We start from the raw sequence: 288,358 nt of genomic DNA, 5'->3' as shown, positions 1-288,358 counted from the left end.
CTAGGGAAAAATGCATTGCAGAGGTCTGACATCCAGCACCCTTCTGAACAACAACAGGCATAACAATATTACCAACTTGGTGGTCAGTGATTTAAAAGAAAGTCGGTCATTATCCTCCCAGTAACTGAAACAACTGTAAATGCAAATTAAAATCCCACAGGGTAGAATATCTGGGCTTACTAGAATTTGCACATCTGATTCCCTTCAGCAACCTGCAGACTAAAGGATGCTGTTCAACTGGCCTCCCATCAACTTTCGGATGTACCATTGATATTGCTGACCTATATCCATTAATAGTACTGAAGAGATTTTGGCCAGCTGCCAAGAAGGTTAAGAAATCTAAGACCCTATGACATCTGATGAAGCGGGATCCATACCCTCTTCCATGCACCAACCACACCATACCTCTGAGGCTGACTAATAGGCATTACCCAAGGCTCATGAGGCCCTGATATATCATGGAGTAAACAACAAAAGTCTGGCATGTCCGTATTCCCTCCCTACCCTTCCTTTCCCAGGAACTGGAGCAAGCACTATAAAATGGGTCTATTAGATGGTGAAGCCTTTTACCCTCCTGTTGAACAGCAGAATAATTAATTTGGTCCAGTGGGGAGACAAGGTCCTGGAATCTGATTATGGCAGAACTATTGAAATATGACAATTCTTAAAGTGCCATAGGTACAGTTATCACAAAAGTGACAACGGGTCTGCACTTGGTGAACATGTTTATCCTAAAATTGATACCTGACCAGTATATCTTGGCGTAAGTAAGGGCAGAGCTATGCGGTGGGGCAGATTTCACACGTAAGGTATAATAGAGTGAGCACACAGTTTCTTCAGTAAGTGAGTGTGTTCAGGGCGGTCCCCCCTGTGATTGGTAGCTTTGGTCGGTCACCTATTCCTTGGGTGTTGCCATGGATCCTGGCTACGGCATTCTCATGCATGGCAGGCAGACCGCCACTGTCATGTACGTGGTCATTAGCCATATTGACTTGTGTTGTGGTGCAGTTAATTCTCTGGTAATCTGGACCGTCCTGGTTTGTCTGTCAGTGGTTGGCACCTAGGATGGGCGCTGCCTCGATCTCTCCTCACCACTTAGCTATAAGTCTCTTCCATGGCCCCTTTCATCAGGGCACCAGATCATTCCAAGAACGAAGTGGATGTATACCGTGGGTTTAATTAAAGAGAGTGCGATGTCAGGTGATTTCTACTAGCTCCCCATGATTCAGCAGCCAGGGTGTGCTAACGATGAACCACTGACAGTAGTCGTTTGTAGTGTTCTGCTGGACATGTTCTAGTGTCTCAGCATGCACTAGTTTACCAGCCACTCCTTTGAGGCCTGGCCTTTACACATACCCCACACCCATTCAACACAGGTGTCACGAGCGACGTGAGCCTGTTAATAAAAAGGCCTGAGCACACGTGCATCAATTATTTCTAAGTATGTGGGCTTTGAGCCCATGACTTTACAATGGCGACAAGGGGTCTGACCCCACCCGCTAAGCCGCCTCAACTGCTGTGAAGGAGGAGGGTGTATGGCTCCATAGATGCGGCCGCCATAGCCTGGAAAGGGTAATGCGCATGTCACCCCACGATGTGGGTGAACTCACTCACCGCTTGAAGGAGAAGAAATGGTGATCCCCAGCACCTCACCACACTTGCCACCATTCGCCTGCTGAGGGCCCATGCAAAGTTAACATTATAAAAAGCAAAGGGGTAACCCTGTATCCCTCAGAACCTGGGTATATATAATACAAACAACAATTGGTTCTGTCGGGTCAAGCAATTTCTTAGTAGTTTTATACATAAAAGTAGGATAAAGTGATTAATCTTGGTGGTACGCTTAAACACAAACACAAAAACAGATTTAAGTTTTGAAAGGAAAATTATTTTACTTTGTGTTTTCAAGTTATTGAGCAAGGTCAAGAATTACCAGGAAAAGACAATAAAAAGGCTGTCTGATAATTCAATTGATAAAGCAGCTCATGTGAACGTGATTTAAAGTGACACAGTGAGTGAAACGAAAAGGTGACAAAATCTGTGTATCGTACAAAGGAGTGACATAATACTGTACATATATTTACAGGTGAAATTTTTTAACAAGATCCAATATCAAAAATGTAGCGACAATGTCTCTAGCTCAGTAATTAAATTACATAGATTTGTAAGCTAGAATACCTATTGGAGTATGGACAAATAACCATCGACGTTTCGACCCAGACAAAAGCTAAAATTGAGGATGTCAAAACGGGTCTTCTTCAGGACAGGGAATAAGCTGGACAGCCGGATCTTCAAATTAATCAAAGGTGGAGTGAAACCCTAAAGCCTTAGGGAAAGTGAACCGCAGGTATTGTCCGACTGGTCGTCAAAGGTTGACTGAATCAGGCTCCTGTGGACCGGAATTGAAGAAACGCTCCTGATTCTGTGTTCTAAGGATCCTTAGAACACAGAATCCTGCCGCCGAACTGCTGCCATAAGCTGCAGTGATGCCTTGAATTATTCACGAGACAACGGTGGGCACTATTATCGCGCCTAACCGCTACTATTTCAGCATTTCTTTAGAAATCCAGTCTTTTTTGTTGTTGTCCTCATTCGCCTTCAACCACAGTTAACACACAGTCTGTTCATACCCTTACTCAACGACCTAAGATGACATAGTCTCTCGATGGAATCTCTCGATACCTTCAGCCTGTAAGGGTACCTTACCAGACCAGATTGTTACTTCCCCTTGAAAAGGGGATGGGTTTCACTCCAGCTAAGTCCATAAGGACCTGATGGACCCTTTCGATAACACGGGGAAGCCCTCATGGTCTAAGGAGTATCCAAAGAGGCATAATCATAGGACCCGCCCTTCATTCAAGTATAAATAAAATCAAAAAGCATAAATGGAAATTACTAATTTGTTCATGGCTTACTTCCATTGTAACAGTAAGTCCCAGTATGCAATCTTTTTCCTACTACAAGCTCTAGACAAGTCCATCTGAGATACTTCGTATAATGAGGTCAACCAATCTGAATGCTTGGGAGGGGCTGGATCAACCCAATGCTTACAAATTTGCCTCCTGGCCAGTAGTATCGAGTAAAATTATCCAACCCACACTTCTTACACCTAGCTTGGGATCCATTTAGGAATTTAGATAGTCTAAGAGGAGACAGGTAAGCTCTATGCACAGTGAACAGATGATTCCTCTTCAACCAGGCGGGTTTAACTAGGCTAAAGAGCGTTTTAAATTAATCCTGCCATAGGAGATCACACTGTGCATTTGGAATCTTTTCACTCCATATCTCGTTTGCAAGCTTAAATTCGCCATCCACTGTCTCTTCTATAGCCCAATACCAATATGAAACCTCCTTGTGTCCCACTGGCCTCTCGACTAACTGTTGCTCAAGACTGTTGCCCCCACCTATAGACTTAACCGAGCACCAGGAGCGTTTCTTCAATTACAAGTGTATGACATGGTATACCTGTGTGAATGCAGAGTGAGAGATGTGAACGCCAGGTGAGTGATACACTTGTGTTAGTGCAGGCTGAGGGGGGTGGTTGATGAGTGTGGCTGTGCCAGGCAATGCAGGATAAAGTTTGGTCTCATGTAAGTGCAAAGCTAGGAGTGTGCATGTACTAGCGCAAGGAGGTGAGTATGGCTGTGTGAATGAAGGGCGAGGTGAGTGCAGAATGAGGTGTTTTGTGTGAATGCGAGGTGGAGGTTTGAATGAGAATGCCCCTCTTATCTCAGGATGAGGGGTGAGCCCATGGATGTGCAGGAGAAGAAGTGTCTGTGTAAGTGAAGGGGTAAGTGCTCAAGTGTTAGTGCAGAGTGAGAGATAGGTGCAGAGTGAGGAGTGTGCCCGTCTGAGTGCATTTGCAGTGTTTCCCCATTATGACATCAGTACTTCCATAGATCTCAAGATTCCCAGTTCTGACTGTGAGTGGTTCAATCAGTACATAATATTTCTTTGCAATCTGAAATGTGTAGACATGTACAGCTTACTATAAAGTCAATAATGATGTCACAATCAGATGAGTCACCATACGCTATAAATCTTTAGCCTATTAGAGCCTCCTCTCTGAGAAGTAGTTGAATATTTCATTATAGCCTAATCTAGTCTCGAGTTCTTATAAAGCAAGTGGCTATCCGAAGGCCTCCCAGTGCTAAAAAGAGACATTGCAAGTCGTCAGATCATAAAGGAAAGTAAGATTTGTTAGTTCCTAAACAGACAAGTTTTCAGGGCTTTACAAAAAGAAAGTTCATGCTCCAAATAGCGTAACTCTAAAAGTAGGGTGTCCCAGAGTTTGGGAGCCAGATGGAACATGGAACAGCTACCCCATTGAGATTTGTGGATCTTGGGGACGTTTAATAAATGTGCTGAGGAGGATCTGAGCAGTCTCCCAGGCATATACAGAGAGGCTAGTGGTCTTAGCAATAAGGGGTCTTTTTTGTTGAGTGCCCTATGCATAATGCATAAAGTCTTAAATTGCACTTGTCACTTCACCAGGAGCCAGTGTAGATCTATCAGAGCCTTCTTGGCAGACTGGTGTTTTGAGATGTTCATCAGGAGCCGGGCAGCGGCATTCTGGACAACCTGCAGCCTTCTAACCACATACCGGGCAAGCCAAGGTACATGACATTCCAATAGTCCAGGTGTGATAACATGAGAGCATCATACCACCATTATCATTCCTCCTTCCTACATTGGGCCTAAAAAATACAGCATGACTATTGGTGCTGAAATCTATATCAAATTCTAACTCGTGGGGGACGTCAACATCTAGGACCAGGAGTGGTGTAGCCTAGGTACAGAGTTTGGTGCTCCCCAATTGGACTCTTCTCTTTTAATTAGAGGCACTCATACAATGATGCTGAATCATTCTCACAAGAATGAGAAAGGTTCTCTTTTCAATTCTTTGTATAAGTATTAATTGGCAAAATGCGGAATAGGGGCCAGTAGTAAATATTGCAGCAAAGAGGTACAAAGAACTCAGTCCAGTTATTAATGAAATCTGGCATAGATTGGCCTTCTAAGGCCTTCTTGTGGTAGAAAATCCGCATTCTTATATAGGGCTTTAGACAAAGAGGCAATACATGATTCTCAGGGTTTGGACCCATATGAATGATCCAAGAAGAAACATTTTAGTATAGAACACATTTGAAGATTCTCTCAACATAGTGGTACATTGGGATTCAACTACTCACAGTCTTAGCAGTACAGTTAAGCTGATACATTGTTAACATAGCCTGGGACTTTTCCTTGATTTAGTACAATGTGGAAATTTCTCAAGAACATTTTCTGCTTACTCAAGTGAAAACTACAAAGTTATTTAGAAACTGAATCAACAACAGCCATCACATAATATTTTGTGACATTGAGGCAATATGGAGGACAGTGTAAACACAGGCTAATGTTAGCATAAGCTCAAATTATTGTGTTCTCTTTTACGAGCAGAAAATTAGTGCTCTCAACCCCCCCCAATGATTTTAATCATCACCCAAATTCTTTATTGCAGCACATAATTCATCAATTTTGAATTCTTCTGCTTAGCCTCTCCTAGAACTTTCAAGGTGTCATAAAGCTCTCTTTGCATTTGTTCAACCTTGAAATCAAGTCTCTTCCGGTTCCTTCCTCTCATTGATGACAGCTTCTTATACCTACAATACATCCCTTTCGGTGATGAAAATGAACACACATGCAATTTCGATTAGTATGATCATAAGAGGGGTTAATAGCATCTTCAAAAGTCATCCTCCTATACTACCCACCCACTCTCCTAGCTTAACAAATCCCTTATCAATGGAGCTAAATAATTATCCTAATCCTTCCCAGGCGCCTGTTTCTTCTAGCTCAGTTAATTTGTACATTATGCTTATAATGTTAGTAATATAGCTTCTAAGCTGCTTATTTATGCGAGGAATGTATGCGCAGTATTCTCTAGAGTGGGTGACTTTTCCAAACTCCACCTTCCTTTGTGAGGAGTAAGTCCAGCGCAATAAGATTTTGCATAATCATAGTTCCTATTTCAAGCAATTATTTATTAATCACCGTCAGTGTGCCCGCAGTATTAGTTGCTAGTTGATCACATTTTTTCAGCCAAGATGACCAACAAGTAAGAGCTCCTGGGCTAGGGATCGCAATACTTGTGAAAATTACAGAAAGGCCCCATCCACGAGCAAATATTATTCAAGAATTAAGAAAGCTCACTACAACGAAGAGCAACAAGAAGAACAAAGAAGCAACAAGGAAAACAGCCTCCGGCTGGCTCACCAAGGGTGAAGTCAATTGGGGAAGGGGCTCAACAGGATCAGAAGCACAGGATGCAAGGCATCGCTTACTCCTGGGTCGACCTGCACTCGCATAACAGAGTCCGGTGTGTCCTAAACTGCCCAGGACACCTTTCTTCCAACATCTCTATGCCTCAAATGAAAGCGCTGTTGCAGGGATTCTGCTCATGCACAGAACTATGCGTAGGAAACCAGGACCTCGGTGAACCGTGGTGTACCAAAAAACTCACCTCAGTACCCAGAACCTCTATCCGACTAGCATCAGTGTCTCATTCGTTCTCCGTATCATCTGGAAGCTACCAATGATTAGACAACCCAGAACAAGCGACTTAGAGTACTCTCAGGAATGGTGGGAATCAGAAACCCATTTTCGTTATTATTCTCATATCAGTCCACAACAAGAGTAATCAGAGACACGGAAAAGTTTAAAATGTTTATTTTTATCTACGCGCCCTAAGGAGCAGTACTTTGGCTAACATAAGCAGACAAATGATTAAAAACAAAACCATCAGCATTGTTACAATACCATAGAAAATGAAGGGAGAAATCATATTACAAATGATAGTGGAAAACAAACACACTCCCTTCGCCAGTAAGCTAGTTTTATAAAACTAATAGAAGGTCTCTAGGCTTGAATGGGGAACCCCATACCGTAAATATCAGCTTAAGTGAATCACATCACAGGATCAGCTCTGCTCTGAGTCTGGAAAAGGTTTTCTCCAAGTATCTGAATCATGCATGCAAATGCAATATTAAAGGCACCCGAGTTTCAGATATTTGCAGCTGTGTGCGTGTTATGGCTAGAGCGTGGGCCGATCAACCTGAATTCAAAAGCATACATTGTTATTTGACCTTGACGGCTTCTGCACACAGTGTTCAGACTAAGGTCGCGGTACACGTCTAGGGATGCGAACAACAGACCGTTCTCATGTGAAGAAAAAGCAAGTAAGCAGTTATTCTTGTAATAACAGCTACCTGCAGTGACGTGAGCAAAAGCAGCAAAGTGGCAAGATGGCGTTTTACATCTAAGGCGCTTATGCTAACATAGCAATGTGTGTACATAGAACCCCGTCTCCACTACAGCGCGACTTACAAGAAGAGCCCCATGACGTGAAACAGACACCTGATGGTCATAGTGGGCAGAGTTGACCCGAGGAGGACATGTTACAATAGACAAACTACCAACCACCCTGCTTGTTCAAAACACTCTTAAAATACCTGTTCGAGGAGAAGTTGTAGTCCTACTCAACCCGAATCAACTCCCTAATTACTCACAGTACATGTAGATACTACCCCACTGCGGCTTCCCATAGAGAAAGAAACAAAATAAATTCTAGGTCCCTAGTAACGAAAAAGGTCGAGTCCCCTCTCATGACAGAGGAGTACAAACATCAGCCACACTAATTAAATAACTATGTCTGGCCACAATAATGCAAATGCTATCACCTTGTCCCCTTCTGGAATTAACTCACTCAGAATCAACTACCCACCTGACTTATCCAAGAATGGAGCAAACAAATTCAAACACAATATCCTAAGAAGCAACCCTGACACTTATCTGACTCCGAATTTTGCTTTTCAAAAGGAGGAATTAAGACTGAACTGATTTTCCACATGAGATGCACAGCTAAATGGTGGGATGTGTTTTACTCCCTCATTGCAGTTAATTTAACACAGAACATTCCCTATGGTCTCAAACTCATAATTTCACCCTCCCCGTCACTGAAAGCAAAAGCTACCATCTCAATTTATAACAAGCTTTGGCATAGCCAATAGGTCTCGCTTTTGGGACCTTCTAAGTATTTAGTTATGCAGCACAATATCCTTGGTGCAACCACATCAACTGTTGCGTGGCTAAACACTTATAAGGTCCCAAAGGCGAGACCTATTGGCTATGCTAATGCTTGGTGTGGTTGTGTGTGTGGTTGTGTGTGGATGTGTGTGTGTGGTTGTGTGTGTGGTTGTGTGTGTGTGGTTGTTTGTGTGTGGTTGTGAGTATGGGTGTGGTTGTGGGTGTGGGTGCGTTTGTGGGTCTGGGTGCAGTTGTGGGTGTGTGTGTGGATGTGTGGTTGTGTGTGTGGTTGTGTGTGTATGGTTGTGTGTGTGTGTGTATGTGTGTGGTTGTGTGTGTGTGGTTGTGTGTGTGGTTGTGTGTGTGTGTGGTTGTGTGTGTGTAGTTGTGTGTGGTTTTATGTGGGTGTGGTTGTGTGGTTGTGTGTGGGTGTGGTGTGCATGGTTGTGTGGTTGTGTGTGTGGTTGTGTAGTTGTGTGGGTGGTTGTGTGTGTGTGGTTGTGTGTGTGGTTGTGTGTGTGTGGGTGTGGTTATGTGTGTGGTTGTGTGTGGTTGTGTGTGTGGTTGCGTATGTTGTTGTGTGTGTGGTTGTATGTGTGGTTGTGAGTGGTTGTGTGTGTGGTTACATGTGTGTGGTTGTGTGTGTGTGGTTGTGTGTGTGTGGTTGTGTTTGTGGTTGTGTGTGTGGTTGTGTGTGGTTGTGTGTGTGTGTGGTTGTATGTGTGGTTGTGTGTGTGGTTGTGTGTGTGGTTGTGTGTGTGGTTGTGGTTGTGTGTGTGGTTGTGCGTGTGGTTGTGTGTGTGGTTGTGTGTGTGGTTGTATGTGTGGTTGTGCGTGTGGTTGTGTGTGTGGTTGTATGTATGGTTCTGTGTGTGGTTGTGGTTGTGGTTGTGTGTGGCTGTATGTGTGGTTGTATGTGTGGTTGTGTGTGTGTGGTTGTGGTTGTCTGTGTGGTTGTGTGTGGTTGTATGTGTGGTTGTATGTGTGGTTGTGTGAGTGGGGTTGTGGTTGTGTGTGTGGTTGTGTGTGTGCGGTTGTGTGTGTGTGTGTGTGGTTGGGTGTGGTTGTGTGTGTGTGTATGTGGTTGTGTGTATGGTTGTGGTTGTGTGTGGTTGTTTGTGTGCTTGTGTGTGTGCTTGTGTGTGTGGTTGTGGTTGTGTGTGGTTGTGGTTGTGTGTGGGTGCAGTTGTGGTTGTGTGTGGTTGTGTGTGTGTGGTTGTGGTTGTGTGTGTGTGTGGTTGTGTGTGTGGTTGTGTGTGTGTTTGTGGTTGTGTGTGTGGTTGTGTGTGGTTGTGTGTGTGATTGTGTGTGTGGTTGTGGTTGTGTGTGTGGTTGTGGTTGTGTGTGTGGTTGTGTGTGGTTGTGTGTGTGGTTGTGTGTGTGGTTGTGTGTGTGGTTATATGTGTGTGGTTGTATGTGTGGTTGTGGTTGTGTGTGGTTGTGTGTGTGTGTGGTTGTGTGTGTGGTTGTGGGTGTATGTGTGTGGTTGTGTGGGTGTGATTGGGTGTGGTTGTGTGTGTATGGTTGTGTGTGTGTGGTTGTGGGTGTGTGGGTGGTTGTGTGGGTGTGGTTGTGTGTGGTTGTGTGTGTGGTTGTGTGTGTGGTTGCGTGTGTTTGGTTGTGCATGGTTGTGTGTGTGTGTGTGGTTGTATGTGTGGTTGTGTGTGTGGTTGTGTATGTGGTTGTGGTTGTGTGTGTGGTTGTGTGTGGTTGTGTGTGTGATTGTGTGTGTGGTTGTATGTGTGGTTGTGTGTGTGGTTGTATGTATGGTTGTGCGTGTGGTTGTGTGTGGTTGTATGTGTGGTTGTGGTTGTGTGTGGTTGTGTGTGTGTGGTTGTGGTTGTGTGTGGTTGTGTGTGTGGTTGTGTGTGTGGTTGTAGTTGTGTGTGTGGTTGTGGTTGTGTGTGGGTGTGGTTGTGGTTGTGTGTGGTTGTGGTTGTGTGTGGGCGTGGTTGTGTGTATGGTTGTGTGTGTGTTTGTGGTTGTGTGTGTGGTTGTATGTGTGGTTGTGTGTGGTTGTGTGTGTGTGTGTGGTTGTGTGTGTGGTTGTGTGTGTGGTTGTGTGTGTGGTTGTGGTTGTGTGTATGGTTGTGTGTGTGGTTGTGTGTGTGTGGTTGTGTGTGTGTGGTTGTGTGTGTGTGTGGTTGTGTGTGTGTGGTTGTGGTTGTGTGTGTGTGGTTGTGTGGCTGTGGTTGTGTGTGTGGTTGTGTGTGGTTGTGTGTGTATGGTTGAGTGTGTGTGGTTGTGTGTGTGTGTGTGTGGTTGTGTGTGTGGTTGTGTGGGGTTGTGTGATTGGTTGTGTGTGTGGTTGTGTGTGTGTGGTTGTGTGTGTGGTTGTGTGTGGTTGTGGTTGTGTGTGTGGTTGTGTGTGTGTGGTTGCATGTGTGTGGTTGTGTGTGTGGTTGTGTGTGTGTGGTTGTGTGTGTGGTTGTGTGTGCGGTTGTGTGCGGTTGTGTGTGTGTGTGGTTGTATGTATGGTTGTGTGTGTGGTTGTGTGTGTGGTTGTGTGTGGTTGTGGTTGTGTGTGTGGTTGTGTGTGTGGTTGTGTGTGGTTGTGTGTGTGGTTGTGTGTGTGGTTGTCTGTGTGGTTGTGTGTGTGGTTGTGGTTGTGTGTGGTTGTATGTATGGTTGTGTGTGTGGTTGTGGTTGTGTGTGGTTGTGTGTGTGGTTGTATGTGTGGTTGTATGTGTGGTTGTGGTTGTGTGTGGTTGTGTGTGGTTGTGTGTGTGTGGTTGTGTTGGAAGGCGTTCCCCGGGGAGGCTGCGGAATGTGTTCCTGACCACCCTGAGGCCCACCTTTCCCAGAGTTAGGCCGAGCAAGAGCAGGGAGGCCCTTCCTGGGAGGGTCTCGCACCTAGGATCGCACACACTACGCTTCTTTCTTCTGCGGATAGAGGGACACCACACAGTAATTCGTTTGTAAGACAATAGACTTTTATCGGTAGTTGTCAGGGATCTTTATGATCCGGAAGGCAGGTGCAGAATTATGGCCGCAAGCGACAGCGATCTCGTGATGAGGGAAAAGGGGTAGCGGGACAGTCTTTGAATCAGTGTCTCTGCGAGGTATCCGGCGCACAGCTCTCAATCCTCGAGCTGAGGGGATGTTGCTTCTCTCGGCAATCTCTGCCGTTTCTCTTGGAGGAGCGGGCCGCGAGTCACTCAGCAGGCACCGGAGGTTCGTAGTTCGGGGAGCCGCGACGGCGTCAGCAGGACTCAGATGGTTCAGAGTTCGGGGAGCCGCGACAGCGTCAGCTGGGCTCAGATGGTTCAGAGTTCGGGGAGCCGCGACAGCGTCAGCAGGGCTCAGATGGTTCAGAGTTCGGGGAGCCGCGACAGCGTCAGCAGGGCTCAGATGGTTCAGAGTTCGGGGAGCCGCGACAGCGTCAGCAGGGCTCAGGTGGTTCAGCGTTCGGGTAGCGTTCTTCTGTTCGGGGAGCGATCGAGCCGCGACCAAGTCCGCAGGCTCTCGTCAGTCCAGATCTTCTCTGCCTCTCGTCCCTCCAGCACCCCTTGTTATACTCCCCCTCCTCTTTGAAGTCCGGAGTCCTCGCGGAGAGGGGTCTGGTGCCTGGGGGCGGTGTGTCGGCGTTTCCTGTCGCTCGGCCCCTTGATCTGTTCAGGTGGGTCTGGGAGGGACTCCAGACACCCAGCAGGCGAGGCGCCCGCTCACCGGGGGCCTAGTGGTCGATCGAAACCTCCCTCGGGGAGAGACCAGAGGTGTGACAGGGTCGGCGCCTCTCGGTCTGGTTTGGGGGGGGGGTTTTGTTCTCCCCCGGCCGGGCATGCGCGTTGGGGATCTGGTCGGCCCTCGGGATGTTGGTCCACGGAAGCCGGGAGGCCGTGCCCACGAGGTTCGGCGTGGTTGTAGTGTAACTTGCTGGTCGGAAGGGCCCACGCCACGAGGCCGGTCTCACACGTGCCCCCCCCAGCTGAAAGGCGGGGAGAACTACCCATCCACTTGGGAGTTCTCCTCGCTGAAGCGGAAGAATCGGGACAGGCCGTCCGCGTTGGCGTGGTCAGTCCCGGGGCGATGTTCCACAGTGAAATCCATTCCCTGGAGAGAGATGGACCAGCGTAGCAGCTTGGGGTTTTCCCCTCGCATCTGCATCAACCACCGCAGGGGTCGATGATCGGTTTGTACTCGGAAGTGTGTTCCAAACAGGTAGGGCCGTAGCTTTTTGATGGCCCAGACTACTGCGAACGTCTCTCATTCAATTGTGCTCCACCGCTGTTCCCGGGGCAGTAACCTTCGGCTGATGAAGGCTATGGGCTGATCTATGCCTTTGTCGTCGTACTGTGAGAGGACTGCCCCGATGCCGTGTTCCGAGGCGTCCGTCTGGACCACAAACTCCTGGGCGTAGTCGGGTGCTTTAAGCACTGGGGCCGCGCACATTGCGGCCTTTAGGGTATCGAACGCCTTCTGGCAGGAGGGAGTCCAGTGTATTTTCTTGGGGTGTTTTTTGGAGGTTAGTTCTGTGAGAGGGCCTGCGATGCTGCCATAGTTTTTAATAAACCTCCGATAGTAGCCGGTGAGGCCCAGGAAGGCCCGGACTTCCGTTTGGGTTGCAGGGGGTTCCCAGGACAAGATGGCGTCGATCTTCGGCTGGAGGGGGGCGACCTGCCCACTCCCCACCTGGTGCCCCAGATAGGTTACGGAGCCGTGCCCAATTTGACATTTGCTAGCTTTGACGGTGAGGCCGGCTTGGCGCAGAGCCAGCAGGACTTGACGGAGGTGCTGGAGGTGCTCGGTCCATTGGGAGCTGAAGACCGCTATGTCGTCGAGGTATGCGGCGCTGAACCCCTCTAGTCCGGACAAGACCCTGTTCACCAGCCGCTGGAATGTGGCCGGGGCATTTTTCATTCCGAACGGCATCACCCTGAAGCGGTAGTGCCCATCCGGGGTGGAGAAGGCGGAGCGCTCCTTGGCTCCCTCGGTGAGGGCAATCTGCCAGTACCCACTGGTCAGGTCGAAGGTGCTGAGGTAGCGGGCGGCCCCAAGGCGGTCAATGAGTTCGTCGGCACGGGGGATAGGGTGAGCGTCTGCTCGGGTGACCGCATTGAGGCCTCGGTAGTCCACGCAAAACCTCAGCTCGGGGGCAACACCCGGGGTAGTCGCTTTCGGAACCAGGACTACCGGGCTGGCCCAGGGGCTGTCGGAGGGTTCAATCACCCCGAGGTCTAACATCTTTGCCACCTCGGTCTGGATGCAGGTCCGGACCCGATCAGGGACCCGGTAGGCCCGATGTCTCACTGGTGGGCTGTCTCCGGTGTCCACGTCGTGGACACACCAGCTGGTGATCCCGGGGGTCAGGGAGAAGAGATCCGCGAACTGCCCTAGTAGCTGGCGGCAGTCGTCGGTCTGTTGGGCTGTGAGGGCGGTCGACAGTCTCACTCCCTCCACGGATCCATCGGTTTCCTTCGCCCCCAGGGGGTCTGGAAGGGGCTCGGTGTCTTCTTCGGCCCCATCGTCGGTGGCCAGGAGTAGACTTAATTCAGTCCGTAAAAAGTGGGGCTTGAGGCGGTTCACGTGGAGAACCCGGAGGGGGTTCCGCGGGGACTGTACATCGATGAGATAGGTGACTTGGCTCTTCCGCTCGACCACCTTGAAGGGCCCAGTCCATTTATCTTGGAGAGCGCAGGGTCTCACCGGGGCCATGACCCAGACTTGTTGGCCCGGCTGAAACTCGACCAGGGTAGCATTCTGGTCATACCAGCGCTTCATTTCTTCTTGACTGGCCTCGAGGTTTGCTTCTGCGAGTTCTCGGAATTTTCGGGTCTGGTTGCGGAGCGCCAAGATGTATCGGAACACGTCCGGAGGGGTCCCCCGGGGGGTTGTCTCCCACCCCTCCTTGACCAGGCTCAGGGGTCCTCGGACGGGGTGTCCATATAATAGTTCGAATGGGCTGAACCCCAGGGATTTTTGGGGAACCTCCCGGTAGGCGAACAGGAGACATGGGAGGAGGACGTCCCACCTCTGGCGTGGGGGTTCCTCGAGGCCCATGATCATTCCCTTCAGCGTTTTGTTAAAGCGCTCGACTAGTCCGTTTCCTTGGGGGTGGTACGGGGTGGTGAATTTGTACGATACTCCGCACTGCTGCCAGAGGGATTTCATATAACGGGAGATAAAGTTTGTACCCCGGTCACTCACGACTTCGCGGGGGAACCCCATGCGGGAGAAGATCCCCATCAAGGCCCGGCCCACCACGGGGGCCGTCACGGTGCGGAGAGGGATGGCCTCGGGGTAACGGGTGGCATGATCCACTAGGACGAGGATGAACCGGTGGCCCTGGGCGGTCTTGGGGTCCAGCGGTCCCACAATGTCGATTCCTACCCGCTCAAAAGGGGTACTGACGACGGGGAAGGGCTGTAGCGGAGCCTTGCGCTTGCCCCCACTCTTTCCGCTGGCCTGGCACGTGGGGCAGGATTTGCAGTGGGCCTCCACATTTGCTCGCATCTTGGGCCAATAGAAGTGGGTGACGAGCCGTTGGTAGGTCTTATCTTGGCCTAAGTGTCCGGCCAGGGGTACATCATGGGCCAGGCCCAGGAGGAGACTTCGGAAGCGTAGGGGTACCACTAGTACCCGGGCCGATCCCAACTCGGCCGACTTCTGTTCGCTGTACAGGAGGCCGTCCTCCCAGTATACCCAGTGGGTGCCCATCTGGTCGCCTGCAGCTTGGGCCTCGGCCTGTTGTCGGGGTCCGATGAGGGACGGGCAGGTGGATTGTTCTTGGCAGAATTCTTCACGGGAGGGGCCCCCTTCGCAGGGCCATTGGGCCAGTTCTGGCAAGTCCTCGAGTTTGGTCAGGGTTTCGGGGTCAGAAGGCACTGACCCTTCGTCAGGAGCGGTCGGTTCGTCCAGAAGGGGGTCGTTGGCCTCTGGTGGTGTATTCTGGATCTCGGGGATGGTGGTGGTGTTTAGCGGCAGGGCTTCTCCCCCCTCGGAGGAAGGCGCCCGGAGAGTCATTGAGCGCGTGGTGGCGCATACCCACTCGGGGAGGCCCATCATCTCGAGGTGGGCTCTTCGTTCCACTTGTCCCCACGGGGAGTTCTCAAGGTCATTGCCCAGGAGGCAGTCCACGGGCTGGGAGGTTCGGACCGCCACCTTTAACTTGCCGGTGACTCCCCCCCATTCGAAGGGGACTAGGGCCATCCGACAGAGGCTCTCGGAGTTGTCTGAGGAGATGACGGGGCAAAAGGCGTCAGGCAGGATCTGGTCCTCGGAGATCAGGTGACAATGAACCGCCGTGACACTCGCCCCCGTGTCCCGGAGGCCCTCAATGCGGTGACCATTGACCGTCACCTGCTGTCGGTACTTCTTCGTGTTGGCGGGCAGGGACGTTCCGGGGACCATCTCTCGATCCCCTAGGGAGACCAAGGCCATGGCGGCTGGTTCCCATTCTTCGGAGTCTTCTATCTCTTCCCCCAGGGCTACGGAGGCCATCTGTCGAGTCGGCGGGGTCGTCGTGGTGGACCGCTGGTACAGGGGACACTGGGGGTCACTGGCATAGTGTCCGGTCTGTTGGCAGCGGAAGCAGGTGATCCTCACTCGGGGCCCCGGCCTCCCTGGTGGCCCGGTGCTGGCCGGAGGTGGAGCTGGAAAGGGCGGAGATTGTCCTCTGGGAGGGCTGAGCGGGGATCCCCCCGGAAGCTCCCTTTGCCGGCCTTGATTCCCTCCGCCCCTCTGGCGGGGGGGTCCCTGACTGTGGCGACCGTAGTCCCCCACGGGGCCCCGGGAGGCCCGGGTGTTCACCCATCGGTCAGCCTCGACGGCCAGTTTTCGAGGGTCTGTAAGTTTGCTGTCCAGGAGGTGCTGGCGCAGCTCTACGAAGCAATTCGCGGACAAGTGTTCCCATGCGATTAGGTCGAACAGCTCCTCGAAGGTGGAGACCTTGCTGCCCTTGATCCATCCGTCCAAGGCCCGGCTGTAGAAGTTCACGTACTCCACCCAAGTGGTACCGGGTATCTTTTTGCAGTCTCTAAACCGTTGCCGGTACATTTCAGGGGTGAGCCCATATCTTGCTACTAGAGCCTCTTTCATGTGACTGTAGGAGTTCATCACGGTGGAGGGCAGGTCCAGCAGGGTATCTCTCCCCTCGCTCAGGAACCGGCCCCACAGCCCAGCCCCCCAGTCCTTCTGCGGGACTCGGTGGGAGGTCATGGCGACTTCGTAGGCCTTGAACCATTGCTGAATATCGTCGTTCTTATAGTATTCTTTCACCACATCTTTGGGGATGTGGACCTTTGGTTCCACGGTGGAGGAGATTGGTTGGGTCTCCGAGGGTCGGGCCTCCGCCTTCTTAGCCTTGAGCTCGATTTCTTTTAGGCTACGTTCCTGCTCTAGTTGGAGTTTTTTCTCATCGTGTTCTCTCTGTCGTTTCTTTTCCTCTAGTTCTCCTTGTAGGCGTAACTGTTCCACCGCCAGTTTTTTCTCAGCCAGCTTTAGCTCTCCTTCGATTTTTAATTTTGCTAGTTCTAGTTCGTGGTTGCGATCTCTTTCTCGGTCCGCTAGTTCCTCTGGGGATAGGCCCCTCTCGGGGGCGCCGTTCCTCCCCGGGTTGCTTCGTGGTTCGTTGGGAGGTTCTCCTTCTGTTTGTGTCCGGGGAGTTTCTGCCTCGACCCAGGTTTTTAATGCCCCCTGGAAGTCCTCTTTCGTGCTTAGTCCGGTGGTAGCGATTCCAAAGTGTTTGCAAAATTGTTTCAGTTCTCGGTGTGTATAAGATTCTAACTGGTCTTTTTGGAATGCCGTGCTCGGGTTGGTGCCTGCGGCACCTAGGGAAGTTTCTCCTTCCATCCTTCTTGGTAATGCGTATGTCGTCTACTGCACGATCTCTAGGTGTTGGCTCGGATCCCGTCGCCTGCCACCAAATGTTGGAAGGCGTTCCCCGGGGAGGCTGCGGAATGTGTTCCTGACCACCCTGAGGCCCACCTTTCCCAGAGTTAGGCCGAGCAAGAGCAGGGAGGCCCTTCCTGGGAGGGTCTCGCACCTAGGATCGCACACACTACGCTTCTTTCTTCTGCGGATAGAGGGACACCACACAGTAATTCGTTTGTAAGACAATAGACTTTTATCGGTAGTTGTCAGGGATCTTTATGATCCGGAAGGCAGGTGCAGAATTATGGCCGCAAGCGGCAGCGATCTCGTGATGAGGGAAAAGGGGTAGCGGGACAGTCTTTGAATCAGTGTCTCTGCGAGGTATCCGGCGCACAGCTCTCAATCCTCGAGCTGAGGGGATGTTGCTTCTCTCGGCAATCTCTGCCGTTTCTCTTGGAGGAGCGGGCCGCGAGTCACTCAGCAGGCACCGGAGGTTCGTAGTTCGGGGAGCCGCGACGGCGTCAGCAGGACTCAGATGGTTCAGAGTTCGGGGAGCCGCGACAGCGTCAGCTGGGCTCAGATGGTTCCGAGTTCGGGGAGCTGCGACAGCGTCAGCAGGGCTCAGATGGTTCAGAGTTCGGGGAGCCGCGACAGCGTCAGCAGGGCTCAGGTGGTTCAGCGTTCGGGTAGCGTTCTTCTGTTCGGGGAGCGATCGAGCCGCGACCAAGTCCGCAGGCTCTCGTCAGTCCAGATCTTCTCTGCCTCTCGTCCCTTCAGCACCCCTTGTTATACTCCCCCTCCTCTTTGAAGTCCGGAGTCCTCGTGGAGAGGGGTCTGGTGCCTGGGGGCGGTGTGTCGGCATTTCCTGTTGCTCGGCCCCTTGATCTGTTCAGGTGGGTCTGGGAAGGACTCCAGACACCCAGCAGGTGAGGCGCCCGCTCACCGGGGGCCTAGTGGTCGATCGAAACCTCCCTCGGGGAGAGACCAGAGGTGTGACAGGGTCGGCGCCTCTCGGTCTGGTTTGGGGGGGGGTTTCGTTCTCCCCCGGCCGGGCATGCGCGTTGGGGATCTGGTCGGCCCTCGGGATGTTGGTCCACGGAAGCCGGGAGGCCGTGCCCACGAGGTTCGGCGTGGTTGTAGTGTAACTTGCTGGTCGGGAGGGCCCACGCCACAAGGCCGGTCTCACAGGTTGTGTATGTGTGGTTGTGGTTGTGTGTGGTTGTGTGTGTGGTTGTGTGTGTGTGGTTGTGTGTGTGGTTGTGTGTGTGGTTGTGTGTGTGTGTGGTTGTGTGTGTGGTTGTGTGTGTGGTTGTGTGTGTGTGGTTGTATGTGTGGTTGTGTGTGGTTGTGTGTGTGGTTGTGTTTGTGTGGTTGTGTGGGTATGGTTGTGTGTGTGGTTGTGTGTGTGGTTGGGTATGGCTGTGTGTGTATGGTTGTGTGGGTGGTTGTGTGTGCGGTTGTGTGTGTGGTTGTATGGTTGTTTGTGGTTGTGTGTGTGGTTGTGTGGTTGTGGGTGTGGGTGTGGTTGTGTGTGTGGTTGTGTGTGGTTGTGTGTGGTTGTGTGTGGTTGTGGTTGTGTGTGTGTGGTTGTGTGTGTGGTTGTGTGTGTGGTTGTGTGGTTGTGTGTGTGATTGTGGTTGTGTGTGTGTGGTTGTGATTGTATGTGTGTGGTTGTGTGTGTGGTTGTGGCTATGTGTGTTGTGTGTGTGGTTGTGTGTGCGGTTGGGTGTGGTTGTGTGTGTGTGTGTGTGCGGTTGGGTATGGTTGTGTGTATGGTTGTGGTTGTGTGTGTGGTTGTGTGTGTGGTTGTGTGTGTGGTTGTGTGTGAGGTTGTGTGTGTGGTTGTGTGTGTGTGGTTGTGGTTGTGTGTGGGTGTGGTTGTGGGTGCAGGTGTGGTTGTGTGTGGGTGCAGTTGTGTGGTTGGGTGTGGTTGTGTGTTTGGTTGGGTGTGTGGTTGTGGTTGTGTGTGTGGTTGTGTGTGTGTGTAGTTTGTGTGTGGTTGTGTGTGTGTGGTTGTGTGTGTGGTTGTGTTTGTGTGTGGTTGTGTGTGTGGTTATATGTGGGGGTGGGAGTATATGTGTGGTTGTGTGTGTGGTTGTGTGTGTGGTTGTGTGTGTGTGATGGTGTGTGGTTGTATGTGGTTGTGGTTGTGTGGTTGTGTGGTTGTGTGTGTGGTTGTGTGTGTGGTTGTGTGTGTGGTTGTGGTTGTGTGTGTGGTTGTGTGTGGTTGTGGTTGTGTGTGGTTGTGGTTGTGTTTGGTTGTATGTGTGGTTGTGGTTGTGTGTGTGTGTGGTTGTGTGTGTGTGGTTGTGTGTGTGTGTGTGTAGTTGTGGTTATGTGTAGGTGCAGTTGTGAGTGTGGTTGTGTGTGGGGTTGTGTGTGTGGTTGTGTGTGGTTGTGTATGTGGTTGTGTGCATGCGGTTGTGTGTGTGGTTGTGTGTGTGTGGTTGTGTGGTTGTGTGTGTGATTGTGGTTGTGTGTTTGTGTGGTTGTGTGTGGTTGTGTGTGTGGTTGTGATGGTATGTGTGTGGTTGTGGTTGTGTGTGTGGTTGTGGCTGTGTGTGTTGTGTGGTTGTGTGTATGTGGTTGTGTGTGTGTGTGGTTGGGTGTGGTCGGGTGGTTGTGTGTATGGTTGTGGTTGTGTGTGTTTGTGGTTGTGTGTGTGGTTGTGTGTGTGGTTGTGTGTGTGCTTGTGTGTGAGGTTGTGTGTATGGTTGTGTGTGTGGTTGTGTGTGGTTGTGGTTGTGTGTGGGTGTGGTTGTGGGTGCGGGTGTAGTTTTGTGTGGGTGCAGTTGTGTGGTTGGGTGTGGTTGTGTGTGTGGTTGGGTGTGTGGTTGTGGTTGGGTGTGTGGTTGTGTATGTGTGGTTGTGTGTGTGTAGTTGTGTGTGCGTGGTTGTGTGTGTGTGGTTGTGTGTGTGTGATTGTGTGTGTGTGGTTGTGTGTGTGGTTGTGTGTGTGGTTGTGTGTGTGGGGGTGGGAGTGTATGTGTGGTTGTGTGTGTGGTTGTGTGTGTGGTTGTGTGTGGTTGTGTGTGTGGTTGTATATGTGGTTGTGGTTGTGTGGTTGTGTGTGGTTGTGTGTGTGTGTGGTTGTGTGTGTGGTTGTGTGCTTTGGTGTGTGTGGTTGTGGTTGGGTGTGGTTGTGTGTGTGGTTGTGGTTGGGTGTGTGTGGTTGTGGTTGTGTGTGTGGTTGTGTGTGGTTGTGTGTGGTTGTGGTTGTGTGTGTGGTTGTGTGTGTGGTTGTGTGTGTAGTTGTGTGTGTGTGTGTGGCTGTGTGTGTGGTTGTATATGTGTGTGATTGTGTGTGTTGTGTGTGTGGTTGTGTGTGGTTGTGTGGTTGTGTGTGTGTGGTTGTGTGTGTGTGTGTGTGTGTGTGGTTGTGTGTGTGTGTGGTTGTGTGTGTGTGGTTGTGGGTGTGGGTTGTGGGCCTGTATTTTGCACATTTACAGTATTTGCTTTTTGTCTGTTTGACACTTTTACGACTGATACTATACCTGGTTAACCTACGGTTTACATCGATTTATCAGTTATTTCTTTTAAATACACACAGCACCACAAAACCAGGGAAACTTATTTTGGTTACATAAATTGACTAAAGTCATGCTTGTCCCGATGGTGACATTGTTGTTTCACCATGTCTTCATACTGTAATCTCACACACATCATGATATGTAAATTGCTATAACATAACAAAATAGACTGTTGGCAGCGACATGCATGTTAAAATGTGTACTGTGTTATTTTAATTTATTGTTCATAGTTTTGAATTTGCATTAATCATGTATTTTTCTATTACCGCTAGTTTCTATTATCGTATTCACACAGTCCGCTTTCTATGCACACCCTTTCTACAAATGCCGCTAAGTACACATCCGGTTTACCGACACGCACTAACCACACTTCCAGTGAGGAACGATGATTGGACTAACTCGCTAACACATTCGATTACGGTAAGAGCAACTTACGACTTTTCGTAGGGATATTAACACACTAATTGTACCAGGCGATGACGTTCAGCTAAAATTAATTAGAAACGCGACTCCTCTTCTTATTCACGCGTGGTTAAACCATTTGTAGCTGACTTCGCTATCTTACAATATCCAAAGCATGTGAACCGCACTGTTAACACTGGGCACAACCACCGAAACTAAGCCCTTCGGGCGCCCTATAACTACTAGCTTGTGCACTGTTCATAGCTAAAATCACCGAACGCCTTTTTAATAACAAACGCGACTTTCTTTCCCACTTATGCGCGGTTAAGAAATTTGCAGCTATCTCTGCTACCTTATAATGTTTAAGGCACGTGAATCGCACTGTCTACACCGGGCACAAATATTCACGCTAAGGCCTTCGAGCGTTTTATAACCACTAGCTCGTGGACTCTCTCTTCAACGTACGGTCCACAGCACCTGTGATCTTAACATCACTTACTTACCATACAACTATGGATATCGAGGCGGTATACTTTCAAGCACGATTCTTTAACAATCACGTATGCACACCCAGGGAGCACCAATAAGTATAAGGCATTCTTCTAGTACGACATAGGCCTAAAGTTAATTATACTTATTCACAGCAAATCCCCTGATGAAGGCGCAAAGCTGAAATGCATTGGGTTTGAGGATAATAAAGCATGATCCGAAGCTGGACATGATGTAACAATCTTTCTGGATACCATGCCTTCTGGGATTTGGAGTTTGTCATTAATATTGTGATGAAACAACGATATTAAAAAATATCAACAACAACGGACTATATTTGTTTTATTAAACCGCACACAAGTTTATTGAATCCTGTCATCAGGACCATTTCAGTGCCTGGGAGACACCCCATGGATTTGGGGGTGCAACTACAGATATATTCACAAACACTCAGTTCAGTTAGTGATACCCTGGAGCACACACAACAACATAAATCCATTTATCAAACATAGCGGTGCAAAGACTGAAACTTCACTGAGCATCTCCATCAGTCTCTGGTTATGCAGGCTGTTCATCTGATGGAGATAACGGATCTCCGGTCTTATCTGAGGCCTCAAACACCTCTTGGTGTGGGAGGCGTATATCCAATTTGGCAGAACAGCATACTTGACAGCAGTATTTGTAGCCAGGATCACCTGATAGGGTCCACGCCAGAGCTCATCTAGGCAGAACTTGCGGATGTGTTTCTTGATTTGGATCCAGTCACCAGGGCTTAAGTCATGCCCTGGGGATTCGTGGACTGCTGGAGTAGCAATGTCTACCTAATGGGAGATAGAACACATCACATTAGACAATCCCTTGTAGTACTCAAGAACCATGTTATCTGTGATATTCACAAGGGCAGCTACTGGAAGAAAGGGTATGCACATAGCTCTCCCCATCAACAATTCATTTGGTAATTATTCAGTCCTTTTACATGGGGTACTTCGGATACTCATGAGCCCTAAAGGAAAGGTGATGGTCCATTTAAGCCATGTAGAGGCACAAGCTTTAGCCAATTTAGCTCTGATAGTCCTATTCAGTCTTTCTACAATTCCTGATGCTTCTAGTCTGTAGCTATAGTGAAACCTTTGGTCAAGACTTAGAGCTGTACTTATCAACTTTATGACTTCGCTCTTCAAGTGTGTCTCTTAATCTGAATGAAAATTAACTGGCATCCAGAATCGGTGTATTAATTCATGCAACAATAGTTTGGCAACTGTTAGACTGACACATCTCCAGATGGGATAAGCCTCGACTCATGTCTGAAGGTGATTAAATGGACCATCACATTTTTTTATGTAACCCATAGTCACCGCAACTCTCCTGCCCTCATTTTGCTTTTGACAGACCATACATTTTAGGCACAAATGTTCTGCCATTATTCTGAATCGAGGCTTAAACTAGTGAGAATGGAAAGTAGACACCATTCGATCCCTTTCCACATGAGTTGGACAATGCATGTGTCTCACCTTTGCTGGTAGGAGGGAACCTGGGAGAACTGGCTTTCCTTCATGTGACATCCAAGTATCACTGGCATCCTTTGCACTGTGCATACCATCCTTTCCTACTTGGCCTTTTCTATCTCCAGTGCAGCATGTTGCAATTCCCTCATTGAATGAATTTACAGTATTCAGTAACATTTTGGTCACAGTCTCTCCCTCTGCTTTCCATGGTTCATCTAGGTGAAAGGTGCTGGCCTCGAGAGTGCAGTATTGGGAGAGTTCATCCAAATACCAGTTGCCTCTGATGCCAAAATCATTGCTGCTCTTATGTGTAGCACACTTCAACACTGCAATCTTCCTTGGCAATTGGAGGGCATTTAACAGATTTGAAACATATAACCCATTACAGATTGGGGTACCAGCCGAAGTCAAAAATCCCTGCTGCGCCTATAACTGATCAAAATTGTGCACAACTCCAAACCCATACTGGCTGTCAGTGTAAATGGTAACACACAAGCCTTCTGAAGTACAACAGGCTCTGGTAAGGGCTATCAATTCAGCAACTTGCACAGATGTTAAACAGCACAAATAAGATGTTTCCACTACCCCACTCAAAGTACATACAGCATAAGCAGCCCTTAAGATACCATGTTGGTTTCTCAGACATGACTCACCAAAAAAATGGGTATGGTCAGATTTAGTATGGGGACATCCAGTATGTCAGGCCATGGTTTTGTCCACAACTCAGTTACACTGGTGCAGTTATGGTTGAAGTCACTCTCATCATCTCCCTCTGGGGTTGGTAATCGGGAAGCTGGGTTTAGTGTGTTACATCTCCCGATGGAAACATTCTCAACTGCAAAATGATTCTCATAGCGGGCTAGGTGACTATTTGTCAAATGCTGGGTTCTAGTACGAGTCATCAGGATCTAAATATAGTGTGGCACCATCACAATCAAAGGATAGTCCATCACAATTATTTGCTGAATGTTAAGGCTAACTACTGCAACCGCTTTGAGACAACCAGGCAATGCTGTGACAACCGGATCAAGAGTAGCCAAGAAATAGCCGACAGGATGCTTGGTGTCTCCATGGGCTTGTGCAAGTACAGACAGTGCACACCCATCTCTTTTGTGACAAAAGGGGACAAAATCTTTCATATAGCCAGGCATACCAAGAGCAGGTGCACTGCATTGTAGATTTCTGAGCTCATGGAAGGCTACTATGCATTTATCATCTTTTGGTACCGTGCCATTGATATCTGCATGCATTAGCCATATCAAAGGCATTGCCACCAAGGAAACGTTCAGGATCCATTGTTGGCAGTAGTCAATCATGCCCAAAAAATCCTCACCTCTATCTCAGTAGTTGGGAATTTCATTATAACAACTGTCTCTATGCGTTCACGACACTCGCCTCACTCCCTTTGCTATTTTGTATCCTAGGTACATGACTTCTCTCAGAAAATATTGCAGCTTCACAGGCGAGACCTTGTGTCCATTCTCAGCCAAATGATTTAGTAAAGCAATGGTGTCCTGTTTGCAAACTTCTTTAGTCATTGAGGAAAACAAGAGATCATCTATGTATTGGATTAGTGTTGAGCTGCATGGCAACTGCAAGGCCTCTAAGTTCTTTTTAAGAATCTGGTTGAAGGGGGAGGAGCCTAGCGCTTGACCAAGATGGCCGCGTGAGCTTAGAGCTCCCGAGACCCTCGCGCCCTCCGTCGATTATCCTGTCTCTAATCCTGACGGTATGCATGGCACCGTGTTGCTGAGTTGTCAGGGAGGCGATTGACACTATCCGCGGTTGGATCGCCCATCGGGAACCGGACTTACGACGGGCGAAAGATTGCGGCCTAACTCCCGGAGATGCCAGGGGCTAGAGTTGGCAGGATGCCCGACTCCTAGTTGATCAACAACGGCCTGGTGAGGTGTGAACTGCCGGACGGAGGCCCTCGCTCTTTCACTTTCGGTTTCGTTCCCTTTGTCTGCCCGGACACTGAAGAGCTCTGGGCGGCTTTACAACCCCAGGGACGCTCGGCGGGCTACTCTGGCAGCACAAGGCGGACTTGCTCACTCCTTATTCCTCTCTCTGAGAGGGAGCGGTCTTCACTGCATTGGACTGCCTGGAGTCCATTATGTCGGGCAAGGCAGAAGGGGATCGGTTGAAGACTAAGTCCACCAGGCGGGGAACGTATTCCCAAGTCAACAGTATGGACCGCTACGCCCTCCTGAAAACATCGCCGAGTGGACCGAGCCAGGCGCCGGATGCCCAGAAGGAGGACTCGCCTGGGACACCGGAGCTATCCCTGCAGGATGTCATGGGCGCGCTTGACGGGATGCAGACCTCGATGGGGAGGCAATTCGAGGCCCTGGCGCATAAGGTGGATGCCATCCTGGTGGATGTCAATTTGATCCGCTCGGACCTGGGCAAGACAAACGAACGAGTTAAGAACCTGGACCACAAGACCACGGGCCTCGCTGATGATGTCGCGGATTTGCAGAACGAGGTCCGGAAGCTGAGGGCCGAGAGTGACCTCGCCGCCCGCCGGCTGGAGGACTTCGAGAGCCGGTCCAGGCGCAATAACGTGCGCGTCATCGGGGTCCCGGAGTCCTCGGATGAGGCTTCGACGGACCTGCTTGTGGAAGATTTGGTCCTCAATCATCTTAAGCCTAAGGGCCTTGGAAAGTTTTTTGCGGTGGAAAGGGCCCATAGGGTGCCGGGCGGGCGGCCCAAGGCGGGGGCCCCGCCGAGGCCGATTGTCGCCCGGCTCTTTCACTTTCGAGATCGGGACGCTATCCTGCAGGCTTCGAGGGTGACGGGCCCAGTCCCCTTCCAGAATGCGTCGGTGAATTTTTTTTATCCGGACTACACCCAGCATGTGCAGAGACAGAGGCAGAGCTTCCTGGGGGTGAAGCGGAGACTTCGGGAAATGGACCTGAAGTATGCCATGCTTTTCCCCGCCAGACTACGGGTGGTGCATGAAGATCGGACATTCTTTTTTGATTCTCCTGTTATGGCCGATGAATGGCTGGACACTTTGCCCCGGCGACGGACCGGGGACGACACAGCCGAGCATGGAGACAGTGGCCGGAATGGACAGGGCTGATATCTCAAAGCCGACCTGACTTGATTTAACCATGCTTGAAGATTTGAACAGAGTGCAGTAACTGTGGAGGGTTGCGGGAGGACGAGGGGTGTTCTTTTCCTCCCTTAGGGTACTTTTTGTAGATTTTTGTTTTTGTAGGGCGACAGGCACACTGCAAGTTGGGGGGGCTTTTTAAGCTGCAGCAGGGGTGCAGGGTGGGGGGAGTTTTTGGGATTTTGAGTTTGTTGTTGGGGGGTTTATTTCTGCAAGGCATGATGATTATCCTCAGGACTGTTCCATGGTGGCGCCTCGGGTGTGGGGTGGGCCTCTTTCCGTTTGAGGATGGGGGGTAGAGGCTTAAGTGTTATAAGCTGGAATGTTAATGGTTTGGGGGATCGCATCAAGAGGGGGATTGTGTTGCAATTTTTGAAACGCTCAATGCCAGACGTTGTCCTGCTGCAGGAGACGCATCTCATAGGCAATACGTGCTATGCCCTGAATAGGAAGGGGTATAAATTCATCGCACACTCGGGATTCTCTTCTGGGTCCAGGGGTGTGGGCATCCTCGTTAGAGCATCTCTGCCTTTTGAGGTGGAATCCAATATTGTTGACGATAGGGGGAGGTTTGTGGCGGTGGCGGGGCGGTGGGAAGGAAGGACGTTGGTTTTGGTTTCAGTTTATGTCCCGCCGGCCCTGCAGGCCTCCACATTTGCTGAACTGGGCAGGGCTTTGCTGACTCTCCCGGGGGGAATGCTGGTAGTGGGAGGGGATTTCAACGCTGTGGGTTCCGGAATGTTGGATAGATACCCGCCCAGGGACACAGGGGGGGCTCAGAAATGGCTTCCAGACTTCCTGGATACATTTGGTCTGATAGATTGCTGGAGGCTCCGGCACCCCACACAGAGACAATACACGTTTCACTCCGGGGCGCATGGTAGCCTCTCCAGGATTGACTACCTGCTCACTCTGGCCGCACATGCCTCGTTGATATCCGAGGCGAGGCACATGGCACGCGGTATCTCTGATCACTCGCCAGTGTGGATCCGGCTGGATCTAGGTCGGGAGGGAGGAGGGAGGGTGGCCCCCATCAACCCATGGTATTTCCGAGACCCCAAGATGCGCAGCGCCCTGGTAAAGAAGGTAGATAATTACTTTAAGGACAATCTGGGAACCGTGGACTCGGCAGTGTCGCTGTGGGAAGCTTTTAAGACCGTGCTTCGGGGGGAAGCCCTTTCCCTTGTGGTGGCTGCCAAGAACCGGAGGGATGGCGAGGTGCGGCGGGTGGAGGAGGAGATTGCGGCCCTTGAGGGGGATATGGAGGAGGAGGTTACAGAGTCCTCATTGCATGAGCTTTGCCTGAAGCAGGCGGAGTATAGGGACTTGGTGACGAACGCCGCTAAGACCCTCAGCAGGGAACAACAGGGCCGCCTGTATGACGTTGGGGATAAGGCAGGGAAACTCCTGGCGTGGTTGGACAGGAAAGAGCGGGTCAATAGAGTGGTGCCAGAGTTGATTGGAGAGGGGGGAGAGGCGATCGTGGAACCTGAGGGGATTGTGAAGTGTTTCGCGGACTATTTTCATAGGGTTTATTCCTCTGTGTCGGACAGGCCGCCCGAGGATTCGTCTGATCTCCTCCGAGATATCGCGTTGCCCCGCCTCTCTGACATAGATAGGGACGATTTGGATGGTGATATCACGGTTGACGAGGTGGCGGGGGCGATTCGCGCGTTGAACTCGGGTAAGGCCTCTGGACCGAATGGACTGCCGATCGACCTGTACAAACTGTTCCCGGATAGGGTCGCCCCTCATCTGCGCGCCATGTTTTTGGAGGCGCGGGGGGATGGGATCCTTCCGTTGGACCAGCGGCTGGCGTCGATCGTGGTCATACATAAAGAGGGTAAACCCCGAGATAGATGCTCCTCCTATCGGCCCATTTCACTCCTCAATGCTGAGCCGAAAATTCTGGCCAAACTCCTGGCTACCCGGTTGATTAGGGTACTTGGCGATTTGGTCCACCCGGATCAATCTGGCTTTATCCCGCACCGAAATACAGCATTGAACCTTAGGCGTCTTCATGGCGTCATCGCCAGGGCGGGCACGCTGCGTGAACCGGCTGTTGTGGCATCTCTTGATGCCACGATGGCCTTTGACATGGTGGAGTGGGCATATCTGTGGGCCGTGCTGGCCAAGTTTGGTTTCGGTCGCGGTTTTGTGAGTTGGGTTCGGTTGCTGTACGAGGGGCCACTAGCGAATGTGGTGGTGAATGGACGGGCATCTACTCCGTTTCAGCTTGGTAGGGGTACCTGGCAGGGCTGCCCCCTGTCGCCTTTGTTGTTCGCCCTCGCCCTTGAACCGTTGGCTGCGTGGATACGTTGGCACCCGGATATACGGGGCCTTCGGTGGTCGTCGGATCATGAGGACCGTATTTCGCTCTATGCCGATGATATCCTCCTGTATCTTGCCTCACCTAAGAAGTCACTTATAGTGGTCTGTGACGTACTCGCGTCGTTCAGTAGGAACTCGGGGCTTGTGATTAATTGGGGCAAATCGTACTTGTACGTCCTTAGTGGCGAGGTCCCACCGATCCCTAGAACATGTTCGATACAGGTTGCCCAGCAGGGTTTTGTGTACTTGGGGATTTTTATATCCTTGGATCCTGCTGTGCGCTATGAGAGGAATCTGCTCCCCCCCTTGGCACGCTTGCGGCGAGATGTGGAAGGTTGGCGGAGGCTGCCGCTCTCCCTCGTTGGTCGTGCGGCCCTGTTTAAAATGATGTCTCTTCCCCGCTTCCTCTACGCTCTCCAGAACACCCTGGACTGGGTACCGGCCAAATACTTTCGGGAGGTCGAAGGCCTCCAAAGGACGTTGCTGTGGGATGGGCGGCCGCGAATAGCTATTTCAAAGTTGACGCTCCCATGGTACGATGGGGGCATCGCGCTCCCAGACATCCGACGGTACTATTGGGCCACGCAGCTGAGTGCGATCAACCATGGGTTTTATGGCCCTGCCCTCAGCCCTGGGTATGCCATGGATAGGTGGCTGCTGCGCGGAGGCAACTACTACAGGGCGTTGAATTCGCGGTCCTTAGACTCGTCCCTCACGGGGCCCACAGGTGTGGCGGTGCGCGTATGGAAGATGGCGACTGACTCGTTGGGCTGGAAGGATAGGCTAACCCTCGCTACCCCATTGTTTGAATCGGAAAGATTGGGAAGACTCTGGCACACGAAGGGCTTTGATAAGTGGGACCTGATAGGTATATCCAAGGTGGGAGATGTACTGCATAAGGGGAGGGTGAAGTCTTTCGAGGAGTTGCAGATTGAGTTTGAGCTAGGGCCCTCAGAGTATTTCAGGTATATCCAGCTGCGTCACGCCCTCCGATCAGTCCTTGTTGAGGGTGAGAAGGTGCCGGAGTCCTCTCCCCTGGAGGACCGAGTCCTTGATGGTCATATGCCCGAGAGCACGATCTCGCTCATATATAAGAAGTTGATAAACGTCCGGGCAGACTTGCTGTTGGGGCTGAGAGAACAGTGGACCAGGGATGGTCTTGAGTTGGATAATGAGGACTGGCAGTCAGCGGTTTCTTCGCCTAAGGAGGTTGCGATCCCGTCGCGTCTGAGGCTGGTGCAGCTTAAAATACTGCACCGGGTGTATGTGACGGGGCCAAGGCTGGTCCGCATGGGATTCTCGGAGGACGGCCTGTGCAGAAGGGGATGTGGTATGGTGGGCACTTTCCTGCACACCATTTGGGAATGTGGTGTCATTGTGGAGTTCTGGAGGAGAGTCCATGCAGTTATGGGGGAGGTGACGGGCATTGTGGTACAGCCGGAGGCGCGGTGCTGCCTCCTGAACGTCTGGGGGCCCACTGACCTCGATGAGGCGCAGACCCAATGGGTGACACTGGGTAACATGGTAGCAAAAAGGGATATCGCGCGGCTATGGGGCTCCTCGGGACCCCCTACACTGACCGCGTGGAAGGAAAACATGGATTGGAGCATGTTTAGGGAGAAGACGGTCTACTGCTCTAGAGGTCGCCCCCGGAAGTGGCATGCCATCTGGGGGCGGTGGAACCAATACAGGGGGGGAATATGTCTTGCCCCGGATCTGGAACCTCCCGAGGAACAGCTTTCCCCCTGACCTACTTTCCCGCACAGCTTGGTTTTAGTAATTGTTCTGGGCCTCTGCTGTTCCCCTTCTTCCTCCGTACACAGTCTTGTACTTAGTAGACGAGTGGGGTCCGGACTCCCCTGGGGGCCTCCGCCATGGGCTCACAATGTCCTTGCCTTGCTGGGGTTTGTTGTTAGTTTTTTATGTGTGTATTTAAAATTGAACCTTTTGCATTATTCTTTGAACTGCATTGGGGACACATCACTGTAATCTAACTTGTTATGCTGCCGAACCTTCGGGCTGTCGGCTGAATAGCTGTGTCCTGAATCTTGAAATAAAGGTTTTCAAAAAAAAAAAAAAAAAAAAAAAAGAATCTGGTTGAAGTTGGATGGGCTGTCTGTGTAACCTTGTGGGGTGTATCACCACACAAGGTTCTTGCCTCTGGACCAGAACGCATAGAGAAACTGCCTCTCTTTGTGTAGCGGGACCGAGAAGATGCCTGACAAAGATCAATGACCATGAACCTCTTAGCTTCTGGGGGGATTTGGATTAGGATCACGGCAGGTTTCGGTACCAGAGAATAGCATGGATCGACAATTTAGTTAATCTTTCAGAGGTCTTGAGTGATCCTCTACTTCTTATTTGACTTCTGTAAAGCCATAGTTGGAAAGTTGCAAGAGTTTCCTATAACCACCTTCAATATCACTTGCTCTAACATGTTTTCATTGACATGGGTAATATCTTCAATGGTCTCGGGGGTCATCTTGTATGGACGTGTCTGAGGAAAAATGGCATTTGCATGAAGGGTAACCTTGAGGGGCTTGGCATTCTTGATTATTCCAATTTCCTTTCCAGTTAAATCCCAAGCGTCTTCTTTAACTGTCTCCCTTAAATCTATTGGAAAATCCTTGGTAGAGAGGGCAGGGTTTAGCCTGATGCAGGCTCTGATGACTGTAACTTAAACTCGGCATCAGCCACTTGAGTCTCAATTCCCACTCCATCCCATGTACAATGTATGATGCAGTTGAGTTTTCAAAGATGGCCTCTGCCCAAAAGGTTGACAGGACTGGAATTACAGATTACAAATTGGTGCTGCCCACTAATGTCTGCTACCTTCACTGGCACAGGGGCAGTAACTTGGTTAGTAGGCTGCTGATTTGTGACACCTACAACTTGGACATCTTTTCCCGAGTGGGGTAAAAGTTAGAGACCCCAACAGTTCTATTAGGAAAGATATATGATGTCCGTTTTCCTCGCCGTCCAGGTATGGTTCACTCTTATCCACTTGTAGGACTGCGCCATGGAGGCACTCCTCCCCCCATGCACCATCATTGATCCTGATCTCTGGAAGTTTTGAACATCATGGAAACTGTATTTATTTGCAGGATCATCGGATTTTAGGGAACTCTGTGATTTGCCTGCGGTGTTGGGATACCTCCCTGCATCAGCATTGGATTAAAGTTGTTAGTCAATGTTCCAGACTTTGGATCTTTCCGGACATCCATAGGGGGTTTTGATACTGGGGGATACTCTCCCTTGCCTGCCGAAATCACCCCTTGGGATTCTTTCACGATTCAGTTTGGATTGTACCTACACTTCCTCTTCTATTGCCCTACCCTGTTACCAATGTAGCACCTTGTCACATTCTTTAGGGCAATTATATTAGTCCCTGCCACGTTTCCCGACCTCTCCCCATACCAGATATATTTCCACCATAGTTTGGGGAAACTCCTCGCATTACCATTTTTAAATTAGAGCCTAATTTTGGCACTTGGGATGGGAGCTTACGTCCCTTCATCCCTGCATTCTGAGCCAACCTGGTTGGAGCAATCATGAACTTTTCTTTCACTCCCTTTTGTTTAGCCTTTAAATTCTCACTGCAATATTTTGCATACTGTAGGATCCCGTCAACTGATTTACTCTGCCACTAGATGATGCCTTGAATAATTTAGTTGCTGATTTCTGTCCTCAGTCCATATACAAATGAGGCAAGAAATCCTCGGTCTCAACTAGGGGAGCAGCATTGTTGCTTGGTAAGGGTAAGGTGCTTTTCTTTTAAACATATGTTTATTAGTAGTTTAGTAAGTACAAAGATACAGAAAGCAATATCACACCTCTGGAAAGTCTTGAAGTCTACAAGTAACAACTAAGCATATCCAAGTCATGGCATAATAAGTGAATAATCAACAAACAGATATTCACAGGAACAGTCACATGAAGGTGGAAAAACATACAACCCAGTTGTTAAATATTAATGTATGTGTCATGCCCTTCTAAAGAACATGTCCAACAGACCAACCTAGGCAGAATCTCTGTGATGGTGAAAAGTGAATGTATCCCATGTTGCCTATAAGGCCCTGGGCCAGGACGGAGGGAAGGGGGAAACATGGAGATTAACCAAAATAAGAAAAAAAACGAACTGTCTCAGGGTGCGTGGTGGCATCAAGTACTAAATTGTTCAGAGGAGGTGTAGCTAAGTGGGGACAAGTGGGCCGGCAGCTCCGAAACATGTACGAGCTATATCCCGGTGGGAAGATGCATGAGCAGACTACTCAACCTAGGCGTTAGAGCCGAAGTGATTGGATGGAGGATATGCTTTAATCACTGTGTATCACATGTGAGTAGAAAATCAGTAATGATATGACCTGATGGCAAATGTTTCTGTGGGTTGGGCACAAAATGTGATAATTTACATATATTATAATAGACTTTAAAAACGTTTTACCTCAGCGGAAATTGTTTTTGCGACCCATTTTTCTAAAATATGGTGTGACCGAGCGCCTATTAGCGATTAAACTTCTTACAGACATGCCAAACCTCGAAATAGCAATTGCCATTGCAAAATATATGAAGGCGGTAAAAAGGTCCTTGCTGGAAATAGAAATGGTTGGTTAAGAATTAGCTTAGAAGCGAGCATGGTCATTGCTCCAAATAAATGTTTAGGGTGTAGCATTATTTTTTATATATATTTTTAGATAGACTTTTAACATTTATATTATCATGGGTGTTTTTTATACATCAATCTCACACAAAATATAGGGTAGCACTATAGAAAGATGTCTGGTCTTGAAAAGGGAAAGGAGTAAATGGGCACAACAAAGTTGTGGACGAAAACCCTCACTCACCCGAGGGTGACATGCTTCATCATTGGGTTTCTCCAACACACGGGGACCGCAAGGTACCCCGTGTGGGCTACAACTTTACCCAAGGGGTGAGGAGCAGGAGTGCAAAGCATGTGTTGGTTCTACCAACTCGAAATGGTAAGGAGGGGCAGAGTGCTAAAGAATGAGTGAAAAAAGTGTATCAAAAACTACCTACTTAGGGGTAACAACTTTATTCCTCCTTCCTAAGTGGTAGTAGTTAAAATGCAAGTGAGTGTAGGGTTATGGATACATACCCTCTTCAGTGATCAACATGTTTCTGCCATAGTGACTATAATGTTCAGGGCATTCATCAGGATCAAGCGTCACTCTGCTATATCAAGTGTTAAAAAATAAAATGTGATACTTAGGCCTCTATTTCTTGACCATCACACGCATATGTAGATCAATATGATCGGTCAGAAGGCTCTAAGTGTAGTATGTATGTGCCAACTCAACCTTCTACCGGGTATCTCACCATGTCCGTTATTCTTTTATAAACGCACAGTTTACCTCTTCAGTACTCGGGAGGGAGCCATACTGTGTAAGCTGTAGGAGTGAGGCAGGAATTGCTTCTTCAAAGGTGTTGCTGAAACTTTGTATTGTTTGTTTTAAAATATTTATTGTAACATGTTTTTATGTTGTTTAAAGACCTATGGTCTAAATAAACCTATTTCTAAACTGAAACTGCACGAGCAGTCAAGGAGGCCACCGTATCTGAAGAGAGGGGAGGGACCAGCCCCCTTCAACACGCAGTGGTGTCAGCCCCATGTACCGGGTTCCTGCCCAGACCCTCATCCACAGACTCATGTCGCTTGTTGAGATCTGACCGCGCCTCACCCTCCGGGTGCTCCCAGCTCTCTAGTACCTCCATCCATAGTCCAGCCATGGGACTTCGTTTCAGCCCTTCAGCAACACCCTCTCCTCCACTCTAGCCCACATGGTGAAATGTTTCACCTAATATGGGTCCTTTTGTAGACTTCCTCGCCATTGCAATTAATCTCTTGGCCAATATAAGAGCAAGAACAAAAAACCCGGAGCTCACTTTCCAAAGCTTTGGTCTGGGGAACCTCCCCAAGAGGCAAGTCTCAGTTGTACAGGGAAGCGTGCAACCCAGGGTAGTGTATAATCTGAGGACCACCTCATTCCAAAACAGCTGCAGAGTTGAGTATCCCCAAGTCAGATGACAATAGTCTACGTCCAGGTGTCTACACCTGGGGCACTCCTGTGGGTCTCCCCCATAAATGACCTGAAGTCTGGGGGGTGTCAAGTAGGTCATGTGGGCATAAATAAACTGGATGTATTTCAGTTTTGTATTTCTGGAGACTTTCTTGGAATATGCCAGTACCTTGCACCGTTCCCGGTCCGGAGTTTTGTGACCCAACATATCCCCCCATCTGGTCCTAAGCGCCACCAAAGGCTTCCGCACCATTTCATTCAGGGCCTTGTAAAACCAAGTCACCAGGTGCCGTGCAGATCCATTAGAAATCAACAACAGGAGTATTGCATGGGTCGCTGGCTCCTACCAGCCCCTGTCCCACAGATTCTCAAAAGTCCGCACCAGGTCAGGAACTGCCCAGGGGTCAGTTTGTTATGTACCGCCAGATCCTCCAGTGGGGTTAGAGTGCTCAGATAGTAACAATCACCCACTGTCACAAGCCTAGCCTCCATCCAGTCTGACAGTTGCATAGCTGTAAAAAGGGTCATAGGATCCCCACAAGGCAATCCCACCAATGGCACGGCAGGGCCATTAAGTGGTACGCTCCTAGTCCTCACCATACATCGTCGCCAGCACATTAGGGTCACTATCAACAGGGTACCAGGCTGTGGATTAGCCACTGTCAGTCTGAGCAGTCATGCCAGTAGCACTACCTGATGCAGCGCCAGTTCCATAAGATCCAACCTGTCCTGGGAAGGCTCAACATGCCACCGGGTGACCCACTGAAGTTGAGCCGCCAGGAAATACAGCTCAAAGTAGGAGCCCCCAGACCCCCTTCATTAGCCGGATGCCGCAGAACTTCAAAAGACACTCTCTGACAGCCCCATCCCAAATCAGTTTGCCGAGCAGGGTTTCTAGCTGCTGGAACCAGGAGGCCGACACCCTGATGGGGAGATTCGCAAAGAAATACAGAAAGAGCGGAAGAATAACCATTTTAGAGATGGATATCGGGTCATAATAGGGAGCCATAACGACCTCCAGAAAGGGACACCAGACTTCAGGGAACAGAGCACTCATCTGAGGTTGCCCTCTGGCAAATCCTCCAGGGTATGATACAAAAGACGAGGGGACCAGGTCAGGTCCAGAGGAAAATGTTATGGCCGCTGGGCCCCCGGTATTATTGCGAACAGGCAGGTTATAGCTGTGACGCAAAGACCCCAAAGCGTCCCAAACTCCTCCAATTGTCGGAGTGTGCTCGTGGCATCAGCAATGCCATCAGTCAAATGAAACACGAGGTCGTCTGTGTAAAGCGAGGTTATCTGTTCATGGCCATCTATGACTATACCATAGCCTCTACCCTTCCACTGGAACAGTTCCGCCCAAGGCTTGATAGTTAATGCAAATAGGCGGGGTGATAGGGGCAGCCCTGTCTCATGCCCCAAAAGATATTATATCTGTGAGAAATCGTGAAGCCTGTTGTGACTCCTGCTGTCGGATTGGAGTACAGCAATGTGACCCATTTGATCCAGCCACTCCAAGCCCCATCCAGCACATGACTTTAATTAGGAAATCCAACCTAACCATATGAAAGGCCTTCTCAAGGTCCACTGACATGAGCATCACCCTGGGTAAGGCCTGCATCACAGGATTATACAGGATATGATAGAGATTCCTGAGATTAAGGGAAGTGCTGGGGGGCATGATAAACCATTTTGATCCCTGTGAACCATCGCTGGCATATGAGGGAGCAGCCGAGAGGTCAGAAATATACTGAGAATCTTGAAATCCATGTTAAGCATGAACAGGGGCTGAATGTAGGCAAACCCGTAATCTTGATCTTAGGGAGAGGTATCACAATAGCGATTTTCGTAGACTCGAGCAGAGCTCCCATACTCAGCGGATCTGCATAGAGCACCTCCAGTTTCGGGGCTAACTGGCACAAATGTGGAATAGAACTCCGTGGGCAGGCCATCCGGGTCCAGGGTTTTGCATGTAGTCATTTCTTTAATGGTAGATCTGATCTCTTGGACCATCACTGGGCCTCCCAGTTCTTCCCGGGACTCACAGGACAACGTCTGGAGTGGTAACCAGCCAAGGAAATCCGCTTCTAGACCCTGTGGGACTAGCTCTGGGCATCAATCAAGCATCTCGTAATAGTCAAGGAAGGCATCATTAGTGGCCTCTGGGGAATAGAGCCATGTACCGTCAGCTGCTTGGAGCTGGGTGATTGGTGCACCTCTAATCTCAGGTCTAAAAAGCCAAGCCAGGAGCCTCTCTGAATGTCCCTCATCTCTGTGGGCTCGAACAACATAATTTCTATAGCCATGACAGCGCAGATTCTGCAGAACAGTTTTATAGTGCTCTTGCGCTTTGAGGAGTCTATGGAGCTCTGTAGGACCAGCCCCCAAAGCATTATCCAGCTTGTGGAGAATGTCATCTAGTGTTCGAAGCTCCCCATTCAATGCCCTCCTGATTCCCACTCACTGACCCAAACAGTTGTCTCAGATAACCGCTTTAAAAAACCTCCCACTCTAGCAGAGGTCGCTGAGAACTGCTCAAGATCAAACTACCCCATGATGCCGTTGTGTAGGGAGTCTCTATAACAGGCGTCTTCAAGGGCAGTTGGTTTAAGGCGCCACACAGGGATGACTGGGCAATCATTAAGCATCCGAAACCCCAGAAGCAACAGGCTATAGTCAGACAGGGTACGGCCAAGGTATTCAGAGTGTGTGGCATATTGACTCAGCCGGTCGGAGCACACAAATCTGTTCAGTCAAGTATGTAAAGTATAGATGTGGGAATAGTACAAGTAATCCCTCTCTACCCAATGCTGGATGTGCCAGATGTGGGCCAATCCCCAATGTTGGGTCAGTCTCAGAGGTCTACAGCTATTCTATGTGCTTGGGCCCCAGGCGGGGGGTATGATTCACCAATACTTCAGTAAGACAGTTGAAGTCTCCCCAGGAGCAGACCGTCAGCCGCTAGGGGACCCAGTGGAGCAGAGAGTGACTGGAAAAAAAGCTACCTGGTCTTCGTTTAGTGCATATACCCAATAGTCTGCCCTTGACCAAGACATATCTCCCTTCCTTATCTATGGAGGAATGTTCCAACTCAAAAAGAGGCCCGGCCCTAATCCAGACCAAGGCTTCTTGGGCATACGCGGAGTAGAAGGTGGCATGCATCTGACATTGCCACCGACGCCACAGCCGCTCCACCTCCACACCTGTAAGGTGGGTTTCATGCAACATAGCAACGTGCAACCCCCTACATCTAAGATAAATCCACCATCAAACCCTCAGAATCTGACTTTCCTGATTGGCACTCCGAAGGGGAGCTCGTCTCTGAGTCTGACACACGTGGCACCGTGATCGCCACCTAAAATGCAGTCGCCTGATCTCTCTCTGTCTGCAAACTGGATGGCTTCTACAGAGTCCCTCTACGAGTGGCACCTCAAGAGTGCTTCCTGGGTCTGCACCTGGCCTTGCCCCCGAGGACCAAGGGACCGGCAGGCCAATCCTGATCTATAGGCATCCAGCCACTCCCATGCAGTTTTGGGATCGTCACAGAAGTGCGTAGTGCCATCCAGCATGATTTTCAGTTTTTCAGGAACATTAACAAATATTGCAGGCCTTCTTCCTGGAACGCTTTTTTCACCTCCAAGAATAAGGCTCTTTTGGCTTGCACTGCAGCAGTGTCATCCGGTAACATCAATACTGTGCCATCGCCTACAGTGAACAGGCCACTCGTTCATGCCCTTTGTAGAATCACAGTCTCTGTCTCTGAAGTGAAGTAATTGGCCACCAGCAGCCGGGGAGGGCCGCTTGGTGCCAGTGGGCGAGCAGAAACCATATGCGCCCGCTCCAGGGCGAAGAAGAGGGACAGGGGATTCTATGCTATTTCTGTCCGCAACCAGTGTTCAAGGTAAAAGACCATGGGACACATGGGACACATGCATCAAGCCTTTTTCCATTCACAAACGGGCCGATTCGCAGAATCGGTCTGTTTGCGAGTGGAAAAAGGCATGTACCTTTTGTCATTCGCAATTTAGGGAATCACAGTTATTTGCGATTACCTACATTTTCGAATACATTTTTGCAATTCCCTAATGGCGATGCATGTAGCCTTTCCTAAATGTGAACTGTGCATTTAGGTAACGCTAACTACCATCAAGTTCAAGTTGATAGTAATTTGTGCATGCTTTGAAAAATGCTCAAAAATGCATTTTTTAAAGTGCCATATAGCACACAAAGCCAGCACCACCATCGCACCCCATCTCCGGAAAACCATCAACATCTCCTTCGAGAAAGGAACCTTCCCGGAGAGCTGGAAGCACGCTGAGATCAACGCCTTACTCAAAAAACCCAAGGCTGACCCCAAGGACCTCAAGAACTTCCGGCCCATCTTCCTGCTCCTGTTCCCAGCGAAGGTCATCGAGAAGACCGTCAACAAACAACTGACCCGCTACCTCAAGGAGAACAGCATCCTGGACCCGTCCCAGTCCGGGTTCCGCAGCAACCACAGCACCAAAACTGCCCTCATCACCGCTACCGATGACATCAGGGCGCTGCTAGACAACGGAAAAACCGCGGCCCTCATCCTCCTGGACCTGTCAGCCGCCTTCGACACGGTCTGCCACTGCACCCTATGCACACGCCTCCACGACGCTGGGATCCTAGAGAAGGCCCTGGACTGGACCACCTTCTTCCTCTCCGGCAGAACCCAGAGCGTCCACCTCCCCCCTTTCTGCTCCGAAGCCACCGAGATCATATGCGGCGTACCTCAGGGCTCATCCCTCAGCCAAACACTGTTTAACATCTACATGGCACCGTTTGCCCACGTCGCCCGACTGCATGACCTCAACATCATCTCATATGCCTATGACACCCAGCTGATCATCTCCCTCACCAAGGACCCCCACACGACCAAAACCAACCTCCATGAAGGAATGAAAGCCGTCGCCGAGTGGATGAAGAACAGCCGACTGAAGTCCTCATCCTCGGATCCACCACCTCGGCCTGGGATGACTCCTGTTGGTCGACCGCACTGGGGACAGCTCCAACACCCACCGACCACGCACGCAACCTAGGGTTCATCCTCGACTCCACCCTCTCCATGACAAAGCAGGTCAACGCCGTCTCATCCTCCTGCTTCAACACCCTCCGCATGCTCGGCAAGATCTACAGGTGGATCCCCACCGAAACGAGAAGAACGGTCACCCAGGCCCTCGTCAGCAGCAGGTTGGACTACGGAAATGCCCTCTACGCAGGAGCCTCGGCCAAACTCCTGAAACGACTTCAAAGCATTCAGAACGCCTCAGCACTCCTGATTCTTGACATCCCTTGCCGCAGCCACATCACACCCCACCTGAGAGACCTGCACTGGCTCCCCGTCAACAAGAGGATCACCTTCAAGCTCCTCACCCACGCACACAAGGCACTCCACTACACCGGACCAGCATACCTCAACAGACGACTCAGCTTCTACACCCCCAACCGCCAGCTTCGCACCGCCGACCTCGCTCTCGCCACTATCCCCCGCATCTGAAGAGCGACCTCTGGCGGCAGATCGTTCTCCCACCTCGCCGCCAAGACCTGGAACACCCTCCCCATCACCCTTCGGCAGACCCAAGACCTGCTGTCCTTCAGAAGACTCATCAAGACCTGGCTTTTCGAGCTGTAGCAGCATTCGTTCCCCCCCCAGCACCATGGGACCCTCACGGGTAAGTAGCGCGCTTTACAAATGTTCTGATTGATTGATTGATTGTGTGCTTTACATGTGCACACTTACCTTTTTGGGGGGGTGCTTCAGGGAGTCTTAGGCCCCCAGGCACCCTTGGATTTGCATTCACAATTTACGATTACCTATTTGGTAATCGCAATTTGCGAATGCATTAAAATTCATTCCTATGGGCCTGTAGCCTACAGGCCCATAGGAATGAATGGAGTCACATTTGCTAATAGTGATTCGCAATTTCTGAATCGCTGTTAGCTAATGTTAAGGAATCACAAATTATTTTGCGATTCTTATAGCCTTTTGCGATTACCAAATAGCAATTCCTTGAAAATCGCAATTTGGTAATCGCAAATGAGGAGTTTGTTGCATGTGCCCCCATGTCCCCACCCTCCGTACCCTTGAGGAATCCCATAATTCGTACATCGTTCCTCGGTTGCGGCCCTCAGCATCTTCAGCAAGGTGTTCAAGGATGCGTACTCAGTAGCTCAGGGCTGTCGCCTGCTGGGTCAGCACCTGATGTTCAGGTTGCAACACTCCCACCACACTCTCTTCATCCTTCACCCTAGACACCAATTTGTGGTGGTCATCTTTCAGTAGTCTCAAGCCAACTAAGACAGCACTAATACACTGGTGAAGGTTGGTTTTAGTATCTGCAATGGCTGCGAGGATCTTAGCCAGTTGAAGGTCTGTGGGGGTAGTGTGGGCTCAGTCCCGTCCATGTCTACTGGCGCAGGCTGGGAGTTGGCCCCTGCTCCCGGTTGTGTGCCAGGTGTCTTAGCTCTTGGTTTCCGCCTAGTAGTAGAAGTGTCTGCTGCGAGCAACAGACATGTAGCTGAAGGAGCAGGGCTCACATGTCCCAGGACCCCACCAGGCTTCTCAGGCTGGTCCACCATGGTGCCCCAGCTTCAAAGAATGGTCTTCGCTGCAATTCAGAATAGGCAACACCACAGCCACCAATATAGCACCTAGAAGGCCCGGCCCTAGCTGTCAGCATCCAGATGTGCAATGTGCCCCTGTGATGGCTGCGTCTGGCCAAGACCACCAGTTCTGCAGGACTTTATAGTTGATGAAGCCACAGTCTTCAAGTGACCCACAGGGCAGGTGTTCAGTACCCAGTGGCCAATACGTTGCTACAGAGGTTCTGTTCTGTATTCTGAGTCATATGAGGCCTAATAGGGAGGGGTTCAGTCCAGACCCCTCCGTCACAAGAGATGAGGGAATGCAATGTATGACCCACCACCCCCGGGGTTAGGCTGTACCTCAGTTCATCACAGCACCCCTTGATAGATGTGGCGGGGCTCGCCAAGTTCAGCGCACCAAGTCTGTGACACGGGCCCACGCCGATGCGCGTCTGACACCTCAAGAGGCAGAAGCGAAACTCAGGTGGGCCCCAGGAGGGTCAAGCCGCCTCCCACGAGCCGAAGCTGACACCGGACACCAATATGTACTCCAGGAATGCCCACTCACAATGCACCAGTACCTCAGTTAGGGACCTTGATCCCCTCACCTCACCTCTGTCAGCAAGCACCTCAGCAGAGTTCCATGGGAAGGGGGCACCACCCTGACCCCAAACACCTCTTGTATAAATGCGTTGTTCTGCTGGCTCCCCGACTCTCATAGGGCATTATCAGCTCTCTCCTTGCTATGTCTCAGAGGTTAGGGGGAGCAGCCCCTTGCAGGTAGACTGCGTCTCCAATCGGCAGGCTTCAGATCACTGCGCCGCCACGCAGCCTAGCAGCGGTTGTCAGTGGCGATATTGTCCCCGGGGCAAACCATCAGCTGCCGACACCCAGCAATACGAACTGAGGCAGCCATCCTTCGCAGGCCGGACAGGTAATCTTCTGACCAATAGAGGTACCACCAGCCAGGGCCGAAAACCGCTCGTCACTGGTGGATGGACTGATCAAGAGAGGGGCCCCATCAAGCTCCGGTGTCCGGAGCTGGCCACTTCCGGCAAAGTTGCACATGCCAGCTTATAGTCACCCTCCATGCAGGCCCAGCAGCATCTAAGGGACACCAGCGGTCACGAAATCACCCCCCCAACACAGGGGGTCACCGCTACTAACACTTGCATATGTTAGGGGCGGGATGTGACCCCAGGCAACTGATGGCACAGGATAAAGTACAGGCTAGAGCGGAGCCGAAGAATTAGGTGTCCTCCATCTTCGGCTGTCAAGCGGCAGCCATGCCCCCAAGGGTATGGTACTTATTGTGACTGATACAGGTGTCTAAGTAGAGGATGGAACAGGTGGCTCTGTGTAACTTAGGGGTGCGCAGGACTCCACTGAGGATCCTGCGGTCACTGCGTTCTCTGGCAGCATTGGTGCAGATGCACTTGACATACCTGAGGCTGTAGCATTAGATGGGGGTGGTCTAACACTAAGAAGTCCCTCAATGAGGGCATCTTCCTCCTCGCTTTCTGTATCTGATTCTTTCTCAGGTTTTTCTTTTTCCTTTTCTTCCCATTCTGACAGAGGATATGTTCCTACTGTTTAATGGCCTCCTCCCTTCAGCTTCTCTGCCTTTCCTTGTCCTGCTCCTTTTTCCAAGAATGAGCTTTACCACGAATCTTCTTTTTCTCACTCGTCATTTGTTCCCAAAGATTTAGCGCCTCAAATTCTGTGGGTCTGAGTAGTGGTTTTAAATCATACATTCTTCTTCTCAGATAGTCTATTCAAGGAATGTTGAAGGTTCCACGTAGGGTAAACTAGGGCTCTCCCTCTGTCTTTTGACGTATATTTGTGCCATTGGTTAAACTACATGCATGTGTGTAACCCTTTCTTCGCTGCCATTTCTCTAGCTGGGGTGCCGTCGGGAGGAAACTCTTCTTCCTTATTTGCATCGTTCTTTCTTTTTGACAGTGGATTCCCAATTGTTCAGTTCAGTTCAGTTTTTTTTTTCAGTTCAAACATAAGTTTATTTAGACCATTTAGTCTTTAAACTACAACCCATGCAAAGACTTTTTTTAAAAACTTTACACATTGAAAAATTCTTATTCTCAACAATACAAACATCATATAATTACAAAAAACAAGAGGTGCACCACATAGACAGTTGGAAGACAAGGGAGTCCTTTGTCATTCATGAATTTTCTTCAAAGATCATACCTTATAAACATTTTATTTTTCAATTATATAATAATTTCTAAAGACATGAGCAAACAGTTTAGAAAAAAGCAGGGTTAACGGCGGACTCCAATGACTGCACCTCCTTACTGTGTTCCCAGTATGTATAAATTGGTATAGTTAATGATGGTGTGCATACAAACGCCCCTGCATCCGCCGTTAGTAGATGCCAACTGCCAAGCAGATAAATGAAATTTCGGAAGGGGTTTGGGGCGGTGCACCACCAATTTGCTTGTCAATACATTACACCAAGTGGTCAGTAGTTGGTACTCAAAAAATCTTTATTTTAAATTAATTGTCCAAACAAAGCCTCAGCCAACGCGTTTCGTTCAGATTGAACTTCGTCAGGGCTGGAAGAATATAGAAAAACATAACATAAATAAACGCACCACACATAACATTTAAAAAGTACATTAAAAGACACCATTTAAAAGTTAACACATACTAAGAGAATATGCACAGGACAAATGATAGATGTACCCTAGTCAGTGAGTATACAGACATTACCAAACATAGCAATTTTATGCAACACAACATATAACAATACAAATGAAACCATTACATTAGTAACAAGGGAGGCATAAGTGTGCCTCTGTGGTTCCAAAATATATATATTCTGAAAACCCTTATTGCTTGAGAGTATGATTTAATCAAGAATGCTCCCAATTTAAACATGATTCCTATATATGTAGTGTTATATCTAGATGCCCCATCTAGCCATGTGTAATATAAAATATTTCATCAGAAATTTAGAGGGGGAGGGATGGGGTAGGGACATATATGTGCCTGTGTAGGTCCAAAGTTAGATTCACCCAGGCTGCCAATAAACTCTTATACTCAGAGAAAGCAAAAGCAAGCTGATTAGGACAAAAAGGCAGGAAGAAACTTTTAAGAAACCGTCCCCCGTAGGGAGACACGTACCATAAGTAAAAGTGCGAGTACAATCCAATGGTATAACCAAAGTCTATGTAGACAAATATCCGTCTCGCGAAGAGCTGTGAATAACGTTGTATGTTTCAGGTAAACAGTCCTGATTGTGCTTCCAGTGCCACCTTGATAAGGACACTGTACACGATTCTGTCAAAGAAATGATAACAGAAAATAAAATAGAAATCAAAAAAAAATAAATCAACAAAAATGACAGAAAACAGCGCAAAGATATCAAATCAAGTCCAAAGATATATACATATATATATATAAAGTTGGAAACAGACCCAATGTGGCTTTTGGTCGAAGTAAAAATGTCATTAGATACCACTAGGACGTGAGATTTGAACCGAACATATTGTCAGTCCAAAATAATAATTCCCACTCAGGTGTTTCTAACTGAAAAGTACAAGAGCAGTCCGTGAACATCCTACTTGTGAACACTACATGGAAACTGTAAATCCAAGGTTCCAAACCACAACCTAATAACAGAAAGCAAAAAACACGTAAATGAAATTGCCAATAGAACTGACAATAATTCGTAGAAGGTGACTCAGGACAAAATATGTTCCGCCCTCGTGTGGTGTTAAAACACCACCGTCCGTGCGGCAAGGCATCCGCCCTGTAGACGCATGTGTAAGCAGAACCGTGCCACAGCACAAAGAAGGGAAAAAGCAAATGGAAAATCCCTTTGATCAGCCCGTAGTCAACCGCACTTTAAATGTTCCCAAAAGGCGAGTCAAAGCCAGGACTTTAATAAAACAGCCCCCTGCCCCATGCCGACAGAATCAAATGGTTGCCAAGAGTATCACCGCATACCTGTAACGCAATCAGAGTCCGTGCTCTCCCCTCCGAGTGTCCCGTATTGCAACCTGAAACAAGCGCCGAACTTTAAAAGCAGCCGTGCGTGTGCAAAAATCAACGCACGTCCGTAATCATGGGCGGGCGTAGGGCGGGCGTGTGACAGGTGGCCAATGCGAACCCTGCATTAATGGTTTCCTAGGAAACCAGAGTGTGTACCAAAAGGTTGAAAAAAACCGGGCTAGCGTTAAGGTCAAGGAAAAAGCGTCTAAAACGTCAAAGCGCGTCACGAGTTGTAAGCGGGCGTGTGACAGGTGGCCAATGCGAACCCTGCATTAATGGTTTCCTAGGAAACCAGGGTGTGTACCAAAAAGGTTGAAAAAACCCGGGCTAGCGTTAAGGTCATGGAAAATGCGTCTAAAACGTCAAAGCGCGTCACGAGTTGTAACTGGGTGTGTCTGGGGTTTAGCCAATGTGGACAAACCAAAAACAACGTCAAAGGCTCAAAGCGCGCCAAGTTTAAAAGGGAATTATGCATGTGTAGTCAAAGCGGTGCGGAGCGTCACGAGTTGTAAGTGGGTGTGTCAAGGGTTTAGCCAATAAGGACAAACCAAAACAATGTCAGAGGTTCAAAGTACGCCAAGTTAAAAAGCAAATTGTGCATATTCAGTCAAAGCGGTTCGTAAGAAGTTGTAGACGCGCATTAAGAGGGTGACCAATGAAATCCCTGCATTACTAATCTCCCGAGTAAAATGGAGCGTCAAACAGGTAAAAGTCCTCACAAGAAAGGAACGGGTATGTCAAGGCTTAGCCAAAGTAAGCCATGCATTGATGGTCTCCCGGGCAATCTGGGAAGACAAAAAACACCAAAAGCAAATGTCAAAGACTCAAAACCGTGCCTACTTCTGGAAGAAAAAATATGCATATGTGTAGGACTTGGCCCTTTTTCCCTCATTTGTTTTCGTTTTAAGTGTTGCTACAGATTCAGGGAGCCATTTTACCTACCCCTGAAACTTCTGTCTGAGGGCCTGAAGCACAAAATGGTGGCCACCTGTGACATCACCAGCATCCACTGGAACCTACCAGCATCTTCCAGAACATTCCAGAACCCTGTGACAGTTGGAGGCGGTTTAGAATGTTGGGAAGCTAAGACAGAGAGTTGGCAGTTGGAGCTGGCAGTTGGCACCTGACTGGTGAAGAGTGAGCAGCAGAAACCTGAAGGAGGAAGGAGTGAGGCAGCAGGGGTGGAAACTTGTGCCTGGAGTGGGGTCCATAAACCCACCCTTGATACTAGTCCCTACTGACTGAGCCCAGCCTGGAGCCCTGTGTGGGAAGAAGTAAGAAAAACCATCCTAAGGACCTGGACAGCAGGAACAGGCCTTAGAAACAGAGAACAGCAAGATCCTGACCTGGAAACTGGTTTCCCTGGAGTCCGACGTCGAGTAGCCTGAGACCTGGAGCCCGAGGTGGAGAAGCGGCGCTGACTGGAAAAGCAGACGTCGTACCCGGAGCCGCCAGAGGTCGAGAGAGGGCGCCGTCAGAGGTCGTGAGGAGTACCAGAGGTCGAGGAGGAAGTCACCCGAGGTCGAGTGAGCGGCGTCATCGGAGGAGTGAAGTCCGCCCTCCGGAGTCGTCGGAGACCGAGGTGAAGTGTACCGGAGGTCGGGGGTGAGGATCGCACTCCGGAGTCGCCGGAACCTGAGAGAATCGTGCCGGAGGTCGGGAGTGGAGGTCGCACTCCGGAGTCGCCGGAAACCTAAGGAGAGGAGCACCGGAGGTCGGGAGTGAGGATCGCACTCCGGAGCCGCCGGAAGTCGACATCGAGTCAAGGCCGGCCGACGTCATCGAAGTTGAGGTCGCCATCGGACCGGAGCCGCCCGAAGTCGACATCGAGTAAAGACTGCCCGACGCCATCGAATCGGAGGTCGAGATCGAACCGAGGCCGCCGACATCGAAACCGGAACCGCCTACCGGCGTCGTCAGGAACTGACATTGTGCCGAGGCCGCCGACAACGAACCGGAACCGCCTCACGGCGTCGACACGACTCCAGCGGCGTCGGAGCATCAGAAAAAGGGCAGTAAGTGGAGTAGAGGGCGCCTAAGGCCCTGTGGAGACCTGAGAGACTGCTCTAAGGGGCTAGGGAGGTGCTGGAACCAACCTGACTGTGCCAGGGGTGAGCTGGGACTAATCTAGAGAGGTTGTGTGGAGAGAGAGAGCCAGGTCTCTGGTATTCCCCCCTTGATCTACCTCAGTTTAGGCCTCAGCCTTGTCCAAGCCAGGGAGTAGACACCCTCAAGCCTTCCACATCCCCACAAGCTGTGCCTGGGCCAAATCAGCCCTTAGGAATTCAAATGTGATCTGATTCTATGAGTGTCACTGTCAGCTTTTAATTATTTATTAGGGGCACTGTATTTATTGTATTTAACCTATTTATTGCTTCACTGTATTTATTGGTCCACAGTATTTATTGATGCACAATATTTATTGGTTTACAGTATTTATTGCCTCAGAATATTTAATTGCCTGTATGTATTGCACTTATATTTATGCCTTCATTATTTATGATCACCCCTATTTATTGAATCATTAAGCCAGTATTTATTTGACCTGCACTATTTAAAAAGTTTGTATATTGTGATTGTTATTTATTTATCCAATCAGCAACTAAGAGAAAAAGAAGATAAAGAAAGATATTTTCATAATTTTTACGGTGTAGAGTCGTTTTTGGAACGGATGCACGCATGGTTATTGTTTGGGTATGTCGTATGCTTAGCACGGAGCCTGATTCCTGACCACTCGAGCCAAGCTACCACAGTGTGTCCGGAAGACCACCACCACCCTTTCAGAGTGGGAGTGTGGTTTTCCAACATAATTGGTGTTCAGTGGTGGGATAGAGCTGTGCCTACGTATACTCAACAATAACTGTGGGTAGTCCATAGGCCTACACCGGGAGTTTTCTCAAAGCGGCCTTCCTAATTGTGGGTTTTTGTTTTTTCCAAATTTACTCTGGTGGTGGGAGGAGGTATTATTAAAGGTACCCCCCTGCATAGTTACTGCACAAAACCTGTCCTCTAACCTGAGTGGGCGAGATGGAGTTTGTACTAGAAAATCTAGAAACGTACACTGTGGCCCAACTCAGGGAGTTCTGTCAGCGGGAGGGGGTGTACTGTCCCCCAGGAGCAAAGAAGGGTGCACTCCAAACCAGCTTAAGGGCTTGGGGGGAGGCACGCCGAGAAAGCAAGGCTGAGGAGGAGGACAGGGATAGAGAGCCCGACAGTGAGGGAGCTGGTGTGTACCAACCTGAGGTGGGGAACCTGTCAGCGGGGCCCAGGACACTCTCCAGGAAGGGCAGCAGTGCCTCTAGCGGTGGCTTGTCTAAAGTGGAGTTAACAGACCGGAGGGAGAAAAGACAGCTCACATGGGACTTAGCAAGGCTGGAGAAAGAGATGGAGGAGAGAAGGATGGCGCACGAGCTTCGGATGAAGGAGCTGGAGCTGCGTGCCCTCCAGATGAGTGTGTCCAGCGAGGACACTGGTGGCAGCATATCGGAAGCTCCACAGGAGCTAGAAGTTTATTTACCCCAGGATGACATCACCAGGGTGTCTGAGGAGGCATTGGGGTGGGAACCTGAAGGGGGTGGTGCAGGGATCTCCCAACCCAGCGAGGTGGGAGAAGTGGCAGATAGCCCAGCTAGGTCCCAGGGAGAGAGGGTTGTAGGGCCTCACGACCTATCTGTAGGAAGGCGTGAGACGGGGAGGTGTCCCGAGGTGCCCCAACCGAAGTCTCAGGGCCTGGAGAGTTCCGCAAGGGAGCCCCAGGTTGGGAGCCTAGGCTGTTCCGATGTGCCCTCCAGTGCAGGGGAGCCACTAGTGTCAGGAGGACCCAGGGCAACTGTAACCAGCGCGCCTGAGGTTCTGGGGTTGGTCCAGTTTCAGGGTTTAGGTCCTGGGCTGGGATGCCAGGCTCAGGGGTTCCCTGACCTGGCGGGTGGGGCCTCTGTTAACCGGGTCCCCCCGAAATTGACTTCCAGGGGTACTTTTCCTGTTAGGAGGGTGCTGAAATCTGGAAGGGGGTGCAGAGGGAGGAAGGTCTCGCCTCGGGCACCGACTCAGCCTAAGGGTTTAGACCCTAGGTTGAAGGATCAGTTGAGGGGTCAAGGCCCTAGACTGAGGAGGAAGTGTTGGTCTGAGGGTGCCTCGCAGGGTAGGGTGAGGAACCCCAGAAGGAGAGTTAGGGGGAGGAGAGCCTCGCCCCTGAAGGCTGGTCAGCCTAAGGGTGTGAACCCCAGGAGGAAGGACCAGAGGCAGTTTAGGACTGCAAGGAGGAGGACCGGAGTGGTCAACGGGCACTACAAGCCTGGGGCTACTGCCCCCCACTCCGCGAGATCACCCGGGCCAGAGACATCTGGACGGCCCAGGGACCGGTCCTGGCCACAACTAGCTAGGGAGCCCCAGTGGGGTGGTTTTGTTGGTCCAGGGAGGTTCGTTAGGGAACCATTGGGTTCCAGAGCGGAGGAGAACTTGCGGGTGCTCCTGCCGTTGCGGGCCTGCGTCCACCTTTTCTCGCCCCAAGCAGGGAAGTCCATCAAGGCATTGATCAGTCTACCCTGGCTTTTGGCTGGAAGGGGGTTATGTAGGACTTGGCCCTTTTTCCCTCATTTGTTTTCGTTTTAAGTGTTGCTACAGATTCAGGGAGCCATTTTACCTACCCCTGAAACTTCTGTCTGAGGGCCTGAAGCACAAAATGGTGGCCACCTGTGACATCACCAGCATCCACTGGAACCTACCAGCATCTTCCAGAACATTCCAGAACCCTGTGACAGTTGGAGGCGGTTTAGAATGTTGGGAAGCTAAGACAGAGAGTTGGCAGTTGGAGCTGGCAGTTGGCACCTGACTGGTGAAGAGTGAGCAGCAGAAACCTGAAGGAGGAAGGAGTGAGGCAGCAGGGGTGGAAACTTGTGCCTGGAGTGGGGTCCATAAACCCACCCTTGATACTAGTCCCTACTGACTGAGCCCAGCCTGGAGCCCTGTGTGAGAAGAAGTAAGAAAAACCATCCTAAGGACCTGGACAGCAGGAACAGGCCTTAGAAACAGAGAACAGCAAGATCCTGACCTGGAAACTGGTTTCCCTGGAGTCCGACGTCGAGTAGCCTGAGACCTGGAGCCCGAGGTGGAGAAGCGGCGCTGACTGGAAAAGCAGACGTCGTACCCGGAGCCGCCAGAGGTCGAGAGAGGGCGCCGTCAGAGGTCGTGAGGAGTACCAGAGGTCGAGGAGGAAGTCACCCGAGGTCGAGTGAGCGGCGTCATCGGAGGAGTGAAGTCCGCCCTCCGGAGTCGTCGGAGACCGAGGTGAAGTGTACCGGAGGTCGGGGGTGAGGATCGCACTCCGGAGTCGCCGGAACCTGAGAGAATCGTGCCGGAGGTCGGGAGTGGAGGTCGCACTCCGGAGTCGCCGGAAACCTAAGGAGAGGAGCACCGGAGGTCGGGAGTGAGGATCGCACTCCGGAGCCGCCGGAAGTCGACATCGAGTCAAGGCCGGCCGACGTCATCGAAGTTGAGGTCGCCATCGGACCGGAGCCGCCCGAAGTCGACATCGAGTAAAGACTGCCCGACGCCATCGAATCGGAGGTCGAGATCGAACCGAGGCCGCCGACATCGAAACCGGAACCGCCTACCGGCGTCGTCAGGAACTGACATTGTGCCGAGGCCGCCGACAACGAACCGGAACCGCCTCACGGCGTCGACACGACTCCAGCGGCGTCGGAGCATCAGAAAAAGGGCAGTAAGTGGAGTAGAGGGCGCCTAAGGCCCTGTGGAGACCTGAGAGACTGCTCTAAGGGGCTAGGGAGGTGCTGGAACCAACCTGACTGTGCCAGGGGTGAGCTGGGACTAATCTAGAGAGGTTGTGTGGAGAGAGAGAGCCAGGTCTCTGGTATTCCCCCCTTGATCTACCTCAGTTTAGGCCTCAGCCTTGTCCAAGCCAGGGAGTAGACACCCTCAAGCCTTCCACATCCCCACAAGCTGTGCCTGGGCCAAATCAGCCCTTAGGAATTCAAATGTGATCTGATTCTATGAGTGTCACTGTCAGCTTTTAATTATTTATTAGGGGCACTGTATTTATTGTATTTAACCTATTTATTGCTTCACTGTATTTATTGGTCCACAGTATTTATTGATGCACAATATTTATTGGTTTACAGTATTTATTGCCTCAGAATATTTAATTGCCTGTATGTATTGCACTTATATTTATGCCTTCATTATTTATGATCACCCCTATTTATTGAATCATTAAGCCAGTATTTATTTGACCTGCACTATTTAAAAAGTTTGTATATTGTGATTGTTATTTATTTATCCAATCAGCAACTAAGAGAAAAAGAAGATAAAGAAAGATATTTTCATAATTTTTACGGTGTAGAGTCGTTTTTGGAACGGATGCACGCATGGTTATTGTTTGGGTATGTCGTATGCTTAGCACGGAGCCTGATTCCTGACCACTCGAGCCAAGCTACCACAGTGTGTCCGGAAGACCACCACCACCCTTTCAGAGTGGGAGTGTGGTTTTCCAACAATATGCAAATATCGCAATGCGTCAAAAGTTGTGGACGCGTGGTCGGAAGGCAGCAATTGTAATCCCTCCATAGATATTCTCCTGGTTCAGAATCATGCAGTAAAGTGATCTAAGTACATTAGATCACTTATAACCGAGAACCTCCTTTACGCGAGCAGACTACAAACGCGAGAGTAGACTATAGACATCTGGAGACATAAGGAGGCGGTGTCACACGGCTACTCGTGGACTGAGTCTGACGAAGGATATAAACAAGAAAACACGTTAAACGGTTCAAGGAGCGAAAAGACTAATAAAATATACCCAAAGGATATGCAGACAAATTTTAGGTCATATAAAACTACAGATATATTTGAGATTTCATAATATTACCAGGAGACAAAAAGCTGGTGCGATACACACATTAACGAATTCTAAGGTCCTCACATAATTCCAAAGGTCATAAGAATACAATTCTAGTGTATCTCTCATCTAAAAAGGTAAGCTCATGTAAGGAAGTAATGGAATTCATGGTCTGAGTCGTGCCCCATAGTAACCGACCGTAATCTACATATCCATTTGGATTCAGTTTGTCTCAATGTGAGGTCTCTATTCCCTCCTCGTTTGTTCACAGGAATATGGTCTATGCCACAGAAAAGGAAGGACTTGTCACCCAAATGTACTCTATTGTAATGCTCCGTCATGGGGTATCGTATGTCATTGTTAATAAGGGCTCGTCCATGATTACGGACGTGCGTTGATTTTTGCACACGCACGCCTGCTTTTAAAGTTCGGCGCTTGTTTCAGGTTGCAATACGGGACACTCGGAGGGGAGAGCACGGACTCTGATTGCGTTACAGGTATACGGTGATACTCTTGGCAACCATTTGATTCTGTCGGCATGCGGCATTAAAGTCCTGGCTTTGACTCGCCTTTTGGCAACATTTAAAGTGCGGTTGACTACGGGCTGATCAAAGGGATTTTCCATTTGCTTTTTCCCTTCTTTGTGCTGTGGCAAGGTTCTGCTTACACATGCGTCTACAGGGCGGATGCCTTGCCGCACGGACGGTGGTGTTTTAACACCACACGAGGGCGGAACATATTTTGTCCTGAGTCACCTTCTATGAATTATTGTCAGTTCTATTGGCAATTTCATTTACGTGTTTTTTGCTTTCTGTTATTAGGTTGTGGTTTGGAACCTTTGATTTACAGTTTCCATGTAGTGTTCACAAGTAGGATGTTCACGGACTGCTCTTGTACTTTTCAGTTAGAAACACCTGAGTGGGAATTATTATTTTGGACTGACAATATGTTCGGTTCAAATCTCACGTCCTAGTGGTATCTAATGACATTTTTACTTTGACCAAAAGCCACATTGGGTCTGTTTCCAACTTTATATATATATGTATATATCTTTGGACTTGATTTGATATCTTTGCGCTGTTTTCTGTCATTTTTGTTGATTTTTTTTTTTTATTTCTATTTTATTTTCTGTTATCATTTCTTTGACAGAATCGTGTACAGTGTCCTTATCAAGGTGGCACTGGAAGCACAATCAGGACTGTTTACCTGAAACATACAACGTTATTCACAGCTCTTCGCGAGACGGATATTTGTCTACATAGACTTTGGTTATACCATTGGATTGTACTCGCACTTTTACTTATGGTACGTGTCTCCCTACGGGGGACGGTTTCTTAAAAGTTTCTTCCTGCCTTTTTGTCCTAATCAGCTTGCTTTTGCTTTCTCTGAGTATAAGAGTTTATTGGCAGCTTGGGTGAATCTAACTTTGGACCTACACAGGCACATATATGTCCCTCCCCCATCCCTCCCCCTCTAAATTTCTGATGAAATATTTTATATTACACATGGCTAGATGGGGCATCTAGATATAACACTACATATATAGGAATCATGTTTAAATTGGGAGCATTCTTGATTAAATCATACTCTCAAGCAATAAGGGTTTTCAGAATATATATATTTTGGAACCACAGAGGCACACTTATGCCTCCCTTGTTACTAATGTAATGGTTTCATTTGTATTGTTATATGTTGTGTTGCATAAAATTGCTATGTTTGGTAATGTCTGTATACTCACTGACTAGGGTACATCTATCATTTGTCCTGTGCATATTCTCTTAGTATGTGTTAACTTTTAAATGGTGTCTTTTAATGTACTTTTTAAATGTTATGTGTGGTGCGTTTATTTATGTTATGTTTTTCTATATTCTTCCAGCCCTGACGAAGTTCAATCTGAACGAAACGCGTTGGCTGAGGCTTTGTTTGGACAATTAATTTAAAATAAAGATTTTTTGAGTACCAACTACTGACCACTTGGTGTAATGTATTGACAAGCAAATTGGTGGTGCACCACCCCAAACCCCTTCCGAAATGAGCAAACAGTTTATATGACTTTACAAACAGACCAGCCGACGCGTTTCATCCTGAAACAGGACTTCTTCAGGACTGTCAAACAATAAACAGAGAAATATATACATATAAATAACATACATGTATAAAAACATATACATATTATAAGAACACTTATACACAAATATAAGCACCATAAAAGCAATGACAAGACAAGACGACATTGTTTCCTAGTGGATAGAAACACTGATTTCAATTATGAGGTATATTTAAACCTGGTAGTCATTTTGTTTCCACCTAGAGAGTTAACTTTAAGCATTCCAAACAATGTATCACATTTCAGTCTGATAATAGTACTACCACATTTGCAGGGCCAGACCAGAGAAATATGCCTTTGTTTTAGAACTAACAAACTCAAAACAGATAAGACAAACAGAAGTAAGTACCAAGGATACCAATAGACAGGAACCAAAAGAAGAAACAAAATGAGAGAAACCTAACCTACCACTAGAATCGTATCGTAGGTTATAGAAGGACGAGTCCTCATGGATTTCTTTCAATCCTTAAGTTGAATATAGTTGGGAGCAAAGTGTCATTTAATCAGCTCTAAAGTAGAAAAATAGGGAAAAAGAAAGTGGGACACCTAGGGTCAGTCATGATCCTTAAGAAATTGGAGAAAATCAAGACAGCTAATAACTAAATCACCGGTATGTACCAGAGAGACCAAATATAACTCACAAGTGGGCGCCAAAACAACCAGATCAAATCCTCGTTGATTTTTTCAATTTTTTCAATCCTTAAGTGGAATATATTAAAAGGCAATGTGGCATTCAGTTGACTCTAAAGGAGAGAGAGACAGAGAAATAGGGCACCTAAAGTCAGTCATGAACCTTGAAAAATAGCAATAATGAAAAAAAGAGAGCTAATACAATGGTAAGTGTATTCTCAACAAAATATGAAATGACTTACAATTGGGCGCAAGGACAACGTCAACAATGTAACCGCCGAAATTCAGTGACTTGTAGTCCACAATCAATGGAACCATGTAATCTCTAGATGACGGGGATGTTTGTATGTAACATCGTCCCAGAAGTCTAAGAAAGAAGTGAAAAGTATACAAAATAAATATATAAAAAAATTACGAAGCTTTGGAATAAATTACTACAGGGGGAGCATTATGCACTTCACATAATTAAAGCTACTCCACGCATGCCTTGTAATGCATGAATATAGGACGAAGCTTTGGAATAAATTACTACAGGGGGAGCATTATGCACTTCACATAATTAAAGCTACTCCACGCATGCCTTGTAATGCGTGAATATAGGACATCATATAACGAGCGAAGTACGTGTGTGCAGCAGAGCCAGAAGAGCAATCGGACCTGATTGCAGAACAAAAGAAGTTCAAGCAGGCGGAGCGTAATAACGCTTCCGAATCTTACCGCAATATAATATTTGCAGAGTAACAGAGCACCGAGGAGTCTCCAACGGGCAGAGCGAGATCCGATGTACAGGTGAGTAACCTGGCCCATTAGCCCGCAGTTTTTAAATAGTGTGTCAGGAGGCGGGAAAACGGACCACGTAGGCAATTGTCATGGTAACGAAAGACGCCAAGTAATAGGCGTAAACTGCGGCGGCCATATTGACATGGCCTATGCTCTCATTAGAGAGCGTCAGATGACCAATTAACCTTTATCTCGAAAGCTCAAGCTGGACATACACACATACAATTGATGTGTTAATGTTCAATTATTATGGGAAGACGCGAGAAATCGCGAAAATGGTTATTCTAGCGTTCCAAAATGATGAATCTGATTTAGTTTGTTACGGCGGCCATATTGGCGCAATACGTGATCCAATTGAAGAGTGTCCAATATACCTTTAATATAACCATATAAGAGACAGAAAGGAGAAACAAGTATCATAATAGTAATATATTGCTATCGAATTATTTGGAAGAGAAAAGAGAAGGGCGATCAGAATATATTTCAGACCCAGTGCCCGCGATCTTATGATGGTGCAAATGACGGTAGAGACCACGTAGTTGGTTACCATAGCAATATATATAAATAAGACCTGACGTGCCCAGCGGCAGCTATGGTGAAATGTCTAAATATCTATAGATGAAAGTCCCCTTGAGTATTACAATGTATAATTTTAGTTAAACAAAAAATGAATTGGAATATGTCTGCGTAGTGGGTTGGTTCGTAACTTGTGCAATTGTGAAATCAATTGGAGACAATTGCAGAAAAACAAAGTAGCTGTATAGTCAACAAGAATTATTGTATCCCACAATGGGGAGTATATTACAATTTGTCCAAGGTCCACTTCCCATCTAGAGGTGCAGGGAAAATTAAAGATGGCAAGGCCAGCAACACAGTAAAGAAGCAAAGAACTATTTTTCCAAAACGTTATTATTATGTACCCCCAATTGGGGATATATTGCAGTTTGTCCAAGCTCCACTTCCACCTATGAAGTGTAATGATGGCCAAGCAAGTAGCACTAATAAATGATAAAAGAGCTATTTTTCACAAACGTTATTTCAATGGGAGTTGTTAAGGAGTCCCTGTCATAGGGAATTTTCCCACTCTTGAGATCTATCTTGATTCCAACAACATAGAGCCCCTCTGAGGAGCCCTAAGAAGATCAGTAGTAATAAGGTAAACTTAGCAACTGGAGAGAGCACTTTAGGAGTTAAGATCAAGGTTGGCGAAGTGCATCGTAGATATAGTTGTGCAGATAGCAGGAAGAATGACAGGAAGAAACATATATTCTAATTACAAGCATACAGTGTATTTGTACATATGTTTCAGATAATCCAAGTAGTTTGTTTAACTTGGGTTATACATAATAATTTCCTGGTTTCCACCTGCAATAATAACCACAGAACTACAGGACAATGTTATCAAAGAAAATAATGCATTTCATCATCGGTATTGAATCCAAATTCCACACTTCGTAGTTTACAGATCCATCCTGCCTCATTTCTTCTCAGCGACAATTCCCGATTACCACCCCTCACATTATTGGGTATATGATCTGTTCCCATAAACCACAGTTCCTCTTCATTTGTGTGGTTTTCCTGCATGTGATATGTGAGTGGGTATCTCAAATCACCATTTCGACGGGCCCTGACATGTTCCTGCATTCTTATTTTCAAAACCCTTTTGGTGCTGCCCACATAGATCTTATTACAGGGGCAGCCTAGCACATACGTTACGTATTTCGAGTTGCAGTTGATTAGGTGGCTTATTGTGTAATTGCGTTTAGAATTGAAGCTAAAACTTTTAGTTTTGTTTTTCCCCAGTTTGCACATATTGCATTGGTTACACGTGTAAAAACCAAGCGTCTTGGACTGGAGCCAGGTTTGTGGTTTCAAAGTGGTGACATACCTGGGGCACAGTATGTTACGTAAATTTTGCCCTCTTCTATATGTGACCTTCGGTTTAGGTGGTATAATATCTTTAAGACCTGGTATCTCAGTCAACAAATGCCAGTGTTTTCTTAAGATATTATATATCTTATTGCTACGGTCATCAAATTGAGTCGCAAATGCAATGGGGGCTTTTTGAAGTTTCCTCATTGACGCACTCGTAATTGTAGTACAGATGAAACCTTCTCTCAGAATCTAGAGGAAACTAAGCAACGATTCCGGGATCGTGGCTATCCGGAAACAGTATTAAAGAAAGCACAAACAAAAGTTTTGAAGATCCCGAGACGAGACACTTTAACACCCAAACCAATGAGGAAACTTCAAAAAGCCCCCATTGCGTGCGTGGAGTAGCTTTAATTATGTGAAGTGCATAATGCTCCCCCTGTAGTAATTTATTCCAAAGCTTCGTCCTATATTCACGCATTACAAGGCATGCGTGGAGTAGCTTTAATTATGTGAAGTGCATAATGCTCCCCCTGTAGTAATTTATTCCAAAGCTTCGTAATTTTTTTATATATTTATTTTGTATACTTTTCACTTCTTTCTTAGACTTCTGGGACGATGTTACATACAAACATCCCCGTCATCTAGAGATTACATGGTTCCATTGATTGTGGACTACAAGTCACTGAATTTCGGTGGTTACATTGTTGACGTTGTCCTTGCGCCCAATTGTAAGTCATTTCATATTTTGTTGAGAATACACTTACCATTGTATTAGCTCTCTTTTTTTCATTATTGCTATTTTTCAAGGTTCATGACTGACTTTAGGTGCCCTATTTCTCTGTCTCTCTCTCCTTTAGAGTCAACTGAATGCCACATTGCCTTTTAATATATTCCACTTAAGGATTGAAAAAATTAACGAGGATTTGATCTGGTTGTTTTGGCGCCCACTTGTGAGTTATATTTGGTCTCTCTGGTACATACCGGTGATTTAGTTATTAGCTGTCTTGATTTTCTCCAATTTCTTAAGGATCATGACTGACCCTAGGTGTCCCACTTTCTTTTTCCCTATTTTTCTACTTTAGAGCTGATTAAATGACACTTTGCTCCCAACTATATTCAACTTAAGGAGTGAAAGAAATCCATGAGGACTCGTCCTTCTATAACCTACGATACGATTCTAGTGGTAGGTTAGGTTTCTCTCATTTTGTTTCTTCTTTTGGTTCCTGTCTATTGGTGTCCTTGGTACTTACTTCTGTTTGTCTTATCTGTTTTGAGTTTGTTAGTTCTAAAAGAAAGGCATATTTCTATGGTCTTGCCCTGCAAATGTGGTAGTACTTTTATCAGACTGAAATGTGATACATTGTTTGGAATGCTTAAAGTTAACTCTCTAGGTGGAAACAAAATGACTACCAGGTTTAAATATACCTCATAATTGAAATCAGTGTTTCTATCCACTAGGAAACAATGTCGTCTTGTCTTGTCATTGCTTTTATGGTGCTTATATTTGTGTATAAGTGTTCTTATAATATGTATATGTTTTTATACATGTATGTTATTTATATGTATATATTTCTCTGTTTATTGTTTGACAGCCCTGAAGAAGTCCTGTTTCAGGACGAAACGCGTCGGCTGGTCTGTTTGTAAAGTCATATAAACTGTTTGCTCATGTCTTTAGAAATTATTATATAATTGAAAAATAAAATGTTTATAAGGTATGATCTTTGAAGAAAATTCATCAATGACAAAGGACTCCCTTGTCTTCCAACTGTCTATGTGGTGCACCTCTTGTTTTTTGTAATACACTTGGATTCCTAAGGGAATAGGCATTTCAACAGTGGGTGCCACTGAGTGTGCACACGTTTCTCCCTCATACATAGGGTCATTACAGATAGAGTCATAGAAGGTTAGGTGCTGGTTAAGTGAAGGTTCCACTGTTAGCTCTTGCTTCTCAAACATCATATAATCCTTAAAACTTCATACCTAAAAATTTTAAAAACAGTAATGTTTCATTTTAGATAGCGAAATGCTTTTCTGCATTTAAGCCTCTAATAAATTAGGAAACTTATATACACCCTGCATATATTTCCCAATGGCTATCACAATATCTAAGTTTTCCAGGTCAGCAAGAAGTTCCCATGCATGCAAATGCGTCTTTACATCATACTATAAAAAAATCGGGCGAAGAAATAATTTATGTAAATTTACAAATTTCCGACAATCCAATAAAATGTGTAAAATGTTACATTTCATCCGCATCTTTTTTTTGTTGAAACATTTTTTATTATTTTCCAAATCAACAATGACTGTTCATTACATCACGGGTCCCCGTGTTCATTAAGAGTATCTTCCCTCCCAACCCCAACTCGTCCCCTCCCCCCCCACCCCCATGTCAGTGCGCCTCTGCCCCCTACTTCTCCCCCGATGTGCCCCCCCTTCCAAGGAGCTCATTTACAGTTGCTCACCCCTTCTCTGCGTAAGCAAATCATCCCTCTTGTCCAGGCCTCCGGTATATGCCTGGGGACCTCCTTCATTTCCATCTCATCTCATTCCCCAGTTCCCCTCGCCTCTTGCCGATCCGAAGTGCTCCCTCCTTCCCCCACCTCAGACATCAGCCCCTCATTTCATCCGCATCTTACACATGCATTTACCATCAGGTTGCATCAGACCTGATTTTATTGCACTATTTATTACAGCCGGATTTATTCCAATTCTTAACCTTAAAACTTCCATTCTTAACCATCGATTTGGTAAAATATCTAGGTAGGGATAACTTATATCTTTCTCCCAGCTTTTGCTCATAAATTTTACAGATTCTTTTTTACTCAAATACTCAAGGTCTATTGCTCTTGACAGTTCATTTCCCTGCATTTTGAGTACACCCTTCGTTACATTGATTTGTAATGCCTTCGGATCTAATTTCACCTTCATGTGGTCACAAATGGTCTGAAGTATGCTTCTTGTGGCTTTAGCCCATTTTAGCTCGCTAACTTGGATCTCTTTCATGCACCATTGAGATACCTTTGTGACCTCCTCACGACCCAAGCGATTCCAAAATCTAAGTAGATTTTGTTGCACCTGAATATTCCACGCCATCTGTCCTGCTTCCAGTCTAATAGCTTGGATCATTGCTGAGCTAGGCAAGGACAATAAACATTTTAGGCATTTCCCTTCCTCTTGATCCCAGGAGCTTTTCCCATCGATACAGAAGATTTCTGAACCATATTGGAGTTGCAGGGGAATCATTGCTTTGTAGGCCGTTAATAGAGGTTTATGGGACATATCACCATAACTTTGGTTGAATCTTTTCAGCCCACATATCGCCAGCTGTGCTTTTACTTTCTGTGCCTCAAGTTGCATACCCCACTTCATAGAATTTGTAAACCATATTCCAAGGTATTTATATTCATTTACAATATCTAGTTTAGTTTGGCCAGATACCAATTGCACTTCGTATTCCTCTTCCCGAAGCACAACATTTTTGTTTTGTCCATGTTTACTGATGGTCGTTTTGCCATACAGTATGCGCTGAAAATATTCAGCTTTCTTTGTAGACCCACCTCAGTTTGGTCCAATATCATCGGATCGTCGGCATAGAGCAAACATGACAAATGCCTTCCGTCTACTTTTGGGCTTGCGCCTCTAGCAGAACCCAGAGTGGAAGGGTAAATCTGCTAGAAATATGGCAAACAGGAGCGGAGCCAAAACACAACCTTGCCTGAGACCATTATTTATTGCTATTTCTGGTGTTGGCCACCAGATGTATCCTTAATTACTTGTGCCCAGTTATGACTGTGTAGCTCCTGGATCACCATCAAGAGATCTGGTGGGACCTCATAGTTTCTCATGGTCTCCCACAAACACTCCCTATCCACCAAGTAAAAATGCTGCGCGAAAGTCCACGAAACAGCAATACAACTTGCCCTTCAGCTCCATGGACTTCCGCGCCACGGCCCACAAGGCAAAGGAGTGGTCAATAGTAGAGTGTCCTTCCTTAAAGCCTTCCTGTTCTATTGGGACTATCGACCGCCGATCCACCCACTCCTTTAATCTACCAAGGATTATTTTTGAAAATACCTTTTCTCCAATGTCCAATAAGTTAATTAACCTACAGTTCGCTGGGTCCTTCCTATCACCCTTTTTGTGTAGAGGTCTAATTATTGACCCTCTCCAGGTTTTAGGGATACAACCTGAAACTAGAATGACCATAAACCAATGGGATAGGAATTCTGCCCACCAATCTATTTGAGTTTTAATTATTATAGCTGGGAGATTATCAGGTCCAGCTGCACGGGATAGATTCAACTTCTTGATTGTTTCTTATACTTTCTCTATATTAAAGGCTGGTTTTAACTCATCTACAGATACTGTCCATATGAGTTTTTCTTTATTTCTTTCCAAATTCTTATTTGCTTTATATAAATTGCCTAGGTGATTTACCCATGCTGTCTCTTCCACCACACAGCTCATATTTCCCGGAGTCCTTCCTGCGGCGTCCTATATCAACCTCCAGAAACCTTTTATATTTTTAGTTTCAATGGTTTCTAGAAGGTTCTCCCAACATTTTTCCTTAAAGATCCTTTTCTGCTTCTTTACTAAGGCTTTGTATTCTTTCTTCAAGTTGAGCAGGATCTCTAAATTCCCAACTTCATAACATTTTCTTTGACACCGCTCTATTTTCCGAACAGCCTTTTTTTATTCCTACAGGAAGGTTAAACCACTTTAGTTGCCTTCCTTGGCTGTGTTGTATTTTTACCTTACCCTGCTTCTTATCGTTCAGATGCACTCAGAGGCATTGCACAGCCTGTACTATTTTATCCATGTATCATTCTGCCTGCTGCCCTTCGACACTATCCTTCGTTAGGTTTTGTTGAAAGCTTTCTAATTTCTTCACATATTCTTCTGTCAGTTTTGTGGTAAGGCGCTTGGGATATTCCACATTTTGGGGGATCACTCTCTCACATGGACTTATCGTTCCCCTTGAATATTCGCAGTATAAAGCATTATGGTCACTATCTTTGTGCTTGATTATCCAGAACTTTTTTACCAATTAATAGTTCCAAGCCTGGACAAAAATATAATCTATAGGTCACTGTTGACTACCTACTCTAATAGTCTGTGTGGCTGGGCGGTCTGGGTCCAGTCTACCATTTAAGCATATTAATCCCGTAGATCCCAGAAACTTCCCTAATGCTTCATCCTGCTTAGTAGTTACACACAAGGGACATTTTGCTGTCCCTATATTATAAAACCTCCAAATTTACTCAAACCAGTTATCTATCTTTTCATAATTTAGTTTGTGATTAAAATCGCCCATTACCACCATTACCTCTGTTCCATACGTTTCATTTAAATTAATTATATCCTTTTTAACCCCTTCGCTGCTAGGCCTTTTCCCCTCCTGTGCTAAGCCTTTTTTGGGCTATTTGGGGTAGTGCGCGCTTAGGCCCCTGTAACTTTTTGACCACAGTAGGTATCCACGCCAAATTTGCGTCCTTTTCTTCCAACATCATGGGGATTCTAAAGGTACCCAGGGTTTGTGGATTCTCCTAGAGGGTTCCCAGAAATTAGTCAAAATACAGCAAAATTTTGTTTTTTTTGTGAAAAATGGGGAAAAGTGGCTGCAAATGAAAGCGTCTGGGTTTTTCTCTGCAAATGATATCAAAAAAGGGTTTGTGGGGATGAAATCACCATGTCTCCAGCTTTTAGGGAATGAAAGATTTTTGTCAGAAATCCAACATTTTTTACACAGTTTTGACATTTTTCTGGGACATACCCTATTTTTGCTATTTTTTGTGCTTTCAACCTCCTTCCAGATAATGGTAGAAATGGGTAGAAAAGCAATAATGGATCCTAGAAAAGTATACATTTTTGAAAATTAGACAAAATTCTGAATTCAGCAAGGGGTCATTTGTGTAGATCCATCAAGGTTTCTTTATAGAAACTAACAGTTAAATATAGGAAAAATTAAAAATTTGTTGAAAAAAGCAGCCTTTTGAGTCAACGTTTTCACCTGTAACTTCTTCTAATTATGACATCTCTTTGAAAGCAATGTACTGTTACATCCGGTGGACCTTCCTGGTTGTGGGGATATATAGGACTTGTAGGTTCACCAAGAGCCCAACGAACCCAGAGTAAAAAACTGAGCAGGATTTTGAAATGTTTTTTTTTTTTGTTCCGGGTATATAGCAATTATTGTGGGAAAATGTATACATGGAAAAATCGGTATGAAAGAAAGCTATGTATTTCTGAAATGGGAACAAATTACAGAGTTTAGAAACAGTGCATATTTGCACATTTTCGAAATTGGGAATACTCATACTTGCATGACAATTATTGGTCATTTTTCAAAATGATTTTTTTGTTTTACACAATGTCTTTCATTTGGAAGGGAGAAATGCATCAAAAATCAATAGGTAATAACAGTTGCTTTACAAATCTGAACTACCCTAAGTCTCCTGATAAAAATGGTACCTCACTTGTGTGGGTAGGCATAGTGCCCACGACAGGAAGTGGCTCAAAACCTAAGGTGAACACACCACATTTTCACACTGAAAATTTACACTTTTTTTGCGAAGAGTCTAGCTGTAGTTTTTGAACCCTAACCCTGCCGGCACCTAGGGAAACCTAGCAAACCTATACATTTTTGAAAACTAGACACCCAGGGGAATCCAGGATGGGGTGACTTGACTGCCTCCCACCATGGTCTGTTACCCAGAATCCCTTGCAAACGTAAACAATTGACAAAAAAAACACATTTTCCCCACATTTCTGTGATGGAAAGTTCTGGAATCTGCGTAGATCCACAAATTTCCAGACACCCCGCGTTCCCCAAAGTCCTACGAGAAAAATGGTACCTCACTTGTGTGGGTCGGCCTAGTGCCCGCGACAGGAAACGGCGCAAAACGCAACGTGGTCACACCTAAATTTTGCAGTGAAAAATGACCCCTTTTTGGCAAAGTGACTAGCTGTAGTTTTTGAACCCTAGCCCTGCCGTCACCTAGGGAAACCTAGCAAAACTTTTACATTTTTGAAAACTAGACACCCAGGGGAATCCAGGATGGGGTGACTTGACTGCCTCCCACCATGGTCTGTTACCCAGAATCCCTTGCAAACGTAAAAAATTGACAAAAAAAATACATTTTCCCCACATTTCTGTGATGGAAAGTTCTGGAATCTGCGTGGATCCACAAATTTCCACCCACCCCGCGTTCCCCAAAGTCCTACGAGAAAAATGGTACCTCACTTGTGCGGGTCGGCCTAGTGCCTGCGACAGGAAACGGCGCAAAACGCAACGTGGTCACACCTCAATTTTGCAGTGAAAAATGACCCTTTTTTGGCAAAGTGACGAGCTGTAGTTTTTGAACCCTAGCCCTGCCGGCACCTAGGGAAACCTAGCAAACCTATACATTTTTGAAAACTAGACACCTAGGGGAATCCAGGATGGGGTGACTTGACTGCCTCCCACCATGGTCTGTTAGCCAGAATCCCTTGCAAACGTGAAAAATTGACAAAAAAAAACACATTTTCCCCACATTTCTGTGATGGAAAGTTCTGGAATCTGTGTGAATCCACAAATTTCCACCCACCCCGCGTTCTCCAAAGTCCTACGAGAAAAATGGTACCTCACTTGTGTGGGTCGGCCTAGTGCCCGCGACAGGAAACGGCGCAAAACGCAACGTGGTCAGACCTCAATTTTGCAGTGAAAAATGACCCTTTTTTGGCAAAGTGACTAGCTGTAGTTTTTGAACCCTAGCCCTGCCGGCACCTAGGGAAACCTAGCAAACCTATACATTTTTGAAAACTAGACACCCAGGGGAATCCAGGATGGGGTGACTTGACTGCCTCCCACCATGGTCTGTTACCAAGAATCCCTTGCAAACGTAAACAATTGACAAAAAAACAACATTTTCCCCATATTTCTGTGATGGAAAGTTCTGGAATCTGTGTGGATCCACAAATTTCCACGCACCCCCCGTTCCCCAAAGTCCTACGAGAAAAATGGTACCTCACTTGTGCGGGTCAGCCTAGGGCCCGCGACAGGAAACGGCGCAAAACGCAACGTGGTCCCACCTCAATTTTGCAGTGAAAAATGACCCTTTTTTGGCAAAGTGACTAGCTGTAGTTTTTTAACCCTAGCCCTGCCGGCACCTAGAGAAACCTAGCAAACCTATACATTTTTGAAAACTAGACACCCAGGGGAATCCAGGATGGGGTGACTTGACTGCCTCCCACCATGGTCTGTTACCCAGAATCCCTTGCAAACGTAAAACATTGACAAAAAAACACATTTTTCCCACATTTCTGTGATGGAAAGTTCTGGAATCTGCGTGGATCCACAAATTTCCACCCACCCCGCGTTCCCCAAAGTCCTACGAGAAAAATGGTACCTCACATGTGCGGGTCGGCCTAGCGCCCGCGACAGGAAACGGTGCAAAACACAACGTGGTCACACCTCAATTTTGCAGTGAAAAATGACCCTTTTTTGGCAAAGTGACTGGCTGTAGTTTTTGAACCCTAGCTCTGCCGGCACCTAGGGAAACCTACCAAACCCACGCATTTCTGAAAACTAGACACAGGCAAGGGCCCAAAACGTAGTGAGGCGACATCAAAATGGCCTATCGCAAAACCACCTGGTTTTGCAAGGGGGGTAACTTGGGTTTTTGGCCCGGTGCTCGGCGGCCATCTAGGGAAACCTACCAAACCCATGCATTTCTGAAAACTAGACACCTGGCGACTTCCAGGGAGGTATGGCTTGCGTGGATCCCCCAACGTTTCCTTACCCAGAATCCCCTGCAAACCTCAATTTTTGCTGAAAAAATCCCTTTTTTCACACATTTTGGTGTGGGAAAGTTGTGGCATCACCGGGCTCACACAAATTTACCACCACCCAGCGTTCCCCCAGGTCTCCCGGTAAAAATGGTGCCTCACTTGTGTGGGAGGCCCAAGTACCCGCGGCAGGCAAGGGCCCAAAACGTAGTGAGGCAACATCAAAATGGCCTTTTGCAAAACCACCTCGTTTTGCAAGGGGGGTCACTTTGGTTTTTGGCCCGGTGCTCGGCGGCCATCTAGGGAATCCTACCAAACCCATACATTTCTGAAAACTAGACACCCGGCGGCTTCCAGGGAGGTATGGCTTGCGTGGATCCCCCAACGTTTCCTTACCCAGAATCCCCTGCAAACCTCAATTTTTGCTGAAAAAATAACTTTTTTCACACATTTTGGTGTGGGAAAGTTGTGGCATCACCGGGCTCACACAAATTTACCACCACCCAGCGTTCCCCCAGGTCTCCCGGTAAAAATGGTGCCTCACTTGTGTGGGAGGCCCAAGTACCCGCGGCAGGCAAGGGCCCAAAACGTAGTGAGGCGACATCAAAATGGCCGATCGCAAAACCACCTGGTTTTGCAAGGGGAGTCACTTGGGTTTTTGGCCCGGTGCTCGGCGGCCATCTAGGGAAACCTACCAAACCCATGCATTTCTGAAAACTAGACACCCGGCGGCTTCCAGGGAGGTATGGCTTGCGTGGATCCCCCAACGTTTCCTTACCCAGAATCCCCTGCAAACCTCAATTTTTGCTGAAAAAATCACTTTTTTCACACATTTTGGTGTGGGAAAGTTGTGGCATCTCCGGGCTCACACAAATTTACCACCACCCAGCGTTCCCCCAGGTCTCCCGGTACAAATGGTGCCTCACTTGTGTGGGAGGCCCAAGTACCCGCGGCAGGCAAGGGCCCAAAACGTAGTGAGGCAACATCAAAATGGCCTTTTGCAAAACCACCTGGTTATGCAAGGGGGGTCACTTTGGTTTTTGGCCCGGTGCTCGGCGGCCATCTAGGGAAACCTACCAAACCCACACATTTCTGAAAACTAGACACCTGGCGGCTTCCAGGGAGGTATGGCTTGCGTGGATCCCCCAACGTTTCCTCACCCAGAATCCCCTGCAAACCTCAATTTTTGCTGAAAAAATCACTTTTTTCACACATTTTGGTGTGGGAAAGTTGTGGCATCTCCGGGCTCACACAAATTTACCACCACCCAGCGTTCCCCCAGGTCTCCCGGTAAAAATGGTGCCTCACTTGTGTGGGAGGCCCAAGTACCCGCGGCAGGCAAGGGCCCAAAACGTAGTGAGGCAACATCAAAATGGCCTTTTGCAAAACCACCTGGTTTTGCAAGGGGGGTCACTTGGGTTTTTGGCCCAGTGCTCGGCGGCCATCTAGGGAAACCTACCAAACCCATGCATTTCTGAAAACTAGACACCCGGTGGCTTCCAGGGAGGTATGGCTTGCATGGATCCCCCAACGTTTCCTTACCCAGAATCCCCTGCAAACCTCAAATTTTGCAGAAAAAATCACTTTTTTCACACATTTTGGTGTGGGAAAGTTGTGGCATCACCGGGCTCACACAAATTTACCACCACCCAGTGTTCCCCCAGGTCTCCCGGTAAAAATGGTGCCTCACTTGTGTGGGAGGCCCAAGTACCCGCGGCAGGCAAGGGCCCAAAACGTAGTGAGGCGACATCAAAATGGCCTATCGCAAAACCACCTGGTTTTGCAAGGGGGGTCACTTGGGTTTTTGGCCCGGTGCTCGGCGGCCATCTAGGGAAACCTACCAAACCCACACATTTCTGAAAACTAGACACCCGGCGGCTTCCAGGGAGGTATGGCTTGCGTGGATCCCCCAACGTTTCCTTACCCAGAATCCCCTGCAAACCTCAATTTTAGCTGAAAAAATCCCTTTTTTCACACATTTTGGTGTGGGAAAGTTGTGGCATCTCCGGGCTCACACAAATTTACCACCACCCAGCGTTCCCCCAGGTCTCCCGGTAAAAATGGTGCCTCACTTGTGTGGGAGGCCCAAGTACCCGCGGCAGGCAAGGGCCCAAAACGTAGTGAGGCAACATCAAAATGGCCTTTTGCAAAACCACCTGGTTTTGCAAGGGGGGTCACTTGGGTTTTTGGCCCGGTGCTCGGCGGCCATCTAGGGAAACCTACCAAACCCATGCATTTCTGAAAACTAGACACCCGGTGGCTTCCAGGGAGGTATGGCTTGCATGGATCCCCCAACGTTTCCTTACCCAGAATCCCCTGCAAACCTCAAATTTTGCAGAAAAAATCACTTTTTTCACACATTTTGGTGTGGGAAAGTTGTGGCATCACCGGGCTCACACAAATTTACCACCACCCAGTGTTCCCCCAGGTCTCCCGGTAAAAATGGTGCCTCACTTGTGTGGGAGGCCCAAGTACCCGCGGCAGGCAAGGGCCCAAAACGTAGTGAGGCGACATCAAAATGGCCTATCGCAAAACCACCTGGTTTTGCAAGGGGGGTCACTTGGGTTTTTGGCCCGGTGCTCGGCGGCCATCTAGGGAAACCTACCAAACCCACACATTTCTGAAAACTAGACACCCGGCGGCTTCCAGGGAGGTATGGCTTGCGTGGATCCCCCAACGTTTCCTTACCCAGAATCCCCTGCAAACCTCAATTTTAGCTGAAAAAATCACTTTTTTCACACATTTTGGTGAGGGAAAGTTGTGGCATCACCGGGCTCAGACAAATTTACCACCACCCAGCATTCCCCCAGGTCTCCCAGTAAAAATGGTGCCTCACTTGTGTGGGTGGCCCAAGTACCCGTGGCAGGCAAGGGCCCAAAACGTAGTGAGGCAACATCAAAATGGCCTTTTGCAAAACCACCTGGTTTTGCAAGGGGGGTCACTTTGGTTTTTGGCCCGGTGCTCGGCGGCCATCTAGGGAAACCTACCAAACCCACACATTTCTGAAAACTAGACACCTGGCGGCTTCCAGGGAGGTATGGCTTGCGTGGATCCCCCAACGTTTCCTTACCCAGAATCCCCTGCAAACCTCAATTTTTGCTGAAAAAATCACTTTTTTCACACATTTTGGTGTGGGAAAGTTGTGGCATCTCCGGGCTCACACAAATTTACCACCACCCAGCGTTCCCCCAGGTCTCCCGGTAAAAATGGTGCCTCACTTGTGTGGGAGGCCCAAGTACCCGCGGCAGGCAAGGGCCCAAAACGTAGTGAGGCAACATCAAAATGGCCTTTTGCAAAACCACCTGGTTTTGCAAGGGGGGTCACTTTGGTTTTTGGCCCGGTGCTCGGCGGCCATCTAGGGAAACCTACCAAACCCACACATTTCTGAAAACTAGACACCCGGCGGCTTCCAGGGAGGTATGGCTTGCATGGATCCCCCAACGTTTCCTTACCCAGAATCCCCTGCAAACCTCAATTTTTGCTGAAAAAATCACTTTTTTCACACATTTTGGTGTGGGAAAGTTGTGGCATCTCCGGGCTCACACAAATTTACCACCACCCAGCGTTCCCCCAGGTCTCCCGGTAAAAATGGTGCCTCACTTGTGTGGGAGGCCCAAGTACCCGCGGCAGGCAAGGGCCCAAAACGTAGTGAGGCAACATCAAAATGGCATTTTGCAAAACCACCTGGTTTTGCAAGGGGGGTCACTTGGCTTTTTGGCCCGGTGCTCGGCGGCCATCTAGGGAAACCTACCAAACCCATGCATGTCTGAAAACTAGACACCCGGTGGCTTCCAGGGAGGTATGGCTTGCATGGATCCCCCAACGTTTCCTTACCCAGAATCCCCTGCAAACCTCAAATTTTGCTGAAAAAATCACTTTTTTCACACATTTTGGTGTGGGAAAGTTGTGGCATCACCGGGCTCACACAAATTTACCACCACCCAGCGTTCCCCCAGGTCTCCCGGTAAAAATGGTGCCTCACTTGTGTGGGAGGCCCAAGTACCCGCGGCAGGCAAGGGCCCAAAACGTAGTGAGGCGACATCAAAATGGCCTATCGCAAAACCACCTGGTTTTGCAAGTGGGGTCACTTGGGTTTTTGGCCCGGTGCTCGGCGGCCATCTAGGGAAACCTACCAAACCCATGCATTTCTGAAAACCAGACACCCGGCAGCTTCAAGGGAGGTATGGCTTGCATGGATCCCCCAACGTTTCCTTACCCAGAATCCCATGCAAACCTCAATTTTTGCTGAAAAAATCACTTTTTTCACACATTTTGGTGTGGGAAAGTTGTGGCATCACCGGGCTCACACAAATTTACCACCACCCAGGGTTCCCCCAGGTCTCCCGGTAAAAATGGTGCCTCACTTGTGTGGGAGGCCCAAGTACCCGTGGCAGGCAAGGGCCCAAAACGTAGTGAGGCGACATCAAAATGGCCTATTGCAAAACCACCTGGTTTTGCAAGGGGGGTCACTTTGGTTTTTGACCCAGTGCTCGGCGGCCATCTAGGGAAACCTACCAAACCCACACATTTCTGAAAACTAGAAACCCGGCGGCTTCCAGGGAGGTATGGCTTGCGTGGATCCCCCAACGTTTCCTTACCCAGAATCCCCTGCAAACCTCAATTTCTGCTGAAAAAATCACCTTTTTCACACATTTTGGTGTGGGAAAGTTGTGGCATCACCGGGCTCACACAAATTTACCACCACCCAGCGTTCTGCCAGGTCCCCCGGTAAAAATGGTGCCTCACTTGTGTGGGAGGCCCAAGTACCCGCGGCAGGCAAGGGCCCAAAACATAGTGAGGCGACATCAAAATGGCCTATTGCAAAACCACCTGAAACAAACAAGACCATTCGCACCACCAGGCACAAAAGCAACACATTACAAAAATCACAAAAAGGGACAAGGTACACCCTGCTTCAGAAAGACAAATATTACTGCACAGCCATCTAATCCGCAAGCACACACACACATACTGGTTGGATTTGGCACGAGGGTGAGTGATGGTTCAGTAGATACAATTGTATTAGCAAGTGATTTCACAAAAATGAAATGCACTGTTAATAATTGAAAGGGCGAGAAACTGATTCATTGACTCACAGCTTGTGAGCTGTAAAGCCACGACAAGGCACCAACCTCTTTACAGGCCATTCATACACCTTTCATACGTGTGAGACATACAAAACCATTCACACCGCCAGCCGCGGGCCGTTCACATAACAAAACTCACACCAGCACACAGCGCCATTCAAGGGCCCATCACTTTCACACGCCCACATTCCTGACACAGCAACTACACAGGATTGCGTGGAGTGGCACTCAGCTAGCAGTGTGTGTAGTGACCAGTAGAAAGTCACTACACACAGCTAGCCGAGTGCCAGTCCACACACACCGCTAGCAGAGCGCCAGTCCACGCACACCGCTAGCTAAACACCAGTCCACGCACACCGCTAGCCAAACACCAGTCCACGCACACCGCTAGCCAAGCGCCAGTCCAGGCACACCGCCAGCCAATCGCCAGTCCAGCCACGCCGGCAGCCAATCGCCAATCCACGCACACCGCCAGCCAAGCTCCAGTCCACTGACACCACCAGCCAAGCACCAGTCCGCACACACCACCAGTCCACGCACACCGCCAGCCAAGTACCAGTCCACCCACACCGCCAGCCAAGCACCATTCCACGCACACCGCCAGCCAAGCTCCAGTCCACGCACACCACCAGCCAAGCACCAGTCCACGCACACCGCCAGTCCATGCACACCGCCAGTCCACGCACAGCGCCAGCCAAGCACCATTCCACGCACACCACCAACCAAGTGCCAGTCCACACACACCAACAGCCAAGCGCCAGCCTACACACACCGCCATCACATTTAGGATTTTTTTAGAAAAAAATAAAAACACAAACAAATCGCAAATAGATACAAATCTTCAAACACAAAATCAGCAACTAAATACAGTGCACTAACACCAACCTTGAAACAGAATCAAATTATCCAAAGAATACAGACCAGGCAGTTCACTTTACCACTCATGAATGCTCCCAAAAATTATTTCGCGTGTGGTACACTCTAAAACAAGCAGGGACACACAGTGCAGGTTGAGAAAGACAGTTGGGGCAGTACATACGACACTCCTTCCGCGTACCTCTTCGCCAACAGACTCTACATCTCCTACTGGGAAAATCTTTTGAGGGTGTGGGAGGAATGTGATCTGGAAAGTGGCAATCTTTCAATCTAGCAACATCCTCCACCACTCCAACTCTAGGAACACTTGCCTGATCCACTACAACAAGGCTGCCTATTACAGACTCCTGAAACTTAGCAAAAGTCATCTTTGACTCAGGGCAAGAATCCTGGAACACAACAAAAGCATTAAACATTGCCAAGTGGAAAAGATGGATAGCCAACTTCTTGTACCAAATGTAAGCCTTACGAAGAGCAGTGTAAGGTTCCAACCTCTGATCTACTCTGTCAACACCACCCATGTGCCTATTATAGTCTAAAATGCACACAGGTTTGCGCGCTTCAGCGACCTGACCCCAAACAGTCACAGGTGCAGTGCTTTCATCATGGATGGTAGTCAGCATATAGACATCTCTCCTGTCTGAAAACTTCACAGCAAGAAGCTCCTGGCAACGCAATGCACTGCACTGTCCCCACACAAGCTTTTGACAAACAAGTTATTTCGGGAAACCTTTACGGTTAGAGCGGATTGTGCCACAAGCAAGAGTGTCCACTTTGGCCAATTCCCTGAACAACCGCACACCAGTGTAGAAGTTATCTACATATAAATGGTGGCCTTTGTTAAAAAATCCTCTACCAAGTTCCCAAACAATTTTCTCAGTCACTCCAAAAGTGGACGGACAACCAGGGAGGTTAATCCTGGATTCCTTACCGTTGTACACCCTGAAATTAGAGACATATCCAGTCCTACTGTCACACAGCATATACAGCTTTATTCCATAGCGTGCCCTCTTACTAGGAATGTATTGCCTAAAAACCAAGCGGCCCTTGAACAACACCAAAGACTCATCCACTGCAATTTGTTTCCCAGGAGCATAAATGTCAGAAAATCGATCTACAAAGTGATCAAGGACAGGCCTAATCTTAAAAAGACGGTCACACTCAGGGTGATCTCGTGGCAACGCCCAACCATTATCAACAAAATGCATCATCCGAAGCAGAAGCAAATACCTGTCACGACTCATGACTGCCGGAAAAATAGACGTTGCCATCAAGGGACTGCTAGACCAATATGAAGACATTGATGGCTTCCTTAGCAAGCCCATCAACAAAGTTAAACCCAAGAACTTCTTCATCTCTTCAAGATTTGTGGGACTCCACCGGGTAGCTCTAGAGTGTGGCTTAAGACTGGCACTGTTGTCCCTCAAAAACTGTTCGGCATACAAATTAGTCTGCTCAACAATCTGTGCCAAAAACACATCGTCCATAAACAACTGAAAAAAATGTACCGGCAAAAAGTTTTCAGTATTCACTCTACACCCTGGAACACCAGTAAACTCTGGCAATGCCGGCTGCACCATGCCAGGGGCAACCCAGAGGTCATCACTTTCAAAGGGAAGCCTTGCAGCCCCAGCCTGCAGCCCAGATGCCTCTTGCCGCACTACACCAACGGGAAGCCTTGCAGCCGCAGGCTGCAGCACAGAAGCCTCTTGCCGCACTACACCAACGGGAAGCCTTGCAGCCCCAGGCTGCAGCCCAGATGCCTTTTGCCGCACTATCGGCACATCAGTCTCCTCCTCTAACACAGGCACTTCATCCACACTAAGAGTATCTTCATCATCCGATGACTCCATACGGAGAGAAAACTCACTGCCAGAATCGTCCCCTGCCTCCTCTCCCTCAGATGCAGAGTCAGTCTCTGAACCATGGTCAGAGGAAGACTCAAACAGCAAACCAACAACCTGCTGAGCAGTAATCCTGCGGCTAGCCATTATACTTACTAAGATAGAAGACTGCACAAACAAGTCAACAACAACCAACAATGTGCAAACCAAGTAAGTAAAGAAATATGTACCTTTATCGCAAAGATCAATGTACTCAAAAACTATACAATTCAATTACAAGAGACAGCTGCACTCACCAGAAACCAACTCTGCAGTGACACAGCAAAAACCAACGATATCCAACTAGAAAGAAGAAAAAAAAAAAATTACTCACAAGACAACAAAATACACATCGAGCACCAATGCAAAAAGTTTTTGACACTCAAAAAACAAACATACTGCTATTATTACACCATTTGCAAAAAAAATTCATGCAGAGAAATCAAACACATTTACATTGTACAAAAAAAAGTCTCTTACCAAACTACACAAACAGCAGAACCACCAGTAACAAAACGACAAACTGAAAAGAGCAAACGCCTTCACCTAGAACAAAAAAGTTAAAAAAAACCATTACAATTGCAATTCATAAAACATATAACAATAAACATTATAACATGCTATGTCACTACCCAAATGGTCAATCGGGTTGTGTGCCAGGTGGGGCAGACAACAGCAGGAAAAAAAAAGGCTACTCTGTCCCGGGGCGGGTGGGCCAAATACATATTATAAAAAATTGCACCCTGGAAGCAAGGGGTCACTTCTATTTTTATTTACACTAATTCCCTGGTGTCTAGTGGGCTTTTCTGCCCCCCCCTGGGACCAGAAACGGCTACACAAAAGACCGATCTGCCCCCAGGGGGGCAAAAAAGTCTTGAAAAAAATTTGGCCCCCCAGGAAGCGACCCTTGCCCAAGGGTCGCTTCCTTTACGCAAAAAAATAACATCCCTGGTGTCTAGTGGGCTCTTCTGCCCCCCCTGGGACCAGAAACGGCTACACAAAAGACCGATCTGCCCCCAGGGGGGGCAGAAAAGTCTTGAAAAATATTTGGGCCCCCAGGAAGCGGCCCTTGCCCAAGGGGTCGCTTCCTACAATAACAAACACATCCCTGGTGTCTAGTGGGCTTTTCTGCCCCCCCTGGGAGCGGAAACGGCAACAAAATTAAACCGATCTGCCCCCAGAGGGGGCAGAAAAGTCTTCAAAAAAAATTGGGGGCCCAGGAAAGCGACCCTTGCCCAAGGGGTCGCTTCCTACAATATCAAACAGATCCCTGGTGTCTAGTGGGATCTTCTGCCCCCCCTGGGAGCGGAAACGGCAAAAAAATTAAACGGGGCAGAAAAGTCTTCAAAAAAATTGGGGGCCCAGGAAGCGACCCTTGCCCAAGGGGTCGCTTCCTACAATATCAAACAGATCCCTGGTGTCTAGTGGGCTCTTCTGCCCCCCCTTGGAGCGGAAACGGGAAAAAAATTCAACCGATCTGCCCCCAGAGGGGGCAGAAAAGTCTTGCACACATAATGGGGGCCTAGGAAGCGACCCTTGCCCAAGGGGTCGCTTCCTTTATTACAACAACGCATCCCTGGTGCCTAGTGGTGGCATTTCTGCAGCACGATCGCGACGCTGTGCGCGATCGTGCTGCAGGAATGCCCTGTATTGAGACATCAGGGGAGAGGAAATACTCTTTCCTCTCCCCCGATGCCTCAATACTTGGAAAATCACCCCCGCGGCCCCCGTGGCCCCACCGGAGAGCTCCACATACCTGCTGCTGCTGCTGGGACGCCTGGAAGCAAATGGCTTCCAGGCGTCCCAGCGCTTCTTGATGACGTCGGCGCGCGCTGTGCTCGCTGACGTCATGGGGAAGCGTGGGGGGGCTCGGGGGTGGCAGCGGAAACTCTTCCGCTGCCATCCCCCTCTGTGGGGGCACGATCGATGCCCCAGGGGGGGAGCGCCAGCGCTTCCCCCAGGGGCTGTGCTCATGACGGAGCGGTTCCGTCATAAGCACAGCCCAACCGATGCTCATGACGGAACCGCTCCGTCATGAGCATCAAAGGGGTTAAAGAGCCCCATTTCTGTATCAAATTCTTTTTGAGAGCTCCATTGGATATAAACATTTATGATGATCAGATTCTCCTCCTTCCCTTCAATGTCCGAATAGGATATTTTACAACCCAGCACCCATTTGCATAATGTACTAATTAACTTTGTCGCTTTCACTAGCCTGGTTGAGATGAGGGTCATAATCCCACCCGACGGGCGTCCAGATCTTTTATTTTACTAGCTGGTTTATGAATTAGAACAAACCCTTCAAGCTTAAGCTGTCCTCCTTTGTCTGTCCTCCCAACCCATTTATGTTCCATGATATTATTCTCAGGCTATGCGGTAACTCGGTGTCCTAATCGATTTCACTAAGGCACCTTGATTCATTCAGGCCCCATGCAGAAGTACTTAGAGTACTATTGTCCGAGCCCCAATTGCTCCAGTTTTTATTAGTCTACCGGTTTTCTACTGCTATGGTAATATTTTCTTTCTCACCTTGCCCCCCTGCTACTAGCTTCACCTGCCTTACCCCCAACCCTGCATGGAATCTCAGAAAGTCTCCCTCTCACTGTTTCCCCTTTTCTACTTCTACTTCCGGGATTATCTTTATACCCTCTTTTAAGATCTCCTTCTCTGCTTTCTGAATTGCAGCCTTAACCAGACCTGAGTAGACTTGGACTTTTGTGGATTCTACGTCTTTATTGTTACTGCTGAACCCTACCTGTCTCAGGTCTTTTGTACCTATTTCTTTTAAACTTGGACATTTTGCAAAGGAAAATAAGAGTTGGGAACAATTTAAAGGGACAATCTTCCTTTGATTTTTCCTCCCCATCTCTTGATCGGCGGGTTTAAAATAAATCCACCTTTTGTTCTTATTATGCTTATCTGAGGGGATTTTTGTGTCCCAATCCCACACTGGTGTGTTGGTTTTGCTTTTCCGAGTTTCTAAGGGATTCTTTCCTACCTTCCTTATTTCCATTAAATTGTAAGTTCTTATCCTCTCTACAGGCTTTGCGGGTGCATTTTCACGGGACCATTCTCCCTTCCACTTCTGCATCTACTCCTACAGGCCCAAGTTTTCTCTCTATACAGCTTCTTTCCCTTTTTTTTTTTTAGCAGCGTTCTATTTTCCTAAGTTTGTTCCCTGGTCTGCAGTTCCTTGCCCTTCTCTTTAGTTAGAGCCTTCTTTCTTCCATGTATCTGAGAAGGTCTTTTATAAGAGTGTCTAAGGGTCAGATTCCCAATTGTAATAGCAATCACAAGTAGTCCCAGTTCGAATCTTCCCAACTCTCACACTATCATCCTAATTCGTCCACCAATCCTAGCGCGTCTTTGTGAGAGGTCACCCTATCACAGCGCAATTTCACCATTCACCAACCAATCACTTCGCAGCACTGAACTGACACTCCAATTGTTTTGAAGTCTGTTTTAATCTTTACTCTATTTACCTGCTTTGACTACAAAAATGTTTTCTACAGAAACAAGAATTCTAACAACTGTTGCACTAAAGTTAGCTCCCGACCTGTGAAAGCCACTACTCAGCATGTCCACTTAATGCTCACTAAGAAATGAAACACCACTGATCTCTGTTAATACACTTGCACAAGAAAGTTAAGTTTCTAATTTGGTGTATTTGATAGCACCTCACAGTGCACCTCTCCTAGCAGGCACGTTTACCAATTACATTTTCAACCCGAGGTTACCTCTCATCAAATGTCAAAACCACAATAATTATAACTTCAACAAATTAGACAATCAGATCCACACAATATGTGTCCTCAATTATCATCCACTGCATCCCTTTCTCTGCACTCACTACACCTCCCAGCATACACTGCACCTCTCACTTCATTCCCTGATTTCACATGCAGTCCCAATTGATTCTCATGTGGTTGTTCTTCTTTCAACCACCTCTTCTCTCCAGAACTAGGCTTGGATTGGGATTGGTCAATTTAAATTTTGGGACAATCTGTCTGGACCATGAAGGTACCATACTCGGTTCTACAGCCAATTCATTTCAAGTTATAGCCCGGCTCCAATCGCAACCATCGTATGCTACCAGATGTGTTGGTGCAGAAATCTATATCAAATTCTAACTCATGGGGAGTGCAAACATCTAGAACCGGGAGTGTTGTAGTCCCAATACAGATTTTGGTGCTTCCCCGAAGTGGAACTGTCTCTTTTAATTAGAGGGACTCATACAATGATTCTGAAATATTTGCATAAGAATGACAGACAAAGGTTCTCTTTTAAATGCTTTATATAAAAATGTATTTGCAAAATACAGAAAAGGTGCCATGAGTACATTTAGCAGCAAGGCACATAATTCCGAAGTACGAAGAACTCAGTAAAGTTTTAAGGGCAATCCAGCATAGATTTGCCTTCTAAGATAGGGAATAGGGGGCCTCTCATGCTTGCAAACTCTACACTTTTATATAGACCTTTAGACAACGAGGTTCATTCATTCTGTGGGAATATTTTGATTCTCAGGGTTTGGACCAATAGGAAACATCTTAGAAGAAACATTTGAATGCAGAAATCATTAGAAGATTTTCTCAACATAGTTGTACATTGAGATTTAACCAGTATCACAGTCTTAGCTGTACAGCTAAGCTGATACATTGTTAGCATAGCCTGAGACAGTAAAAACCGTCCTTGATTTAGAACAACATGGACATTTTTCTGAGAAGATTTTCTGCTTACTCAAGTGAAAATTAGGCAAATGTATTTAGAAACGGAAGCAACAACAGTCATCACGTGATATATTGTGATGTGGAGGTAAGGTGGAGGGCAACGTAAACACAGGCCAATGTTAGCTTAAGCTCAAATCATAGTGTTTTCTTTTATTGCCAGAAAATCGATGTTGACATGACTAACCACAGTGGATTGACTGGGAAAGTTAATGGACATAAATATAATTTTAAGAAAGGTGTGGTTCTCTAGTTTGCCAACAACACTCTCCTGATGTCCTGCTCCTACAGCAAATCCACCTCCTTGTTATGAAATTTTGTTTTCTGTGGGAGATTTGGCTATAATAGAATATGCAGAGAATTCATAGGGGTGCCCATTTTAGTCCAGAGGTCCTTCCCATAGACAGTGTGGGTGTGGGGGCACCCCCAAAAGACACCTCAATGCTTCCATGGGTGGGTTGATCGGGGTTGGTGTTAAAACTCAATTTCACGAGGCAATGTGTCCCAAGATAAGGTACAAAACAGCACATCAAAATACAGTCAATAAAGAAAGGATAGACACAATCAGTGAGTTTTAGGGCCTGAAAACAAGTTTGGTGGTCAGACCGCCCTGAACACTGCAGCCTCTAGAAGACAGCAGTGCCAAGTATTACGAGTTGACAGCGGTGCCCATAGTACCCGCGGTGTGGCTGCGCCGGTCTTCCGGTGGTGAGGAATGGTTTTCCATATATATCGATGCCTGTGTGAGCATTTTGACTGCATATGTGTCAAATGCACACATATGCATGATACATGTGGAATAATACTACCTACCCATTGCTGGATTCTGGCCCATATGTGGGCGATCCAGGCAACGTGTATATGGTACAAAAAGCACTTGCCCGTAGATTGCCGCAAACAAGGTAGTATTCTCGGGTTGAAGATGCTGCTGTGAAGGGGGTACCTGGAGAAAGGGATCCACATCAAACCTTGCCTGGAAGAACAGGAAAGGGGTGAGTATGCATACCGAATCCTTAGTTTCCGCCGAACTGAAGACAGTGGTCCAACCGCTGCAGTCAGCTCGTCGGAAAGCCAACTTGCAATACGGAAGGTGGTGAGACTCCTCAGTACTGCCCTTTGGCAGCTGCTTTTCCCCGACCGTGACCCCGGCAGTTGGAGGTGTGCTGGCGGTGTCAGCGGTTCAAATGCGGTCTTTGCAAAGGCAAACTGACAATCTCGTAATACGGAGAGCTTGTGGTGGTCAGACTGCAACCAAGTCTCGCCAGACCGCCAAACTCGTAATAAGGCCCCTAGTGCGGAATTATAAAACTTTGAGAGATTTATTACAAAAATGTAAAAGTACAATACAGAGATTGGAAAGATGCATAAGATCATTTAAATGAATGTGCTCAGCATTAGGATGATACAGATGATAGGCAAAATCTAAAAAATTGTCTAAGTCCCAAATGATCAGCAAAGTCAATAAGAAATTGGACACTATTCGTAGCAGCATTGGATAAGTCTCAAGCTCACCCCCAAAATCGAGGGTTTATGTAGGAAATCTCATAGAACATGACAGAAACTGAAAATTCATCATGGTGTGAGCAAAAGAATTACAATTTCAGCAAATCAGAGCATAGTAAAGTAGAGCGTCATAATGCCTTACCACCGAAGCACTATCTCGCTACATGAATGTTGATTCAGCCCCCTCTATGCTAATGTCATCCAGAGATGGTAGAACAAACTAGTTACAAAACAACAGTGAACTATTGTGAATGAATGCAATACAGCAAGCAGGTGGAAGAAACCTTGATGGTTGAAACATGACTGAGTCCATGCTGGAGAGATTTCTTTGTAGAACAACATAATTCAGTAATAAGCAAAGATCACTTGCATGAATACATGCAGCAGAAATAATAAACAGTGAATGTGCAGGAGAGACCTTCATTTTGAACAGGATGGTATTGAGGTCTAGCTGAGTCCTAGTTAGCAGGTGTACACATGTACATTTGAGTGTCAATCAATCAATCAATCAGGGATTTGTGAAGCGCGCTACTCACCTGTGAGGGTCTCAAGCGGGAGGGGGGGTATTTTGGACAGCTCCATCTCATCCGAAGAGCCAGGTCTTGGTTCGCTTCTTGAAAGCTTGCAGTGTGGGGGTTCATCTGATGCTGAAGGGGAGTTTGTTCCAGGTCTTGGCTGCGATGTGGGAGAAGGATCACCCTCCTACTCTGGTTCTGCGGATGCAAGGGATTTCGGCCATGGCAAGATCGGCGGAGCGGAGGCTTCTCTTGAGTGCATAGAAGGAGATTCTTTTGTTGAGGTATTGGGGTCCGATGTTGTGGAGGGATTTGTAGGCGTGGGTGAGAAGTTTGAAGGTCACTCTCTTTTCGGCGGGGAGCCAGTGGAGTTCCCGTAGGTGCAAGGTGATGTGCTGTTGTTGTGGGATGCAGAGGACTGGTCTAGCTGCAGTGTTCTGGGTGGTCTGGAGTTTGGGGAGTAGGGATTTTTTTATTCCGGCGTAGAGGGCGTTCCCGTCATTCAGTCTGTAGGTTATGAGTGTGTGGGGACAAACCTGAGGTCCGGTGGAAGGCTGGAAAATCGAGCACAGCCAGGTCCTTTGTGCCCGTAGCGTCTCCCTCCTGCCGTCGCTTGCTGTGGTGGCCGCTGTGTGGGGGGAGCGCACGCTAGAACTACATCCCCCAGGATCCCCTGGGGCCGGAAACACGCCGCCAGCACACCCGGAGGCGCTACTTAACGGACCCTGACCTCGGCAGAGCGGGGGACAAACCTGAGGTCCGGTGGAAGGCTGGAAAATCGAGCGCAGCCAGGTCCTTTGTGCCCGTAGCGTCTCCCTCCTGCCGTCGCTTGCTGTGGTAGCTGCTGTGTGGGGGGAGCGCACGCTAGAACTACATCCCCCAGGATCCCCTGGGGCCGGAAACACGCCGCCAGCGCGCCCTGAGGCGCTACTTAACGGACCCTGACCTCCGCGTCGCGGGACCGCGCGCGGGTCGGCGCCGGGAGAAGCCCGGGACAAGGGCGGGACCGTCTGTGGCCGTCCGAGGCCGATAGAGGCCGGGCCGGGCCATTCCATCTGGTTCGCGAGGCAAGTTGGTCATCTGTCTACAGCCATAAAAGGACTTCTGAGAACTTCAAGATAAGTCGGGGAGGGGCGTGTAGGTTAAACATTGTTGGCCTATTGTCAAACACCAAATTTGGGGGCACAACAAATTGATGTGTTACACGTTACTCCTGTTATTACCTGTGTGTCACCTGCGTTGGGCAACACTCATTGTAGCGTGTCAGTTAATATATTGTGGATCCTTACATCCGGGTTAGTTTCAGGCGATATTCTGAGAACACGTATCTTGAGGAACCATACATACGATATTATACGTCCATAGCCCCAGTGGTGATATGGGGAAAACCAAAAAAAAAACAATTAGACCAGGGGCGGGAGTTAAGGGTACATTGGATGCATTTATTACGAGAGCCGAATCCCTGTTGACGCACGAGATACAGTTAACGGAGCGTAGGTTGTCCCTTGATTCTCTATTAGCACATAAACGTTCCTCGTTGGGGACAATAGCTGAATGTGTTACGCCTGGGGAAGCAGACCGGCAGGTCAGGGACTTCCCGTGCAGAGCAAAAATCAGGGCTCTACAATAGTACAAGTCCATACAAACAGGCGAATAAGTGGGGATCAAGAGTTATCGACATTGGAGGGGTCTGTGGCAGATATATTGGTTAGTGGGACTGGGGGAGTCCATGAGGGAGTCCACGAGCAGGAAGGCATCACACCTGGGGGCGTGAGGGACCCCAATGCTCTATCAGAGAGGGAAAGGGAAGTAGTTACCCGCTCAAAAAAAGTGTTATTAGTGCCAGACCCCTCTCCAGAAATTGTCACCACTGAGATCTCAAAGTCCACAACTATGCCACAAAGTAAGGGAACAAGTAAAACCAAAAAAGACATAAAAGCAAAAAAAGGAGGCTCCAGAAAAGACCCCATAATAGTTGAGGATGAAAGTAATAGGCCACCCTGCAAACAGTGCGATTCCTGCTCCCCCGTTAACAGAACGGATTGGTCGCAGGAGTTATTGAAAATACTCGAGTCCAAATTGGAAGCTCTGTTTCTTAAACATTTGGCTCCCTTGGTGGAAGACATAAAGAAAATCGAGGAGAAAGTCAGTAGGTTGCTAGAAGCGGAAAAGGGTGATCACCCAGTGCCCCAACAAACTATGAACCACGACGGGTTAGGGATCGCACCTTGCCCGGGACGGGCAGGGACGAAGCAGAGGGGTGTTCCCACTGTGAGCAATGATAAAGGCATACCTCCTATTTTGGCGCTTGGGAGTTCACAACAAGAGGTTAGCACAAAAGGGCCGATAGCAGCCCACAGCCTCCCGAATGTCCAGGTGCAGAGTTCTCCGGGTTTGCAGACGCTGGATTTGCCCCCAGCATCTTGCCCGTACACAATAGTCTTGGCAGGGGTTCCAGCCCACAATGGGGAAAGAGAAGAGTCCACAAGTTCCTTGATAAATAAGGTCAATCACTGGCTGCACAGTAACGTGAAGGAATACAAGCATCAGAGTATTCATATTCTCATGGCAAGGAGGGTAGCTTGGATTGGTCCCTCGGAGAAGAAGTTTGCAGGAGACTGTGTTATTGTTAATTTTAGACACCCAGAGCTGGTAAAAGAATTGCTTGGTTACAGTTATGTGGTTTTTGACAGCGGGACGACTATAAAAATGCTCCCCTTGAACTTTTTCTACAGGGACCATGCAAAAGAGTTACGCCAAGTGCCACGTAGAAGAGGGGAAATCCCTATAACAAGGTCGCACAGACTGGGGTCAGTCTCAAATAGGTTCATCCCACTGTCTGATGCGGCAGTGATGGACGAACTAGATTGACTGACCCCCGTTGTAAACACGGAAAATGTATCCCCTCCAGCTAATGTCACGCTAAGGGAGAATGCTGGCATTACAGGAAATATTCTCTCACTTGAAATCCCCCAAAATGAGGTTGCAACTATCTACCTAGCCAATAGTCCAGCATCAGAACTGAGTAGTTTAGTAGGAGTGGTGTCTCAAAAACAGTGTACCCCAGTGAGGAATGAGACCATCCTCGAGGTCGGGGAACTCAGGGTGGTATCGTGGAACATTGCTGGAATCTCGACCAAATTAAGAAACAAGGAATGGTTGGATTTCAGCAAAAAGTTTCACATTATTTGCCTACAAGAAACATGGGAGTTGGATAGTAGTGCCCCGCATTTAGAAGGGTACAAAATGTTTTTTGTGCCCGCCCAAAAATCTTTGATGGGAAGAGCTAAAGGGGGACTAATAACGTACGTGTCTCTGGCATTACAAGGGTCTTGGGAGGTTATGGGCTGGAACTCGGACAACATTCAGGGTCTTAGTTACGGTAAAAAGGGGTTACAATTTGTACTGTTAAATTTTTATAATGCGGGCAAATCAATGCAGAGGTTGGTTGAACTGAAGGACAGACTGGCTGACCTGTATTCCAGGGGAAAACGCCCACCAAATGTGATTCTGGTGGGCGATTTTAACTGTCACCCATGTCCATACTTGAAATGGGGCGGGGGAATATGGAACTCTTGTCCATCCATCACGGATTGGCACCTTGAACACACACTGGAAGGCAGCGAATTGAGTAAGATTCTGGGCATATATGAACTAGCCCCTACAATGGATTTAATCAAGCCCAGGATCCTTAACATCATTAATCCATCTTTTAAAGGCAGGGGAAGGGATACCATCATTGATTTTATTTTTGTTTCACATGGGTTCAAAAGTAGGATCATAGATTTTAATATAGAGATCAGTATTTTTAGTGATCATAACCCCCTGGTGTTGTCATTGTTGGATGCGGATCCACCTGTGCAGTCAAGGCCCAGGATGACAAGGGGAAATTTGGAAGCAATTGACCAGGGCAGGCGAATACGTTGGTCCAATACTGATGGGGAAGCATTTTATAAAAAACTTATTGCAGACCCAGAAAGCGGGATATGGTTGTGCTTAAATCAAGAAATTAAAGGTAAAGAATTGATAAGCGCATTTGAAAGTATGGCAAGGGACATTGACAGGTTATTGAGGATTAAATCGCCACCAATGTCCAACCTTACACCTAAATGGTTTGATAAAGCATGCTCCAGAGCCCAAAAAGAATTAAAACGGGAACTCAAAAAGGTGCCGAAGGACAGAAGTATGATAGCGGAATGTAGGGCTCAATATAAATTGGCCATAAAGAAGAGGAAAAACACTATCCATTACGAGGCCTGGGCGAATTTAAGGGAGGCAGCCGAAATGAGAGATATGTCACGTTTTTGGAGGGTGATTAATGATCCTAGTTTCCAGCCCCCGAACAACGAGAAGCTCACCTGCAATATTTTGCCAGAAGCTTGGGTCTCTCATTTCAAAAAGTTGTACAACCAGGGCAGTACCATGGTTCAACACATCTCAGATGCAGGCATGTTACCAAGTCCATGGGTACAATTCACAGTGGGCGAGATCAAAGACGGAATACATGCCCTGACAAGGAACAAGGCCCCAGGCCCTGATGGGATTCCCCCCGATTTATTTTTATCCCAGGTAGATTTGTGGGCTCCCATACTTACAAGAGTTTTTAACACAGCAGTGGAAAGGGGAATGCCCAGGTCTTGGTCAACTGCCACCATCGTCCCCCTATTTAAAAAGGGTAATAAAAGTGATCCTCAATGTTACCGCCCGATTTCATTAATTGACGTGTCAGCAAAGGTTCTAGGGAAGGTAATTCTAAACCGTTTAATGGACTGGGCTGAGGAAAATAAGATCATTACAGATACCCAGTATGGTTTTAGAACGGGTCGTTCCACATCAGATCAATGCCTCAATTTATATAACCTGGTGGCAAAGTACACCTTGGCTGATGATGGGACAGTCTATCTTGCTTTTATGGACCTGACGGCAGCCTTTGACCGAGTCAACCGAGAAAAATTATGGAAGATTCTAGAGCTGCTGGGGGTGGACCCTAGTTTGATTTTTATTTTGAAAACTCTACATTTGGATACAACAGCTCAGGTCAGATACAGCAATGAGGGGAATCTCACTGATCATTTTGCTTGCACTGGGGGGGTGAGACAGGGTTGTATTCTGGCGCCCTTTTTATTCACGTTATACATAAATGGTTTGGACAAAGCTTTGGGAAAATTGGGGGTTGATTGTCCTAGAGTGGTCAATAGGAGTATACCTGTCCTTTTAGATGCGGACGACGCAGTACTCCTCTCACGAACAGGGAGGGGACTGCAGTCTCTTATTGATGGCTTTTGTGGGTTTATGGCACACCTAGACTTATCCCCCAACCTAACAAAATCCTATATTATGGAAGCAGGAAAAAGACCAACGAGGAATTTTAGTTTTAAAATTGGGGGTCACAAACTAGAGAAGGTTGAGGTTTTTAATTATTTAGGGATAATTTTTGATAAACACCTCAAATTTACCACACTAATCTCAGAAAAGTGTAAACAGCACACGAGTATAATGGGCTCAATTATGACCGAGCCACGAGGTTAGGCCGCTGGTCACCGAATGAAGTATTGAATTTATATAATTCAATCTGTTGTTCCAAAATTATGTATGGGAGCGAGGTTTGGGGTACTAGAAACACCTCCATGATACAACTGGAGGAAAATAAGTTTCTTAGAAGGATTTTGCAAGTACCACAAAGTATCCCGGCCTACATTATTCATGAAGAGTTAGGGCTCCCTTACATCTCTGACAGAATCAGTCTTAAACCAATAATGTGTTGGATTAAAATTTGGACCAATCCAGATGCTAGCCTTAGTAGAGAAATAATCACAGACTGTATTAAAAGGGATAAAGGTCATAAAATACCATGGCTCAAATACGTGAAGGATAAGTTGAAGTGGCTGGGCTATGCTAGTTGTTTTGAAGAGCCCACGTCTCTGACGACCCAATCAAAAACACTCATAAAAGCAGAATACTTGAGGCGGGTAGCCTGCTCCCGAGAAGACTGTGAAATACTGAAAGGGTCAGTGCGATCATATATACTCACGAAATCTGATGCAGGTCTAGAACCTTACCTGGCGCAGATTTATAATAAAAACGACAGACTTTTAATGACCAGATTTAGACTGGATCTTTTACACCATATTTTAACTGTTCCCGCGGGTTTCACAAAAGACATTGGCTCAAAGGGTCCCTGTGGCTGCGATCTGGGATCTCCACAGGACACCCTCCATTTTGTATTCTTTTGTCCACTGTACTAATTTCCGCGGGCTGTCTTTTTAAAAACCATCCTAAAAGCGAATAAATTCACCCATGTCAGGGTAGCTCTTTTATACCTAAAACTTTCCTCGGAGCCTCTTACCCTGTTTTGCACTGTGAATTTTTTAAGACTTGCTGCAAAATTAAGGAAGTCGAGACGCGAGACATAAGTTATTTCGTTTGCCGTGTATTGTAGGTGGGGCAAAACGAGTAAAATTCTTTCATGAAATCTGATACAAATGGTGCATTTAATAGTAGTTATAGCCGAAGAAGTATGTAAATGATGAACTGGATGGTTTGGCGCATTGGGGATGTTACAAGGTATTTTAAAATTTTATAGTTCTTTTTACAATACTTTGTTTTAAGTAGTCTATGATCATGTATTTTATTCTGGACGATGGTATTTTGCACTTTATAGATGCCTGCACCCTGCACTTTCATAACCTATGAATTCATAGCCTTGCCAGTAGCCCCTGGGTAACCCTGCCATTAAGGCCCTGGACAGGCCATTTAGAAACACCCTTTTTTTTTTTTTAAATGATTTTTAATATGTTAAATTTGTTCGCAATATTATATTGTAATATGTGTAATTGTATTTGCTCTTTTCTTGGATGTTTCTATATCCGAATAAAGATATTTTGATGATGATGATGAGTGTGTGGGTGACGATCTTTCTGGATTTGGGGGGATACATTTAAAGGTCTTGTGGAGAATGCGCAGGGTGTTGAAGCACAAGGAAGACACAGAGTTGATCTGATGGTTCATGGTGAGGGAGGAGAGGAGTATGATGCCGAGGTTCCGAGCGTGGTCCGTGGGGGTGGGGAGCTTGCGGAGGGCAGTGTGCCACCAGGTTATCCCATGCAGAGGGGGTGGATCCGAGGACGTGGACTTCCATTTTCTCTGAGTTGAGCTTTAGGCAGCTGTTGCTCATCCAGGAGGCCACGTTTTTCTTTCCTTCCTGGAAGCTGTGTCTGGTGATGTTGGGTTCGTTGGTGAGGGAATGGATGAGCTGGGTGTCGTCTGCGTAGAATACTATGCTGAGTCCGTGTTTTCTGACGATGGTGGAGAGAGGGGCCATGTAGATGTTGAAGTGCGTGGGGCTGAGTGAGGATCCTTGGGGTACTTCGCAGCAGATCTCTGTGGGTTTGGAGCGGAAGGGCGGGAGTCTGATTACTTGGGTTCAGCTGGTAAGGAACGAGCGGCTCCAGTCAAGGGTAGCTCCTCGGATGCCGGCGTCAGGAGTCTGGCGATTAGAGTGCGGTGGGAGACGGTGTCGAAAGCTGCTGAGAGGTCAAGTAGGATGAGGGCAGCCGTGTGGCCCTGGTCGAGGAGGGTGCGGATGGTGTCCATGGTGGATAGGAGGGCGGTCTCGGTGCTGTGGTTGCTGTGGAATATGGATTGGGAGAAGTAGAGGATCAAGTTGGCTCCTATGAAGTTGGTGAGCTGGTAGTTGACGATCTTCTGGTGACTTTGACTGTGAAGGGGAGGAGAGAGATGGGTCGGTAGTTCTTGAGGTCCATCGGATCTGCGGTGGGGTTTGTGAGTAGGGGCTTGATTTCAGCGTGTTTCCAGTCATCGGGAAAAGTGCCAGTTTCGAGGGAGCAGTTGATGGTACGTCGTAGTTTGGGTGCAATGGTGGAGGCGGCTCTGTGGAAGATGTGGGGCGGGCAGGGGTCAGTGGGGCTCCTGAGTGTTTACTACACATGGTCTCTGCGGTGTCTTCTGTGGTGACAGGGGTCCAGGTGGTGATGGTGGGCTGGGTTGCGTTGCCGGTTGTAGGGGTACGGTGCCTAGGTTCTGCTCATTGAAGGTGCTGTAGAGGGTTTTGATCTTGAGATAGAAGTAGGAGCCGAGTTTGTTGCAGAGGTCCTGGGAGGGAGGGACGTCGAATGATTCGCTGGGTGGTTTGGTGAATTCTAGTATGAAGCTGAAGAGTTCCTTAGAATTGTGGGAGTTGGTGAGAATTCTGTTCTGAATGAACTTCTTCTTCATGGTTCTGGTGAGTTGGTGGTGTTCTGTCATTACGGTCTTGTAGGCGGAACGTGCTTCGTGGGTTTTGCTGTTTCTCCAGGATTTCTCAAGTCGTCGGCATGTGAGCTTGGATTCTCTGAGGTCCGTGGCGAACCAGGTGGCTTTCGTGGTGTGTTGTCTGTCGTAGTACTGGAAGGGGGCGATTGTGTCTTCGCAGTCGTGATCCATTTGTGGAGTGCGTTGGCTGTAGAGTTGGCATCGGTTGTGGTGGGTGGAGGAGAGCGGTTGAGGGTGGAGTTGAGCTGCTCTTCGGTGATCTTGCTCGAGTTCCTGCACAGGGGCCGAGGTGTAGGCTTGTGTGTGGTGGGTTTCATGAAGGAGAAGTGGACACAGTGGTGGTCCATCAAGAGGAGTTGCGTGGTATGGCTGAAGCAGCTGTTGTGTCCTCCAGCAAACATGGGGTCGAGGGTGTGACTTGCCTTGTGGATGGGGATGGTGACGAGCTGTCTCAGTCCAATGTTGGCGAGGTTGTCCAGAAGTGCAGTGGAGTTGGGGGTTGCTCGGGTTGTCGAGGTAGAAATTCAGGTCTCTGAGGAGTATGCAGTCTGTGGATGCGAGGGCATGATGAGTTCTGCGATTGTAGTGGTGAACGTGGCGCGTGGTCCGGGAGGTCTATAGGTGAGGGTTCCGCGTAGAGTCGTTCTGGGGTTGATCTGGACTTGGAAATGGAGGTATTCCATAGTGTACGAGCAGTTTTTCGTGTTGAATGTAATGAGTCGGAGGGAATTTTTGTGTACAATGGCAAGTCCACCTCCAGGGTGGTTGGGGCGGTCCTTTCTCTGGATCTTGTAACCATCGAGGACGGCGGTTGTGATGTCGGGTGTGGAGCTTATGCTCATTGTTAATGCACAAAAACGTCTACAAATTCCCCTCTCTGATTATTCTATAATCGCTAAAACCCACAATTAACTATAATACACACTTGAATCACTTTCTGTTTCTTGCGATTCTAGTCCTCCAACACCTTCAGTTGATTACATTCTCGATCTTAGGAATCTTACAGTTCGTTATTAAACCTTTTCCCCTTAGATGATCTCTTTACGCCCAAAATTTAAGAAAAAATATTAATTCAGAAATTTTGAATAAGAGAAACACAACAATTGAACAAATCAACACAATAACTACAGGGGTTAGTATGGTTCCCAACCTACTCCCCACCCAAGATATCAATCCACTCACCATTCTTGCTGAAACCCTTCCCAGTCCCACTAACCCAGAAAAATGGATCACTGACATGATATTGATGATACAATATTGAAAACACATAAATATCATAAAATAAAGAATGTTAACAAAAATAGTGCCTTCCTATACTTAAAAAATAAAACCACAAATATTGTGAACACAAATATCGTTGTTAAAATATCGATTTTTACTTATATCGCAAACACAAATATTGGAAACTAAAATATAGTCACCTTTAAATAAACATATACTAGGTTACAAATATTGATTCACACATTATCAACTACAAAAATATCATTAAAATAATGACATCATTAATAAATGTTTAAAAAAACTTTTTGTGTAAAACAATTATTTAAAATAAACATAACACATATCAAAACTAAACATATTACATCACCAAAATATTTACAATCCACCCCAATAAAATATATATTTAAATTCATAACAATATAACCCTTAACATATCTCTATTAACTATGAACATTTATATAACAACTAAATATAAAGAAATACACATATATAAATATAATGTATGAATATAGATATAGATATATATATACATATATATAAAAAAACTATCAAACGTATACAAGCGAATTACATAGAAGGAAATACCTGATCAAAGAATTTAAACTAAAACTAGACTAACCAATACAATTAAACTATAAACAACCTTAACCAATAAAATCATACCAACAATTAAATTAATAATATAAAATGAACACTAATTTTATGAACAAAATACTTCAAAAATGAAAAATGCTGCAAGATGAGTAAACTCTGCTGGATTCTCTAGCCAGACCCTTAATGAAGAAATAAATACACCTCAACAACTACCTAACCAAGTAAGTTAAACTTATATTTAAACTAAAACTTACTTATGAAGAAACATCACAAAGTGAAAAAGCTAAAAATTAACAAAACACTCTCCAACTTCTATCTCTTTATAGGTAGTTCCTAAAATAAAACACTACAACTTCGAAAAGTGATAATCTGCCAATAAACTGGCAATCATAAACCAGCAAAAAGATGTATATAAGTATACATAAATATTAAAAAATATAAACTCACCACGATAGAGAGTAAAAATAAACCTAATGAGCTCAACCTTTACAAACTACAAACAAACATTAACAAGCATTGAAAATGCAATAGGTCTGGCCTTTGATTAAGTTAAAGCCATTTGCTTTGCTAATGGTATTGTATAGCAAAGCAAATGGCTTTAACTTAATCAAAGGCGAGACCTATTGCATTTTCAATGTTCGTTCTAAACTGAGAGCTCCCCAGCGTTATAATATGCATGATTCAGCAAGGGGATACACACACTGAAAGCTCTGTGTGGCGGGAAAGCAATGTCTTAGACAAGTGCTTGCCCTTCATAACTAACCTTGTTCTTCCTCCTACTCGATTTCCACCTGATATTCTCGTACAAGTTTTTTGCATGCACCCATATGTTTTAATCGGGCTTAATCTTTTTAACCACTTTACGTTGAAAATACTAATTCCACAAATCCTTCAAAGCCTTTAAATGGGGCACCTTCTTAGTCACAATATAAAAAGAAAATCCCAGTGCATTGATCTCGTTTTTTTTCTCCCAGTGAAAATATAATAAACTTTTGCTCTTAAAATGAAAGCACAGGTTCTGGTTGTAAAATGACAAGGCTTCTCTGGAATGCGGTATGAACCAGTTCTCATGGTCCACGCAGCCCCTGCAGGGCCGCCTGCGTGCACAAGGTTTATCATAATCTTATTTTCGGTATAGAAACAAAGCTTCCTGGGTGGAACACACTTTGGACTACCCTTCCCTTGTGTGGGTGGGAGTGGGGAGGGAGGGAGGGGGCTTACACATCAGTTCTTAAGGTTCAGAAAAAGATGGAATGTTTTCCGGATGCTGGGAGAGCGCGAACAGCATATCAACACAGAGGCACGTTATTTGGAATAATGTTTCACTCTACTGCGCATTTTATAACAATGGAAACAAAAATAGGCACTGCGGTTCCTAATACGCACAAAATAAATCCAGTGTGATTATTAGATATAATGTATAACGATAAAGACAATGTACAAAAGGAAACCCCTGCATTGCTAACCCGTGCTCTTTGAAATCATTATTTTTTACGGTACCAATGGAGACCTCAAAAGCCAGTTCTGTAAGTACAGGGCAAGAGGCGTCCTTTCTTTTGTTTGCAGAAAGAACAGCTGCACCCAGCACGGCGTGAGGGAGGCAGTCATTGCCGACCAGGACGCCCTGCTGCCGGATGCAGCCAGGAAACACTTTCGCTGCGCGTTCACATACTATAAATATTGCATCATGCAGCACGCTGACTGGAACCCGCCCTCGGCACAGAGACTCATGCCAACCGGGAACAAAGGCTTGAACGTGGCGTCTCTTTGCAAGGAAGCCAGCTATTTGGGCACCTTGTCACTGCAGAGGAGGATGGGTTGTTCTTCGCTCATACGCCGGGAAGGAGGAAGGCAGACGCAAGACGCGCGCTAGGAACCGACCACAGTAGGCGCGAATGGAGTACAGTCTACCTCCCACACTGATACGAGCCTGGAGAAGGGAGCGGTACAAAAACAGACAACGATAAAGAGCGCTGGTATAAAAAGAGGCAATGACAGAGCACGGGTACAGAAACAGGCAACGAAAGAGAGAGGGCGCAGGCACAGAAACAGACAACAATAGGCAACAATAGAGAGCGCGGGATCAAAAACAGGCAACAAAAGAGAGCAGGGTACAAAAACAGGCAATGATAGCGCAGGTAGACAAACAGGCAACAATAGAGATTACAGGTACAAACAACAATAGAAAGTGTGCAGGGGGCTCAGAAACGCAAACTCTTCGCCTGCTACAGGACGGCCAACGTGCCACTCTGGGAGTCGGCAGCAGGGCAGACGTGGTGGGTTACAGCAGTTCTATGGAACGTAGTTTGTCTTTATGGGGCCATGTGTTTGAAACACATGGCCCCATAAAGATAAGAAACCTTTTGCGACGGGAGGAAGTCGGACGAGCCAGTCCAAGTGGGACGGCTCTAAAAGAGAAAAGTGTACGTCACTGGAAGCTCTTTTCCAATGGCTAGCCACCGTTTAGCATAAACGGTGACGCCAGCCAATGGAAAAGAGGGGCGGGCTTAAACCCCGCTAGTGAAAGCTACCCTAAATCATTAAATCTCACCAGCGAGACTGCGCATGTGCGCAGTCTTACGCAAGGCTCGACCTAAAAATGAAACTGATGCTTTTTTTTCTTCAAACAGAAAAGAAAGCACCTGCTTCACACTTCACTTACACAACGGAAATGCTGCAAAACAGTTTGAAATGTCTAAAAAGAATAGACAAATTAATAGAATTAGCTGCATAATTTTATATGTGAATAACAAGCATATAATCTTTAAAAAATGTATTTATTTATACTGTTGCACTATTTTCAGATACAATGCCAGAGAGAAAAAAAAATAACATCCCAGAAAGGAAAGCAATTACTAAGTCACATGGGTTACACCTGCAGCCAAGAAAGTGCATCGACAGAAAATGTGAATTGGAAGTACACCAAATATTATTCAAATGCATGCTATGGGGAGCCCACTACAAAAAATGAAGTTGTAATTCATGTAAGAGAACACAATCACCCCCAAATGTGACAGAAATAGAAGGGGATGAGGCGGCAGCGGTCTCCTGCCCACCCTGGTATGATTAGGGCAGTCGGATCGCCATTGACTTGCCATAGCTGCCAGGGAACAGCCGGACATCCAAAGTCATAATCAGGCCCTATAAATTTATACAAGCCTTACAGAAAGAGTGATGCTATCAACAACTATGAATGGAGCAATCTATAACCAAAATTGCACCTAAACTTAGCAAACAAACCAAAGGAATGTAAGACATGACACAATGTAAATTCAAAATCTTCATAAACAACAAAGGGATAGATTACTTAGAAATAATAACCAAAAGCATTATATAAGATAAGTAATAACCTACAAAAGTCCCAAACAACTGACACAAAATCTAAACCAACATGACAAATAATTTTTGAAATAAATAATAAACATAATATTCTATTAAATCAGTCTAAACATCAACTAAAACTCCAATCTTAAATAAGACTAAGAGAATAAAATAATATATACATTAATTGATTGATTGAAAAAAGTAAACCTAACCAACAAAAAAGTCCAAAGAACAAACTCAATTCATCACGTAAATTAAATGCAACATAGAAACCACACATTTAAAATCAACAATCATGTAATATTTAGGCAAACAATAAAATGTAACATTTCCCACCCAACAGAAATAAAAGAAATATGACTTACTTTTCAGTTGCTACAGCCCGTCCTCTGTATCAATGAGGTCAAAAATAATAATCCACCAAAAATGGGAAAAATATATATTTTTAAAACCCACTGCAAACAATTAATGAATCCAATAGACATCACTCAAAGCAATCCAAAGTACCTAGGAACTATAAAAAAAATAAAAAAGTGTTTACAAAAATAAACACTCCTGGAAACCCAAAAAAAGGAAATTAGAGTTTAACATGTTGCTTCATTATAAACCAAATGTGTTTATTTTTATAAACTGTAACTCCCAATGCCCATAGGAGACATCCGTTGACAAAAACCTGGAAGGTAAACAAGAAAATCAACCCGCAAAACACATGCCAATGCCAAAAACACAGATACGTCAGACTAAAACCTTATTACGAGTTCGGCGGTCTGACCACCGAAGACCTTTAAACGACTGCTAGGAGACCGCAGCACCTGTGGCCTTCCAACCTCCTTATTACAAGTTTCCCAAGGGGCAGGCAGTGAGGTTGCAGCGGTGGGCAATGTATTTTATAATATATATCGATGCCTATGTGTACATTCCAACTGCATATGTGTCAAATGCATACATATCCATGATATATGTGGAAAAATACACTTATTTATTGCCAGAGTCCAATCCATATGTCAGCAGTCCCGGTAATGGGTACATGGTACCAAAGCATTTACCTGTTTTTCGCCAAAGAAGTGGTCATATTCCTCGGGGTGAAGATGCTCCTTTGTAGGTGTAAGATGGAACTGGAGAAAGGCATCCACGTTGAAATCTGCTTGGAAGAACTGTAAAGGGGTGAGTATGCACCCCAAATTATAGTTTCCGCCGACCTTTAGGCTGCGGTCCGACCGCTGAGGTCGGCTCATCGGGAAACCAATTCATAATATGGATGGCGGTCTGTACCTCCCAATGGAAGATACCTTCTTCCGACCGCGACCCCGGTGGTCGTGCTGGCGGTGCCGGTGGTACGACCGTGGTCTTTGCAAAGTCAATCTGCCCAACTCGTAATACAGCAGAAAGCTCACCGCTATCGGACAGCCACCACCACGACGGCAGTCCACGGACTGCCAAACTCGTAATAAGGTCCTTAATCATCATAAAATATATAACATAACACAATGTAACATAACATAATGCTACATTATTAAAACAGTGTACGAAAACATCAAACTACTATTAATACAACTAAGAGGCCAATTACAATGCGGCCCGTAAAGGCACCGACCGAACGTCGGAGCATTCCTGGCCGCATCGTAATGGGCCACTCAGTTTACTTTCTGACCGCTGCATTATGATGCTGGCGGTTGGAAAGTAAACAAGACGGTCATTCTGGCTGGTTTATGACAGGCTCATGGAGCCCGTTGGCCAGTCGGAGCCGGCTCGTAATCCCAAAGGGCGGGTCTTTCCCCCCTTGGAATTACAATGCACAGTTTCCGACATGGTTTCCATGCTGGCCTGTCCGACATGGAAACCAAGTCGGAAAGCGTGTTTGGGGGCCCACAGCAGGGCCTTCTTGGGTACGCCACATCCAGTTAGGGGCCAAGGGGGCCCCCCTGTTGATCCCTGCACCTTAAGGTGCCTGCCACAGGGTGAAGGGATGAACAGCACCTTCCATTTCCCTATGGGACCATGCATTACGGCAGGGTATTGTAAGGAATACAATACCCTGCGCTGCACCGGCAGGCTCAAGGAGCCCGTCAGTTGTGTGGTGGTCGGTCTTTCTGACCGCCAACCATCTGCCTGCCACTGTAATATGGCGGGCGGTGAACATGGTTCCGATGGCGGTGGGACCGCCACCAACAGGCTGTTTGTGGCGGTCCCACCTTCATCGTAGCCCTATATTCTTTAACAAATTCACACTCTTCTTTACTAAAACTACAAGAACACTCTCTTTTAATTTGTTTAGTGTTAGGTTTAGTTTGTGCAATTGTATTCAAATATTTACTATAGGTTACTCTATTCCCAGTATCTTTAGAATGAGGAATGTCTTTCAGTGAAGCATTGAAATCATTCAACTATGGCAACAGAATCTCTTGCTTATTAAATATACTAATAAAAACATTAAATGAAAGGCAATATGAAATAGGTAGTTGTAGAAAGGTTGCTCCTTCACCTGCAAAAGTAGGAAGAAAAGTTAAAACCAGGCATGTATTCGGAAAGCATTTTGTTTCAAAACAATAAAGGATCGTCTGTTCTTTTTTTTAAACAATAATCAAAAGCCAAAAATGTCGCTTCAGACTTCTTTATCAGTCATTTTGTTCAGTTCATAGATTTCAAGTTCTCCTTCATTGGAATCTTTAGTAGAGACAAAATAATAAACTTCATGCAAAGTTCAAAGTCTTAGGGGCCTATGTACGTCCGCCAGAGGTGCGGCAGTCTCGCTGTGGCCATTAGGATGCCACCGCCACCGTGGCGTCCCCCATTCACAACATTGTGGTGGGCGGTGCTCACAGCACCGCCCGCCACAATGCTGTGAATGCACGTTGTGCATTGGCAGGCACAAGGTGACAGGCACCGCGCGGTGCCTGCCACCTTGTCCATGCCAATGTTGGCGGGTACCTTAGGTACCCCCCATGTGCACCCCTCCACCCCCATAACACCCTGGGGGCCCCCTAATGGCCCCCAACAGCAAAGATTGCAAGCCTTTCCATTGCTGCAATGCCGCCAGGGAAAGGCGAGTCACCGCCTGCATGATATTATGGATGGCAGACACCGCCACCATATTATGGCCTTTTTCCGCCCGGTCGACGAGCCGACCGGTGGAAAAGCGGCAGACGGTCTTCCAGTCTGCCGCGGACCCCCCAGCCATACTAATATGGCGTGGGGCCAATCATGCAAGGATGGCGGGCAGATCGCCCCCGCCGGGCATGCGGTGGCTACCGCGCCATAGCGGGGGCGATCCGCCCGCCCACCTAATGGGCCCCTTAGTTTCAGAATTTCTTGGCGAACAGGATTAACAAATTTCAAGGTGTTTATTTTTCAAAGATGAATTGGCAATAGTTTGTTGAATTGTATTTTTCCACACTTGACTCTTCTTCTTCTTCAGCTACAAATGCACGATACGCCCATTCAAGTGAAGCGCTTTCTGTTTGGGATTCTCTTTCTTGTTCGTTTTTTGACAAGATGCAATTCGCTATCACAGTTCTCTAAATCAATTTTGATTACTTCTGGTTCTTCTCTGATCTTTCATTTTCCCAGTATTTTCTTTTGCGAGTTCTCTTCACTGTCTCAGGAGATAAGTAGCATTCTCAGTGTACTTTCTCAACTCCTGTATCTTCACTTGTGACTACTGATGAGTCTTCTTTACTCACAGTCAAACGTGCAACTCAACTCGCTGTGCACTGCTTTCTTTCCCTAGGGGTTCTTGAGACTCACATTTTCAGCTGCATCTTTTCATGAGCTGGATCAGAGACTATTTCATGTTGCTGCCCATATGTTTGCAACAGTTCTTCACTCTGGTTCTAAATTGAAACTGGCTAATAGTACCTTAACCGGATCATCACTCTCACTTTAATCAGCATCTTCAGCCACTTCACCAGTTTCATAATTAACTTCTCCAACCTCTCCCCCTCTGGATCCACGCTGCGAATTTGAGTTTGGCTCTGTGAATTAGTGCCTATTTTTACCACCTCTTCATCCGCTGTCTTCACTTTTTTGTATGAGCTGCGTTGATCCACTGCGGGATTCTAGCACACTTTACAGCAGTAGTAATCACAAGCATGACTTGATGTGGCCCTTTCTATGCATCTTCACAAGAAAGCAGTCTCCTGGTTACAGTGGATGGCACTGAGTTTCTTTTGTCTGTGCTATTGCCAAATTCACCTGATGGCAGACAGATTTCACCACATAAGCTAGCCCTTTGCTGTAGTTGCATACAATATAATCAGTTATTGACTCAAGTGTTGCTGAAGGGATGCAAGCAATCCTCAGGGTTCTGCCGAATGTATGACGTTACTATGCCATCCATTACCCCTCAGTAGGTTACAACGCAGACGTTACATCGTCCGCCTTGTTACAATGCATGGCTTTACATCGCAAGTCGTTTCTACGACTTGAACTAGATGGCACGCTGGACTTAGGAATAGTATAAATTACTATTCCTACTCCAGTTAGCGCAACAGCAGGGAATGTGTTGGATTTAAAATCCAACACATTCCCTGGTGTTGCGCGCCATCTAGAGCAAGTCGTAGAAACGACTTGCGATGTAATGCCATGCGTGGCAACAACGCGGACGATGTAACGTCCGCGTGGTATTGACAGCATTGTAAACGCTGTTTCCCGGTTCTGCCTATTAACACTTCATGGGGTGAGGGTCCAGTCTTTTTATATCAAGTACTTCTCAGGCTCATCTGACAAAAGGAAGAACATCTGGCCATTTCAGATTAGGAGAGGCACACACGTTAGCAAGCTTACTTTATGGTTCCATTCATCTTGTCTGCAATTCCAGTTGATTGAAGACAATAACTACAATGGAACATCTGCTCAATCTTAAGAGCTGTAAAAATTAATTTAAGGATCTAATTCTTAAAATGAGATCCATGATCTGTCTCATAGAAGTTGGGAGGCCAAAACGTGAAATTAACTCTCTCAACAAGAGTTTGGCAACTGTCATGCACTAACATCTCTGAGTTCGGTAGGCTTTGACCCATTTTGAGACCCATCAGACAAATACAAGAACATATTTAAGCCCATTGTACACAGGCATCTTAACGAATTCTGCCTGAAGTCTATCAAATGGGCATTCTGATTTGCCAATATGGCCCATAATACCAAGTGTTCTCTTTTCCTGATTATTTCTGTGGCATGTGACACATCTCTGACACAAGGGGCCTGATTACAATGGCGGTCGAAAGAGCGTCTGGCCGCCATCGCCGCAGGCAGGTAACCATCCGACAATGAGTTGGTGGTCCCACCCACCCTGTTACGATATGACCATCATGCAGGCGGTAGTAAAATTCCTTTTTCTACTGCGTATTCTGCTGCAGTCTGTAAAAGGGCCACAATACAAGCTGCAGCAGAAAATGGCACTTTTCAAACATCCATGTGCCAGGCACAATTTGGTGCCTGGCACACAGTGCATGGATGTGTGGGGGGTACCACATGTGCTCACCTGGCCATTTAGCAGTGGTCCAAGGAGGCCCTGCTTGAGGCCCCCAAAGTCTGTTTCCATTTGCCTTTTCAAAAGTCGGAAAGGGACATCCTAATCCCTAGGCGGTACCTGTGCAGGTACTGCCTCCATTGCAGGGATTAGAGTCCGACCGCCGCTCCAGCGGGCTCTGTGAACCTGTCGGAGGCGGCGGTCTTTCCCTCAACATAATCACTCCGTCCGTCGGTATTGTGATCTGGCGGTCGGACCGATGGCCTGAATGTCTGGCGGACCGACTCCGACTACCTGTCGGTGGTGGTCCTCCCGACTTCATAATGAAGCCTCTCCCCCCAGCGAGGCAGTGTCTAGCAGTCAAATGGGATGGTAGACACACTTCCCACCCATTCAGAGGCTCACAGGGCATTGTCTCCTACTAAACTAACATAGGGAATACCTTATGGGTATCGTATGTTGTGCATGATTCTTTGCCTCTTTTACACAGTAATAACACTTGTATATATTTAATTCACTGGACATTTACCCTGACCGAATCTACATTGTCTCGATAGAGTAGTGAGAACTCAAGGGATCAGCTTTCTGTCCTGAAGGAGAAGCCTTGCGCTTCGAAACATGTTGACATAAACAGGAGGGTCCGCACATTAACGCGGGGTACCTCCTACACACTTCTTTTAATAGTGCCAGCTCAAGGGAATATTAAAGTTTCTAGCCCACAAGAGCCAGGCCCTTTTTAAAAATGCTTGGTGCTGGTCAGCTGGGCTCAATTGCCCAGCTGACTAGCACCAACTGGATCTGCCAGAAGGAAGGCCTCTGGAAGCTTGTTGTGTCCCTGTAGCTCAAACAGGAGGTCAGCCAACTGGGGAGCCTTGGTTCTAGGCAAGCAAGTCCCATTTTCCTTCTTCAAAGAGCAGGCCAGTCCTTCTTCTGATTCTTACACAGGTCCAGGAGTGTTCTGATGAGAGGTTCTTAAGGTGGCACTTTTATCATCAGTACCAGCCTGTGGGTGGGGATGCCCCCTTTGTCTAACCTTCCCCCTTTCCTGGGTTTGGCTCCAAACTATCTAGGGTAGTGCATGCAGGCCTAGGTGTGAGCTACATTTGTCAGTGAAAGGTCAGGCAGATCTTAGAAGTCAGGAAGAGGGTTGGCCAGCCTTGAGGTTAACTATTCAAGCTTGGGAAGGCTTTGTAGAACTCCCCAGGACATCCTGCTCAGGAAGTGAACACCTTTTCCTACACCCAAGGCCCTTTTGTCTCCATGTCTAGAAGGAATACACAAAACACCACAAAAGAGCCATTCACAATCAAATGACCCTGGATTCTGGCAGAAAGGCACTTATGGTTTAGGCAGAAAAATGCAAACTTTCTAAAAGTGGCATTTTCAGAATAATAACTTAAACTCTGACATAACCATTGAAGAGGATTTTAAATTACATTCAATATGAATGCATACTGTTTTTCTCTATCTGGTGCCAAACGGAAGTTAGCAATTATTAAGTGTAATACGGTAACCCAGTGTTAGTCTATGGGAGAGCTAGCTTTATAGCAGTGAAAACCTACTTTTTGTTTTGCAGTTTTTTATACCATGAACTTGACCCAGAGGTACTGGAGCACTTTACATGAGCACTAGTTGTATTACACAAGGGCACATTCATTTTTTAGGCATTGGTAGATTAAGTAATTTGCCCCAAATCACTGGATGTTCAGCCCGAGACTACTACCTAGTTCTCCAGTTCCACAGTCGGCAGCTCTGGCTGTAGCGCCATAAGGACATGTAAAACTTAAACCCACATGCCCTACTATACCAATACCAGGCACCTTGCCCTATGAGCCTTTACGGCCTTCCTTAGGGGTAACGTATAAGTATTGAAAAAGAAGGTATTGGCCTGAAAAAAGGTTTCTTTTGCCAGGTGATATGGCAGAGTAAAACTGCACTAAAGGCTTCAGTGGCAGGCATAAGACATGTTTTAAAAGGTTACTTCAGTGGCTGGCACAATGATTGCTGCAGCCCACTAGTAGCATTTACGTTACAGGCCCTGGATACATGTAATACCATCTACTAAGGACCTATAAGTAAATTAAAGGTGCCAATTATGTGTAGGCCAGTTTTAACATGTTTGAGGAAGTGTGCCTACACACTTTACCACTGGTTAGCAGGGCTAAAGTGCACACAGCCCTATTGCCAACAAAAATAAGTTCTGCAAAAACAGGGGGTAAAGGCAACAAGTTGGAGGGAACACCATGCCATAGATGTCAGGTCTAACAGGTGGCCATTCACCCCACCATCTACATGTGGGCCACTCTTGTATACCTTTAGGACTCTGATATCATACAAAAGAGAGGGGCTGGGGAGATTCAAAGAATAGCAGAGGACAACTATCCTTAACTAGAAACACAAAATACAAAAAGGCCTCTTATTCTAAATAGAGTGGTAGAGTGCTGGAGAATCCATTTTATAGGACGGTTTCCCTCACCCACCCGTAGGTGGCATGCTTCATCATAGGGTAACCTCCCAGCTGGCAGTAGATAGCGTACTCCCCCTTCCTTCTCCATAGGCAACTCATACTTGATTGCGGGCGGCTCTGGGATCTATCTGGGGGTGAGCCTGTGACCCATCCAGTGCTTCACACAGTACGACACCTTATTACTTGGATATACAAGGCCACCCAGGAACTGACCCCTGCCCCGCTTGCTCAGTTGCATCACAAACGGGAGGAGGAGTTTGAGAGGCCACTACATGACAAAGAGTGGGAGCTCATCCTGGAATTCCCAAAGAAGGTTTCTCGGAACTCCTGTTTCAAAACTATACAATTCTTTATACTGCACCGGGCATATCTGACGTCAGTTTCAGCTTCAGCGCCATTACTCGTAGTCATAGTTCACTTGCCTCCGCTGCCAGACCCTTAGCGCAACCTTCTTCCATATGTTCTGGGCATGCCCTGCCCTACAGCACTATTGGAGCACCATCCATGTCACATCTTCCTGGAAAGCCTGCTTGTTAGGAATATTCGGACGAAGGAAGCCCTACAAAGTCCAAGTGCGGTTTGCAGCCCTGGCTCTACTTCTAGCCAAAGGAGGCATCACACTGCACTGGCACACACCTGAGGGACCCTGCTTGGCAGCCTGGATAGGAGCGATACATTAGTGGGGTGCTGCAGAGGAAGATGCACTTCGATACGAGGGGGTGCATTGACTGCACCGCTGCCCCATCTCCCCTGAATGGGCCATGCTACTTCTGCAATTCCGTCAGACTATTGATCATGACACTACACCCCCGCAGTCACAAGCTCCACCTGCGGTGTCTCATTGAGTGACCTCCCTGGGGGGCGCGGAAACCCAGCCTTCCTGAGACCCCCTAAAACTGAGTGTAAATACACCACTGCCTGCACCCCCCGCAGAATCATTAAGCACCCCCCCACCCTTGCTTAGGCCTATAGCGCTGGCCACTTAATGAACACTACTGCACACCAGCCTACCCCTCACCCTATATGGCCCAAGCATTCAAGTCGCATAACTACACACGAGGAGTACGAAATATCCATATGCCTGCAGTTTTTGGGTGTTTTTTGCTTTCTTGATCGTTGTTTCTTTATTGTTTTATGTGGGCCTGCTATGGATGCCTATCTGCCCAATTACTTAATTTAAACTCCCACAATAGGTCGAAGGAAATTTTCTCTATCGTCAATGAACTATCCAATGCAGAGAGATTGCTACCTAAACCTACACCTACCCAAGAACTCTGCAACTCTCTGAACAATTACTTAGTGGAAAAGATCTCCAACATCAAAGCTAGCATCCCTACATCTAGCCCCATGGAGACTCCCCCCACCACGATAATGAATCCGTTCACCCTGGATCACTTCCCTGCCATTAGCACCCAGTCCTTCCTGGACTTGCTGTCCAGAGTCAAATCCGGCTCCCCCAGGGATTGCTGCCCACCTTATATCTTAAAAGACACCCTCTCCGCCCTGCAGCATACCATAAGATCCTTTCTGAATTAGTCCCTCTCACAGGGCAAGGTCCATAAGGCATTTAAGGATGCCATAGTGGTTACCCTCCTAAAGAAACCGGGAGCTGACCCCCAGAACCTAATCTAAATATCGCCCGATCTCCTTGCTCCCCTACTTGGCCAAGGGTACGGAAGCCCACGTGGCAAAGTGTCTGTCCAATTTCATGGAACACTCTGAATATCTACACCCCCACCAAGCGAGATTCCGTCCCGCCCACTCTATGGAGACAGTGATTCTTGCAGTACTAGATGCCTTACGAGAAAAACCTGAGAGAGGCACCCCTCAGGCCCTGGTGCTTTTAGATCTTTCGGCCGCATTTGACACGGTCGACCATGAAATCCTGCTGGACCGTGTCAGGCCGGCCGGCATCCAGGGCTCAGCCCTCGGCTAGATCGGCTCTTTTCTCGAGTGCCGTACTCAAGCGGTACGCCTAGCCTCATTCACTGCTCTCAAGATTACTACTACGTGTGGGGTCCCACAAGGATCATCATTAACCCCCACCTCTTCAATCTATACCTTTTACCTCTGATCCAGTCCTTGAAGGACAGGAGGGTGACTACATTCAATTATGCTGACGACCTTCAGTTAATTTTTACTATTGACAACTCCCCTAACTCAATTCGGGAATTCCAGGCCACCATGCTCCATATCCGGCACTGGACGGACCTAAACCATTTAAAACTCAATCCAGTTAAGACCGAACTGGTTCTGACAGGGAGTAGCCAGATCTGCTGGGGCCCACACTACTGCCCGGTGGAACTCGGGTCCCCTCCTGTTCCCTGTACCTCTGTCAAAAGCCTTGACCTTTCACTAAGATCCCAAGTTGGTGCAGTGGTCTCGACCTGTTTCTTTCAGTTATGCAAAATCAGGAAGATCACTCGTTTGCTTACCCACGCAGCACTGATACAGGTCGTGATTGCCATGGTACTCTCAGATCATGCCAACTCAATCTACCTAGGCATGCCACTGTTCTTAATCAAACAACTCCAGATGGTCCAGAACCAAGCAGTGAGACTGATCCACCAGCAACCCAGATGGCAATCTTCCAGACCTCTACTAAAAAAACTCCACTGGCTCCCCATTTCCCAACACACGGCCTTCAAGACGAGTTGTCTAATCTTTAAGTCTCTATACTGCCGGAGCCCCAAATTTATCAACTGCCTATTATCAAGGTATACTCCCTCTGGCAACCTGCGTTCAGCTCACCTTCAGCTACTAACCACCCCTGCCTTCAAGTTAAAACGTCAGGGAGGATGCAGGTTTGCATCCTTGGCCCCTAAATTGTGGAATTCTTTTCCACTGGAGATTCGGTCATGTAATAATCTTCTAAGTTTCATGAAAATGCTCAAGACATGGCTGTTTGTGCAGGCTCATGAATAACTTCACCCAATGGTCCCGACACACTCTAGAGATAGCGCCATGAAACCTCCTGGTGTACGTGAGCTGTATAAGTATTTTATAACATAACATTACCCAGGTTGCCCTCATGAGTTGCCCTTGCCTGTGATTATCTGTCAACACTGGCATTCACATGGGTGACTAAGAGAGAGAGATATGTAACACCATTGCGCCCCCTTTTCTAGCAGCCTGATAGGATGACTAGCATCTGGAATCTCCCATCAGTAGTAAATCTCTTCTCTATAGGTGATATACGTCAATCCAGGTACACATGATATAGGACTCCAGCATTACAATTTCTGATCATGCTTCCACAGATTAGAGTCAACTGTTTGTAGCCTGATTGCGACTAGGCTCTTAATGCGAGGAGGTTACCCTATGATGAAGCATGCCACCTAAGGGGGGGTGAGGGAAACCGTCCTGTAAAAGGAATACTCCAGCTCTCCACCACTCTATTTTGACCAAGGGGCCTTTTTGTGTTGTGTACGTCTAGGACTCCACCGAGCATGCAATCATCCTTTTCCCTAGTCATCGCCATTGTAAATTAGTCTCTAGGAAAACTGAGAGAAATCATTAGATAGAATTAATAGATTCTGCTGGTATCGTGTATGGAACTACATTTTGTTAATCATGTCTTGCTGCATCATTGGAGCTGCCCAAGGCGTGATTGACCTGTCAATCTTCCAGCCATCCTCTGTAACTTAATCCTATCCCAGGCATCTTGTGGCATCGGGAAATTCCACGTTTTCCCTTCAGCAATCACTCGCAACTTAGCAGGAAAGATCATGGAGTATTTTATTTCATGTTCTCTCAAGAAAGCTACGGGTCAATCTTTGTACTCGGAGATTGAAGTCCTGAAAAAAGGTGAAGGTAACACTTTCCCAGGTGACTAGAGGGACACTGCGTGCCATTGCAAAATGACGTCGCAGTTTCTGAAATTGAAGATTCTGGCTGTGATCAACTGAGGGGGTGCTCCTGGGCATTGAGGCACCCGGGGACACGATGAGCTTGCTCCACCGAGAAGTATTTGGGAAAGGCCTCGCGGTTTCAGCTTTTTCAGGATGAGGTCCTCGACAAACAAGTCTACCGCCGGCCCCTTGGAGCATTCAGGCACTACAATAATACGAATATTGTTGAACTTGACCAGCCTTCATAGTCCTCCAGTCTAGCATGCAAAGTTATGGCTGTGACCTGCAGGTTGCAAACCTGAGTCTTCAGGGTTGCTGTGTCAACCCTGAGGGTGGCAGTAGGGAAATTCTCTTCTGATTATAACATTTGTTTTCTACCTACCACTTCAGTGAACCCTTATACTCTTTTTTCATTTTCCTTCTCCCTTTTTCTGTGGCCATCAAATCCCGTTTATTAAATTCCTAAAACTAGGTGGCTCTAGGTAATGGCTTCCTCTCATTCATTGTGTTTCTCAAGAAATCTAGCTTCGTAATGCTAAAAGTACCCGCTAAAGAAAACTGAAAGTCCTTCTCACCAGAGGTATATTCATACCAATCTCGAATCCATGTACATGTAGAGAGCCCAGCATCCGTTAACATTTTTTATGCAGGCGACCCCCTGCAGGAATCTTCTGTTCCCCCAGTAGCCGGTATCCTAGGAGATTTAGGCTTTTACAACACAACACCCATTCTTCTCACTCAAAATAATCCAAAAACACCACAAAATGAAGAAACGAACAGCAACCAATCCCACTGCAGTTATGCCAAAGGTCAACCAATCACAGCACGGCTTCGACAGCAACCAACCAATTGCAAGATGACTCTGTGGTGACATCCCACCAATCCCAGTGCAACACCTCAGCTGACAAACCAACCGGGGTGCGGCTTTTTCCGTGAATGGAACAAAATACACGGCCTTTTTCTCACTGAATACATACAAAGAAAATACATCTTGTCTGTTTAACTTAAACAGGAGAAAATCAGAAGGTTAGACAGTAACAATCTTGCAATCAATATAAAGATAATCAGTACCTTCACATCACTTGTCAAACACAATTTCTACCAAAGCAGACTGCCGTCCAAAGGCAATCCACCTCTGGTTAGTATATTCACTCCTGTGCACTGAAAAGCAAATAACAACAACCTAATTAGTCATGCAAAACTCTAAGAAGGAAAACTAGTTACTAGAAAGATATTACTATCTGTGTGATGCGTCTCACAAACACACTGCCAACTTGCAGTCAAGTTTAACAAGACTATCTTCAGGTCTTGAATTTTGAGTAATCCATTTACCATTCACCACATCATAAATCAAAATTCCTATCAGCTTCTTATCAGCATAAATCACAAATATGACAGATACATCAAATACCAGCAATAAAACCACCAACTGAACCAAGAATCAACATCGCATACCCTCACATGCAGCATACCAATCCATCACTCAACACAAATGACACTCCCGACTAAAACTCCCAGAATACATCTCTTGTACAGTGAACACGCTCAAGAATCACTTTACCCTATTAATACTCACAAACCTTTTGCTCAGAAACTGCAGCAGTTGGTTGACGATAACTCAGCAAATAACCCAAAAGTTAAAATCCCACAGTTGTTTCAGAAATGTAGACAGAAAGCAAGCCAGGAAAACAGGGCAAAATGAATCTTTAAAAACACCCTATACCCTGCATACTTGCCTGACTATTGCTGCTTATTGCCTGGTGTTTGTTCATATTTTCTCTTTGATTGTAAATCCAACAAAAGAGATTTAAACAAAAAAACACCCCATATCTTGCAACTATCCTCTGCTACCAAACTTGTGTGGGTGCGGGGGACCCCTAAAATCTTATCAATCAAACAGTATTAATAGAGCGCAGCTACTGTGGAGAGGTGTGGTGCAGCGGCCAGGGCAGCTGACTTCAGAGCACAGGGTTCATGGTTTGATACCCGGCTCTGGCGACAGCACAGCTCAGCACTGTGTGACTCTGGGCAATAGCTTACTTAATTTCCACTACGGCCCCCAGCGCCTTGAGACCCGTAAGGGTGAGTAGCTGTGCTATATAAAAACTGACTTACATTTTTTTTTTTACATTCACCCCTAGGGCTATCCAGGAGCTAATATCTCACTGGGCTCAGTCGAAAAGCCAGGTCTTGAGTCCCTATTCTGAATTCAGTGAGAGAGGGAGTTGTTCGTAGTTGGAGGGGTAGGTCATTCCAGTACTTGGCGGCAAGGTAAGAGAAGGAACGACCTCAACTGTAGCTATGGCGAATACAGAGAGTGTTTGCAAGGGTGAGGGCAGCTGAGCAGAGGTGTCTGTAAGGTTGGTGGAAGTTCAGGCGGTGGTTGATGTAGGCTGGATTCTGGTTCTGGGGGGGCTTGCAGGTGTGTGTTAACATCTGGAACTGGCATCTCTTCTGGACGGGAGCCAGTGGAGGATCCTGAGGTGGGGGTGATGTGGGTCTGTTTCGGGAGGATGAGTCTGTCAACTGAGATCTGTATCATCTGAAGTCTCTTGAGATGGGTGGTGATTCCAGCGTAGAGCATGTTTCCATAGTCCAGCCGCCTGATGACGAGGGCTAGACTGACAGTTTTTTGGGTGTTGACAGGGATCCATCAGAAGATTTTTTGGAGCATGCGGAGGGTGTGGTAGCAGGCTGAGGAGACTGCATTGATCTGGCGTTTCATGGTAAGTTCTCTGACCAGGATGATGCCGAGGTTGCGGGCGTGGTCTCTCTGTGTGGGTCTGAGTTCTGCGGATCACCAGGTGTCATCACACTAAGCTGTTGTTCCCAAAGACCAGCACTTCTATTGTGTCCATGTTGAGTTCCAGGCAGTTTATCCTCATCCATTTGGCAACACTTGTCCTGGCATTGTGGAAGTTACTTTAAGTGGTGGAGGGGTTTTCCATTGGCAGGGGTCCGTGGGGGTTCTGGAGTAGAAGGTTTTCATGATGAAAGAAGTGTTCTGTGTGGTGAGTAGATTCCATGAGGTGAGAGGTGAGTGGGTGTTTGTGGGTGGTGTACATTGCTGCGAGGAGCTTGTAGAGGTCGGGGTTGGTTTTCAAAGTTGCTGTAGATGGTGGATATCTTGTTGTGGAAGTAGTTTGCCATTGTGTCACAAAGCTCCTGGGAAGGGCGGATTGTGTTCTCTGTGGCTGATGTGCAGGAGAACTCTTTGACAGTGCAGAAGAGTTCCTTGCTGTGGTGGTAAAATCTTACACCCCAAAAGCCACCTCAACAACACACCAGTGAGTGGATCAAGACATGTTAAACCTTGATTTCTTTAGGCAATGTGTCCCAAGATAAGGTACAAAACAGCATATCAAAATTACAGACAAATAAGAAAGGATAGAGTCAATATGTGAGTTCTAGTGGAATTAGAAAATATGAAGAGGTTTATTACATAACTTCAAACGGACAATATAAAGATTGTAAAATGCAGATGCATAAAATCATTGCCATTCAGTTTCTCAGCATTAGGACAATCCAGAATAAGGGTAATTACCACCTAAGCCATATCAGGGCCGGCTTAAGCGCTGGTGGCGCCCAGTGCGACAATCATTTTTAGCACACACCCCCATGACCTACTCCTCAGATTTTCTCACTGCCACCCAGCAAAAGGGCCCCTCATCTCTTCACAGCCCCTTTCTCGCATACATAAATGTCTTCATTGCCACTAGAAAATACTCCAGTCTCTCTGTCTAGTAGGAACATTATTCAAAGGAGTTATCTTGACATTTTTATTGCTGCCTGAAATCTGGATGCACAAGACCTCTGCATCAGCTGCTTTTAAATTGGAAGATTTTGCTGCATGCGTTGCTCCCAATTGAGGTCAGCGGCGCCCCCTCCAGGTCAGCGCCCAGTGCGGCTGCACCGGTCGCACTGCCCTAAAGCCGGCCCTGAGCCCTATCCCACTACATGAATGTTGATTCAGCACCCTCTATTCTAACGGCATCTGGACTTGGTAGAACAAACTAGTTATAAAACAACAGGGTCATTTTGAGAAAGAGTGCAACACAGAAAGCAGGCAGAAGAAACCTTTAAGGTTGAAATATTACTGAGCCAATGCTAGAGAGATTCTATTGAGAGCAACGTCATTTGGAAATAAATATGACTCGCATGAATACGTGCATCTGAAATAACAAAGAGTGAATGTGGGTAACCTCCCAGCTGGCAGTAGATAGCGTACTCCCCCTTCCTTCTCCATAGGCAACTCATACTTGATTGCGGGCGGCTCTGGGATCTATCTGGGGGTGAGCCTGTGACCCATCCAGTGCTTCACACAGTACGACACCTTATTACTTGGATATACAAGGCCACCCAGGAACTGACCCCTGCCCCGCTTGCTCAGTTGCATCACAAACGGGAGGAGGAGTTTGAGAGGCCACTACATGACAAAGAGTGGGAGCTCATCCTGGAATTCCCAAAGAAGGTTTCTCGGAACTCCTGTTTCAAAACTATACAATTCTTTATACTGCACCGGGCATATCTGACGTCAGTTTCAGCTTCAGCGCCATTACTCGTAGTCATAGTTCACTTGCCTCCGCTGCCAGACCCTTAGCGCAACCTTCTTCCATATGTTCTGGGCATGCCCTGCCCTACAGCACTATTGGAGCACCATCCATGTCACATCTTCCTGGAAAGCCTGCTTGTTAGGAATATTCGGACGAAGGAAGCCCTACAAAGTCCAAGTGCGGTTTGCAGCCCTGGCTCTACTTCTAGCCAAAGGAGGCATCACACTGCACTGGCACACACCTGAGGGACCCTGCTTGGCAGCCTGGATAGGAGCGATACATTAGTGGGGTGCTGCAGAGGAAGATGCACTTCGATACGAGGGGGTGCATTGACTGCACCGCTGCCCCATCTCCCCTGAATGGGCCATGCTACTTCTGCAATTCCGTCAGACTATTGATCATGACACTACACCCCCGCAGTCACAAGCTCCACCTGCGGTGTCTCATTGAGTGACCTCCCTGGGGGGCGCGGAAACCCAGCCTTCCTGAGACCCCCTAAAACTGAGTGTAAATACACCACTGCCTGCACCCCCCGCAGAATCATTAAGCACCCCCCCACCCTTGCTTAGGCCTATAGCGCTGGCCACTTAATGAACACTACTGCACACCAGCCTACCCCTCACCCTATATGGCCCAAGCATTCAAGTCGCATAACTACACACGAGGAGTACGAAATATCCATATGCCTGCAGTTTTTGGGTGTTTTTTGCTTTCTTGATCGTTGTTTCTTTATTGTTTTATGTGGGCCTGCTATGGATGCCTATCTGCCCAATTACTTAATTTAAACTCCCACAATAGGTCGAAGGAAATTTTCTCTATCGTCAATGAACTATCCAATGCAGAGAGATTGCTACCTAAACCTACACCTACCCAAGAACTCTGCAACTCTCTGAACAATTACTTAGTGGAAAAGATCTCCAACATCAAAGCTAGCATCCCTACATCTAGCCCCATGGAGACTCCCCCCACCACGATAATGAATCCGTTCACCCTGGATCACTTCCCTGCCATTAGCACCCAGTCCTTCCTGGACTTGCTGTCCAGAGTCAAATCCGGCTCCCCCAGGGATTGCTGCCCACCTTATATCTTAAAAGACACCCTCTCCGCCCTGCAGCATACCATAAGATCCTTTCTGAATTAGTCCCTCTCACAGGGCAAGGTCCCTAAGGCATTTAAGGATGCCATAGTGGTTACCCTCCTAAAGAAACCGGGAGCTGACCCCCAGAACCTAATCTAAATATCGCCCGATCTCCTTGCTCCCCTACTTGGCCAAGGGTACGGAAGCCCACGTGGCAAAGTGTCTGTCCAATTTCATGGAACACTCTGAATATCTACACCCCCACCAAGCGAGATTCCGTCCCGCCCACTCTATGGAGACAGTGATTCTTGCAGTACTAGATGCCTTACGAGAAAAACCTGAGAGAGGCACCCCTCAGGCCCTGGTGCTTTTAGATCTTTCGGCCGCATTTGACACGGTCGACCATGAAATCCTGCTGGACCGTGTCAGGCAGGCCGGCATCCAGGGCTCAGCCCTCGGCTAGATCGGCTCTTTTCTCGAGTGCCGTACTCAAGCGGTACGCCTAGCCTCATTCACTGCTCTCAAGATTACTACTACGTGTGGGGTCCCACAAGGATCATCATTAACCCCCACCTCTTCAATCTATACCTTTTACCTCTGATCCAGTCCTTGAAGGACAGGAGGGTGACTACATTCAATTATGCTGACGACCTTCAGTTAATTTTTACTATTGACAACTCCCCTAACTCAATTCGGGAATTCCAGGCCACCATGCTCCATATCCGGCACTGGACGGACCTAAACCATTTAAAACTCAATCCAGTTAAGACCGAACTGGTTCTGACAGGGAGTAGCCAGATCTGCTGGGGCCCACACTACTGCCCGGTGGAACTCGGGTCCCCTCCTGTTCCCTGTACCTCTGTCAAAAGCCTTGACCTTTCACTAAGATCCCAAGTTGGTGCAGTGGTCTCGACCTGTTTCTTTCAGTTATGCAAAATCAGGAAGATCACTCGTTTGCTTACCCACGCAGCACTGATACAGGTCGTGATTGCCATGGTACTCTCAGATCATGCCAACTCAATCTACCTAGGCATGCCACTGTTCTTAATCAAACAACTCCAGATGGTCCAGAACCAAGCAGTGAGACTGATCCACCAGCAACCCAGATGGCAATCTTCCAGACCTCTACTAAAAAAACTCCACTGGCTCCCCATTTCCCAACACACGGCCTTCAAGACGAGTTGTCTAATCTTTAAGTCTCTATACTGCCGGAGCCCCAAATTTATCAACTGCCTATTATCAAGGTATACTCCCTCTGGCAACCTGCGTTCAGCTCACCTTCAGCTACTAACCACCCCTGCCTTCAAGTTAAAACGTCAGGGAGGATGCAGGTTTGCATCCTTGGCCCCTAAATTGTGGAATTCTTTTCCACTGGAGATTCGGTCATGTAATAATCTTCTAAGTTTCATGAAAATGCTCAAGACATGGCTGTTTGTGCAGGCTCATGAATAACTTCACCCAATGGTCCCGACACACTCTAGAGATAGCGCCATGAAACCTCCTGGTGTACGTGAGCTGTATAAGTATTTTATAACATAACATTACCCAGGTTGCCCTCATGAGTTGCCCTTGCCTGTGATTATCTGTCAACACTGGCATTCACATGGGTGACTAAGAGAGAGAGATATGTAACACCATTGCTCCCCCTTTTCTAGCAGCCTGATAGGATGACTAGCATCTGGAATCTCCCATCAGTAGTAAATCTCTTCTCTATAGGTGATATACGTCAATCCAGGTACACATGATATAGGACTCCAGCATTACAATTTCTGATCATGCTTCCACAGATTAGAGTCAACTGTTTGTAGCCTGATTGCGACTAGGCTCTTAATGCGAGGAGGTTACCCTATGATGAAGCATGCCACCTAAGGGGGGGTGAGGGAAACCGTCCTGTAAAAGGAATACTCCAGCTCTCCACCACTCTATTTTGACCAAGGGGCCTTTTTGTGTTGTGTACGTCTAGGACTCCACCGAGCATGCAATCATCCTTTTCCCTAGTCATCGCCATTGTAAATTAGTCTCTAGGAAAACTGAGAGAAATCATTAGATAGAATTAATGGATTCTGCTGGTATCGTGTATGGAACTACATTTTGTTAATCATGTCTTGCTGCATCATTGGAGCTGCCCAAGGCGTGATTGACCTGTCAATCTTCCAGCCATCCTCTGTAACTTAATCCTATCCCAGGCATCTTGTGGCATCGGGAAATTCCACGTTTTCCCTTCAGCAATCACTCGCAACTTAGCAGGAAAGATCATGGAGTATTTTATTTCATGTTCTCTCAAGAAAGCTACGGGTCAATCTTTGTACTCGGAGATTGAAGTCCTGAAAAAAGGTGAAGGTAACACTTTCCCAGGTGACTAGAGGGACACTGCGTGCCATTGCAAAATGACGTCGCAGTTTCTGAAATTGAAGATTCTGGCTATGATCAACTGAGGGGGTGCTCCTGGGCATTGAGGCACCCGGGGACACGATGAGCTTGCTCCACCGAGAAGTATTTGGGAAAGGCCTCGCGGTTTCAGCTTTTTCAGGATGAGGTCCTCGACAAACAAGTCTACCGCCGGCCCCTTGGAGCATTCAGGCACTACAATAATACGAATATTGTTGAACTTGACCAGCCTTCATAGTCCTCCAGTCTAGCATGCAAAGTTATGGCTGTGACCTGCAGGTTGCAAACCTGAGTCTTCAGGGTTGCTGTGTCAACCCTGAGGGTGGCAGTAGGGAAATTCTCTTCTGATTATCACATTTGTTTTCTACCTACCACTTCAGTGAACCCTTATACTCTTTTTTCATTTTCCTTCTCCCTTTTTCTGTGGCCATCAAATCCCGTTTATTAAATTCCTAAAACTAGGTGGCTCTAGGTAATGGCTTCCTCTCATTCATTGTGTTTCTCAAGAAATCTAGCTTCGTAATGCTAAAAGTACCCGCTAAAGAAAACTGAAAGTCCTTCTCACCAGAGGTATATTCATACCAATCTCGAATCCATGTACATGTAGAGAGCCCAGCATCCGTTAACATTTTTTATGCAGGCGACCCCCTGCAGGAATCTTCTGTTCCCCCAGTAGCCGGTATCCTAGGAGATTTAGGCTTTTACAACACAACACCCATTCTTCTCACTCAAAATAATCCAAAAACACCACAAAATGAAGAAACGAACAGCAACCAATCCCACTGCAGTTATGCCAAAGGTCAACCAATCACAGCACGGCTTCGACAGCAACCAACCAATTGCAAGATGACTCTGTGGTGACATCCCACCAATCCCAGTGCAACACCTCAGCTGACAAACCAACCGGGGTGCGGCTTTTTCCGTGAATGGAACAAAATACACGGCCTTTTTCTCACTGAATACATACAAAGAAAATACATCTTGTCTGTTTAACTTAAACAGGAGAAAATCAGAAGGTTAGACAGTAACAATCTTGCAATCAATATAAAGATAATCAGTACCTTCACATCACTTGTCAAACACAATTTCTACCAAAGCAGACTGCCGTCCAAAGGCAATCCACCTCTGGTTAGTATATTCACTCCTGTGCACTGAAAAGCAAATAACAACAACCTAATTAGTCATGCAAAACTCTAAGAAGGAAAACTAGTTACTAGAAAGATATTACTATCTGTGTGATGCGTCTCACAAACACACTGCCAACTTGCAGTCAAGTTTAACAAGACTATCTTCAGGTCTTGAATTTTGAGTAATCCATTTACCATTCACCACATCATAAATCAAAATTCCTATCAGCTTCTTATCAGCATAAATCACAAATATGACAGATACATCAAATACCAGCAATAAAACCACCAACTGAACCAAGAATCAACATCGCATACCCTCACATGCAGCATACCAATCCATCACTCAACACAAATGACACTCCCGACTAAAACTCCCAGAATACATCTCTTGTACAGTGAACACGCTCAAGAATCACTTTACCCTATTAATACTCACAAACCTTTTGCTCAGAAACTGCAGCAGTTGGTTGACGATAACTCAGCAAATAACCCAAAAGTTAAAATCCCACAGTTGTTTCAGAAATGTAGACAGAAAGCAAGCCAGGAAAACTGGGCAAAATGAATCTTTAAAAACACCCTATACCCTGCATACTTGCCTGACTATTGCTGCTTATTGCCTGGTGTTTGTTCATATTTTCTCTTTGATTGTAAATCCAACAAAAGAGATTTAAACAAAAAAACACCCCATATCTTGCAACTATCCTCTGCTACCAAACTTGTGTGGGTGCGGGGGACCCCTAAAATCTTATCAATCAAACAGTATTAATAGAGCGCAGCTACTGTGGAGAGGTGTGGTGCAGCGGCCAGGGCAGCTGACTTCAGAGCACAGGGTTCATGGTTTGATACCCGGCTCTGGCGACAGCACAGCTCAGCACTGTGTGACTCTGGGCAATAGCTTACTTAATTTCCACTACGGCCCCCAGCGCCTTGAGACCCGTAAGGGTGAGTAGCTGTGCTATATAAAAACTGACTTACATTTTTTTTTTTACATTCACCCCTAGGGCTATCCAGGAGCTAATATCTCACTGGGCTCAGTCGAAAAGCCAGGTCTTGAGTCCCTATTCTGAATTCAGTGAGAGAGGGAGTTGTTCGTAGTTGGAGGGGTAGGTCATTCCAGTACTTGGCGGCAAGGTAAGAGAAGGAACGACCTCAACTGTAGCTATGGCGAATACAGAGAGTGTTTGCAAGGGTGAGGGCAGCTGAGCAGAGGTGTCTGTAAGGTTGGTGGAAGTTCAGGCGGTGGTTGATGTAGGCTGGATTCTGGTTCTGGGGGGGCTTGCAGGTGTGTGTTAACATCTGGAACTGGCATCTCTTCTGGACGGGAGCCAGTGGAGGATCCTGAGGTGGGGGTGATGTGGGTCTGTTTCGGGAGGATGAGTCTGTCAACTGAGATCTGTATCATCTGAAGTCTCTTGAGATGGGTGGTGATTCCAGCGTAGAGCATGTTTCCATAGTCCAGCCGCCTGATGACGAGGGCTAGACTGACAGTTTTTTGGGTGTTGACAGGGATCCATCAGAAGATTTTTTGGAGCATGCGGAGGGTGTGGTAGCAGGCTGAGGAGACTGCATTGATCTGGCGTTTCATGGTAAGTTCTCTGACCAGGATGATGCCGAGGTTGCGGGCGTGGTCTCTCTGTGTGGGTCTGAGTTCTGCGGATCACCAGGTGTCATCACACTAAGCTGTTGTTCCCAAAGACCAGCACTTCTATTGTGTCCATGTTGAGTTCCAGGCAGTTTATCCTCATCCATTTGGCAACACTTGTCCTGGCATTGTGGAAGTTACTTTAAGTGGTGGAGGGGTTTTCCATTGGCAGGGGTCCGTGGGGGTTCTGGAGTAGAAGGTTTTCATGATGAAAGAAGTGTTCTGTGTGGTGAGTAGATTCCATGAGGTGAGAGGTGAGTGGGTGTTTGTGGGTGGTGTACATTGCTGCGAGGAGCTTGTAGAGGTCGGGGTTGGTTTTCAAAGTTGCTGTAGATGGTGGATATCTTGTTGTGGAAGTAGTTTGCCATTGTGTCACAAAGCTCCTGGGAAGGGCGGATTGTGTTCTCTGTGGCTGATGTGCAGGAGAACTCTTTGACAGTGCAGAAGAGTTCCTTGCTGTGGTGGTAAAATCTTACACCCCAAAAGCCACCTCAACAACACACCAGTGAGTGGATCAAGACATGTTAAACCTTGATTTCTTTAGGCAATGTGTCCCAAGATAAGGTACAAAACAGCATATCAAAATTACAGACAAATAAGAAAGGATAGAGTCAATATGTGAGTTCTAGTGGAATTAGAAAATATGAAGAGGTTTATTACATAACTTCAAACGGACAATATAAAGATTGTAAAATGCAGATGCATAAAATCATTGCCATTCAGTTTCTCAGCATTAGGACAATCCAGAATAAGGGTAATTACCACCTAAGCCATATCAGGGCCGGCTTAAGCGCTGGTGGCGCCCAGTGCGACAATCATTTTTAGCACACACCCCCATGACCTACTCCTCAGATTTTCTCACTGCCACCCAGCAAAAGGGCCCCTCATCTCTTCACAGCCCCTTTCTCGCATACATAAATGTCTTCATTGCCACTAGAAAATACTCCAGTCTCTCTGTCTAGTAGGAACATTATTCAAAGGAGTTATCTTGACATTTTTATTGCTGCCTGAAATCTGGATGCACAAGACCTCTGCATCAGCTGCTTTTAAATTGGAAGATTTTGCTGCATGCGTTGCTCCCAATTGAGGTCAGCGGCGCCCCCTCCAGGTCAGCGCCCAGTGCGGCTGCACCGGTCGCACTGCCCTAAAGCCGGCCCTGAGCCCTATCCCACTACATGAATGTTGATTCAGCACCCTCTATTCTAACGGCATCTGGACTTGGTAGAACAAACTAGTTATAAAACAACAGGGTCATTTTGAGAAAGAGTGCAACACAGAAAGCAGGCAGAAGAAACCTTTAAGGTTGAAATATTACTGAGCCAATGCTAGAGAGATTCTATTGAGAGCAACGTCATTTGGAAATAAATATGACTCGCATGAATACGTGCATCTGAAATAACAAAGAGTGAATGTGCAGGATGAGACATCCAATTTGAACAAGAAAGCATTGAGGCCAAGCTGAGACCTAGTTAGCATAAGCCAAGGAAAGGCACTTTAACAGAAGCTCCACAATCTTCTTGACCACAGTCAATCCGACTTTCAAAGCAACCATAGCACAACCATAGCACAGAGACAGCAATCAACGTCACAATCAACGTCACATGAGATCCGCACCTTACTGGCCTGATGAGAAACAGCTGCCCTCACACTGCTGGACGGACATTTCCGCTGGGTTCAACACCATATCACACTCCTGCCTCATCAAAAGACTTCATGCAACAGGCATCCAATGTCCAGTCCTTGAATGGATATGCTCTTTCCTCATAGGAAGAACACAGAGAATCAGACTCCCACCCTACACATCAAAGCCCAAGGACATGATCTGCGGAGTTTCTCAAGGATCATCTTTCAGCCTCACTCTGGTCAACATTTACATATCACCACTCGATGACGTCATCTAATCTCATGGCATCTCCATCATTTCCTACGCAGAAGACACACAGCTGAACCTCGCAATGTCCGACAAGGTCTTTACGACCAGATCCAACTTCACCAAATGCATGATCTGCGTAACAGAATGGATGAAAACCAACTACCTGTAACCCAACTCGGATAAGACAGATGAGTTGAGTTTTAGAAACATGAACTACACCTGGAACTCCACCTAGTGGCCATCAGAGCTTGGTCTAACACCTGTATCCTCTAACCATGCAAGAAACCTGGGAATCATTCTAGACAACAAAGTCAACATAGACTCACAGGGGAACATAGTCAGTTCCTCCCGCTTTCACATACTATGCATCCTCAGGAAAATCTTCAAATGGATCCTCATGAACACCAGGCGTACAGCCACTCAAGCCCTTGTTATTAGCAGATAAGATTACAACACACTCTATGCCAGAGTCTCCAGCCACCTCCTCCACCAACTTCATACCATCCAGAATGCTGCAGCTGAATTCATACTGGGTCTCCCACGTGGTATAAACATGACACTGCAACTCTGAGAACTCCGCTTGCTGCTGATACACAAATGCTGTCAATTCAAATTCCTTACACATACAAGCAAGGCACTACACAACATAGGACAAGCATACCTTAACTGCCGCCTTCACTTTCACCTCCCACCAGATTCCTATGCTCAGCCTCACTCTCCTTCGCACGCACCCCTCTAACTGCAAAGCAGAACGGGGGGCCTAGCCTTCTGCTTCCCTGCACCCAAGTCATGAAACAACTTGCCTACACACATTAGGGCCTCCTCCTTGCTTCTTAAATTCTGTAAGAAACTGACGACGTGGCTCTTCATCTAATTCAACCAACCTCCAGCAGACGACCTTCACTTCTGCTCCAGTACCTGGATACCCTTTGGGTGATAAGTCGTGCTATACAAATCCACATGCTATAACAGTTGAGGATATTGGTGAATCTGTCTCAGAAATGCAAGTGAGCTAAACGTGTGACTCTAATGGATTTTCACTGAAGTTAACTTTCTCCTGTGCCACCATCTTCCTAATATGTGCAATGAATCCATACAAATGGTTGCATTGCCATCTGGCCTAAAGCTAGCTATGGTTGTGGTTGTAGTGAAACTCAGCCAACAACCGTAACACCTGTGCCTCTTACAGCTCGATCTCCTTGGTTAGTACAGAAACTAAGATCGTCAGCAAACTGCTGGCCAAAAGACTTGGTGGGCTCATCCCTTACCTAATACACCCTAACCAGAATAGCTTCATACCGGGCTGGACAACATGACACTGCATCCAAAGGACCCAGATCATCCCGGTACAGGCACTCAAACACCCTAATCCTTGTGCCATTGATTGTCAATTTCAAACAACTGTTCGGCATACTCAACTGAACATTCCTCATTCCATGTGTTGCAATGAATGATCTTTAGCCTTCGCTTCTTACTCTATATTAAAATGCTAGACATCTGGCCTTGAGTTCAAGTGAAAGTAAATTAAGTTTTATAAACCCCCGTTTGTGATCAAATGTGCTGTTTCACAGGATTCTATTACAGGACCAGAGGCTTCATATTATGCTTTATAGCAGCCAATGAAAAACGTTCATTCAATAACAAAAACTACATTTCCCATGGTCCTCGTGCACCAATCACGTCCCACCAGCCCCAATAAGAGCTACCAATACAGCCCATGATCCTCTTTCTTTGCTGCTCATAGCAGAGATAAGTGCTCTCTTGTTACTTTATATCTATTTGCATTTTTATGACTTGCGCTATGGGCGTTTTGAATGTTGTTCTTACTTTTTATATTGTGCATATACTGCGTTATTTTGCATGCTTGGAATCTATGTGGTAACATTGTTTCGTGGTTTGCTCAGAACGCACATTGCGCGAGTGCTTGGGTCTCTGACCGCAGTGGTAGCTCTGCTACATTGTATCCATTTGAAGCTCCTACGGGAGCAAAAGTATCTTTCCGTTTTTCACGGATTTTCCGGCCGCATTGGTCGCGCGCTTTCAGCGTTGTTGTCTGGGGCTTCCCTTATCGCCCGACAACCTCGGAGCCCGCGTTTCAACTGCCCGATTGCGCAGCCCAATTGGGCTCCTTTTGGGCTTGTTTTGGGCTTGATTTGGGCCGGCATTGGGCTGTACACGTCGCAACGGTCCAGTTTTTTGAAAATTTAACGCTTTCCTGCGGAGTCTCTTCGTGAGCTGACTGACGCCTGATTTGGCAGTAATAACAATCGCCTTGTGGAGTGGGCACACGCTCCAAGTATTACAATATTAGCTCCTACGCCTGTTAAGGCTGCAAGAACTTTATTACAGCCCTGCTGAGGGGGATTGATACTCTCAAGAATTTTTCCAGTTTGTGTGCATGTGGGCTAACCCCCCCCCTTTACTCCTCCATTGATATTCTACTCTTAATATTGTTTTACTACTCACCCCATATTAATAACATGGATGATTGGGTGAGATAGGAGGATGATGAGGAGGTATATTATGATGGACAGGAGACTGTCCTTGAAGATTCTATTGTTGATGCGCTGAACGTCTCCGTCCAGCACTCTGTTAACAAGGCATTGGAGAGCACAGTTCCAAATACTGTGCAACAAGCTTTGGCGGCTGCATTAAAACCTATCACGCAGCAGCTTGAAAGTTTTACTAAACGCCATGGGTTCGGAAAATCTAAATCCAAGCTTGATACTCCTTCAGAGACTGCCAGAGCTAAGAAGAAGTGGTCCCACGCAAGCGCTTTGGGTTCTTTACCTCAGAGGGATCCAGGGGATCGCGCTTATTCCGCTGGAGGAAAGGCGAAGTGTAAGCGAAAGGTGTATGTTGACGATGATACCACGGATACCAACACTGACACTACCGATGAGGAAGCCCCTCCTAGAAAGAAGGCCAAAACAGATGCCCCTTTGGGTTCAGACACTCCACCGTCCAATACCCCGTTCACCTTTAATCCAGGTGACATTGTGCACCCATGTTCTTCTGACTGGGTTCCGGCCCCTGAAGTCCCTGATTATTTGCACGATAATCTTCGCAGGGGGTTTGACAAAGAAGTCCGTAATAGGCTTTGTTCGGAGTGCCCTCGACCCGATCTTCCCGACAAAGTGGCTGAAACACCGGAAATCGACGTGAGTCTTCTTACCTTTTTGAAAAAGTTTGCCAAAGATCCTAAGAAGGGGATAGACCGCGCTTGGCGCGGGTGCCAAGACATGCTCTTGGATGTTGCGGGTCCATTGGCAAAAATCTTGGATATGGCCCTCGTGGCCAAAGAATCAGGGGCCCCCGTGGATCTGGATATCTTGGCGGAGTGGACTCAAAGGGCGATCTGCCTCCTTGGCAATGCTAATTGTGCCATATCCACCGAACGGCGCAAATCCTTGCTCATGCGCATGGATTCCAACCTCACTGACCTTGCTTCTGCAGAACCGGGACCCCTAGCTGAGGGCAATCTCTTTGGCGACTGTTTTGTCAAAAACATCTCGAAGTATGTGGGGACATTCACATCCCTGGACAAGGTGCAATCTGGCATTAAACGTGTCTTCCAGCAAGGCCTTTTTAATAAGGCCGGATGAGGCAGGGGACACTCGTCAGGCCGTTTCAATAATCAAGGTCCCTCCAGAGGCGACTATGGTCGCGGCCGGGGAGAATGGGATTCAACTAGAGGAGGTACCTTCTACCCCACACGCCGATGCTTGAACAAACGCCGTTTCCACGGGGGTGGAAACAGAGCAGGATTCCAGGTGCGAAATTCTGCAGGTAAGAGTAACAGACTTTTCTCAGTTACCATTGGGGGTTCGGACACAATTCTTTGTTCACAATTGGAGCAGATTGACACAGTCTGCCTGGGTATTACAAACTGTTCAGGGGTTCCATCTGGAATTCTATCATACACCAATTCAGGACACACTCCCCAGGTCCCTCAGTTTTTCCCAACAAGAATGTATTTTTATAGACACCGAAATCGGCGAATTGCTGAAAAAACATGCGATCGCTCACTGCGACAGTGGGTCTCACGGTTTTTCCAGCAATGTCTTTTTGGTTAAAAAAAAAGGTGGCGGTCACAGACTAGTTTTGAATTTGAGGGATTTCAATCAATTCCTGGTTTACAAACATTTCAAGATGGAGGGAATCCCTCTTTTGGTGGACTTACTGAAAACAGGGGATTGGATGGTCAGGCTACATCTCAAAGATGCTTACCTCTCCATTCCAATGTATCCTCCCCATCGCCGTTTCCTACAATTCTAATGGAGTGATCGATGGTTGGGAATTTGGCTCTTCCTTTCAGGCTTTCCTCGGCTCCTTGGTGCTTCACCAAGTTAATGAAGCCGGTGGTGGCACACCTACGAGAACAAGGTGTTCGCATGATCATTTACCTGGACGACATCTTAATCATGGCTCAGAATCCAGAGTTGGCCAACCATCATCTTCAGATGACAATGTCACTCTTGCAGAGTTTTGGGTTTGTGATCAACGAATCCAAGTCATCTCTTTGTCCATCTCAGAGAATAGATTTTCTGAGTTTTGTGATAGATTCTCGGGCTGCTCAACTGAGCCTTCCCAAGACAAAGCTGAAAGCTCTCAAGAAAGAGATATTGGCAATTCTCAACAAACAGATGGTCTCTCTCAGGACAATTGCCAGGGTAGTTGGACTACTGGCCTCTTCCATCCAGGCAATTTTCCTGGGCCCTCTACATTACAGGGCCCTTCAGAGGTTGAAGATTCAACATCTCCAAAAAGGTTTGTCCTACACGGACCAAGTTCCGTTGTCGCAGGAAGTACGGGAGGAGATGCAGTGGTGGCTGGGCCATGTGGAAGCGTGGAACAGCAGAGCAATTTTCGGCTCTCAAACCGAGGTTACAATAGAATCCGATGCCAGTCGTTGGGGCTGGGAAGGGCGTTGCAGAGACATTTCCACTGGAGGAAGGTGGTCTCCCCAAGATTTAGCCTTACACATCAATTGCCTGGAACTTCTCGCGGGTTCCTTCGCAATACGGACTTTATCTCCCAAGCAGACCTCATGTTGTATCCTTCTCAGGATGGACAACATATTGGCGGTGAGGTATATCAACAAGTTGGGAGGCACGAGGTCATCTCTACTTGTAGAGATCGCCAAAAACTTTTGGCATTATTGCCTGAGTCGACAGATCACGGTAATAGCGGAGTACATTCCGGGCCAGTCAAACTTGGTAGCGGACTGGAATTCCAGACACCTCAAAGATTACAGCGATTGGCAACTTCAACCAATCTTACTCCAGTGGTTACAAGAGATCTGGGGTGCTTGTCAAATAGACCTGTTTGTCTCCAGACTGAATCGACAAGTTACAGCCTTTTTCAGCTGGAGACCAGATCCACTGGCGATGGCAACGGATGCCTTCCTTCAGGATAGGTAAGGGGGGCTGAATTATGCGTTTCCCCCCTTTCTTTTGATTCCCAGAGTGACGTCTCATATTGTCAAGCAGCAGGCGGAAGTGATTCTGGCGACTCCCCTCTGGAGATCGCAGTCCTGGTTCCCAGTATTATTGGAGATGTGCTGCGATCTTCCCAGGATGCTTCCTTGGTCACGGTCGCTGCTCCTGGGCCCTCTCAAGGAACAGCACCCAATGGTCATATCGAGGCGACTGCCTCTGATGGCATGGAGGCTTGTCGGCAACAGTGGGAAATGCCGGGTTTTCGGACAGAGCTTCAGCTTACAGCAAACAAGCCTGGGCACCTTCCACAAGAAAACAATACTCTTCAGCCTGGAAAGGCTGGATGGGTTGGTGCCTGGAACAACACATGGATCCCGTGGGGGCAGGACTATCTCACGTCGTGAATTTTCTCTGGGACAAGGCCACTGAAGGTTTAGCTTACCGCTCTGTAAATAACTATAGATCCGCCATTTCTGCAGGACATTCTCAAGTTGATGGTAGACCTGTCGGCATACATCCGGTGGTATGCAAACTTCTTAAGGGCATACAGGTGGCGAACCCTCCTAAACCTAGATATTCCGGTTTATGGGACGTTTCTTGGGTCACATCTCTTTTTAATAGATGGCCTGTGAATAATCTTTTATCCAGAAAACATTTATCTGCCAAATAGGCTATGCTTTTATGTCTGTCCGCTTGTAGGCACACATCGGATGTACGGGCCTTGGATTTTTCAGGTAGAGTATTTACTCCGGAGGGAGTTTCCTTTACTGTTACAGGATGTACAAAGACTTTGTCAAGATGTATTGAATATAATGCTTTTCCAGAAAATGATAAACTATGTGTTGTACAGGGCTTAAAAGCTTATGAAGATTGCACCCGCTCACTGAGATCGGATGGTTGTACACAATTATTAATTGCTTTGCAAAAACCTTTTAAGCCAGTGTCTGCTGCCACTATAGCCAGATGGTTACCTTTTTTTATGCAAGAAGCTGGTATTGATATTCAAATGTTTGGATCACATTCTGTACGAGGTGCCATGGCATCAAAATCTTATATGTTGGGTTCTAGTATCCAGGACATTATGCGATGTGCCGACTGGTCATCTGAATCAACTTTTAAGCAATTTTATTATAAACTGGTGGGTGATATAACCTCAGTTGTGTTTACTAAGCATTAAACTAGCATAATACGAAGCCTCCGGTCCTGTAATAGAATAAAAAATTTGCTAGCATTCGCGCCAAGAATTTTCAATTCTATTAAGGACACGGAGGCGGGGATTATCCCACCCGGTTTTATTGCAATGTTATTGTAATAATTACCCACCCGTCTATGATGTATTATGATTTTCTGTTATACAGAAGTTACGGGTTGTTCTTTTCTTTTTTCTTTCAGGGTCAGATAAGAAATCCGAGTAGGAGATTTTTTGAGTTGAAGACTTTAGAGGAAGTCATGGTTTCCGGTTAATCTTTCACGTTGGAGGACATTGTTTTTTATTCCAGTTATAGATTCACCTTTGTGTTGCCAGTTCAAGCAAAGAAAGAGGATCATGGGACTGTATTGGTGGCTCTTATTGGGGCTGATGGGACGTGATTGGTGCAAGAGCACCATGGGAAATGTAGTTTTTGTTATCGAATGAACGTTTTTCATTGGCTGCTGTGTTGTCAGTAAAAGAAAGAGAAAGCATAATCCTCGCCTCCGTGTCCTTAATAGAATTGAAAATTCTTGGCGCAAATGCTAGCAAAGTTTTTATTGTCTTCTATTGACGCTCCTCTTTGCTTTAGCAACTGAGTCATTAGTGACCTGGATCCGATGAAAAACTGGTTTAATGGCTACTTCTAATCCCTGATTCTTCCCCTTTAGAGTATACCCAGGCACCAAACTGTATCTGGAGAATTTCAACAGAAGAGCTTCCATATGCCGGCAGGTGGTGCCATGCAGCTCTGCATTGCATTCATACCACCCAGACATTATGGAACAGAGCTACATAAAAATGCATCCTTTGCGTGCTGATGTCCGTTACTTTCTTTCCACGCCTTCTGACTTGTATCCGGAGTTCTGCTCCCAATGTCTGTTCTTGTGAAGTCACCAAAATTTGCACACCTTGTACTAGGGAATCATGTCCCCACTGAAAACTACAGGCTTCAAACAGGCCTAAACAGTTGTCGCTCAGGGACCTGCATGATGTATGCTTTTGGTACATGGGCTCTGGTCACAACTCTAAGTCGTGCGAGAAGTGAGCACTCATGCACCCAAAGGCAATTTGGAACTGGGAGGCAAAGCTCTACATCACTGAACATAATCCAGGAAGTGGTTGTGGTCTCACTCTCCACTCCAAGTCGCAGCCAAGACTCAGACCTGGTTCCGGAGCCATTCCCGCAAATGAATCACTTCTCACATGAAGCCTTCAGGTAAGTCAAAGTGGAAGTCTAAACAAAAACATGAAAAGAAGAAGACTCCATCCTGTCACTCTAGCTTGAAAGAGAAGGCGCAAAATCTTCGTGGAAGTCCCCATCTTTGGAACTGAGTCCTCATTTGAATTTAACATGCCTCGAGTTCCCCAGGCTGTTGTCGACCCCGCAGCAGGTTGCAGCCTTCAATTATCACCTGAGCCATCCCACTGCTGACCCTGGAAGGGATCCTAGTCCTGTTTTTATATCAAATTATGTAGTCCATGGTATGGAGACGGTGAGTATACAGAATTGTTCCTCTTCCAATTCCACGTATCATCACTACATGCTTCAGCACAACTACAGGTTTTCACCTCAAACCCACTAAAAACAAACGCTTCCTCAGCCATGCAGAACAACTGGTGATGGGTATTATCCAATCACTCATAAGTGCCCTGGGCCTCGTAATGGGTAGAAAAGCACTATAGAAATGCCAATACAACATAATCAACACTAAGTAGGACTACATGAAACCTCTGACCTTCATTACTGCAGGACTAAAGTCCGTTTCTGTGATGTCACAGTTGAGTAATCAATTTATCTGGCCTAGTGTAAATTTCTAATGTCAGATTCTAGGCATGAAATCAGAGTATGGTGTTAATTGCTGAAGGTAAGTAAAAATCTGCACCCTTATGATGCACTTACATAAATTTCAGCTGTGACAATATGATGTTAATTTCCTAATAATGTAATAGTTTGTGAGGCTTTCTCGTAATCTGGTAGTTTGACCTCAGGTTTCTGACCGAATGTCACACGTCTGGAGAATGATTCTTGAGGTGATGGCACAGTCGAAAATGTTTTCAGAATGATGGTTCCTAGAATGTTGTCAAAGTCTGAGGTCTGGTTTTGAGGGTGGTATTGTGGGTGATGATAGGAGGCTGAAGTGATCTCAAAGTCTGGTGCCTTGTTTCTGGAGTGATGCCAATATTTGATACCAGCCACCGAGTCACAGTCTGACGCCAGTTTCCCATAGTGATGTCAATGTCTGTCAGGCTCCTCGTATAAGGTCAAAGTCGGATGTCATTTTTAGGTCTCGCCTGACCCAGCACATGCGCTGGACTGGCGAGACTTATTGAGAGGGCTCCAAAAAGTGCTACCAGGCCAACCTAGAGCTACAGTGCATGTGCGCGGGCGTGCACACCGCGCTTGACCGCGATTACTTTCACTTTCGCGGCCGCTTGGCATAGCCAATAGGTCTCGCTTTTGGGACCTTATAAGTATTTAGTTATGCAACTGTTGCATGGCTAAACACTTATAAGGTCCCAAAGGCGAGACCTATTGGCTATGCCAATGCTTGTTTATAATGATGTCATGGTAGGATGCCAAATTACTGCTGCAATGCCACAACCTGACATCTGGCTCCCACAGTAATCATACCGCCTGGAATATTGTTAATAAAGTGATAACAAAGGTTCATGTTGTAGATATATCTCAGGACACTTCTAGTTAAGTTACAGGTAGCTTTATTGTAGTACACAGCTGAGGGCACACCTCGCCAGCTGACCAGACCATCAACTGACCATCAACGGTACAAGTTAGAACACTCACAGGTATTCTGAGAGGCTGTGGAAGTAAGAACACAAAGAAAGGGCTAATGGCTACTGTCAGCCATGTTACATGAAGAACTAATATACAACACATCTTCCTGGAAGGAAATAAATAAACAAATCACAAAAATGAAGCTTAATGTATGGGAGACAACAACAATAATCATTGAGACAGGTAGGAGGTCTACGACGTCTTGAACTATTTTTAGTTCGCGAAGGCAAAGGAGCGTTTAGGGATAAAGAGTGTCAAGAGTGAAAGGTGAGGTGAGAGACATCACCCAAAACAACTAACAGACATCACCACCACCTACTCCCCTTAGACTGACAAGTACAGGAAAAGACAGTCAACTTTCTCCAATCTGTCCTTGTCCACCAAAAACAGGAAGAGACAGTTCACTTTCTTCAATCTGTTTCTGTCCACAATTGCTTTCCGCTCCAAGTTGAAGATGAACAGCTCAACAGATGCCTCTATGCTTTAGTTACAGATTCCTTTAATGTTAAGTTGTGAGGTCCGTAGAACTTCAACAGCAGATACCACAGTCCTGGGTACTCTTCGAGACTTCCAAGTGCAGTTCCGCATGTGATGTTAGGAGTTTTTATTCTTACTTGAAGTGTTTCGGACTGACATATGATTGCAACGTCCTTTATAATAAAAAAATAAATAGTAGATACTCAGTAGTATGTAAATTCATTTCTGCGCTTCAATACTGAATAAAATTTCATGCTTGAGTTCTCCTGTCGATTTGATTCTTTGAGTGTGGACACTCTGTCCTGGTTGTGTGTCGCTTTGTTCAAGTTCTGGTTCACGTTCTCTGGTTCTGGGCCTCTTTCACCAGTTTTGTGCCTCATACACCGTCTTAGTTCTGGAACCTTTGCCCCCATTTGGTACTTTGTCCCCGTTGCCAGTTCTGGGACCTTTGTCCCCTCTGGTTCTGGTTATGGGACCTTTGTCCCCTCCTGGTTCTGGGACCTTTGTCCATTGCCGGTTCTGGGACCTTTGTCCCCTCTGGTACTGGTTCTGTAACCTTTGTCCATTGCTGGTTCTGGGACCTTTGTCCCCTCTAGTACTGGTTCTGTAACCTTTGTCCATTGCAGGTTCTGAGACCTTTGTCCCCTCTGGTACTGGTTCTGTGACCTTTGTCCATTGCCGGTTCTGGGACCTTTGTCCCCTCTGGTAATATTTCTGGGACTTTTGTCCCCTAGCCATTTCCTCGTTTTAGGCTCTAGGTCACGGTTCTGGTTCCTTTGGAACCTTTGCCCTCTTTTTGACCCAGTTCTGTGTCCTGGTTCAAGTTCCTTGGGATGATTGACCCTAGTTTTGGGCTTTTTGGCCCCTGTTCTCGGCTGTCCGAAATGTTTCTGGATTTGTTTCCCTGGTACTGGATCTCTCCGTCTCGTTTCTAGTTTAGTTTCCTTGGTGCTAGGTATCTCAGTCACATTCCTGGTTTTGCCTCAATAGTACTAGGTCACTCCATCACCCTTGTGACCACGTCTTTAAGTGCTGCGCTTACTAGGATGAAAGCCTCTGCATTTTCTAATTGCCAACTCTGTATTTATCAACGCTGCATACATTGGATTTTACATAGACATTTACCTGCACCAAGTCTCTCTATTTCCCAGTCTGTGCGCTAGAAGAGACATGCCTACATAGTGCTTTTGTATTTTACCTGGCGTCAATCAGTTGCTTCGTGGCTTCACTGGAGCTGTGATCCCTACATACCAGGATCTGTGCAAAACTGACCATGAATTGGTAATTTCAACGTGGCTTCACATAAAGTGGGTCTAGTGAATGCCAATTGGTAAGCAAACACCTCCCGGTCATACCGGTGTACTTCTACGGACATTTTGAGGTAAAACTATGTTTGTGATAATTTTCTCCCTGGATTTGCTTGGACACTTAGCAGTTTCACGGCTATTTCTAATCGTTTTAATTATTGCCACTAGACTAACAGAGCACACACGTTCTTACCTTCATGAATAGTCGCGCGTCTGTCTCCATTGCACAACAGTTAAGACTAATTTAGTCCACTATAGTATACTGTTATAGGACGTAATGGTGCACAGTCATGGCTCCTGACAGTGAAATTGCGGTGAAAAATGACACTCAAGACAGTGACCTTATGCTGCGTCGTGACGTTCCACGTTGCGTGGTGACGTGCCATGAGGAGGCTGCATCAGACTTTGTCATAAAGGTGCTTACAGCGCGTGTGCAGAAATGGCGCATGGGGAGAAGAATACACATAGCCCAGCAACTGACTCACAGTTCAGGCGAGTAACGTCAGGTATTGTGGCATCTTGTTTCTTTTCTCCTCGCGGCAGAAGTTGGTTAGACATGTAGAATGAAACGCATGCACTCGCAACTGACTCACGGTTTGGAAGTGTGACGTCAGGAGAGCCTCCAAAGGGTTTTCCTTCTCATCACATTATGTGCTCAAACTGTCAAACACCATTAAACAACGCCGGGGCACGATCCTTGCCCCCGATCACTCTTTTCAGATGCAAATCTTCAGAGTGCCAAATCACTTCACACCGGGGTGCGATCTTTGCTCCCGAACATATATTTAAATGACACAGGGGCTCGTACTTGACATCAGGGATACTTGCAAATGATTTCTTCTTTACTTTTCTTCGTTTAGTTTTTCAAGTTTCCTCTTGTTTCTCCGGTTACTCGTTTCTTTCGCTACTCTTTCTGGCAGAAATTAGGTGTATTGCCGTGGGTTCTTGTTGTGAGGTGCTGCTCGAAGCTGTGATGACTTCTTCTCTGGTCTGGTCAGCCAAATCATCGCCAAATTGTTGTAGATATATCTCAGGACACTTCTAGTTAAGTTACAGGTAGCTTTATTGTAGGACACAGCTGAACGCACACCTCGCCAGCTGACCAGACCATCAACTGAAAAGGGTAGAACACTCCGGTACAAGTTAGAACACTCACAGGAATTCTGAGAGGCTGAGGAGGTAAGAACACAAAGGAAGGGCTAATGGCTACTGTCAGCCATGTTACATGAAGAACTAATATACAACATTTCACATCAGCTTTTCGATACTATGTCACAATCTGACATTAGGTTGTTATTGTGGCATTATAGTCTATCGGGTTCCTGACATGAGCTCAAAGTCTGATATCAGTTTCTTGTTGTGATGTCACAGTGTGATGACAGGGAACAGGTGAATTTGCTACATAATTCATAATGTGGCAGTACAGGTTGACATCAGATTTTTTGAGCGATCTCACTTTCTTTGTATAAGACTCCTTGAGAGATGTTCGATGCTAACATCCGGTTCTAGGAGTAAGATTGCAGAGTAAAATCTGTCATTTTTCTTGAGATGTACCAATGTCCGACATCAGCCTGGAGTGATGTCACCAACAGACATTTTCCTGGAGTGAAGTGACAGACCTGGCAGCATGATCTCATCAGAAGAAATTAATATGTACCCTCAACAGTTGCCCTCTGTCCTAGTATAAAGAAGTCCAAAAGTGGCCAAGTAGAGGTTCCAAGAACATCGTTTATTAAATCCGGTTCCAAGTAAGTAGAAGGAAGATAGATGGTAAGCAAGATGGTAAAAGGTAACCCCACCAGGAGCAGCCTCCCTGCTGCTCAGCCTGCATTCATCAACTGACACTCCATGCATCAGCAGGCACGCAGACATTCAGTGACATCACCACACTTTCCAATACTCATCCTGGTTGAGCAGCAGGGAAGATTTAAGTGAAAGAAAGGAGAGGCGACAATCAAGTCATAACACCCTCTTACTGATTTTTTGTCTAGTTGCAGTAAGCAAATGTCATTCAATTGTTTACAAAGAGATCACAGGGGGGGAAGACCTACTTTTATAGTGGCCTTTAACCTATATCTGATTTTGGCCGATGTTTATCGTCGATTGTGCTTTACAATGGACAAACCCTCAATAACTCAGTAACCTGTTGAGGGCATTCATATTGCACTGAACTTCACCCTCATCTTTGTCTTGAAAAGTTGACAGGTATGAGAAAGATGACAGGTGTGTATTAGCACATTAAAGACAGAACTATTGGGCTTTGCCCATGCTTACAGAATTTCAAATGTAGGCAGCTATGAAAAGAGGCAATTGAAATTATCTTTTTCAATGCTCACCGTAACTTTATTACCACCACGGGTCAATAGCAAAAAATACAGCCAATTATCCCATCGGTTCTATGTAAGCAATTTGCTACGCCCATTCCATGAAACATATTTTCAGAACAAAGAATTTGCAGTCTGGTTTATGAGCAAGTGTCAGTATTACAGTGTGGAACATCAAATTCCCCCTTCGACACAGACCAAATACCTCAATAGTAAATTCACTCAAATACATTCATTGGTGGGGCCCATAACACCAATACTCACACTCCGTTGATCTGCTTCCCTAGAGGAATAAGCTTCCAAACGCTGACATGAAAGGAATATCTTTACCTAACTCTAAATGCGTTGACTCCAACCCTGAGATATTCCCCTCATTAGGAGATGAATCATTTAGTTGTTAAATATGGTTTTAGTGAACACAATCATTTATCTATACTTTACTCATTAATCTAGATCTTCTTCAAATAATCGACACAACACATTTGTCAATTAATCAAATATCATTTATCTAAGAAAATTGCAAATTGTTAGAAATCATCATTAGAACCGCAGAACATCATATTTACCTAATCTGGCTAAAAGTCGTCCTCTAAGTCAGTCAAGTCGTGGAAGAACTTTAAATTCATCAAAGTCAGGCCGCAATTCAGTCTCTCAAAGATTCAGGATTACAGTTGTCCAGCAGTGTCACCGTCCTCTCCGTCAGCATAACGTCAGGAAATCGAGTTCGTAAAAGAAGAAGAGTTTTTTTTTAGTTCAATTCCCTACCTACTTTTATAATGAAAATAATGTCAAAAAGTGTCAAGATTGGGGTTTTAGAGAGTCCTCATTGGTGGACATGGGACCAAGCGGTAAAGTTCTCACATCGTCCGCAAAATGAAGTCATCGCACTTGCTGGTTCCGGTTTTAAGACAGTTCATTGTCTTGTCGTTGGCAAAGTTCCCGGAGCAACCTTGACTAGGACATCAGCTCCTGGGGTCAGGACTAGGCCACTGTTACTGGCGGTGACGCATGCGCACTTCACACAGAACCTCGTGTTGTCAGGAGCTGTCACGTTCAATGTCTCGTTCAGCCATTTTGGACAACTTAAGCAAAACAAACACAAAAACGTAATTAAAACATAGAAATGAATAATAAAATGTTAATCCCTCGCTAATACCCTTATGTGTAAGTAATTATCTAGCAGAAAGCAACATCCAAAGCGTTTATACTCACTCAATAAAGCACAATTTACATTTACATCACAAAAGCAACATGTATCATGCAATATTCTAATTTTCTATTATTAGTATGCGTACATATGTTAGTTTACAATTAGTTTAGCCATGCAAAGTGCAATTCCCGCGTGTAATTCTTTTGTTAATATGATTGATAAGTCTTTCAGTGCACACAAATTAATAAGATTACTATTAGTTAATTATTTAGATTAATATAAACATGCAGAATGGGGGGGTATACAAAATTTTGTACTACCCGCTCCAGCAATCCCCCCTTTGGTGATTATATCACCACACCAACAAAAAACAATTGTATCCCCTTTTACGGAATTTCAAAGTGATTTCTTGTTTCATTCATATTTCAGTTTCCCCTGTTTCTTCTCTTTTTGCTGTTTTATACATACTCTCCATGATTTCTTCTAATTCTATTTCTTCAAATTCTCTTTCTTGTTTATTATCTCTTCTCCTTTTTTTTCTCTTTTTAATCTTTTCTGATTTTTATCTTTTCTACGACAAATACATCCTAGTCTAATTATTAAAACTAAGAAAATCACACATGTTAATGGAAATAATATCTTACCTGATAATGTACTACCTAATTTTACTACAAAGTCTTTAATAGCTGATATTTTCTTACCAATCTTCTCCTGGACACCTTCAACCTCCAGTGGTACAATTTCGTCATGCAATTCTGTAATATTTTTAATATAAATTTTCAAATCTCTACTTTCGTCAAGAATGTAAGTACAACAATGTTGAACTTTCAGCATTCCACAGACTCCACCCTCTTTTGCCAATAAAATATCACGGGCAAGTCGATTTTGCATTCCCATAGCACGCATGGCAACCATTTCAGTATTTACCAATAAGAATCCTCCAGCAGTGCTTGTTGACAAGTGATCCACTACTGTTGAAAGTCTTCTAATTTTGTTTGCATTCAGAGATATTCCCACTGTGGGTATCAGTGCTCCAAAAATGTCACCCACAATTTCAGCCCAAGATTCTCTCTTACTACGTACTAAATAACTACATAAGCTATGAACACCATCTTCTCCTCTATCCATATGAAAAATCTTTGGAAAAACCAGGCCAACATAACATGTGCCATACCAATGGTCTGGCAAACGATAATATGCCCTGTTCCCACAAATAAAATACAGTCCTGGAAAGACTGGATCTCTTCCACCTTTAAATCCCCATTATTAGAAAAATCTGTTATAGACCTGTCTTTATGCAAATAATTTATATCTATTCTAGTCGGAACTACCTTTTGAATCTTCCCTATGTTAGTTATGTTATCACTATGTCCTTCTAATGTATCTATAGTAACTTTAAATGAAATTAGTAGAGCGAGTATACTCCAAAGAAGCATTAATAATCCTGTACAACAACAACACATTTTGCACCATCTTCTAAAGAAGGTACATCTACTTTTGCTACTTTCTATGTTTGCCATCTTAGCTAAAATGAGCCGTGTCTTTTGACTTAGCCTCTTCTACTTCACAACTAGTTTCTAACCCAAGGCTCTAAGCACCTACGTGGTTCTACCAGTTTTTGTCTTTTTCAGTATTTTATTGTCTTTCCATCAGTAATGTTCTTGTCTCATTCAGTTTGGCATCTCATCATCTTTCACTTTCCCTTCGTTTTCAGCATACAGATTGTCCTGAACATCCGCTTCTTTTCCAATATCGGACAAGATAACTCTCAGGATTTCCGATTCTTCGTCTTCCTCAACCACTTCCGGTACAACCACCTCTGGATTTCCTTGGCTATCCGCCTCTTCTTTTACTTCAGGCAGGGCCACATATGTCCATTCCGTTGATTTATACTTCTGGTTAGGTTTCCTTATTCTTTTGCTTTCTTTAACCACTGTTGTTTCTTCTCCTTTCGATTTTCCTGACTCGTCACTTCATTCACCTGTTCAGCCCTTAGCGAATATACACTTGTCAAACGATATCTCAATCTTTTTATTTTATTCGGCCAAACCTCGTCCTTTGCCGCTCTTTTCAATTTACTCCCTTTATCATTCTTTTCAGTCCTCCAAGCTCTCTTTCTCAGAACTCGGCCTTCTGGTATTTCATCTTCGCTTTCCTCTGACTCTGTTTCAACTTGCTTTTTACTCTCAACAGTTTCTTTTTCCACCACTTCTTTTGTTTTCCCTACTTCTGTCCCTCCTCGAATCTCCGGCACGCAATCTTCCTGCTGACTACTTGTCCCTGCTTCTAACTGGATGTTGGAGTTCCCTACACCTTCTCGGGGGTCTTCCGCAGTAATCTTTCCCTCTCTCTCTGTATCTGGCACCTGTCCATCTAAAGGTGTTGTTTCAGGTGGAATTTCTCTCAATCTTTCATCTGGCACTTCCTTCTCATGAATTTCTTTTATTGTCTCTCCACTGTCCTTTTCTTTGTTCTTCCCTTGTTCTTTCTTGGAAGAGTGTGCTCTTTGTTCTGTCTCTGAGTCTGAACTGGTATCAGAAATCTGTAACCTTCTCCTCAGGGAATTACTTCTGGGGACCAAAGTTAAACTCAGCTCTGTTTCCCCCCTTTCAGGGTTTTCTTTTTCTCTGGACTCTCCGTCATCCGACTCAGTACTGGATTCTGATTCGTCAAAATACTCCTTCTCTTTGCTGTCAACTGGGTTTAGAATTCTCAAAGTATGACTTGCATGGATCCAGTTCTTCAATCCAGCACACTTCACAGCTGTTGTTGTGGTCAAGATGACCTGGGAACCAAACAGTTTCTTCTTCTGTGGACTTTTATCCTTACCCAGTCCCCTGGGCTTAGATCATGGGCTGGCTTCTTTTCAAGAGTGGTGGCATCCGCTCCAACCTGATGAAACACAGAATGAACTGCGTCAGCCAGGCTTTTACAGTATTCCAACACCATGTCATCAGTTATAGTCATCAGCTTGTTGGCTGGTATAAACACGTGGCGCATGGATTGTCCCATGATAATTTCATGTGGACTCAAACCAGTAGTTCTGTCTGGAATTGATCTAATAGTCATGAGTACCAGACGCAAGACATCGGGCCATTTCATACCTGTGGCTAAACACATTTTCCCTATTCTGGTTTTGATAGTGCCATTCATTTGTTCTACTACACCAGAAGCCTCTGGTCGATAGGCACAATGCAGTTTTTATCGTACATTCAATACTTCACATATCAGTTTTATGATCTCATTATGAAAATGTCCTCCTCTGTCTGATTCAATTGTTACTGGGAACCCAAATCTAGGGATAAATTCCCTCAAGAGTAATTTTGCCACTGTCATTCCATCATTTCTTCTTGTTGGGAATGCCTCTACCCACCTGGAAAATAGACATACCATGACCAAAACATACCTCAACCTGTTACAAGGAGGCATCTCAATGAAATCCACTTGCATTCTGGTAAAAGGCCCTCCTTCTCGACCTATTCTTCCTAGACTCACTACTGTCTTTCTTCCTGGATTGTATTGCTGACAAATTAGGCATCTCTGGGGGAGGAGCCTAGCGCGCAACCAAGATGGCCGCGTAGGTGCGAGGCTCCCGAGGACCTCCGCAACCTCCTACGACTATCCTGAATTTATCCTGCCTCGGATGAGGGGACTGTGTTGGTGAGCCTGAGCTGAGGTGGCACCCGTTTCCCGTTGTCAAATCGGACCTCGGACACCGGAGTGAGCACCGATTGAAGTCTGCGGCCTTCTCCTCGCCAGACCCCGGATTTGCGCTGAGGGGTGACCCAGTGACAAAGTGAACAACAGCGGCGGGCCTGGCTTGGCGAGTCGCGTACCCCGCACTTTCGCTTTCGCACCCCCTTGCCGTCTCTGCAGGGTTGGGTCGCGGGGCTCTTTGTGTTGGTGTGGCCTTGCTGGGAGACTCGGCCTGCCCGCCGGCTGTGACCCACCCCGCCGATCTGGGGTGGCCCCCCCCCCCGGAGCTTGTGGCCCTGATTGCCTGCCCTTCACGACGTGGCTGGTGCGACCGGGGGACTGGTGGCCATGGCCACGAAACAAGATGGAGACCGGGCAAAGACCAAGTCGACCCGGCGTGGCACCACCCATCAGGCCAACAGTATGGACCGCTATACCCTCCAGAAGGGATCTCCCGGCGGACCGCACAAGTCCCCTGAGGGCCCTCCTGATGCCCCGGACCTGCCCACGGATCTGACTCTGCGGGATGTCATGGGCGCCATTGCCGAAATGAAGGCCTCGGTGGGCCAGCGGTTCGACACACTGGCACAGAAGATCGACTCGGTCCTCGTGGATGTTGGCCTGGTGAGGGCCGATCTTTCCAAGACCAACGACCGAGTTGATTCTTTGGCCCACACCGCATCGGGCCTTACTACTGAGGTGGCGGCACTACAAACAGAGGTGCGCCGGCTTAGTCAGGCGAGCGCGCTTATGGATCGGCGCCTGGAGGACTCTGAGAGTCGGGCCCGGAGGAACAACATCCGCATCATCGGGGTGCCCGAGGGACGGGAGGAAGCGGCGGCGGACCTATTTGTGGAGGACCTGATCGCTACCCATCTCCAGCCATGGGGGCTGAGTAAATTCTTCGCGGTGGAGCGGGCCCACAGGGTTCCCGGGGGAAGGCCGAAGGTCGGAGCCCCTCCGCGACCTCTCATTGCCTGGATTTTCAACTTTTGGGACAGAGACGCTATCCTGCAAGCCTCCAGACTGCATGGGCCGGTTAAGCTTGACAATATGGAGGTGAACTTTTACCCTGATTTCACCCCAGTGGTCCAGAAGCAGAGACTGAGCTTCCTAGGCGTCAAGCGCCGTCTTCGGGACCTGAACCTTAAATACGCTATGCTCTTCCCAGCCAAGCTGCGAGTGGAGGTAGAGGGTCGCACGCACTTTTTTGATCGTCCCGAAGCGGCCGGAGACTGGCTGGACACTCTGTCTGGGGATCGTGATCGAGGGGGCGGGGGGGGCGGCGGGGGGAGACGGCACACTGGATCGGGATTGAGGGGGTAATATTGGGCTTCACTCTGGACAAAAATGATGCCACTTTCGATTAAGCGTCTGTCTGTATAATTTCCCCTCCTATGGAGGTTGTGTGGGGTCTACTGGGGGTTCTCCTTCCTCCTCTAGGGGGTTTAGCTAGTTTTATTATATATATGGGGCGACAGGCACACTGCACATTGGGGGGGCTGTTCGGGCTCATGCAGGGGTGCAGGGAGGGGGGAGTTTTGTTGGGGCGGGTGGGCAGGGATGGGGGGGTGTTGTTCGTTTTTACCACAAGGCAAAAGTATCATTGTGTTAGCTCTATAGTGCTCTCGGGGGGACAAATGGTGGCTTCTGTCTATGATGGGGGGTAGGGAACTAACTCTGTTGTCCTGGAACGTGAATGGACTGGGGGACAGGATTAAACGTGGTGTGGTCCTGCAGTTCTTGAAGCGAATCTCGCCCGATGTAGTTTTTCTGCAGGAGACACACCTCATTGGCAACTCCTTCTGCGCCATGAATCGGCGTGGCTATCGCCTAGTGGCCCATTCGGGCTTCACGTCTGGCTCAAGGGGTGTGGGCATCATGGTTAAGAACTCGCTCCCGTTGGAGATTGATGAGGTGCTCCATGACGACAGGGGACGTTACACGGTCTTGGTGGGAAGGATGGAGGGCAAAGTGGTTGTTTTTGTGTCAGTATACGTCCTGCCGGGGCTGCAGTCGACTACCTTTGCGGACCTGGGGCGCCTCCTCCTTGGCCTTCCGGGGGGGATTCTGGTGGTGGGGGGGGATTTCAATGCGGTGGTTTCCGGGACTGTGGATCGTCACCCCCCTAGGGACCTCCCCCGGGCCCAAGCGTGGCTATCTGGCCTATTGGACACTTTGGGATTGGTGGATTGCTGGCGTTTAAAACATCCCACGCAGCTACAGTATACCTTCCATTCGGGGGCCCATGGTAGTCTCTCACGACTAGATTATGTCCTGGTCCCGGCGGCCTATGTTGGGAGGGTGGGAGAGGTGCGCCATTTGGCACGGGGTATCTCGGATCATTCCCCGCTCCTGTTACACCTGGATCTTTTTCCGAGGGGTGAGGGTAGGGTGGTCCCGATCAATCCCTGGTACCTGCGCGACCCCACCATTCGCGCTGAATTGATTAAATCCCTCCAGCGCTATTTTGACGAGAATGTGGGGTCCGTGCCTTCGGCTGTCTCACTGTGGGAGGCATTTAAGACAGTACTACGAGGAGAGGCCCTGTCCCTTATTTCCCACACCCGGGGGAGCGAGCGGGAGGAGGTGACCCGGGTGGAAGCTGAGATAGCCGAGTTGGAGGGTAATCTAGAATGTGGGGTGACGGATGCCGTATTACATGTTCTCCAACTTAAGCAAGCGGCCTATCGGGCCCTCGTCACGGAGGCGGCCAGGGGCCTCAGTAGAGAGCAACAGGGGAGACTGTATGATGTGGGTGATAAGGCTGGTAAATTGATTGCGTGGCTGGACAAAAAGGAGAGAGCGAGTCGTGTAGTCCCGCTGATTGAGAAAACGGACGGTGTGTGTGTTACTGAGCCGGAAGAAATTGTCTCCTGCTTCGCGGATTATTTCCGTGGGGTGTATTCCCCGGTGTCTTCCCGCTCTGAAGAGGATTCCCGTGCCCTGCTCAGGGATATCGCGCTGCCTTCCCTTTCGGAGGAGGACAGAGTGTCGTTGGACGCCGCTCCAACCTCCGACGAAATCGCCCTCGCCATACGTTCGATCGCTTCCGGCAAGGCCATGGGTCCTAATGGTCTCCCCATCGAGTTGTACAAGTTGCGACCGGATACGCTGGCACCACATCTCCGATCGATGTTCCTGGAGGCTCACTCGGTGGGCTCCCTCCCGCTGGACCAGCGTCTGGCTACAATCGTGGTTATCCACAAGGAGGGGAGACCTCGGGACCGGGTTACATCCTATCGGCCCATTTCGCTACTGAACGCGGAGCCCAAAATTCTCGCCAAGGTCCTGGCCAATCGACTGGTCGGCGTGGTGGGCGACCTGGTTCACCAGGATCAATCCGGCTTTATTCCCCATCGTAACACGGCCCTTAACTTGCGGCGTTTACATGGGGTGCTCGCACGTGTTCAGTACATACGGGAGCCGGCCATTTTGGCGTCCTTGGACACCACCATGGCGTTTGACACGCTTGAATGGCCATACATCTGGGCGATGCTTGCGAAGTTTGGCTTTGGCGCAGGGTTCATCAGTTGGGTCAAATTGCTGTATTCGGGCCCATTGGCGCAGGTGGTGGTGAACGGTAGAGTATCGGCTCCGTTCGAGCTGGGCCGGGGCACGCAGCAGGGCTGCCCCTTATCGCCGCTCCTTTTTGCGCTTGCCTTGGAGCCCCTGGCGGAGTGGCTGCGGTGGGAACCTTCTATTCGTGGTCTCCGTTGGACCCCCGAGTATGAGGACCGCGTATCCCTATACGCTGATGACATCCTCTTGTACCTAGCTTCCCCACGTAAATCACTGATAGTACTGGTTGATGTTTTGCATTCATTTGGTCGTAACTCCGGCCTTGTCATCAACTGGGCTAAATCGTGCGTGTATGTTCTCTCTGGGGAGGCTCCTATTCTCCCGCGGGGCTGTCCGATCCAGATCGCCCCGCAGGGATTTCGGTACCTGGGTGTCTTCATTACTCTGGACCCGGAGGCCCGGTATGATCGGAACTTGCTTCCCCCCCTCCAGCGCCTGAAGGAAGATGTCACGCGCTGGCGGCGCTTGCCGCTTTCGCCGCTCGGCCGGGCGGCATTGTTTAAGATGATGTCTCTGCCGCGTTTCCTGTACGCTTTGCAGAATACTATGGAGCTCGTCCCAGCGCGCTACTTCCGCGAGGTGGAGAGTTTGCAGCGCCGCCTGTTCTGGGACGGGAGGCCGCGTATCGCCCTGGCGAAGCTGACGCTCCCATGGTATGACGGAGGGATTGCCCTCCCGGATATCAAACGGTACTATTGGGCCTCCCAGCTGGCTGCGATTAATCACGGCCTGTACGGGCCCGCCTTAAACCCGGCATTCGAAATGGATAAGATGCTACTCCCGGGTGGGGACTATAATCGAGCGCTCTACTCCAGCGCGCCCGACGCTCGGCTGACCGGCCCCACGCGTGTCATGGTGTGAGCATGGCACGCGGCTAATGTGGCGATGGGGTGGAAGGACCGTCTGACCCGAGCATCACCACTATACGCGTCCGAGCAGTTGGGCTCCCTGTGGACCTCGAAGGGCTTCGAGAAGTGGGACATGATAGGCATCAGCAAAGTGGGGGATCTCTGGACGAGGGGAGGATTTAAAACGTTCGGGATGCTGCAGACGGAATTCCAGTTGCATGACAGGGAGTACTTTCGGTATTTGCAGATCCGTCATGCACTGGGCTCCGTCTTCCCGGACGTTGCATCCATCCCGGAGTATTCCCCCCTGGAGGATAGAGTGCTGGATGGGCACGTTCCGGACAGCACGATCTCACTGATCTACAAAAAACTGATCAATGACCGCTCGGGATTGCTGACTGCCCTTCGTGAGGCTTGGGTTGCCGATGGACTGGAGCTGGACGACGAGGACTGGACCTCTGCGGTGGCCTCCCCGAAAGAGGTGGCCATACCGGCCCGCCTTCGCTTCGTCCAGCTCAAGATACTCCACAGAGTCTACATGACGGGGCCAAGGCTCCTGCGTATGGGTTATGCTGTGGACGGGTTGTGTAAGCGTGGGTGTGGCGCTTTGGGGACCTTTCTGCATATATTGTGGGAATGCCCGGAGGTGGAGCGATTCTGGCGTGGTGTGCATGAGGTCCTGCGTGTGGTTACACATGTGGTGCTGCTACCCGAAGCGAGGAGATGCCTGTTAAATGTGTGGGAACCTACCGACTACTCGGCGCCACAGACGTGGTGGGTGACTCTGGGATATATGGTGGCCAAGCGCGATATTGCTCAACTGTGGGGATCCCAGAGGTCCCCGACTGTCTCGGCCTGGAAGGAACATATGGATTGGTGCATGTTTCGGGAAAAGGTGGTGTATGTGGTGAGAGGTAAGCCTGGGACATGGGTGAAAGTATGGGGCCCCTGGAACGCCTACCGCGGGGGAATCTGTGCTCCGCCGTTATTGCCCGATCCGTCGCCTGCCCCATCCCCTTAGCCGACCCATCTTCCTTGTTCCGGGCATTGAGTTTACCCAGCCCTAGTCCTGATCTCTTCCCCTTCTTGATACTCCTATGGACTGGTAGGGTCCCCCTCTCAGGGGAGCACATGCTGCTATTTTTGATTGTGGATTGCCTTGTGGGTTTGTTTTTCTGGTTGTTTTTTCAGTTTAAAATGAAACCGTACAGTGGGGTCCGGATGGTGTAGCTATCAACGCTGCTAACTCCTGTGCATCTTCCTCAGCCGCAACACACGCTCTACAATGTGTATCATATGCTCCTTTTGTCTGCTAGCGGCCGGCCGAAAGGTTGTAGGCCCATCTTTGTATTTTTTTTTAGTTTTTGTAATAAACGGTTTCAAAAAAAAAAAAAAAAAAATTAGGCATCTCTGACAAAGACTTTCCGCTACAAGTCTGAATTTTGCATTATACCAAGTCTGCATAAAGGACCTAATCATTGCGTCTCTCTCTATATGTCCCTGTCCATGATACATCCGTGCCATGGCAGACATCATGCTATAAGGCATAACTGGTCTTCCATCTCGATAGACCCACACATGATCCTTCTCTCTTGGTGCACATCCTGCTTTTACCCACTGTTTTATTTCTTCTCTCCTGCTTCTTCCTGCAATTGTCTCACTTCTTCCCATGTTCCCACAATGTTAGTAAACATTGGGAAACAAGAAATCAATTCCTTTTCCTTTGCCCAATTGATTGAATTCTGATTTCGTGCACAATATTGCGCCATATCGTTTGCGAATTTATTACCAGTGGCAATGTAATCACCACTGCGACTATGGGCAGCACATTTTACCACAGCCAATTGCCTAGGCAGCTGTATCGCCTCAAGCAACTTTCCAACCACTTCAGCATTCTTAATGGGAGTTCCACTTGAGGTTAGGAAACCTTTCTGCAGCCATATTTGGCCGAAGTCGTTGACTACCCCATAGCCGTACTGGCTATCAGTTATCACAGTCACTCTCACACTTTTTCCAATCTTACATGCTCTGGTCAGGGCAACAAGTTCAGCTACTTGGGCCGATCGTACTCCTTTCAAATAGGATGCTTCCATCACTGCTGCAACTGTACATACCGCATATGCTGCACTCAGCACTCCATCATCTGTCCTCAAACAAGATCCATCAACGAACATGACATAATCACTTTCTGGTAAGGGTTCATCTTTTATGTCAGGTCTTGGTTTTGTACAAAAAATCAAGTACATTCAAACAGTCATGATCTGCTTCATCTCTTACTTACACATGCTCTACATCAGGCAACAGCGTTGAAGGATTCACATTCTCACTAGACTCACATTTGTTGCACCCAATATGACCTTTTCATACTTAGTCAGTCGGCTGTGCGTCATATACTGAGTATGACTCCTTGTTAAAAGGATCGCCACATCATGAGGTACAAACACTTTCACAGGATATCCCACCACAATTCCTTCACTCTGTTCCAAACTTCGACATGTAGCAGCTACTGCTTTCAAACACCCAGGAAGGGCTACAGCTACTGGGTCCAACAGGGATGAAAAATACGCAATTGGTTTCCTCAGTTTTCCATTCTTCTGTACTAGAACAGAGAGTGCAAATCCATTTCTCTCACTGTAATACAACTCAAATTCTTTGTCATAATCAGACATTCCTAATGCAGGCTCATCACACAATCCTTCTCTCAATCTTTTGAATGCTGTCAATTCCTCTTTATTCAAATCAATTGGATCTCTCACATCACTTCTTGTCAATCGTACCAAAGGTTTTGCAATCAATGAAAAATTACTTATCCACTGATGACAATATCCAACCATTCCCAGAAACATTCTCACCTCTCTTTGGGTCATTGGTGGACTCATTCTTTTTATAATTCTGATTCTGTCTATGGTTATTTTCCTTTGTCCTTTCTCAATGTTATGTCCTAAATATTGTACTTCCTTCTTACAAAATTGTAATTTCGATGGTGACACTTTTAGTCCATCTGCCAAATGATTCAGCAAGGCTACTGTGTCTACCTCACAAGCTTCACGAGTTTTCGATGCCACAAGCAGGTCATCGATGTATTGAACCAATACAGAATTTTCAGGCATTTCTAGACTTTCCAAAGACTTCTTCAATAGCTGATTAAATATTGAGGGGCTTTCTGTATACCCCTGTGGAATTCGGCACCACGCCAAAATACGCTCACCAAACCGAAATGCAAAAATCTGCTGACTGTCATGGTGTAATGGGATGGAAAAGAAAGCATGGCATAGATCAATTACTGTATACCATTCTGCGTCATGGGGAATCTGATATAAAATCACAGATGGATTCGGTACAATGGGACAGCATGACACAACTATTTTGTTTGTCTTTCTCATATCTTGCACTATCCTGAACTTCCCACTAGGCTTTTTCAATCCCATTATTGGTGAATTACATGGGCTACTCATTATTTCTCTCAAAATTACTTGTTTTATCATTTTCTCAATCACAGGAGTAACTCCTTCGATTATTTCAGGTGTCAATTTATATTGTGGGACATTTGGGTAACTTACTCCTTCTTTTACAGTTATTTTTATTGGATCTACATTTCACATCAATCCTACATCTTCTCCAGTGAAATCCCAAACTTCTGCTTTAACAGATTGTTTTAATTCTTTTGGTAACTCGTCAGGGTTAAATACAGCATATGTTCCCTTAACCTCTTTCTCTCTGTTTGCCATTGTCATTTTATACAGCACATCATCATCTGGTGTTTCAAAGGCTATTCCATCTGGATTACAAAATATGGTGCAGTTCATCTTGCACAATAAATCTCTACCTAACAAGTTCACAGGACTGGTGTCGCACACGACAAACCGGTGCATTTCAGAAAATTCCCTATACTAACTTTCACTGGTTCTATAAGGTAAGTTTTAATCTGTCTGTTGGATACACCAACTACTTGGATCGTTTCATCCGAGAGAGGAAGATTCTTGACAATCTACAAATGGGCCTGTCTGGTCTACTTCTAGAGTTGCGCCAAGTACGCACTCTTCTTCCTCTCTTCGGCACCATCAATAACCCTCTTCTGAATCGCTTTCATCGCGTTGCAGCCAATACTGCGAAGCAGCGCTAGCTCGTGGCGGCTTATTTACCTGTTCTTCGTTGTAGAATCCATTCTCTTTACTATACTTCTGGCAATTTTTGTTCTGTGGAAAAGATGGTTTTGGCACCTGATTCTGTTGTGTTACAACCTGCTGTTGTTGTTGCTTTTAACCACTCACCTCATTCTGCACCTGTGGATTCAATTATGCAGCACCAGGAGGACAAAGTTCCTACGGGCAGGTGCAAAAAGTCACCTGAGCCCTTAAAAAAGAGAAATAGAGAGTGAAAGGATTCCTAGTTTGAAGACCCACTCAGGTAAGTGGAAGACCACTCTATGTCCTCTGTTGCCCTCACACACCCCGAAAGGTGTCATGCTTCATCATCGGGCGGTTGCTCCTCGTAGGGCCGGCGCTGCAATTCCCTACGGGCCCCCGAAGGGTCACTTTGACGGAGATCTTTTAAGAACCGCCGGATGGTGCATGTGGGTGTGTGGAAAATGGGTTCAATGTAGAGGGTAAAAAGGGTGCGTGCAAGTTAGTGAAAACATGGAGGGTCATCATGCAGCGAATTATATAGATGTACGGGGCGAACTTGACGCGGAGGTATCGGAGCGCTTTCCGTGAGCAGCAGTCACCTTACACAAGGACACCCTGGTATTCTTGTGGTCCCATCATTCAAGGTCTTCCTGGAATTGCTAGTCCTCAATAAGCATTGTGCAACGGTCAAGAGCATAACAACAACATGCCACGCATTGATAACGACATAAAGCTAGACTTCAAGGATGTGCTACTGCGACCTAAACGCAGCACTCTCAAGTCGAGTAGCGAGGTGGAGCTTACCCGATCCTACACCTTCCTGAATTCAAAGCAGTCATGCAATGGTATACCCATCATAGCTGCAACATGGACACAGTAGGTACATTCGAGATGGCAAAAGCCCTTTGCAAGTTCTCTCTGTTCACGGCAATTCACAAACATTACTCTGTTGAGCAGTGGAAGGAGTTTGCTGTCAAGAACCCTGACTGCCTGGAGCATATTGCGGCCAGCTCCGGCACGGGACAGGCGGATTTTGAGCAGCTGGAACAGATCCTGGAGGCCATCCCACAGGTGCGATACATCCGCCTGGACGTGGCCAACGGCTACTCTGAGCACTTTGTGCAGCACGTGAAGGACGTCCGTGCAAGATTCCCGCACCACACCATCATGACTGGCAATGTTGTGACAGCAGAGATGGTGGAGGAACTCCTGCTCTCGGGTGCTGACATCATCAAAGTGGGGATTGGCCCAGGGTCCGTTTGCACCAAACGTACGAAGACAGGTGTGGGCTACCCTCAGCTGAGTGCTGTGATTGAATGCGCTGATGCCGCCCATGGATTGCAGGGGCACATCATCTCGGATGGTGGTTGCTGCTGTCCAGGAGATGTCTCCAAAGCTTTTGATATTGACCTGGAGCGATTTTTTTCATCGTTGACCTGTTACCATACTGAGGGTGTACAGGCGATTGCCCAGACCGATATTGAGGGTATTTTAACTTGTTTCATTTATTTTTCACATGCACTTTTTGTTAAGAATTTGGTCCTGACGAAGCGCCACCGACTTTTTAGGCGAAAGAGGTGCGAAACATGTTGCCCTTTGATCCATGATCCCTGGGCATAGTGCCTTCAGGGTTACAATTTTATAGCAGTCTAATTCTGCTCAGGGTACATCTATAGAATTCGCTGCATGATGACCCTCCATGTTTTCACTAACTTGCACGCACCCTTTTTACCCTCTACATTGAACCCACTTTCCACACACCCACATGCACCATCCGGCGGTTCTTAAAAGATCTCCGTCAAAGTGACCCTTCGGGGGCCCGTAGGGAATTGCAGCGCCGGGCCTACGAGGAGCAACCGCCCGATGATGAAGCATGACACCTTTCGGGGTGTGTGAGGGCAACAGAGCACATAGAGTGCTCTTCCACTTACCTGAGTGGATCTTCAAACTAGGAATCCTTTCACTCTCTAGTTCTCTTTTTTAAGGGCTCGGGTGACTTTTTGCACCTGCCCGTAGGAACTTTGTCCTCCTGGTGATACATATTAAGTCTAGGGAGCATGGACACTGGACCTTTTTTAGCTCCCAGATCCCCCCTCTTTTTCGTGTTTTATATGATTCAATTATGCATTTTCATCGTTAGTACTTGGAGGAAATTTACACTCGGATTTCCAATGCCCTATCCTACGGCAATTATGACACGGAAATTTCTTTTTAGCTTCCTCGATATTCCCTTTATTTTTCCCAGGATTAAATTTTTGTCTTGACCCAGCTTGTTCCACTAATTGAGCTTCCTGTCTCTCTGCTACCTTTACTTGTGCCCACATAGCCTTTTCTTTCAGTTTTCGCTGTTTTGCTTCAATTTCATCACTGAAATATTTAGCATGTCTCAGTACTTCATCTATTTTCTTATTTTGCCAATCTACCGTCTGCTGTTTTATCATTTCACTAATTTCTGGACGAAGACCACATACAAATCTGTACACGAAATGACTCAAATCCTTGTCACTTAGATTTTCATCTCCACTGAATTGTTTAAAGGCTCAAATTAACCTCTCATAATAGCCATGTACTGACTCTTTGCTTTCCTGATGTGTTCTGTCAATTTTTACCCAGTCTGTCTCTTTAGGGGGTACCTGGTTTTTCAAAAATGCAATAACCTGTTCATATTTCTTCATTACCTCGGGGTCTGGAGCCCCTGTTTTTGGATCCCTTGGGTATTCCTGTGTCGGCCAATCTATCATGATTTTGCACTGTGTCCATAGATCTGCTGGTACTATTATGTCAAACAAGATATTTAGATCAATCCACAATACTTTGGATAATTTTACAAATCTATCCACCTGTCTGTACCACTCGATGGGTTTTTCACGTAGTCGAAGGAAATCATTCGTAAATTACAAAATATCCTGTCTAGTCCATGGGACATGTACACGTCCTCCTCCTGGAATCTCTCTCATAGGACATTCTGTCACAACCGTCGCTTTCTCTCTCACAGGGTAAGCTGAAAACGTTTTGTCTGAAATTTCATCTCGTTTACGATACCATCTACTTTTCCATTGGTCCACATCTCCCCATTTTCTCAACAAAATGATTATCTCTTTAATCTGACCTATTCGTCCTGTGGTATTCATGTTTTCAGTGTCTTTTTCAGTGAAATCTACTCGATAGGGTTTCTGTAGCGCTTTTACCTTTTCAATATCAATACCCATTTCATTTGCCACTTCTTCTAATCTTTCATGGAGACTTTTTGCTCTCCATGTTACGCTTTTACACAGAAATAACAACTCCTCATCTTGATAAGTTTTTAACTTTTCTGTCGGGATAGTTCCTACTATTAATTCTTCCAGAACCATTTGTAGTTTGGCCAGATCTATTGACTGAGATTCTTTGTCTTTCTTTTGCAAGCTTCTCAACCATTCACTCAATTCCTCTGTAGATGGTCCTAATGGCTTCTCTACATTTCCTTGTCCAAAATCCTTTTGTGTTTCTGACATTGACTCCACTATTGTCATACGTTTTTCTGCACAGTTTTGACCTAAAAACGGGTTATTTGAAAAATTCGGTTCAATCATACTCACAGTCTGTCTCCATGGATTCTCATTCTGACTCATTCTTGGTTTTTCAACCGGTTTATTACTTTTATCAGGGACCGTCAAACAATGTTTGCTATCTTTCTGTTTATCAAAAATAGGCATTACTGGACCTATCGTTACTGGAACTGTTACCGCTTCCAGATTCTTAGTCAATTCTCTTATTTTCTCGGTTAATTCTAGGGTCGTTTTCGCTAGTTCTACTGAATTTTCATCGTTTACTTTACCTCCAGACTTCTTCTCTACCTCTCTAATGGAATTGTTTCTTCCCAAATCTTGGAACTCTGGTTCCGATTTTATGATTCGTACTGTTTCTTTCATTGGGGCACTTGGGGTTAATATTTCTGGTTCTGGTCGATATGGAGGTGGATTCTTATAGAACATATCATCAAGAACATCATCCTCTGATTCATTCATTCCATACCCTCTCGATTCCACATTATGCCTCTTTTCTACACACTTTCTTCCTTCATTCTCTCCTGCAGTTCTTACGGGAAACAAACCCTCAGTCATACTCGCATTCCGCCACCTTCTCATTCGATCATCATGCGTCTCATGTCCGTATGATCTGCCAAACATGTACCTATATCCTCGACCATTTCTCTGTCTTTCTCGGTCATGCATCTCGTCTTCCCACTCTGTCAATGCTTCGAATTGGGTCGGTCTAGGTGTCGTTTTTAAATTCATCATTTTCTCTCTCAAATTTCTCAAAACTGCCAAATTAAATGAACCATGTTCTGGAAAAGCCAACACTCCGTCCTTTTCGGTATACTTGACCCAATTATCTAACCAAATACAGGTGTGATATCCATATTTTGCAACCATAAAGGATGCAGGGGTTTTCGGTGGAGGAAGTAACTGTCCTTCCCTAGTTACAATCGGTTTGTCCTTTTTAAACCACTTCTTAATTCTACCAAACCAAGACTTTTTCTCCTTTTCTGGCTGATCGTAATACATTTTCCTGTCTTCCGTGTATCACTAGTCTCTCCTTACAACTGTACCGCTATTCTGTCCAATCGTAGCGCGACTCACACTAACGCACCAATCCGGAGCGTCTATGTCACTTTCACAATTCTCAAATCCCAGCGCGACTCACACTAACGCACCAATAGGGAGCGTCTACGTCACCCTGTATTTCTCCACTCCTAGCGCGGTGCACTCTAACGCACCAATCCGGAGCGTTTTATGTTTCTGACCGACTGTCCAATCGCAGCGCGGTCGTTCTGACGTCAGCAGCCGCTGCGGCAGCTCCTGCTCCTGTCTACCCCTCCTTCACAAAATCCACTTGGTTAGTTTTGTTTCGAAATTTACAATTCTGTTAGTAACAACATAAAAACAGCACCATTGTCCGCTTCGCTAACCAAGGAATAGCAATAGACCTTTCTCACGAGAATTCCGTCTTTCCCGAGAGCAGCGCTTACCTCTGCCAAACTACGGAATTGTTACTTCCGTTGATAAAGTAGCACATCCCTCTACCTTACCCTTCTAACAAGCATTAGCTAACCGTTTCTCCAGAATTAAGACACATAGTTGGAGACCCAATGCTCCTGAGAAATAAAACTAGAGTTTCACAATTAACCCGAATGCCTTTACATTCACGCACTTTCACACTAGAAAAGGTAGTACATTCATACAGAATCCTGTCTTTCCCGAGAACAGCGAACAGTCTGTCCTACTACAGAATTATAACATACGTTAACAAAGCAGCACTTCCCTCTACTTTACCCTTCTAGCAAGCTCAGAGAACACCTGATACCTTTCCAGTGATAAGCGTTATCGGAATGCCATTTGGACTACTGGTACCTAAGACCAAAATTTCACAGGTAACCTTCGCTATCATACACACTTCTCTCACACAGGAAATGTCTCTAATGGCAACACACGACGATGTCACCGAATCGAACCCAGACAATGCGTCGTGCAACTTCAATCGGTACACGTTTCTCCCTGTGTACCTACAGGGCAACAACAATTCGGTCTTTCCCAAGAGCAGCACTTACCTCTGCTCTACTACAGAACGGTTACAAACTTCCGCCTTCCTACATCCCAGAAGCCATGCAAACAACATAAAACTCAACGTGACTCAACATAGAGTGTTAGTACATAAACCAATATCAATAACCAATAATTACTAAGCTATTTACAAGCAATATTCACCAAACCAAAACAATAAAAACCCTCATACTGCTATCAGAAAACTGTTGCAGCGTGGAACATCAAATTCCCCCTTCGACACAGACCAAATACCTCAATAGTAAATTCACTCAAATACATTCATTGGTGGGGCCAATAACACCAACACTCACACTCCATTGATCTGCTTCCCTAGAGGAATAAGCTTCCAAACGCTGACATGAAAGGAATATCTTTACCTAACTCTAAATGCGTTGACTCCAACCCTGAGATATTCCCCTCATTAGGAGATGAATCATTTAGTTGTTAAATATGGTTTTAGTGAACACAATCATTTATCTATACTTTACTCATTAATCTAGATCTTCTTCTTCAAATGATCAACACAACACATTTGTCAATTAATCAAATATCATTTATCTAAGGAAATTGCAAATTGTTAGAAATCATCATTAGAACCGCAGAACATCATATTTACCTAATCTGGCTAAAAGTCGTCCTCTAAGTCAGTCAAGTCGTGGAAAAACTTCATCAAAGTCAGGCCATAATTCAGTCTCTCAAAGATTCGGGATAACAGCTGTCCAGCAGTGTCACCGTCCTCTCCGTCAGCATAACGTCAGGAAATCGAGGTCATCAAAGAAGAAGAGTTTTTTTTTAGTTCAATTCCCTACCTACTTTTATAATGAAAATAATGTCAAAAAGTATCAAGATTGGGGTTTTAGAGAGTCCTCATTGGTGGACATGGGGTCAAGCGGTAAAGTTCTCAAATAGTTCGCAAAATGAAGTCATCGCACTTGCTGGTTCCGGTTTTAAGACAGTTCATTGTCTTGTCGTTGGCGAAATTTCCGGAGCAACCTTGACTAGGACATCGGCTCCTGGGGTCAGGACTAGGCCACTGTTGCTGGCGGAGACGCATGCACACTTCACCCAGAACCTCGTGTTGTCAGGAGCTGTCACGTTCAATGTCTCGTTCAGCCATTAGTATGCGTACATATGTTAGTTTACAATTAGTTTAGCCATGCAAAGTGCAATTCCCGCGTGTAATTCTTTTGTTAATATGATTGATAAGTCTTTCACTGCACACAAATTAATAAGATTACTATTAGTTAATTATTTAGATTAATATAAAGATGCAGAATGGGGGGGTATACAAAATGTTGTACTACCCGCTCCAGCATCAGTGCTGGAATGAAGGGGGTTCCCGTTAGATCCTAGACCAGGCAGCTATTGTTGTATAAAATGTATAAGTTGTCTGCCCAACTGCTTTTCATGACTACGCCCCTCTTGACCTCACCCCCCTTTTGTTTCCACACCTAGACCCCCAATTTATGAGTTTCCGGAGTAAACTTTTTAGGTTGAGCCTGGGCAGCCCAAACGCTGCTCTGCGAGCTAGGCTGTATTGGAGTATGTACTTGAAGCCTCGCCCACTCTCCGCCCATATTTGTAATTGGCTAGTGTCATTGTCCTTCGTAAATGCTAGCTTCTGATTCGTTATTAGACTTGTTAGTCCCTCCTTAGTACCGCCTTGTCTTCATTTGTAACCTCCCATGAGGACTGGCCATTTTACTTCTGTTGCAACACAGAACATCTTCTTTACTCTGTAAGCACTATTTTCTTTAATGAGTTTCTCTTACTGCTGGAGGGTCTCTCATGCGCAGTTGTGACCACCGCTTGTTTATTTAACATGTAGCAAACGGGAAGCTCTTCAGGGGCCATGGGAGACAGAAGGGGGCAACTCAGCAATACATTTAGGGAGGTAAAAGGTGCATGATGTAAATTTCTCTAGATCTGGCGTGTTTATTTTCTGAAAGAACACCTGTTAATCATGAATATGTTTTAGGTTTGTTCCTCCGTTCACTTGATAAAAACCATGACTTCAACAAAAGGCTCTTACCCTCTTTTCTCAATTTCTTGCTCTGTGAAATGGATCCGAAGGAGAAAGAAACTCTTTGGCTGCAAATATCTCTTTGGACACACTCTCCCGAAACCACAAGCATGAACCCAAGCGGAAGGTATTGGAGAGCTTTACTGAGCAATTCTCCAGTTCCAAGAGGCAGCTCCCTATGCTTTGCTCCTCGGCTCAGATTACCTGTAAAGTGTGTGCTTTCACCCCCAGCTTAACGTTGCTCTCGCTAATTTGCTTTTCTCCCCCTGCCCGCCACTTGCTCTGTTGATCGTTTGCTTCCCTATGCCCTCTGTTCCTTCTCCCACTGCGCCATCACTTTTGTCCCTCCACACCCTCAGTTCTGCTTCCCTCACCCTCCCCGTCTGTTCTTTCTGCTACCTTCTGTTTTCAACCCCCCCCCCACACACACACAAACACACATTTGGTATGCAAAAAGTCTTGCATTTGCGAGAGTTTAAGCTATTGGCATTGCGAATGACAATACCTATTATTTATGTTTTAAAAACCAAAACATAAATAAAAGGCATTGTCATTTACAATGCCAATAGCTCAAACTCGCATAATTGCGAGACCTATTGCATTGCAGATGCTTGTTCCAGTTCCAGTACTGATAAGTATGAGCCATCGTCAACTCTAGTACAAAGTTTAAAAGGTCAAGCTCGAAGTCCACATTAATTAAACATGTTGTTCTTGATCCTGGTCACTGTAGTGTATGAAAAAGAAAGCAGGGTGGAAATGTTTAGTTTGTTTAGAGTTTAATTGTTTGGTGGCCTCTCACACTTGTAATGTAGCGCTGAGCAAGCGGACACCAGCACCGCCTCGGCCAGGGAGGTGTGGACAGGGCGGGACCAGGGAGGGGACAAAGCGATGCCCAGGAAAAGGGGAGAGTAGAGTAGAGTAGGCAAGGGGTGAAGCAGGTCATACGAAATAAAGATAACGTGAACCTTACCTCGTGTCTGAGTCCTGTATACGTAGGACACTACAACTGGCGACGAGGGTGGCCACGGCGCGCGTGGTGTGTGCCCTGGTGTCAAGAGCTGCCTGGAGGAGCTGCGCGAGCGAGGAGCGCTCAGGTTTGGCGGATTCACGTGGCGCGAGTCGGGAGCCTACCCCGACCGCGTTGAATGAGCGGGCTGCGACGCGGGTGCCCGCCCCGGTCGCTTATGCAACACTGACCGCGGTAGCGGTACCAGCGAGCCCCGACGCCAACGTGGCGAACCGGAACATGTGAAGGCATCCGTGGAGAAACAGCGTGGAGGTCCCGCGCTCCTGTGAAAGCAACGACGATCTGGGAGCCCACCCCAGTCGCGCGCTGCCTGTGCCGAAGTGGCAGAAGGTGGGAGGGCTGTTAGAGGTGCCCCCCACCCGGCGGAGAAACCGCGTGGAGGTCACGCGCTCTTGTGAAAGCGTCGACGATCTGGGAGCTCACCCCAGTCGCGCGCTGCCTGTACCTGAAGACTCGCGGTGAGTGCCTTCCTTATATTGGCACGTGTGGAGAGAATTGGGACTGCCTAGGACGCTGCAGCCGGTGTGTGGAGACCGAGTCTCGAGGGGTGTGTGTGAGCGGGGCGGCCATCTTTAAGTCAGGCACGTGCACCAATCCCCTGCGAGAAAACCCCGGTGGCCATTTTGGAGTCAGGCAAAAGCTGGAACTTGGCAATAAGCATTGATTCATGCCACTGGAAGCACAGGAAATCATCAAACATTGATAAAAACAAAAGAAAGAGCCTCAAAGTCATCGAGCAGTGGCAAATGTAACAAAACAAATCTGAATGCCATCAAGCAGTTGCAACTACAACTAAAGGAAAAAAAAAAATATTAATCAAGCCTTGGCAAGCTCAACGGACATTGAGTTACAATCTCGACGATAACGCACTAATCTCAACAAAAGGCTTGGGTTCTCACCATGTCTACGTCACCGGTTCGCCCATCAGGGTCAACGTCGGCCAACGCTGGGCAGATGGGAATGCTCGGAGTGTCATTTCTGCGCCCACCCGAACCGCTGGTCCTTGAAACAGGCGGAGGCATGGGTCTCCGGTGGAAGGAATGGCTTGAGGACTTTGAAGACTTTATGAAAGGGTGGCAAGTGATGGATCCTGGTCAACAGCTAATAGCATTACGCAACCTAATAGGCAAAGATGTCGGGCAAATAATAAAGGAACTACCCCCAGCCGACGCGGCGTCTTACACAAATGTGTGCGTAGCACTCAACAGGAAATTTCTGCACAAAAAAAATATTGGTTATGAAAGATACACATTCAATCTAGCAGCTCAAGAAAAAGATGAGCCCATGTGCACGTTTATCACCCGCCTTAGACGTCTGGCACGCTTTTGCGAATTCGACTCCTTCTCGACTGAGGATGCCCTTCGCCTGAGGGTCATTGAAGGGTGTCAGTCCGAATCGCTGCTACGGAAACTGCTGAAGAAGAGCTACTCGCTGGATGAAATCAAAGAGATGACGCGTGTGCATGATCAAGCAGTAGAACATGCAAAAAAAAATGGAAGCTGGGAGAGGTGAGAAGCTCGAGCAAGCCTTCAGACTTCAATCTCAAAACGGACGCAGACGCTCTCCGGCGAAATCTAGATCGTCTAGGGCCAAGAGGGACCAACAGCCAGTGCGTCGGCGACATCGTAGCTCTAGTCGAAACAACAGACGGAGAGAACGGCATCTCAAGTGCTACCGCTGTGGGTATGACTTTCCCCACACGGATGGATGCCTCGCCATGGGTCAGGAGTGCCAGAAGTGCGGAGGGGAGAATGATTTCGAAAATGTCTGCGGAAATCACAGGAGAAGTACGCCGAGAGATCAGGAAAGGGCACCTCGATCCGCAAGCACGCGGCATCAAGCCAAAGCAGTACGTGATCGCCGGGATTCTTCAACGGGCTCCTCTCGCTCTAGCTGTCAATCTCGCAAAAGCTATAGACCTCGGCACACGTCATCTCAAGACTCAAGGTCACTATCGCCCATCTCACAAGATAGTGATGAGTATGTATGCATGGTCGCTGATCCTGACCGACTCAAAAAATATCCCCAGCTCAGCATACAAGTCGGAAAGCACTGTACGAAGTTTGTCATGGACAGCGGAGCTTCCGTAAACTACATGCCAGTGGCAGAATACTAGCGAATCAAGCCGCTTCCACCATTGAGCCCTGCCCATGTGAAAGTATACATGTGGATGTCGAGAAAGCCACTCCCATGTCTGGGGAAGTTTTCAACACAGCTCACATACAAAGATCGGACCATTCCTGCGTACATCCACGTCATTGAAGGGCCAGAAGCCGACTGCCTCCTGAGTCTTCCAACTGCGGAACGGCTATGCCTTGTGGACATCCTGTACCGTGTGGGTGATGAACTTGATGTGACACGGAAATTTCCAAAGTTGTTCACTGGCCTAGGGAAGATGGCTCACTGCCAAATTCGACTACACATCAATGAACAAGTAGCTCCCATAGCTCAACATCATCGACGTATTCCTTTTCATCTTCAACATGCAGTTGAACAGGGGTTACAAGATCTGCTTGATGCGGACATCATTGAAAGAACAGATGGACCTACACCATGGGTCTCTCCTGTGGTCGTAGTACCAAAGAGGGGTGAACCTGACAAAGTCAGGTTGTGTGTTGACATGAGGGCGCCCAACACGGCCATTGAGCGAGAGAGGCACCCAGGGCCGCACATCAGTGACATGATTGCGTCACTTAATGGAACTAAGATATTTTCCAAACTGGATCTCAATAAAGGGTACCATCAACTAGAACTACATGAGAGGTCGCGATACATAACAACTTTTTCCACCCAGATTGGCCTCTTCCGCTACAAACGACTTAGCTTTGGCGTGTCCTCCGCGGCGGAAATCTTCCAAGAAGCCATCAGGAAGACAATTCATCATATTCCTAATGCCCTCAACTACAGTGATGACATCCTGGTATATGGGTCCACCACACAAGAACATGACACTGCTCTGGAGCGAGTCTGCCATGCACTAATGGAAGCCAATCTCACCTTAAACAAAGCTAAGTGTGAGTTCCACAAGTCCACGCTGAAGTTCTTTGGCCATATTTTCTCCCAAGCGGGAATGAGACCAGACCCAGAGAAAGTGGCGGCGCTGAATGACACCCCCAGCCCCCGAGATGTAGGGGACGTTCGTTCTTTCTTAGGAATGGCCAGCTACTATGCTCGCTATATCCAAAACTACGCAACTATCAGCTATCCCCTGAGACAGCTCACAAAACAAGGTCACCCATTCCAGTGGTCAGCAGGGTGTGAACAAGCCTTCAATGAAATCAAGGCAGCCGTAGACTCAGCCGACAACATGGCGTACTTTGATCAAAAAAAGAAAACGGAGATTACGGTAGATGCCAGTCCGGTGGGGCTGGGAGCAATTCTCGCCCAATATGAATCGGAAGGTGACCAAAGGCACATAATCGCCTATGCGAGCAGGAGTCTGACGGAGGAAGAGAAAGCGTACTCACAACCCGAAAAGGAATGCTTGCCCGTTGTCTGGGCCTGTGAGCACTTTCACATCTTTGTATATGGAAAACACTTTACGCTAATTAGCGCTCATCGGGCCCTCATCACCATCTTTGGCAATCCTCGGGCCAAAATGCCACCAAGAATAGAACGCTGGGGCCTTCGCCTACAAGAGTACACATATACGATTGTGCACAAGCCGGGAAAAGTGGAAAATCCTGCTGACTACATGTCAAGGCACCCCAAAGTAACAACAAAGTGCAGATCCTCTGTAGCAGAAGAATATATATGCTTTGTGGTGGACCAGGCCCGGCCGCCCGCGGTCCCGTTAGAAGCCGTCATAGACGCCACTCTTGAAGATGCTACCCTGCTAGAAGTGAAGCGACGAACGCAAAAGAATGAGTGGAGACATCTAAACGCTGACGACCCAAATAGAGCGGTCGACAAACATGAACTTGCAGCCTTCAAACATGGGAAGGAGGAACTGTCAGTAGCCACAAACGGACTACTTTTACGGGACAATCGTATAGTCATCCCCAGACATCTACGCCAGGGCGTCATCAATCTAGCTCATGAAGGCCACCGAGGCATCGTGGCCACCAAGAGAGCTCTGAGGGAAAGAGTGTGGTTCCCGGTTCTCGACCAAATGGTAGAGAACACACTGAAAGACTGTCCTCAATGCCAACTGGTCAGTAGACCTGATCCTCCCGCACCGCTACAAATGTCCCGATTACCGGAGGGTGTGTGGCAGCAGGTTGCCGTAGACTTCTTTGGACCATTCAAGTCGGGACAGTATATCCTGGCTATCATGGACGAATACTCTTGTTTCCCTATTGCACAAATCATCTCATTGACCAGAGCGTCAAGCACAATACCGGTGCTGGATGAAGTGTTTGCTGCATGGGGTATCCCCAAAACAGTGAAAACGGACAACGGGCCCCGGTTCAACAGTCAGAACTTTGCAGACTTCGCCAAACACCTCAATTTCAAGCATCGCAAAATCACACCTCTGTAGCCGCAGGCCAACGGAATGATCGAGAGATTCATGTCCACCCTAAAGAAAGCCATTCAACAAGCAGAAGCGGCGCGACAAGACATCCAGAAAGTGCTAAATGAAGTCCTGCTGGCTTACAGGAACACGCCTCACTCCACGACGGGCAAATGTCCCGCAACGTTAATGTTGCCCGGTCCGTGCGCACTCGGATACCGATGGTTGATTGGACTGATAAAGCAGTGTGTCATGAATCTGACGCTGATGACATCTCTCACATGGACCAGCTCAGGAAAGAGAAAATGAAGACGTATGCGGATCATCGCAGACGAGCTGCCCCGTCTGGGATTCAGGAAGGCGACTGGGTCTTGGTGAAACAAGAACAGCAAAAGAAGACTGACTGTCGCTTCAACGAGACTCCACTGGTGGTTGTCAAACAAAAAGGGACTATATTCACTGCAGAGTCGGATGAGAAGAGAATAACCAGGAATGTGGCGTACTTTCAGAAGTGCAGCCCCAAAGTCAAAGAGTTTCTCGATGGTCCCATCAGAGGGGAAACTAGTCCAAGTGAAACTGAGATCAGCGCTCAGTCACCGAGAGTGGCCCCTAATGGAGGAGAACCAGACTATCCTGAAGTCAATAGTCGTCCCCGCCGGCACATCAAGAAGCCGAGTCGCCTGATCGAAGAACTGTAACTATTGTGACATTATTTGAGTATACATACAATGGGAAATGATGAGTGCTTCAATTTTGTTAAGAAAGGGGGAGATGTAATGTAGCGCTGAGCAGGCGGACACCAGGACCGCCTCGGCCAGGGAGGTGTGGACGGGGCGGGACCAGGGAAGGGACAAAGCGATGCCCGGGAAAAGGGGAGAGTAGAGTAGAGTAGGCAAGGGTTGAAGTAGGTCGTACGAAATAAAGATAACGTGAACCTTACCTCGTGTCTGAGTCCTGTATACGTAGGACACCACAACCAGACATGCCAACCCTCCCGATTCAGTCGGGAGACTACCGATTTCAAGGCTAGTCTCCCGCCTCCCGATTCAAGCATCCAGAAACCCGATTCATCGGAGTTTCAACTGACAGGGCTTGGTATTGTGTAACGTGCTCATTTTTCCAGCAATAGAGTGGCGATGCGAGGGCTCTAGAAGGGGTGAAAATCCAACAAAGCCTCGTTAACAAGGAAATGGTCCTTAAAAGACCTGTGAAGTACCCGGGGGCGCTGTGTGTGTGCCCGGGAAGCTGTTTCAGCCGGGGCTGCCGGGGGGGGGGGGGGGTGTATGTATGCACTGCCAGCAACCTGCCAGGCCAGTGCACAACACTTGCATCACCCTCTCTCTGTCTGCCATTGCGCTCCATGAAGAAAAAAACGTGCATTTGCCTTTCAAATGTCCGATCCTGCAGCAGCACACTTCCAAAGCCCATACATGACAGCAACCCGATTCAAGACCCCATTCTCCCGATTTTTTCTAAAAAATCTCCCACTTTGCTCTTCTGAAATGTTGCCATGTGTGTACAACACTGAGAACACAAACGCTGCAAAACCGTTTTAGGATAGCCGTTCAGCGATACAGTGATTTTAGGCACGGGTCGCCGAACCAGCCTGGTCATGGTTAGGCAGAAAATAAATATTTTACATGCGGGTACACACATCGAGACTTTAGCATGCCTCTACCTAAGCGGTTTCGATACCGTCAACAGTCAAACTTGGCGGCGTAAGGAGCGTAACACTCCAGGTATTCTAGTTGTTATTGTAACGGGAAGAAAAAAACATTTCCGGTTCCGGGTTGGTCAGGAAGTGGTATTGGAAGATCGGCGACTTGCTTGCTTTCTGTGATGAAGTAAGTGTGTTTAACGCTTGTGGAAGCGCTGCGAACACTTTGGGTACTGAGTCGCTCCTGTCCGTACAGTAATGGAAGAGGCCAGTACTATTCGTACCCAACGAAGGCAGCGGCGAACTCTTATCACGGACGCTGCGTTCAGTTTCTCTGAACTGACCATCTTTGTCGTTAGGACCCAGTAGTTTTATTCCCTGTTCTTTCATCTCGCTTTTTGCACAGAGCACTACATTGTAGCCATTACTCTGTGAGTTTTCATTAGATAGAGACTGGCCCGACGAGTTTCGTGCCACGGTTGTATTACTTGCAACGATTTATTGTACGTATAACCAGTGTTTTTAGTGGAATGAAAAAAGTGGGGACCTCTAAAAGGGGCGTGGTAAACCTGTTGAAGGAGCGTGGTCAACACAATTAGAGGATTGGCTTAAATCATGAGAACTAGAGTTGCGTGTTTAAGAAATCCATGAATTCACATTCAACAAATGATAATAAAATAGTAAAAAGTTACATGAGATCTGTGCGTATCCAGACAAGAGACACGCATTAGCATGTTTAAAACAATAGTGGTGTAGACACTGTGTCCAGCCCTAGTGCAAGGAAGGACACGGATTCCCAGGTTTCTCTTTGAAGTGTTAAATCCATTAATATTAAAGGCTCTGGGCCCCTCGGGACTATGAGCCTCAGTGCCACTGCACCAATGGAAGCTGTGGTCCTTTATTCAACAAGTGGCGGCAGCGAGAACAACGTGGAGGCAAAGAATAGCTCAGGCTACAGAGTTAAATGGCTGGAGCATGGCAGCCTTTTAAAGAGATCTTATTATGTAAAAAAAAAAAAATGTTTTAATTATTATGTTCAGACTTGATGTTTCCTGCACAGTTCTTATTCTGACCAAAGCAGATACCAGGTACACATTGTCCCTGGTCATGCTTTCAGAAGCAAGGAGTTTCCCAGAGGAAGCTTAGCCAACTATGCAATGCCTTAAATTCTTATATCCACTACAAATCATGTGCATTTGCTATAAATAGTATGAACGCATCAGTGCGCTGTGTTGAAAGGAAGCCTCCATCTCACTGTTGAGTGTGTTGTGGTGGCGGCGTCTGACACTCTCTCAGCCAGTGATACTCAAAGTAGGCCTGGGGGCTGCTTGCGGCACTCCTGACCTTTACATGCAGCCCCCTGGGCTGGACGCAACACTAACATTACATTTTAAAAAAAAATTAACAGCAAACATTTATTTAAAGGTTCATTTCAGTTAAAGAAAGGAAGTACCTAGGGTGCACTGCACCCCAGGTTGTCCAGTTCCACATTGTGCAATTCAGTTCAGCCACCAATATGTATATGCTTCGCTTCCCCAGGACACCCACTTTCCGCCCCAGCCCCCCCCCCCCCTCCCTTCCACAACCCTGCTTGCATTAGTGCGGCCCTCGGTCACACCAAAGACCAAACTTTTCGCCCCCACGATTACCAATGCTCAAAGCTTACCAGCCCGCCTTTGAGCAATGGCAGGTCCAATCAACAGCTAAATAAACATGACATGTTGACAGTACCTTCAGACGAGTCTCTCCTACATGCCATGTAGATTACGATAGTCTGTGAAAGTTCTCGAATCCCAGCTTATGCCCTGCCTACATAACTTGTTTTCTTATGGTTAAATTTGGCGGTTTAGACTTTAACAGTTGTGCATCAGCCAAAAGCTAAACTGCACTCTCATTTGTGATCCGGCAATATCCGCTGTGCCAAGAGGATGGAAAGGCGCAACAAAAAGGGGAAATACTGGGTTTTGAAAGCATTACATTACATGCAGTGTCTGTTCGGGGGATGATTCCTTGGCCTGTCTTGATCCTCACTATAAACAAGTCTTCACATTGCAGTAAATCCGGACAAAAGAAGAAAAGACACCAATACAGTGTAGAGCGTTGTTTAATCCATCACATCCGAGACGGGTACAGTTCCGAATAATCTCAAACCGCCACCCGCCATGTCTATATCCCCAGCGCTCATTTCAAAACAATACATCCCACGCGGAATGACATTTGAAGTAGACACGAGCACAGGAGCACTCGTGCCAACTTCAAATGACAACACATAACACACCTCCCTCCTTTTATTTAACAAAAGCAAAAAATAAATTAATAAGAAAGCATAAAATCTTTGAATTTAGTAGGTAACATGCGAACTTTTGAGCTTCTGGTAGGACATGCTGGAACAGATACATATTGTTCTTCAATAGGTAATTCTGTACCTGAATTGCTCACCGGATTTTCATTCACATCCAGAAATACATTGAAAGAAGTGTTATCACGAAGGTCCTTATTACCTTTATAAATTGAGACTCTATTAAAATTCCAAACACTCCCATCTTCCACTCGTACAGCATTCTTAAACACTTCCACTACTTGCACAGGATCTGACAGTTAGATAATCCCTTACGTACCGAGCAACCTTTCTTTAACCGTACCAACTCTCCAACCTGAATAAAAACATTCCTGACGGTTCTATTCTTTAATAGGTTATCTTTCATTTTGATTTTGTAAGCATCCATTTTACGACAAATTTCCTTGAAGTCTATCTCAGCAATTTCTGCTTGTGTTTTGTTCTTGTTTTTCAGCCACCATGGAACCATTTTTGTGCTAGGTTTGCGACCTCTCAATAATTCAAATGGACTTAACAAAGTAACCGCCTGGGTGATGTTCTATAAGATAGCAACATGGATTGCAAAGCTTTGTTCCAACACAATCCACCTTTGACTGCTAACTGAATAGCCTCCTTAACGACCCTATTCAATCTCTCAATTTAACCATTTGCTTCTGCGTGGAAAACTGCAATCCTTTTGTGAGTAATACCACATCTAATCAAATAATCTTCCATCTGTTTACTAACAAACTGTGGTCCGTTGTCAGTAACAAGCTCCTGAGGGATACCTTCCCTACAGAAAATATCATCTAAAAATAGTATAATGGCTTCAGAAGTAACTTCTCTGACCATCTTAATCTCAGGCCATTTTGAAAAATAATCCATTAGCACAATACCAAAAGAATGTTGATGCGGTAAAATACTAAACGGACCAATTATGTCAATGCCCAATTTGCTCCAAGGTGCAGCAGGTAAATCCACAGGTTGTGCAGTAGCAGTTAAAGCTTTAGCTGACTTATCACTGTTAGCACACAAATTACAAAATCTCACGTGATGCTCAACATATGAATCTATGCCTGGCCACCAAAAGCTATCCTTCAAGCGTCTCCTGGTGATAGAAATACCAAAATGCCCTTCATGAGCGATGTCAACAAACATCTTCCTAAGACCAAAAGGTAGAATAAATGTATCCCCCCTCAGAATTATATCATTCTCTATGGCCAATTCATCTCGAACCTTGAAATAACTAACCAAACTTCCTATAAGCTTCCTCTCTTCTGGCCAACCTTCTAGTATGAACTCCTTCACTTCTTTAAGTTCTTGATCCTTCCCCATTTCTTCATTCCACAATTGCTCTTGAATAATGGAATTGTCATTGATCAACACATTCACATCGCGCACAACATGTGCCACTTCACATTCGTCAGTATCAACACTATCCGATTCCATACACGGGAGGGGTAATCTTGACATGCAGTCAGAATGAACATTTGTTTTGCCAGGAACATACACCAATGAATACTGGAAGTTTTGTAGTCTAGAAGAAAGTCTGGCTAACCTTGATGACAATATGCGCCCACCACCAGGTGATAATATATGAACCAAAGGCTTATGATCAGACTTAATGGTGAATTTTGTTCCCCATAAAAATGGTCTAAAGTGTTCAGCACCCCACACGCACGCTAATAGCTCTCTTTCAATTACAGAGTAATGTCGTTCAGACTCTCGTAATGTTCTTGAAGCATATGCTACAATCCATTCTTTACCCCATTCTTCTTGAATCAGTACGGCACCTAGTCCACAATTGCTTGCATCTACCATTACAACACAATGTCTGCCAATTACAAAAGGTTTGAGACATGGAGCCTTAGTAATCATCTCTTTAACAGTGGAAAACGTTACAGTCATAACATCAGTCCAATTAAACTTCACATTTTTCTTCAACAGATTTCTAAATGGTTCAATTACAGTTGCATAATTGGGAATAAACTTGGCATAGAACTCCACTAAACCCAAAAAAAGCGACCAATTGTTCCTTGTTTTCAGGAATAGGAGCTTTACTGATGTTCTCCAAATGTGACATTTTAGGTTTAATTCCATCTCCGCTGATACTGTATCCTAAGTATTCCACTTCTTGTCTTTTGAATCTGCACTTGTCTGCACGGAGTGTTAAACCTTTGTTTGATAAAGCATTTAGAACCTTGACTAAATTGTGGTCATGTTCATCCTCATTTTGCCCAAAGACTAAAATATCGTCTTGAAATGCTATAGCTCGAGTAAGACCATCCAGAGTTTCTTTCATTAGTCTTTGGAAGACAGAAGCTGCACTAGCCAAGCAAAAAGGCATCCTGCAAAATCTGTACTAGCCCTCTGGTGTTATAAACGCAGTCAAATCTTTAGATTCTTCATGGAGAAGCACATGGTGATAAGCGCTAGCTAGATCAAGACAGGAAAAAACACGTGCATCAGCTAATGTGGAAACCATTTCATGTAGGTTGAGAAGAGGATGAGAGTCCACACAGATAGCATTGTTAAGAATGCGTAAGTCTATGCATAAATGAAGATCTCCACCTGATTTAATGGAAATAACAACTGGTGAAACGCAAGGAGATGACTCTATCGGTTCAATTATTTTCTTAGAACACATATCATGGAGCATTTCTTTCAATTTGTTCCTATAGGACAAAGGAACATTTCTTACCTTATGGCGTACCGGTGTAGCATTAGCATGTACTTTTATGCGATATTTAAAGCCTTTGTATTCACCTAGTTTGTCTCTAAATAATGTAGGAAAATCATTTTTTATTTTAGAAACTAGTAGAGAGTCATTCGACTTTATCATGTCCGGTTTCTTGGTAATTGTATCAACAGAATATAGGAGCGATTGCCCTACTTTAGTAACATAAATTTTTCCACGTGTGCTGCGTTCATGAAAGGCTAATTCAGCAATGAAGTACCCAATGAGTTGCAGTTTATGACCAGTATAACCACTTGGTGAAATATCAGGATGTGTGGTAGCAAAGTACACGGACAAACCTCCAATAGAAACTGCTGACGTGCTGACAACGTCGCTTGTCTCAGCATTCAACTGCCAATAACAGCGCCGAGTCTGAAGGAGGAAACTGACCGAAGTTCTTCAATGAACGCCGGAAGTCGGAAAAAAAAATGTAGATATTTCGATGTAGAACGTGGGAAACATTCCCTAATCATCGCCAGTGTAAAGAAGTCTTCACATTGCAGTAAATCCGGATAAAAGAAGAAAAGAAACCAGTACTGTGTAGAGCGTCGTTTAATCCATCACATCCTAGACATGTACAGTTCCGAATAATCTCAAACCGCCACCCGCCATGTCTATATCCCCAGCGCTCATTTCAAAACAATACATCCCACGCGGAATGACATTTGAAGTAGACACGAGCGCAGGAGCACACGTGCCAACTTCAAATGACAACACATAACACACACAGACTACATACATAAACACAATGAAACAAGCCCTGACTCAATTCAAGGAGATACTGCGTAATACTTTTCTCCTAGCCTAAGCTGTGACCGTAATGTGGATATTGTTACATTAAAAAAGGTGCCTCTTTACATTGCTTAGCTTAACTAGGACATTGTATTATTATTTTAACTAGGACATTGTATTATTATTTTAATACAGAATCAAATCGTATACAAAATTACTCATGAACAATACACACGGCAATGTTTTAAATATGCCCCTTAGGTTTTGAACACCACCACATCCAGCAGCAAAGAAAAGGTCAATGTTCTGTTTCAGGAGATCGGGTCAACACAAAATCACGCACGGCAGCTAGCTGCTGGAGGGTCCAAAGTGACTCTAGCCATGCTGCTGGATTCCACCAGAGAAAGGAGTCACAGCGGGCCAGTGTGCCTTTAAAACAATATCCCTACTTTTACAACTACTTTTCAGGTTCGAGATTCATGAGGTAAGTATTATGAGTGCCTCACATAACAATGCATGAACTATGTTTGTTAAGCTTAACCTTGCCAGGGCATAGCACAAACAGACCAGGGCTTGAAAAGAGAGGGTGATACAGACCCGTTTCGATGCACTGTTTTTAAAACTGCCAATGCTCAGCAACGGCAGGACCCGGCCCACTTTAAGCCCTGCTTATAACACTGTCAGTGTAACCTGTGTAAATGCTAACCAGCTAGAGGGAAAGTGGGCGTAACTCCGGGGGTGCTGCCTTCTTCCTGCGTTGTGTCTTGGATGAAGTTGCCATATTGTTAGTGGGCAATATTCCCTCTGAGCTCATCAGCCAGGTATAGCTTGGTTCCAGTGACATTGTGCACCGGATCTACGTCTGGGTATATCTGTCCCACTTAGGGCTTCACACAAACGTTTACAAAAAAGTAATGCATGGAATATTTGAATTAATCTCAGCCACTGGTAATTACTCGGCCGCATCCCCGTCTAACCACTTCCCATAAGTATTTTCATGTACTCAAAGGTGAATACTAACATGCACAAGATGAGCTTTTATATGACCAACTCATAAGCCTATTACAAGAAAACTGTATTTAAAAACATTACAAACTTGAATATCGTTGGGGGGGTAGGAGGTGGTCTGGAAGGGAAGACTAATGCCCATCCCATGACTACATTTTGTGATCTTAGGCACTTTGTTAACATGTGTGTTAGATCATACTGGGAGCACATAGGACATTCAATTTGTAGTATGCGCCACACAAGTACATTTAATAATAGCAAATAATTAATTAGCCAGGCAGCAGGTACGAGATTCCATTGTGCGCATCAAAGATGACATTAGGCACCATTAGCAAACAATTTGTGTCATTTTGTATACAGTTAACAGCTGGATTATCTGACTGCACAGTCAAATCAACAAGCTTCAATTATTTGCGGCGTGTCATGGGGCTATGCTGAAGCAGCCTGTTCTCCATCTGCCATTGTGTTGTGGTTTTAGTAGTTCGGAATATTTAACTTACTGAGTCTGCGGTTCTCGGGGGGCTGAGCTTTAGCAGTCTTTCATTACTTCTTATCGGTCAACACATTCTAGTCTTGATAGTCTGATCATTTTAATTTGTGTCATAAGTACTTGTAATGGTTCAGCATTGCCTTGTTTCACGAATGTGCACCTCTAGAGAAGCTAGGCTGTTGCCTCAATATTCTTGGAATGTTTACCGTTACCTTTAGGGGGATTTCCTACATGTTTAGAACTCTTCAGAGAGACACTCCTAAAACAAGGCCCTTTCCCATTCTGAATTAATCTTTTATATGCGATGTGCCAGGACCCTATTACGTGTAGGCTCATATTCTGTTTTACACATGTGTTGTGCGAGCTATTATGGTTGCTCGTCTGGATTCATTGCTGCCTGCAAGATACCTTAACTTTGTGAACATCCAAGCATGTAGATGTATAGGTCAGTATGCATGTGTATGAAGCTGTGTGCATAATAGACGTTGTGTACTTTGCTTGGATGCACTGTACAAGAACAAGACTGTTTGTCTTTGTTAGTGTTTGGTACTTTGCTATTTCTCTTCCTTATTTTGGAATGTTCTCTCCCTAATTATTTATTATAATACTTTTATTCTTACGTTTAAAAACAATAAAAATCATTTTGATGTTTTATCTTTTGACTAAAATAAAAGCAAACTCGAATTGCATATTTAATTAATAATTAGGGCAAACATTTATTAAAGGAATCTAGGTTACATACAAATTATATGAGTGTGTGTGTGAAGTTCACAGAACACTTTTCTCATTCTGTGGTCGGTTATCCCTCACTTCCCTTTGTTGTAGTTTAACAGCCAAATTTGTTTTCCCATGTGGTGATGGTTGCGTCCTTGGAGTGGCAGTTGATTCTGGCTGTTTCTGCTGTCGCAGTTTGTAAGAGAGATTGGACTGAGCTTTGTGTTCTGTGACTCGGGTTGAGACAGCAAACAGCAGGCCTTAAAAAGGATTAATAGCTGCACGCAGAAAGCTTCCACTAGTCACAGTTAGGACGCTGGTCCATGGTGGCCATGGCCTGTTTTATATGTGGGCCACTTTGGGCATTCTCATTATCAAGCAAGTGCAGAGCTGGGTACCAGCTAGTGCAGTTAGGAGGCAATATTGGGAGGTCTACACTCAGGCCTCGAAAAATCATACAAATGTTACTAGACCTGCAGGTTTAGTAACTTGAATAATCTATTTGACCTAACTGTAATGTACTGGACCCGGAAACTGGTCTCAAATTGTGTGATCCTAGGCAAATATTGTATTTTATGAAGCTGCCTTTTTCTTCATTATCACATATGAGAGCATCTTAAAATATGCGAGTACAGCATTTCTGTTTGTACAAAAAAAACGCTTTTTTGATTTAATAGACTAAACGTTTGCTCCAACTGGCCCATATATAGGGTACACATAACCCCTAACTTGCCTCTTAGTTCACTGATAGCATTGTGATCAGGGCGGGGGCAGGAATTTTTCTCAGTTTATGTTGAAAAAACTAACTTTTAATAAATATATCACTAAAGCATGGTGTGGTAGTGCACTGACATTTACAGACAGCACATTTTCCATTGAAATTGCCACAAACTTTTTCCTACTAACATGCTGTTTTGCTGATAAAATATATAGCGCATAAACAATGTTTGTAAATTGGGTTTCAGAAAAAGATTTGATCATTTGTACATTACCAAGTAAAGTGTTTTGATTTGCTTTCATCCTATAAAAATCTTTTTTTCACCACACAGAATTAAAAAAATGGTGCTTTCATAACTACTGAAATATATTTTGAGATGTTTGTGCAGTTCACTTATTACCTATTTAAATACTGTGTTAGAAAGAAAGCCTGACATCTTACAACCTTTCATTTCACACACATTGCACAGCACGAATGTCATACAGCTCACTTTACAAAATCCTGTGACTTCGCAGTCAGAGAAAGAAAAGTAAATGTAAGGAGAGAAACTGACTTTTGACCTCTGTCTCTAATTGCTGAGCAAATGGGACAAGATAAAAGCAAGATTTAAAAAACATCTTTATTGTATATTCACATTTTTTGAATGAAGAGAGCATCTGTTATTTGTCAGCTCGCCCTGATGAAAGCTGACTTGCCATAGCTAGTAGGGTAGTAGATTTCTCAAGGTCTGTAAACTTAGACCTAATTCTGCCTAACTCCATTCTTAGAGAAACCTATGTAAAATTACTGATAACTACACGATACAAGCAACATTTAGCTTAGCTAGCTTTTGCTAACTATTCTAGAGTTTAAAAATTGAACACAGTGATTCTTTGTGGTGTCGGCGTGCAAACGTAACCTAAAATCCAACTGAGGGGCTCTCCTGCGGCTAGGGCCGTGAGCGGTGGAGTCCCGATATGGATTTTGGTGCTTCCCGACTGGAGCCGTCACTTGTGTTAAATCAATTGATTAAGCTCAGTAGCAGGTGACAAACATTCTTGTAAGAATGACAGACAAGGGTTGTTGTTTCAAAGCTGTATATAAAGAATAGTCAGTTTACAAAAAACATGCCACAAGTATATTCAGCAGCAAAGCGTATAAATCATAAATACAGAAGACTCAGTACAGTTCTAAGTTAAATCTATCATAGGTTTGCACTCTAATGGGAGGGTCTTTTCCACCGAGAAACATCCACTTCCTTTTATCGGCCATTATAAAAAGACATTCATACATTTGTACACAAGTACATGGTTCTCAGGATCAGCACAACTAGGGAATGAGCGAGAACAAACAATTAACTAAAGACTACAGTCAAAGTTTCTCCCATGGTAGTAATGCATTGGGTCTACAGGCATTCTCACAGTTTACTCGAGCAATCCAATCAACACATTGTATAGCAATAGCCTGGGACAGTTGCAATGTCCTTGGGTAAGTACAGTGGGAAACAGTCTCTGGGAACATTCTCTGTTTAGTAGTGTGAGTATTTGTGAAAGAACATTCTCAATAAGTTACGCAATTCTTTATTTAGACCGTGAAGAACAGCAACAGTCAACATGTGACAGTTGATTACGTTGGTGCAAGATGGAGGACAGTGTAACCACAACCTAGGTTAGTGCAAGCCCAAATTGTGATGTGTTAATATGCAGGAAAACAGCTCTCACAACCTCACCTCTGATGATTTCTAAATCATAATTTCAATTCTTTATTACAGAACACCATTCATTAACTTCGGGTTCTTCTTTTTGAATTCACCAGGGTCCTTCAAAGTGTTGTAAAGTTCACTTTGCATTTCTTCAACCTTTCCATCAAGAATCTTTCTTGTTCTTCCTCCCGTTGCTGACAGCTTCTTATACCCACAATCTATACCATTTCACGATGAAATACCGCTGCAGAACTTCAAGGAAACAAGCACACATGTAATGATAATTAATATATAAGCAAAAGAGATGTTAGAAGCAGTTTCAGAATTCCTCTACGTACACTACCAAGCAATTCCCCTATCTTAGCAAATCACTTTCCAATGGACCCACATATAGATCCTTAACTCTTGTCAGGCTCTTCCAGCTCAGTTAGTTCATGCGATATATTCGTGATGATAGTAATATAGCTGTCAAGCTGCTTATCTACACGCAGTATGTAGATGCAACATTCCCAAGAGTGAATGACTTTGCAAACTCCGCCATCCTTTGCAAAGATTCAATCCAGCGCCTAATCTTAGTTCTCATGGGTAAGCCACCCGCCGTATTAGTGGCGAACCAATCAACTAAGGTGGATAACTTTCTACTCTTTACATTGTTCAATGCCACTCCTGTAGATGCAGGGCTCGACAAATCTTAAAAATCTTACTTGACCTGCAGGTCTAGTGACTAGAATTTTCTACTCGACCGAACATCAATGCACTTGACCCACAAATTGGTTGCATACAAATTTTCTTTAAAACATTTGCAGCGCCGTTGATCTATGACCATTAAGACATGATCAAATTTGTTTGCCTCATTACTATTCACACTGAAATGTTTTTAAAGTTACGAGCACGGCCTTGGATAAACACTCTCAGCAGTACTCGGGTACACTACTGTACATTAAACATACTAGAGCGTGGCCCCGGATGAATACTCTTAGCAGTACTCAGGTTCAACGCTGTACCTTATCATACTAGATTACGGCCCCGGCGGCTCAACATCCTGTCATCTGGGCAAATCACTTAATCTCCCCGTGCCTAACAAAAATGAGTGTGTCCTTGTGTACCATAACTGGTGCTCAAGTTAAGCACTCCAATACCTTCGGGTCGAGTAAGCGCTATATAAATCTGCAAAAAAAGACACTCTTAGCAGTACAGGGGGACACGCTGTACCTTAAACATATTAGAGTACGGCCCCAGATAAACACATGCTCAAGGGTCCTGGGACCTCAGTGACAGAGTCACTGTCACTCTATGGTGTGCTGCTTCATAGGCCTGCCTTCAAGACTGGAGGTGAACTTCAGAATTAATTGTGGTGGACAGGCCTTCAAGGTTAACCTACACTTGCCACTGCTAGGGTCCACCTGCTGGTGCTAAGACACCAGGGCTTTTAAGATCTTGTGGGGCATTCTAAGGCTTAGCATGGGAATGTGCTCTCTCAGGGAGAGTGGTCTGGTGGACTGGTCATGAAGGCTGAACCTGGTTCCCCAGTTCCAAATTCAGCAGCTCTGACCATAGTGCCACATCCTCTCCTCCACTGAACACCATACTGCCCCATTGAGAGAAACTTGGACTGCACTGACCCGCTATAAACACCTGGATGCGACTCAATTCAAATTACACACTAATTAGGAGCAATATGCTGCCTAAAAAAAATTTAACAACATCCTAGAAAAAGCAAACACTCATAGAGAATGCAATATTAAGTAAAGCATGTGAAATGTAACTAGGAACAACATGGTTACCTTTTTCTTTTTACACTCATTATTCAGAAATTAGTGAGTGCTTTTGCCTGAAAAGTTAAGTCCATGACTACAGGGTCCAGAAGGGGCCCGTTTCAATGCCCATTGCTTATATCCTTACAAAACGTAAGCAGTGTGGTTTAAAAAGTTATTTATCAAAAAAAGATTCCTTTCTGTGTATTACTCTTTTAGTTGGTGACCATGAGGCCTACACATTTAGATCAATAACCTTTGATTTTTGACTGTGACACTGGACAAATATTATTACTCCAGACTAGAATATACTTTTTGTTACTCTCAAAATTTATTTTTCATAGGAAAACACTTATGTTCAATAAAATCATATTTTAAAATTGCATTCAATATATACTCTGATTGGGTGCTCTGGTACAGTCTTATATATGCTATCTAACAATTCCGTATTACTGTATCTATCTCAGAGTCACACACACTTCAAATCATGTACTTTCAAAATTGCAAATTAAATACTACACAAATACATTTCATATGCTTTAAAAAGTCCCACTGTCGACGCGTTTCGGTGCATAGGTTACAATAGTAGCACCTTCCTCAGGACGGACGAGAATTTAAAACCAAAGTTTTGTTCTTCTTTCTAAAAAAGAGAATGCATATAATTAATACCATTTCCCTATGGAGAGTTGATTCTAGTTCTGGGCTATGCTGTTAGTGTCACTTATACATATTGTCTGCCCTTACTTTAAGTGTAGGGGTTGAAGTCCTTCTGTGGGTGTTCAGGACGACTTTATCACCTCTCAACTTTTGTGATTTTAGACCACTTGCATCATAGTCAGTGGAGTCATAGAATTCTACAAAAAGAGCATGGAGTTATTTCACCATACTTTTTGAGCCTATTAGCCTATTCTCATGCTGTTAAGCAAAACACTTACTTTTAAAAAGTCACGTTGACACATGTTCAATGGTGTCTTAAAGCAGGTACGTCTTTCGATATGCACCGCCTGTATTCAATTGTTTAGCTGTGCCTGTAAGGTACATAGATAATGCTATATACTTCAAATAATGATGTCATGGCACTGGTGTTTATTCTCAACAAATACATCCATATACCTACCAATAGGTTTTTCGCCTAATGTTTAAGTTCAGGCTGTCCTTCCCTGCACCTTTTCAAGTGGTGTCCTGATACCTGTACCGGAATAACATGACGTTCAATTTAAGTGTACAGTTATCCATAGATCATGGCTTTAGACATCTACCTATCCCCTACTCCTTCTAAATTAGAAAGGGGTTCAGTACATACCAGTTAGAGCCTGCAATATCTTGTGGCAGCCTGAATCTTGACAACGCTGTCTTCTTTTCTTTAAGCGCTGTCAGCTACACTGTAGGTTTTCTTGGGGGTGTTTTTACTTTTACTCCCAACCTGTGTATTAAAAGTCATATTGGAGGAGGTTTTATTTAGATCCTCGCATAGAAGAATCTTCTTATCGCATTCCCCAGATTTTGCCAAATTTGCTAATTACAAGTATGTCCTCTACTCTCATTGTCACTCATGCTGTTTTAAAGCAGTGCTGAGGTGTACTTTAATATTTTTTTATCAGAGGTAACTAACAGAAACCGTGCCCTGTTCGCTTTGCAGTGCTACAGCGTTAAAAGCGATTGTCACAAGCAGCTCCTCCCTAGAGCACTTGCTTAATGACCCTCCCTAGAGCACTTGCTTAATGCAAGCTGATAGACTAAGGTCTTCAGAAAAGGAGTACCACAACTTTCCCCCTTTCCTAGGATTTCAGTCTTGGAATCCTGCATAGGAGAAAAGATTCTCTCCCTCACTCTACATACATTCGAGTGCCCAATGCTTACTCAAGTCTTCTATCCATCTAGTTTGCACCAAAGCGGTCCTTACCTTTAAAAATCGGCGAGCCTGCTAGTCACAACGTCCTGCTTCCACCGCAACTGGTGAATGCAGTCGTTTGTGCAGGCTTTAAATACCCCTAGGCATACTTAATTGGATGCCTATTACCTGCCAAATTGGTATTTAACATTCAATTAAGGTAGCCGTCTATCCGCGCCATTTTAGTAGTTTTTTGCATCAATCCTTTAAGGACTACAGGTCCATGGGTTCAATCCCGGGTCCTCCTGTTTGCCGAATTTTAAGCTGGTGACTATTATTATTTCTGATTTATTTATAACACTGTCCCCTTTTCTTTTAATATTGTAAACTTCCTCCTGGGCACACCGGTTTGTTCAGACCGATTTTCGATCGTTTTCGGCCGCCATTTTGGTAGTTTTTAAGTCTTATTTGCGAACTACAGAACCACGGGTTCAATCCCCGGTCCCCCTGGTTACTGATTTTCGAATTTTTCCATATTTGCCGATTTTTCAGCTGGTGACTTGTATTATTTCTAATTTATTTATAACAATATCCCATCTTATTTTGATATTGTAAACTTCCTCCTGGGCACAATATCAAAATAAGATGGGACCGCTTTGGTGCAAACTAGATGGATAGAAGACTTGAGTAAGCATTGGGCACTCGAATGTATGTAGAGTGAGGGAGAGAATCTTTTCTCCTATGCAGGATTCCAAGACTGAAATCCTAGGAAAGGGGGAAAGTTGTGGTACTCCTTTTCTGAAGACCTTAGTCTATCAGCTTGCATTAAGCAAGTGCTCTAGGGAGGGTCATTAAGCAAGTGCTCTAGGGAGGGGCTGCTTGTGACAATCGCTTTTAACGCTGTAGCACTGCAAAGCGAACAGGGCACGGTTTCTGTTAGTTACCTCTGATAAAGAAATATTAAAGTACACCTCAGCACTGCTTTAAAACAGCATGAGTGACAATGAGAGTAGAGGACATACTTGTAATTAGCAAATTTGGCAAAATCTGGGGAATGCGATAAGAAGATTCTTCTATGCGAGGATCTAAATAAAACCTCCTCCAATATGACTTTTAATACACAGGTTGGGAGTAAAAGTAAAAACACCCCCAAGAAAACCTACAGTGTGGCTGACAGCGCTTAAAGAAAAGAAGACAGCGTTGTCAAGATTCAGGCTGCCACAAGATATTGCAGGCTCTAACTGGTATGTACTGAACCCCTTTCTAATTTAGAAGGAGTAGGGGATAGGTAGATGTCTAAAGCCATGATCTATGGATAACTGTACACTTAAATTGAACGTCATGTTATTCCGGTACAGGTATCAGGACACCACTTGAAAAGGTGCAGGGAAGGACAGCCTGAACTTAAACATTAGGCGAAAAACCTATTGGTAGGTATATGGATGTATTTGTTGAGAATAAACACCAGTGCCATGACATCATTATTTGAAGTATATAGCATTATCTATGTACCTTACAGGCACAGCTAAACAATTGAATACAGGCGGTGCATATCGAAAGACGTACCTGCTTTAAGACACCATTGAACATGTGTCAACGTGACTTTTTAAAAGTAAGTGTTTTGCTTAACAGCATGAGAATAGGCTAATAGGCTCAAAAAGTATGGTGAAATAACTCCATGCTCTTTTTGTAGAATTCTATGACTCCACTGACTATGATGCAAGTGGTCTAAAATCACAAAAGTTGAGAGGTGATAAAGTCGTCCTGAACACCCACAGAAGGACTTCAACCCCTACACTTAAAGTAAGGGCAGACAATATGTATAAGTGACACTAACAGCATAGCCCAGAACTAGAATCAACTCTCCATAGGGAAATGGTATTAATTATATGCATTCTCTTTTTTAGAAAGAAGAACAAAACTTTGGTTTTAAATTCTCGTCCGTCCTGAGGAAGGTGCTACTATTGTAACCTATGCACCGAAACGCGTCGACAGTGGGACTTTTTAAAGCATATGAAATGTATTTGTGTAGTATTTAATTTGCAATTTTGAAAGTACATGATTTGAAGTGTGTGTGACTCTGAGATAGATACCGTAATACGGAATTGTTAGATAGCATATATAAGACTGTACCAGAGCACCCAATCAGAGTATATATTGAATGCAATTTTAAAATATGATTTTATTGAACATAAGTGTTTTCCTATGAAAAATAAATTTTGAGAGTAACAAAAAGTATATTCTAGTCTGGAGTAATAATATTTGTCCAGTGTCACAGTCAAAAATCAAAGGTTATTGATCTAAATGTGTAGGCCTCATGGTCACCAACTAAAAGAGTAATACACAGAAAGGAATCTTTTTTTGATAAATATCTGACACCCAGTCCTTTCTGGTCCCTGGGAAACTCTCTTTTTTGAGAGTGTGGTTTAAAAAGACCACGTTTGTGAATACAGAGCCACAGTATGCATTTTGTTTTCCAATTCACCAATCAAGCCGGTATTTCAGTACCTTCATGAATAGTGCACTTTCCCACCCAGGAAAAACAACGTTGTTCAAAGAGAGAAAACAAAAGTCGCGCTTCACTGGCAAACACTAAAGTGGCGCTAATGTGTTTAGGGGTGAATAACTCAATCTGGATTACCTGGCCACCTTGCAACCACTCTGTCTTGCTTTAGTTTTTTCATATTTTGAATGTTTTATTTCTCTCCACCCCGAGGCTGCACTTGAAATTGAAAAATGTCAGAAAAAGCCGACGTATCCAGCAAGTGTTTTTCTTTTTTGGATCCATTTCACAAGGGAGCAAATAAACGAAAGGAGGAAAGAGAAGGTAATACGAGTTTCTTGAAGTCTTGGTTTTACTAAATTAGCATGAGGGCGACAGTAAGAGAGGGAAGAGAGAGAGGGAACAAAAAGGGGGTGGGGGCAGCTGCCAGCGGCAGAGGAACTAGACAATGTATTTGTCTTATTTGGGCACGAAGGAAAAGACAGAGTCCTTTTCCTTCTCTGTCCGTTTCACCCGTACTGATATCGCTTACCAAGTTAATCTGTGTAGGTATTCGGACGGCTGGCTGGGAATGAAGAGCTCACTCGCCAGGCCGGTCAAGTAGGCCTGAAAACTGTCTCGCCCTGAAAGAAATTGACTCGCATTTGCGAGCGGGCGAGTACATTTTTCGAGCCCTGAGATGATATGAAGGGTCCAAAGATATCACTAAGAATCTGTTTAAAACTACGTTTACTCCTCCTTATATATTGCTCAAGCGGGCAGTCTAACTCATTAGTATGATAAATCCTTGGAAAAAACTAATGTTGCATAACAACTACCTATCCAGTTATGTGGTAGCTGAAAATATGCTGACTTACCACATATATAATAGATCTCATTTATACTTGCGTCTACATTCGAAAAGGTTTTCCCTATAACTAAATAGTTGTGCTCCATCCTAGTTTCTCTACAGGCTTGTTTCTGTGTGGCTGCCGTATGATGCATAAACATCTCTTCTTACGTGACATCAACGTTTAATCTAGGGGGTGCTTTCTTTAGAGTCGCTTCACCTTTCCCAATGATGTGTTCTGCACTGGTCTCCCCTGCTCCTCTTTCTTCATCTATCCTTTTCCTATTATTTAATTAATCTATTCATACCCTTTCATTGTGGTTAACTTTGCAAGTTACATCATGCATGCTTTGCTTAGTAGTACTGGTTTTAGTAACAGGGGTTAATAATTTCATCCTATACTCAACTCACGCTGATCCCTTGATTTAAACCTTTTCTAAGAGTGAGAAACATGTTTAGTAAGCCCACAAATACAGGTTTTCACCACTGACAATGAGCACATCTTTTAATGGATCATCAAAATCAGAATAAAACAGTTTGATAGAATCTTGGTGATATAAAAGATTTAGGAAAACTGAACAGGAGAATGAGTAGGACAGAGGTAAATGAAAGTATGCTGCTCCCTGACAGCAGAAGCCTGGACATAAAAATAAACAAAACAATCTCCACTATTTTCACTTATTCAGCTAACATCTGATAATATACATTGTGTCAATACACACTCTCAAACTGGGGAATGTGAGACACTTTACTTTTAAGTGGGGAAGGTCTAACTTTAGACCTCCAACAGTCATCCATGCAATAAGCAGAAATGGCAACTGCCAAGCTTACAAGCAAAATTTAGCAGCGTTGCTGCCCTATGCTAACCTAAATCAGAACAAGAAAATCCTAAGTAGAGCGGTTAGTTCTCTAGGTATTATCATATCGTCTCTAGCCTATCTTGAAAGCTACCAGAATTTTTATTCTGCATCAACTGGAGGCCTAAAGAAGCTATAGTCATCTGACCGTTTCCCTCTCTATCCGTCCTTCCAATGGTTGTGGATAGTCAGTGTGAATAGTGTCCCATTGTGGTATCTTTCGTCTCAGAAAGGCTAGTCTGTTTCAGTCAAGCAGTCTGCAGAGTCAAACTTGATTTTTGCAAGGTATAGTCCGGTCTGGATCTGCATATTTCCTATTGATGTTTCTCTCTCTCTCTCTTGGGTACCTTGGTACTGATCAGGTCCAGGCTTTCATCCACAATGTCAATCTGATCAACCTGCTTTGTTTAGCTCATTGTCTCCCCTAATCGTCGCCGGTCTTTCCTTTGACATCAACAGTCTGTTTCGGGTGGCTTTAGTTTTTATACAGCCGTCTTCAGCTTGGCTTCGATTCCTTGCAGTACTTTAGATCTCTGGCTCAGATGAGGCGGACTCGCTTTCTGAGGTGGAGCTTCCTTGCCCTATCCCTGCCTCTATTTCTTACAAGGCATGCTGCCATAGGTTAGTTTCAGCCTTCCAAAAATGTCTGCTGTCCCGGTGAATGCTAATTCTCAATCCAGTCATCAGTTTTACAGTGTGGGCTGGGACAACAGCACTCTCACCATCCTCTTGCTCTGAGTGGTACTCGTCAGATGGAGACCATAGACCCTTAGCCTTCCGAAGCCTCATACGCCTCAAACCTGGGATGGATGTTTACTCAGCTCATTCCTCTTCGTGCCTTGCCTTCTTGGTATGGGAGACATGTATCCAGTTCGGCAGACCAGTACACTTGACAGCAGTGTCGGTAACCAGGATCACCTGGTAGAGCCCTCTCCTGCACTTCTCCAAACAGGACTTATGGATGTGTTTCTTCACGTGGATCCAATTGCCAGGGTTCAGGTCGTGCCTTGGAGACCTTTGGATGGCTGGAGAAGCGGCGTCAACCTCGTGAGAGGTAGAGTGCATCACATCAGACAATCCCGTGCAAGACTTGAGGGCCAGGTCATCTGTGATATTCGCAAGAGCAGCTGAAGTAACAAAAGGAATTTGCATAGTTCTCCCCATCAGCAGCTCATGAGGTGACAATCTGGTTCTCTTACAAGGGGTACTTCGAACGCTCATTCGTACCAAAGGAAGTGCGTCCAGCCATGTGCTGTCACATCCCTGAGTAGGATATGCCTTAACCGATCATGAGAACAGACGCACAATGATGAGGATGTATCTCAATTGTTTACATTGGGACTTCTCCACAAAATCAATTTGGAGTTGGTTGAAGGGACCATCAGACTTTATATTGTGACTCTTGGCCACAGCAATCCTCTTGCCCACATTCTGCTTTTGGCAGGCAACACAGTGTTGACAAAATTTTCTGCATTGATCTGATCTGAAATGAGTATTGTACCATTATGATTAGAAGGTAGACACCATTCAATATCGGCCCTCGCGAGTTGGGAAGTGCATGTGTTTCACCATCATGGGTAGGAGGGAATCAGGGAGAACTGGTTTTCTCGTGCTGGATACCCAAATGTCACTGGCATCCCTCACACATCCCATCCTTTACCATTTAGCTTTCTCTAACTCTGTGTTGCAATTCCCTCAACTCATTGAAAGCATGTGCAGTGTTCAGTAACATGTTGGATACAGCCCTCCCTCTGCATTACATGGCTCATCTAAATGGAAGGTTCTGAACTCTAGAGCACAGTATCAGGCACATTTGTCTGCATAATGGTTGCCTCTAGTGGCAAAATCATTCCTGCTCTTGTGTGCAGCACACTTCACCACAGAAATTTCCTGTGGCAGTTGCAAAGCATTTAACAAATTTGAAACATACAGCCTATTTCGAATGTGGGTGCCAGCTTATGTCAAAAATTCCTCTCCTTCTGCACACACTCTCTGTTGTTTCCCACCTGTCTGCTTTAAAAAAAAGTGATTTTGCGCATTCATCATTATACATAAACTTGTCTACTGAATTATGCGGTTGTTAGAAGTGCCATGATGCTTATGTTTTTTTTTTTTTTGGATAACCACATTTTATTTGTTTTCTCAGATTTTGCCATTTTCCACTAACAATTGTACAGGACTACATCAATAATCATTAGATATATAGACATAGTAACTAAATTATCGTCAATATCATTACACATTCAACCCATGATGCCTCCACCACCCGCTCCATATCTTATCATGCTTTCAGAGGCATCCCGCGCCTAGTAGATTGGCTTTTCCTGGCGGACACACCAGTCCACCACCCTACACCACCCCTCCAATGAGGGCGGTCTGGTGACTTCCTGGTATGGGCTATATATCGTTTGGGCACCCGATAAAGGTTCTCTCCAGTCTTATTCCTCCAAGAGACCCAACAGGGCTAGCCAAGAACCGCAGAAAGCTTGCGCCTATCTCGCGCCAAAAGAAGGACAGGACCAAACCATGTGGAAAAAGTCCGCTTCAGGTAATGAACATCTTGCACATCTGGCCTGTGTGGCTCGACCGGCACGCTGCTCAGATACTTCATGTGGGGATAATTAAGTTGAACCATATGGAGGCGTAATGAAATTGCCAGTTCTCTAGGGGCCATGCCAGTCACCATCGTCCAGTTCTACCACGCATGACTTTCATTTCTGACGTAAGAACAGGAAATGATCTGGTGCATTTACCATCAAGGAGCCGTAGATTTTGGAAATGGCCCCTTTGCTTAGATTCCCACAGTTAATTTAGCTTAGAGGGGGTTGTATTTGGGGATCTGGGAACCCGCGGGAAAGTGGACAAGCAGGACATGACGCAATTGGAGGTGGCTGTAAAATTTTGTGCAGGAAAGCTTGTAGAGTTCCTGGAAATCCTGGAACGACAGCAATACCATGTCTAACATCCTCTAGATAGGTTATTCCTATCCTAGCCCAACGTGTAAAACCCTGGAGGCCCAACACGTGACACAGCCATGTACCCTGCCACAATGGTGTCATCCAAGTGAGCCTACGGTCCCAATTAATAAAATGTAGAGATGCTCCCCAGCAAGGTAGGGTTGCCCAGGTACAGTCGGTAAGAGAGTGAGGTATCGGTGCACCATAGAATAAGCTGAGAAGACTGTCCAGATCCAGGGGATGGAGTTCTATCCAGTTGCCGGGGTCGTCTCAACCCCCAGGAAACCAATCATTAATGATTGCGCAGGGCTCAAAAAATCATAAAAATTTAGACTAGACCTGCAGGTTTAGTAACTTTAATAATCTACTCGATCTAACTGTAATGTACTTAACGTGTGAACTGGTCTCAAATTGTGTGATCCTAGGCAAATATTTTGTCTTTTGGAGCCGCCTTTTTCTTTATCATCACATAAGAGAGCACCTTCAAATATGCAAGTTTGCTATTTCTGCTGTACAAAAAACACTAATAATTCCCAGTTCATGTTCAAATACTCACTTTTCATAAATATATTACCAAAGCATGATGTGGTAGTGCATTGTCATTTACCGATAGCATATTTTCCATTGAAATGGCCACAAAACTTTCCCACTAACATGTAGTTTTACTGATAATAGTGCATAAACAATTTTTGTAAATTGGGTTACTAATTTGTTTTGATCCTATAAAAATATTTTTTCACCACAGAATTACAAAAATGGGCCCACATAACTACTGAAATATATTTGAAATGTTTGAACAGTTCACTTAGCTATTTCAGTGTTGTGTTAGAACAAAGCCCGACATCTTGCAGCCTTTCATTTAACATACTTTGCAGAGTTCAATTGTCACACAGTTCACTTTACAAAATCCCCTAACTTAAACCAAAGAAAAATGTAATAAGATAAGCTGACCTTTGACCTCAGTCTCTGAAAGCCAGGAAATGTGACAAGGTATGAAGATTTAATGGCATTTTTATTGCTCTTTCACTTTGTGAGCAATAAAGATGCCTTTAACTCTTGTTATCTTGTCACATTTGCTCTATTTGAGAGACAGAGTTCAAAAGTCCGTTTCTCTTTTCTGAAGTTAGAGGAATTTCAATTTAGCAGAAAGGGTGAGTAGTCCCTAAAAATAGCTGGCCCTGAATAAATCTCGCTCAACAATGCCAGTGGATTTATTGAGGCCTGTTTCAGTTTGTGCAGCAAGGTAGAACCCATTGAGATCTGTCATAACCAGGCCCCCCCTCATATGGGAATTTCTTTGCAGAGACAAAGGCTACACTGTGATGACCTCCTGCCCAAAAGAATGTGGTGGTCTTCGATGTCAGCGCTTCGAGCCATTTTCGAGGGAGTGGGTGAGGGAAGTTGGCAAGGACATAGAAAAAGCATGCGAGGCACATCCATCTTAAATAAGGCCACCCGTCCCTTAGGGTTTAGAGGTAAGCAGCCCCATTTCTGCAGGTCCTTAGTCAAGGTGCTCATAAAGGGCTGAAAATTAAGAGTCCAGGCCAGGTCAGGGAAGTGTTTATGCATAGGGCCTATTAACCTCACAACACCCACTCCTTGTCTGTAAGGTGACTAAAAAGCTTCATAAAAAACCTAAAAGTATACTAAAATCAAAGTTTAAATTGCTTCAGAAACCTAAAAGTATAAAGAAAGCCAAATTGCATTAAGTCAAGTAAAAAAATCCGCAATTAATATCTGCATACATTTTTAAAAAATGTATTAAACGTTCTTGAATTATAAAGGTCTCGAAACTGCATGAATGTTTAAATGTTCAGAGTCAGTAGAAACAATGTTGTTTCCTGCTTCTGCAGTCAATGTTTCCGTTAGCACCCCAGTCCCAAAGAACAAACATGGTTTGTATCCAACCCAATCAGCAGCCGCTGAAGGTATGACAGCCAGTAGTGCATCTGCAGTGGACAAGCCAGGATCTGAAAATCTAGGAGCAGAGGCATCCAGAGAAGGCTCATAATATGCATTTTGTAGCAAAGGCAATTGCGCAGAACATCTTTGCAAATGGATTCTCATGGAATCTATCAACAATTCCACATCCGTAGATTGGACCAGTTGCATTCCAACGCATCACTCTGCTTTAAAATGTTTTACTACTATCTCAGTTTTTAAGGCTTTAAATATGCGGTGCACAAGTTCTCCGAAGTGTTGGGGGAGGTCAGTACGTAGTAGCGATTGAATTTCAGAAGAGGACCTTGAAGCTTGCAGATCAAACCTCACTGTCTCCAATTCTACACCTGTAATAGAAAGGTAGGACCCATGTCATATGTGCAAATCTCTCCCCTAACGCTTCATACCTGCCCTCCTAAAAATGTTTTAAACAGGACCTAAAGTGGAGTGTTGAAATTGGCAGAGAAAAAAATCCATGAATTTATCCAATTGCCTGATGGCGTTTCCACCAAAGTAAATGGTAATTTTTCTAGATGTTCTATGTTTAACATCGTGTATGTTGCATCAATTCTTTGACATTATTTTCTGCTCTCATGTTACATTTTATGGGAGTAATAAATAGGTTACATTCAAGTAAACATCCAGGACAAGCGACCTTTCCTCAGAATTAATTTTTTTATTTTTAAAAGTCACAGACATTAATAAATAGTACAGCCATTCGTAGAGTATCTTCATAATATCAAGGAATGTACAGTTTTTAGTCACTGAGTTCAAAAGATTGCGCCCTATTTTGCTGTATTTCCAGTTCTACAGTTGGGAAAATATACAGATCCCCCCGATACACATTCCATTTGCCCCATTTGTTGTCCCATTTCTTAGGGCATCCCCTCGATTTAAAAACCTCCTTCTTGGGGATCATGCACTTATCTAGTTCCATTGCCCATACCCTGTGTGATGGTCTCTCCGCCACTCCTCACTTTTGAGCTATTTCACGTTTAACTAAGGTGAGCCCCAACGTAGCCAGTTGTTGTTCCACCTCCATGAGGTCAGTCGCCTCCCATATGTTTAGCAGCCCGAGTGGTGGTGTAAGGGTTAGTTCCTTCCCTAGTGCATCCTGTATATATTTTGTCACCTCGCCCCATATGGGTCGTACGATCGGACAGTCCCAGATAGTGTGGAAAAAGGTTGCATCTTGGCGGCAGCCCCGCAAGCATAGCGAGTCTGGTCTCGAACCTATTTTTGCTAACCTGATCCCTGTTAGATACGTTCTGTGTAGGAATTTGAGCTGTATCAAATGGAAACGGAGGGTGATAGCTGCCTCCCTTGGGGACATCAGCGCCGCCTGCCAGTCCTCATCTTCGATGGGTCCTAGATCAGTTTGCCATTTTTCTCGGAGCGCCTGAAACGGGTCTGGCAGGTTATTAAACAGTTTTCGGTATGTTAATGAGATCGCTTTATTTAAAATTGGCTCAGACAACAGCCGATCCTCGAGGGGACGACTCCGGCAACTTGCTCATGTCCGGGAGTGCGGCAGCTAATGCATGGTGGATCTGTAATTATCGAAAAACTTCCCCTTGAGCTAGGTCGTATTTCTCCCTTAGTTCCCCAAATTTAAAAGATTTTGCCCTTTGTCACTAGGTGCCCTATAGTGGAAATTCCGGTAGTATCCCACTTATCGAACCCAGGCTGTTTGCATAACAGTCCCAGTTTTTGGGAAGACCATAGTGGTGTGGCTTGAGTCATTACATTTGACCATCCAAGGCGTCTAGTCGCCTGGTGCCAAATCTCTACTGTATGGGCCGTTGGGCCAATATATAGTCCTCTCCAGACTTTCGTATAGAGAGCCCCAATGCATCCCTCACAACCCATCTGGTATCTGTCGAGCATGTAGACCGGGTCCACCGGGGAACAATATATCCAGTGGTTTACTGCCACTAGTTGCGAGGCCCAGTAGTAAAGTCTCACATCAGGGAGGGCGATTCCCCCCCATCATACAACCCCTTAGTCAATTTCTGTATCACTATGCGGGGCGAACCTCCATTCCACAGTAAAGTTCTAACTTCGCCTTCCACACTTGTAAAATAAGCATCAGGAACCCTACTTGGACAGTTTTGAAGGATGTACAAAAAGCGTGGAAGAGCTAGCATCTTGAATAGGGCAGGGATCTCCAGTGCTTGACGTTGTTGCGCAATCTATCTAAGGGTACCACTAGGTTTCGCTCATAAAAGAGTTGGGGATCTGGGTTTATAAAAACTCAGAGGTAACGAAATCCGTCAAGGGCAACCTCTACTTTGCAGCCCAGGGGAGTATGGGAACAGGGCCCCGAAGGACAAATAAACCGATTTGCTCCAGTTGATCGCATAGCCGGAGTACTTTCAAAAATGCGTCAAGATATTTAGGATTAAATGTATCGATTTGTGAGGGGACGTGAGATAAAGCAGGATATCGTCAGCATAGAGCGATATCCTGTCATCATGTCCTTCCGCCCATTTCAACCCTCTAAGCATCACATGTCCTCTTACCCAGGAAGCCAGTGGTTCTAGCAATAAAGCGAAAATTAGGGGGACAGGGGGCAGCTCTGCCTGGTGCCTCTTCTCAGTTGGAATTTTCTGGACGTATGGTTATTAACCCTTACTTGGCCCCACAAATCTGTATATAGCAGTTTTACCAAACTCAAAAATTTCGGGCCAAATCCCAGGCGTCCCAGTAGTTCAAAGAGATAGGGCCACTCTATAGAATTGAACACCATTGACGCGTCTTGGGACAATATCACTGCATCTTCCTCTATATATTTCTGTCGCCCAAGGACATTGTGAAGGCGATGGATGTTCAACGCCATATTCCTCCCCGGCATAAAGCCAGATTGGTCAGGGTGGACCAATGATGGGATCACCGAGACCAAGCGTGAGGCAAGAAGTTTAGCGAGGATTTTAGCTTCAGCGTTGATTAAAGAAATCGACCTGTAGGAGCCGCAATTCTTGGCAGGTTTCCTCGTCTTACGGATAACTACTATAGAGGCCAACCGTTGGTCTGCTGGCAGGACTCCTTTATCATAGCTTTCCTCATACATGGCCCTCAAATGTGGCGCAGCGTGGGAAGCGACCATTTTAAGGAATTCTATAGGGATACCATTGGGTCCCATCGCCTTCCCTGATTGGTTACTATTAATAGCCTTCCGTATTTCGTCATCCGTGAGCTCTTCGTCCAGTGCATTCCTATCGCTCTCTGATAGTGTAGGCAGACGGATATCTGTTAACAGTTGGCGGGAGTCGTCTGCTGTATATGTTGTTGAGGAGGCCTCAGAATTTTTAAAGTCCCGCTTAATAGCATGATCGATCTAAGCTGACTTTGTCCATGCTGTAAGAAGGACCTGTCACACTGTATGATGTCAATAGCAGACAACACAATGTTACTCGGAGAATAAATTCTAGTGGATAAAGAAGTCATACCATTGTCAACTACTGCTAGACTCTTTTCTAAATTCACTAAGTCAACCTCACGGATCAGCTCAGCAGCTTTCTGCTCTGACACCTTCCACAACTCGTTGTACACGGCATACAAAAAGCATTTATGATGTGGCGTTCTAAACCTAACAATACATCCTGAAAATACATGTCATCTAAAAGGAGAGACAAGTGTTCTTTCAACTCGTCTGACGTGGAATGACGTAACCATTGAAGGAATAACTTTTTCACGCTGTATGTGGTTCCCACCCTGAGTGTTGTATCTGCAGGTAACGTGGGTATGGCCTGTTTATTTTAAAACCCTTTGTTTTGTTTAAAAAAAAGTGTATGACAACCATTAGTATCTTGTTGCCTTGAACTTGCCAGTCTTTAATTCCCCAAACAGATTTTAAATCAATATAGTCGAATAAATTAATTTTGTTAAGGTCAGCACATTTTTCTTGGCCGAGAAGGGAGAAGTTTATAATAATAAGGCTCTTTGTCTATGTGGTTGTTACTGAAAAAATATGCAAACTTAAATGAGTATGTTTTTGAACAATCCCAAGGTGGTGTAGGGCAATGTTCTCATGTGTATAATTAAATACAGAACGTTGAGTACCAGCACTTTGTAAATAGTGGAGCACTTAGTGATGGTAACACTCTGCACTATACATATATTTACTCTCAAATACAGTATAATGTTCCAACACAGAGAGCATAGATCTTGAAGTATTTATATCCCAATAATCAGCGATGCTGCCAGGAGTGATAACTTCATTGAGTGATATTGTGAATACATATGGGATCTGTAAAGTTTCTGTAGGGCCAAAAATGTCAATTTAATCAATTACCTGAACTGCTGAAATGTTTACCAGGGACGGGTCTCTTAGTACTTTGTGTGATGAAGGATGAGGCTTTAATTCTTCCGCTACTAGTTCAATTGCAGAGACTGCTGGGAGATATTGTTTGTTTAAAAGCAAAAAGAATACTGTTACAAAACCAATCCAGATGAAAAGGAAAAGCAACAAAATGCAAAACCAAATGTAAATCTAGGATGGAAAAAAATATGTCTTTTTGAGACAAATTTACACGCACGAATTCCATGCAATAGTGGTTCTGACGAATCCGGGGAAAAGTCATCTATGTCAGCAAAATAGTCAGAGGCAGTCTGTACAAAAACAGGGACCTCACGGGCAGTGTGGAACTTGTAGTTAACTCTAACTGTGGATCAAAATAAACAACTTTGGTGTTGACGTGTGATATTGAAAATGGTGAATTCGCCTACGGTGTTTGTATGGTGTCTGTAGATGTAACCCGAAATAGCAAAACTTCAGTGTCAGAACAAAAGCCACTGCATTGATTAATGCTTGTAAAGGTATCTCCTGTATGGTAGTGAGAGGAGACAGGTAACTACCAAGGAACCCTCGTGTCTTACTATGCAGGACTGGCCACATGGGGTGGTTTGATCAGGTCAATCGACACAAATCGTTTGTTTTTACAACCAACAAGGGGCGTTAAAAGTACAGTTCTGATATCTTCACTTGCCAGGACCGGCACCAGTGCTCTGTAAGATGGGCAAAACTCCTCCTTGTCCACATTCTTATCTCGGACTAGAACCGGATCTTTGGAGTCCAGTCAGTATTTACTGGTTGCACTTTCACTGCTCCAGTGGCAGAAGTTTTCTCGAGCTTATTCGATTGCTCCTCTCGGAACACACAGATCCTGTAAGATAGCCAAACATTAATTTTTTTTTAAAGTATTTTTATTGGCATTTTGTATTGATCAACATACAAAGTATAATTTCGAGATATCAACATCAGAAACATGTTATCTAGTGGCAATAGAACACATTCTAGAGGAACGCAGCTTAATGTCCAGAAGCCGGACCAAGGCTGAGTCCAGCTGCACATTTCTCCGTTTATACATGTGATAAAACGCATTCTAGCAATTGTCTATCCGTTAATTGCCACTTTCAAGCAATAGCCATGGTTCTTAGTACATGCTCCACTAAGGTTGAGCACGATAAATTACATGTGAGAGTTTCCATCAACGATCCTATATCCAGGGTAATATTCGTGGTTATCATCATGCTACTTCATTTATTAAGAGCATTTCTCATAAAAACGAAATAAATACCACAACTTTAACAATAAGGAAACAAAGAAACCATATGCAGAGGGGTGAAGTATATCATAGCTGACGCAGTTTTTGTATGGGGTGATCACAACAGAGTGGAGCCTCCCAAGTGGGACTGGGAGTGTAGGGGAGGGGCGGCCCCCACACCCTGCCGAAGCCACCGATTCTGAATCGAAGGCCTCCGCCGTTTGTTTCCCCGCAATCAGCTGCCAAACAGGTCAGCGACCAGAACCTTCCAAGGGTCTAGTGGGGTTTCTGGGTTGTGCACCTTCGCGGCGGGTGTTCTTTCCCGGATCTGTACCTGACCCATAAGTCGCACGCTCTTCCGCTATCATTACCGCCCTCCATTGCTCAGCTATTGGATGTTTTTGAATGCCCTTAGCCTCTTCCCAACTAAGTGCTATACCTTCTGCCCCAGCCCACATGATAACGTCTCCATTCCAAGTCTCAAATTGAGGTCCTCTCAGAGATTTCCATTCTATCGCAATTCTGCGTTTAGCCAGACCCAATGCGAGGTCTATTAGCCTGTTCCCGACTTTACTCTTTGGAGGCCTGGGAAAAAGACCTCGTGACCAAGTCTGCGCTGTTGGGGCCAACACTCTACGCTGCACCTCTGAGAGTTTACAAAGCACAGCCTCCCAGAAAGGCCTCAGGATTTGGCAATCCCAAGTTATATGGACGAAGTCTGCATCTGGGAACATGCCTCTAGTGCAAAGACGGACTCCGCCCCTCCCCCCCCCCCCCCCCCCCCCCCCTCCGTAAGTCACATTAAGGCGTTGTGGTGTCATGTAAGCCATGTGTATGCAATTAAATTATATGTAATTGAGGCGTGTATTGTGAGAGATCTTCTTAGGGTAGTGTAGGACCCTACGCCATTCCGCATCCGTGAGTGCTCTGCCCCCGATCTTATCCAATTTCGCCCATAACCCATCCAAGGGTCCCACCGATGCTGATTGCAGGGCGACATAGAACCATTTCACTAGGTGCCCTGCCGTCCCTAGTGTGAATAGAGCATGCAGTACTGGGTGTGTCTCTGGCTCGTCCCTCCCCTTGTTCTATAACTGCGCAAATGTGCGAGTCAGGGCTTCATATCACAGGAATTGGCCCGGAGAAAGACCACAGTCTTCCACAAGACCGTCAAATGGGAGCAGGGATTTGTCCAGGAAGCAGTCCCCAACATTATCTAAACCTGGCTCTGTCCAGTGGGCGAATTGCTTGTTTGTAAATATAGTTTGTGGATCGCCATGCGGTAGACCCACGAGGGGTAACATGGTGGTATACTTGGTGGTTTGCCTCTCCCTGCCCTGGCATCACCTCCAAGTTTGGAAAGCCATGCGATGCAACAGAGAGCAGTACGGGGTAGGTGTTGTTGGTATTAATAATGTTGCCGTTTCTAGACTAGGATGGGAGTCTGGGCATGATAGGAATGTTCCGTCCTCATTCACACCCTCTATCCATTGCACCAGCCACTGTACTGGGCAGCGAACATATAAAATTCAAAGTTCAGCACTCACAGTCTACCCTCAGACACAAGTCATTGTAACGTTTGGAGCGACACCCTAGGGCACCCATCTCCCCACACCATATCCTGCAACAGGGCATTCAAGGCACAGAACCAACCGCTAGGCATGAGGACCGGGAGATTGGCAGAGAAATATAACAAACGTGGAAGCATGACCATTTTTGAGAGCGAGAGACCCGAGCCATGACAGGTAGCTGCAAAGTACACCAAAAGTGTACACAAGAACACAACGAGCGCTGTGCTCTCCCCAGATTGCCCTCCTTCAGATCTTCAGAAGATGTGTATGTACAAGTACTTGAACGTGTTTTGAGCCCACAATATATTGGCCATCAGAGCATCTGGCCTATGTGTTGGGCCTGATACCGGGTACAGATCTGTCTTAGTTTTATTAACTCGTAGTCCGGAGAGGCATGCATAATTGTCTAGGATCTGTATAGCTACCGAGGTGCCTGAGACTGCATCCGCTAAGTATAGCAGCAAATTGTCTGCATAAAGGGAAACATGGTGCGTCTGTCCTCCAATAGCCAGTCCAATCCCAATTCCTCCCTGACGAAGCCTCTCAGCCAAGGGCTCAATTGCCAGGGCAAACAAGAGGGGGTAAAGTGGACACCCCTGTTTAGTCCAGTGGGATACCTTGTATTACCTGGAGACCGTGCTGCCCGTTTTAACCCTCGCCGTAGCGACGGCATATAAAAGCCTCACCCACCGCACCCAATCCTTGCCCAGACCCATACACAACATCACCCCAAATAAGTATTCCCACCCTACCGTGTCGAAGGCTTCTTCTAAATCGACAGAGAGCACTGCTGCCTGGTGATTGGTCAAGGCCTCGACATGATAAAGAATGGAGTAGAGCCTATGAAGGTTGTAAGAGGTATTGCGAGAGGGTATAAACCTGTTCTGGTCAGGGTGTATTAAAGTCTTCATATGTGGAGCTAACCTGCGGGCCAGTACCTTACTTAGGATCTTAAAATCCATATTAAGCATGGAGAGGGGTCTGTAATCTTTAACACCTGCCTCGGGTTTCTTAGTTTTTGGAAGAGGGACCACCAGTGCCGTCTGGGTGGAGCTAGGCAACTACCCAGATTTGTATTCATCCGAGTACAGCCAGACCAGATGTGGCGCCAGCAGGTCCCCATATCGTTGGTAAAACTCCAGGCGCTAATGCATTAATGGCGCCTTTGATTTCCTGTAAGTTTATGGGTTTCCCCAGCTCTTCCCGGTTAGCTTCTTCTAACACGCAGAGGGGGAGTGACTCCAGATACTCTCGTACAACCAGCCGGGGAGCTGCAGGTGGAGCCGTGTACACCTGCTCGTAATAAGTTAGAAAGGAGTCGTTAATCACATCCGGGTCGTACACCACCTCCCCAGTTTCTAAGCCAAGTTGTGTAATTGGAGATCCCCCTAGCTCAGGTGTAATTAACCGTGCTAATAAACAGCCCGCTTTTCCTTCCTCTCTCTGCACCCTGTCTAAATAGTCCTTGTGATTATAACATCGCAATCGCCCCAGTGCATCGACATATGTTGCCCGTGTCGCTTGCAGTGCCTCACAGGCAGCGTCGTATGTACCCTGAACAATATCCAATCTGCGGATACTCCCCTCCAGGTCCAGTAGCTCCCGGCAGAGCTCCCTGTGTGCCCCCGTCGCCTGCTCTATACAATGGCCACGCACCACTACCTTAAATGCTTTCCATTCCACTTGGGAGGAGGATGCCGTGTTAACGTTGATAGGGAAATAGGTGTCTAGTGTGTGCAGTGATGTGCGAAAAGGAGCATCTTCGAGTAGGGCCGGATTAAGCCTCCAGGTAGGGATCGGGGGGTACCGTCCCGGTGGCTGATGTGTCATTATCAAGGGGCTGTGATCCGATAGTGTACGCCCTAAATATTTGGTATGTTTATTAGAGCCGTTAAAAGCAGGGGAGCACAAAAACATAACGAGCCGTGTGTGCACTTGGTGTACCGGTGAGAAAAAGAAGAACTCCCTATCCTTGTGTTGCAACCTCCAAGTGTCTTCGGGACCCCAATGTGTAATCCATGTACGGAAACCCAGGCCTGTTCGGCGTGACCCCATTAAGGTCGGGTGCGAATGGTCAGTGGCCACATCTGCGACACAATTGGAATCCCCCTCAAGAATTAAGCTTCCCCGTTAGCTATCGGCCAGTACAGCTGAGAAGGAGTTCAAGAAGCCAATCTGGCCGTGGTAAGGGGCATAGATGTTACCCAGAGTGACCTCTTGTCCCGCCAATCTCTCCGTGATCAGTGCATATCGGCCACCCACTTCCAGCCACGACCGCGCAACAGCAAAGAGGACCCCTGGCTTGTCCCATATCATCACCCCTCTGGCAAAGGCTGAGGAGGTGGTCGCGAAGACCTGCCCCTCCACCTGCGTTTCAGTTTCTCGGCCTCCTCGCTATTCAAATGGGTTTTTTGAAGGAGTGCTATGTGGATGTCCCTATGCCTCAGGTATGAATAAATATTATGGCACTTTCCCATAGACAATCACAACAACACTTCAGATAGAGGGTCTAAGGGAAAAGTTTAGAGACCTGCACGGATTAAACCCCCAAATACAATTCTTAAACAAACCAAAGAGAATCCACATGTCTAACTCGGCTTCAACAAGCTCAAGAGCACATACAGTACAGGTTTATGTGTCCCATTAAACCTGAGGGAAGTCCTTTATAGAGGACGGAATCCCATCACCTACCGTAGTGGCATGCTTCATCATCTGGGATCTCCTCTTGGTTGCAAAACCTAGTGCAACCGAGGGCCACAACCCCTGCAACAAGGGATGTTTTCAGTGATCAAGACAAGGATCTACTAGAATCCACTAGAAGCAAAGCAATATGGATGGTTTTTTTGGGTAATGGTTGCAGCGCGTGCAGTGATAAAGTGAAAAGTGATTTAAAATTGGCTACAAGGAAGAAAAACACCTTTAATTCGATCTATCCTGGTGTCAAATATAAAACCAGTGCGTGTGCATCTTAGAACAAATAACTGCAATAGTCCGAAAAAACTGAAAACATCCCTGAGCTCCTCCCTACCAGGGAGGGGGTTGTAGCCCTTGGTTGCACTAGGTTTTGCAACCACGAGGAGATCCCAGATGATGAAGCATGCCACTTCGGTGGGTGATGGGATTCCGTCCTCGATAAAGGACTCCCCTCAGGTTTAAGAGGGACACATAAACCTGTACTGTATGTGCTCGTGAGCTTGTCGATGCTGAGTTAGACTTGCGGATTCTCTTTGGTTTGTTTAAGCTTTGCCATCAACCCCATTCCTCTAATGTTCCATGTGAGGAACCGAATTACACTACGTGTTTCTGCCATTCGTGTTGGGTAGCACCAAGCAGCCCACAGAGGGAAGCTCCCCGCCACCCTCCTCAGTCTTGCGCCAACCCACCCCTCTGCAATCGTCAAGAAGCAAACAAAGGGACCCTTGTGATGGTCAACTCCCCAACCCCAGGGCAGTCTGACAACGGTCAGCCGCCCAAACATCATGTGAAACAGTTAATACTAAATGAGGCCCTAACCTAGTACAGCAGTCAGTGGGGGAGAGCCAGGAAGGTTTAGAACAGGACGCTCACACCAAGTAGAGCGCACCAGCCCCACATATGAGAAGGCAGCTCAGGCCTGGAGTAGCCAACTACACAGCAGCGCCCACATAATATCAAGATCTCCGTACCTTACCAATTACATCAAATAATATTGTCCGCGGTGTTAGGCGTCACCACTGGCATCTTTACACTGTCGCTGTGGGAAGTGTCTGTTTCATTGTCTTCGGTCTCTCTTGAGGAGCCTGCCCGTGCCTCTAGGGCCGGGCTCCGACTCCGCATGAGTGCTGCCACAACCTGCAGCGCTTCCGCCCTCTTCTTCTCCGTCTGTGAGGAGGACGGTTTCTTCGAGGTTCACCTACTAGATTGGTGCCTCGGACGTTTCCCAAGCTCCATGGCCTTCTGCTCCGGGGCCTTTGTTCCATGGAGTCTCGCACTTGTATGTCTCCAGCCAGTCCCAGGCTTCTTTAGGACAGTCAAAGTAGTGAGTGCGCCCAACAGCATTATGCACAGTCTAGCCGGAAACATCAGGGAGTACTGAAGGCCTTCTTTTCTTAATGCCTTCTTGATTTCTAGATATGAGGCCCATTTCCTCCACACTTCCAATGTATAGTCCGGGAAGAGGGAGACCTTACTGTTGTCGATAGTGAAGGGGCTCCGCTCTTGCCTTTTGCAGGAGGAGGTCTCTGTCCCGGAAGTGGAGCAGTCGGGCCACTACAGGCAGCGGAAGCCTCCCTGGAGCTAACGGCTTAGCCGGTACCCTATGGGCCCTCTCCAGCGTGTAAAAGGTGAACAGACCTTCTGGTGCCACTACAGTCCAGAGCCATCGTTCCAAGAAGGATACCATATCACTACCTCCGTCCCTTCCGGCAGGCCCTGGACCCTGATGTTATTCCTCCTGTTACGCCCCTCGGCATCCTCCGCCCTACGTTCTAACAGGCACACCCTTTCTGTAAGGGTCCCCATCTGCTGCTCCAACGCCTTCTGTGTGTGCGCAAGTTCCGCAACATTAGACTCAGTCTCTTTAACCCTCTCCGACAATCTCTTATGTTCTTTTTGCAGTTGGCCGAGCCCCACCTCAGCAGTACTAATGTCTTGATGGAGGGTAGCTTTCGTGTCCGCTATGGCCTCCAGTATTTTACTGAATTGTTGTTGTACCGGATCCTCCGGGGTCGATTGCGACTGTTCCTGGGTACTATCTTCTGGGTCTTGAAGAGCCCCTGTCTGGCGCCCCTTAGTTTTGCCCATGATGCCAGTGTCTCCCTGGCACGAGATTATGCCCCCTCAGCTGATACGTGGAGAGTCTAGGGCACCCCGTAGGCGGAGGACAGCAAGGGGCGCAAGGTTCACCGCCACTCAGCTCACTCCACAACCCTCCAGAATGGTGTATCTGAGTTGCTGTCTCACCTCACCGGTAGTCGCCGTTGTATTCGGCGTGCCCCGAAGTGCTGCCCCAGTCAGTCACGCCTGGCTCACCGTGTCCCCGTCATAGTAAACTGTAGCGGCCACAGTCCAGGGTAGGGGGGACCTCCACAGCATCCAGCTCTTCTTCCAGGCCTAGTTCTTAGAGGGCGGGCTATGCAACTCGACCCCAGGCCCACAGAAAGAGCCCCAGGTTCTGGGACACTGCCTCCAGCCGGGGCTGCCAGCTTAGCCAACTCTCTCTCAGGGCGCTCAGGCACCACCCCAGTCCCAGGGATCAGTACAGCTCCGGTGAGAATGCCCCAGCGGCAAGCTACCGCTCCACAGCCGTTCGGCCCTTCAAAGGGGGGCACAACTAGTGGCGCCCCAATGAGAAACAAGTGCACTTCAGGGCCACGGCATCCGCCCTGTGCGCAGAGCTCGCCGCTGCATCTCCCGCTGTGTGTCCATAGGGTGCGCCTCAATATGTTAAAGGAAGCAGCGAACACTCACCCAGAGTCAGTCACACCTCGCTCTCAGCTGCAAAGTGTATCAGGGAGAGGCCCCACCTGCGTCCTGCCAGTGATGGTCAGGAGCACCATAGGGCTGCAGCTCCAACTCCCCACAGGCACCGGCATTGATGGGACTCAGGACTGTGCAGCAGAGCCTCCAGGTCAGACCAGTGCTCAGGCACGCTGGTGGTTGCAACAACACAGCTCCGGTCTGCCTCTCCCATCGCTACTCTTCTCTTGCCACCCAGCCTGGCAACGACCTCAGCCGATGTCAGAGGGGGCCACCGCAATGCCAAGCACAACTCGCGGGGGCTCGGTCAGCCGCCACCCCCTTAGGCCCTCTTGTGTGCTCCAGACGCCGATGCGTCGTTCTCCGGTCGGGGACTTAGGGTCAGTCATAATCCAACCGGGGCAGCCAGTTCACGCCGTGGGCTTAGGCAGCAATCCAGCTCCATGCAGGCTGCCGCAGTTCCGAAGGTCCACCAGGCCGCACACCATTCGCTGCGCACTTCAGGCTGAGAGACAGTGAGGGGGGCCCGCCGTATCTCGCCGGCAATGTCCAGAGCTCTCTCCAGTCTCGTAGCCCTCACCCCGCTCACGCCTCGCCTCCTGCTGCTGTTCCGCAGGGTTCTCATCGCAGCACAGGGGCGACTGCAATCACCCATCTAGGGCCTGGCCTCACACATGGAGAGGCGCTCGGAGCTCTCAGCGTTCCTTATGGCCGCCATTACTTTGTCTTTCCGCAGCTTGATTCAAGCCACAAGTCGCTGTGCTCAGCCAGGGTCATTGATGGGCTCCGAGCTCCGTCAGGACACGCCTCACAGCATACGAATGTCAGAGGGGCAGCTGTAGGCTGTTCAACCCGCCCCGGCTGCCAGATTTGTGAGGATTATGTGTGGGCTGATGCGGAGCTCTTGGCTCATGCGTCCGCCATGATCTGCAGATAAGCCGCACCCCCATAGCCAAACATTAATTGATATTAAAAGGTGTCTCTTCCGCCATTGTGCTAGGATTGTCGAGGTCCGGGACCCACATCTGGACTCCAAATAGGTTTTTTTAGGGAGTCCTACCACCCAAGGATCTTCTAGGCAGATTGTTTAAAGCTCTCTGTCCCCATACCGGTAGTGTATATAGCTACAACCTGAACCTAATGCTCTAGCTGTTAAAGACGCAGTTTTTCCTCTCCACTGTTGCATTTCCCTCAGGATGATAGGGGGAGGAATAGTGCACAGCTACACCCAAAGTCCAATGGTATCCTGGTAATCCTTAGAGGCAAAATCTGGGCCCTGGTCTGAATGTAATGCAGCAGCTACTGCATATGTCCCGATGAAGACTTGCAAATCTTTCATAACCATTTTAGCATCAGCCGATCGCTGTGGCCATACACATACTTTATTTTTTAGGTCGAGGACTACCGGTCTGCCGAAGGCAGAACCGGAAGTCGGAGATTTAATGTTTTCTAGAGTGGCTATTTAGCCCGCCTCTCTTTTTGCTTCTCCTCCATTGGCTGGCTTCCTAAACGGAGGCCAGCCATTGGAGGAGAGAGCCGTCCCTCCAAATAGGCTCCATCTTTTTCAGATTCGGGGGCGTGTTCCTTGCTGTTCTTTCCACTTTTTAGCCACGCCCTTTTAGAACAGCAGGAACACGCCCCCGAATCCGAAAAAATTTCGAAGCTTCCATCTGCCATTTTTTTGTTGTCGTCTGGCCGTGAGCAGAGAAATGGCGGGGGTCTATCGACACAACGTCTCTTCTGAAGTCAATATCCGTTCTTCCTGCTGAGGTCAATATCCTTCTCTTCGGTAAGGGGACGTGGCGCTGCTCAGCCCCTTCCTTCCCCCACTCTCTCACCCAAGGCACCCACGGCGTCAAGCACAAAAGAAGAGGTGGCGAAAAATATCGACATGTATGCTTTCCTATGAAGGGAGCGATACCACTTTTCATATTAGAAATGTGGAGACACCACTGATTGCTTTACATAGTAGCACTAGATATCAAAATTAAATATTGTTTATCGTCGTGCATGCAAACATGTAGGACGCGGATGATAGGATAATCTTTACCACGTGACACATCAGCTGCAGGTTAAAACAACGCAACCGGCACACACTGGTTTCAGTTGCCGAACGTAATCAAGAAAAGTAGGAACCCCACATCCGGTGTCCTGAAATCGGCTGAAAAGTAAGTACGCGCCATTTGACCCTCTTTAGCTGTTAATAGGTGTACGTGGCAACCTGCCAGCTTCGCAAACAGATTTACCTATTACTGCTGATGCATTATTCTCCCATATCATCACTAATCACATTTCGATTTATTTTTCCATTTACATTTTTCGGTTTAACTCGTGTGATCAAGCTGTAATCTTTACATTTTTGGTCTATATTTTCGTTTATTTATGTTACAAGGCACGAGTTAAATAACATGAGCCACATGCCGATATACTAAATCCTGCCAGTTTTAACACCTAATTGGCAGTGACCGCGATGCCTGTGAGTGCACTATATTGCATAAATGGCCTATATTTGTCCTAAATGTCGGTTTATTATACAAGACATTTGCAAAATATCATTGTCTCCCTCCCCCCCCCATTTCTCCCCCGTTTTGCTTGAGAACTAGACGCATATATAATCAAACACGACAGTGTCAATTCGAAAATAGCAGGGATTATGAATGCCTGTGATCATATTACATTATACAAGTGGCTTTTCACATTCTTTCTCCACTTAATGGCTTTGGTTTATTTGCTTTGCAGCAATTCTTAAATCAACAATACAACATTTATAGGAGTCCGTTCATCTGCACAACATTGTACCAAAGTAAGTGTTGGCCTGTTGTACACTTATTTCTTCATTACTAGTATCTGACTAGTTTCACATCATTGACTCCTCCCAGCACTCTCCGCTACAACAAGCGTTAAACTGATCAGGATTATTGTGTATGTTTCCATTCAGCAGTTCTGGAAATGCAGAGGTAGCCTTTGGTCATTACTGGACACTTGGCGCTATCTTTCTTCTATGATGATATCTAATTCATCAGTCAACTAAAATGTATTGGACATACAGGTATAATGCCAATAGAAATGACAATGCCATTTATTTAGGGATAAAAAAATGAGCAATACCAATAGCTCTACCTATAATATTGCCGAGACCATTGCATTGTAAATGCTTGTATTTTATTTGTATTTATTTTAGGAGTTTTATATAGCGTTGACACGACCCAAGGGGTATCCGAGCACTTTACAGAAACATACACGACAGCATCATAGACAGTCACAGTACACTAATGAACATAAATTCTAGATAGTTATCAATCCAATTTAATGCAGGTAAGGTTCAGTTTCAGGGCTAGACATGTTCAGGCAGAGTATAGAAGTTCGATTTGAGGAGTTGAGAATCGGATGTAAGAGAAGCTTTGCGGTAGTGGTAACCGTCATTAGTAAGGGTTTACAAGGTGACATAAAGCAACTATTGTCCAGAGGGTTAGAGATGTCGGTTGAGGACAAAATATTTTAGTTGTCTCTTGAAGTTCTTGAAAGAGGAGTTAGTTCTCATATGTATTGGGAGAGAATGACAGATTTCAGGGGCGTTGCCTGAGAAAGAGCAGGAAAGGGCTTTTTGTGTGTCTTTTGGGGAGGATGAGAAGGAGCGTGTTGGAGCTTCTTAGGTTTCATGATTGTCCTGCTTTAGTGAGTTTGGCTGCAAGGTAACCTGGTTAGCCAGTGTGTAGGGGCTTTACAGGTGAGACAGGCCATTTTGAAAAGCAGCGTGCTTCGATTTGTAGCCACTTTAAGTTTTGCAGCGCGAGGGTGATGTGGTCTTGTTTCTTGTTTCCTGTGACCATTCTTTCTGCTGTGTTAAGGTTGGCTCTCATGGGGGCTATGTACATTTTGGCTGCTCCAGTGAGTGTGACATTTTCATAGTCTAGCATGCGTTGCGGTTTTTAGGTCATTAGGAGGTAGGAAAGGCTTGATTTTGCTGAGGAGTTTTAAGCTGTAGAAAGCACCCTTTGCAGTGGAGCTTATGTGAGAGCTCCTGTTTAGTCTTGAGTCCAGCGAGAGCCCCAGAGATTTAGCTGAGTCAGCTAGAGTAAGCTTGCAGTATCGGGAGTCCAGGTTATTTATCTATGCTTGGATCTGTGGGGGTTGCTCGTGATTGGCGAAGACAAGAATTTCATTTTATTCTTGGTTGAATTTGAGGTGGTTGTGTGACAGCCAATTTTGTACTTTAAAGAGTGTGGAGTTAAGTTGGTGAATGTAGTTAAGAGAGGTAGAGCTGGTTGTCATTGGCATAGAGGTAATTGGAGATACTTGCTTGTTTTAGAATGGTAGTGAGGAGTTCCATGTACAAGTTGAAGAGTGTGGGAGATATGACTGAACCTTGCGGGACACCTTGGGTTATGGGTGAGATGTCGGACATGGATTAATTGATTTTTATGAGTTGAGATCGGTTATGTAGAAATGAAGAGAACCATTTCAGAACAGTGCCATCAGCTCTGATGCGCTTTTGTAGGGCATCCAAAAGTAACTTGTGATCAACTGTATCAAAATCTGCCCATAGGTCTAGGAAGACGAGCAGGCAGCATCTGTTTCAGTTAAGGGAGTTGTGAATGTCATCTCTTATATTCAGTATAGCTGTTTCAGTGCTGCATCGCTTCCTGAAACCTGACTGGTTTGAGTAGAGTAGGTTGTTGGAGTCCAGGTGTTGGTTGATTTGGGAGAGAACACATTTCCCGAGAATTTGTGCTAGGAATGGAAGGTTGGTGATGGATCTAAAGTTCTTGTGATCGCTCAGGTCTGCATTGTTGTTTTTATTTTAGCAGGGGGTGACTTTGCCTTGTTTAAGGCAGTCGGGCATCAGCCCGTTGTTTAAGGAGTTGTTAATAATCATGGTCCATAGAGGTTAAAGCTTTTAGCCAGCGAAGCAGGTAGTGGGTTTGCGTAGAGGAAGGAGGGTTTCTATTTGTCAATTACCATGGAGATGTTCTCTACTGTGCGAGGTTTGAATTCCTTCCAACTCTTGGGTGTAGAGGAGGGTTTTGGGTATTGAATTCTTTTGGTGGTTAATGGGGGTGGAGTCTCAGTTTTGGGGATTGTGGAGTGAACTAGGGTTGGGTTTATCTCCGTTTTGGGCGAAGAGTTGCTGGGTTGAGTCTGTGGGTGATAATCTAGGGAGATCTCGATTTTGGTGATTTTCTCATTGAAGAATTTGGTCAGGTTGTCACACTGTAGTTATTTTTGTCAAATCTTTTTATTGAACAAATAAAAGGTCATGTCATACAAACTATCATTTCACTTAGCAAGGTACATTATCTGTCACAGGTTATAACATCGTTTCTGATATTAACTCCATCTGCTACGCTGTCACATTTCTTGGACTGCAAAGCGTTAATCGTTCGTCCATGGAGGGGACATATGGGGGCTCACACACATTTCCCCGGTACACATTCCATTTAGTTCAGAGCTGTATCCATTTTCGAGGACAGCCACGGGCCACATAGACCGATTTCTCCCTTGCCATACACCAGTCCATGTCCTTTTTCCAGGTGTTAATCTTTGGCGGCATTGTCGCTCCCCAGTGTCTAGCTATATTCCGCTTAGCGACCATCTGTCCCAGCGTCACCCAAAGCCTCGTGTTCGACTATGATAGCATCTAAGGTAGAGCTTTTGTTGTGGGTTTGTTCCTTTCAGTGTTGGGTAAGATCTTTGCTGACTAGGAGTTCATTTAATGACTGTATTAATGTGCCTTCTCGTTATTCAAGTGGAGATTGAAGTAACCTAGGATAATGTTGTTGAGTTAGGGAGGGAGCAGTGTATTAGTAGGTCAGACAGTTGTTCCCCGAACGTGGGCGTGTTTCCTGGCGGGTTGTAATCCAGATGGCATTTTGTTACTTTGCTATCTGTTTGTGTTAGGTTGGTGCTGAGGTATTCGAATGTTGAATAGGAGAAGGTTTTAGTTTCAGCCATTTTGATACTATTCTTATGTATGATGGCTATGCCACCGTCGCAATGGTCTAATCTGTCCTTTTTATTGATGGAGAAACATGGGGGGACAGGAGGTCAAGGATTGGATAGGATGATTCATTGAGCCACGTTTCGGTGACGAACGCAATGTCATAGTTCAGTATGGCATCAGCCAACTCTGTTGCATGTTTTATTTGCTGATCTACAGTTTTCCAGCATTCAGTTTACCTTGCAGCTGGTAGTGTGATTTTGGGAGGTGGGAGCCAAAGTTATTGCGGTGCGTTTTGATGGTGGCTTTATAATCCTAGGTGTGTTGATGTCTCTGCCAATTCCGGTGATCACCTGGATGTTAGAGTTGGGGGGGGGGGGACTGGTCTGTTCTAAGGTTGTATTTTTTGGCTAGATTAATTGCCTCTCTCAAGGACATCTTAGGTCTCGCTTTTTTTGGCCTGTGATGTGGTTATTAAGAGGGGTGGTGCGCCAGCTGTTTGGTTGGAAACTGGGTAGCTGAGAGGGCTCACTGATGTTTTTGTGAGGGGAGTTGTGAATGTTTGGTGGGGATAGAGAAGGTTTTGGTGTTGATTAGGATTTTGTGTATGCCCTGAATAATTATGCTGAATTGGCTTTGAAGGTGGGTTAGGCTTTCCATTATAGAAATAGTGGGCACAGGGTTCTGTGGTATGAGAGACTCAAGATGTTTTTCCACGTGTTAGACATTCGGTCAATTTGGCTGCCGACACTTGGTTCAGGGTAGAGAGAGGGGGGAAAGTAGGGAGCAGGTTAGCTTGAGGTGTTGGTCGGGGCTGAGGGGTTGTGGGATAGTTGGACTGCGTGTTGTGGTGCCACAAGTGTCTTCCATTAAGTGGACTATGCAGGCTGTGCATTTAGCGAGCGTCCTTGTGGTTTTTTGGCTATGGTTTTGGTCGTGGTTAAGCGTATATTGGGGTGGGTAATTTAGGGTTAGTGCATTGTGTGGGATGAGGGAGGAAATAGGGAGCTGTGACTTGAGGGAGGAGTTGGAGTCGTGAAAAATAGGGGTAGAGGATGTGGGGGCACATGGCGTAAGGGTGGAGTGTAGGTCTGAGGTGTGCAGTGAGTGTGAGCTTCTGGTACGTTTCGTGAGTGCTATTCCTTGCAGTGAGTTCTGGGGAGCAGGTTGGGTAGTGGTTGGATAGTTAGAGGGACTAGAAATTAAGTTGCGTAGCCTAAGGAAGATGTGTTCAAATTGGTGCAAGTTGATGTCTTTGGCTTGGACCATGGCTTTGCCATTTCAGTAAAATTTTGTTGTGGTGTTGACTTTTAAGGCAGGTGAGTTGGAGATCGGCAATGTTTGGCCGTAGGGGATGTTGGTGGCATTAGTAACTCGTAGGTGGCTTGCTAGGTTATTTCTCCATTTAGCCTGGTGGATAGTGTAAATTGGAAGTGTTATGGTAGAGATCTGCTCTGAGGTTTTCAGGTTGTTGCTTCAGTAATCTGCACTTAAAGATTTTGTTGGCGTTAGTTGAGAGGTTGGGGGGTAGGTGATGAAGAAGGAATGTGGGCCGTGGGGTTTCAGGTTGTTGAGAGGTGTAGGGGTGGGGGGTTCTGTGACAGTCTGGTGGTGTTGTGTATTTCTTGTCATCTTCCTCGCTAAGGGGGCATGTGGAGGGAGCCTTCAGTAGAGGGTCTTAATTAGCGGTTTTCCACAGGGATGTCTGAATGCTATGCATCGGGCAGGGGAAGACTCTAAAATAAGGGGCAATGGGGTGACAGTGGGCCAGCCAGAAGAAGAGGGAAGTCTACAGTTCAGTGGCTCCTAGGTTTAAGTAGGTAGTCATTTATGATTTGGTCATTAGGTGGAGCTCTAGTACCGTGGATGTCGGCATAGTATAACGATTGATTGTCCTGTCAGAGAAGAACTGGGCTGGGCAGGTTCCGTATTCTTTTATTATTTGTTCTTTTAGTGTTTGAGGTAGATTGAGGATGGAATTGGAGGCAAAAGATTTAGGGGCAGGTGGACAGCTTCAAGTCTAGGACTCCTCTCGTAGGTAGGCATATGAATCAAGAACATGAAGCGGGGACCTAACACCTGAGATATCACCAGAGAGTAGATGATGTGCTGCACCTGTGTACTATCCCACCCACAGTGGTTGGATCAGGCAAGGCCCCGCATTCCATTCCTTGAAGATATTGAAAGGAAGCAGAAGCACCCTGGCGACCACATTCCCGTATAGGTAATGGTAGTAGTAGCCCGCGCTCAATAGTGACACATTATTCTAGACATGGCAGCACCAAACAAGGCATACTAGGTAATGGACACGTGTTCTCCCAGCACATACACATCTTTTGTTTGTTTCGATTCATTATTGGTTGATAAACGAATTTGGTTGCAATGTTATAAAAAAAAAAGAGAAAAGAGATATCTAGTGCATAGATGCAACACTCATACACATATACGGATCTGTATATTTGGGGCAAGTTCTAAGGTATATTTCAAGAGTTGAGTTCCGCAGTGAATAACATTCTCACATAAGTGTTGCTTACCTTTTTATTTATATTGCTAATTTCTTGCTTCTGTCGCACTATGGACTACTGTTTGGAGTAGGCATACTGAACATGTTAATCCTGGCGTTAGATTGGAGATGACAGAATGTGCGGGCCGGGCCGTAAGTGCCCAAGACGATAAGCAACTGGATAGGCATCCACACACTGTAGACACCGATGACACCAAGATCATGAGAAGGACATACGCCGCTTTTTCTGCACAGTGTCATAGAACAAGAGTTGTCATATTGTAAGTGATGCCTATTCATGTTTGACAATGGATGTATCGTCAGAGAATGAAAATATACTAATAAAGATATTCAAACAAAAAAATGAATCAAGAACATGAATTCACTCTTAAAAGAATGTATTTATGTTTAAGAAGCTTACATTGTGAGAAAACATCTCTCTGATTTGGCACATAATAACAGAATGTATTTAAAGGAACCATCACTGTTTAACAGTCCATAGTGGTCTAGAAAGGCTTGTTAGAAATCAATAGTGGTGTCTGTTGTGGGTGTGCTGTTGTAGAAACCTTTATTTGTTGACAGACGTCACATTCAAAGTCATAGTGTTTATATAGCCCTGGCTACCAGTCACACTGTTGTAGCAGTGAAACTGTAGCCGCCACACCTGCATGGGAAGAGGCTAACCCTTCATGAGCTGCCATGATCAACTCTGGTCTGCGATCTGAATTTGGAAATACTCTATCCCCCACTCCGGAAATACGAGCAAACAATGTTTTGCTCACTCAATAGGTAGGCGTATTTTGCTGGATATGAACCACAAGGATTTATTCATCTACCATCGCATGGGAACGATTTATGGCAGCAATGCCAGCAGTTTGCACCTCTGCCTTTGCGTCTTCATAAGCCAATTAATTACCTGCAACGTGTATTCCTACATGTTGGTAGCTCAATTTGTGGATAAAATGAGCCCATGGCAAGCTTGCTTTGAGATTTGCCACCTTTCCGCAAAGCAACTTGTGCTTGATAGTATACTCTTTAGATTCTCTGAATCCGTTCTGGCCCCAATAGTGTAAATAATAATTGTAAGACTGGACACAATACTACGAATCACACACTATAAGTGTGGGGTATTCTAAATCCATATTTTCTAATGCCAGAATTAGAGCTTTCAGCTCAACCAGCTGTACAGTGCGATCACTATATTTAACTGTGAAGATTCCATCCTTCATTTTACCGCTTACCACTGCGATAGCAGCGGAGTATTGATGCTTTGTTCCAACTGCTCAATTTCAACAATTTTGGAAACCTTTGGACAACTTATGACCTTGCGACTTCATTATTTTTTTTATTTATTTTTTTTGTATTTTATATAGCGCGCAGGTACCCCAACGGGGTGTCCCGGCGCTTCTGAGTGAAAGCAGAGTGATAGTCCTGGGGGGGTTAACAAAAGAGAAAAGTTTTTAGTGCCTTACGGAAGGGTAATTCTTCCTGGATTATCCTAATTGCGATCGGGAGTTCGTTCCAGAGAGTTGTGGCACAGACCTAGAAGGTTTTACCTCCAGAACGTGCTTTCCTGAATCTTGGTATGGAAAGCAGATGTTGGGAGTTGGAACGGAGGTTCCGAGAGTTACAGTAAGGACGGATACTAACAGAGAGGTAGGCCGATCCCCTACCCCTAGTTGCTCGATGGGCTAAGGTCATGGCTTTGAATGCAGCTCTTTGATGGATTGGTAGACAATGTAATGCTCTGCGATGTGGCGAAATATGGGTGTGTAGGGAAACCCCACAGACCAGCCGAACAGCTGAATTCTGGACTGTCTAGAGCCGATGTAGGAGGCCCGCGGGCAACCCTAAATACAGGCCGTTCGCATAGTCCAGGTGAGATGTAATCAATGCCTGGACTATGGTTTTCCTGGTGTCACTAGGGAGATAGGTGATGAATTTCCTAATCATCCTGATCTTGGAAAAACAAGCGGCTGTATTTGGTTGCTAAAAGAAAGATTTGAGTCCCACTTGACCCCTAGATTTTTTACAGAGTCCTTAGGGACAGGGGGAAGGCTAAGTTCCTGTGGCCACCAGAGAGTTGCATCAAGAGGGGAGGGTTGATGGAAAAAGAGAACCTCCGTTTTCGCCGCATTCATGCGGAGGCAGTTATGGTCCATCCATTTTGAAATGTCCCGCAGACAATCCTTCAGAGGATCAAAAGTAGTCTGCATGGCACTCTCATAGGAGAAAAGCAGCTGAATATCATCTGCATAGGAAGTAGCTATGATGCCCGACCTAGCAATGAGTTCAGCCAGAGGAGAAAAATAGACATTGAACAATAGTGGGCTCAAAGCCGAGCCTTGAGGGACACCCCATTTCAGGGTACGGCTAACAGAGGTAAAAGGGTGAGTATAGACTGCCTGGGTGCGATTAGACAAAAAAGAGGTCAGCCACTCCAGGGCCTTCCCCTGAATTCCCTTCGACCGAAGACGGTCAATCAGGATGGGGTGAGAGACGGTGTCGAATGCTGCCGACAAGTCGAGCAGCACCGCTCTGGAACCCCCATCCAGTTTCCACCGCACAGAGTCGGCCATTTCTATAAGGGCAGACTCAGTGCTATGGCACTTTCTAAAACCATGTTGGGATTCATGAAGTAGGCCGTGGGATTCCAGAAAACCAGCCAGTTGTTGTTGCGCTAGCTTTTCAAGGACCTTGGCAGGGGCTGGGAGCAGAGAAATGGGTCGATAGTTCACCGGCTCATTAGGATCTGTATTAGCTTTCTTTAAAATCGGGACCAGTTGGGCATGTTTCCAGGACTCCGGGAAAATTCCGGTTTTGAGCGAGTCATTTCAGATGTAGTTGAGGAAGGGATTAAGAAAAGAGGCCAATAATTTATATTGCTTGGCTGGCCAAGGGTCAAGTGGTGAGCCGGAGCGGCATCTAGACAGTTCCATCAGTGAGTGTTCCAGTGAGATTGCCTCAAAGTCTGAAAAGGTGGAAGAAGTCTCGATGCGGTCAGGTAAAGGCGTATCACTCCCTAGATCATTATTCTTGGGGAAGGTGTCATAGATCTTCGCGATCTTGTCTTCAAAGAAGTCAGAGAGGCGGGAGCAAAGGGCCTGAGAGACTGGAAGACACTGTTTAAGAGCCAAGGGATCTGTGAAAGTCTTCACTGTGTTAAAAATTTCCCTGGCCGAGCCATGCGCTCTATTAATTTTCTCCTCCAGGTAACGTTTTTTATGCTCAATTATTTTCCTACGGTATTCTTTGATGGCCAGTTTATATTTAAGTTTTGTGTCAATAGAATAGGATGACCTCCACCAGCGCTCCAACAGCTTACAAGAAGATTTATATTTACGAAGCTAGTCGGAGTACCATGGAGTACCATCCCTCTTTTAGGTCCAGAAATCAGAGTTGCTACCGCCTCACACAATTCCCTCGGTATTTTGCCCTGCAGTCTTTTTAATGGTTCCCTTGGGTAGAAACAATGCGTATTGTAGTTAGCCGTAGTTACTTCAGCATAACATATAATGTGTTTCTGTTTATCGAATGTTATCAATTCTGATACATAAATCAATGAAAATCCTTTCTCTGTGTTCTTGTTCCTCTTTCCCCTTTTGTTCAAGAAATGTTTTTGCTTTCAGAAATGTATTATATGTTATGCTGAAGTAACTACGGCTAACTACAATACGCATTGTTTCTACCCAAGGGAACCATTTTTCTTTATACGTTAAATACCCAGGTTCCTAGGGACACAGGGTCACCCCATTGTGTTAATATATACTGCAGTCTTTTTAATCAGGTTGTTCACCAGCTATTGTACCGACCTTGTGACCAAGCATCATGCCTCTGTCAGCAATGTCTTTTATTCTACTCTCCATGAAGATAGTATTTTCTTTTAGGATAACTTCTTCACACTTAAATTCATTTGGCTTGTGCACCATGTGATTATTAAGGTCTATAGCAGCAGGTATAGCAGAGGAAATTTAGGGCCTGATGAACTAAACATTTTTACTATAACAAACAGCAATTCTGACTGTTTGTGACCATAACAAGTTTTTTTAATATGCAGAAATCCCATTTTAGGACTGGGTAAATTATTGCTGACTCCTAAAACAGGTTTGCGACTCCATATGGAATAATTATTTGTAAGGTTTGAGTTGTAGCTGTCCCTTCAATATAGCATTTTATTAGGAGATATATTAATGTTTTGTGATCGAAATCTGGTTGTAAAACATTAAAAGTTTACAACTCCCAAGTTGGGGTAGTAAGCCATTTGCAAAAGGGAAATGTTCTCCATGGTATCCCTTCACCTTTGTAGCTTTAAAAAAATGTTTGTTAAGGAGAAGGCAGTAGTCCAAGGGACCACTGCCAGTTCTCAAACAAACCTTTTTGATTTAATTGTATTAAACTTCTATCTAAATATTTATTTGTAGGGGTTTTCAACCTGCCCTCCTTTTCCATTGGTCTATTGTTGCATCATTTAAATTTCTCTTCTGTCCTCTGCAGCATGGAGCAATGGGGCAGTCCATTTCACCCATTGTTAACTTCACTGTGAGTGACGGCCTTCTGCTCTTTCAAAATGAACACATACACACACAAATTAGTTCCATTTAGTGCCACAAACTATTATGGCAATGTGTGGTTTTTGAGACCAAACAAAATACTTGCTTTTAACCACTACTTTTTTCTTTTGGCTAGGGCCAACCAGCTCCCCAAACTGTAAAGTTTTACAAAAGCCACGAGAAACCGAACAAACATTGACAAATTAACAAAGCCAAAAGGCTGGCAACCAATGCCAGAAGTACTAGCTTATCCAATGATTGTGTTATCATGAGCCTGAGTTGCCAGCAGTAGACTGGATGTGCCAGTTCCCTTAGCTTTACTGCCTGTTTTTTGCTAAATTAGCTCTTTAGATTACTTGTTAAACCAGAGGTAATTTGTTTGTACAAGTGCTAACAGAATCAGCTGCACTTGCAAATGCATCCATGCGGATGACATGTCTCCTGTAATGACTTCTTCTGAGCTGTTTTACATTGTTACCTTTTTTCACCCTAGTCCCTTAACAAAGGTGAAGTTGATTAATGAACTGAACCAAAGGGAAGCTGAACTCGGAGTGCAAGACAAAGTCTCCTGGCATGCGGAGTATAAAGACAGTGCTTGGATCTTTTTAGGTTAGTATTGATTTTTTTTGTAGTTGTACCTGTGCCTAATATGACTGGAAAATCGGGTTAAATGTTCCTTTTGTTACTGTTTCATAAGACAAACTTAAGTTCTAGATAGCAATACATGAACTGTATTGATTTCCAATAAAGAGAATGACCTAATATAATGGAATAATGGTGGTCCTGTCAGTGACTTATCAACGGGGCACACTTGTATGGTTGTATGGTAGTACTTGGGTACAATTAAGAAAATATGCAATGATACCACACCATTACATTACAAACACATCCTTATAAGATAGTGATACCAGAGTGTCTTATGCCATGCTATTAAGAGCGAAAAGCAAAACATAAAACATGAGTGATAAAAGTTTTGTCTGTTTTTATCCACTTTGATCAATCATGTGTTTTCCTTGTTCCTGTTACCTTAGAATTTCCGATACATGTAGTGGTGAAAAAAAGTGTTCTGTTGCACAAACATAGGATTAGCAGTTGGTCTTTAGGGGTGGGGACAGGTTAACCAAAAGGCTGCTAACTGTAATAGTTGTAACAGTTTAAGGAAGAGACATTGGTGATATCAAGGGGATTCCAGACAGAGACCCTGAAGACACTTAAAAGAAAAAGGAAGGTGGCAACTGTCAGGAATATCAACGTAACCCATCTAAAGGGAGAGGCTACGCAGTTAAGTGAAGAGATGTTTGAGAGAGAAGCGACATTGGAAGGGAGCGAAAAAGATGCACAGGAAAATGGGCCTGAGATGATCAGTTATATTCAGGTACTTATGTAGACTGTTATTGTCTTATATTTACACTTAACATTTGTTACAGAAAGTTTTGTGGTATGGGAGCAAATATTGGTTTACTATTTGGTCGCTATATTTCTTTCTTGTGTGCCCTAGTCCTAATTGAATAAGTGGTGGTTTACACTGGTCTTGTTTGTTCTTGACTGCATTTCCTACTTTAGTGAATTTAGTTATCTTTTTGCATATCACATGATTAGCCAGAGCTAAAAGAGCTCTTTCACCCACATAGAGAAATCTCAACGAAAATATGTGTGATACATATTGCAGATGTAACTATAGTAATGGTTCAGTCGAATAACATCTTATAAAAAACATTTGAACCACCATATCAAAAGCTAATCCATTTTGTTAAAAGAAGGAATACGTGTTACTGCATGAAGGATTATAGTGTGATATTGCCGTAATCCAAATGTTTTAGGCAACCCTCAATATGTATGGATTTATTTCCTACTATTTTAATTAAAACCTTATTAATGTCTCTCCTGACAAAGCCCCAGCTGACTACATTGCTGGAACAAATTGTAAATGACCAACAACAAATCTGTATTCATCCAATCATTTACTAGAGGGATCTTAAGCAGGCTTTCTGTCTGCTTTGCATGACCTCATCACCCCAGCTCTGACCAGTTTGTGGATTATAATGGTGTTGTCCTAGCCTTCAATACGATATATTATAAGGATGTTTTTGGGAGGAACTCCTGAACTGCAGTATTTAAATTTCTCCACTAGCATGCTCAGCTGCCTTCCTATGAAATATGTCCTTTCAGTGTGTACTTCTAAAAGGAATTTTCCATCGTATATCATTCTCCATCCCCTACTGCCTCTGTTTATTCAGCATTTAAATGCATCCTTGATAAAATTGACACGCTTGGAATTTAATGCTTTGCTAATTTTAGCTGCAGGTTGGGATACATTTTCCCCACACCGGGATCTGCGCTAGCCACCTGAAATCGGATCTAATAACAGACAGATAATGGTGGTATCGCTGTTCCTTTCACATAACCTGCAAAGATACCAAGTTAGAGCTAAGGCCTCCACTAACTTGGGTTGACAAGGTTGAAATCCTCAGGGTCTGGTGGAGTTAAGGAGTAGCAGTGGCACAGCAAGTGTCACAGGATATCCTATCTGCATGTCAGTCCTGCCAAGTACCACACATCAGGCGTTAGACTAACACATTTTAGTGTGGTGCACTGCATCACCGCACTAAAATGCTTAGTCACGCATTTCTAGCCCCTCCTGACACCACCGCGGCACGGAGGCAGACTAGTGAGAAAGAGCGATGCCTGAAGCACTCAAGCTGTAAGACTGTAAGAAGCTTAGTGGATTGGTAACCGATAAAATGCATTCTAATAGTGGTGAGACTGATAATTGCAGCATGGCTAATTTTTGCTCAAAAAGTTTAACTCCAGTGTACAGATTACCGGAGAGGTTTGTAAGGGCTTTTTTATTGGTCTGACTAACTTTATAAGTGTAGTGTAGGCCAATGGTTGGCAAGTGCATGTACTTGCCTCACTGATGTCTTTAATTTTCTTATCTGTCATTAAGGTAGTACAATACAATATTCGTTCTTGAATCTTGGTGTGGCTTGGTTTTGGCACTGCTGTATAGGAAAGCTAATAAATCTTACCAAAAAAACTTAAAGCTACTATAAGTGTTGGTCACCTATGTCCCTACGGCTGGTTGAGGACAATGGCAGAGGCAGGAATGTTTGTGCGCCTGACGGTCTGAGTAAGGAAGTGTCTGCCTTCTAGCGCACCGGCTGCCGTGTACGAGGGCTGACTGAGTTAACTGAGGGCTCCCGGTCCAGGTGAGCATTTTCTTGCATGCGGCATACTCCTGACCCCAGGGAGGCCTAGACTATCCTACGATAAGGCATAACAAAGGGCTCCCCAGAGAGGGCTGCTGCCGCTGTGCCTGCTCTTGGGGCTGGGCACAGGGATGGGCCCTTGCGTGACATTCTGACAGCACTACACAAACCCAGAGCCCGGCCTCCGCATTGATTAGGAGGTGAGGGGGTACACCTGCATCACAGGCTTGGGTGAACCAGACTAACAGCCCTATGCCTGTGAATACCTGCAGAGCTGGACTGCATGGACTGAGTGAGGCCCTCTGTGCGAGTACACAGGCCACTGGAGGTGCCCAGTGGGATACGGTATAGGAGCAGGCCTTGCTGGGGTTAGACACCGGCTAGGTATACAGCCGAGGCCCAGTCATTGGAGGGCTGCTGGTGGACACCGTAGAGTGCCCCAACCCCTTCAGTTTATGTAAACTGTTGACCTGATTGGCTGGTGGTGCGACCCTCTGGTTCTCTTTGGTGGAGGCACTCAAGACTGGTTTGGCACCCTGGTGGTCCGTGAACCCCCGGCTGCAGTGATCTGAGCTAGACCTTCTCCCCGATGACTATGTGTGTCTCCGCCATCCTCGCCCCGCCGACCTCCCTTGCTCACCACCTTGGAACTCCTTCGCGTGTACTCTAGGGTACAACGATCAATAACTGGCATACGTGGCGCACTAGGGGAACAGCAGGCAGGCTTGTTTTATCGACTACCTACACAAGTGGCCCAGCTGCAGCGTCAAGTGGGTATCTTACAGGACAAAGCAGAGAATGCGGAGGGGAGGGCTCGGTGCAATAATATTTGTGTTATGGGATTTACGAAGGCGCGCAGGGAACGTGCAGAACCCAGTTCATGGAGGAATGGTTTTGGACTGCAGTGGCTCCTACAGAGCTCTTGGACATGTTTGTAGTGGAGATGGCCCATAAGGTCCTTACCAATCAACCCATTCCTGGTGCTCCCTCGAGACCATTTGTGGCCAAGATCCTTAATTACCGAGATCGAGATGCCTTATTGCAAGTGGCCAGAGAGTGAGCACCCATTTTGGTGGACAACGTGAGAGTCTCTCTTTTCCCGGATTTTACTATTACTGTCCAGCGTTGACGGGCTCCTTCCAAAAAGCCAAAAGGTGGCTTTGAGTTGCGGACCTCACCTTTGCCCTCCTCTTCCCAGCTGAACTTACAGTACTACTAAACCAACAGTTGCATTTTTATGAAACCCCATAACAGGCCCTGGACTGGCTAGACCATCACTTCGCTGATTCTCAAGAGTGTGAACGACCAAATGTAGCATCATTAAGGGCAAAACGCAGGGTCAAGAGGATGGAGAGACTTTACTATTCATCGGACTGAGTCGCGCGTGGAACCCCCTTCCCACAACCGGTACTGGAGGGACAGCTGACAGCTTGCGATTCGCGACTACCCTGAGGACACTGCACCCCCTCATCAGCTCCAGCTCCTCCTAAAATAGTGCCTCTGACTCAGATACATCAGGAAGTATAGCACTGTTCCCAGGAGTTACTCCACAGACTGCAGATGAATTATGTAAGGGACCTAGGAATAATTATCTTATGAAGTTCTAGAAATGCTATGTAGCCCTACATAGCTATTGTGCTCCACCTCATTCTACATACATCCTGGACTTTCTATGACCATTAGTCCACAAAGTTTGAAACTGAATGTTGCCCACTGTCACTGTTGCTTTCTCCTTTCTGACGTACTGTGTTAAGCAACACGCAATGGCACTGTACTATTACCTATCATTACGTGGTGCTGGTTCGGGGCCCAGGAGGCCGGATGGCCCTAGATCTCTTCTTGGACTGTGCTGAGTTACTAAAGCATGTCTTACTGGTTTGGCTGTTTGCACCCCTGTAGCAGGTGCATCTGGTTCTGTGTTTGTATTGTTAATTTGTTTCCCTCAGGTTAGGTTGAACGACCCACAATCGCTGGAACAAATATTGGCAGTTTGTTTGTGTCATCTTTATCATTTGGGGGAGAAAATTGATTGAGAGCGTGCTGCGCCTGAGGGTAGGTTTATGGTCACAGTCTCACAGATGTCATCAGTGACGATACATTATAATCTAGTAACGTGGAAAGTACAGGGTATGGGATCCATGCAAAAAAGTCATTGGATATTAGCCTAACTACACCAGCGCCAAGCCCATATTACCTTTCTCCAGGGAACCCACTAGGTTACCATGGAGACCTTCAAATTACACAAACGTTGGCGAGGTCAACTACTCCGCACTTCCTACTCTGCCTATTCATGGGGGGCAGCAATTTGGGTTCATGCTGGCCTGCGTTTTGGGCACCATGACTCAAGGGTGAATACACTGGGTTGCTATGTTTTGGGAGGCAGACTATGATGGGGACATTATAGTACTTGGCTGCATATATGCCCCAATACAGATCAAGATACCTTTTATACACACTTTGTCTGAGGTACTGGCAGATTGGGCACCATACTCTTGGGTACTGGAAGGGGATTTTAATGGAGTATTGGATATTACGCTTGACTGGTCACACACCTCTGCTAGCTGGTACTGCACCGACCCGTCAAGCCTTACTCCTGCAACAATGGGTAGATGGCTGGGGATTGATGTATAGAGGGGTCGTAATGAAGGTTTGAGAGAATACTCCTTATTCATACCCACATGCCCTGCATACAAGATTAGACCACTTTCTATGTCCAACACACATTTAACCTTGCATAATCCATGCCACGTATTTAGGCAGGACCATATTGGATCACAATCTCCTGGAGATTTCGCTAACATGGGGTCGACTACCAGCTCCAATTCCTACCGGGGGGCTACAGCCTAAGTTGTTGGAATTTCCGCGACACCCTGGCTACCGCAGTTGACACTTATTTTGCAACTAATACTGGGACTGCCTCTTCAACCCATTATAGAATGGATAGCATTTAAAGTAGTAATTCGGGGCACGCAATCAATCCGTCGTAGGAGCCAGGAGGGCAATTCTCTTAGAGCTCCAAGAGGTAGAGGACTCACTGGGGCCCCTCAAGAGGACTGCGTCAGACAATACTGATACAGCACGATGCTCACAGGAGGCCAGGGTACTATATATGGAGCTCTTAGAACGGCTCAGGGTGGTAGACTATCTCCAATATATGCAGAAGGTCCATGCAGAGGCTGACTGATCGGGTACCCTATTGGTGCGTATGATATGTCCAGACCTCTCCCCCACACCAGTTCCTACGGTGCATACTCCGACTGGAACACGCAGCTTGAGATTAACAGTGCCTTTCGGGACTACTATGCGGCACACCCTACTCCCTACCCCAAAGAGCTCCTAGAGTTCCTGCATCAGGTGTTCCTTTCCAGAGTGTTAGCATGCAGATAGAAAAGACCTTTCAACACCTATTACTGTGAATGAAATCAGAGGGGCCCTGAAGGATTTAGCATGTAATAAGACGCCAGGATCCGATGGACTCCCGGTGGAATTCTATACCACTCTACTCAGCTTGATTTCACCTAGTTTATAGCTTTCTACAAACTTATTACAGTGTTACTGTACTGTCTAACATTTGAAAGTTAACAGAGTTAAATCAAAGATTGTGATTTTCTGTTGATCGACCAGCAGAAAATTGCGATCGCTAAGATGTGGAAAACTTGATATTGTTAATTAATGTTCATTCTTGGATTATTATTTGACTGTTTATCCTGGACACCACTTTATATTGCTAGGAGACATAAAATGAAAATACTTAGGATTGGTCTGCTAAAATCTTTAAAGAAAGCATAATGGCTTAATTTTGAAGCAACTTTCAGTGGTTTATAAAGCATAGATTACCATTAAAATGCTACCCGTGTGGGTCAAGAAACTGCTCAACATTATGTAGACTTTGTGCTTAAAAGTTTGAATGATCAAAACATGTTTGACCTGATTCACAAAGGTAATTATGTGCATGTATATTTACTCATGGCTATTTTTACTTCTACACCCATGTGCAACACTTCACTTTATGCCTAGTTACAATTAATTTCTGAGTGGATATCTACACCTACGTGTAGACTTACATGTTTTCTCCTTCTACAATGAGGGAGTGGAACCTCCTACAATTGTATTTGCAACCGTAAAGTTGCAACTTTATGACTGTATTTTACGTTCTGCTTATTTGGCGAACAAGTCCACCACCAGGGCAGAGACCTCTGCCAGAGTCATAGTGATCTCCCTATGGAAAGAACAGGGAAATGTAATAAAGTTTATTTTTTAAAGAAAAAAAATGAAAATAAGTACAAATATTTTAATGTATAGTATAATTTAACAGCCCATCACCATGTCAAATTAAATGTGTAGTAAAATCATTTAAATAAAGTAATTAAAATTAAAACAAATTTCTTAACCATTAAAAAGAAAATACTCACCCTCTGACATTTAAACAAAAAATATTTAGTAAACGTGGCTGAAAGTTTTATATTTAATACATTTAAAAATGTTTTCTTTTCTTAAAGTTTATTTTATTTTTAAATTTAAGTTTATTATTAATTGCAAAAAATATAATCTTTATAACTTAAAATGTGTATGTCCATATCAAATGTTGAACTACTCTAATTAATGTAGTATTAGTTCCTGCAGAGTTTTATTTTGATTCCTTGCAGCCATTGATTTCTAGGAGAGTGTGGTGCAGTCCCCGTGGCTGGTAGTGTGTGGTGCTTGACATACTCCAAGGCACTGTTTGGGTACTGTTACTCCTGTTTTGACACCTTTAGGTATGAAGTAACTTTAGAAGTATATTTGGTGGATTACAATTGTCTTATTCCTATGTGGATGTGTTTTGTATTATTGTTCATCCCAAGCCTCTCCTTAAATTTAAATTAACCACTCCCATTTAGTAGTAGTACGTATTCCTGATTTTCCAGCTGCACCACTCCCCCCTTGTCTCTCCCACATTTACTACAAAAACATATACCTACATGTGTGGGGATCTTCACATATATGATGGAGACCTCCGGACAGAAAAGATAGGAGAGGCAGAGGTCCCTCGCCTATGTTTTCAAACTAGATTTTGAAGTAAGTAATACTACTTTAGTACTTCTTTAAGTACTGAAAAATGAAGGTTGCGAATCTAGCCCAATATGTTCTTGTGAAACCCCTTTCTAGATGTAGATATACATATATTATCCACTTCTTGGGGATGGGAAGCATGAATCTTTAATGTGATTGATGTTGTACCTTAATATAATTGACTCACTGAATGTCTCTGCCATTAATTCTTTTTTGATAGTTTATGTTTTTTAAAAACCTAATAAACTTCCTTTTTTCAAATGTAGAAAGACTGAAAAAATGTGGGTGACCTGAGTACACTTTTGCAAAAGACACATTGTAATTAGGTAACTGCGTTTCGCTTTACAGGGATATGTGTGTCTGTGCATATGTACACGCTAATTACCTATTTTCGGAATATTGCTAAAATATGCAATTGTGCTGAAATGTTGGTGGTTAGACTGTGATGGACTGCTAAACCCGGCAAACGGAGTAATTTTGTCATCTTTGCTTTATTCCACAGGAGGATTGTCATACGAATTGACTGAAGGAGATATCATTTGCGTTTTTTCACAGTAAGTGAAATGTCATTATGTTTTCTTTACAGCAATTTAGAGTTACATTAATATCAAATTAATAAATTGGGACACCCATTAATAAAGGTAAGGTAATGGAAAAGACCTTTTGAAAACTCTCAGTAACTCACATCCGTGCAGGTTATCTGTAAAATGAAAATGTGAGTTCACTAGAGAGTCTGGGCAGTGCTTTGATGTCCTTGGGACACACAGGGCTAGGGAAAACGCAGTTCCATATTTCTAAAGGACGATGCATATGCTGGGAATTGTTGATGAAGCCTAAAAGGAAGGACTTAACCATAACCAATCATGACAAAGTTCCATCAAATTTGTTTTGACAGTTTGGGATAGATGAGATTGTTTTCATAGAACATATGTTCCCAATTTAATTCCACCACTACTTAGCAGAAGTAAGTGTTGAGTTTTTCCAAGAGCAGTCAGTCAGACAGCAGGAGAGTGATGGGTACATCACTGTTGGAGTGGAGAAAGCAAACTTTGTTCGAGTCCAAGTCACCCAGGAGGCGAATCCGTGGCTCATATGGAATTGAACATTGTTAAGTGTTGGATATGGGAAATTATTTCTTTCCCAAATAGCTATAATAAGGTAATACCACCACATGTGGCTCATTGTCCCCAGTTCATCACAACTTTTCTATCATAAAGGGGACCACCAGATGCATTATCTCATGGTTGTAACTCTGTGAGAACTTAGTCATCCAGGTCCCTATGTTCTTCTTCATGTCTCTGTTCATTTCCCTCTCACTTCTTCCTTTGTGAGTGTGAGTGTCTTCGATTTAGTGACCAAAGCTTTCTTGTTGCCTCTGACACTCTCTGGTGTTCGAGCTGCAATTTTATTTTTATTTTTATTTGGTGGCCTTTTTAGCTAGTGAAAGAAGCTAGATGGTGAGTTTGCCGTATCACTTTGTGTGATATTACAGGAGCATGAGAACACCTCTACAAATCAGGCATAAAGTGCTGGTGTACAAAGGTGAAAAAGTGTTGCGAGCCCACACAAAGTAGCTGGAAAATGTCTGTTGTGCATTCTTTCAAGTCTTTGAAACATTGGAGCTCTCTTCATCCCCCAGCATTTATTGTTAAAGGTGATCTGAACATGTTTGAAATAACATTTCTAGTATAGCCAGTGACAGCAGTTGATTTGTTTCCTTGAGATGCCTGGCCTTTCCTTGTTTGAATTTCAGGCCGTTAATCCAATGTGTAAGCTGTTTACCTTGGAGCCTATTCAAGTCCCTTACTTTGAAGACCCTCTTGCATGGTCTGAACATTTTAGATAGCCCATCATTGTACAATTTGTGGAAAATAACCTGTGTATGTCATTTTGTGAACCTCCGAACAAGGTGTCCGTTTGAGAACGAGAAATAGTAGTGTAAATGTGCCTGGGTATCTAGAGATACTAAATTTCTAACCAGCTTTGTCCCAGAAATGGAGGCCGACTTGAAAATAGAATTAAATAACAGCTATTACTGTTATGTGGATCCACAGATTGTCGCATGGGGCCAGGCCACTCAAATGTCCTGTTCAGTCGTGATCCATTGCCTATCACCAATTTTGTGAAGCCAGTTCTATATGGGAGAAAGGTCTTGTATAGTGAGCAAGGCATGCAAGGTTAACTTAGTCTAGATTTCTTATATTGTCATAGTACGCTCATTAGTTTAGTCCTAGTCCAATGGGTAATCTCATGTGGAATCAATAGAGAGACAGGTTACAACACATAGAGAAGACTAGGAAGGAAGTTCACGTTGATACTGGCAAGGTTGCTAAGGTGAGACATTACTAATGTTATTTCACCTTAAAAGATCCGCAAATTGTGATTCGAGCAACACTGAAACAGTTTTAAACAGACTTCATGTATATTTTATGATAAAGGTTTGTGCCCATCACATGCCTGTAGGAACATGTTCAAGTTAGTACGTAATCTTAACTTGTGAGGATTCAGGTCGCTATGGCCCCTATCGTTTTGGTGTAGACAGTCAAAATTGCTGTCATCGTTTGGAATGCTTAAGTCCAAAGACTGGAGAAGAAGGAGGAAACCATGACAATATCTTCACCTTAGTGCTCAACAGCTAATGAAAATTCATAGTATTGGATGCCATCCCTGTCAGATAAAGTCGATGACTAGTTTTGGCAGCAAAAATAAAGATCAATGCCAGATGCTCCGAAGAATATTCTCAAAGTTACTTCACACCAGTGCTTGTGTGAAATGGCATTATTAAATGTTTTCAGTTTGCCCTGCTGTCATTATAATTGCTTCTGAGGGCTATATGTAGATCACTGTACTGTGGGGAAAAAATATATTAGAACGTTTTAGAGAAAAGGATCATTACATAGTCCTTAGATTACCTTTTATCTAATTAAACTCTGGTGGTGCAAATATTGCTGTGCTACTTTATCATTTTTAACGTTCCTGGGCGATGACAATAGGAATAATGTATTGATGTCTCTAGATCGTCCAGTTTTTTTCCGCTACCACCAAGTTCTGATTGATGCAACCTATTTGTTTGAAAGTTTTTCCTTAATTTAAATATACTTTAGCGTTATTGTTGAGGTACAGGTGTTGCAGATCTCCCTTCGTGGTAGGGCTCTCACTTTTTCCTTTGAGAGTGTGAGGGCCTGCGATTGAAGGACCAAAGCTTTCTTGTTGCATTTCGCTTTCTTTGCCTCTGGAGCTGCAAGGTTTTTTAAATTTTAATTTGGTGGCCTTCTTAGCTAGTGAAATAAGATAGATGGTGAGTTTGCCTTATCTCTTTGTCTGAGATTACAGGAGCATGAGAACACCTCTACAAATCGGGCATAAAGTGCTGGTGTACAAAGGTGAAAACTGTTGCAAGCCCACACAAAGTAGCTGGAAAATGTCTGTTGTGCGTTCTCCCAAGTCTTAATAACATTGGAGCTCTCCTCATCTCCCAGCACTGGATAGGTGCAGTGCCAAGCAGGCAGGGGGCACTTGCACTGCGTTCAAAATCTGTTATGGAATCTGCTGAGAGCAGAGCCGGGTGGGATTGAAAGACTCCTGCACACAGCCTCTCTACAGGAACACTTGCTAAAAGTGTATTCTCCTTTATGGAATAATAACATCTCTTTAAAAGCTATCAATCGGAAAATCAGAACCCTGACTGATAAAAAGGCTTGAGTGACTGGTAAAACTCTTTTATGGGTTTTGCTTCCCTTAAGAAGGGCGTGGACTATGCCTATTCAAACTCTACTCCTCACCCACAAAGGTGAAGTATCTGAATTTTACTGACAAACGTATTTGCCATAATTAATCTCCACATTTACAATTTGAACTTGGGTGTGGTCTTAACAGTAGTATTAGATGATGGGAGTAGATGAAGGATTCAGTAAGGTCATCCGGGTACATTTTCCATAGAGAAGTGGGAACCAAACTGATGGATAGGCAAAGTTAAAATTTGCCTTCAACCATGTGCATGCAGTAACCAGGTATAAGGCTCTATGTATTTTATTTGGATGCAAGCATGGCTGCATTCACACAACCTCACATCTGAGGTGTAAGAGAAATAGTAGATCACCTATAAACCATGGTTTTCTTTTCTTCGTTACGGTTAAGGGCAAGGAAAACATTGGCGCTGACAATGAAGTAGCTGGTTTTTTTTAACTAAAAATTCCACAAACCTTTGTAGGATTGTTGTGTTGAAATACAAAGTAAAAACCAGCTACAGGTTTTGAGGCTTCACAGAATACTACATCAATCATATTACATCTTCTAGCTGCCAAGATCAATGTTTTAGAAGCACTTGAAGGGTTTCTACTTATCTTGGTGGAGCAAAAGAAACATAATTCACAACATACTTCTGCTGATCAAGTATCACCCCTCTCTCTTTTGGGGAATCGTTTTATTTAACAAGCTTTGACCTATGGCTTTCCTCATCTTTGACTGTTTTTTATTTTAGAAGAAGCTAAAAGCTGGTGTTTAGTTAAGCACTATTCAAAAGATTAAATCCAAGAGGTTAAGCTGGTTGGTGTATGTAAAATTAAATCAGTCCTCATCAAAGTCATTTGACTGGCTTTATAGCCTCCCTTCTACTCTTTTTTAATTCAGCCAGACTCATAGACATGTTATTTGAAGTCCACATTTCTTTCAAACTGGTCTGGTTTTGTAAACGTCTGGATAGATGTTACATAATTCTAGACATCCACTTCATGTTTTTAATTCTAGACTCCATCTCATCCTTTTAAATTAAACCTTGAAGATAACAACTATGGTACAGATGTGATTTACTTTGAATGTAGGGAAGTATTTCTATACTGTTAATGCTATAAATATCTGCCCAGTAACCATAAAAAAATACATTTGGTTCTAATCCAGAAACTAGGAGGCATTTGAGGACACAGTTGAAGCGGGGCAGGTCTCTTCATCTTATGACAGAATCCGTCAAATTCAAAACAGAGGCCACCAGCCACAGTTCCTCAGGTTAATGATCTCTTTTGTCCTGATGGACCCCCAAGCCTACCCCAGAATCAACCACACCCAGATGCATGTGTCCCTATATTGGTGCTGGAAGCCCCTATAGCCATTCCTGGACCCTATTTATATATTTTTGAAAGCCTTCATTTATTTATTTTCTAACATAGCTAATTAATATGTTTTCTGAGAAATGTTTATTATATGTTTTATAACTCTATTCCATTGCATTATTACATGTCCGGTATCCTATTCGTATCTATTCTTACATATACCATCAAAAGAGCATATGTAGGATTTCCCTTTCTAAATTACACATCGAGTTCATATATAGTTCACATATCATGAGCCTCCTTCTCCTACCATTTAACATCAACTATTGATCTCGCTTATGGGTCCTTTTAAATATTGGTCTTCTGTGTGCTCTTTGAGTATTACCTTCCCAGCATTACTGATTCCCACGTCCACCTACCATCTCACTTGGTCAATAAGGGGCCAAGTCTCAAACTGCATTCTGAAATAAGTTTTGTTGTACTACTCATGGACTGCAAATGCTTCTCACTAACCTGCATGCGGCAACCTCACCCCCCCCCCATCTTTTCTGTTAGAAGATCTCTGCTTTGAATGCGTAGTTTTCTCACACAGATACGTTTTTGTAGTAAAATGACAAATGGAAAATGGAGCATAATTACTACTAAATAGGAGGAGGTTGGGAAGAGTAACGAAGGGTTAAGGGAGAGCTAGGCATTAGTTTAGGTCATGCAACAAAAGAGTAAGCCTATTGCTATTCACAAACTGCTCTTCTAAAGATACGTCAGGCAAAAAGGAACCAATACATACGTGAATGAACTCCATCTCAGACGTGAAATGAGTCCAGTACCCACATGGCCAGCCACCAGTACTGCAAGACCCTCCCATGGAAAATGATTAAGGTTGGGACTTAAGATATAATACCATAGGAAATCATTGTAAATAAATTGATTTCTACTCTTCAAAAATACATATATATTTTATTTAATGTAAAAAGATACAATTAGAAATTATATATTATTTTTTCAACTATTTTTTTAATAACTATTTTAATTTTAAAATACATGTAGCTATTTTTAGTTAATGTAAATTCATTACATACATATAGTTTATTATTGTTAATACATAACAAATATAAAAATGTTACTGTTTTTTTTTACATATAAATCTTTCAAAGAATGTAATATCATTAAATATTTCAAAATTAGGTTTATGCTTTAGTGTTCTTTAGTTTGTTCTGTTTTTAAAATAAATATATACATTAATTTAAATCTATTATTGAGTATAAAATTATTTTTAAAGTTCTATAAACATTTTAATTTTTCAATTTACTTTCCTGTAAGGAGATCTCTTCCCCGACTACTTAGAGCCCATCTACGTGTGAAAAGTTGCTGGTAGTAACTTTTCACTCATACATTAGCTTCCACCGCCCAGTTTTAGGGGGAGGGGGCATATAAGTCTGTCCTTTGTAATAAATTGTCACTTGTTAAATAGTGGATATCCAAAAGTAGTATATTTTCTACAAAGTGTAAGAATTCATTTACTTGCATAGATTTTCTCACATGTAAATTGACCTTTGTTAATTGCTTCCTATGTGTATATATGTCTCATGTTCTGGCATGATGCCCACTCTCTTTGTACCAGTCCTATGTCTGGGGAGCTATTAGACTTCTATTGTCGTAGTATGCACAGTTTTGCGACTGATACGACCATGAGTAGCTACCCTCTCCAGTGTTTAGTGAGATCTTTTATTCTAGTTGTGTTGTGAAGGATAGCCAAGTTTGGTGTAAAAAGGGAATTCAGCGTATCCGGTGCTGCTATATACTATTTCCCTGGTATCTTGCCATCTATTATATGTTTTTAAGTGGTCTCATTGATTTACACTGCGTCTGATGGGGTTTTGTGTAATCCCAAACAGACCAATAAATAGACCCTTAGATATCTTTATAGTAATAAAATATCCATAAAACATGACAACAGGGTACAAAATATGGCTAAACCGCAATGTAGTGTACTACATGATATATCATAAGTGCTTCTAATGTTTTATATCAGCTTTCAATTAATTGTGTGCTCCATAAATTAATCCATAAATTTAGCAGTCAAACAAAGCCATAAAGAGATTAAGTGCAAATATATGATCCTTCCTTCATGAGGCATCACAGAAGTTACATGGATTGTTATGTTATAGCAGCTTAACCAATCGTGTTGCCAGTGTCTGCTAATAAGCACTGATAATGTGAAAGAGTTGCCTAAAAATTAACATTCCATTTGAGATAAGAATTTGCAGTCTGGAAGACTGGGACAGAAGTTCCAGGCAGCTAGCCAATCCCAACTTCGATCCTCCTGTCAAATCCCCTCATGCATATTAGGTAAGAAATCACCATTGTCCCTACACCTTAACAAGCCCTTCCTGTTCAACATCCTCTAGTCAGTTCACATTTCCTATCTGTTGCCACACAGTTGTTCAATGGCACTGATTTGTTAATCAGCAAGAGGCAGTCCCAAGCATCTTGTCTACTAGCAAAGGCCGCAGTGGCATTGTACAGCGCAATGAGACTGACTTCCAAAACTTTGTAGACTTATTAGTGGTTCTCATGTCTCAAATGATTAACACATATTTCACACACTTCTGGCTTAGGACTGTGTACACTGGTCCTGAAATATGAACTCGTGTTGCCTCCTTCCCAAGGTATAAAAAAATATATAGTTAAATGATGTGTGTTCCCTGTTAGTTAAATGCACAGTGACAAATCATAGTAAAGAAACTTGAGGCAGACTGCATTTTCTCAGCGTTCTGGGGTTGTTGGTTGTTACTGAGATGTATTCCCCCAGGGGGAACTTTCATTTACTACATTTGTTCCAAGCCCACTAATACTATTGGTCAACCCACATAATGTTGGTGCATGCCATCAGACCAGCCTCCGTATCCTTGAAGTGTATTTCTCGTCTTCTCTTTTTAGTCTACCATAACACTGTGAAATCTGTAGACCTATATTTACAGTTAATCTGCTATATCACTTCTGCATCCTGCCCTTGGCTGTAACATCCCATCCACTTAAGCCTCAATGCATAATGGCCATTGTAGTTGTTCAAGTCGTAGTACTTAAGAACACAGAAAGTGGATGAGTTGAATCTTGGATTAATTACCATCACTAGTAACCACTCTGGTCGTCTTCCAATCCATCATGCTTCTGATCACTGTGCCACCACATAAAGGAGTCATCCTAATTTAAATCAGCCTTTGTCCTGCCCCTGTAGAAACAGTCCAGTCCGAAATGCAAGGCCAATTCACTCTGAACGGGAACAAACGCAACCGCAGACTGCTTTCAGCCTTGTTGGGCCTCATCATTGAAGTACATTTAAAGTCCTATGGCAAAGACAGCGGTCAGAAGGTAGACAGTGTCAAATGATGACTGAGACTTAAACTTGGCTGGGTATTGCATACGTTCCACATTAATGGGAGTGTGTTTCTACAGTTATTTCACTTTCCTCATCTGTAAAGGAGCCCAAGGTAGGTAGGGCTAGCTGTTAGATCAGCAATCCACCTGATTTAGTTTCTCTTCCTCGAAAGGCTTTGTACAAGATGCTTTTTCCTTTTCCACCTGCGTTGCAGGCTCATCCTTTGAAGTCTTTCTTTGTATGAGTCGGTTTCTCCAGGCTCTTGCCCAGGAGGGTCCATTCTATAGCAGCAGCGATCTTCCATGGATTAATCATGGGTTCACAAGTATCTCATGGCTCTTCCAAATGACTCTAACTTTTTTGTGATGCATCTCTGAATATGATATATGAGTTGCAACAGATTTACCCATTCGTAAACATTGTTCCAGAGAGTTCGTCCTCAAATTCACTGTGAACTTTGAGTAGCTTGGTAGATGTAGCTACTGCCTCTTTTTTTCTTGGACGCGTTTTTGCATAGGTATTCTCTGCACTTACCCCCTCTCCTACTAGATAAAGTGGATTCCATGGGCCGCAATCTGGGGACCACGGTGCTGGTTTTGTTGGCTTCTTTACCTTATTAACCTTCAAGTACTTTGCTGACTTAATTCAAGCACCTGCTGCAAAACAGTTGACTAGTGGGAGAGTTAGGAGATAACTTGTAACCCAACTCCTATTGCTTTAATTTTCAACCACCGCCACTTTTTACCTAGGACATAGTAATGCAAGACTGCCAGTGGGTTGCTGTAGTTTTACATGTTCAGCTTCATCGGTCTGTTCTCCCTTTTGCTTCCACTTTTTCTTTATATTCCATTTTATTACATTTCTCAGAAATTACACTGAACCAGAAAAGTGTACTTTCATTCTCCAAGCCCAAGAGACCATAACCAGTATTCTCTCAGTGGGTAAAGAGATACAGGGTTCCTGGGCATTTCAACTAGCAACTTGTGACGCAGTTTCGACCTTAGTCTTCGTTTTCTTCCAGCCTCACAAACACTACTGCTTTGAAATGCTGCTTTGCCCAAAATTTCACAGTAAGATGCACTTGGATACACATGCTCATCATAGGCGATCACTTGCAGCTGACCTTTTCCTCGAGCATTACCTAGGCTCTGAAGGAGCATCTCAAGGTGGGTGGATGTTTTATGGAAGGAACTATGGTTCCCTCCTCCCATTGTCCTCTTCCCAATGCCAAACAGTCCGAGACTCACCTTAACATCCTCCTGATTAGCTGAGATGATTATAAAAGGAGAAACAGGCATGGGTGTCTCTTTCCAAGACAGAGGAGGATTCCAAGCAAGTTTGTGGAGTCCTTCAATCCCACAGCCTTTTAATGATCCATTAAATTGTTCCTTTATGTGGACCTGTCTTCCACATAGATGTGGGAAGGGTCTTTTTCCCTTCCCAGAACTTAGTTACACTATAATACTATCTTTTCACTCCTCTGGAGAATCCTTTGGCATCTCCCAAAGAATGACTGCCGGTTAAGAAGAAAATTGCAGTGAGCATACAGGTCGCCCCATTGGTCTACCTTAATCTCAAGTGTTGTACCAGACCCTCTGAAGACATTTGTCTCCTAGCTCAGAAAATTATGTCATAAACCGCAGTCTACCTCAAATTTACAGATATTTTCATAGTGATTAGATGCCTTCCATCATCAGGGGGAGTAGTGATTTTGTTTTTATTTATTTAGTAGTAGCTTCAACAATGGAAGCAATAATGTTTTGAATAAACAAATGTGCAAAAATAACAGTAAAACACGTATTTTGCTCATTTAGCGAAGAGGTGAAGTAAGCACTGTTGTACGTTTTTTAATAACAGTAACAGACAAGCATTCTACTATATGTTTAGAGGTAGTTAAGTGCACATGCAAAAATGTACTTATTTTCAACTTTGTGTGCAAAGCTGTGTAGGTGTGTTTCTCTACCGCACCTCTCTGAACCATAGGTTATTACCAGAGATGCCAATCTGAAATAAGGTCCTGAGCTGTCTTTGACACCATACTCAATCTGCATTTCAGTGATGAGGCCCAACAATGCCAGAATGGGCCTGGAGTTGCTTATTTTTCTTTATAGCGAGAGCAGTAGAGCTGGGGATGAAATGTTCGTATTGGTTCAAGATTAAGTTTTAGGCATGAAGCTGATCCTTATATGGAGAGTTGTGTGCAAAAATGATGGACTGGATGATGATGATTGGTGTGATGCAAAGATGGCCTAGCGCATGTTCACCATACCCGCTAATTTCCTGCTCATCCAGTTCTCCTATTTTTACTCCGTATATACTACAGTACTGAAAGATGGGGTGCTCGAGCTCACCTGCCTGCACACTCTGCAGCGACTCTGCTGGGTCCTTTTAGCATGTTATCTGGTCCTATTGGATCTCAGTTCATGAGCTGATCACGTGCACGCTGCAGGTAGTGGCAGAGTTGGACCCTAGAGTGGCACTTCTTGGGAGAACGAATGGATGGCTTGACACTACATACCGTAGGTTATTTGCAGGTATTGGATACCTCGTGACCAAGTGGGACATTGCTCAGCTCTGGCAGTCGACAACCCCGTCATCTAGCTGGCAGAGAGGTATGAACTTCTGTTGCAACGCCGAAAAGGAGATATACAAGCGGAGAGGTTGTGTCAAAAAGAATAAGAAAATGTGGGGGGCATGGACCTCGTATTGCGTGTGTACAGCTTACTTCCTGTTGTGATTCTCTTCACTTTAACCCCTTCGCTGCTAGGCCTTTTCCCCTCCTGTGCTAAGCCGTTTTTTGGGCTATTTGGGGTAGTGCGCGCTTAGGCCCCTGTAACTTTTTGACCACATTAGGTATCCACGCCAAATTTGCGTCCTTTTCTTCCAACATCATGGGGATTCTAAAGGTACCCAGGGAATGTGGATTCTCCTAGAGGGTTCCCAGAAATTAGTCAAAATACAGCAAAATTTTGTTTTGTTTTTTGTGAAAAATGGGAAAAACAGGCTGCAAATGAAAGCGTCTGGGTTTTTCTCTGCAAATGGTATCAAAAAAGGGTTTGTGGGGCTGAAATCACCATTTCTCCAGCTTTTAGGGAATGACAGAATTCTGTCAGAAAACCGACATTTTTTACACAGTTTTGGCATTTTTCTGGGACATACCCTATTTTTGCAATTTTTTGTGCTTTCAACCTCCTTCCAGTTAATGGTAGAAATGGGTACAAAAGCAATAATGGATCCTGGAAAGCTATACATTTTTGAAAAGTAGACAAAATTCTGAATTCAGAAAGGGGTCATTTGTGTAGATCTATCAAGGTTTCCTTATAGAAAATACCAGTTAAATATAGGAAAAATTAGTTGAAAAAGCAGCCTTTTGTGTCAACGTTTTCACCTGTAACTTCTTCTAATTATGACATCTCTTTGAAAGCAATGTACCGTTACATCCGCTGGACCTTCCTGGTTGTGGGGATATATAGGACTTGTAGGTTCACCAAGAGCTCAACGAACCCAGAGTAAAAAACTGAGCAGCATTTTGTAATGGTTTTTTATTATGTTCCGGGTATATAGCAATTATTGTGGGAAAATGTATACATGGAAAAATCGGTATGAAAGACACCGATGTATTTCTGAATTGGGAACAAATTACAGAGTTTAGAAACAGTGCATATTTGCACATTTTCGAAATTGGGAATACTCATACTAGCATGAGAATTATTGGTCATTTTTCAAAATGACTTTTTTTTTACACAATGTCTTTCATTTGGAAGGGAGAAATGCATCAAAAATCAATAGGTAATAACAGTTGCTTTACAAATCTGAACTACCCTAAGTCTCCCGATAAAAATGGTACCTCACTTGTGTGGGTAGGCATAGTGCCCACGACAGGAAATGACTCAAAACCTAACGTGAACACACCACATTTTCACAATAAAAATGTACACATTTTTTGCGAAGAGTCTAGCTGTAGTTTTTTAACCCTAGTTCTGCCGGCACCTAGGGAAACCTAGCAAACCTATACATTTTTGAAAACTAGACACTCAGGGGAATCCAGGATGGGGTGACTTGACTGCCTCCCACCATGATTTGTTACCCAGAATCCCTTGCAAACCTAAAACATTGACAAAAAAAACACATTTTCCCCACATTTCTGTGGTGGAAAGTTCTGGAATCTGCGTGGATCCATAAATTTCCACCCACCCCGTGTTCCCCAAAGTCCTACGTGAAAAATGGTACCTCACTTGTGCAGGTTGGCCTACTGCCTACGACAGGAAATGGCACAAAATGCAACGTGGTCACACCTCAATTTTGCAGTGAAAAATGACCCTTTTTTGGCAAAGTGCCTAGCTGTAGTTTTTTAACCCCCAGCTCTGCCGGCACCTAGGGAAACCTAGCAAACCTATATATTTTTGAAAACTAGACACCCAGGGGAATCCAGGATGGGGTGACTTGAGTGCCTCCCACCAGGGTCTGTTGCCCAGAATCCCTTGCAAACCTAAAGAATTGTAAAAAAAAAAAAAACATTTTCCCCACATTTCTGTGATGGAAAGTTCTGGATCCACAAATTTCTACCCACCCCGCGTTCCCCAAAGTCCTACGAGAAAAATGGTACCTCACTTGTGCGGGTCGGCCTAGTGCCCGCGACAGGAAACGGCGCAAAACGCAACGTGGTCACACCTCAATTTTGCAGTGAAAAATGACCTTTTTTTTGCAAAGTGCCTAGCTGTAGTTTTTTAACCCTAGTTCTGCCGGCACGTAGGGAAACCTACCAAACCCACACATTTCTGAAAACTAGACACCTGGCTGCTTCCAGGGAGGTATGGCTTGCGTGGATCCCCCAACGTTTCCTTACCCAGAATCCCCTGCAAACCTCAATTTTAGCAGAAAAAATCACTTTTTTCACACATTTCTGTGTGGGAAAGTTGTGGCATCACCGGGCTCACACAAATTTACCACCACCCAGCGTTCCCCCAGGTCTCCCGGTAAAAATGGTGCCTCACTTATGTGGGAGGCCCAAGTACCCGCAACAGGCAAAGGCCCAAAACGTAGTGAGGCAACATCAAAATGGCCTTTTACAAGGGAGGTCACTTGGGTTTTTGGCCCGGTGCTCGGCGGCCATCTAGGGAAACCTACCATACCCATACATTTCTGAAAACTAGACACCCGGGGGCTTCCAGGGAGGTATGGCTTGCGTGGATCCCCCAACGTTTCCTTACCCAGAATCCCCTGCAAACCTCAATTTTAGCTGAAAAAATCACTGTTTTCACACATTTCTGTGTGGGAAAGTTGTGGCATCACCGGGCTCACACAAATTTACCACCACCCAGCGTTCCCCCAGGTCTCCCGGTAAAAATGGTGCCTCACTTGTGTGGGAGGCCCAAGTACCTGCGACAGGCAAGGGCCCAAAACGTAGTGAGGCAACATCAAAATGGCCTATCGCAAAAACCACCTGGTTTTGCAAGGGGGGGTCACTTGGGTTTTTGTCCCGGTGCTCGGCGGCCATCTAGGGAAACCTACCAAACCCATACATTTCTGAAAACTAGACACCCGGGGGCTTCCAGCGAGGTATGGCTTGCGTGGATCCCCCATAGTTTTCACGATTCATGACTGCCGGAAAAATAGCAGTTGCCATCAAGGGACTAGTAGATCAATATGAAGACATTGATGGCTTCCTTAGCAAGCCCATCAAAAAAGTTAAACCCAAGAACTTCTTCATCTCTTCAAGATTTGTGCCTTGGTCAACTGTGTGCTCTCTGCATTCAGTGACAAGCATTAGCTTGAGTTCACTGCTATTCCAAACGGTGGCAGCAAGGTGGCGCTACAGCACCGAAACTGTGTGCGAGCAAATCTGGTCAGACTGTGCAGCTGCGAGGTGCTGTGCGGAGTGCGGAGCGTGGAGCGTTGGCTGCGACAGAGCTGGAGCCCGTGGGGGATCAGACGAGCTGGCGAGGAGGTGGAAAACAACAACAAGGAGCGAGCGTGGTGCGGCGAGGCGAGGGCCAGGCGAGAGTAAGGTGAGAGCTTGCCGTGACGATAGTAGGGGGTTGACGACGGTATCTCATCTCTCATCGAAAAATCCACCCTTCCCCTCGCCCCCCTTGGTCGCTTGTCTCCCCAAAGTTAGCCTCTCTCGCCGCGCCCAGCCCTCTCCCGCTTCACCGACTTCAATCATTTCAATCACAGACGCTTAATTGGGGTCCAGGTCTCCAGGTCCTGCCTTCTTGCTGTCTCCTGTTTGCCAGCTCTACTCCCCTCTGCTTGCCTGCCTGTAACCCTTCGCTGCTCCCCCCGAAAAGCATCGCCTAAGGGCCTAAGGGCACCACCACCTTGCCTGCTCCTCCGAGAGGGGCCGATCAGCTGAGCCCAGACCAGGCTGCCCCCCGAGCTGCTGGGTCAGTCAGCCAAAAACCAGAGGAGAGCCCCCCTCCTGGCACTCGGAGGCAGCACGCACGCAGGAGCCAGGAACCTGGGTTTAAGATTTCAGGATTCCAGGAGGAGAGTCCCTGCCCCGGTCTCGAACGTGATCTTGGTCCGCCCTGGTCCGGGCCTGTTTCAGGCAGTACGGAGGCCTTATAAGATCGTTTTAGAAAAACCTGATGCTTGGAACACGGAGTGCACAGACACCCGTCACACGCTGACTGTGACGTTTACTGAGAGGACTAACCCAGGGACTTATTGAGAGGATCAACCCTGGACAAAACTAGGTAGCAACAGCAACAGGGGCCTGAGGTGTTGCCGAAAGAAACCCCTCCCCCTGATCCTGACCCAGATCCTGTCTGTATTCTATTGCCTCATCTCCATCAAAAAACAAACCCCCAAAAAAATCTACTCCCTCCCCCTAAACGTAAAAGGAAGGAAGGAGGGAAAGGAAAGAGAGGAAGCTGAGAAGAAGAAGGAAAAGATTCAGACAAGGTACAGGGAAAAAGGAAACTGAGAAAGGCGCACTCCAGAAGGAGGACACCAAGGGACTCCTCAAGGGAGGAGTGAAAGAAAGAAGGAAAGGAAGGAAGGAGGGAGGGAGCTCAAAGCTGTGTAATGAGATCCGGTAACACTCGGAGTTACACAGCACCTGCCGACCGCTTGAGGAGAACAAGGAAAGGGAAGAAAAATCAAAAGGGCGACCTAATGAAGGTGGGCAGCGAAGGAGACGCGACATCAGAGGGGAGGAGGAACGCAGTAGAGGGCGAGTTCTCATTGATATCTCCCCTGCTTACAAGCCCCATAAGCTCCCCTAACTCCAATAGAAGCAGAGCCACAAGCACACTTTCTGTGAACAAACCCAGCTTCCAGCCTAAGATCTACACGAAATTCTCATTTATTAAGGACCCCGGATCCATTCTCTGCTTTAAAAGCTCCAGTATGAGCGATTTACCAACCCCACTACAACCAAGCAAGGCAAGTACGGATGTTTCCCTGTTACAACCATCGCGGAAGGGTTCAGGCGATGTCGCAACTCTCACAAGTAAAGAACTGAACAGCGCGGCAGAAAATAAATCTGCTAGGAGAGAAGATTCGAGTAAGGGCCCTGGAAGGAGGGGCTCTGAGAATCAAAACTCGGAGGCCACGGGTTTGGACCAGGAACAAGGTTGCAGCCAGAAGAACCCCTCCGCAAATCTGAAAATCAATCCGCATGGGGCAGACCCCAAAAACTTAGAGGAGATCAGAGTGGAGGTCCACGAAGTGCCAAAAACTCAAAATCTCAGCATAATGACAAAAAACTCGAAGAAGCTCCTGAGTGGACATCAAATAAATACAGATAAAGATTCTACCGATGTTGAATTCTCTGATCTCTGCGGTATCGCAGAGTGCGACCAAAAAGTAAACAGAGTGCTAAAAAGACATGAAAGAACGGAGGATAACATGACGACTCCTCCTCAGAACCATTCACAAAAATGCAAAGCCAAACCTAATGGCAAGAATAAGGGCAATTTGTCCAATGGTGAACACTTGCTCTGTGAAGATCCACCAACGTAAACAGAATCAGCCGCCCGGCAATACTCACTAACAACAGAGGAGTTTTTGCAAGGGTCACCAGAATTAAAGAGTCTGAAGAGTCTCGGAATAATCAAAAAACAAATAGAAAATGCAGACTTGAAGTACCCAAACCTCTCTCCCAACCAAGACGACAATGGGTGGGGTGAGAAATCAACCATTAACGACATACACCGGCTTGAGGAAAAAGCATCGCAAAGAAAACAAAACGACACCAACTCAGTCCCTTCCAGCCCCCGTCCCTCAATTAGTACTCCGGCAAAATCAACACCAAACAGTGGCCCGGAAACCTCATATCTCACTCCTGCGGAGTGGGAAGAGCTTGTAGTCTCATATTCGGTCTCTAAGCCGGAGGAATCGACAAGAAGGGTTCGTCTCACCAATACAGAAACCCCCAGAAGGGAAATAACTGATGCCAAAGAAGACATCTGGTCCTCACTTTTACACACAATGCAACTATCTATAAATGCCATTCAATACCAGTCAGACAAAATGGACCTTCAACTTTCTGTTCTTAATACACTGTCAATATTCGTATCTAACATTGACGGCAAGTTAGCTGAACTAAACAACCTGGTCAAAAGGGCTCAAAACGAGACCCAATTCACACAACTCAACTGCTCCTGCGCAACAATAGTAGACAAACTGGCAACACTTCCAACGGCTATGGATCATCTTCTCTCAGATATTAGGCTGGTTGTAAAAAACCACTGTCCAGTTTCTCTGACAAATAAGGGAACAGAAGTATGCATCCCTCCATTACCGGACCCCCAGTTCCTAATAAATGAAAGCAAAACACAGCCCCATGATTATGACTCCCGCATGGTGGTGAAAAACAAAGTGCCGAACAGAAGCCATCAAAACCAGGGAGCCCAATCATCCCTAACTTTAACACCTCTGTCGCCAGGAAACAACCTACAAAAAGAATCTGCTACAGAGGACACTCTATCTGGGAAACATGGGAGGAAGCAGAAAAGAAAAGGCAGAAACCAAAAAAAGAAAACAACCGCACTACCCTGGGGAAAGGGTAATAATATTATGAAAATGTTACCTCTTGCTCCGCAAGCCATCCAGATCAAATTGGAAGGAGAACCTGAAGAGGAACACATTCCCCAAGAAAGAGGTAATATGGATGGAAGAAAAAAATACGAAGGAAAAGAACCGCCAGAAAGAGACCTCTTAAGAAAACCCCTCCCAACAGTGCAAGTATCGAAAACAAATTGCCGAGGGGGCACTCTAGGCATCCGAACCATAATAAAAACTCCTAGCCCCTTAGGACTAGCAACAAAGAGAAAAGAGAAAAATATAGAAATGAATGCTCTCACACAAGCTGAAGGATTGGAAGAAACCGATGGATCAGGGGATGAGCCAATCCTCCAGCATAACAACTCACCTGAAGTAGATGGGGTAATAGGCAGCTCTATGTTAGTCTTCTACCCGGAGTACAAATCAAGGGGCGTAATTGACACCATAAACAGGGAAAATATTCTCCGTTTACTTAAAACCATAGATAGCTTAAAAGACATCCGCTCCAGTGATTTGGAGTCAGTTGAGTTTATAGACTCACTAGAAACTCCAGGGGTAGAAGCAACAAAAACAGTATGGGCAACGGCCAAATTTCCCGAAAGATTGCTAAAAGAAGAAGCAAAGTTCAACTCGTGGGGCATAAAACTCAGACAACTCCCTAAACCAAAATATCCGGATCCCCTGATTCCTGACAACTTATTAAACAAAATTAACGAATACCCCATGACGATCTCAGTACTTCGAGGAGCCCGGAGTAAAACCCCCGTGAACTCAACTCACCACGATCAGTCAAACAAAAAAAAAAAAACCTTTACTAACAGTCCAATTTTGCAAAATTGGAGTTGGCTTTCGAGATCTCTTAACGCTAAAAACCAATGACACAATAATGCAACAGAGGAGAACGAACACGACAACCTCAAACTGTGTTCCTGGAACATTAACGGCATAGGTGTCAAATTTCTGGATGCAGAATTAATAACATACTTGCACAAATTTGATATCATTATATTACAAGAAACATGGACGGACTCGCCCCCGACCATTCCGGGATATAATTTAAACTTCCTGACCGCCACTCAGAGCTCACCGTTTGGCCATAAAAAGGGAGGCCTTGCAATATACTGCTCGCCTAAGACCTTCTTTGCAGCAGAACCCCTGGCTTACAACTTACCTCCTCCAAATGCAATTTTGACTTTACTTCTGACAATCCGTGAACAAAAAAATGAAAACATACTCCTAACAAATCTCTATTTACACCCCAAGGAGAAAAATAAGGGAGCCCAGCAACTGATGGAAGAATTAACAAAGCTACTGGAAACTAAAAACTCTCAACAACCTTATAATTAGTGGGGACTTTAATTTAAACATGCTTAATAATCCAGCTGTAGCGCTTACAGAATGTGAGGACACCTTCGCATGGGAACCATCCGAACAAGACAACACCTCTGGCGGTAGCAGCTCCAAAATAGCGGGAAGACTGCTGGAAAAATTAGAAGAGCTGGGCCTACGTGCCCTCAACGGCAGACTCCCAGGAGATCACCCGCAAGCGGTGACATTTCATAATTCGAAGGCCAGCTCTACAATAGACTTTACATTCCTCTCTCGGAACATGTATCAAATGGTGAGTGATTACCAAATCGGCACGATGGACTATAGTGACCACCTTCCTCAGGAAATCACTATTGAGATCCCAGCAAAACTAAATCCATTGGCCGTTAATACACTTGGTTCAGATTACACCTTCAACGACAGAAGGATAAAATGTAAAATCTCAAATCCGCAAACACTCCAAATGCAAGCATTTGAAGAGGCACAAATAGCATGCATAGATCCAATTGAGAGGTGGGTGCGGTTCACGAAAACATTATGCGGAAGAGCCGGAACAGACAAAAATGCTCGGAAAAATTACAAGACCAATACTTCAAGATACAAGAATGATTACAACTTCAGTTCCAACATCCAAGTCAAAATCTTAAAGCGCAAGATTAACCACCTCCTACGTAAAGTGAGGACGACACCCTCCGCTCGCCACGAGCTAAGACAGCAAAAAGAAACCCGTAGAAAACTAATCTGGCGACTAAGAAAAGAAGTAGATGAAACCTTTTGGGGAAAACTCCTCTATGACGCCAAAACAAACAACAATGCACAATTATGGCAAAAGATCAATTCCAGAATTGGCGAGCGAAACAGCGGGATTGATTCTTGCCCCACAGAAGAAGCTTGGACAAACTTCCTCGGCAAACACCTAAATGAAGACCTGGAAGGATGTAAAGGACTAGACACCCCTAAAAAGGACACAAAAGTATGGGCTCCACTACATAATGACGGCTCTGCACAAAACGAAGGAATTGTGATAAACAACTCACAGATCTGCAAACGAATCTCTAAAGGGAGACGCGAAGGTGCACCAGGTCCCAACGGCATTCCCCCGTTGGTTTTTAAACAAGACCCTGAATATTGGGCCAAAGTCCTCGCACCAACATTTGATAAAATTTTACAGACATCAACAATCCCAGAGTCTTGGAGGGGGGCAATAATCTCCCCAATCTTTAAAAAAGGCGATAGGAACAACCCAGGAAGTTATCGCCTCATAGCCCTGCTGGATAACGAGGCAAAATATTATGCAGGCCTTTTACTCGAGGAACTAACAACATGGCTGGGCGACACAAAAGCAATTCCATTTAATCAAACTGGCTTTTGAAAAAAAATGGGCACTACTACAAACATACTCTCCTTATCACTTCTAATTGACCAGGCTCTCATCACAAAACAACCTTTATTTCTGTGCTTTATTGATTATAGTTCCGCTTTCGATCATGTTAACAGGAACATCCTCTGGCAAAAACTAAAGAAAATGAGAATTCCTCAACAGTTACTGCACCAACTAATTCTCATCCACAGTAATACCTGGGTACAGGTCAAATTAGGTGATGGAGACATTCTGTCTAAAAAAATCCCTACAAGCATTGGAGTGAAACAAGGATGTGTCCTAGCACAGACGCTATTTAATCTTTTCTTGGCCGAATTATCAAACCTGCTGAACAAAAGCAACTCACACGCGCCAAAATTGGGAGGGACACAGATGTCAAACCTACTCTACGCAGATGATCTAGTGTTTTTTTTTTTTTTTTTTTAAAGACCTTTATTGTGCAAAGGAATGGTTACACTGCGTCACGCCAACAACCCGGAGGCAGGCCGCGATATCGACAAATGTTTCCAATGGAGGTGTACCATATCAGGAGTCATAAACAATATCAGCATTCTAACATACAGGGAGAGACACACCCTCGGCCCTGGTGAGGAGTACAACGGCGCGACCAGTGAAGAGTGGAGGGTCTTACATTTTCTGGGTTTTGTGAACTGGAATCGAATCCTAGGCACACGGTCCCGTCCTGACACTCCGGCGAGTACTAGGACCGCAGCTCATGGAGAGGGTAACTTATAGGTAAATCGTCCACTACCACCTTTTCTCCCAACCCCCCCGCAACAATCGGAGGGAAACAGCAAACTTTCGGTGCGGAGCTATTGCAGAAAACCAACAGACATCTCAGCTCGCTTACGCAGGGGCTAACATACCAGGACCCGTCCGTCATAGAGGGACGACTACAAGCAGCATTGGTGGCTGCAGGAGGTTCGCAAAGCAGCAGCTATAGGGCGGGGGCGGGGGGCGGGGGACGCAGCAGGACAAAGCAGCAAGACGCCCGGACGGGGAGGGGGGCAACACGTCAAATCCTACAGGCATGCAGCAGGCACGGGATCCGGCAGGAGCAACACACTCCACAGCCCTCAGGCACACCCACCAAACAAGCATCCATCCTTCCATCACAATGCGTACAGGGCTCAAAGGTTCACCCCATGTCATCCGAAACACCCGTCCCGGGGGAGTCCACAGAGGCAGCCGAACCCGCCCGCCCTCTTGTCCACTGCAGGAAGGGTTCCCAGATGTCGTTGGGCCTAGATGCGGTGGGCATCCTCTCCCAGTAGGTCGTGAGCTGTGTCTGACCATATGTAACGTCGCGAACCCATGCGGCGAACGTAGGCAAGGCTCCACGGCCCCAGTGTAGCGCCACCTGGCGTTTAGCGTAAAGTAGCAGCATCGCGTGCAGTTTCCTGTCAGCGGGTTCGGTGTCTTTAACGTATCCCAGGAGCCCCAAAAGCGGAGTGGGTTCATCTGTCCTGTGTAAAATGCGGTTGATGGCCTCAAAGATGCTCGACCAGTACTCAACTAGCTTAGGGCAGCTCCACGCCACGTGGATGAAGGACGCGTCAGCTCCACCACACTTCCAACAGGAAGCGTCAGTGCGGATCCCCATGCGGTGTAGCAGCACTGGTGTGCGATAGTACCGGTGCAAGAATTTAAAATGGACCAGTCGAAGTCTATAGTTCGGTGACAGCGCTGTGAGTTGCGTACAGCAGTATTCCCACATAGCATCTGACAGGGTATCGTCCAGATCTGTGGCCCAAGCCTGTTTGGCCCCAGGCACGGTGAGCGGGGCCTGCTCCTGCATGCAGTTGTATAGTCTAGATACTAGTTTCGCGGGGGAGGGTCGTGACAGCAAGTTTTGGAGGGCATCCAGTTGTGGGGGTTCCTCGGGGAATTGAGGCCACATCTTCTTGCAGGACTCCCGGAGAGAGTGATACAGAAGCGCGTCCGAGAACGAGGTAGGCCGTCCGTCCTCACGGACACCCAACTCACCAAACGTCCCATCAGGGTAGATGTCAGCGAAAGTGGCCACCCGTCTCCCCTGGAGCGTGATGGTATCTCCCCTAGCGCTAAGGCAAGGCAGCATCGGATTGCTACGCAGCGGAATGGCCGGCGCATAGAGCAAGGGAAGGCCCGCCCTCCGGCGTAGCTCCTTCCATGACCAGCGGATCATCTCAACGGTGTCCACCTCCTTCGATGGGCGGGAAACCCTGCCATACAACGCCACCCGAAGTGGCAGCGGGGCAACCGCGGCCAATTCCACCGCCACATGCGGCTGGTAGGGGGTGGGGAACACCCAGAAGTGCAAAAATTGAGCCTGAGCGCACAGCGAGTAAAGCTTAAGGTCAGGCGCTCCAAGGCCCCCCTGTCGCAGCGGGAGTGTGAGCAAAGCCCAAGAGGTCCGCGCCTGCCGCCCAGCCCACACCAGAGACACAAGCAGGGAGCGGACTCGTGCATGGAAGCACGCAGTCATGGGCAGCGGAAGATTAACAAACAGATATAGGAATTTCGGGAGAACTACCATCTTTGCCAGTGCCACCCTCGCGACCAGGGACAGGGGAAGTTTATTCCAGACCTCCACCCTCCGCTCCAGCCAGTCGACCGCTCTGCCGAAGTTAAGAGACCATAGTTCCTGTGTGTCTCGACTAATCCAAATACCCAAATATTTGACCGCGTCAGTCTCCCAACGTAGGGGGTAGTCCGAAGGAGGTTGGGCTGTCCCGTCAGTGAGAGGGAACGCAACTGACTTGGACCAGTTTATAGACACGCCCGCCAGACCCTCGAAACGTACAAATTCTCGAAGCAATGGGTTCAAATTCTCCGCGGGGCTGGAGACATACAGAGTAACGTCATCTGCATAAAGTGAGATCAGCAGACTGCGAGAGCTGAAGCCTATCCCTCTCGCCGTGTGGTGTTGGCGTATTCTGGCCGCCAGTGGCTCCATCGCAATAGCGAAGAGGAGGGGCGACAGTGGGCATCCCTGTCTAGTCCCCCTGGAGATGGGAAAGGGCTCGGACACCAGGCCATTCACTCGCACCCGAGCGCGAGGTCTGTCATATAGCAATTGGATGAGAGTAATAAAGTTACGACTAAAGCCCATCCTGCCCAAGACACGAAATAGGTACGGCCACTCTAGCGAATCGAAGGCCTTGGTCGCGTCTAAAAACACGACCGCGGCCTGGACGGAGGGGTGGAGATAATGTAGGATGGAGAAAAGTGTTCTGAGGTTGTGCGAGGTGGCACGGCCAGGGATAAATCCTGACTGGTCCGGGAGAGCGATGATCGGCAGCAGCGGCTGTAGTTTGTCCGCAATGACCTTGGCAAAGATTTTAGCGTCAACATTTATGAGAGAAAGGGGACGATAGGAGTCCAGGTACAGTTCGTCTTTGTCGGGTTTTAATAGAGTGACAATGAGTGCCTCGCGCATGGAGTCTGGGAGAGCATTCAGCTCCAGCGCCTCCACGAATACAGAGTGCAATTTCGGGGCCAGTTCTTCAGCGTATGTCTTGTAAAACATTGTGGTGAGGCCATCTGGGCCGGGAGCTTTATTAGCCGGCATGCTTTTGATAACCTGAGCTATGTCCTGGGCCGAGACAGGCAGGTCCATGTATTTTCTATGGTTGTCATTGAACCAGACAAGGGCGATAGAGTCAAGAAAATCGTCCAGGGAAGTCGGGGCAGCAGAGTGTTTGGACGTGTATAGGGAAGCATAAAAATCGGCAAAGGCCTTCAGCACCGCCTCCTGGCCCGTGACCTGTGTCCCCTCACTGTTCATGATAGTGTGTACATAGCGCGCCTGAGCCTGGGGAGCAATCAGCCTAGCTAGTGTCCTGCTCGGTCTATCACCCTCCCCGTATCTGCGGGCTTCGGCCTGTTTCCCTAAGAACTTCACCTCTCTCTGCGCCTCCTCGTTGAACTCCAACAGTTTTGCTTTAAGACTACCTGCAATAGCCAACGTCGGGTCTCGGCAGAAGGCCGAGTCCAGCTCCTTGAGTTCTTGCTCTAGCTTAGCCAGTGTCTGACGTATGGAATGTAGCACCCCTGCCCGTCGAGCTATACATTGGCCCCGTATTACCGCCTTAAAGGCGTCCCACACCACGGCCTCAGAAGAGGCCGAACCCTCGTTGTCCGCAAAGTACTTGACAATGTCATCTCTAATTTCTTCCGTGAACACCTGATCTGTAAGAGCGTGGGGCGGCAGCCGCCACGAAAACGCCCTAGGGGCCACGTTAGGTATCCGTAGCTCTAGCATGCAGGGGGCGTGGTCCGAGAGCGACCTAGCCTGAATATCTACCTCCCCCACCCATGTAGCCACCTCAGGAGACAGCAGCCAAAAGTCTAGGCGGGATCAAGCGTCGTGATGGCACGTGATACAGGTCCCCATTCTCTCCCCAGGGTGCCGAAGTCTCCACACATCAGTCAGTCTCCCCTCCTCCAGCACATCCAACAACGCCTGTCTCGCCCTCGCATGTGTAGGTCTACTAGCACCCCGTCTGTCCAATTCGTCGTCCAACACCACGTTGAAGTCCCCCCCCACCACTATCAGGTTACAATCAAGCAACACAATTTGCGCCCAAACATTGCGAAAGAATTCAGGGTCATCCACATTGGGGCCATATACAGCGGCCAGAACTAGCGGTCTACCCTGCAATGAGCCATGCACCAGTACATAACGACCCTCCTTATCCAGCACACAATGATGTTCTCTCCAATCCAACCCCTTCCGTATAAGGACAGCCACCCCCCGGGCATAGTTAGAGTATATAGCTGAATATACATGCGACCACCTGTGGTGTTTCAGCCTGGGCGATGGGGTCGAGTTAATGTGAGTTTCCTGCAACAAGCAAATGTCTACATTGTGTCTGGTCAACATAGTATGCATCAATCTGGCTTTTTTATAGTCCCCAAGGCCACGAATGTTCCAAGTCCACAGTTTAACTCCCCCCATGTCTGTGGCACATCCAGGGCAACCAGGCCGCCGCCCCGCCCCCCCACCCCACACAAACAGGCCCAGACCGCCGCCTACCCCCGCGCAGCACAGTCATGAGATAATAGATTGCAATACGCTCCATCAGCACCGGTAACCAAACACTCAACATTCCCCCCCAACCCCCACCCACGCCAACCCCCCAAACAGGTTGCGCTAGAATCCCATTTGTGCTCTGAATCGCACTTGAGTCAACCGAGAACAAAAACAACAGGAGATTCCCCATGGGGCGAGGCGCTCCCAGCTGACACCCCTGAATACACAGGGTGGCTGCACACTGAAGGTTCTAAGCGACACCCAAGAGGTGCCCAGCAGCATGGAACAAACAGTACTGGAGCTGTTTGCCGTCCAATATGCCCCAGACCTGTGACACAATCAGCAACCAAGACCCTCCCAACATGAGCGGGCCAGCTCCATCAGTTCCGGTAGTGTCCCCCAGTTCACATCCAGAGGGGACCAAACAGTCCAGCAAATGACAGCTTTAGTGGAAGGGGCCAACACAGATCACATTACCCTCGGTACCTCAATCATTGTCGCTCGTGCAGGCCGCGTCCTCCTCCAACCTCGGCGACTTGCGTCTGGCACCAGGGCCACTGATGTGTTTAGCGAACTTTAGGGCTGACTTAGCGTCGGTGAAAAAGTGAGCAGTTCGTTCATGGAAGATTTTCAACTTTGCTGGGTATAACAAGGAGTATTGGACTCCGGCCTGCATCAGGAGCTTCTTCGCAGGTATGAACTCCTTTCTGGCTGCCTGGACAAGGGGGGTGAAATCAGGGTAAAATGAGATATGATTCCCTTTATGGATGATCTTGCCCTTTTCACGGGCCATCTGCAGGATGCGGTCCCTGTCTTGAAAGTTGAGTAGCTTGACTAATATAGGGCGTGGGGTGGCGCCTGGTGGCGGTCTCTTGCCCAGTGTCCTGTGCGCCCTCTCCACCGTGAACACCTGGGACAGGTCCGGGTCGAACAGCTCGTGTAAAAGATCAGACACAAAGACCTCCATCTTTCCGGTGTTGTCTGTCTCCGGAATTCCCGTGATTCGGACGTTGGACCTCCGGGAACGCGCTTCCAGATCGTCCGCCTTTGCTCGCATGGCCTCCAGTTCGCGCTCAATATTGGTGATGTGGTTTTTCGCCTGTTGCTGAAACTCGGCACACTCGGCATGTCTGGTTTCTAGGCAGTCCAGCCTCGTTTCGTGCACGTCCACTTTGGACTTTACCGCCTCTAGTTGTGCAGCCATAGCATCCAGCTTTGCGTCGATACTCTTCAGGCTAGATCTGACCTCCATCATTAGAGCGCCAAAATCAACTTCGGCCGCAGGGCTCTTAGGAGGTGACGACGCGGCCCCCGTTTCCACTGCCTGTTGCTTGGCCTTCTGCTTGTGGTCAAAAGTCAATTTAGGCTGCTTGGCATCTTTCGTGCCCCCCATCACTGGCTCGCGCGGGGCGCGGAGCGCAGGCCGTGGCAGAAAGCGCTCTCCGGCGCGCCGCGCAGGCCCTTAGAGCTGACTGGCACAGTGCGAGGCGTCACAAGAGGGAACTCGGGGGCAGATGCGCCAAATCACAGTGGGCTGCCCAGTGTCCTACGGCGACCCCACCAAGTTTCCCCCACGATCTCCTAGTGGAGGACAAAGCACGTGAGAGGCTCCTGAGAGGCTCCGGCAGAAGCAGGCCGAGGCCGTCAGCACGTTATTCTGTGCCCGGGAGCGGAGCTCCTGGTGTCAGGGCAAGATCGACACCTGAACACCCAACGGCGATCAGCAGGGGCTCCGGGGCACGCCAAGCAAGGGGCATACACAGTGTGGGCTGTAGTGCGCCACGGGTCCGCAGCTTCTCCTCTAACGACCCGGACGCACCGCAAAATGGCGGCGTCGCGCCTCTGCCTCAGCCCTTCCCCCGATCTGTTACCTCTGGTGAATGGCCGCTCCGCTCCCTCCTTCCGTGCACAATTATCACCGCGTAGTGGCCGCCGACAGCCTCCAGTCTCGCATCAAGGGCGCCTGAGTGGCCTCCTCTCCGCCGATCTCCGTGGGCCTAGTAATCCCCGAGGTCCAGCCAGGTGTCACCGCCGCCTCGAGTTCCGCAGCTGCAGGCGGGCTCCAGCAGTCGGGCCGGCGTCAATCACGGTCGCCAGGTCTCGGCGCGCAGCCGCTCGCGAGCGGCAAGGATCCAGTCGGTCGTGCCTCCGGGCTGCCGCATCAGTTTCACCCGGAAGCCGGGCCCCTCGGTAGCGTCGCTTAGGATAATAAAGGATTTATACATGTGCAGCCGGCGGAGCTCGCTCAGAGAGCGGCCATCTCGCTGCTCGGTTAGCCACGCCCCCGATGATCTAGTGTTAATTAGCCAGACCCCGATAGGCTTACAGCGACTATTAAACATAACATCGCAGTATTCTATTACAAACAAACTTAAAATCAACTACGAAAAAACTAAAGTTATGTGTATCACCAAACAAACAAGGAATATAACAAACAACTGGTTCATGGATTCAAAAAAATTGGATATTACTACCAAATACAGATACTTGGGGGTCATCGTTGACGCTAAGGGGAGTTTTATCCCGCAACGCGAGGAAATAAAAAAGAGAGGTCTAATGACAGCAGTATCCCTAAGAAACCTCAAAAATAAGATCACTGGACCAACTCTCTCTCCTCTACTAAAGGTGATACAGGCAAAACTGACCATCTATCACTTACGGCAGTGAAGTAATGAGAGGAAGGGATGCAGAGGTTTTAGACGGAACAGTAACTAAAGCAATGCGTATGATCTTCGGCCTACCAAGGTACACATCACCAGCGCAAATTAGGCTTGAATTTGGTCTTTCCAGGGAAGATCTGGCACGCAAAGGAGCATATCTAAAAAGCTGGTACAAAATTTCCAAGGAAGAAGAAAACACACTAAACGCCCTTCTATGGAAGGAATTGCAACACAGAGAAAATTGCCAGCAAGGCTCTTTTTGGAGGATGCATTAGAATCACTGGGGCTGCACCAACTATGGAATCTACTAGGACCAGTGGCGGGCTTCAAAAAAGCGGTAAATAACATCGTTAAGAAGGAATCACTTTTGCAGGACAAGACCCAACTGGCAGAGCGAGCGCATGGCTGGTTAATCATACAAACATACACCAGCCTCAGACCACAAAAATATCTGCAATTCTGTTTTACCAAAAGAATAAAAGATAAGTTTTTAAAATTTCGCTTAGGTTTATTGCCGTCTGCAACCCACAAAGCCCCATGGTTACGCCCTACCTCGCCTTTGTGGCAATGGCGCAGAAAACATCTTATTACCAACTGCAAAGCCCTGCTTCAAGCGCGCCAAACAATTCTAAAGCCAATCTTTTACGGACAGCGAATAAGGACTTGCAGGCAAGCGGTCTTGGCATGCTTCTCGGGTGACAATGTCCAACTGAGTTGCCGTCTTGTAAAATTTCTGGAAATTGTAGAAAGCAGATTTAAAACAGAAGACCACCAAGAAAAAATTGTAACCAGGTCTCACAATACACCTAAGCCCGCAAATCTTTAAGAAAGGAGAAGGCACAATCCTGAAGATTAAAGGAAAACACATAAAAGGATAACGGCTTTACACCCGACCCCTCAGTGGGAATATAAAACTTGGGCATTAAGGACCACTTCGGAGCAGCAAGACTACCAAATCAGTACACAACATATTGACATGTGGAGAACACGCTCTTGTAAGTCGGTCACCAAGGATTGTCACAACACAATTCGAACCTCGACAGAGCAACACTAATTCTGGTCAAGCCTAAATAGCCTACAGGACACGTGAGAACTCCTCAGCTCAGCACTTTCCCCAGCACTGGAACTGATCTCTGGACTCTCAAACTTTGAACGTAGTTTTTAAACACACAGCTTTTTTTATCTTGCGTTGGGCATTATTGATGTACAAAGTTCTTTTTTTTTATGTCTTTTTCTTTTTTCTCTTGTAATGGTTTTAATTAACTGTACAATAAATATTTGTCTATCTATCTATCTATCTATCAAGATTTGTGGGAGTCCACCGGGTAGCTCTAGAGTGTGGCTTAAGACTGGCACTATTGTCCCTCAAAAACTGTTCGGCATACAAATTAGTCTGCTCAACAATCTCTGCCAAAAACACATCGTCCATACACAACTGAAAAAAATTTATCGGCAAAACGTTTTCAGTATTCACTCTACACCCTGGAACACCAGTAAAGTCTGGCAATGCCGACTGCACCATGCCAGGGGCAACCCAGAGGTCATCACTTTCAAAGGGAAGCCTTGCAGCCCCAGCCTGCAGCCCAGATGCCTCTTGCCGCACTATCGGCACATCAGTCTCCTCCTCTAACACAGGCACTTCATCCGCACTAAGAGTATCTTCATCATCCGATGATTCCATATGGAAGAAAACTCACTGCCAGAATCGTCCCCTGCCTCCTCTGCCTCAGATGCAGAGTCAGTCTCTGAACCATGGTCAGAGGAAGACTCAAAAAGCAAACCAACAACCTGCTGAGCAGTAATCCTGCGGCTAGCCATTATACTTACTAAGAAAGAAGACTGCACAAACAAGTCAACAACAACCAACAATGTGCAAAACAAGTAAGTAAAGAAATGTGTACCTTTATCACAAAGATCTATATACTCAAAAACTATAGAATTCACTTACAAGAGACAGCTACACTCACCAGAACCTACTCTGCAGTGACACAGCAAAAACCAACGATATCCCACTAGAAAGAAGAAAAAAAAACAAATTTTCTCACAAGACAACAAAATACACATCAAGCACAAATGCAAACAGTTTTTGACACTCAAAAACCAAACATACTGCTATTATTACACCATTTGCAAAAAACAATTCATGCAGAGAAATCAAACTCATTTACGTTGTACAAAAAAAAGTCTCTTACCAAACTACACAAACAGCAGAACCCCCAGTAACGAAACCGCAAACTGGAAAGAGCAAAAGCCTTCACCTAGAACAAAAAAGTAAAAAAAAAAAAAGCATTACAATTGCAATTCACAAAAAATATAACAATAAACATTATAACATGCTGTGTTACTACCCAAATGGTCAATCGGGTTGTGTGCCAGGTGGGGCAGAAAACAGCAGGATTAAAAAAAGGCTAATCTGTCCCGGGGGGGGGGGGTGAATACATATTATAAAAACAAATTGCCCCCTGGAAGCGACCCTTGCCCAAGGGGTCACTTCCATTTTTATTTAAACTAATTCCCTGGTGTCTAGTGGGGGTTTCTGCCTCCCCTGGGGCAGAGCAGAAAGGGCAAAAAAGGGGCCGATCTGCCCCCGGGGGAGGGCAGAATTCCAAATACAAAAAAAATGGCCCCCGGAAGGGGTCCCTTCCATCATATTTTAAAATTTTTCCCTTGGTCTAGTGGGCTTTTCTGCCCCCCCCCCCCAGGACCAGAAACGGCTAAAAAACAGCATGATCTGCCCCCATGGGGGGCAGCAAAGTCTCAATTATAATTTGGCCCCCCAGGAAGCGACCCTTTCCCAAGGGGTGGCTTCCCATTCAAAGCACAAACAAATCCCTGGGTCTAGTGGGCTTTTCTGCCCCCTTAGGACCAGAAACGGCTAAAACACAGCCCGATCTGCCCCCATGGGGGGCAGAAAAGTCTTAATTATTATTTGGCCCCCAGGAAGCGACCCTTGCCCAAAGGGTTTCTTCCTTTGCGCAAAAAAAACATCCCTGGTATCTAGTGGGGCATCCCTGCTCCACGATCGCGACGCTGTGTGCGATCGTGAAGCAGGAATGCCCAGCATTGAGACATCAGGGGAGAGGAAATACTCTTTCCTCTCCCCCGATGCCTCAAGGCATCCTAAATTGGCCCACCTGACCCACCGGAGGCAAAACACGTACCTCCTTCGCCGGACGCGCGGGAAAGAAATGATTTCCAGCGCGTCCAGCGCTTCCTGATGACGTCGGCGCGCGCTGACGTCATGGGGAAGCGTGGGGGGGCTCAGGGGTGGCAGCGGAAACTCTTCCGCTGCCATCCCCCTCTGTGGGGGAAGATCGATGCCCCAGGGGAGGAGCGCCAGCGCTTCCCCCAGGGGCTGTGCTCATGATGGAGCGGTTCCGTCATAAGCACAGCCCAACCGATGCTCATGACGGAACCGCTCCGTCATGAGCATCGAAGGGGTTAACTGTGGTGGTGAGGGGGAGAAAGGGAGGCAGCCATACCTCAAGCTTAGCTACCATAGCTGTGTTTGTCCCTTGCTATTATGTAGCCTTTTATTGTTTATGGCTTTGTTTAAAATCAGTAAAAAGATGAATAAAAAATATTATTGACTGGAATGCTGATTGAGCGATTTCTAGTCGTAGGCTTTCTACCTATCCCCTCTGTTTCATTGTGAAACTTCCAACCGCCAATCCTTGTTCTTCTGCTTCATGAATGCTCTCAAATATTTATCTTCCTGGATTTTCCATGAATTATGTTTTTGTGTGTTAAGAAGCAAGTCAGACATCCCAGTTAGCAGAGATAGTCATAGAATTGACCAAATTTAATTCTGTTTTTCGCAACTCTAACTTCTGTTTATTCTCAGAAACTTTCAGATCCCTTCCTAAGGTAAAATGGCACAAGACCAGGGACTCTAATAATCAGCCAAATAATGTTGAAGGTATAGGTAACAAAGCCACAACACAAGAAATATATTGGTTTACAAAGGAAAAGTGTACCATGCCAAAATACTTTTCTGAAGTACAGGGAAGGGGGTAGAATTTGTGTGATGTATAGCACTCTTTAATCTTGGATGCTTACTAGGTAAGCTCAAACGTTTCAGTGCATGCAATCACCTTTTAAATCATGCAACTTTGGTAGGGGTTAAGAGCTTTGGTTGTTGAATCTTAAAGCGCTTTGTTACATTGGTCAGGAATACGTGTTAACAAGTACAACCTCTTAAGTAGGTTGCTAAAGCATGACCTAGAATGTGGTTTCATTTCTATACTAATTTTTATTTTGGTGTAGTTAGAATTTATTCTTAAACTCGCATACATTAATTGACACCCTGACTCTTGTATTACAGGAAGGTTCAATTGGGATGATTTGTGATACCAAAATTAGATGAAAAGGTCCAGTAAATTGATGAAATCTAGCTTGTCCGCTTAGCATTGGATATGATACCTCTGCAGATGATCATTGTGAACATTAGATACATTGATTTTCTTTTTTTTTTTAATTAGGTATGGAGAAATAGTAAACATTAATCTTGTGCGCGATCAGAAGACTGGGAAATCCAAAGGATTTTGCTTCATTTGCTATGAAGATCAAAGGAGTACTATTCTTGCTGTGGACAATTTTAATGGGATAAAGGTGGGTACAGCACGATTTAGGTAACATATTGCATTTTCAGTGATTCTGGTGTTCTCACATCGACTTGTATGATTTGATGGGATTGTTTATTGATTCAGGGCTTTTCTGTCTACATGGTACCACATCCTACAACCTTTTGGATTATTCTTGAGAAGTGCCATTGTGGTTAGAAGGAGTCATTTATGGTACCAACTGCTTTTTTGCATACCGTTTTCATTCCAAGAATAAACAGTGAAGCCAGCAGTGCTACCACAAATGTGTTCCTATAACTGGGTCCTAAGACTCAATTTGACAGACCCTCAGCTCATATTTTTTCTTTATAATTTTCATTCACTGATACATGAATTGGTTGTACTGTTGTTTGATAGGTTAATTGGCCTACTGTCTAAATTATAGTGTATTTTTGTTTATTGGTGTGCAAGTTTTGTGTGTGTGATTGTATCTAGATGTTCGAATGGTTTGAATAGTTAGGTGAGTAGGTGCATGTATAGAGTGGATTGTTGGATCGGCGAGTGGATAGATATATCATTAGGTGAGTAGACATACCAACAGCGATAAGAGTATGGATGGGCGTGTAGATGTCAGTGTGTGTTGTTGACGAGTAGACAAATCGACACACTTAGCTATTACCCTCATTCACTTGCCCACTTTTCATTTAACCACAGTTCCTCCCACACATGGACCTGCACCCAAAGTACACTAGGGCATGCATCTAACAATGACATACCCTATCCACAAATAGACAAAGTACACTGGCACTGCAAAACACATCTTGCAAGCATACCTACATAGCTCCCACCACTACACACGTGAACCCATACCCAAAGGAAACGCATCACCAACCTATTTTTCACTACCACACAAACACACATGTATAGTGCATGCAGCGGAAACACCTCTACCATACAAGTGAGGAGGGTGATCTATATCGTGATTAAGTAGTTTTGCGTGGAGGCTCGGACTTTCCCCAATTTGCCATATTTTATTTTTCTGTGCAAACCACAATGTCTCCTATACCTGTATTTATCACTTTATGCCAGGCATTGTCATTTATGTTGTGCCTCTTCAGATCTGTGAAATTGGGACATTTGGAAGACAAAGAGTGAAATAGCTGTGCTAAGGAAGGATGGATGACTCCACTGATTTATTGTTATTGCCTGGTATTGCCAGGCGAACTCCCACAGCTAGAAGCTTTCCATTACAGCCTATTAGCTGCTTAATGCTGCCTCTCTGTGAGCAGCTCAATGTCAAAGGTTATCCAGGAGACAGATACACTTCCATCCTTCAAGCAACCTTCCGCTGCTCCATTTTGTGTGCCTTTTTGCTTTTACACAAAGTACCCCACTCTTTGTCAGTCTCTGCTGCAAAGCTAGCATGTCCTTCTAGAATGAGTACTCCTGTGGTGGAGGTCCCCATCGGGGAGGCTTGATGTTGAGTGCTGCTCCCTGTAGCGCTGCGTAGGTGCCTGCAGCAGGCCATTGCATTTATATAGTCCTCCTGTCATGTTGCTGCTTGTGCACATTAGCTCCCTACCCAGACAGCCCCCAAAAAGTGTATGGAGAATATAGCCAGCCACCTTCTTTGCTGCCCCCACCATTTTCCTTCCCTTCAACATGTATACATCCTACATCTTGAGCATCTGACAATGAATGGACTGACTTCACCCTTTTCAATATTGGATCATCAGACTGCTGCACCATGGAATGTGAAGAATCTAATCACTATATATAGGGTATTAGGCGACTCAAAGAATGGACTCTGCATGGACATTCTGTACCAGTAATCACACCATCTACATAGTATAAAGGAAACAAACACATCTTATGCCGTATATGGACTCAAACACCTAGTCTACCATTGACATTGTTGTATCCTGGTGCACATAAACAACGGCAGACTTCATTTGTACTAGTTACAGTAAACCAGTGGTGGATGAATGTAAGCTGATCAAAATGGAATGTCACTGCAACAAATAGCTGAGGAGAGGGGCTCATCTTTATTATGAATTCTATAATCTCTAAGGGACATCTGAAGCAGTCTGTGCTAGACCTATAAAGATGAAGCAAAGTGTGAGTTCAGTAACTGACAATGCAAACAAAAAACATACAACCAAGAAAAAACCCTTACTTAATTAGTAAGGAGCCATTGGATATTGGAGGCACTGTGAGTCTTTGGAAAGCAAATTAATGCATTCCTCAAAATTTCCTTAGTTTTCCTGATTTGTGTTTTATCAATTGACTGCAACCAAGACATTTTTTAACCGTGCACAACAATCATTAGCTTATTTGCTGTTCACTCCAGAAGGTTTCAAAACGAAGTCTACGGGTGTACCGGGGCAGAGAGGCAAGATGGTGGCTGCTTGAGTCGGCTGTTTGCTGCTCCCTGATTATGGACACGCAAATGCGATAATGGCAGGAGTAGATGTGCATCAAGCACACGCCCGAGTCTTTTGAACAAAATAAGCAAAGTTAGCGGGTGAAAAAAATCAGGACTTAAAGCCGAGAAATTAACTAGAGGGCAAGATCGCTAGGATGCTGCGTCCTCATACCTGAAGCTGTGTCCCTTTCCGGCCCAGTGTGGAGCAGCGCTTTGCCGTGCGGAGCTTCTGAGAGCGTTCTCCGCTTGTTTGGCAATATTGACACCTGGTGGCGGAGAGAGGAAACACTGCCTGCAGTGCTCGGATCTGTACCAGGCACGTTCTTTGATCAAAGATTTCTGTTGCTACAGGGGTAAAGGGGAAAACGCACTCGGGAATGGGCGCTGGCTCATCTCCTAAAGCGCCAGGACTCTTGGATTCTCATCCGAAGATAGGAGCTGGGAAAAAGCAGAATGCAGTGAGTGCCTCATTGAAGGCGGAAGAGAGGAAGAACCGGAGCGGAGTACAACCAGCAGCTGAGCCAACTGTGCTGGATCTCCTACGTGCAATGCCAGGGGCAAAACAACTACAAGGGCAAGGAGAACAAAAAGGTGAGCAGCACCGGGGGGGGAGCAACATGGAGAGGGGAGATGTGAACAGGGAGTTTGGTGCATTACTTTTGCAGTCTCAGCTGAAACACTGGTCCTGAGTATAGGTATAGAAACACCATTGTCCAACCAATATACTCAGCCTCCTCCCCCCCTGCCTGCAACCACAGATAGTAGACATCTTGAATGTAGGTACTGAATTGGGGCCAGAGATTCAAGGAGGAGACTGTACATTGGGGTCTACTGGCTTTAATTCCCCTCTAGGAGGGGCTACGGCTATGACTATTGCTACTATATCTACTAATCACGCTACGTTTCCAAATCATGATGAGCAAGATTTTTTTTCGCTCTCTGATGGCATCTGGTCAGTTTCGGGCTCAGGTTCGGAGTCACTAGGCGACTCCAGTGAGGAAAGCTCGGACGCTGGCAGAAGAGACACTATAGCCACAATGTGCAAGGTAGCAAGAAGAATCAGCCACCCCAGTCCCACAAAAATAAAATCTTAGATGGGACTATTCTGGTGCAGATTTACTCAGAACTAGTACTGCTTCACCAACTAAAGGCGAGAATATATCACCCCCAACCTTGGACACGGTTATCCAATGTATAATCTCCCATCGCGAAGAAACACGCCAAGACAGCAAACGCGCACAAACGACAATGCGAAAGATTCAAGGGGCTGTCAGAAAAGTAGCAAAGTCCTGCGCTGTTATTACGGAACCCCTCACAACCCTCGAAGTACGTACCGAAGCCTTGGAAAATGACCTAGCAACTACACGCACAAGCACTATCTCGCATGATGCTCAATTAATAGATATTCAATGGAAACGCGAAGATTATGAAAATCGGCAATGCTGAAATAATGTAAGAGTCCGTGGCATACTGGAGGGAAAGGAAGGGTCAGATACCCGGCGCTATATGGCTGATATGCTTGCTAAGGCATTCCCAGATTTGGAGGGATGGAATTGGGCACTGGAAGTGCAAAGAGCCCATCGAGTTCCTTTAAAAGTCTGATACGAAACCTCGCGCCATATTGGTTTATTTTAGTAACTTTTTATTGTGACAGGAAATCTATGACAAAGCAAAACCAACAACAAAGCGCAGTGGTGGGGACTATTCTCTTTTTGTCCAACCAGATCTCTGTCACTTCACAGTGGAAAGACGATGGCGTCTTCGACAGATGATACAGCCAGTGCAAGATCGAGGAGGGCAAGCATATTTGCTTCATCCAGCCTGCTTAAAAGTGATAAAAGGAGATCAAGTCTGTTTTTTCACCTCAAAAATTCTCCTTTATCATTTCCCTTCTTCTCTTGTGTGTGCTATATTGCTAGAATGCTTGTGCTTTATTTTCTATTTTTTGGTTTTTACGATAATCTAACTGCCAGATATGTAAAAATACGAGTCAGGGGCCACCAATCATCGCAACAGACTATTGTCTGAATGCCTTTCTATATGGGATGGGGTGGGGGTGGGGTGGGGTACGTGGGATAGTTAAGGGCATGGGCACGATGGTTGGGTGGGTGAAGGAAGGGGGGACTAGGGAGGGGCAGTAGAAAGGGGAGAAAAGTTTTGGAGAAGATACAATTAAAAAAATGTGAGACAGCTGATATCAGTAGGCAAGGGCGATATAAGCAGAAGATATCAAATAAGCTAAATGAGTAAAATCACTATATGTTCGATTAATGTAGGAGGCCTTAATGATAGGTCAAAGCGTATCAGGACTGCTGAAATACTAAGAGATGGGAAAGCTGACATAATATGTCAGCAAGAAACACACATTCCTTGGGGGAAATGAGATATGCTGGCTATAAGGGGATATAATCTTGTAGCTTGTTCTACACAAACTTCAACTATTAGAGGGGTCACGATTCATGTAAGAAACTGTTTTGCAGCGTGAATCTTTCTGGATTCACTATGCTGTGCATTCCGCGATCTGGTGGTTGGGTCCGAAATCGTAGGGGTTTTTTTTGGAGCCCAGGTGGGCGTCGACGTCCCACCATTTGGTGTACTTCTCGTGACGTCGGCGTGCTTCCTGCGGAAGTCCCACCTTTGGGGCGCTATCTTCAGATTCTTTTTTCCGCTGTTGGGTCTGGATCGTCAACGAGAAGCTCCAGAGTTTGAACGAAGAAAGAAGAAGAGCACGAGTTTCATCGAAGAAAAATAAAGCAAAGACTACAGAGAGGAAGAACATAGAGCCGGGACGACGAAGAAGGAAGAGAACCTCGAAATCTTCGACGTACAACGGAGAATGCGCACTTAGTGACTCTGAGCGCAGGAATGGACAAAACACCTTTTAAATTCTGCTGTAACTGCCACCACAAATACGCGCAGAAGGACCAACATCCGGTCTGCAACCTTTGCCTGCCTAGCGACCACGAGAGCAAGGACTGCAACGCCTGTTCCGCCTTCACGCCGAAGACACTCCGGGTGAGAGAGAGGCAGAGGAGAGCCAACTACAACATGGAAGGCAAGGGTAAGGCCCCGTCTCTGTACGACCTGGGCCTCTCCACCGACGACGAAGACCACATCGCCGAGGGACCTGATGACTTCACGGTCGCAGAGACCGATAAGAAAACATCTGACAAGGTAGGAGAGACGTCGAGCACAAAACCCCCGAAAGGGCCCCGAAAACCAGACACTGACTCTCGAAAACCAGAGTCTAGGTCCTCGAAAGGAACACCGGCGCCGAAAATGTGGATCCAAGGACGAAAGGCCCAGCGGATCCTTCGAGAAGGACTCCCAGGTGCCGAAGACCGCCGAAAAACAAGGTTCGTCGAAACAGACCCACGAGGTGGGGCGTTCGACTACAAAGGACAAGGCCGCGTCGACGCAAGCTTCGTCGAAAAGACCAGCGCTCGACGCCGAACATGCCTCCGAAATGGAGAAGAAAAAGAGAAGGCTCGAGGCGGAGATGGGGAGCATCCTTCAGAGGAAGAAGGAGTTCGACGAGAAGATGAAGAGATTCACAATCCCAACGAAACCGGCGACGGTCCTCGTCGAAGTCGAGGAGCAGGAAGAGTTCGACGCCGAAGAGCAGTAGAAAGCTCCTGAAGAAGGGGAAGAAGATCCCTACTATGAGGGAGAAGAAGAGGAGGAGGAGCAGTCAGTCTACGGCTCGGCACCGTCGACGATGCAAGAGCTGGAAGGGCAGGACCTCGACGCCGAAAATCCAGAAGAGCCCGTGGAGACCTATCCTTCGAGGCCTTCGCCGCCAGATGATATTAGGGCGTACAACATGGTCGTCAAAAGTGCGGCTGCAGCTTTTGGCGTGAAACTAGAGGAGGAAAAACCGAAAGCAGATTTTCTACTCGAAACACTGCTACCCATCCAAACTAGGAGCCAGTTCCTCCCCATGCTCCAGAGTGTCATGAACCAAGGGAAAGAGGCGTTCAAGGAACCAGCAACATGCCGATCCATCACGCCCAGAACAGAAAAGAAATACAAACACTCCTCACAGGACCCTCCATATATCAAGGGATCGGTCACTGCTGACTCCATTATTGCATCCACAGCCAGAAAAAGGGCCAATGTCCCGGCGACCTCGGGGCCACCTCCTGACAAGGAGAGCAGAAGGATGGACCTCACTGGAAGGAAAATAGAGAGGAACGCTGCAATGCACTGGCGCATGGCGAACTCAAATGCGCTACTGAACAGGCACCAGTACCAACATTGGGACGAGATGGGGGACCTAATCAAGCATCTCCCCGAACAATACCAACAAAGGGCTTCCCATCTAGTGGAAGAGGGGAAGAATATAGCAAACTCATGCCTTAAGACAGCATTGGACGGGGCAGAGACGTCAAGCAGACTGATGGCGATAGGAATCACTGAAAGGAGGCAGGCCTGGCTCAGAATTTCAGGATTCAAACAAGAGGTCCAAAATATTATACTGAACACCCCTTTCAACGGAGAAACACTGTTCGGGGCACCGGTGGATGAGAAACTCACCCAACTCAAAAAAGAGAATGAGACAGCAAGGTCCATGGGGGCCCTGCAATTCAGGAGACTCGGAGACCTTACGGAAAGGGAGGTAACCAGCCGGGAACGTCACACCAAACTTTCCAGCAAGGCCAGCAAAGCGAGAGCCACGGCCAACAGGGGCAGCAGAAACAAGACTGGCAGTACCAGCCTCGAGGCCAGTCCTTTCGCAGTAGGGGGAACGGACGAGGACAAAGAAGAAGAGGGGGAGACCAACCCACCTCAAAGTGACTTCGCACGGAGAAGACGGCTCACCCACAAGATACCTCTGTGTGTGGAGCACAAAAAGAACAAAATGAGGGGGGTACACGAACCAAACGCCTGCGAGCATGCAACACCAGTAGGCGGAAGACTGAGGTTTTTCCTTCAGGAATGGCAAAGAATAACTACAGACAAATGGATACTCAACATCGTACAGTACGGATACTGCATAGAGTTGGAAAGGAGCCCTCCAAACAGAAAACCAAAGAGAAGGGAACACTCAGGACAGGAGCTAGCACAACTCGCAGAGGAGGCACTACAGCTACTCCAAAAGGAGGCCGTAGAACCAGTACCATTCAAGGAGAGGAACAAAGGAGTGTACTCAAACTACTTCCTGGTACCGAAGGTGGACGAGACACTAAGACCCATCCTGGATCTACGGTTCCTAAACAAGTACGTAAGGACGCAAAAATTCAAAATGACATCCCTACAAGAACTACTCCCACAGATGGGAGACGGAGACTTCATGTCCATAGTGGATCTCAAAGACGCCTACCTGCACATCCCAATGAACAGGCAGCACGAAAAACTGTTAAGGTTCACAATGAACAAAGATCACTACCAATTCACAACCCTGGCATTCGGCCTGAAGTCCGCACCGAGGGTTTTCACAAAATGCCTTGCAGCAGTAGCAGCGTACCTGCGGAGGGAAGGGATTCATGTGTATCCTTACCTCGACGACTGGCTAATAAAAGCAAGTTCACGCAAAAAATGCGAGGAACACGCACAGCGGGTCACAAAGACACTAACGAACCTGGGATTCTCAATACACTGGGGGAAATCATCAATGAAACCAGAGCAGGTGAAGATATTCCTGGGGGCACAGATCAACACCATAGACAGAACGGTGATGCCCAGCGAAAAGAGAACAATAGCCCTGCTGAAGGAGACGCGCCTCTACCAGAAGGGGCAAGCTCTGACAGTGAGAACAGCAAGCAAGATCATGGGGATGATGGCGTCATGCATTCACCTATTCCCCAATGTTCGCCTTCACATGAGACCATTCCAGGAATGGCTGCAACAGCAATGGTCACAGGCAAGCGGAAGTTGGGAGGATCTAGTGGTTGTTACGCACGCAGTGCAAGAGGAGATAGCATGGTGGAACAGGGAGAACATAACTATAGGAAAGCCCTTGACACCACCAAGCTCAACTGTGACCATCACCACAGACGCATCCCAGATAGGATGGGGAGCACACATGAACAAGCTCAGAGTGAGGGGTCTGTGGATTCCAGCAGATGTGGTCAGACACATCAACTACCTGGAATTGAAGACCGTACTGCTAGCCCTGAAGGCCTTCCAGAGGCAGCTATACAACCAAAAAGTGTTGATGCAGACGGACAATACTACAACAATGTTCTACATCAACAAGCAGGGAGTAACACCATCGTTCCCCCTTTCCATTCTGGCACAGGAGATTTGGAGATGGGCAATCCCACTCAAAATAGACCTACTGGCCATACACCTACCAGGGAAGGACAATGTGGAAGCAGACTGGCTCAGCAGGCAGACCTCGGCATCCCACGAGTGGGAGCTCAATGGACAGGAAACGCAAAGGCTATTCAAAAGGTGGGGTACACAGACAATAGACATGTTTGCAACACACCAAAATGCAAAATGCCGAAACTTCGCATCCAGACAACCAGAAAAACAATCCCAGGGGAATGCCCTATGGATAAGTTGGTCAAGGACATTTGCCTACGCTTTTCCACCAATACCACTGATACACAGGGTACTCAACAAGTGCAAGACCAGCAACATGACACTGATCCTAGTGGCACCACAGTGGGCAAGACAGACATGATACTCACAAAAAGTGGAAATGGCACAGGGTCCTCCACACAAATTCGCAAAAAGAAAGGACTTGCTCTCCATGCAGAACGGAGAGGTTCTACACCCAAAGCCAGAGAGCCTCGGACTGGCGGCTTGGCTCCTGAAGACATAGAGTTCGCACACCTTAAACTACCTCAAAGCACTATGCGAGTGCTGCGGGAGGCAAGGAGACCAACAACACGGAAATGCTATGGGGAGAATTGGAAAAGGTTCACAATGTGGTGCAGCAAAAATAAACTGCAAAATAAATTGACAAGGGAATCAACGGTGCTTAGATACCTCACACACCTACTAAAGGCTAAACTATGCTCATCCTCGCTAAGGGTCCACCTAGTGGCGATCGTAGCTTACATACGAGGTGAGACGGGAGGAAGTTTCTTTACGTCACGAGTAGTAAAGAGATTCCTGGAAGGGGCAAAAAGAATAGCGCCACCAAAGAGGATGCCGCCACCGGCATGGAACCTCAACATAGTCCTTACGGAACTTATGAAGGCACCCTTTGAGCCCATCCACAAGGCCTCGCTACAAATGCTGACAATGAAAACAGCCTTTCTGGTGGCAATAACATCACTACGCAGAGTAAGCGAACTACAAGCGCTAACGCTGCAAGAACCTTACATCCAAATACACAAGGACAGAGTCGTAATGAGAATGGACCCACACTTCATGCCAAAGGTGGTGTCGGCATTCCATATGAACCAGACAATTCAAATACCAAGTTTCTTTCAGAACCCAGCAACAAGCGCAGAAAGGGCACTGCACACTCTAGACGCTAGAAGGGCGGTGATGCACTACATCGAGAGAACCAAGGAGCACAGGAAAACCAAGCAGTTTTTTGTGTCCTTCACAACGAGCTTCCTGGGTAGACCAGTGACAAAAGGCACCATTGCACGATGGATCGCACTAACGATACAATTCTGCCACAAACAGGCAGGGCAAGAGCTATCGGAGGGGCCACGGGCCCACTCCACAAGGAAGGAGGGAGCAACAATTGCCTTTCTGGCAAACACACCCATTCAAGACATATGCCTGGCGGCAACATGGGCATCAGTGCACACGCTCACTAAGCACTACTGCGTGGATATACAGATGAACAAGGAAGCACAAGTAGGACAGAAGGTGCTTCAACATATATTCAACGACCAACGCTCATCTTCCACCCAGCCGCCACAAAGATAACAAACCGCTACAAAATCTATGCACAGCATAGTGAATCCAGAAAGATTCACGCTGCAAAACGAATAGTTTCTTACCTGTCGGTGTAGTTTTGCAGCTTGAAGATCTTTCTGGATTCACTAGCGAACCCACCCACCTCTGCCAGGAAGATGAGGCAGGAGAAAGAGGTGGAAGGACAAAGAATGAAAGAACAAGAAAATACTGAAAGGATATATAAAAGGGAAATTACAAGAACGCCAAGGGTTAAAAAAAAAAAAAAAAAAGAGAGAGAGAAAGGGAAAAAAGAACCCGAAGATGGCGCCCCAAAGGTGGGACTTGCGCAGGAAGCACGCCAACGTCACGAGAAGTACACCAAACGGTGGGACGTCGACGCCCACCTGAGCTACAAAAAAAACAAAAGAAAGACTACGAATCCAGACCCAACCACCAGCTCGCGGAATAATGCACAGCATAGTGAATCCAGAAAGATCTTCAAGCTGCAAAACTACACCGACAGGTATGAAACTATTCGTTTCATGCCACACGATTTAACTCCACACATTTTTCATTCCACACCCTATTAGACACCAAACCACATCATTCAACTCAACACAATTACACAGTACACCACACACATCCAATCCACACCACATAAATCCACATCATCCAACAACATTCAGTAGCACACCACATACTTAAACTCCACTACATACCATTCATCAACACAAAATACAATTCCACATAATTCCACTCTGACACACAGTCCCAGAACACTCAATACCACCTAATTATTATCCACATAAATCCAGTGCACACCAAGCCACACAATTCCCCAACTAGCAATTTCATTCCAACCACATAATTCCACTCCACACCACTTACATCCACTCCATAAGGCAACAGACATTGTCTATGTACAACCCTAATAGCTCTAACTCTTGCAAAAGCGAGTTCTAGTGGCTTTTGCCAATGCTTGTTTTTGAATGGGTGGAAGCCTTGGGTTGTGAATCGTAGAGAATGCCAGAGCAGTAAACCTGGTAGTGTGCAGGGGCATGGCACAAAGCTGGCCTGCAGGTCATGCATCTGCTTCAGCTGTTCTTCTATGGTAGTTGTTCAAGCTTTTGGGCTGAATGTGGGGATGGCCAATTGGGGCTATGGCTGTTAATCACGATTTCGATGTTATAATATTATCCTAATGATGTGTGGTGTAACAAAGCCCCCATGCTACTTCCACTGTGCAAAACCCTGATAAAAAACACATATAATAGAAATGGCACTTACTGAAATTAAAAACCAGTAAACCAATTCGACTATTGGTTCAATTTAAATGTTGAACACAATAATGCAGTATTTGTTCAATGAATTTTTAATAAAGTTTATAATTTTTTGTTGCTGTCACTTAAGAAATTGACCACATGTATGGATTACAAGAAGAACCACGTTTGTTTTTGTAACACGAGTTGACCGTTGAAAGTGCCATCTATAAAGTCTACCTGAGTTAGAGGCTGCTTATTTATCTTTTTTGACTTTGTGGAGTAATCTGAAAATTTCTCTTGACAGATTAAAGGAAGGACCATTCGTGTGGACCACGTGGCTAATTATCGGCCTCCAAAGGACACAGACGACATTGATGATGTGACAAAGACACTGAGAGAGCAAGGTTGTGGTTTAAAAACTCCACCACCCTCCTCTTCAGAATCGCCATCTGAGGATGAGGCGCCAGCGAAGAAACATAAAGGTTAGTGTGACAGTCTTAGCTCATTCAAACTAAGACCTGTTGATGGAGCTCCTCAGTTGTCACTGAAGGTTTAACTGCACTTATCATTTTTTGAGTAATTGACCTTTGATAAAGTCACACACGAGAACAGCGCGGTTCTCAGGAGGTTGCATCTGTCATCCACTGCCCTGCATTTCCTCCAGATCCAACTTTACCTTTATAAACTGCTGAGCCGTCACACACTTGAACCAACTGGTCGGTTTAAAACTGTCCAGTCAACTGTAGAATGCACCAAATTGGAGATTCATTGTAGAAACTGCTGTGATCAACAAAAGGAAATGGACATTTTTGACTGCTCTGTAGCAGATCATGGATTTGTTTTTTTAACGTAACTTTACTTGTGATTAATACAAACATTGGTATTCTGGTGCCAAAATACTGGCAATCATTGACAAAGCTAATAGATTTCACTATTGGATAGAGAACACACATACACACTCATGCAAACTGACACACATCATCTGTGTACACGTTAACTTAGATGATACACAAACAATATTTTCCAGAGAGAGCCACATAGTTCCAGAGATCGAAGCACATTCACAAACCAACAGAGTTACAGGCACTCATGAAGACAGACCACCTGACATGTAGTCACCCAAACACACACAGAAGAGTGTTTGTTTATGTTGGATATTTGTTATGCTAAGACCAAAGCAGAGTTGCTAGATGTGACATGAGCATGGAAAAGAGAAAGCAAGAGAGAGCAGGTCATAAAGAGGTCATGTGAATTGAGTGATCTTCTCCAAAATGGAGCTGTAGTCTATATACTACCTGTAGCTTCTCCTTGGCAGGCATTGAGGAAGCAGAACACGAAACAAGGCTGAAAGAGGAGGCAAGATGGATTTGGGAGACTACATCGGGGTGAGAAGAATTTAGCCTGACGGAGAGTTACAAATGGTAGTGTTAGAGAGATGCCAAAGCAACCCAGAAACTGCCTGAAATCCACATTCACCTATCCACATACAGACATCAAACATACATGTGTAAATTAATTCCCACTTAGCAGCTAATTCATCACAAAAGCAGGCCCACACAGAAGAATTGGGAACAAACGTACATGAAATATGAAGATTTAATGTCCACTTATTATGTAAACTCTGTTTCGACATAATCAAAATGACATACAGGAAAGATTGGTGGCGGTGCTCAATATATCCTAGGCTTCTCTTTGGAGAAATCACTTCTCTTGGGTGCTAAATTACTTCAGTCTTTGTGCCAATTCAGTCACAGCCCTCTCCCAAATGATCACCTATTGGTGTCAATGCAGTGATCTCTTCTTGTCCATCTGTTTTATATGTGCTATAATCCATCATACACATGTAGCATTGGAAAGCAGTACCTTCATTTTATTTATACCTACATATAATAAACGTAGGCATACCAGATCGCTCCATTTTCATAGCAGGATGTATCCAAACCTGGACTTTCTCTTTAAAATCATAGTTATGAAATTCATTAAGTATTTGAAGCAAATAAACATTACAACTCCCGTGATGCGCTTATTTTAAATCAAAGCCCAAGACTACATTTTGGTTCCCAGCATACTTGGAACAAGTTAACTAAAATATACTTATTTACCTATTGCTGACTTCAAATTAAATACTTTTGGGCATTTCACAAGAAGATAATATATACTTGATTTGTTCTTGTGTTAAACACCCCTTTGGTATTTATGATGTCTTTTATGTGTTGCTGCTTCACAAGGTTATATTTTTGCCTTTCAAACACGCCTTGATATAATCAAACTTTGTTTCTTCCAGTCACAGTATGTAGCCAATGAAAATAATAGATAATTAGTATGTAAGAGATGTAAATTCCTTTCCTAAACCATGATGCTTGCATTTTTCTCCTCTCTGTTAGCCAGTGTTGAATGCAGTATTTTGCTAGAAATGGGCAACCAGCATTAGGTCAAATTTGAAAAAGCATAACAAAGCCAATAGGTCTCGTCTTGTTAACGTATTGGCTAGGTCAGTGGTTTTTGCCGGTGCTTTACATCATTGGCAAAAATCGAAATGTTTTTGCCGATGTTGTGCAGCGATGACGACCAGTTTTGCTAGTCATGTCATTCTTTAGGCACACACCTGTATATTTCATATGCACGCAGACGCGTCACCACGGAAGCACACGTCTACAGAATGATGTGGGGGCCATTCTCTTTTTCAAATTTACTGATCTAACATAGCAGAATCTACTTACATTGGTTAAAAAAAATTGCAGGACCTCCAGACTATCAAAGTAACACTAAAATTAAATGACTGTGAGGGGCTGGGGAAACAACGGAAGAGCAGATTTGGGGTATGCATAGTGCAGCGGGAGCAACAGAGATGTGCAAAAGCGCTTGCTCAGACCCAGCAGCAAATTGCTCCTGCTGGGCCCTTGGGGGGGGGGGGGGGGAGGTATGTGTTTCAAGGACCGCAAGGGGTAGAGGAGCAGGTGAAAGGAAAGCAGTTGGGGGGCAGGTATTTGGGTGTGGAGGGGATAAGCAGCAAACAAGAGAAAAAGAAGACGTGCAATCTCATAGAGTGATTAACAAAAAAGTTGTTCCCTAAATGTGAGCTGTGGAAGTACACAAGTCAGCTATTAAAAAGTATGGTAAAGAGGTTATGCTCCAGGGGACAGGCAAACACAAGAGGGATGTAAGCTACCGAAAAAGAAGCAAGCATATGAATGACAAGAGACTTTTGTCTATAAAGAGCTAAACACTGTCGGGTACGTGAGATCTAAAAACTACAGTCCAGATGTAAATCATTGAGGATACATTCACCATCAAAAAGTTGCATTGCACATTAGAGGTATGTGGAAGTAATAAAGAAACACCGGGGATAAAACGTAAGGAACATAATAGCGACATCTTCAGCAGGGAACCTGTTCCAAGGAATGTGGATCCTGTCAGTGCATTTGTCAGAACTAACCTTCATAAATATGGCTTGCAGTTTTCCTGTGTGGTTCCTTTTCTGCTAGTATATACAATAGTTCACTATGATACATTGATAAACTACTATTTTCATGACCTATGAACCCAAGGATTTCCAATACTTCTTTGAACTGAAGCAAAAGGTGAATATAATTATTTTCTAGGACCTCCTTGTGATGTGTTCTTACTACGCATACCTGGTGGCCAGGAAAGTGCTTCTGTAGTCAGTGAACAACATACTTTTGCAAACAGTTCACTGTTGTTGATCTGAGGTGTCACCACAGCCTAGTAGACTAGGTCCAACACTGTCAAACTAGACTTTGGAGATGTTTTTTTAAAAAAGAAATTGTTATAATGTAGTCATAATAACTGTTAACGCACAGAACTCGGACATTAGAATTCAAGCATTCAAAATACATGTAATGTACAATATAGAAAACCAATATCTATATCATAGTCCCCATCCAGGAATATAAATATAAAGTTTAGATCTTAAAGTGTTCTAAACAGGGAAGGAAACTTTTATAAAGGCTAAGAACACAAGCATCAATGAAAACAACAATCCTCACACCCTAGGACATGCCCATACCCCTCCAAACTAGTCCTAAAGAAAGACAGACATGCCCCTGGAGGAAAAACGTATGAGTCTCTTCGGCACAGCACCCTTCTGTCTCCTAGAATCCCCTAAGGTTTCTGATACGATATGGGATCAACTTTTCGTGTCTGCAAGTATTTTGCCCGGAATCCTGACACTTACATTCAATAGCAAGATTGGGCAGTAATTTGAACATTGTTCTTAGATTTAAGCAGCAATGTAACAATAGCTCTATTGAATTGAGGGTGTAGTAACCCTTTGGATTCCACATCTTTAAACACTCAGATAACACTTAGACAATTTTATGTTTGTTGATTTTATAAAATTTACTGAGGAACCAGAACGGACCTGGATACTTCCCAGCAGACAGATCTTTGTTGGCTAATTGAGTTTCCTTCTCTGTGATACCTGACTGCAAGGCATTCCTCGTGCCATCATCAACAGTGGACGGAGTGACCCTCTTCAGGAATCTAATTTCCGCATCCCCTGTGCTTGTGTGAGCTGAGTCATAGAGATGGGCAAAGTGTTGTGCAAATTCTATAGTGATATCCACGGGTGAGAGAGTAATGTGTCATTCACACTCCAAATCGTGGGTAGATCATTGGAAGCCGCCCTCTGGTGCAGCTGCAGTTCCAGTAAGTACCCTGCCTTCACCCCATGTTCGTAATGCCCCCGTCTGATCTTCGTTTGCACATACTCCACTTGTGTCATGAAAAAGGCATTAAGATCATATTTTGCACTAAGCAGTTCCTTCAGAAGGGGCACCAAGGGAATTATATCCAGTTGTGAATTTTCTCACCCTCGCTTCCTGGGCCACTTTCTAATCCCTACTCTACTTGCTCCTTATAGCAGAATCCTTCATTATCTCCCCACGTATCGCCACCTGCTCTGCTTCCTATAAAACTTTTACTAGGTCCACTGACCATTGGCAGACAAAAGTTGGCTTAAGTGCGATTGCAAGCCTTTCTTCTCTTCAGGTTGCCTTTGCTTTCATACGTTCATTTTCCACAGCTTTGTGAAGAACTAAGAGACCCCAGGCCAGTGCAACAAGGCAAGATCAGAGACACCACCCTGCAAAATGGCACATAAGAGGACATTGGGCAAAATGGTGTGGGGAAACTATGCACATGCTTCAGATACAAGAGATGAAAGTGTAGTCCCTCTCTTGGTGCTAAAGTATCTCCAAATTTCTATCATGGCATGGTCCAGGATCACATTCCGAAGAACCCCTCTATCCTTGTATTACTAAAATCAGGTCTCCTAGACCTCTCCAACACAAGATCTACTTTGATATTCTGGTCTCCCCAGGCACCAACTTGGATTTACCAAAGTTGGTGAGACTATCGACAAGCAGGTCAAGAACTCCACTATGCCACTGTTTGATACATATACAGATCCCACCACCAGCGTTGTCCATTATTTAGACAAAATAAACAATCCACAAGTCTCTCAGATCCTAAAAGTATTTAAAGGGAATGATTTTTATAAAAAATGAGGATAACAAACTCACTCTTGATAGGTGGTGGTGTGTCTAGATCAGGAGAGTTTGTAGCTGATGTGTTACAGGCGAAAACCAACTTCCCAATCAAGTCCTTTCTCATATTGCCAGATTTTACAATGGTCAGGTGAGTTTCTTGTTGCAGTACAATATTGGTGTTCCAATGCTAAATATGCAAGAGTATTTTTACTTTTTATATAATGTGAGGCCATTGCATTAATGGACAAAGCCACCAGTGTCAGGTTTTAAGGAGCAGCCTGAATTTGTCCCTTTTTCGGTGCAGAGACATCTGGCTGTCTCTAAATTCGCCTATCTTCTTGTGACAGATTCAAGTCTTTCTCTTCTCAGTATGTCCACCTGATTGAGTCTCTGGCTGATCAAGGCCAGATGCTTCATATGAATTCCCAATTGGCCACCACAGACCAGAAGTATCCATGGCTGAATTATCAAGAAAATCCAGAAACCTACCGACATGCTTTGTAGTGAGGAATTCTTTGTTCTTTCCATTGATCGTGAGCAACATTGTTGCTGGCTCCAGCAAGCCATACCTGCCACCCACCCTCTGTAGCCTAGAGAGCCAAAAATATCTTACACTTAAGTTAGTTCCTTGTGAGACATCTATACAAATTTTGCAGAAAAGGGCTAGTGTGCTTTTTTATCAACAAGATGATTGTTGTTATCGGACAAAGACAACTATTATTGGTCTTGGCGTGTCATACTTTTTAAGACGTCTGGATCAGACTTGTGGGCCAGCTGCCATTCCGAGGACAGGGAGAAGTCTGGTTGTAACACCTCCAGTTTAAATGCTTCCAAAAACCTCAAGACTGACCTTTCAAGGTGTTTTGGTGTGTTTGTACAGCACATATCGTTCTCCCTGCCCTGTCTTCTGGATACCCTGGTTCTTTCTGATGAGCATTCTAGAAGTTTTGTCCCAGTTTCAGACTCCCTTCTTTGACTTTCAGTTGGCGTTTCACAACTACTAACCATTGTTCTGTAGGGTCCAGCTGGCACTGGGATGCAGCAGTATCCACTCTAATAGATATAACTTCTGTAGCTGGTTCCACAGTGTTGTGCTTTACTGAATTATTTGCCGAAAATCATCAGGGTGTCCATGGCAACTTCATACATGGTTGACCGGACTTCAAGGCTCCCACAATTACCTAAACAAATAGCAGCTGTCTCTGAGATTCAAAGAAAGAATAATGTAGTATAAGAGAACATGTGGAAGTGGCCCAAGCATTTAATATCCCTTCTTCTGTCTTGCTGGTAATTAGGCTTCCTACATCTTCTGTGCCTTTATTATATAGGAAAACTACTTTTGTGTAAATCCTAAAGCCCGCCTCAGCCTCCAGTTTGACCAAATGGACTTAATTTAGCATAGGGATTGGCAACTAATACCATGAATGTATGCCTGGTAATCGTCAGAGCCCATGGCTCCATCTTCCCTAAAACAGAAGCAGGCTTGGTGTCCACATTCAAAGGCTTTTGCTTATCTTGCTTGTCCCAGTATCACAGGCCTCTGTGCTTCGAGTTTGGATAAGGCAGCTTTGTTTTTGATACTTGCGATCACCCTGTGTATGAAATCAGTCAGCCCTATGACTGACTCTGAGTCTGTCTTCCTGAATCTCAGTGGAATGTTTGGGTTCCTGTTTTCAGCTCACTTTATGTGTGTTGTGTGGAGTCAGCTTCTGTCATGTCACTGTGTAACTTGTTTAGATTTTTTGCAGTAATTTTTTATTGCTTTTTCATCAAATTGAAGGTAAACGTACAGATAAGCAGAGCTAAATGTTCAGCAGATATAAGGCATAAATTAAATTTTCTCAAACAACTACATTCTTCCACATCTTAATCTCACAGTTTTGTCCATTTCGGAATGCAGCGCACATTCTCAGTTACTTGTACTATTCTGATCCCTAGCTTGCATACATTAAATGACACATCATAACTTTCTAGAATACAGTGTCCGTTCATCAAGTATTAATTCTTCATATTTAATATTCTAATATTATCATATTGTAGTCCCATTGCATTCCAGTGCCAAATCCAGACATGTGTTGCAGTGTGTTCGTGTGCCAGAAGCAATTTAGATTAAGGTCTTAAATATGAGTTCAAAGAAGGATTTCTGGTCATTCATTTTTGTATATCATGTGTTCAATGATGCTGCCACCCATCGTTGTCTGTGATTAGTGGGTATTATACATTCAGCAATATCATACAATATTGCCAAACGATTCAATGGGATCCAGTGTGACACCGACAGTGGCTAACATGTTTGTCGATATCTCAGTTCGGAATGGTCTAATATGACTGCATATCTGTCCAAACATATAGGGGTCAGATACTAATTATAAAATATTTTAAAATGAGACTATTTCAGTCTTAATCACACAGCAGTTTGTTGTGTGAGGCTAGCAGTAGTCTCCAGTCCTCAGTCACTAATTTGGTTTGTAATGTATCTTGCCCGATGTCTTTAGAGCTTGGCATTTTGTGGGTGGAGTAGAGGTGATAAGTCAACAGACCTTACAGGCTTGATATTACCCCTTTGTACTACCCCTTTTCTCTATGTAGTTTCTTACTGGAGATAGTTGCATGTTTCCAGGGACTCTGCCCCATCATGGTCTTAAGCAGTGTATATTTTGACAGTATTTCCAAAGTTGTCTTGGACTAAAATTAAAATCAGTCTCCAATTCAACAAAATACTTTAAGGAGTCACTTTCTGTTGCAGGATGAATCCAGGTCATGATGGTTGACTTCCATGTTTCCCAATTTATTGGGGGGGGGGGGGGGGTCTCTCCCATTCACGTATATGTTATACCACAATGGGGCTAATGTATGAATTCATGGGTCTGCTGTAAGTACTTTATGCAGTGTGTATATATGTCTGTAGCATATAGAACACTAATATATTGATGGTCAGAGACATAGGTAGCCAACAATTGGAGTGCATCCAGATTTCATTCAATGCCCAGTATGAATTCTGTTGATACCCTAGGTAGAGGGTCAAGGGTACCTTTCCTAGTATGTAGTTTAATCTAGTGATCACTCACATTTTTAAGGTTGCACTGTGCTCCATTAAGAAAGCTTACGTTGAGACCATTTCTCAAAGTCTGTGTCTTGATCTCTAGTTGGAGGATATTTACCTCTGCCATTCCCTAAAGATCTCTATTGAATAATATACCCAATATCGCAAGTCTTTGTGTACCTACTTCATTGGAAATTTGGCAGTACTGACTCTGGTGGTATTATTAGAATGCTAGAGGCATTGCTTTGCATTTGCCCCAATGTATTTTGTATACTGGCAATTGGGATAAAGAAGTCAGTAATGATATTAAAGTAGTGCAGGAAGGGTTGTACTTGGGTTGAACAATGTGATATAGATGTCCTCTTAATACAAAAAGACTTAATGAGGACCTATTATCGAAGGGGCTCTCTTAGTTGGTCACAGGGCTTTTGATGGCTACTGCTAATCGCTTTAAAGCTAAATGAAATAGGAGGGAGAGCTCCGTTTAGCACATTTGAGTTGTATAAGGAGGATCAGGAACCGTCCACAATTTATCAGAGCTGATGGTGAGTGGTGTAGCTACTTGACCTTGTATATAAAAGCATGGAATAACCGAATCTATCCGTAATATTAAACGGGTACCCTGACTCTACTCTATTAAATGCTTTTTTGGTGTCTAGATAAAAGGTGATTGTTAATCAAATTTCTTGAAGGTCTCTGGTGTCCCATAGTAAGTATGCTAGAAGCATTAAATGGTTTCAGGACGATCGCTCAGAAGAAGATAGTGAATGCCCTTTCTATGTATGGATGCCAGTATTGTTGTCAAGATGTTAAAAAAAAAAATTGAGTGGGATAGGTCAATAGCTACTGGAATCCAGAAGATCTTTTCCTGCCTTGGGAATGAGTATTATTATGGCCTTGATGGAAATGGGTCCTAACATTCTAGTACCATCCATCTCCTTAAAGGCAGCATACAGCATGGCAGCAATCTGGGTTTTGCAGCGTGAATCTTTCTGGATTCACTATGCTGTGCATTATTCCGCGATCTTGTGGTTGGGTCCGGATTCGTAGTCTTTTCTTTGTTTTTTTTTTTTTTGTTTTTTGTAGCCCAGGTGGGCGTCGACGTACACCATTTGGTGCACCTCCCGTGACGTCGTCGTGCTTCCTGCGGAAGTCCCACCTTCGGGGCGCCATCTTCAGATTCTTTTTTCCGCCGTTGGGTCTGGATCGTCATCGGGAAGCTCCAGAATTGCACTCGAAGGAAGAAGGAAGAAAAGCGAGTTTCGTCGATAGAAACACTAGAAGATATCAGGAAAGGAAAAGATTTCATCAGGAGCGCGAAGAAAGGAGGACCAGCGCCCTTTTTCTTCGACGGCCTTGGAGAATGCACGCTCAGAGACCCTGAGCGCAATGGACAAGACGCCATTCAAGTTCTGCCCAAACTGCCACCACAAGTTCGCGCAGAGAGACCAGCATCCGGTCTGCAACCTCTGCCTACCGGTCGATCACCAGAGTATCGACTGCAACGCCTGCTCAGCCTTCGCGCCGAAGACACTCAGGGTGAGAGAGCGGCAGAGAAGGGCCAACGCCAGCATGGACGGCAAGGGGAAGCCCCCGACGCTCTACGCTCTGGGCCTCTCCTCAGACGACGAGGACAACGTCGCCGAGACAGCCGAAAACTTCACGGTCGTAGAGACCGACAAGAAAAAAGAAGACGAGGTAAGAGAATCGTCGAGCGCAAAACAAAAAGTACCTCGACAACACGAGGGTGACTCGAGAAAATCTGAGTCAAAGTCCACGAAGGGAGCCCCGGCGCCGAAAACTTCGACGTCCAAAGGGGGAACCACGGACAAGAGGCCGAGCGGATCCTTAGATAAGGACTCCCCGGTGCCGAAAGACGCCGAAAGGCAAGGGTCGTCGAAGGCATCCCATGAAACGGGCCGATCGACGCAGAAAGAACGTTCGACGTCGACGCAAGGTTCATCGAAAAGACCCGCAGTCGACGCCGAAAGCATCTCCGAGATGGAGAAGAAGAAGAGGCGGCTCGAGGCCGAAATGGAGAACATCCTTCAAAGAAAGAAGGAGTTCGACGCCAGAATGAAGGAATTCAAGATTCCAACGGTTCCATCGGCGGACGTCGAGGAGGTCGAAGACGAGTTCGACGCCGAAGGGCTGACAAGGGAACTCGAAGAGGAAGAAGAGCCCTATTATGAGGAAGAAGCCGAGGAAGAAGACCAACGGTCGTTCTACGAATCGGCGGCATCTACCAGCAACGACGTCGAATGGCACGATCTCGACACCGAAAACCCGGAAGAGCCCGTGGACACGTACCCTTCGAGGCCTTCGCCACCCGACGACATCGGGGTCTACAATATGGTGGTCAGGAGCGCAGCAATGGCCTTCGGCGTCAAACTCGACGAGGAGAAACCGAAAGCCGATTTTCTCGTCGAGACACTGCTCCCCATCCAGACAAGGAGCCAGTTCCTCCCCATGCTACAAAGCGTGATGAATCAGGGGAGAGAAGCCTTCAAGGAACCTGCAACCTGCCGGTCGATCACGCCCAGGACAGAGAAGAAATATAAGCACTCCTCCCTGGACCCCCCTTACATCAAGGGTAGCGTGACCGCGGACTCCATCATAGCCTCCACGGCCAGGAGAAGGGCCAACGTACCAGCAACTTCGGGCCCACCCCCGGATAAGGAGAGCAGGAGGATTGACCTCACAGGAAGAAAGGTCGAGAGGAACGCCGCAATGCACTGGCGCATGGCGAATTCAAATGCACTCCTCAATAGACACCAGTACCAGCACTGGGATGAGATGGGGGAGTTAGTAAAGCACCTCCCCGAAGAATTCCGGCAGAGAGCCTCTCACCTGATAGATGAAGGCAAAAACATCGCCAACTCCTGTATAAAGACGGCGTTGGATGGGGCAGAGACTTCAGCAAGACTCATGGCCATAGGGGTCACAGAGAGGAGGCATGCATGGCTAAGAATCTCGGGATTCAAGCCGGAAGTGCAGAACAACATCCTTGGCACCCCCTTCAATGGAGAGACACTGTTCGGAGCAACAGTGGACGACAAGCTCACCCAGCTGAAAAAAGAAAACGAGACGGCCAGGTCCATGGGGGCCCTACAGCTGAGGGGAATGAGGCGAGGAAATCCCTCGAGAAGACCCTACGGTAGGGGAGGAAGCCAGCAGGGGACGTCGCACCAGGCGTTCCAACAAAGTCAGCAGGGTGAAGGTCACGGACAAGGTCAACAGAAGCAAACCTGGCAATATCAACCTCGGGGCCAGTCCTTTCGCGGGAGAGGGAACGGACGTGGCCAAAGGAGGAGAGGGGGCGAACAGCCCTCGACAAAGTGACTCAGCACGCAAGAGGACGCCTACCCTCGTCAGGACCCCAAGGGTGAGGCGCAAAAAAGTGTCATCAGGGGGAAGAGAAAATTCAAGAGCCTACGAGCATACGACACCAGTAGGCGGAAGACTGAGGTTCTACCTTCAGGAGTGGCGGCGTATAACCACAGACAAGTGGATACGGAACGTTGTGCAGTACGGGTACTGCGTAGATTTGGAGAAAAGACCTCCAAACAGGAAACCAAGGGGAAGACTGAGATCGGCCCAAGAACTGGCAATACTCAGAGAAGAAACGCGGAAACTCCTGCAAAAGGGAGCCATAGAGACAGTGCCGTTCAGAGAACGCAACAAAGGGGTCTACTCAAACTACTTCGTGGTTCCGAAGGTAGACGGAGACCTCAGACCCATACTAGACCTCCGTTACCTAAACAAGTTCATCAGAACGCAAAGGTTCAAAATGACTTCACTGCAGGAGGTTCTACCACAGATAAGGGAAGGGGACTTCATGGTCACCGTGGACCTCAAGGATGCCTATCTTCACATCCCAATAAACAGAAGGCACAAGGGCCTTCTAAGATTCAACATCGAACAAGAACACTACCAGTTCACGACCCTGGCCTTCGGATTAAAATCAGCACCAAGGGTCTTTACAAAATGCCTGTCGGCGGTAGCGGCGCACCTACGAAGGCAGGGAATACATGTCTACCCCTACTTGGACGACTGGCTGGTCAAGGCAAACTCACGCGGAAAGTGCGAGAGGCACGCAAAACGCGTAACAGACACCCTCACAAAACTGGGATTCTCGATCCACTGGGGAAAATCATCGATGGAACCAGAGCAGGTGAAGATTTTCCTGGGGGCAAAGATCAACTCCCGCAACAGTACAGTAGTGCCCAGCGAGAGGAGGACAGAGGCTCTACTGAAGGAGGCGAAGCTCTACCAGAAGGGGCGAGCTCTGACAGTGAGGGCTGTGAGCAAGATGATGGGGATGATGGCGTCCTGTATCCAGCTGGTGCCGAATGTGCGCCTGCACATGAGACCATTCCAGGAATGGCTGCAACAACAATGGTCACAAGCAAACGGAAGCTGGGAGGATCTAGTGGTTGTTACGCACGCAGTGCAGGAGGAGATAACTTGGTGGAACAGAGGCAACATAACAGCAGGGAGAAGCCTGACACCACCAATCCCAACAGTGACCATTACCACGGACGCATCGCAGAAGGGATGGGGAGCGCACATGGACAACCTCAGAGTGAGGGGTCTATGGGCCCCAGCAGATGCGGTCCGCCATATCAACTACCTCGAGTTGAAAACAATCCTGCTAGCCCTGAAGGCATTCCAGAGGCACCTGTTCAACAAGAGGGTGTTGGTCCAAACAGACAACACCACGGCGATGTTCTACATCAACAAACAAGGGGGGACACAGTCGTTCCCGCTCTCATCCCTAGCTCAGGAGATTTGGAGATGGGCCATACCTCTCAGGATAGATCTACTGGCAATTCACCTACCGGGGAAGGACAATGTGGAGGCAGACTGGCTAAGCAGGCAGACCTCAGCATCACACGAGTGGGAGCTCAATGGCCAGGAAACGGAGAAACTCTTCCGGAGATGGGGGACTCCCACAATAGACCTTTTTGCAACACGCCACAATGCAAAATGCCAAAGCTTCGCGTCCAGGCAACCAGATCAGCAATCCAAGGGAAATGCCCTATGGATAAGCTGGTCGAGGACATTTGCCTACGCCTTTCCACCGATACCCCTGTTGCACAGAGTGCTCGACAAGTGCAGAACCAGCAACATGACCCTGATCCTGGTGGCTCCGCAGTGGGCGAGGCAGACATGGTTCTCACAAATTCAAGAAATGGCACAAGGCGACCCATACAGGTTCGAGAGGAGGAAGGACCTGCTCTCAATGCAAAACGGAGAGGTCCTGCACCCAGAGCCAGAGACCCTCAACCTGGCGGCATGGCTCCTGAAGACATAGAGTTCGCGCACCTAAGATTGCCGCCGAGCACGATGCGAGTGCTACGGGAGGCGAGGAAACCAACTACACGAAAATGCTACAGCGCAAAATGGAAGAGGTTCACTGTGTGGTGCCGGAAAAAGGGCCTGCAAAACAGAATGACAAGAGACTCAACAGTACTGAGGTACCTCACACACCTTCTAAAGAGTAACCTCTGCTCGAGCTCACTAAGGGTACACCTGGCGGCCATCGTGGCCTACACCAGAGGTGAAAAAGGTGGAAGTTTCTTCAGCTCGCAGGTGGTGCGGAGATTCATGGAAGGAGCCAAAAGGATGGCCGCCCCGAAAAGGTTGCCGCCGCCGGCATGGAATCTGAATGTGGTCCTGACGGAGCTCATGAAGGCACCGTTTGAACCCATTCACAAGGCCACACTGCAGATGTTGACTATGAAAACAGCCTTTCTGGTGGCCATAACCTCACTACGCAGGGTGAGCGAGCTTCAAGCACTAACGCTGCAGGAACCCTACATTCAGATTCACAAAGATAGAATAGTCCTGAGAACGGACCCACACTTCATGCCAAAGGTAGTGTCGGCGTTCCACATAAATCAGGCTATCCAGATACCAAGTTTCTTCCAAAACCCGACTACAAACGCAGAAAAGGCACTGCACACCCTCGATGCCAGAAGAGCGGTGATGCACTACATTGAGAGAACCAAGGAACTCAGGAAGTCGAAACAGCTGTTTGTGTCCTTTGCTACTAGCTTCATGGGTAGACCAGTGACTAAGGGCACCATCGCAAGGTGGATTGCCCTCACTATTCAATTCTGCCACAAACAGGCTGGACAGGAGCTAGCGGAGGGGCCGCAGGCTCACTCCACAAGGAAGAAAGGGGCCACCGTGGCCTTCCTGGCGAACACGCCCATCCAGGACATATGCCTCGCGGCAACTTGGGCATCTGTGCACACGTTCACGAAACACTACTGCGTGGACATTCAGATGAACAAGGAGGCACAGGTTGGACAGAAGGTGCTTCAGCACATTTTCAACGACCAACGCTCATCTACCACCCAGCCGCCACAGAACTAGGAAAACCGCTACAAAATCGATGCACAGCATAGTGAATCCAGAAAGATTCACGCTGCAAAACGAATAGTTTCTTACCTGTCGGTGTAGTTTTGCAGCTTGAAGATCTTTCTGGATTCACTAGCGAACCCACCCACCTCCGCCAGGAAGATGAGGCTGGAGGAAGAGGGGGTAAAATGGAAAAGATCAAAGAAATACAAACATACAGATAAAGGAACAAGAAGGATTAATCAATCGCCTAGGGTTAAAAAAAAAAAAAAAAAAAAAGAGGAAAGGAAAAAAGAACCCGAAGATGGCGCCCCGAAGGTGGGACTTCCGCAGGAAGCACGACGACGTCACGGGAGGTGCACCAAATGGTGTACGTCGACGCCCACCTGGGCTACAAAAAAAAAAAAAAAAAAAAAACAAAGAAAAGACTACGAATCCGGACCCAACCACAAGATCGCGGAATAATGCACAGCATAGTGAATCCAGAAAGATCTTCAAGCTGCAAAACTACACCGACAGGTAAGAAACTATTCGTTTTACATGATTTGTAGAATTCACCTCGAAAACCTATCTCTCCAGGACATTTGCAAGTGGGAAATTCTGAAGTGCCCTTATTGGTTTCTTCAAGTGCGATTTCACCACCCAACAAGACTCATCCTTCCTCATTTAGTGCAGGTGTGTTAAGGCCTCCAAAATCTTTCTGAGTGTGGGCACATCCCTTGGGGTCAGGATAAACAGGGTCTTCTAAAAGTGATACAGAGACTTCTGTGATACCTTCAGGGTAGGTAAGCAGATGGTCCTGTGTATCAGGGATCACTGAAATGGTCAGCTGGCTTCTCTGTTGGAATGCCAGCATTCTATCAGCCTTCTCTCCTTGCATGTAATGTTGCTGTTTCAGTCATCACTGTGTAACTTATAATAATACAACGCATTCAAGTATTATTTCCCCCATTGGTGTCATGTTTCTCTGCGCTTTGTCCACCAAGTCAATTTAGGACTATTTCTCCACGAATGTTCTACTGTTTGGTGTTTGCGTAGTCAACTTCTGCGTGCCTTTTTAGCGTTTTGGTCAGTCACTGATTTGGGAAGACTATACAGCCATTAAAGTTGCATGCCAAAATGGGTGTGAAAAGCCAAGAATGTTTGTGAATACCCACAAAGTTATGACGATGTGTGCATTAACCACATTCCTGATGGACATCTCCTGGTCCCTTTCCTGGAACTAATCACATTTCCTCCCTCAAGCATGTACTTACAGCAAGGGAAATGCACTACATTTGGATAACGATTTCCATTGATCATATATTGCTATATACGGTCAAACAATTATTTAAATTCTGATTTTGTGAATTATCATTTAAGAGCTCTGAGCCTACATTCAACTGTTTTTCAGTCATTAATGTCTACAATTTTGTGAAACCTGCCCAGTCCGGAAGCTTTGCATGTTGTCAGTGTGTTTACTTGAGAATTAATAGTACTTGGATGAACAAAAGAAAGGGGATTAGTTGACATATAATTGTGGCTCAAGATTGGTGATATTTATCCATACCTGTTCATTATCAAGAAATGTTATGCTTTTGACATTTATGTTTTAGCTGGGTTTTGGTTACGTTCGAAATACTTCAGAGACGGCACCATTTGAGCTGAAACTGCAATGACTGATACCATTTAATAATATTCCACATTATGTTTGTGTTATAGATAAGAAGGAAAAGCGTAAGAAGAAGAAAGAAAAAAAGAAACTGAAGCGAGAAAAAGCAGCTTTAGATGGGAAGCAAACACATTTGAGAGAGAAAATATCTCCTCCAGAGGCTAAAATAAAAAAGGAAAAAGAAGATCCAGGATACAGTAAATACTCAGCTGCATGTCAGGAGTCCTTTCCCCACAGGGAAGAAGCACAGGGAAGCAAAGATGTTAAGAAACTCTCAGGGGAGGCTCAGGAATTCCGAGGCACCTTCAGAGGAAATGAACGAAGTCATGACAGGGACTCTAGCAGAGAGCACCCAAAGGATGACAGGTTGAAGGACCAGAGAGGTGATAAAAATCGTTATGATTACAGGACAGAAAAAAGTGAAATGAATGCGGACACTCACAGGAGGGATGAGAGACCGAGTGAAAGAGGGCGGAGAGATGATAGACAGGATGACCGAAGTAGGAGAGAGGACAGACAGGATGACAAAGGCTCCAGACCTGGCAAGTCAAAAGACCCATATAGGGAGAGCTCTAAACGATACGAGAGTCATTATGAGTCACATACCAACCGTCGAGATGGTCATGGCTCCTATTCAGAGAGTTCTGCATATAGTAACCAACACAGAGAGCGATCTGAGAATAGGGGTTGGGATCGGCGTAGCAGCAGTAAAGGCCATTGAGTTAGTGAAATGAAAGGATGCTGATCATCAGGAGCTCATCAATGTTTCCAAGTAGATTAGCTGTTTCCCAGAATGTGGGATACCTGAACCTCATTCCTGAATATTACGGTTAAGGTGGTAGGTAGCCATGGTGTGCAATCAGATGGTGTATACAGTCGGGAGAGTTACCCCAGCATGCAACTGTGTTTTGGGTTGACTAAATGTTTTGATTCTAAAAAACATCTCTTTTTACTCGTTTCGGTCAATTACATTTTGGAAAAGCTTTGTCTCACTGCAAGAACCTTTAGAGCAATATTTGCTGTTTCTAGAAGGATGACCAATGTGGTTTGATTAAATCATCTCAATCCAATACTGATAGACACTTGATGATTGATTTAAATATGGCTACTGTGAACACAATGAAAATTTACTGGTTGGACATATAGAATGCAGACTGATGTTCTTGTTTCGAAGGACAAATGTCCTACGTTATGACCAAGGTGTTTGGAAGTGCCAGAACCAGCACCCACACCTCCGTAACAGCTTTACCTGTATGTCACCGTGATAGCAAGTGTACCCCCCTAACTTTGGGCTGTTTGGATATTTCTCTACCTGGCATGGGTTGTTGCATAATCATTGATGATGAACCGAGATGCTTTCTGCTATTGGCGGGAATTCCATTTGTGTCCATAGCTCTTGGAGCACATTTGAAGATGTAATGTCTTACAACTTATTGTTTTTGAACTATTAAAAAAATATTTTTTTATGCATAGTTGTTCTAGGTGTCTTTTCTCAATAGTTAATGCTTATAGAATTTGCCGCTCCTGGAGAAGTTGTAGAAATCCATTCTAGAAATACACATAAGACTGCATGATCATTCTGCTTTCATTTCACTCTGCATTGGTGCTAGTTGTTGTCTAATATTATTTGCAGTTAAGTAACAAAAAGTGAAGAGGACAGCTATCAACCACTCGTGATCAGCCATATCTGGTGTAAAAGGCTTGCTTGTCTAACAACTTTAGCTAGGTGTTATAGCTACTACGTTACTGAGGAATCTATGTATAATACCTGGTCACAGATACTCTTACCCATACTTGAGTGATGGAGCTCTCCCTTTGAAACAAAATAATGCATCCAACCTGTGCTTCCTCTTTAGGGTTTTACATTCTCTGAATAGTAAATGTAGATCGCCACGGTTCCATTTACCTTTTTTACACTTTTCTTGCTTTGGCATTTATTTTAAAGTGCAACAGGTATATTAACTTTTTTTTTTTAATTCTGGAAAAATATTCTTTAATTGAAATGCACTCCTACGTTTGCCTTCCGTGAATATGCCCTGCCCAATACTCAAACGTTTACATTCACCGGTGAAGATAACTAGAAGGCATTTCATCTAATTCTTCTGCATACAAAAGCTCTTATTCAATTTTCAAAATAGGTCAAATGTTGTACATTTTATTTTTGGTGCAGTACAATTCTTAGAAAGAGTGGGAAGCGACAAAAAACCCACTAAGTCTTGTTTGTAACTGTAAGTTTGTTCAGCATTGTTTTTTCATTATAATTAACAGTAACAATTTTCAGAACAGCCACTTAGTAAACACCAAGCCCTTTCAATCTCCCATCCTTTCACATTAAACCTACAAAACAGAGATATGCGGGAAAAATATTCTTGGGCTTGCAAATTTCAAATCCATTGAGATATTTTTCACAACGGGAAGATTAATTTAAGAGTTCGTTTTTCTGGGAAATCTTATTAAGTCATAAATACACCACTTGGTGTAAGTCTGTTTTTATTTATTCATTTCTTTAAATTCATTCTGTAATTTCACTAATCACATATGTATGTTCACTGTACCAGACTCTAACTGACTTTTAACAGTGAAAACATCTGACTAGATGTCTGTTGCAGATGCTCAACCCCTTTGGCAATGGTTGATTGAGCATGACTGTTTTGCCTTATTTAACCTGTATTTATTGATAGCGCGCAATGATGAATGGTGTGGTAAGCATACACGTCTGAAAGTATGTGCATAAGCACAATGTGTATGTATAGATGCATTTATATGGTACTTCTATAGGGAGAAGCTAGCCAAGGGGCAGTTGAGAGCTATACATGGTGAAAAATAAGCATAAAGTCAACGAGTAAGAGGTGTCTGGGTTTAGGATAGTGTTCTTTAAAAAGGTGAGTCTTTACCTCTTTCCCACATTAGAGCAACCGGGGAGGTCTATTTTAGATACTGGGATGTTGTTCCATATCCTGTGTGCACAAAAAGGCCTGCCAGCTTTCTTTTTTTTTTTTACACTTCTTAGTCTACAATCATTTTGTGTCCTGTCTGCGGTTGTGCTGAGATCTACCAGAGAGCTTGGTGAGTTTATCTGTAATATAAGCGGGGATGCTGGTCGCGATTGCTTTGTAAATAATGCGGCTGTTCTTAAAGATGGTGCAGGGAAGCAAAGAGAGCCAATGGAGAAGGATGGAGGTGATGGCATATTATTTCTTAAGGCCGTGGATGAGAGGTGCTACAGCATGTATGATGCCCCTACAAGGTGCCAGTTACACGTCTTGGAGGCCAAAGTATTACCGCCATCCAAACAGCAGTTCTGAAGTCGCTTGCTGGAAGAAATGGTTTGACTTTCAAAGCTGATACCAGGCCGTCCTTGTTTTTTCGGCAATGTACTCCTTGAGGGTTAGGTTGTGGTCTACGGTGAATCCAAGTGAGTTGGCATTCGGTGATGGTTGGGGCACAAAGCTGTCATGGTTCATGTCATTGAGCCAGGTTTGTACTATATCTTGTTTATTGTTCTTGAAAAATAAAAGGAATTCTGTCTTGGTTGGGTTGAGGTTCAGGTAGGTGCTGGACATCCAGGTCTGGATAATGTGCAAGCAGTGTTTGAGGCATTGGATGTGTGAAGAGGAGGAGACTTTCAGGTAGAGTTGTATATCATCGGCATATTGATGAATCTTGATGCTGTTATCTGTGAGTAGAGCACCAAGCAACTCTATGTATAGTGACAATCAATCGGGGGTTTATAAAGCGCGCTACTCACCCGTGAGGGTCTCAAGGCGCTGGGGGGCAGCTCTGGATCAGTCGGAGAGCCAGGTCTTGAGGTCCTTCCTGAAGGTGTGCAGGGTTGGGGAGCATCTGATGTTCACAGGGAGCTTGTTCCAGGTCTTGGCTGCGATGTAGGAGAAGGCTCTCACGCCTGTTCTGTTCCTGCGGATGCACGGGATCTCTGCCAGTGCGAGGTAGGCATAGCGGAGGTTCCTCTTGGGTATGTAGAAGGAGACTCTCTCGTTGAGGTATTTGTGTCCGATGTTGTTGAGGGATTTGTAGGTGTGGGTGAGGAGTTTGTAGATGACCCTCTTCTCGAAGGGGAGCCAATGGAGATCTCGTACGTGTTGGGTCATGTGTTTGTGGTGTGGTGTTCCGAGGACGAGTCTGGCTGCGGCGTTCTGGATGGTTTGAAGTTTGTGTAGAAGGGTTCTGTTTATTCCGGCGTATAGGGCGTTGCATAGTCTAGTCCGCTGGTTATGAGCGCGTGGGTGAAGTCCTGCAATCGGGGGGGATCCAATGGAAGGTCTTGCGGAGGATGCGCAGGCAGTTGAAGCTGGTGGAGGCGGCGGCATTGATCTGGCGGTTCATGGAGAGGAGGATTCAAAGATGATGCCGAGGTTTGTAGGGGTGGGTGGCTTCCCGAGGGCGGAGGGCCACCAGGTGCTGATCCAGGCAGAGGTGCAGGGGCCGAGGATGAGGACCTCGCCTTTCTCAGAGTTGAGCTTCAAGCAGCTGTCTTTCATCCAAGCTGCGACATCCTTCATTCCTTCGTGGAAGCAGAGTCTGGTGTCTTCGGGGTTCTTCGTAAGCGTGAGGATGAGCTGGGTGTCGTCTGCGTAGGATACTATGCTGAGCCCATGCTGTCTGACGATGGCGGCGAGGGGGGCCATGTAGATGTTGAAGAGCGTCAGGCTGAGCGATGATCCTTGGGGTACTCCGCAGTTGATGTTAGTGGATTCGGAGAGGAAGGGAGGGAGTCTGATCCTCTGGGTTCTGCCGGAGAGGAAGGACTGGATCCAGTCAAGGGCAGCTCCTTGTATCCCTGCGTTGTGGAGTCTGGCTGTGAGCGTGCGATGAAAGACGGTGTCGAAGGCTGCGGAGAGGTCTATGAGGATAAGGGCCGCGGTGTGTCCCTGGTCGAGTAGTAAGCGGTTGTCGTCCAAGGAGGGCAGTCTCGGTGCTGTGGTTGCTGCGGAATCCAGATTGTGAGGCGTCAAGGATGGAGTTCTCTTCAATGAAGGTGGTCAGCTGGGCGCTTACAAGTCTCTCGGTGACTTTGGCCGCGAAGGGGAGGAGAGAGATGGGCCGGTAGTTTTTCAGGTCGGTTGGGTCGGCTGTTGGCTTCTTGCGAAGGGGTTTAACCTCTGCCCGCTTCCAGTTGTCTGGGAAGATGCCAGATCTGAAGGAGGCGTTGATGGTACGTCCTAGTTCGGATGCGATGGTGGCCCTTTGGAATATGTGCAGAGGGCAGGGGTCTGTTGGGGCCCCTGAATGGGTTTTCTTCATGGTTGCGGTGATGTGCTCGATGGTGGCAGGATTCCAGGATGTGATGATTGACTTGTCTGCGGTGGTGGATAGGGGGGTGGTGTCCGGCATCTGTTCGCTGAAGTTGTCGTAGAGGGTCTGGATCTTATGATGGAAGTAGGAGCTGAGCTTGTTGCAGAGTTCTTGGGAAGGTGTGACGTCCGTGGCTTCGCTGTGGGGTTTGGTGAACTGCTGAATGACGTTGAACAGTTCCTTGGCGTTGGCCGCGTTGTTCTGGACTTTGTCTCTTATGAAGGTCCGTTTGGTGTCTCTTATGCGCTGGTGGTATTCCTTCAGGGCGCTACTGTGGTGGTTCCGTGCTTCGGTGGTTTTCTGGTTTCGCCAGGTTTTCTCTAGGCGTCTGCATGAGCGCCTGGCTTATTGGAGTTCTGTGGTGAACCAGGCGGGCTTCAGAGGGCGTTGTTTGTCGGGGTGGCGGAGGGGTGCAAGCTTGTCGGCGCAGCAGGAGACCTAGCGGTGAAGTTCTTTGGCTGCGGAGTTGGTGTCGGTCGTGGCGCTGGGGGGGTCTTGGAGGAGGGTGCTATTGAGGAGACATTATGGAGCCCTGGGAGACTCCACAGGAGATGGGGATCTTTTGTGAACCAGACATGCTCATGTGAACAAACTGGTGTCATTTGGAAAGGTAGGAGGAGAACCAGCGAAGGACATTGGCACTGAATCCCATTCGAGACTCAAGGGCACATATGAGAGTGGGATGGTCGACTGTTGAAGTCAGCTGAGATGTCTAGCAATATCAGGAGGCAGTGGTCATCTTCATCTGTGGTTGAGAGTATCATCTATAATGTGTAAGTTACCGGTTTCTGTGCTGCAGCATGATCTGAAGTTAGACTGGTAGACACACAGGAGATGCTTACCACTGATGTAGCCTTAGAGTTGAACATAGACTGCTTTTTCAATGATCTTGCAAATTAATGGTAGGCGAGTGATGTGCAAGTAGTTGGCGAGGTCATCAGAGTCTAGTGTTAGTTTCTTTAAGAGTGGGCAAATCTGGTCTGTCTTGAGAGCTTCTGGGAAGAAGCCTTAAGTCATTGACAATGGAAAGGAGGGGTAATGGAGCATATCCGGAGAGAGCTTTGATAGAAGACAATGGTATGACATCATCTTCATAAGAACTGGCTTTAAGGGAGTTGTTATGACAGCAAGATCTGGGAGAAATAGGGTTCTGCTTATTTGTACTGGTAGGGGTGGGCATAAGAACTGAAGCAGGCTTATTTTCATCTATGTGCTGTCAGATCTTCTGTAATTTTTCACAGTAGAGGGCATTGATACAATGCTTGATTGTTTTGAGTAGCGTTCTGCTTCTGCTGGTGGCTTCATTGATGATGTTGGTATACAATTTTGCTTTGACTGATGTGATGAGATGTCTGTATGCTGAATGGAGGAGGGACTTTAGTATTGAGGTCCTCTGGAGTTCTGTTTTTTTAAAGTTTATATTGTCTGGGAGGTTTAAGTCACTGAATTCGGAGGTATGGGCATGTCGAATGGACGAGGCGGTGAGAAGATATGAGAGTTCCTTAATGAAGTCCTTGTTCTGTCTGGAAAGTCAGTAGATGAGATCGAAGGGAGAGAAGGAAATGACTTGTCATCATCTCCATGGAATTGAGTGATACGTGCTTGCATAGGCTGCAAGACCAAGGGGCTTTTTGAATGACCGCGAGGCTTCCTTCTTTCTTATGTGTGTGTTCCACATGGTGGATGCTGTAGCTTGTGGGAAGAAGGACATCTAGTATGTGCGACCCATGTTTCTGTGATGAAGAGGGTGCCAAGCGTGTGATGTCTGGTGCACGGAATGCCGCAGAGCAAACCTTCATCATGAATTAGAATGTTTTGTAGTTTGAGGGTGTGAAAGTATCTGGGTCGTGTACATCTAGCTAGGATTGTGGAGATTGCCAGTATGTTGTGCTGGGTGAAGCACATTATTATATTTTACCTTGTAAGTTTCAGTGAAACTGGGGTCTGGCCCTAACGGACCCAAAAAGGTGATGCCCTTGTCTTTGTCTGCCCTTTGCAGGGGACACCCATGCGATGGAATGTCCTGAAGAGATGATTGATGTAGGTAGAAGGCAGGAAGTAATTTCACTTCCAGTGCAGATGGATGATGGTAAAATACAGTGATTTCACTACCTGTGCAGATGGATAATGGGAAATGAAATGGTGTCACTTCCTGTGCTGATCGATGATGGCAAATTAAGCCCTCCCAATTGGCTTCTTCTTTTAAAGATACTTTTGGCGAGAAACCAGTAATGTTACTTCCTGTGCAGATGGGAAGTCCAGTGATGTCACTTTCTGTGCAGATGGGAAATACAGTGGTGTTACTTCCTGTGGGGATGGATGTTGGGGAAAAAGTAGTTAAAAATAGTGAAATCAAGTGACTCACAGAATGTTTTGAATTCCAGTAACCTTGTTTATTACCAATGAGCATTTTTCTGTAACTGAAATAAAAGATGGAACACGTGATAGTCTGATAGCTGTAAAAGTAAGATTAGGCCTATCAGCCACATTAACCCACATAATCTCTGCAGCCTGCCATGTGAAAAGACTGGACTACCTCCTTCACATCCTAAGAAAGTAGTATAAAAGTTCCTATTGTCCTTCCGATGCTATTTACACCGTTAGGAAAGAAAAGGGAATGCTTTTCTCCTTTGAAAGTTTGGTTCCTGAGTGTTTTCGTTTTCAGTAGAACTGTTAGTGACATTCTTGGTTTGAATACTGTGGTGGATTCACTGTCCTTTCCTTCTATGTGCTCAAAGGTGTATTCTCCTAGACAGATATTCGAATGCTCAAAATATATACTGGATGCATTCAAATAACATTTGACAAACACTACATTCCTCCTTTATGATAGCTTTGTCAAAAATTCCAAATTAGAAAATGTTCCTTCTTGTTTAAAAAGCTATAACTTGTCATATTCTGCTGCACAAAATATCATAAAGCAGAAGTTAATGTGGGCCTAAGATGCTGTGTAGGAGAGATGGGACACAAGTGGAGTGATGTGTCACCCTTGGATTGGGCTGAGGTTCCTCCTTTCTAGAACCTTCAACCCCACTTAGGAACTCCTGCACAAGTGAGCAACTTTGAAAAGCACTGGAATCTGCAGGTCCCAAAGACAAATGGATTGGATCCCTCTTGGGTAAAACCATTCTAGAGTGGTGGGACACGATTGTCTTGTGCTGACTTGGAGTCTGTATCTCCATGGCCAGTGGCACAGGCCTCCCCACTTCCTCTGGGGGTCCAGTAGAGAGGTGGATTTGCAGGGGACCCTGTATGAGAGGGTTCCCATGAAACTTCAGTGCATTGTTCTGTGGATTGATCCAGAGCGAGACTCTTAAAGGGAGACCCCCTGAATGCACCTCCATGCATAGATGCCCTGTACTTGTTCAGACAGATTGGGAGCCTGGGGAATGACGGCAGGGAGGGTAATCTGCCAAAAGGGCCTTGGGATGCTGTTGAGAAATACCCCAGGCCAAGGAGAATTAGGAGGAGTAGGTCCTGAACACCTATGATTCTATGAACAGAGGTGAAAGCAACCAGAAAGACCACTTTGTAAGAAAGAAACTTCAAAAGGCTCAAAAGGAGGAACCTTGAAGATCTAAGAACTGCAGGAAGAGCCCAAGAAGGAGATGAGGATTTTAAAGAAGGTCTCAATATTCAAAAGCTTCTAAAAACCCTATTAATTAGCATATCGCTCTCCCTCAGAGGTTCGTACAATTTTCAAACGGACTTAATAATGAACGGTGCTGAAAAGTCATGCAAGCAACACCACTTGTCAAAGGTTTCCCAGTGTCTACAGTAGGCTTTCAACGTAGACGTAGAGTGTCTCCTCAACTTCTGAACCATCTCAATCAAATTAGGAGGACGACCTTTACTGAATAAAGCCAGCCTCTGAGTCTCCAAACTGACAGAACAAGATTTTGAGGAGGAAAGAAGGATGGATTGATGTCAGAAGGTTCCTGGAGGAAGCACCAACAGAGGACAAATTGCTAGGATCTTTAAGCTTGGAAACCATGAATGTCGTGGACAATAAGGAAATATCATCATCATATCTGCCCTTTCTCGCTGGATTTTTGAATACGTCCTCAGTATTAAAGGAAAGGACAGGAAAGCATAAAATCATCTCTAGGGCGACTTCAGTAGTAGAGTGTCCTTTACCCAGACTCTCTTCTCCTGGAACCTCGAACAGAACATTGAAATTAGTGCATTGTCTTAAGATGCAAAAAGGTCTAGGAATGGAACCCTGAATCACCTGCAAATCTAGTTGAATAACTTCTGGGATAAGGTGTGGCTCAATGAAGAAAGCCCTGCTCACACAATCCGCCTGGGAGTAGTCTTGCCCCTTGATGTGGACAGCTGATAAACTCAGGAGATTTTACCCTGTCTAAAGACCCATCTCTGACGCCACTTGATTCAAAGACTTGAATGTGGTGCTCCCCTGATGACTGATGTCCGCTATGGGGACTGTACTGTCTATCTAAAGCATCTTTCTGAAGAATCAGATTCTTGAATCTTAGAAGAGCTCTGAAGATCGCTGTTAGATCCTTCGAGAGTTTGATGACTTCCTCCATTTCAAGATGGACCATCTCTGTTGATATGATTGGTTCAAAATGGCTGCCCCCCCGTCAGCGCTGCTGGCATCTGTGGTGAGATCTACCGGCTGCTAGGGATGCATCTGCATGCCTTTCAGAAGGCTGTCTGAGTTTACCACTACATCAAATCCAGTTTGACTGAGCGGATAAGGGAACAGGAAGGTCCAATAAGTGGACTTTTGGATAGTAGAGGGTGTGCACGTGCCATAGGAAGAGGCGTAAATGCAGTTAAGCTGATGGCACTGTGAAGAGACAAGCTGCCATGCTCCAATGGACTTCCATACAAAGTCATGTTGGAAGTTCCAAACTCGACAGAAGAACACTGATCAGGTTCTGCAGAGGAGTGAACCTCTCCATAGGAAGGCCCTTCTTAAGTCTGTCTTGAAGATGGCTCTGAGGGGAAGGTGCATGAAGCAACTGGTTGTTGAGGTACAGGGTAGACCGTAATTCCCAGTAAGTGAAGATGCACAATCATTGGAGCCATTATATTTGTTACAACTCTGGGAGCAAATTGGAGGATCATGAAGTACCAATGTGCCCCCCCCCCCCCCCACCCCTCGACCCCACTGCGAATCTTAGGAACATTATTATATGAATGTGTGGATAGACATCCATAAGGTCTAGCCCAATCATGAAAGTTTGAGATGGGTTCAAAGGAGAGATTCTCTGTAAAGTTTCCATTTTAAATTTGATGTGCAGAATGAATTGATTGAGATTCTTTAGATCTATTACCAATCGGTAACCACTAGTTGCTTTCCTCACCTAGACAACTATTCAATGGGCACCTAGACCCCTCTCCATTATTGGGACAGGACAGATTGCCATTTTTTTCAATAGGGAAGTGATCCCTTCCTACAAAGCTGTGAACTGGTGTCTGGATGGTCTCTAATGGAACAGGCAGAGACCGAAACTCAATCTGAAACCTGGTCTGACTGTGTTGAGAACCTGTTAGAAATTGGATTTTTGGTAGGCTAGGGCATGTGTCAAAGCCAGGCAGAAACCACCACTCTAGTCAGGATAAGGGAGTTACACTCCTAAAATAACCCCTGCTCACCCCCTTG

The 288,358-nt window shown here is 46.0% G+C and overlaps 1 protein-coding gene and 1 pseudogene across 1 annotated transcript; both read left to right on the top strand.

Moving 5' to 3' along the window:
• Window positions 1–145,981: 145,981 nt before the first annotated feature.
• Window positions 145,982–149,107, top strand: LOC146825641 (GMP reductase 2 pseudogene; annotated as a pseudogene).
• An 11,005-nt stretch (window positions 149,108–160,112) lies between these two features.
• RBMX2 (RNA binding motif protein X-linked 2) lies at window positions 160,113–278,881 on the top strand. Its single transcript, XM_085607639.1, has 6 exons — window positions 160,113–160,251; window positions 209,192–209,307; window positions 217,462–217,513; window positions 249,264–249,393; window positions 261,145–261,322; window positions 277,464–278,881. The coding sequence occupies exons 1-6, from the start codon at window positions 160,247–160,249 to the stop codon at window positions 278,132–278,134; spliced, it is 1,152 nt and encodes a 383-aa protein (XP_085463765.1). The 5' UTR covers window positions 160,113–160,246; the 3' UTR covers window positions 278,135–278,881.
• Window positions 278,882–288,358: the final 9,477 nt, after the last annotated feature.

This window comes from Triturus cristatus, chromosome 5_2, assembly GCF_964204655.1.
Source record: "Triturus cristatus chromosome 5_2, aTriCri1.1, whole genome shotgun sequence".
NCBI classification, from domain to species: Eukaryota; Metazoa; Chordata; class Amphibia; order Caudata; family Salamandridae; genus Triturus; species Triturus cristatus.
This window is presented reverse-complemented; position numbering and strand designations above follow the sequence as displayed.

What these genes read in the sequence shown, in the direction of transcription:
- RBMX2 (XM_085607639.1), top strand. An exon ending in ATCATTTGCGTTTTTTCACA is followed by an intron (nt 217,514 to 249,263) that starts GTAAGTGAAATG and finishes TTTTTTAATTAG; the next exon opens with GTATGGAGAAATAGTAAACA. An exon ending in ACAATTTTAATGGGATAAAG is followed by an intron (nt 249,394 to 261,144) that starts GTGGGTACAGCA and finishes TTCTCTTGACAG; the next exon opens with ATTAAAGGAAGGACCATTCG.